General features: G+C 40.4%; 12 protein-coding genes across 12 annotated transcripts; 3 read left to right on the top strand and 9 right to left on the bottom strand.

Annotated features, from left to right (window-relative positions):
• Positions 1-9,770: 9,770 nt before the first annotated feature.
• Positions 9,771-56,051, top strand: tnfrsf21 (tumor necrosis factor receptor superfamily, member 21). Its single transcript, XM_054618656.1, has 6 exons — positions 9,771-10,012; positions 22,483-23,200; positions 25,932-26,513; positions 42,222-42,487; positions 51,179-51,479; positions 53,702-56,051. Exons 1-6 carry the CDS (start codon positions 9,920-9,922, stop codon positions 53,929-53,931), a joined length of 2,190 nt encoding a protein of 729 aa, XP_054474631.1. The 5' UTR covers positions 9,771-9,919; the 3' UTR covers positions 53,932-56,051.
• Positions 56,052-65,765: 9,714 nt separating this feature from the next.
• On the top strand, positions 65,766-91,272 carry LOC129106887 (adhesion G protein-coupled receptor F5-like). Its single transcript, XM_054618157.1, has 35 exons — positions 65,766-65,858; positions 65,950-66,001; positions 66,565-66,714; positions 66,819-66,983; positions 68,408-68,560; positions 69,649-69,807; positions 70,267-70,407; positions 70,493-70,663; positions 70,928-70,972; positions 71,059-71,199; positions 72,001-72,171; positions 72,449-72,493; positions 72,580-72,720; positions 73,522-73,692; positions 74,101-74,241; positions 75,040-75,210; positions 75,619-75,759; positions 76,580-76,747; positions 78,669-78,792; positions 79,681-79,725; positions 79,846-79,905; positions 80,092-80,153; positions 82,189-82,295; positions 82,386-82,444; positions 82,527-82,666; positions 82,750-82,962; positions 84,930-85,142; positions 85,236-85,373; positions 85,467-85,645; positions 87,936-88,103; positions 88,211-89,611; positions 89,742-89,783; positions 90,352-90,414; positions 90,606-90,672; positions 90,750-91,272. The coding sequence occupies exons 1-35, from the start codon at positions 65,766-65,768 to the stop codon at positions 90,818-90,820; spliced, it is 5,571 nt and encodes a 1,856-aa protein (XP_054474132.1). The 3' UTR covers positions 90,821-91,272.
• A 7,377-nt stretch (positions 91,273-98,649) lies between these two features.
• Positions 98,650-99,498, bottom strand: LOC129106886 (trace amine-associated receptor 1-like). The gene is made up of 2 exons (XM_054618156.1): positions 99,324-99,498; positions 98,650-99,251 (listed from the first exon to the last, which is right to left on the bottom strand). Exons 1-2 carry the CDS (start codon positions 99,496-99,498, stop codon positions 98,650-98,652), a joined length of 777 nt encoding a protein of 258 aa, XP_054474131.1.
• A 2,924-nt stretch (positions 99,499-102,422) lies between these two features.
• LOC129106885 (trace amine-associated receptor 1-like) lies at positions 102,423-107,705 on the bottom strand. Its single transcript, XM_054618154.1, has 3 exons — positions 107,378-107,705; positions 106,727-107,305; positions 102,423-102,487 (listed from the first exon to the last, which is right to left on the bottom strand). The coding sequence occupies exons 1-3, from the start codon at positions 107,703-107,705 to the stop codon at positions 102,423-102,425; spliced, it is 972 nt and encodes a 323-aa protein (XP_054474129.1).
• A 7,759-nt stretch (positions 107,706-115,464) lies between these two features.
• Positions 115,465-116,469, bottom strand: LOC129106884 (trace amine-associated receptor 1-like). Its single transcript, XM_054618153.1, has one exon. The coding sequence runs from the start codon at positions 116,467-116,469 to the stop codon at positions 115,465-115,467; it is 1,005 nt and encodes a 334-aa protein (XP_054474128.1).
• A 9,871-nt stretch (positions 116,470-126,340) lies between these two features.
• Positions 126,341-127,345, bottom strand: LOC129106883 (trace amine-associated receptor 1-like). The gene has a single exon (XM_054618152.1). The coding sequence runs from the start codon at positions 127,343-127,345 to the stop codon at positions 126,341-126,343; it is 1,005 nt and encodes a 334-aa protein (XP_054474127.1).
• A 10,961-nt stretch (positions 127,346-138,306) lies between these two features.
• LOC129107620 (trace amine-associated receptor 1-like) lies at positions 138,307-139,299 on the bottom strand. The gene has a single exon (XM_054619122.1). It carries the CDS (start codon positions 139,297-139,299, stop codon positions 138,307-138,309), a length of 993 nt encoding a protein of 330 aa, XP_054475097.1.
• Positions 139,300-141,675: 2,376 nt separating this feature from the next.
• Positions 141,676-142,545, bottom strand: LOC129107618 (trace amine-associated receptor 1-like). The gene is made up of 2 exons (XM_054619121.1): positions 142,350-142,545; positions 141,676-142,277 (listed from the first exon to the last, which is right to left on the bottom strand). The coding sequence occupies exons 1-2, from the start codon at positions 142,543-142,545 to the stop codon at positions 141,676-141,678; spliced, it is 798 nt and encodes a 265-aa protein (XP_054475096.1).
• Positions 142,546-145,804: 3,259 nt separating this feature from the next.
• On the bottom strand, positions 145,805-152,604 carry LOC129107617 (trace amine-associated receptor 1-like). The gene is made up of 5 exons (XM_054619120.1): positions 152,601-152,604; positions 152,309-152,487; positions 151,534-151,631; positions 146,479-146,681; positions 145,805-146,406 (listed from the first exon to the last, which is right to left on the bottom strand). Exons 1-5 carry the CDS (start codon positions 152,602-152,604, stop codon positions 145,805-145,807), a joined length of 1,086 nt encoding a protein of 361 aa, XP_054475095.1.
• A 9,191-nt stretch (positions 152,605-161,795) lies between these two features.
• Positions 161,796-167,585, top strand: LOC129107616 (adhesion G protein-coupled receptor F5-like). Its single transcript, XM_054619119.1, has 6 exons — positions 161,796-161,897; positions 165,075-165,230; positions 165,324-166,673; positions 166,798-166,849; positions 167,365-167,415; positions 167,515-167,585. Exons 1-6 carry the CDS (start codon positions 161,796-161,798, stop codon positions 167,583-167,585), a joined length of 1,782 nt encoding a protein of 593 aa, XP_054475094.1.
• Positions 167,586-191,645: 24,060 nt separating this feature from the next.
• On the bottom strand, positions 191,646-199,769 carry mep1a.2 (meprin A, alpha (PABA peptide hydrolase), tandem duplicate 2). Its single transcript, XM_054618662.1, has 14 exons — positions 199,687-199,769; positions 199,572-199,596; positions 199,423-199,476; positions 199,293-199,330; positions 199,142-199,217; positions 198,932-199,049; positions 198,637-198,812; positions 197,259-197,480; positions 196,782-196,928; positions 196,062-196,277; positions 195,542-195,988; positions 194,334-194,507; positions 193,906-194,110; positions 191,646-192,196 (listed from the first exon to the last, which is right to left on the bottom strand). The coding sequence occupies exons 1-14, from the start codon at positions 199,747-199,749 to the stop codon at positions 192,046-192,048; spliced, it is 2,112 nt and encodes a 703-aa protein (XP_054474637.1). The 5' UTR covers positions 199,750-199,769; the 3' UTR covers positions 191,646-192,045.
• A 2,899-nt stretch (positions 199,770-202,668) lies between these two features.
• Positions 202,669-204,747, bottom strand: LOC129107442 (meprin A subunit alpha-like). Its single transcript, XM_054618930.1, has 4 exons — positions 204,296-204,747; positions 203,171-203,344; positions 203,006-203,090; positions 202,669-202,929 (listed from the first exon to the last, which is right to left on the bottom strand). Exons 1-3 carry the CDS (start codon positions 204,720-204,722, stop codon positions 203,041-203,043), a joined length of 651 nt encoding a protein of 216 aa, XP_054474905.1. The 5' UTR covers positions 204,723-204,747; the 3' UTR covers positions 202,669-202,929; positions 203,006-203,040.
• Positions 204,748-205,000: the final 253 nt, after the last annotated feature.

Here is a 205,000-nt window from a genome sequence, read left to right as displayed (position 1 = left end):
CAAGATCTCCTTCCTCCAGGGCCTTTTTATTTTATTATATTACATTTTTTTATTTAGATTTTGACCATAAATGCTTAAATCCCTGGATTGCCACATGTGATGAGGCTCTTTCCACTGTGGCAGTGCATAAAAAAGCAAGTCATTGCTGTTCTGTATATAGGCACGGTGCCGCCGTTGCCAATTACCCAGCAGCTTATCTCTCTCCAACGCCAGAGAATGAAGTGTGAAAAAAGGAAGTAGTTGAGGGCAAATTCATCCTGTCAGGATCCATTTTAGCAAAGTGTCAACAGGCTTTCAAAAAGGCAGCGCAAAACATAAATTTAAAGCAAATGTGTTTGACCGCGCAAGTACCACATACACACACACACACACACACACACACACACACACACACACACACACACACACACACACACACACAGAGCATGGTTCATTGTTGGCCGGTGTGAATGCAATGCAGTGGAAGCCTCGCTCTCCAAGTGGATTATGGGAACCACAACAATCCTCATTTAAATCTGGGATTTCTGTTATGGCTGCCCAGGTTTTGTCCACATCTCACGTCCATATTTGTTCACTAGAAGCATGCCTTTAGAACGTCTACATTGACAGTTATTAATACACTTAGATAATTAGAGATAGCATGAAAAGTGTATATCCACCACCTCAAACGGATAAGAGTGGATGTGATTGGTTTCGTTGTCAAGTGGGCATCAAGTACTCCATTTTCTAGTTCGCAGTAAAGAACTGAATTGTTCAGTCGGCACGCTTTTATTTAATTCATTCCAGTTACTGTAATTGCTAAGCTGACCAAGAAAACAAATGTGAAATTTGTATTGCGACAAATGTTAAATTCAACATTTATGAGGAGAACGTGACACGACATTTTACAAATCCATAAAATGTCTAATAACAGCTTTGTAGTTTAGTGCTAGTTGTAAAGAAAACAGGAATGCTATCTTATAATAAGCTCAACTGCAGCAAAGCTCATTTTCTTGAGTAAACGACATAATTAACTTTAAAAGTTTGTACATCTGTTTCTGTGTTAAATGTATTATCAAGGATAGATAGATAGATAGATAGATAGATAGATAGATAGATAGATAGATAGATAGATAGATAGATAGATAGATAGATAGATAGATAGATAGATAGATAGATAGATAGATAGATAGATAGATAGATAGATAGATATTGTGATTTTCATATTTTAACTCTGAGGCCTGTTGTTGTTCAGAAAGTAGCCAACAGGCCTGCAGCCAGTGTGAATTAGGATCAGGGTCTTCCTACTCTGAAATACATATTTAATCTATCTGTCTCACCCTCCACGTTGCCCCTTCCTTCTCTCGGTCTGAGATGACTCTCTGCCACAAGACTTTGGGTAGAAATGGTGATTTTTATTTTTCTCCACTCCCTCAGATTCTTTCAAAGCAAATAATAAGACCTAAATAAAGACAAATCACATCAAATTGTAATAAATGCCTTAGTGATCCAAAATCGAAAGTGATTGAGAAGAATCATGTTGCTCCACTAGGAGAAAAAGGGTTAAAATGAAGTAGGTCAATAACAGTAGAAGCCGAATATCAAGGTTTTATATCGATTTATATATAGTATCTTTTTGTTTGTTTGTTTAAATTTTTTTTGCAAACATCAGGCCCGTATAAAACAGCATTAAAATATGTTTGTCAGAGTAGTAAAATAATGACATCTAAAATGAAACTCTATAAAGTTCTTCAAACTGGTTATGAAACAGTCTCAATTTAATATTCAAGCCTCTAAATGACCATCAAAGAGACTGTAAACATGAGTTTATGGTCTCAATCTCTAGTTTCAAGTCTTCTTCAATACAGCATGATGTTCATTGAGTAAATTATGCTCCATTTAGAGTCAAATAGACCATAAAGCAGAGGATGCTTTAGGGCGGGGCTACACACTGATTGACAGGTTGCCACCTCGGCTTTGCCTGGTCTGGGAGTTGTCCGTGTTTTGGTCATTGTAACATTGGGGTTGCCTGAAAATGTCTTACTCATTGTCTGGTTGCAACCCCATCCTCTCGTGTAACTTTCAATTGCAAAAAAACAAGATGGGGACGGACAAACCCAAGTTGGCAAGGCCAAAAACCACGATGGCGAGTAAATCTGTAGAGCTGCCTCTTGTTTAACAGCTGCAATTGAGGTGATTCAATTAGTTGGACAAATATGTGGGGACCTCATCCCAGTCCCAAATGGATTTGTGTGATGCCTTTTTTTTTGAAAGCCGTTTAAGTTGTTGAAAGTTGTTAGGCAGTAGCAACAGTTTGTTTTTGACGCGATGTGATGTGGCCTACTATTTATCCAGGAGGTGGCAGCAAAGTCAAAGTAACCTGATCCATTCTACAACCCTGAATATTTTTGCCAAGAATTTAGTCTTTTAGCAGATGTTAGTGACGACCCTCAGAGCCAGTGCCTCTCCTGATAGATGTCCATCTCATGTACATCCTAAATAGTTAACTGTGTCCTTTACTAGTAGTTGTTTTAGTTTGAATATGCAAGTTAGGCATTTTATTATTAAAAAATGCTAATTTTCATTTATTTGCAGAACAGAAATCCGAACATTGAATGAAACCAGGTTAAAAATGATTGCTTCATTTTGTCAACATATTACAGTTTTTCACTGTGGGAACTTTGGGTATCTGTTTGTATCACTCCATAAATCTGAAAATATTGTTAACAGCCATAAAAAGATCAATATTTACTGATACAAATCTGGCTATTAATGCTGTAAGCCCATCAGTAATAACCTTAAGAATATAGATAGGAATGAAAGTGGAAAGTTTGATGTATGTAAGTGCTACTGAAGTGGAGATTTATGGCCTTCAAAGATCTGTTTTGTAGAAATACATACATTTTGAATACACTACAGGTGAAAAGGGTAAAAAAATAATTCACTAATATATCACCATGAAACTTCCCCAGTTGATTTCTTACATTAAGACAATCATTTTTTCTAAGTTTCCTGAAATGTTACATATTAATATGCAAATGCTGAATTTAGGAGAAATCTACACACGCAAATAGACAAAAGAAGTAGAATAAATGTGTTTTTTCCACTAGCCTAAAGAAGACATGTTATGGAAGTAAAATATTGTAAAATTATTTATCTGGGTAATTGTAAAACCAAACAAAGACAGCCTCTGTTTCCCCACATGAAGAGAGCAAACAGTTGGTTTGTTGCTGTGTTGAAGTTGTCATCACCCAGCAGAGGTCAGGCTAACCTTGTTGTTGTATTTGAACAACATTTCTCCCTCAGCTGTATTCACACATGTAAACGGTCCAGGCTAAATCCCTGAAGTGACCGATTCATGAGAATATATTTTAATTGGTTCCAATCAAATAAAAAATAAAAAATAACTCTTGTATTGTAAATATATTTTCCTCCTTTTGTTTAGTTGAGGATTCAAGGATAGATTATTCTTGTGGTGGCAAAACAAAATGCAGTTGTAGCTTTTTTTCTACGCAACAAAAACATGGTAATACAAAAACAAAGAGTTCGTCCTGCAGGGCTTTCTTTTTTTTTTTACATGAAGAAGAATTTAAACAGCAGCAAAAAAACTATTTCCGGGACGGATAAAATGGGTAAAATCATTCAACAGGGTAAAATAATAAAGTAAAAAAAAAATAGCATATTACATTACTGAAATGGGTAATTAGCTCAGCCCTTTACATTCCATGCATTTGGACTTTCACTCTTTAGATGTCTTTTTAATTTCATGTACTGATCAACAACTCACACATGTATTCTAACAACATTAGGTGTCTGATACTTTGACCCCGTCAGTCGGGACTAAAGTGACACAACTGTATGAACATGAATTGCTTATATTATTATTTATTTTTTATTAAACATGTCTGACAGTGACGTTGTTAACATGTGATTGCAAACACCTGTCCTTTATAAAAGAATGTTCAATTTCATTTCCAATTTCATTAAATGTTTTATAACAAAAGTATAAATAGTATGACTGTTAAAATAACCTTGAACAGCACAACAGTGATTCAGATTCAGGCTGCTTTATTGATTGTTATACATTCCTGTTACTGTAAAGGAACTAAAGAAGCATTTGTTACTTTTGTCCCGACAATGTTTTGATTCTACAAAGAATGTGTTAAACGACTAAATAATCTGTCAAATAATGACGACTGTGACAAATTAAAACAATAAACACAATTTATCATTAACAATTAAATAAAAAAGACAACTTGAGTGAATTTACTTTCTGCGATCGACAACAGTATTTTTTTGCGATTCCGGTAAAAGTTGCCCGCTGTACTTGCATGAGCTCAGAGAAAAGTAAAGTCATTACGTGGATTTAGTTTCAATTATCAAACTTCCAACTACAAATGTGTTTTTCACAAACTTGACGGAGCAGTCGTTTCCTCTCTGAAATCTGCCACTTGCGGATGCTAGCATGAGTGTTTCCCCCTTAAGGCCCTTCTGTGACGGACACTTGGGTTGGAGTTTGGTCCGTTACCAGGAGACTCCTCTCTACAGCTGCTGCTGAAGCCTTCCAACTGTAGAAATTAGGGAGTCAAGCATTTTATACAAGTTCGCACCCAAAGCTTTGAATCCAGCATTCATTCTTTTTGCCATATCATAGAGAATTGGTCCAATAGAGATACACAAATGACAACTGGGCGATAGGTAGCTTAAATAATAATGACATTTGGATTATTAAACAAAGCCTTTATGGAGTATTAACTTGTAGAGAGTTATGGACTGTGGGAGACAAGTTGTAAACTGTCAGTGACATATGTAAGGCTACTTTTTTTTGAATTGCCAAAAGACTTACGGCATCAACCACATGCATATGTGTGAGAGCGTCCATCTTTTTCAGGGCAAAACAAATCATCAGGTTTCCGGCACAACCCCCAACAGAGACTCACTATGGATTTGAATACATCACAACAGAAAGATACTCGCTTACATATGTCTCTGAACACCTATTGGTGGGGAGATGAAATTTGTGACTAGGAATGTGTCAAAAAAAAAAGGGTTAAAAGTTAATTAGGCTGCCATGTAATCAGTGGAGAGGAAGCTCAGGTAAAAAACATTTGGGCTATTAAGCTTCCATGACATGTCTTCTTTCAGACTAGTGGAAAGGCAACTTTTATTCTAATACTTTTGTCTATTTGCATCTGTAGATTTCTCCTAAATTCACCAAAAGTATCCCTTGATCAGTGCATCATTCCCATATTGAGACGTTAAGTTTCAGAAAACTTGTTATACAAAAAAGAATTGAAAGTAATCAACTATTAGTTCATTTCTTAATACTTTTCACATGTAGTGTCTTTCAAAATGTATGTAATTGTTCAAAACATATCTTTGAAGGCCGTAAACCTCCACTTCAGTAGCTCTTATATACTGCCTGATTGATACAACATTATATTACTAAAAACATGGCGATTTTTTTTTTTATTATTGCTGTTGAAAGTTTTTTCTGATTTTATGGAGTGATATAAAGACATATTCCCTCTATAAAAACCTTTGCCTCTTATACAGTCAGGTCCATAAATATTTGGACATTGACACAATTTCCATAATTTTGGCTCTGTACACAATCACAATGGATTTGAAATGACACAGTCAATATGTGCTGTGGGTGCAGACTTTCAGCTTTAATTTGAGGGTATAATCATATCTTGATTGTTTCATTTCAAATCCATTGTGGTGTGTACAGAGCCAAAATGATGAAAATTGTGTCAATGTCCAAATATTTATGGACCTGACTGTATGTCAACAAAATGAAACAATAACTTTGAAACAGGCTTCATCCAATGTTCATTTCTGTTCTGCAAATGTATGCAAATCAGCACCTATTGAATAACGATAACACTTTTATTGAATATTGAAAGATAACATTTAAGAAACAACTGGGGAAGTTTCATGGGAATATCTATCTAGTTTAATGTTGTTACCTGTCCAGTGATTAAATAGCATCTACTCCTTTCTCCCTTGTTGGAAAAATACAGAATCTATGAACATGCAAATATTCTTTATCTTCTCCAAACCTTACAAAATAAAAAACGTCCACTGGTCTGTATGTATGTGCACTGGAGGTTTAAAATCCTAGTGTGATTGTGCACAGTAAGTACAGTTCAATAGGTTCAATTCTGGGTTTTAATTTCACCATTCGCCTTTGTTTTTCTCTTCTAAATAAGTTCAAGTAACCGGGAGAAGACCCAAGTGGTAATAAACCAGAATTATCCTTTTTGAGGTCTTATGTCAGGGACTGTTCTATTTTGTTAAAAAATTCGGGAAAAAGTAAAGAAAAAGCAGCTATTAAAATGTTCACCAGGTTGCACTTTTGATTGTTGGGTGAGCTGCTGTTTGTGAGTGCTGGTAGTAGAGAAATGGTTGCGTGCATGCTTAGAGGATTTCATTTTCTGTGTTTTTGTGTGTGTTGGTGTGTGAGTGTGTGTGTGTGTGTGTGTGTGTGAAGCTCTTTGAGCGTGTCGGATTAAAGACAAAAGTCCACACTATCTTTCTCGCCCAGTGTGCTTTTTCCTCAAAGCATAGACCAAACCCTCTTTTCCCCATGTACTATTTTTTATTCCTCCTCTATTTAAGGCAATTTCTCCCAGTACCTGCATTCTGTTCTCTTTGGCCCACTGAACGTCAGCTCAGCTCTGCAGCATGAGCGAGTTGTCGGTCAGGAGGACACATGCACTAATATCCAAAAGGATTGTCCTAACTCTTATTTTTTCACTTTTTTCCTACTTATTCTGCGTTCATCCCACTGAGTCACTGACCCACTTCTACTCAGTTCTTCCCCCCAACCAGCAAAAGCAAAGTGGCACGTTTCATCCCTTTATCTCTTCCCCCTCTCTCCCCCCCTCCTGTCCCCTCCACGTGCCGGGCAGATGGTGATCGGGTCATTTTATCGGCTGCAGCTTTTTGTGCCAAAGTCTGATGTCTATGAGCTCACCAGCTAGAGAGTAAAGTGGCCTGTCACTGAACCAATCACAGGTGGCTGTTATTGTGAAGGAGTGTTGTTTAAAAGTGACTCTGAGGGAACTTTTAATTGGTTATGAAACAATCTAAATGTTACACTGATGCTTCTATTTGACCTACATCAGTGAACGAGACCATCAGCGAGAAGATTGGCTCTTTCTATCTAGTTCCTCTTTATGCACCGGGTCAAACTCTGCGTGAGATCAAATGAAATCATGCAGGTTCATAAGAAACTCCTTCAGCTCAGACTACAGCGGGGCCTCCAGCAGAGACCAGTCCACGTGGAGAGACCCAGATCCAGCAGAGACCAGTCCACCATGGAGAGACCCAGATCCAGCAGAGACCAGTCCACCATGGAGAGACCCAGATCCAGTAGAAACCAGTCCAACGTGGACAGACTAGATCCGGCTTCCCTGCAGCCTTCGACCTGCAGTCTTAAGCTCCAGAGGGAGGAGGAGAGCTCAGCTCCCGGCAGCAACAGTGCCTCCTCCTCCAGTCAGGAGCAGAGCTTATCCTCTCTGCTCCTCCGGTCCCCACTGGGAGCCGACACCACGCTGCTGGAGACCCAGGAGGTATTGCTGGGCTGGCTGGAGCAAATGAAAGGCACGGGAGAACCAGAACTCTTTTTTCACAGCTTTTGTCTGCCAAAATCAACTAGAAATGAAAGTTTCACAAAGTAGCTTTTAAAAATTGCCAAAACTCCCTTGATTTGATCTTTCCAACAAGTCTTCATATTTACATGGCAAAATATGGCCACATAACTGAAATCTAAATGATTTATTTTATGCAAACTGTATAGTTGAGGTTTGAGCAACTAAATCTACTTTACAAGATGATCATATGTTAATATGCTATTAAAATGGAATCTTTCTTTTTCCCCCCCCCAACATTATCTTTATTGGTTTGGTATCATAACAGACCAGGCTAAAAGTAGCATTATAAAACAAGATAGTTGATGAAAGTAAATCCAATTTCAGCTCTAATTTATTTGTCCATCTAGCAGATGCAGGTGGTTGTTCATCCTTCCATTTCATGGCTATACGTTTGTTGGCTGTGATGAGGGTTATCCATCTCCTACTTTCAACATGACTACAGTAACCTGAGGTCAAGGTACAGTATGTCAATACCCTCTCTTCTATGGTAGTGCCAGAAAAAGACCGTTTATAAACCTGAAATTCAGGGCACATCAAAAAGGCTACTAAATCATTCATATGTGAGCATGACTCTGCACTTTCTATGAAACAGCAACAACAGTGACGTGACTTGTTTCCCCCTCGCTCAACTTTTGTCCAGGAGACCACTGTACCCGTGCGATTCGTTTGCACTAGCTAGTCACGCGAGTCGTCAGTCACGTTAACATAAACCAAGCTTTTCTCCTAAACCTAACTTCCTGTGTATATGGAAGCTTATTTTGAAAAGAGACTCTGCTTGTCACGAACGTACATTGATACGTCACAAAGGTGTAAAACTGACACTAGAGGGGTACGTAGAGCGTCAGAGTTTTGAAGTTTGAATGCCACTGACCAAACTGCGTTGTTTGACACATTGTTGCAAGAATGTGTTCAATAGCCTTCATTCTGACGGAAACTATCTAAAAGTAGAGAGTATAAATTGTGTTTTTGTTTACAACTTTATTTAAATAAATATATATAAGAAGTGCTGCACGGTGGTGTAGTGGTTAGCACTGTCGCCTCACAGCAAGAGGGGCCGGTGTGGGGTTCATGTTCCCGGGCTGATGGACAACCTGTTCAGTGTGTGAATGTGGAGTTTGCATGTTCTCCCCGTGTCAGCGTGGGTTCTCTGGACAAAAAGTTTGCATGTTCTCCCTCCGGGTTCTCCGGCTTCCTCCCACAGTCCAAAGACATGCAGCTTAGGTTCATTGATGACTCTAAATTGCCCGTAGGTGTGAATGTGAGTGTGACTGGTTGTCTGTCTCTATATGTCAGCCCTGTGATAGGCTGGCGACCTGTCCAGGTGAACCCTGCCTTCAGGCTCCAGCACCCCCGCGACCCTTAACTGGATAAGCGGTTACGGAAGATGGATGGATATTACATTACATTACAGTCATGTAGCAGACGCTTTTATCCAAAGCGACTTACAGTCAGTAGTATGTTACATATCATTCACCCATTCACACACTGATGACAGGCTACCATCAAGCGCCACCATCAGACTCTAACTAACATTCATCATCCAGTCCACACCGATGGCCTTCAGGAGCAGTGTCTTGCCCAGGGTCACATCGACTGCCGAAGCTGGGTATCGAACCACCGACCTTCTGATTGGAGAACTACCTTACTCTCCACTACGCCACAGCCGATATAAGAAGTTTACAACATCTAGTGTATACAACTACGATAAAAAAAACAAAAAAAACAGGTGGGCTAACAAATGTAAGAAAAATAAAAAGTGAAATAAATATCTTGTTATGTCTCAAAGCAAACCAAGCACATGACGTCCAGGGGCCTGAACCCGGCTCCACCTGCAAGAACTCCTCCTCCTCTCCTCCTCCTCCTCCTCCAGGCCGGTTTGGACCACACACATGCGAAGCTGTGATTGGCCGAGGCGTCGCTTACACCCGCCCCTCCGTGCTTACGTCACCGCGGCAGTGCTGTGAGGGAGAGAGGTAGAGAGACACAGAGAGACACAGAGAGAGAGAGAGAGCCGCACTGCACACAGACCGACCTGGACGCGGGCGAGGCGACGATCCCTCCCCGGCGTGGCCCTCATCCATCACCGCTATGGGTGTTACCAACACGGATCTCCCTCTGAACCCAGCCCTGATCCCGTACTACCTGAAACCGGTCCACCTGGAGACCCGGACTATAAAACACTGCAGTTGAGAGAGTCGCTGCATCAGAGCTCCTCTCCTCCTGCAAGAACCGCGGAGGAGGATGATGATGATGATGGTGATGAGGAGGAACATCTAGGGATGAGAAGTGCTGCTCCAGCAGGCAACGTTATCTCGACCCTCATCCGGATCCAGCCCACCAGGACCATGTCTGCCCTGTGTGCGTCCGCAGTGGTGAGTACATCATCCTGCGTGTTTAATACATCTATGTCCTCAGGACTCCACAGCAGGTTCTCCATTTAAAGGCACAGTGCCTGTTTTTTTTTTGTTTTTTGTCCCAGACTGAACTTCAAATCAAGCATCCAGATATAATGTCCCAAACTTTGACTGTTAAATAAACTCTAAGGGAGACATCTTTTAGGTTTACCATCCCAGCAGTGTGTCTGTCATTCATTGATTCCCTCTGTGGGTGAGCAACACAAAAGGGTCTCCAGTGGAAGGATGGAGAAAGTCAGCGGTCTATTGTTCACCCTGTAAATGCTGTGTGTGGGACAAACAACTGGAAATGTCAGTCCATTGACTCCCGTCTTAACAAAGAATGGTTTGATTTGGAGCAGGCAGAGAGAAGGGGAGCTCATTTAATACAATTTAGCATTTTTTTTTGAAAATTTAATGAAATTGTCTTCAAAAAAGTGAGTTTTTTACCACTTTGGTGGAAAATGACATTTTATTATCAGCTTAACTCAAGAGTGGATGATGGGTGGATGATGGGTGGATGCCTTTGTGCCAGTAATTACACAGGGTTTCCCCCTTTGTGCCAGATGTGTTGAATGTAGTTTGATGTGTAGGCTGTTTGAGCTCTCCTCATCCTCAGTGAGTCAGACTGTTCCTTTGTCTCCTCACTATCATGCACACGTCAAATTATTATTTTATTATTTTTACAGTCATGGGATTTTTTTGAGGTTTGAGAGTGTTTTGGTATTAAGGCGGGATAATAGTAAAAAGATGGGACGTTAGCAAAAGTTAGCAACAAAGGCTTGGCTATGTGGAGATTATTTCAACTTTTAATTCAACAATAATGTTTGTTTTACCAGCTTCTAATGATTTGATTTATTTAAAAAACTTAAAAAAAACACAGAAGACAAATTTTGAATGTATATTAGGTGAACATCTCTGCCTAAGCAAGAACACCCAATGTAGTAGAACTGTTACTACAATTTTAATCATATCTGTGACTTAAGTAGCGTTCTGCTGCTCCACACAAACCTGAAGGGTCCAAACTAAGTCCGGACTTTTAGTTCAGGTGTGGTCCTGTGTTTTTGCATTCAGCCACATGTCCATTTGTGTCATGTGTTGTATAAAGTATATATGCAATGCACAGTGAGGGCAGTAAACGAGACAGAGTAGCCAATGCATTTTGTTTAGACTGCAAAGATAACGGTGAGTTACAGATGAAATAATGGAAAACATATCCTCGGTCTCATCCTGGTCTCAGTCCCAGCTCGTCAAAGTCAGATTTTTTCTAAGCCTAACCAAGTACTTTTGTGGCCTAAACCTAACCAATTAAACTTTAAAACTACGTAGACCTACGTTGGAAGTTTTAATTAAAAAAAAGACAATATTAATGTAACGAACGAAAACTGACACACCTTCATAACCTAACTAGCCAGAGGGTTTGTTACACAGAACCATTTGAGGAGCCGCCATTTGAAACTGTTAGGAAAATGGTCAGGCACTTTCAAGGAAAAATACGTGGCAGGTGATTGGATGAACCATCTGTCAAACAAACTGTTGCCTAAGCCAGTTCAAAGAAGAGTGGAAAAACATATTTTCCACTGAGAAAAGCTTTTAGTGCCGTTCTTTGCTCTTCATTTATTAAAGAAAGACTCTCCAGTTCTGATATAACTGATTTTATTGCAGCAGCTACGCTAACCTCTTTGACGTGTCACAAACAACTAAGCCACGACCATCGCTGCCAGTAGCTCCTCATGGGATGCCGATTTGGGTCGCCGAACACAAAGGCATCACTTGAAGCCTGACAAGATGGATCTGGAGTCATATTTGATCCAGCTGCTTTTCAAAGGCAAACACCGTTCTTGTCAAATCAGCACATTTTCACAATGGACACTCGACGGACGGCTTAATTACCATACAAAACAGAGTCGGTAATGTCGGCAGTAACAACCCAAGTCACTAGTGTATTTGTGGAGATACTTTAAAATGTAAAGGTCCAAGTAACTAGTTTTCAGTAATAAGACATTTTGGCAATTTTAGTGATCGCCACAAAACACTCAAGCCAAATTAGTTTTGTGAATTTAGTTTCTAATCATATTTTTTATATTAACCCTTTACACAAGCTAGCGTCTCGCCGCCACTCCTGTTGCTTTAAGAGATGCACGACTCAGAGAATCCTTCCGAACTGCGAAACCAAGACGGCAGGGACCGGCGTTTTCGAGTTCTACTTTCACAGCTCTGTTCCTCCTGGTGCAATCCCCCCCCCACTGCACTCCCAAGCAGCAGACTCAAAATATATCTATTCCAAATAAGTAAATAACCACCGCCGGCTATTGCCAGCGATGAATTCTGCTGGGCTCAATGCAAACAGAGTCTCTCTCATTGTGAGCTGAAATGGGCCGAGGACAACACAGCAACAGGTGCTGCTGCCTAGCCTGCTGTGTGTGTGTGTGTGTGTGTGTGTGTGTGTGTGTGTGTGTGTGTGTGTGTGTGTGTGTGTGTGTGTGTGTGTTTCTTTAAATGGATAGTAATTACAGTTAATGTCTTCTGCCACACACAGAAACACAAACATCACACCCACATTCAAATGTTTGTATGCACACACCTCATTATGCAACGTACGTGGTCCACACACACACACACACACACACACACACACACACACACACACACACACACACACACACACACAGATACACACACACACACACGCCAGACTAAACAGTAGCCTGATTGTTTTCTGTACAGTTAGTTGTCCCTGAAAACCTGCAACGTTTCTGAAAGAACCACATTACTGAGCCATGTGAAACTCCTGATCGGGCCCAGTCTACTTCCTGCTCTGTGGTAAAACGTGTTGCCCGCTAAGCACAAGTCACTAAGCCGTGTCACGGGGAATGTGTCTAGCGGACGGCACCGCGTACCTCGCGGCCGTGTTTGCACAGAGATGGCGTGGGGCCCGTTCTGTCCATGTGCAGATTAACCGCTCATGCCGTTACGAAATGTAAAGACAGGTGCTTCTGTCTGTTGCTCATATCAAGTTTCAAGGGGGCAGTGGGGGGTTGAGATGTTCTTTTGTGCTGTGGTCACGAGGCTCAGTTACTGTAAATGTTAGGCAGTGGTTAAAAATGCTGCGTAAAGTATTTCTAAAATCATTCCAGTACAACATTGTTATTAATTACAAAAGGTAGGCTCACCGTCTTTACCGACACAAACGGAGCTGCAGGTGTTAGAACGTCTGACTGTAGAAGATAGACGGGAAAAAAAAAGAGTAGACAAAAAACAGTCAGGATTCAGCAGTTTTGAGACAAAAATACATTCACACATAAAACACTTGAGGGACAAAGTGGTTAAAGTGTACACTTTAAACAAAAAAAAGCTTCATCGGCTGTGATAGAAGAGGGGTTTTGTGGGAAATGTGGTTTTATTTGACAAAGAGTCAGATAGCCCTGGCTGGTTGCTAAAGCAACATAACTACATTAAAGGGCGGTTCCAGTGATTGAGTATCGCACTTCCCCAAAGTGGGGAGACTTGCAAGAGACGGAGTAAATAAGATAATTGTCAAGATAAAAGCAGCAGAGGCTGAGATATGCTGATTTTAAGTCACTAAGACGAATCAAGCTCCAAAACCATTCGATCCTCTGTCTTCCAGAATGAAACTTGGTAGTGTCTTTGTCACCTTGATAAGGACCCACATCTTTAAAGTCCCCGCTCCCAACCTTCTGTTTGAAAATATATATAATACATTTGTTGCTGAGATAACCCTGATGACATCACTGTCACACTCAGTTGTTGTGGTTGCCATTCCAGCTCAGCTCTGACCAGACTCCACTCAGCATTTGCTGAAATTTGAATATTGGCGTTCATGTAGTAAAAAAACAATGGTGGAAAGCTTTAAAAATAAATAAATGATTTGTAATGTCCCCCCAGAAACATCTGGATGACGTCGCAGATGTTTTTGCACTATCCACACCAATTCCGCTGTCCAGAGACATTGGCTATTTACCGTAACTCTACTATGATATGTCATCATAAATGCCTTGAAGTCCAGAAATCCACTCCTCCATCACTCTAACGGCAGTCAAAACAAACACTGTCTGATGAAATTTGGCGAGCAGCCATGGCCCATCACGCGACGAACGTGCAGACCACCGTCGGTCGCTCCCACACAAAAACAGGGAAGTGAAAAAAAGGGGTTCAGGTTTAGGCCGTCTGTCATCTAAAAAAAGATTTGACCTATCAGTCGTGCTCCTGCTCCAACGCCGACGGGCATACTGGGTCCTGGGCGTGTCTCCGGATGGCCTGTGGCTGCTGCTGTGGGTAGAATTACAGGATGTTCTGCACAAAGTTGGGTGGGGGGTTGAGGTGTTTGTTTCAGATAGCCTGTGTGTGTGTGTGTGTGTGTGTGTGTGTGTGTGTGTGTGTGTGTGTGTGTGTGTGTGTGTGTGTGTGTGTGTGTGTGTGTGTGTGTGTTGTGGGTGTGGGGGGTTAACAGGACCCTGCTCTGCAGTGGTGCAGCGGTGCCACAATGTTGGCTGTATCATGTAAACAAGAGCTGGCTGGCTGACGGCTCCACCCTGGTGTTTCTTCCTTCGCTCTGTCCTTTACTCCGTCAGTGAGTCACAGTGACATCAAATGAAAAATGTCCCCTAGCCCCTAGCATGCAGCAAAAGTCCTTGGGATTGAGTTACACCAGTTATTCAGAAATAGATCCTCACTAACGTTCCAAACTAGAGATTATCTCATTGGTTTGTTCCAGGCGGCAACCTCCGGTTCTGCTAAGTAAAGCCAATGTGGAAGTGTCTTAAACTTGCATTCTCTCTACTGACCATCAGGGGGCGACTCCTCTGATCGCAAAAAGAAGTCAGATTGTATAGATTGTAAAGTCTATGAGAAAATGACTCTACTTCTCTCTTGATTTATTACCTCAGTAAACATTGTAAACTTGAGTTTATGGTCTCAATCTATAGTTTCAAGTATGTTGTTCATTTAGTAAACTATGGTCCATTTAGAGTTAAATAGATCATAAAGCAGAGTATACTTTAGGGCGGGTCTACCTTGTGATTGACAGGTTGCTACCAAGGCGTTGTTCAGTCTGGGAGTTGTCACTTTTTTTGAATTAAACCCTTTCACAGAGTGTTTTGGTTCATGAAAGTTAATTGTTACATAGAAATGTCGTATTCAGCATTCAGGTGAACTGCTGGGCTCCATCCTCTTGAGTAATTTCTGGTTGCAAGAAACCAAAATGGCGATTGCCAAAAACCAAGATGGCATTGGCCGATCGTGAGGTTTCAAAACAGCAGTCCGCCAACCAGGGGGTGAACGCACAGTGACTATGTCCACTTCTTGTCTGTGGTGTATATCCATCACAATATGGAGACTGTTTAGTGACGCTACTATTATGTGTAAGTCAGTTACTGAACATCATCTCCAGCTCGATGTAGCTCCATTCACAAGGCTGCAATCCAAGTGTCAATAGCAAATAATGCACATTTGGCCTAGTGGGAGACTGTGAAAAATAAGTCTTTTTTATCACCTGATTGCTTTAATCTCTTCAAACCCACCGGCCCACAGGCAGGTTAGGTTTTAGGATTTAGGGGTGAATGATAATCAACAATATTTTAAACAATGGTAAAACGTTTTAAAGTCATCAGAATGCCACGTAATGACACAGAAGTAAGTAAAAGCAATTGTCACATTTTGGTGATTATAAAACCTTTAACCGTCATTCAAAATGCTGTTTATCACAATTTAACCCCGCTGGAGGTCAGGTGGGTTTGAAGAGGTTAAAGGGTACTGCAGCAAATTTGTAATGCACTTCAATAACGTCGACAAGAGACAGATAAAAAAATGGCCAGAAATCAATGCAGAAGAGGTAGAGACATCCTCACTTTTCTGCCGTGTTCACATCAAATGGAATAGATAAACACATCGGTAGGGTTGGCAGTGACAGAGATCGCAGTGAATAAGGAGCTGAACACACCAGTGTGGGAGCAAAGAGGGATAACCACGTAGCCCAGTTCTCGTCTGGTCGCCTTGCTTCTGGCTGTCTGATTGGCTGGTCGGCCTGCTGCACCGGGCAGATGATGTAGTTTATAGGCAGTGCGGCAAGACACAGAGACAAAGTTGGCATAATAAGAGGAGAGGCTGGCAGCACTGAGACTGAAATTGATTCATGCTTTGCTGAGCTGCAGAGGTGGCTGTGTAGAGAGCCTGCCTGTCGTGTGTGTGTGTGTGTGTGTGTGTGTGTGTGTGTGTGTGTGTGTGTGTGTGTGTGTGTGTGTGTGTGTGTGTGTGTAAGCAGTTGTGTACTGACAAACTGCCAGCGCTGCACTTTGTTTCCATCTTCTGCTTTTTTTTGTCTTTCTTGGCATTTTATTTCCCTAATGGCAGCAATGACAAAAGACTGGTTGCATACTTGTGTCTGATTGGGAGGGAGTGGTCACTGTCTCAAGATCCCTGTCTCAAAATGTGAGCCTCTCTTTGCTGCACATTAGCTTACTGCACTCGTTTCCTGACATGTTGAATAGCAGCCGTCGCAGTAATTACCCTCATTGGCTTAGAGACGTAGCTGCAGACGGAGCTGTATCGTCTTAGGTCAGTCTGCTCCCCAAAGAGATTTATCTCAAGACACAGAGGACATTAGCTCGCTGAAATATTATGTGTTCCATTGTCTGGCCTGTCTTCCATCGGCTTCAAATATTATAATGATATATTTTAGTGTAGTTTAAATACATGTAGACTAAACAGCTCTTTATTTACTGTACAAAATAAGAGTGACATAAATCTTCATGGCATATAAAAACACTGCAAAGTTACAGTAAATGGGTGGGATAGGAGATCTCTGTACTCATATATCAAATTGATAATTCACATCTATGTGTTGGGTTACAGAGAGTGAGTTTCTTGGTTACCTTGCAAAAGAAAGTCCTGCTGGTCAATATGTAACATGAAAACTAACTTAATTTTATTGCAGACTATGCTGAGTAGAAACAAAAAACCCTAACCAAACTAGAAAGGTGCACTCAGCAAAGCGCAGATCTTCGGCAGCTGTGTCTGCAGCTGTGTCTGCAGCGACCACTGCTGTATTGTTTGAATGAATGAAAACAACCCATAATTGGCTAAACCTTTCCCCATCAAGACACCAGTGAGCTTTTTTAGGCGTGGTAAAAAGCACTTCATTCAAAATATAAAAAAAGTAGCGATGTATGCAGGCAGTCGGCTAGAAGTACAAGTAGAATACATTTTATATTATCTTGCTTAAAAACATTATTAAACTCATCAAGCTGTTGGCCCACTTTTGCAGCAGCTGAGTGAAAGCGATGTACTCAGTAGTTTCAGTTCTGTTTTTCTGTTAGATGTTAGCCAAACACACCATCCAAAACACTGATAGTGAGCTGTTTTCCCCAAATTTGTCTCTTTGCGCAGGCTGGGAACTTGGGGTCAGCAACGCACTCATTCAGTTGAAATCAACTTGACAGCATTTATACTTTTCATGTAACAATATGTTTGTTTGTAGATATACACTTTTTATACACTATTTTTATTCCACTTTTTAATGGAACAGCACCATTTTATAATTTAAAGCAAATTATTTTGCAGGGACCCTGACAGAGAGTGCCATGGACCCCCAGACCCTACTAGAATATCACTGGTCTATGAAATATGTTTTATAAAGTCAGATTCACTGTGGCTGCACGGTGGTGTAGTGGTTAGCACTGTCGCCTCACAGCAAGAGGGGCCCGGGTTCATTTCCCGGGCTAGACGGCCTTCTGTGTGGAGTTTGCATGTTCTCCCCGTGTCAGCGTGGGTTCTCTCCGGGTTCTCCGGCTTCCTCCAACAGTCCAAAGACATGCAGCCAAGGTTCATTGAAGACTCTAAATTGCCCGTAGGTGTGGATGTGAGCGTGAATGGTTGTCTGTCTATATATGTCAGCCCTGCGACAGACTGGCGACCTGTCCAGGGTGAACCCTGCCTTCACCCATTGACAGCTGAGATCAGCTCCAGCACCCCTGCGACCCTTAACTGGATAAGCAGGTTACGGAAAAATTTATGAATGAATGAGATTCATTGCAACCATGAGAGGTCCTTGACCGAGAAATCATGAAAATGATATTAGGCTGATTGGTCCAGCAATATGCCAGATAAGCTGTGGACAGACGGGTATACGTGAGCATACAGGAGTTTACACAGGACCACATACTTAATCTCCTGGCAGAGATAATAATTAGTGAATTTAAGAGATGTTTATGGGCAGATTTATTTTTGTACCATTGAACATTGCCAGGCTAGCTGTTCCCCTGCTTACAGTCTTAAATCTACGCTAAGCTAACCACCTGCTTTATTTTTAGCATACAGACATGTAAGTGGTATCAATCTCATCGAACTCTTGGCAAGATAGTAAATAAACACATTTCACAACATGTTTTCCCAATCTTTTCCTTTAAACTAACTTGAACTTGTCCTCCACATTCCCTTCTGATATGTCTAAATTCCATTTTTCCGCTTCAGTTTCAGTGTGCATGATGTCTAGCCTGACGTACAGGACCTTTTGTTCATGAACTTGCAGATGTAGAAGTATGTTTCAGGCTTTAGAATGAGCATTAGAAGGATCACGCAAGTCTCTATGACAGTGTTTACCTATAAAATGGCTTATTCAGCTCCTTTTCTTGACTCTTAGGAAATGCCTGGTATTTTGTAGTGAGTCCGCTTCCCCAGACAAAAACTAAATCTGCACCATAGGCTCTGGCTTGAAAAGCACAAGGGTCCTATACTAAGCGATTACAAAGTCCTCACGTTAAAAAGTGAGTGATGCACCTCAATTACGGCAACGTCGATGAAGGCCTGCTATTTCAAGAATACAACTCTACAAAAAAGCAGAAAGAAGAGGGGACCGCCCATTGTCTTGTAAGCAAGCAGAGTGTTCCCATTCACTGCTGGATGCGTTCTCTACCAGCGGCACGCTGATGTTGCGTCAGTAAGATCAATGCATTCATTCACATCGACGTGCAGAGTTATGAGCACCATGTCGAGAACATGCTCCTCTGATGTTTATGGATGAGGGTTCTGGGAACGGACACAAAGAGGCTGAATGGGTGGTGTGCGGTGAAAGGGCAACGGAGCAGCGAGAGAATGGACTGCTTTGTTCTTATTAGCACTAATTATAAAATGAGTTTGTCTTCCTTTGATCGTTTAATTGAAGTGAAGTTTGTCTCTTTGTGTCCCGATATCCACCTTGATGTCTCAAAAACACTCACTGATCTCAATCTTCTTTCCAGTGGATTGCAATCAGATGAGGGTGTCCAAATAATTAAAAACAGAATTCATGATTTATACGTGGGGCCAGTTTGTGTGCCCCCTAACCTCTCCACTTCTGAAGGCACTGGTATGACCCTAAACAAATGCTTTTGTTCAGTGCTCATGGATGACCAACATTCATGTGCGTCATCAGCTAAATTCTCCCCTCGTGCATCACTTCAAACCCACGAGAATTGTTGCTTCTGCACACAAGGGCTCCTAATCTTCATTCACAGTTGTCTGAGTACACACACTCGGGAAGAGAAGAATACGCTTAGCCACACATTGTTGCACACAGATCCACCCATCTCAATCCTCTTTGTGCTTCTCTCATACCATCTGTCAGATCAGGCAATTCTTCGAGTCGTAAATTCTCTCTGTGGCTTGGCTGCGAGACATGGCAGAGTACATGTTAGGCCTCGAACTACGCAGGTAGGGATGGAAATCGAGAATCCATTCTCGCTGAGACCCGGTTCCTAGTTGTCTGATTCCTTGGAATTGATTCCTCTGATCAATTCTTTCCAGCAGTTGGGCATGAACAATAATTCGCATGGTGCATCGTATTTGAGTTGAAACCGGCAGCTAGTTAGCGTTAGCTGTTTGTACCCCATGGGAGGTACAGTCATGCTTGGCTAAATAACAGAGCTAACAGCTTAAGTTAACAATGGTTGCATTGAGTTACATTATGATACGTTCAACTTCTATTCAGTAAAAAAGCTGAAGACAAATTAGTAATTAAGATGTGTTCAAATGTAGCCTTTAGAAAAAATTTATTTTAGCGAGAAGCTTGAATACTGTTGTTCGAGGGAGATGTTTTCACAGCAATATAAAATATATATCAGAGAGGTAATTATGACCTGTTTAACTTCCTAATACTAGCTCTGAGCAGCTTATAATACATCGTTAAAACTACTAATTTATAATCAAGGCAAATATTTTAATTAATATAATATATATATAATAATCATCTGAATTGTGTTTTAATGCAAATTAATAATATAAACAAAAATAACCAAGTAAAAGGTCAACAGTTCCAATTTTTGTTGGTTTACCCTGACTTCAGGAGGATTAAAATATTTTTTCGAGACATAACAGGAGGGTGGTGAAAAAGTTAGTTTTTACATAACAATTTATCAGCTATCAATCAGGAAATTGATAAGGAAATGGATCGATAATAGCAATCGATAATGGAATCAGTATGGATAAAATCGTATCAATTCCCATTCCTATGATTGGGAGGGAGGTGCTAGATTCCGAATTTTCACTTCAGTCGCTACAACGGCATTGTCCGGTCAGGGGGTTGACCGTGTTTTTGTCTTTGAACTTTAAGTTAATTATAACATTTTAATCGCCTTAGCTCCACCCTCTGGTGTTGCTTCTGGTTGCAAAAAAACAAGATGGTGGCGACCAAAAACCAAGATGGTGATAGCTAAATAAAAAGATGTTGACAGTCAAAATTCCAAACTGGAGGCTTCAAAACTGTGGTCCTCAAACCAATGGATGAAGTCACGCCGACTCGGTCCACTTCTTATATACAGTCTATGGGTGGGGCTATCATTGGACTGAAAGAGTGTAGTCAGATCTAGGCATTAGCTACGGACTCAGATCAGCAAAGCACTGTCAGCCCTCAAGCATTACTGGAGAGGAGGCTGGCTGAAGTTATGCTCTGACATGACTCAGTCAATTTGTGTGCGTGTATGTGTGTATGTGTGTGTATGAGTGTGGTGTGTAAACTTGAGACATGTGTGGATTATTCCCCTAAACCCAGTGAGCTGTTAGTTTCCCAGCAGAGGTGAGAGGGGAGCCTGAAACAAACAACACACACACACACACACACACACACACACACACACACACACACACACACACACACACACACACACACACACACACACACACACACACACACACACACACACACACACACACACACACACACAAGAGGAAAGCCACAGTTATACTGTAGGTCTGTTAAAATTCTCAGTTGTGGTTGTAAAGTGAAGGCGCACTGTTAGCAACTAAAATGAGGAGGGGGACAGGATGAGTCATGAAATGAGGCTATTGAATGGGTTTTTGAAAGAGACATTTTCCTGCTAATCTCATCAAAGCAGATTTATACATTGGGAACCTAAATGGCAGCACCGGATGTTGGACTTTCCAGAATCCATGTAACCCAAAACACACTCATCTCTGGCGGCCTAGCTGGCCCGTGGTGTTTCATACCAAATTCCACAATGAGAAATCTGTGCACATGTCTTGCTCATTGCTGGTCTGGAAACAGTTTTTGGATTGGACGTGTTCTTGCTTCGGTTTTGTAGGTCTTAATTTGTGATCTGATGAGTGTACGAATCCAACATCACAAATTGATTTAGGCTTTAGGTTGGGATAGGGCGCTTTTGGTCTTTCTACCTGTTACTCCATCCAGGAAGCTGTCCGTCTGTCTTTCCATCCATCCAGCCCCTGTTGATCAAGAACTAGAGGGAGCATCTTAACAACTTGTGCTCAGCTCTTTATTCAATCTGTGGATATTCAAAAATGAGGATTACTACTAATGTCGCTCTGCTCTTGATTGTTCTTCAAGCCCTACCCTTTGGCAATAAAATGTGATTTCTGCTTTTGATGTATTATGGATTACGGGTTGAAGGATTATGACCATAATGGGAGTTGCTTGCACTATGCTTTAGTGCCCCCAATTTTGCTCGAATCTTTACATTTTAGACAAGATAACTGAGGGACACTTTTCCTTGAGGATTCTCATGTTCCCTAGAGGGAAGAACCATTTTGAGGAATCATAACAGTATTTTGGATTGCTTTCATCAGGTGGCTAAAAACAGGACTTCAAATGAATGCTTATGTTGATCTGTGACTACTGGATGTGTAAATAGGCTGCTTGCAGACATGTTCGACTTATATATAAACGCAATCAGGAAAGGCCACACAACTAATTGCTTCCATTAACATGATTGGAATCAAATGAAGTAGAAAAAGAAGGTATTACACGAACTACTCTATTGGTATCGGTATCATTTTAAGGGTGTTGGTATCATAAAATGATACCCAGTCCCATTGGGGCTTCAATCTCGTTGCGTAGAGATATTCTTCTATCTACTATATCTAAATACTATTGCCATTTCTTATATATATCTTTAACTTCCACACTTTCTTTCTCCTCTCAGCTCTTATGTACAGTGATGGTTGACATCTCAGCTCGGGTTTTGCCCACAACCGGCCCAGCTGACCAATCCATCCTCTCACCACGCCACTATCAGCACACCGACCCCGACTCGGGCACCCAGCTGGTCTGTGACAAGTGCCCGGCAGGCACCCACGTGTCTGTCCACTGCACCCCAACGGCCGTGAGGGAGTGCAGCCGCTGCCCTGAAGGCACCTTCACGCGGGGCGAGAACGGGATGCAGAAATGCCATCCCTGTCGGGCCCCATGTCCCTCAGGCTTCATCGAGAAAGCCACCTGCACGCCCATCCAGGACAGAGTCTGCACCTGTCCCCCCAACAGCTTTTTGTTGGGGGATGGTGGCGCAGAGTGTAAGCCCCACTCGCTGTGCCCGCCAGGGACCAGGGTGAAAAGGCGGGGCAGTGAAACCGAGGACGTGCTCTGTAAGCCGTGCACCAAGGGGACTTTCTCAGATGTTGAGTCTAGTGTGGTGAAGTGCCGGACCTATACGGACTGCCAAGCTCAGGGGCTGGTGCTGCTCACACCAGGGACTAAAGAGACAGATAATGTGTGTGGATCCCCTTCGGCAGCCCCCTCCTCCTCTTCATTTTCGCCTGTCTCCACAACCACCCTACTAGGGCCTGCACAGGCTGTGCTTGTACAGGAACCCATGACTTCTTCATCTACTCCATCATCATCCCTGACTGGACTTGCACACAAAGGTGAGAGACAATGGTTATACTTTGCTATTTTCCAACAAAGGCAGTTTTTGCATTCAATCAGTCTGTCAATGACTGTTTCATATGGCTTTTCAAGATAGCCCATTTAAAAGTGCGGTGATGTCTATTTAGGCTATGCCTTGTTGAGATGTGCGGATTAAGGTTAGTAAGAGCCGAAGTATGGATGTACTTTCCTTATTAATTTCATTGGGATTGTTTAAACATTTTGAGAAACAGGCTAACTCCTTTTCTAGAAGTGTGTAGATGAGAAGGTACCACTTTCATGTCTATGCATTTAGTACAGGTCTGTAAGTCAGAATTAGCGTAGCTTATCTTAACAGAGTGGAAGCATTATTTCGCATTATTGCTCAATTGACCTGTTGCAGCAAAATACATCAAGGCCACTCTGGGAATTCCTAAACCAAAAGACAATCATAGGCATGGAAACAAACTGGTGGCAGCTCCCTACCTCTGGAATGTTACTATTTCTTCCTCATTCACCCTCCTTTTTTCCTACTGCCTCCCTTGTTACTTTTAGATTGGAGAATGATAAAAAAAAAACATTCCCCATTCACTTTTCTTGTTCTTGTTCTCTGTCCCTCTCCCTCCCACGTCATCCCTCTTACTGTTTTTACATCAGTCTAGTCTCCGTCGGTCATTTCTCAGAATCAACCATCCATAGCCAGTAAACCCCTGGTCACAATATAGACCCCCGCACCTATAACACTGTCACTACTTTTTGTGCTGGCATGGGATGGATGGCTTCTCAGCCAGTAATTTGACCCTTTCTGTGCTGTCAGAGGGACAGTAAGGGTGGGCTGGGGGGTTAAGCACTCATGACTGTTATTTTTCACCTGTCTCCTACTGTCTGTGGAGAAGGTGGAAAAGAAGCAGAGTTGTAGCCTAGAAAAAAAATCTTTCATCGCTTTGCACAACAAAAACAGCAGTGATAAATGCGGATCTGCAATCATTATATTTCACTTTATATAATTTACTTGATGTAAAGGGGCTTTGAAGTTACATCACAAATCTCCTAGCAACCACAGATGTCAAGCAGAGTTTAAATATATTTCCAACTGGGCCTATGAATAGAAGGTATTTGTACCTGGAAAACACTGACTGCAAACTGGAGTGGACACAGCAGAAATTTCACATTTGGGCACATCATATAAGCTGATAAAAGCTAATGTTACTAGCTGTCATCCTTCAGATTTTAACACTGATTTAATTGTTCACTATGTAGAATCTTCAGGGAATTTCTCTGTCTTCCCAAGGACGACGGTACACTAGTAGTCCAGAGTCCTGATCCCTGGCACAGGGTACCTGCTGTGCTGTTTAAAAACAAGCACCGTCACGTTTTCAGGATTTGGGCATCAACTTGGTAATGAAGTATTGGTTCTCATGACATCCCTGTAAGTGCACGTGAGCGTGTCCCACTGGAAAGCTCAAGGCCTACACTCTCCCCTGCGCCCCTACAGCAGTTACAGCTAATAATGCCATCCAGACCGACCATTTCGTGTATTTCTAAAAAAAAAGTGGACTTTGTATGCTAAAGACCAAAACATCAGTCCCTAATTTGAGGATTAGACCTGCCTCTGTGTACCTGTCTGCTGATAAAAGGATGAGAGGGATTACCCGCCATCCAAGTGCCAATCCTAAAAACATTCAGCAGCCCATTCATGATGTAATGCCATTATACAACACCAATCCCATTAGCAGCAGTACATGGGCACAGAGCAAGCAGCAGGGAGGCGATGGCGGCCACAACAATAATCAAAAGCGGTTAATGACACACTACTATCGACTGACCTTTGCAGTTTGTTTCCATGTCTGAAAAACACTGACTCTGCTGTTGGGACAATCCTTATTGTTCTCTTCCCATTTCAACAGATGCAGAGGTTTGTTCGGCTGTGAATAGTTAGCCCATCCCGATCCTTTCTGCTTTTCAAATTATTTCTGGAAGCCTAAATCTGATTACAATTGCCCTCGCTTAAGCCTAATCAAGGGGAAACTGTGGGGTGAGTAATTCTGAGCTCATCTACTGTGAGATCTAGAGGTGGAACACAGTTTGGCCTCAGAGTGGTGGAGTAGCTGTTTTTTTTAAGAAAAAAAAAAATCTTTAGCGGATGTAAAAACTCATATGAATTTTTCTGAAATTCTGTTAAAAAAACACCTACATTTGGATGTAAACCTGCCTATTGATGGCCTGCTTACTTTTAATAAGCATGTTGCATCTGTCATATGTTCTGTATGCCACTTGTAAGGCCATTGGTCATCTCTTGCCTGAATTACTGTAACATCATTCTGGCAGCAGGGCTTCCTGCATACATCATATGCCTCATGCCCATCTATAAATGAAACCCACCTATTTGTACTTCATTTGCCAACATCACGCAATGAACATCAGAACGATTTCCACCTCAGAGATTAAGTATGGGTTGGGCTTCAGTGAGGTATGCACTGGGTGGACACACAAGGATGGAGGATGTCAGCATAGGAAGCAGATGACTGATATCACAGGGGGGAGGTCATTCTTCCTTTTGTTTCGGTGCCAGATCACCTGCATGGATTAAAGTGTTAGGATTCCCTCCCATGATGCCTTCTGTTTTCATTGTCTGTGTTAAGCAAATCTCTGAAGTCAGTGAATTTAATTTCCTAACCCTCTCTCTCTTGTCTTTCATCTCTTACCTCTCTCTATCTTCGTTTTCATCGATCCCTTGGTCTCTCATCACAGGCACCTACAGCCAGTCAGCAGCCATTCGACTGAGGGGAAACCTGGGTGGGGAAGCACACCTTGCAGAGGGGCTACTCTTTAGCCGGTCTGGCACTCCAACCCCACCAAATCGCGATCCCCCACGGATTCCACAGCTCCCAGCTCACAAGCAACACATGGACCTCAAGCCCCAACCCGGGCAACCAGATTCTAACCCTGTGCCAGGCCCAACCAAGAGGGCAGTGGAGGGTCTGGAGGGTGCAGAGGTTGTCAGGGTTGGTATTAGCAAGGTAGCCGGCCAGGGGAGCGGAGGTGGTGGAAGTGGGATCTCCAGCTACTACAGGCCCACTCGCAGGGGGTCGCCAAGGCCGAGCACCCATGATCACTTTGACATCAACGAACACCTCCCCTGGATGATAGTGCTGCTGCTGCTGCTGGTGCTGGTGGTGATCGTGATCTGCAGCGTGAAGCGGAGCTCTCGCGTGCTGAAGAAGGGCCCCGTGCAGGACCCTTGCAGCATCATGGAGAAGGCAATTCAGAAGAAAGCATCTGCGCCTCCAACGCAGGTCAAAGAGAAGTGGATCTACTACTCCAACGGACAGGGTAAGCCTGCTGTATCTTTGATTTCAACAAGAGTGATTCCATTGAAAGCGTTTAAGAGGACACTTTGGCATAAAAATGGGTGACAAGATAAAACAAAAAAACAACAATAAGTGTCTGGACCACCCCACAAGCCTCCAGAACAGAACAGGTTTAAAGTCTCTGGACCTAATCAGTCATATGAAGGTTGCTTTCAATGGGCAATGGCCAATATTTTGGGGGTTCTGGTTTGGCTGGACCAAAACTTTGCGGCAGTCATATTAACATTCCGATAAGCAACTTGAGATGCGGGAATGGAGTTGGAGTTGAGAGACAACATGTATGACCAGATTGTTGAACTTGTGGCCAGTTTACAAGGTAGTTCTAAGCTATTGAAAAGAAAAAGTGACTATGCCGATCGGTTCCAAAATTGCATTTCGGCTAATGCGTTCCACTTCTTTTGTGCTCTACACAGACCGTTTACCTGCATTCAACCAAAACCTGCTTGAACGTGATTGGTATTAATACTACTTGGACAACAAACAGAAACCAGAATGCTTCCTGAACCAAAATCTTGTCCCATTGCCTACAGTTTCTGTATTTATAAGCAGATATCTGTTTATTGAGACTAGATTTGGTTGGAAATTTACCTGGACAAACAGGTACTCAAAAGCACATTGACAGTAGCTAGTGAAGGAGTTTCTCATTTACAACTTGATGAAAATTCTTGACTCTGGTGTTCCCGTTGGTAGTATCAAATAAGATGCTGTGATGGATCCGACAGGAATACACTGGGATGAATGAGCTGAAAGCAACACGTTCATCCCAGTGTCCACATCAATTTTCACAGAGTTTGTCAGATTTTTATATAAGCAAGAACTTTATTGTACAGATGTTTGTGATTTTGTAATAAAACAAAACTAAATCTCACATGTTTAAATGTGAGACCAACCTGGTCTCACATTCGACGACGTTTGGTCAGTGCCCCTTGGAGTCTGATACCGATTTACTGGGCTGTCAACTAACTCCAACGTAAACCCATCTGCATCATTATTAGACGGTCAGATAAACTGTGTCGTAAAAAAGGTGAGATATGCCTCACAGGGCAAGGATGTGTCAAACAAAACAGGACTTTGGTCCAGGAGACCGCTGTCCGTGTCCCTTAAATGTTGACATTTTGTCAAGTCAGTTGTTAGTCACATAACTTTGCTTTTAGTGACAAGAGTCGTTACTCAGTCAAGTTAACGTCAACCATGATGTTTTCATAAACCTAACTAAGTGGTTTTCTTGCCATAACCCTACCTTTTTTAATTTTATTTTGAAATGGCAACTGCCACATATAAAATGAATGCTAGAATGGTACCTAGCGTCATAGTTTGAAGCTTAAATAATCGAACCTCCTAGAAAGCTCAGCTGGAGATTACCTTTAGTGGAGGACATCATGTTTATGACAATGTAAATAGCATTATGACGTCCCTGTAATTGTGCAAGACCGATGCCCTCAAAGAAAGTGTCTTAGCATAACTCTGCTATGATCTTATGTAATCTCAGGACTAGTGGTTCTACATGGCCTGCATCCGCAACTAACATGGTCCCAATATGGTGTATTGACACAAGTTTTGTTCTGCTCCCGAGCCGTGTAGAACCATCGGGTGATTTGATCGAGCCACAGTGGGTTTCTGGTCCAATCAATTCTGCCCCGCAGCACATGGCGTGGAGTGGTTACATAAGCAAGGACGTGACCGTGTTGTAGTACCACCCTGCTGTCACAACCATCCAGCCCCCAGCACACACTCAGGTTGCCTCACTGCTCTCTGTTCTCCAATTTCATCTTGGTTTCTATTTCTTTCCCTCATCTCTTTTGTTATACCTCCTTGTTCTTAGGCGATGTCCACATTTTCAAATGAAAACGGGGTTTTAAGATCTCCGTCCACACATGCGTTTCAGCATCGTTTTCAAAATGATGTGCGTCCAGACTTGCTCCCATGAAAACGAATATCACGTGACTATTCACGTACACTGGGCATTGCCGGTGTAGACAGGAAGTACATTGGTTGCTTGGTTACAGATAATACATTAAACTACTCTTCATACTCGTCGTGCTTGATACTTTAGAACTTCCTCTAAAATCTTCCTCCATGAACTCAAACAGACACATTTCGTGGAAGTTTTTAGAAGTTTTATTTTTCAGGCTTAGTTACAACACTGCAGGTCTAACTCTATCTCTCCCACACAGACAGCACATTTACTTTAAATGAACAGTTATTAAACGAAGTTTACTAGATTATGGGTCCATACATTTGGTCAACACAAGTTTCTCACTCGTTTCCTCTCAGTTTCGTTCGTTGGTTATTTGTGAAGTTCACAATAGTTGTGGAGAAGAAAATAGAAGTCCGTTCTGTAGGGCTGATGACGCCGCTCGCTAATCGCTCCAATAACAGCTGAAGCCAAAGAACCATGAATCCCCTCCGGGTTGCCATTGATCACCTATGTTCACCTGGGTCCTAAGTCCCTAAGTCCCTACATGCTTGAACATCTATGTACAAACATTTGTAACAAATACCACATTATCCATGTTGAATTAACCTGCTAGTCGATCGGTATCAAGGCTGTTGTTGTTGTTCACCGTCACGTGTTACGTGGTTAGGGGGTGACGAATCAGGGAATGACACGTCATAACTGCTAAGAACCAATCAAATAGCGAACGCCGGTGCCTACGTCATCGTTTTCGGACTTCTTCGTTTTCCGTCATCCACACTATCAGGAAAACGCGGCGTTTTCAAACTTATCCGTCCTCGGGAGCGTTTTCAAATTTATTCGTTTTCAAATTTATTCGTTTTCAAATTGCTTCTCTCTTCCTTTGTCATTTCTTTGTACCTTCATTTCGGCACATTTTTCTCTTCCCGTTTTGTTCTTTCGCTCGAGTCTTGTTGTTTCTTCCTCTAATGTTTCACTCACTAACCGTCACCTCTTCCTGTCTCCAGCTGTCTTACCTCCTTCTACTGGCCTCTTCTATTTGTCTCATTTAACTTCCTCAGTCTGATGCTTTTTCTGTAAATTTGGGATTTCCCTTCTCTCTATATTACTACTATACCCAAACCCCCCCACACACACACACACACACACACACACACACACACACACACACACACACACACACACACACACACACACACACGCACACACCCACACCAACCCACACTACTCTTTACCGCCCGTCTGTTAACACTGTAAATATCAACAGGTAGATTACATTTTGCCCCACAGCTGAGCTCTGGATTTCTATCCGATAGAAAGACCCAAACCCAGGGGAAACCTCCTGCCTGAGACACTCGACTCCACTTTGAAACTCTGTATGTGAGTGTGAGTGTGTGTGTGTGTGTGAGGTGTGTGTGTGTGTGTGTGTATGTGTGTGTGTGTTAAAGCCGAGCCACCCGCCAGCCTCTCTCTACTCCCTCAGTGCCTGGCCACAGAGAACTGGAATAATCTGGTTTCAGCTGCATCAGGGTTGTTGTTTGGTTGGCAAGGCACATTAGTGGGTCAATCGAGTCTCTTACAGGACAACAAAGAGAGATATATAGACAGAAGGAAATGAACACAGAGTGGGAGAGATGGTGGTGTGCGTATTTGTAGGAGGTGGGAGCTGTGTGTTTGACAGTAGGAAATGTTGTATTGTACCATTGCTGGCGAACCACACTGGGGTTTCCTCGCCGTTACCTAGCAGCCCTTGTTAGCCAGGATAGATTAGCCGGAAGATTCCTGACAAAGAGATATATGGATATAAAAAGAGACAAGTAACTATGAAGAAACCTGCTTGACGCCATTAGAGATGAAGTGCAGGTTTTCACTTACCCATGAATTGTACTCTACATTACTATAGTTACTGTATGTTTAATGCAAATGCCAGAAGAACTACTTTCCCTTAAAGCTGCATTGATTAATATTCTTATCTTAGCAGTGGACAAAAGAACCATATGCGAAAGGGATCAACCCACAGACATTTATAACTCAACTCTGCAGTTCCTCTCAGCTCTACAAAGCATTTTAGCATCTCTCAGATAAAACGCTGAAACGTAACGGACCCCTCTTTACTGTTTCGGTTCACTCTCACTTCCTGTCATTAACCTATTTTCTAGTGAAACAAATAATAGAATCAAAGGGCTGATAGTTAAATTTAATAAACTAGCAGGTGAACATAGTGGAGCATTCAGCAGCTAAAGAGCCAGAGGTTGGTGGAGACCAAAACAGAGCCGGAAGGACATTGAATAATGGACTAAGAGTCATCAAGTTGCAAGAAACACTACTAAGTCATTGATTGCTTCATTTGCTATTATAACTTTACAATGTGATGATCATAGACTGTTTATAAGAAGTGGTATTCATCCTGACAACACCTATTAGTTTGTGGACAGCCGTTTTAAAGCCACGAGTTTGACATTTGGGCCGTTGCCATCGTGTGACAAAAGAGGGTGGCTAAGTACAAAGAAACACTGAATGAGACATTTAATAGGACACAAAATGTAACAATTACCTTTCATGAACTGCAAACACACTGTGATTGGGTTGAAGTTTAAAGACGTTGTTTTGCTGTAATTAAAATGGTTCTTCAATCAACCTTGTTCGACCCAAAATAGATACTACTTAAAGCAACGCAATTTTCTGAAAAAAAGATGCAGATAATCAAATTTATCAAACTATCACAGTTGGATAATAGATATCCCTGTAGATCAGATTTCATAGCAAATCATCTGAAAACACTGCCAATTTAGAGCCCTAATGGCTTCTACTATGAACAGATTAGGTCCATTGTCATTGCCTTCCAACGCTCCTCATGCCCGGCACAAAAATAACTTCTAAGAGAGTTTTTTAATATCCTACATTTACGGTTACAGTTTGGTTAAACTTAGGCTACTGAAACTGCATGGTTAAGGTTAGGGAAAGATCTTGGTCGCTGTTATAAAAAAACAAGGATGACTGTTGGTAGGATATTGAAAGAGTGATATTCGGAAACAGACGTAACAGATTCTCTTGAAATTAGATCGATGCAATCCTTTTCTTCTGTCTTTTCTAAAATGAATAATGAGCTTTAACCGACAGCTCAAATTAACATACAGAGATAATGATGCTAATGCTCATCACCTAATGCTTTGTACTGTTGTTGGTGAGAGAAACATAGACAGATTTAGACATGACAGATTTCTAAACTGACCTTTGCACATTTCAGTGTGTGCGTGTGTGTGTATCAAGCTAATCTGTGTTCTCCTGATTAGATGAGTAATTCTGTGCCCATGTGAATGCATTTACGTGGAGATGTATGTATGCACATGCAACTCCAATAGCCATTTTACACTGCTGTTTACTCTCTGGAACATAAAAGAACACAGCTTCTTAATCCTTCCAAGGTGCGTGGCTGGCTCCCCTTGAAAGTTGTAATGCCCCTTAACTAGAGCAGTTAAAACTCTCGGGCAATAAAGGAAAAAAAGAAAAGGGAAACGTCAAAGCACAGATCACACACATACAGTACTTGGCGTACGCTCTGAGCCGCGGGTCAGGAAGTAGTGAAAACTGCTACTCCTGCACAGCACGGCTGAATGGGGCTCTCCAGGGCCACGGGCCAGATTTTTATTGCGCTGGATCTGAACAACCTATTTGTTTCTCTGGAACAAGGGCGCAGCATTCAGATTAAACAAAAAGGAATCACAAAAATGTTGTATAAAGGTTAGCTTTAGGCTACAGTAAGCTGACCTTGCTTTTATACCCTGTTGTCCTAATTTTTTTGAGCTCAAACTGTGTCAATTTGTCACTTATGGTGTTATTATGTAGCTATTTTGAGATAAAACAGACAACAATGGCCGCTTTATGAAGTGTTTGCCAGGTGTGCAGAGGGGACAGGAAAGTAGGCAGGATTTGATCCGTCTCCAGCTTCTTCTATTTTTACTGGTTTTTGATTGTACAACCGAAGTATGATACCACTAATGCCTTTAGGGAGAGGCTGTCCATAAGTGTGCTCCCTTGTCCCCTATTTGTCTATCTCTTTAAGAATGCGGAGAGACACGCAAAACACATATTTGGAGTGAGATCGAGGCAAAACAACGCAGCCAAGAGGATGCTATGAACGCAAGCTTTTTCGCACCGCCTTCGAGCGTGGTTCTACACTTCAGATATAAACTAAAATTGAATAGATCATACTGGTGGTATTACATATTTCAGTTTGAGATTAGAATCCAATACAATTAACATTTTACGGCCAAATTTTTTGTCAGAGTTTCTTTTGGTGACTTGGTTATGCAATTGCAAGCAGGACCTGTTTCGATAGCCCTTGTTGGCGGTGTGTTTAAACGTACTTTGTAATGAGAACCTTGAGAACCTCATTGAAATAAACGTACTTAAACGTAGCCAGTCAATCCAAGATCTTATAGTCTTCTTTGGAAAATGTGAATCAGTAATGTGATGTAAATGCACTTTGTAGTCAATGGTCATAAACATGGAACAACCATAATGGTCCTGTGAAAGAACATCAGATAGAGGCAGGTTGTGCTTGATGTGGTCACCAGGCGTACTTTTCACAACATATATTGCAAAAAGTCGGATTCAGACTGTGGAGGAAAACATGAAGGAAAAACAACATTCTACCTGCCCACCGTCCTCCCTCGTTAAACATCCACACCGTTAATAATGCCAAGTTCCACATCCAAGCCCAGCGGGGAGCCACGTGTTAGAATATACTGCGCTGTGCAGTACCAGGGTGGGCCGAGGTAGCCTGCTCTCGGTTCCGCCTGGGTTTTATTGTGAAGAGCACAGTTTGGGGCGGGTTTGTTGCCTGGTTGGAGGTCTACCGTTCGTGTTGTGCTCCCACAAAGCCACACACACGTTTCGCCAATTTTAACGTTGTGTGTTCCGAAAGTGGAAGGATCGTGAAAGAGGACTATGCGATGTGATAAACAGAACGGTATTTGTGAAGATGCTGACGCACACAGCACCCTGCTTAACATCACATTACACACAATAACAGGGTGCTGGAGTGAGACCACCATTTTTCATTTGTGTGTTTAATTTGGAAACTCACAATCTTATTGTTAGATTAGATGCCTTTCATGTTCAGAATGCTGTGTCATTGTCATTGTAGACAGGGGCCTCTTTACAGAAAAGTTAAGTTTCAAAGATAGGAAATATCCTATCTTCCTATTACGGAAACAATTCTGAAACTCATCGATGTGTGCTATCCGATCTCAGACCTCCTATCTTATCTTAACTAATGAAATCCTACCTATGACTGTAAATTAAATTCTTCACTCGATACGCGTCCTGTCATGCCCGTATCTACGTTTAGAATGTAGGCCTACACCAGACCGCCTGTATCTTCAACCTCAGTCTGGAGGTCAGCCAAAAACAAGTGCATTTTATTGATCCTTAAGACCACTGGCAAAGCCCCATGCCATTCTTTCAAACTGCCCAATTTGCCCAAAACCTTTCTGACTGAAAGGTTACATTATTATTTTTCAAGTTTGGAGGCAAATCATGAATAACTAGGCTATAATAAGTCAAAGTGGTAAATCAACTTCTATATCTTACAGTAGGGCCGTAGCGAATAGTTTGAAACTTAATTTCCTGTGGCACTCCCAGAGTGCCTACCTAGTTTCCCAAAAACAGTGAAGTCAGCCACTACAGTAAAGGAGTTCTAAGGGTCTTGGAACATGGAACAAGAGATTGACAGACAGACAGACAATAATGCTGAAACGGTCGCCCAACTGTCGTGGTGAAGGTGAAGCTCTTGACCAGTTAATCGACAGTAGATTCCCAAACCTCACCTGTTGTCATGAGCTTATGATAATGGTATTGAAAGAATACCATTGTGGATACAATCGGCTGAAAGGGTGTTTCTTTGGCTGGTTGATGATGAGGATTCGGAGACCCTTAGAGATTGGATGAAGAGCTAGGACATTTGGAAAGAGCTTGGAGTAGAATCGGTGCTCCTTTTGCATCAAATGAAGCCATTTATGAAGCAAGCCACTGACTTTCCTTCTTTTTTTGGATGTAAAGAAAGATTTCAACAAATGTGACAAAAATGTTTTTGAAGCAGATTACCAACCCTTCGGTTAAGATTAGAAATAACTGCTGTTCTGCGCCACTTATACAAAGATACATACAGCGACCTCCCCTTCTTATTGTCTGCTTTCTGGATGACTTATACCCTGCGCTCAGAAACTTTTGATAGTTACTTTGCAACAGAAGTCAAGACAACCACTGCTGACACCTCTGATTGGTGCAGCAAACTTTACAAAAAATATGCTTTACTTGTAAGTTTTATTGGACCGATGGAAGCACAGCAGAAGTCATTATCACCTGCACTGCCAAACAAGATGAGTCATTTTCAACTCATGAGGATAGGACATGACACTATTTTCCAACACAACAAATGTTAACGAAAACCTGTGTCTCATTATGTGCTGTATGCAAAAATGACAGTCGCGTCGAGTAACGTACCTTCAGGAGAGCTCGCAGTTTGTCCCTTCCAGGCAGCAGAACATGCTTCATATGACAGTGTGATAAAACACATCAGTTTGGATAAATACCAACAACAAACAGCAAGTAGCTGCTGTTTGACATTTTTTTCTGCTGAGCAGTGCACACACTAATACACAAAGATACTTCCCCATGCAAACCTTAAACACATCCGCAGGCCAACGCACTGAATCATCACGAGACTTATCTGGGTCATTTAAATGTGGTCAGCTAGTAGTGGCACTGAGGCATGCAGAGAGGGGGGATTTCTCCTCTGTCGCCGTGTGTTATGGCGAGCGAAGTGGATGAGGGTCGACAGGCTCCCGGCCAAGAAGGCTGGCACGCGAGGTCCTCTGGGTCCATCCAGGATTCATGGGAGTTTATGAATCTTGAGCTGGAGGAGGGGATTTTGCGTGTGTGTGTGTGTGTGTGTGTGTGTGTGTGTGTGTGTGTGTGTGTGTGTGTGTGTGTGTGTGTGTGTGTGTGTGTGTGTGTGTGTGTGTGTGTGTGTGTGCTCTTCTTTAACTTTGAGTTTTTAAGTAATTTTGAGCGAGGGCTCTTTGAAAAATGAGGGCAAATTAAATCAGTTTCCGCTTCTACAAAGAGACGGTTAAAGATTGGGGCTTTGGGTTTGGGTAATTTAGTTTCAGGGTAAGGGTTAATGGTAAGGTTAGTTCAGTTTTATGGCTTGGGTTGAGGGTTAAAAAAAGGATTAGGTTTAGGTTAAATGTTGAGGTTAACCATATAGGGATGAGGGTTCAAGTAGGGATCAAGGGTCAAGAAAAGAGGAGGATGAGTGGAAAGGGTCGAGTTGTGGTGTGTGTGGCATGTCGGGGTTTTGTCGAAATAGGTGCCCCCCCACCCACAGGAAATATTATTACCCCCCTAAACGCCATTGGGTCAGAGTAACAGGGGTGATTCCACGTATTTTGCAGTGCCACTTTTTATGTAATACCACCTGTATTATGGCCAGGAAGCAACCTCCAGTTCGGAAAAGTGAAACCAGCGCCTTAAACCTGCTATCTCTAATGGCCATAAGGGAGCGACTCCACTGGTTGCAAAAATAATTCTAATTGTATAGAAGTTTATGGGAAATTGACCCTACTTCTCACTTGATTTGTTACCTCAGTAAACATTGTAAACGTGAGATTATGATCTCAATCTCTAGTTTCAAGGCTTCTTTAATACAGCATGATTTTCATTTAGTAAATTATGCTCCATTTAGAGTCAAATAGACCATTTAGTACGGTATGCTTTAGGGCCGGGCTACCTCGTGATTTACAGGTCGCTACCACGCATTGTCCGGTCTGGAAGTTGTCCATGTTTTCGTAGTACAACTTTTACTCTTTGACAGAGTGTTTTCACATCATGAAAGTTAATTTTGTCAACTAAAAATGTCTTATTCAGTGTTCGACAGATCCGCTCTCTCATGTCACTTCTGGTTGCAAAAAAACAAGATGACAACGACCAAAAAAACAAGATAGTGACGGACAAAAACCAAGATGACAACAGCGAAAATGTCGAATTGGAGGCTTCAAAACGGTAGTCCACAAACCAAAGGGTGATATCCCTGTGACTAAGCACACATATTATAAACAGTATGATTAGGGCGCTGCACAAGAGCCTGAAAATTGTGCCCAATGTTTTCTAAGCCCCCGACTGATTCTTGGACACACAAAAGTCCTTAACTCGCCCCTGGTCTGTGTAAGCACGTGTGCAGGCTTTACATGTATTCTTGAATCTCGACCTATGTGTGCTTCTCTGTGTGTATATCTCTGTCTGTCAAGCCATGAATTACCACCACTGGCTTACTTCCATTTAATCTCTCTGAATCATCCTGGATTTGTGCACTTTGCATGCTTGCCCCAAGTAGACATTAATCAGGGATCGACCTGATACTTATCAAAAGTGAGGGCATTAATTCTGTGCCTACAAATAAAGGCATCAACAAATCACGTTGTGCGGAATTATTCAAAAATGATTGGCACAGTACTTAATGGGGATAATAAAACAGTAACAGAGAGGCTCTGTGGTCTGAATCAAGATGGCAAACCATGGCTAATGCATACATGCGTATCAGCATGGCCTTTTCTGTTGTTGCAACATAATGGCCAAGGCACTATATTTTTGCTTGAAAAACACGCGAGTCAGCATTTATATTTCCAGCCAAATTATTGTCCAGTCACGTAACAGTCAGCGAGGAAGTGGAGCAGAGAGTGTCTGGATGGGAAGCAGAGCGTCTGAGGGAGGAGAGCTGCTCGAGAAAAAAAAACAGTGTTCACGGATACAAGAGAAACGTGTTGTGAGTGTGTCACGAGGGAGAGATCGTGAATGGCAAGTGTGAAGATATGTGAGATGCACACATTTACTGTGACACACTTACAGTAGGAATAACAGAAAAGTATTTTCCAACACATTTTGTAAACAATAACTTGCTAAAGAATGCACAGTATTTCCATGGTTAACCCGGTAATCAAATACAACTCTGACAACTGTGACACTGTATGCATGTTTCTTTACAATATATATTTCACTTGACGTATGCTGTTGCGAGTAACATAGCACAAAGAAATGCACAGAAATGCATGAATATAAATCAGGGTTAGGGATTATGCTGCAAAAACTTTGATGTTGAGTAAAACAAAGAGATAACTCAACCCAAGTGCAAAGTCCTCCTAATAGCGTCTTACTGCAGAGCTCCAGGCTCCATCAAAAGCACCCATGGTAAAAAAATATGGGTTATCATGTGTGTTAAATTGGACAATCATGTGTGTTAAATTGGACAATCACATGTTTATCACTCTTCCTTATCAATAAATAGTGTTTACATGCCACTGTATTGTATTGCACAGTGTTGTGTTTGATCATGCTTATTGATAATTAATAAAAAATAGAGCATGTATTTAATACAATGTATCGCGTCCATTACATAACCTCCATCAATAACACTAAAGTACAATAAAACCATAATATTTCGATGTGACTGTAACTTGTAAAGTTGGGTAACATTAAGCAGAAAATAACTTAACTACTAACCTGATGACTTTGCTTACTTTAGCTAACTAAACTGGTTTTACTAATATTGGTAGCAAACCAAAGTTAGCACAACAACAACAGGAGAGAAATGCAATAAGCTCATTGTAATCATTTAACCCAATGTTTTCTGTTACATTTTTTTATTTATGATATTTATTATTCATATATTCAGTCCGACAACAGCCAGTGGGTTCTAAGATTTTACTTTGACAGTTTATCTATCGCAATATATCCCAATTGAGTTAATCATAGCCCCCGCATCATGATACGTATCGGATCGCCATATTCTTTCTAGTGCAGAATGCAGTCTCCTCTAGTGCCCATGTTCTAATATTTCTTCACGTATCCTTAACTGGTATGAGCTCCAGATAAATAACAAGTGTTAACAGTTCCAGTATTTGTTTGTGACTGCTCCTGCACTGAACTTCCTGGACTGGTTACACAACAAAAGCACTTGTGAGTCCATGTGAGCTCTGTTTACAAGCCCTGGTTTTCCTTGGAAGACTGTGGTTTGAGCTTGAATGAACCATATTTGAAATGTAGCAACAACAACAAAAAGAAACACTCCAATGATACAATGCTAATGAGTTTTAGATTGGATTGATTCCCAACTGTGATCTATTCCAACCTGACGTGTTTGGTTTTATCACAGAAGCTTTTGAGAATCAGAGCTGCAGCTGTCAGCTGTCTGTCTTCAAGATTAATGACTCTGTGTATTCCCCCACCTCCAACCACACAGCAGGTGTGTGTCTACATACTAAAGTAAGAGACTGCCTCAGTTGATCAAGTGGGATCAAATACTAATGCCATGCGGCCTGTTGCATAACCCTGTGTGTGGAAAGCTGAGTTGTTGGTTAAGAGGGGTATCTGTTACACTAAGTGGATTCTTTGAGCTCCTCGTGAGCTACTGGCCTCTTGACTTAGTTGGACACCCTGGAGAGGATCGACTTGCTCTTCTGCACAGAATTCTCCTGTGGAGGACTTATTCTCTTTGAAAAGGCTTTTTCCTTCATTGTATCTCGTTAAACAAGCCCACCGTCATCCCGAATTTCCAATACGTGGTTTGTTTCGGGACAACTCGACTTGTTTTGAAACCAGGTACTTTCTTGATTTTGTTTTTCCACTGCATATAGTACGCCCCTTAAAGGGAGGTGGGATACTTAGCTGATGTCAGAGCGACGCCTCCTGTGACTGAACTGACATCTTCTTTAGCGTGGCGAATAATGCTGGATCCTGTTATGGGCAACCAAACAGCGGAGCGCCTGAAGCCTACTTTGTTATTTGAAGCTTTCGTGGTTTTGCGGGCTGCCATTTTATTAAAGTTTGGGTCGAGTGAATAAAAAAAAGAAATTGTCGCCACTATTGACTGTAGCTTGGCTATTCAAAAATGGCGAGTTTGTGTAGGATGACCTCACCACTCGGTGGTCTGCAGTGTTTTAACTCCACCTTCTAGTATCGGCTCTGTTGGCTTGTACCTCTACCGAGGTGATACCAAAAAAAGTACCAGGTACCAGGTAGCCTACTGACCACAATTTTTCCTAATGTCGGGTCGAGCTGTTCTGTGTGATGCAGTGGAAATGTGGCATGAGAGTCAACAGACATGCTAGCAGCTCTCTGAGGCTGTACTTCAGCACAGCCATGCTTTGAACTAAACATGCACATGCTGACAATGCTATCATACTTATAATTGGTAGAAAAGCACAGCTGAGGCTGATGGGATGTCAATAGTTGTGCAGGCATTTGGTCGTAAATCAAAGTTTATTATGAGCTTATTATGGCCGTAAATAAAAAAGATGAGTACAAATGTGACAAGATATACTTTATTGTCACTATAAGGAAATTTGTCTTGGACAAATGAGCTACACATGACATTTTGTCTGATCATTAAGCAGCCTCTATTGTAAAAATAAAATAAAAGGGCACTCAGATCTTTGCTAGGTGTGTCTGCAACGATCACTGCTGTATTGTGTGATTGAATGAATCGGGAGGTTTGACACAATTGTCAGTCTAGATATTAAGGGGCTGTAAGGCGGCCTACAAAACAATTCATAAAAACTCATAAATAAGTGGTGATGATTGCATTCCGATCAAAGTCGTCAAATAAGACATTTCTAACCTCTTGCCAAAAACAAAATTGAACTCACCAAGCTGTCTGCCTGCATAGAAGCGAGTATCGGCAATGTACTCAACAGTGTGCAACAAACAATATATGGACAAAACATCTCAGCCCCCAACTACACATATTGCATATATTACACAACCATGGATGAGAAAAAGCAACATTTCAAACAACCCCTCGTATCCTAGCATGAAGATATAAGTTCAATTCATCCAGAGGGGAACATACATTTTTAGATCCAATCCATCCAAAACAGTAAAGGTCAATTTCATGCTGGCACGAGAGAAAACGTAAGGGCATCACCAAAGACAGATGGATTCCTCTGGGCAACAAGAATTGACATACCAAATTTCATAGTATCTATATATGGATTGAATATCTTAACTTTTAGAATTGGTCAATTTCCTCTATTTCCAAGATGTAGATCTGTCTTCATACTCTTTGCCCCCTGTTATGCCATTAATAATTTCACTGTCTAAAGCCGAAGCCCTCAGTTGACTGGTATGTAAATTATGCTTTCCAAGAGTCAAAGGAAAGTCTACAGACTGCAGGACTATTCATGTTCTGTAGAAGAATTTCTAATTACACATTTAAGGTTGCTTCAGGGCCCCAGTCATTTTGAGATAGAGGTCATAATTGGGTTCACAATAAAAACAGAGCAACTTACACATTAGATGACATAGTTGATACTAGTTGCACAAGCTGAGATAATGTGATTCCAGACACACTCTCATTCACACACACACATACCATATAGAAGTTCAGTGTAATTGACAGAGAGAGAACAATGGTGTATTGTGTGGCGCATAGCACGAGGGCTCCATTAGTTAGACATGAGGCAATTGTTTGCTGCTGCATCCTGTTAGTTAGCACAGCTTACAGCTACATTCTTCAATTAAGAGGAAATCATCGGAGTCTCATTTTCTCTTTTTTTTTATACTTGGTAGTGGTTGTACAAATGATCACAAGCCCTTCTTTTTCAACTTGAAAGGCTGGGTTTATTATTATTTTTTTCTTCTTCTGATGTTTCTAATCATTCTGTGGTGTCCCAGTGGTGTTCCTTATGCATTCAAATTGCAACATTTTGGTTGAAGTACATTTGATTTAACCGCAAAATGCCAATTTCCCAAGCCCTTCTGAAAACTTTTTGTACGTAGGTTTCTGCATGGAGACACTGCTACATGCACAGTACATATTCATCCATATAGTCAATGTATGGACAAGGAAACTAAGCAATGTACTGCTGTGGATTCCACATTAGCTTGGATCCGAAAGTAACACAATATCACAAGTTTACTAACTCATCAAGGCAGTGGTAGACCAGAAACTCTTTTGGTAAATTACGTTTTTTGTCAATGGAATCTTGAGGCTTTGATGAGAGCACCATAACGGCTTTAGTTCCCTGTTGGACAGGGCTGTCTGACAGCAAGATAAGGTGGTGAAACTAAACGTCACATAAACTTAAACTGAATTTTTTTAGGTGAGCCTTTTTTCAGGCGGCTGAAGTATATTCTTCTGCTGCTCCTGACCACTGCTGCTTCACGCTTTGTCACGCCCCTCTGTGTCTGATACCAACACTCATGGCACCCTTTATTGTCTGTATGAGTCACTCCGGGCCTCAAGTTACAACTATATAAACTAATTTAAGTAATTATTAGACGCTCAGAGAAAACTCTCCTGGAGTATGATCTGATAAAAACTCTTAAGTATCTACACGTGATGAAGGGGAGGATCAAACAAACACAGGACTTTCAATCCGGAAACTGGTGGTCGAGATCAGAGTCAAATTGACAATAACAGTTATTTTACCTCACAGAACCAAGAGTATAAATACAGCCCCACAAAATCAGAGCCAACACTTCCAGTAATTTCCAAACTTAGCACATCTAGCATTGATTCAGCAAGTGCTAGCGTTCACATTATTCATAAATGCACAGATGAGCTTACTTGATAAACTGTGTCACTGCTTCTTTTGCTTAAGGCTGAGTGGGAATTCTATTTGAAAACCCTTAAAAAGAACGGAAATGAAGTCAACCTTTAAGCTTGCGTTCTCTAACTTTTCTCTCTCTGCTCAGGGGTGGATATCCTGAAGCTGGTGGCGGCCAACGTGGGCACCCAATGGATAGACATTTATCAGTCGCTGGCCAACGCCACGGAGAGGGAGGTGGCCGCCTTCTCAAACGGCTACTCGTCGGACCACGAGCGGGCTTACGCCGCACTGCAGCACTGGACCATCCGGGACAGCGACGCCAACCTGGCCAAGCTGATCAACGCCCTGCACCGACAGCGCCGCATCGACGTGGTGGAGAAGATCCGCTGTGTCATGGAGGACAACCCACAGGTAGGCCGGGTGGATGTGTGAGCACAACCATTTTGAACCAGGTTTTCTTACAGAAGTGTAGCAGGGAAATATCCTTGACCTTTTCCTCTGCTCACATCTTTTCCATCTTCAGCTCTGTCAACATCGCTGGCATAAGATGTAGTACACTCTGTTCTTTGCATCTCTCTCCCAATGAAATCTAATCTGTGAGGAAAGCTGCATGTCTCCACTGAAGCCAGTCCCTGTGGTTAAGCTGCATTCCTCACTTTAAAGCAACGGTTCACTTTGGGAGAATGATTCTATGTTGAAGCAGTCATTACACTAAGTGTTGCAGCCGCTCTCTGCAAAACTACAGAGTTATGGAAAATGCGTGTTGGGATGAGTGAGATAGTGAGGGAGGAGGTGGCGTGACTTTATATCTGTTTGAGGACAGACTAGATGAAGGCCCAATAGGACATTTTACCGTGTTTCTCGGTTATTTGTCTGTTTATTAAGCTATATTTTTATTCATTATATTTTCCGATTGTCTGTCTCTCCAGTCTACATGTGTACTGTTTTAATAGTTCTGTTAGCTGTTAGCCAAACACACCATCCAAAACACTCTGGGCAGTGAGAGGCAGATGGGGGTCAGCGACTGCGCTCATCTTTGTTATCACTAGCGGCCCCTACCTTTAAGAGTAGTGAGTGAGGAGTGAGCGAGCAGTCAATGGCAGTTTAAAACATCCAATGAAAGGTGTTTTGAGAAACGATGAGTTGCCGCAACCACAAGAGGTCCTTGAGCATGGAGCTATAACTGGCCACCCAAAGTATTATGCAGTTTACTGAAGCAGAATGCAAGACTAGCCGTGGACAGACACACAGTTGCACACATTCACTCACGGACGCACACAGGCAACCAATCACATGATCCTCCTGGAGGAGATAGTTACGTAGTTCTACATGTAAACAGTTTGGTTTCACTTTGAATGCTTGGCTTAATGTTATGTTAATAAAAGGCTAAACCTTTTTAACACATTATTTAGAACTGTTTTCTTATTTGCTAATCAGAATATTTTACATTTTATAAAGAGCGTGACACAGAGGGCAGTATGAAATACTAGATGTCGCTTGACCTGTCTATTTTTAGTGTCCAAACCATAGAAATAAAATGAGAATAGAAAAGACATGTTTTGCCGTGGTCATTAGATTAGTTCAAGGGGAAAACAGCAATTGTTGTAGTTGTTGTTGTGGTGACAACACTCGTCATTGTTGCTGGAAAGTGCTTTGAGAACTCCATTTTGGCCTACCGTTTACAGTAGAAATATAAAGCAATTAAATCCGGCAATCTTCAATTATTTCTAGAAGCAAGGCAATCAAGAATGGGAGTGCACAAAAAGAGTTCTCCATGCTTCATACTAGTCCACTACTCATTTGTTTTTTAGTGAAAATCTTGCCTCAGTGAGTCTGTGACTTTCGCAGTTCTTTGCACTTGCAAACTCAAAATTGGCCGCCGCTCTTATCAAAACAAATCTGACACTTTTCTTCCTCTGAAACCTGCACACATGTGTTGACATGATGCAGCCTGGTGCATGCATGTAACAGGATGACTGCTATTGAGTAAAAAACTCACATGTCTAACTTCAGGGTAGGCCGTCTGGTATCAGCCTCATACTGTAATCTCCTCAGAAAACACACACACAAACACAACGCCATAAACAAAGGATACACACGAATCCTTCATCACCCATTACTTACTTCTTCATACTATTAACTTTCTAGTGATTTAAATCTTGGTGCCCTTGACTGCACTGTCCAAGGTCAGCGCTGCACAGTCACAGCCTTGTTATAGAGACACACCAGCCGTCTCAGTGTCTCAGCTCTTTAGTCATCTGTTGTAATTTGTCCTTTCATCGCAGCTTCATAATGAGCAGATCATCTCCGGCGATAGTTTTCTGTCTTTCTCGCTGGATTGATTGTGGATAAGATAGCGGATAATGAAAGTGTTTGGTGAGGGGGAGGCATGGTGATCATGGAGAGTTCAGTGTGTTAAAAGTGCCCACAGAAAGTTGGAGAAGCTCTGCTGGAACAATATTATTAATTAATAAACCTGATTTAAGACGGACAGAAACACAGTATGGCCAATAGCATGTGGACACCCCATGTGCACACCGTCTTCATAATGAACGAATACCTCTTAGATTATAATAAAAGGCCCTTTGACCCATAAACAAATGCATCTTTCCTAATAAGGAAATGTATATAAAGAGGGTATCCAGTGAAAAATAAACTAATAATCAAAATAAAAGTAGTAGGCTACATTAATGCTATTAATGAACAAGCACAAACTCTTGCATGATTTTGGTGGGGAGCCCCCCACATCTCTCTTAAACCCTGAAGAAAGGGCATCGTCACACCCTGATAGGCCAAGAGGGTAAATGCACCAAGATGCAATAAGTATTCAGTCCCCCACACACTGTAAAACAGCTGATCTGAATAACACTCCAATCAACTCTTTATGATTACACGAGTAGACAGGTGTAGTCCCGCCCCTTTCCGGTTTGATCCCGTTTAGATTGTGCCATGAATTATACATATGATGTTTGTCAATTTTAAAAGATCATTGTCCAAGTAAGGAAAGTTGCATCTTTTCATGGTGTCGTTTAGTTTGGTGTGAAACCACTCTGTGAACTAAATCTCTCGTCTCGGGAAAAAGGACATCACCAACAGCTTACGTGGCCGTTAGCTTGGTTTGCTAGCAAGCTAGCTTACTTAGCTACATCCCACGCAAAAATGTAACGTTATCTCACCTGATGTTTTTTTTTCCTATCGACTCTTTACGTCAGCTCGGAAGGGAATGTATGCACAAGACCCCGCTTTTGGTGTTTGCACATCCAAGTATGAAACACACAGTAGCTTTTTAATAAAGTCTTTTCACAGTCTTGTGCTTCGACATTTTTCTTAACGTATCTTTGAAATTGACAAACCAAATATGCGTACATAATTGTGCAATTCATAGGGGATTGAAAAATGATTTATCTTGCACCTTTAACTAGCGTACACATTTTTTTCTGAGATAAGGTCCCATTTGGTCTGACAGAAAAGGGGCGGGACTTTCCCTATTGGGAAAAAGGGAAATGACAGCAAGTACCCAGGGACTTGTACAAATGTTGTGACCAATCTGGAGCCAGTAGCAATTAAGTCCTTGGTACCCTCATTTCAAGTGTACACAATAAAAATAAAAAAAACATTCACTGTATCGATGGTATTCCCGTTGGAACAACTGAGTGTCAGCTGGCTGATGGATGTTTCTATTTTTATCTCTGCTGCTGCAGACTGCAGAGCTATATATGTGTTTCCCTTTCTATTCACTCTCATGTCTGACCCCCCCACTGGGAACTATGAGGCATCTGCTGAGGAAGTGAGTTTGTAAAGCAGACATATCAAAAATATAACCTTGAGTATGTGCAGGTGCCATAATTATACTGACCTGTATCCAAAAAAGTTTACCCAGTACCAAAAGCACTGCTATCTTGTTTAGTGTATGTGTAAAGAAGTATCATTTTACACTGACAAAGCCAAGAAATATATCCTGAATATTTGACAGGAAGTTGACCAATCTAATTCCCTGTCAACAAATAATTTGAGATCAAAATACATGCTTTATTTATCCTACAGGTCTGAAAAGTGAAGCCAATGCTGAAGTGCCTTAAAAGTCTGATTGTTTAGAAGTCTATGAGAAAATAACTTCTGACTTGATTTATCGCCTCAGTAAACATTGTAAACATGAGTTTATGGTCTCAATCACTAGCTTTAACCATAAAGCAGGGTATGCTTTAGGGCGGGGCTACCCTGTGATTGACAGGTCGCTCCCAAGGCGTTAACTGATTTGGGAGTTAAAATAAGATAAAATAAAATAATCCTTTATTAGTCCCGCAGCAGGGAAATTTGCAGGATTACAGCAGCAGAGAGGATAGTGAAAACAAGAGACATAGTAAAAAACAAACAAGATCAAAACAAGTATTATAAATAAGTAAATAAGTAATAACACAGTAAAGAATATTAAATATGTTAAAAAAGTAAAAAATCCACAATAACTAAACTATTATATATACAGACAGAATAATTGTTGTATTGCACAGTGGATTGCACAGATTTTTGAGTTGTCCGTGTTTTTATCTTAGAAAACTCTACCCTTTCACGGAAGGTTTTCATTTCATGAATGTTGATTGTAACATTTTGGTAGCCTAAAAATGTCTTATCAGCGTTTGGTTGTACTTTACTCCACCCTCTTGTGTCACTTTTGCTTGCCTAAAACCAAGAAAGCAACGACCAAAAACCAAGATGTTGACAGCAATAAACCAAGGGGGCGATTATCAAAAACCAAGATGCCAGCGACTTACACGAAGATGTCAACGGGCAAAAACCAGGAATAGCAACAACCAAAAATGATGTTGGCAGGCCGAAAGCAAGAAAATCTGGCTGGTAACGGCAAAATTGCCAAACCTCAGTCACCATGGACCATGAAGTGACACAAGAGGGTGGAGCTAGGAATGGAGTTTGGTTTTCAATGAGTACATCATCCACAGAACACAGATACACACAGGCATGAAGTCACAAACCTCCTTCTCCTCTTTCTACTTCTTTCTCTGAGAGGGGAGTTCACCACAAACTACAATAGACAGGAGTCATTATCCCTTCCTGCCACAATGATGCACAATCAAGTGTAATTTCTTCCATAATTGGGTGTTTATGACTCAGGTCCTATTAGACGCCTTTCAGTCTCTTCCATAAGAGGATAAAATGAAACCACATCCATTACTTTCTGGAGGAAAGGACAAACAAAAATTCCCAGAAACGGCATTAAATGATTGCATGTAATTCAGAGAGATTATGTGCATGTGTTTGACATTTTAATATGCTTTAATACAGTCTGAGAGCGGGTTTATCCGTTTGAAGATGTACTTAACATGTCATAGATTAATAAATGGTAAAGAATGAATGTACCATGACATCATAGATTAATCTAACAGTGGGGTTGATGTTGTGTCGTGACAAGTTCCTGTCTTAGCTACAGTACATCTTAGTTAATAGCTCATCTGTTTAAAGTAATTACAGCTGAGTGAGATACTTTTTTTGGGATCTAATTAATCAACACATTTCCAGTGTGTGTGTCTGTCCCCTGTGCCCTTCACTCTGCAGCACTCTGCCAACTCTAACAGTGAGACTGGCTGGCTCAGTCTGTATGTATGTGTGCACATATGAGTGTTGGGCTGTGATCGTAGTGTGTGTGTGTGTGTGTGTGTGTGTGTGTGTGTGTGTGTGTGTGTGTGTGTGTGTGTGTGTGTGTGTGTGTGTGTGTGTGTGTGTGTGGCTCAGTCCCTGTCCCCAGCAGGGCATTGTGTTGTGCTGACAGGAGCAGTCAGCAACTCAGCCTGATCCTTTTTAGTCTCTCACACACATACTTACACACACACACACACACACACACACACACACACACACACACACACACACACATGGCAGCCTGGGAGCTTTCTGGAACAGCGGTGCCGTTCTTCCTCGCAGTGACCCCTGTGCGCTCCAGCTCCGTCCTCGGTAGCTCGGCACGGAGCCGCTCGAGGCTGCCAGCGTGAGGAAACCAGATTCCGTGCGGGGTTAGAGGCCCGCAGACAGAATGGCAGACGTACGCAGAGTGCTCTACCTGGGTGGGCAGAAGGGGGGAGCGGGTCAGAGCTTTCATAACGTTTGTCACTGGTGGTGTGATGTATTGTTTGGCAATGACTGCATCGCATATGTATATAGGAAGGCGTATAAATAGCAGGACATTTTGAGGACATCCCAAGGGTCATGATAAGGTTTTTTAGGCTTTTTTTTGTCATTTTTACTGTGAAACAATGAAATGCTAAAAAAAACACTTTTAGTCTTTCTCACTTTAGCTCTGAGCGTAGCATTTTCATGTGTATGAGTTTACATTGGAGTCAGTGCAGACTACATGGCGTAAATTACAGTAAAAAATAAAGTAAAATAAATAAGTAAGTATGCCGCTGTTATTGCACGCTAAATGACATACAAATTGTTGTGTCATTCGCAAACCAATTGGCGAATGACAGAAACCTTATTATGTGGACGGCTAGCAGCCAACAGTGCTGACAGAGTTTACAGTTTTAACCTGGGGGGATCGGGGGGTGGGCGGGTGGGCGGGCTTACTGCTACCAGAGTCTCTACATCACTGCTCAGCATTCATACGATGGTAACTTCCGTTCATTGGTAGCAAAAAAACAACATGGGGACCAAGATGGCGATGGTTAAATTGCTAAACTCGAGGCTTCAAAACATCAGTCCACAAACCAATGGTTGACGTCACTATGACTACGTTTACTTCTTATACCTGCTTCAACGTACTCTTATTTGTTTACTCGTTTACTTTTTACCATAGTTTATTGTATATTTTCATATTTATATTTTTAAATTATGTCTTTAGTATTGCACTGTGTTTGTTACTTACTGTATGCACCAATTAACCACCTAGCCAAATTCCTTGTATGTGTAACGTACTTGGCAATAAGCAGCTTCTGATTCTGATTCTGATATCTACAGTCTATGGTTTAAACTGCTTTTTTTGGTTGATTGGATGCACCACGGCACCTGATCCAGCTTTAGTAGCAATAGTAGGGTCAGCTGGACTATAGTTTTTTGTAGTCAAGAGAAACTGGAGTTATACTGGGCAGATAACTATTCTGAACTGGATGAATGTGAAATGTGTCGCTAGAAAGTTGCAAGCGAACTCACTCAACGTTTTCTAGGATTATTATTACTCTTTTCCAGATTTTTGTTTCTCTAATCATCAGTGGCGAGAAACGAGAAGGCAGATAGTTCCCCCTTAAAAAAATATCATTATTTGCACCAACCAGTATTTTTCACATCAACATTATGGACTAAACAGAGAAGTTGGGTAACACATTTATATGAGTGTACCTGTGCAGGTGCCTCACACTGAAAATTCAGATTTTTTTATCCCCACAATCAACTAAATAAGGTAACTAAATTGGTACATAAAAAAAAAAATGAAATGGAATTTCGCTACTTTTTGAGCCAAATACGCAGAGAACCAGCAACCGCAATAAGTTTAGATCTCTGCAACAACGTTGAATATCAGGATGTGTAATTTGACATAGGATTTGTGTTGCGTATCCACTGATTCCCTGTCCCCTGAGGCTGCTAAATGTGTCATCCCTCATGGGTCTTGGTTTGTTTATACCCCACATCTGCTCTTTTAAAAAAACACTTTGTTCCTGTTACATGTGCTGCTGTGTCAAAGTCTGCAGGCCTTTGTCACGGTGTGGGTAAGTGTCTGCGCATGTATGTATGCAGGCCTTTGTGAGCTGGACAGAGCGTGTTTGTTTTGTCACAATCACGTAAGTGTCACACTGCAGCCCAGTGACCCAGACATTATGGAATAGAGAAAGAGAACTGGTGTTTCTATTTCACGTCCTTTTGGAGCTCATTCATCAGGCTCGATGGTGTATTGAGCAGAATTCCATCATAACAGATTGAATCCACCACGGCACGACAAAATGGATTTTCCATCATGACAAAAGAACATTTATTTATTAAGTCGGTCCGGTTTTCCATTTTCAGTGTTGCAGCGAACGAAATGACCTCTCTGCTGCTGCTGCGACCTTTAGGCCTCACTGGGCTCATGCTGAGGAAAACAAGATGTGCTCTCATGATCTCATCCTCAAACCAGTCGCTACTGGTTCAGACCACAGGTTCATTACCACACCAAAGAGAGAGAGAGAGAGAGAGTGAGTGGGGGAGAGGTGGGGATGGAGGAGGGGTTGCAACAATAGAGGAAGGATAGAGAGAGAGATAAAGAGAGGCAGATGAAGCAATAGGGAGGGAAACTGAAACAAAATGGGACAAAGGAAGGGGATAAAGTAAAAGAGGGAACAGAATGGGATTAAAAAGATGATGAAGAATAATGATGGAGGAGGCATAGATGAGCAGAAGGGATAAAGAAATGTTTAACTACAAAGAAAGAGGGCGAAGAATAGATGAGTACACAACTATGAAAGGATGCGGGGCTAAACGGATGAAAATTGAGAGGTGATAAGAAATATTTCGTTTTTTGAATTAGATAAAGAAGGATGTGAGCTAGGGTGTTTGCTGCTCTTCCTAGGGCAAGTTGTTTTTGTCTGATGATTAAGCTCAGTTGCACTTGTTTTAACAAATGATTACACTATTTCAAAAATAATTCATTGTGTTTGTAAACTGAATATATTATTATTCTGTCACTAAAATGGCATTACATTTAGTGAAGAGCACATTATGACTTGTTTTGAACTCTGATCTCAACTTGAGACTTGACTGTCTTGACTTGACTTGGGACTTTCCTGCTTTGACCTGTGACTTGCCTGTCTAGAATTGAGACTGGCTTGTCTTGACGTGGGACTTCACTCAATATAAGCTTGTCTTGACTTGGGACTTCCCTTTCTTTACTTGGGACTTGCCTGTCGGCACCCAAGGACATCTTTATTTAAAGAATGAGGACATCCTCATTAAAAGAATGAGGATGTGAGGATGGAGAGAACGGATGAGGGAAAGAGAGTTGAGAATGAGAGAGCTGAAGAGATACAGCCTTTGTATCTGTTTGTTTGAGCACTTGTTCGTCACACGCTCATGTTTTTTTTCTCCTCACTCCTCACTCCTCCTATCTTTCTGTTTCTATCTCAGTTTGACATCAACCAGCTGATGACCTCAGTGAATGTAAGCCAAAGCCTCAGTCCCATCCACAGGCCGCTCGAGTCTCCCAGCAGCGTCAGTAGCGGCAGCAACAGTGGCGGTAGCGTTGGCGGTAGTGTTGGCGGTAGCGTTGGTGGTAGCGTTGGCGGGGCCAGCGGCATGGGCGTGGAGCAGTCACCGGTGGACCGCACCAAGGGCTTCTTCCCCGACGAATCCGAGCCCCTTCTCCGCTGTGACTCCACCTCCAGCAAAGACTCCGCCCTCAGCAGAAACGGCTCCTTCATTACCAAAGGTGAGCGAGTCAGCCGTGAAACTTAGCAGGGTCAGTGCCCAGAAACCATGGTGACTCTTTTGGTATGACTGTTATTTTAGCATAGTTTAAAAAGTACACCTCTATCAACCATGAATGCAATTATGACTGAGATTATTAAATTCATGAAGGGCCTTCCACCTTACATCAAAATCGACATCAATGAAGAGGAATGGAACGTCTTGTATGAGACACATCAGGCTTTAAACTAACTACGTAAACCCATCTGCCTCATTATTAGACGGTCAGATCAACTAACATAGTACAGAGAACGTGAATCAGGGAGGTTGGCTGCGTCAAACAAACATTTCATATATTTCATATCATTGGAAACAAAAATGTTTTAATTTAACGTACTTTTGTTACGGAAGTTCAATACTTAACTAACAGCACGCAACAAACTCACTTATTTTAACCCAAACCACAACCTTTTCCTTAACTTAACCAAGAAGTTCTGTTGCATAAGTAAACCCTTAAAAATGAAGTACCTTACTTGGAAGTTTATTTTGAAAAGACACTGTATTCAAACAATGAGTGGAAACTGCATGTTTTTTGTGAACACTGAAGTTTAATCTGAAAAGGCACTATGACGCTCGAAAACTGATGCTAAAGGGGTATCTCGAACGTCTTCATTTGAAGCATGGGGCCAAGCATCGGTATTCCATGAGTTGTCAGTGGGAATGTGTTGCTAGTAGCCACAGGTTGTTCCCACTTTGAGAAGGTGTTTCAGTGATAGAATACTATCTATCTGACTCCAGTTTTGCTGTGTGGTATAAACATACTAATTTAAGAATATGCAATATAGAAGCACACAACTTGAAATAGTGAAGATTGTGACTCCAGGGGCCCTTCTTCATGATAGGGCCACTGGAGTCCAGGAGCAGCTGGGTTTGTTTGTTATGCTAAAGACTTTAGCCTTACAATAGTAATAGTACAGTACAATAGAAACAAAATAACCCGAAGTTCATTCATTTCAGGATTACACGGATTTCACCGTTTCTCTATGACATCTTCACCGTGTGACGTCTGATAGGGTCGCTTGTATTTTCACAATTACTTCTTGCATAATGCTGCTGTAGCATTTCCATTTCTCAACTGTAGCAGGCAACACGTGTTTAAAATGCTTCAGGTGTCAGACACTGCTAGCATATCAAGTGACCTGTACTGTTTTTGGAGTCCCACATTGTTTACCTGACAAGACATTTCTGGTAGGCAAGACGTATGATTGTTATCAGTGGCCTGTGTGTGTATCAGCAGTTTCTTCACATCCTCACACTCCTAACAAGTGACTCAGACATCAATATTCAGGTGGTTTCCACACATCCATGTTTGAACAGCAGTTCAAACATGGATGTGTGGATGCTGACTGCCCTCATGTGGTCACTCTGGGTGTTGGTGCTAAATGAAAACCATTTTCTGCATTTCCTCATGTCTAATATTGTTTTAGCCATAGTGCTGTATTTTAATTATGCTTTAAAAGATAACCACATTCCTTAGCCACAATTCATGGGATGATTCTAAAAAATTTAATGAGCTTTTTAATTTCAAGACCCCTATAGATTTGATAGATCTGCTACATTTGACTTGGGTTTCCTGGTACCAATGATTGTCTTACTAAGATTAGAATTATTTGTTATTGACTACTATTAATTCTTGCCAACTACTAACATTCATGATAAACTTTGTACACATTTCCCAACTGTTTGCTAGCTGTCAGTTATCTAGCTTGTCAGCACGGTCACCAACGTATAACAATAAGGTAACACAGATTATTCAAAAGATGTTTTTGTACCATCCATTCCTGTCTCATTACTGTCAGCAAACTAGAGCAGTTTATATTCTGATTAAGGAGGCTTAAACATAAGTGGCCCAGGTTATGGGCTATTAAGCGAGGCTAGCCGTGGACAGACCAACAGACACACCCATGCACGAACGCACACACAGACGAATACATCATTTCCTGGCAGAGATAATGAGAGATGTGAGAATGAACCAAAACAGTAAAACAAAAACAATGAGCTGTAAGATGCTAAAATGCTTCGTAGAGCTGAAGCAGACTACAAAATTGACTGTGGGTTTATCTTCACAAGTAAACCCCTTTCACGTAGTCATTTGATCCATAGTTAATATGCATATATATATATATATTGATTAGAATGGCTTCAAACCTAATAACTGTTCACCCCTCTCCGTTTCCCCTCCAGAGAAGAAAGACACCGTGCTCCGGCAGGTTCGCCTGGACCCGTGCGACCTGCAGCCCATCTTTGACGACATGCTGCACATCCTGAACCCGGAGGAGCTGCACGTCATCGAGGAGATCCCGGCCGCCGAGGACCGACTGGACCAGCTGTTTGAAATCGCGGGGGTCAAGAGCCAGGAGGCCAGCCAGACACTGCTGGACTCGGTCTACAGCCACCTCCCTGACCTGCTGTAGAGCAAGGAAGAAGGAAGAAACCGCGCCGATGAGAATCGACACAGGAGTAAAACAAGGAGTGTCTCAGTGGGAGGGATGACTCAGATCTGATGGAGTCTGACATGATTTGAGCTAGGTGTTGTAGATGAGGTGGTGATCTATTCCCCTCAATGACTCTTTCAAATCTTTACTTTACTCTTCTTTACCATCCTCTTCAGTTGTCTTGTGTGTATACACTATTCCTTCAAAACACCTCCATCCTCTACAAAGATACAGGGTCAACGCTCAATGTGATTAGAGCATACTGAGCGTCACACCACGATGTACTTATGTACTATGTGTACAGCCTTGTTTGAGGTGGTAATTATGAGAGTATTTTGACCAGAACAATGAACAAAAAGCTTCCAAACTTAGAAAAAAGTTTATTTGTCTCAGCTGGCCAATGCCTTCACCTTTAAAGGGTTATACCGATGTTTTTTTGTCGGCCATGCCAATCGTCCTGGCTTCCCCTGCCTTTATCTATATAATTTAACATGATGGTGATTGCTAAATGGTTGCAAGAGAGGAAACTAGACACAGACAATAGTAAATAAGCTATAACTCTAAATGACACTGGTATTATTCTTATGGTTTTAAGGGGTTTAAGATTCCTTTAAAAACGATTCACAGTTATTTTGACCAGGTATGATTAGTAGGAGCTGGTCCCTTGTCTCAGCCCCTCATATTTCTTTCTTCTTTCCAAGTAGAAAGTCTAGTTGCCTGTACCTGGAGCAGTTTCATCTGTGGGTTATTTTAGCTGGTAACCTACCAGACCAGCAGGGGGCAGTGTCAGATAAGAGGGTTGACCTGCTGCTCTAGAACCAAAGCCATATTTCAAAAAATACTGGATTAAACGTCAAAGTAATCCAATATGACATTAGTGAATTGATATTCACTTAATCTAATGTTTATGATTTATGGCTTTGCCTTTGAACTTTATGCTTTTGGAAAGAAGGGTCCAAAACTGTCAATGATCTGAAGAGGAGGGGAGCAGTGTTTACCGACCCTGCCATATATCTAAAAATGCTTTAGATACGTCGCTTTGGAAGCTCTGTCACTGTTGGACTCGAGGACAGTATAGAATAAATATATATTCTACCAGTACGCACATCCAGATCTCTGCTAGCTAGCCCCATTTGCCTCAACAAATGTAGCTTTGATAAAGTGTTCTTGATACATTTTGGAGCTTCATGTATGGCTGTCTGAGTGTTTCAGTGCTATAGTTAAAACAATACAACACAAGTGATTTTTATTTTCATGCAGCGGTATGTTGCTACATGCTCTATGTAGTGGATATTAAAATCTAATAATGATGCACTAATTCTATTTTGTAGGGGAGAGGCTGACTGTATTTTTCCATGTCCTTCATTTTCACCATCTTTTATTCTGAAATGCCGTTAACTAACATTTGATTTTCTTGTCATGTTTTCTACTTTTAGTTTGATGACGTTATTGTAGCACCTCTTTATCATTTTGACTTCCTTGTAGTCTGGTGTTTTTGCTGGCATTCATGTGTATTTCCCCGCCCGCCCGCTTGGCTTGATGATGACCTGGCCGGGATGTAATGTTATGCATTACTCCATACTTGAAGTCTACTTGCGTTACTTGATTGAAATGAAGTAGAAATAATGTGCTCTTTCAGTTCCTTCCAAGTTCCAAGTTGTTAAAATATAAATAAAACTGAAAAAAGCACCACCAAAAAGACTCATTGACGCTCGGGGAGGACTTTAGGGGCCCCATGAGAGCAGCAAATGATGGACTCTGTTTTCACCAAGCCAGTTACTATCGAAGCTCCCGTGGTGCTAGATGTGAACTCTCACCGGATGGCCTGACACAGGGGGTCTTGACCCTGGACTAATGACTATTTCAAGTATTCCAGACCGAGCGAAGGAGATTGAAGGTTGTATTGCTGTGGATTGTTGGATGTTGACAATGATGATGGGATGATGGGGATGAGAATGTGTGGGCTTCTTTCTTTTTCTTTTTTTTTTTTTTATTATCTTCTTGGGAAGTCTGACAGGATGAAGGTGAGGTGTGAAACGCACATGTGGCTCGAGTGGATGATTTCATTAACGTGTGTAACCAGTATGTTTACTACTATGTAACCTCTTAAATTTAACCAATTAAAGCTCAAAGCCTTTGTCATAACTTTGTGTCTGGTTGTCGCTCATTCAGATTGTTGTATGTGATACAAGCTACTTGGGGAAGTGTTGCAAGCTAAGCTACCAGCTACTCTGATTAAAATAAGATTCACTACCCCCCAGAGAAAAGTAGCAAGCCAAGTTACAGCAACATGGCAAAAGAAGTTTAACTACATCCAAGCTATAACTTCACTACCATAGCAATATACACTTGGTTTGTACTAAAGTAGTACACTGTAACATCCTAATATAGTTAAACAGTATATGTACTGTATGTGTAGGCCTCAGTCCTCACTCTCTGCCACCTTTCCTTGCTAAATCTATACAACATATTAAGCATGGAAATACCTAAGGTGAAATACATACTTACAAAACAATATAATACAAAGTGGATGTGGTGCACAGTAAAAGTAAAAAAAATACAACTCAACAAGAAAAAAGTAGAAAAGCACAGTGAGTCTGCATGAACAGCGGTTAAATGGAATGCACTCATACTGTCACGGATGTGGCGTGGACCCAAAAGCAGCACGACCAGGAGACAGATAAAGTTCTGGAGCTTTATTTAAAGCTGAGCACACAGCAGACAGGCAGGGTCAGACTCGCATTGGGAAACAGGCAGGGGATCAGGCAGACGGAAACCAGAGGAAGCGGAGGCTAAACTCGTGGTCGGGGACAGAAGGCTAAGGTGGCTAACCGAGGCAAAGGCAAGGTAGGGGAATCCGGTGGTCGGGGACAGAAGGCTGAGTCGTTGAACGGGGCACAGGCAAGGCAGGGAAGTCCAGACAGGCAGGCAGGCCGGGTCGGCAACGGGAAATCAGTCCACGGGAAATTGCTGGAAGGTCTGACATAAATGCAACGAACGATCTGGCAGCGAGTGTGTGAATGAGTGGGGCATTTATACTGCAGGGTGTAGGTGCAACAGAGTGAGCAAGAACTCCTCCGAGGCCGCAGAGTCAGAATCCTTGAAGGCTGAGGCAAGGCGGAGAGGCAGAACCCCTCTGGAGGGGGCGAACAGGAGGACAACCAAGGCGGAGAGGCAGAACCCCTCTGGAGGGGGCGAACTGGAGGACGACCAAGGCGGAGAGGCAGAACCCCTCTGGAGGGGGCGAACTGGAGGACGACCAGGCCGACAGGGCCTCTCTTGGGGTCGGCCACAAGGCCCACAAGGCCGACCAGGCCGAGGGGCCTCCCTGTTACATGAACAAACCTGCAACAGGTTTTACTTAATGATAGTATGTATTTTTTTATTACATACAGGCAAATCTACTTCACATTGCATTTGTGAAAGAGAACGTTCTAGATGACCTGGTTGGTTTTTAGTCAGTGAGAAATGTACTAAGAAACGAAGCAACTAAGTGCTTTGAAGACTATTAGCTTGCTTTTGAAGGTGATTCTTTATTGTATTGGGGGCCAATGTAGTAATTGAATCATCGGGGTTACATGTTCGTGTACATTTATGTACATGTAAGGACAAAAGCTGCTGCATTTCGAATAAGCTGCAAACTGTTTGTGTAATCCTTCGAACAGAGCGTTACAGTAGTGTGTCCTCACTGTTGTAAGTCCCTCCCTTTCTCATATAAATACGATGGGCGATATAGACGGGAAGTGTGGCTTCAGTTACAACAACTGAGTTTTTTGTAATTCCAAAACCGGATTCAGTTTTGGAATGAGGAACTCTGATTCCCACCAATCTGTAAATGACATGTTGTTAGACAGAGTAGAATAGAGGGCGTGCAGGTGATGTAATTTATCCTCTAGCAGCCATATTGCAGGTTTAAAAGCATAAAAGGACCTTTTTTACTATATGTGCTTCTCTTTGATTGTACATTTGATACTTTAATATGTGTATCATCTAACTGAATTTTTCAGATCCCTGATTGATACTAAATTACAGGCATTGGACACTTTCCTGTTGTTATTTGCATGTAGATAAAATAAGGGCTAAATAAAAGATAGTTAAGCATGTGAGCAATGGTCCTATAGCTGACTAGTAGTGAGTTGAAAAGCTAAAGAAAAAAGACCACAATAAAAAATAAAATACAAAATTACTTAATTTTCACTTTTTCGCTGCATAATAGTACTCAGGACAAAAACCAGCATTCTCTGGACACACACACAGGATTCAAACATTTGACAAACTGTCTCTCTGGGTACATCCCAAGTCTATTAAATTGCCTCCTTGATTCCCTCACTTGCATCGTTTCCTTGCGTCTTAGTCCCTCCCACCAGGGATGCATGGAGAGATGCAAGGAAACCATGCAAGGAGAGAGGAAACGAGGAAATGTGTTTTAAGAGACATGAGACGTCCTTTCCTCTGAAGCGTCACGTGAAGCGATGTCTGTTTCTGATGACAGCGGCCGCTAATCACAGCTGCTCTGGCTGGACCGGGTCATTCCGGCCCCGCTGGAGTCTTTCTGGACCACGAACTCATGGCACCAATGACAAGCATTAAAATAACTTTATAGAAATAGGCAATCATCTAAATGATGGTCACGTTTGCCAATTTACGTCATTCCCAAAGAATGGGTCAGGACCAACAGGTAGGTCGCAAAAGATTATATTAGGGTGTCTAAATAAATTATTAGTCTGCAGCTGTGGCGTAGTGGAGAGCAAGGTAGTTCTCCAATCTAGAGGATCGGTGGTTCGATACCCGGCTTCGGCAGTCGATGTGTCCTTGGGCAAGACACTTAACCCCAAGTTGCTCCCAAGTTGCCATCGGTGTGGACTGGATGATGAATGTTAGTTAGAGTCTGATGGTGGCACCTTGCATGGTAGCCTGTCATCAGTGTGTGAATGGGTGAATGATATGTAATATACTACTGACTGTAAGTCGCTTTGGATAAAAGCGTCTGCTAAATGACTGTAATGTAATGTAGTCTTTTATTTAACATTTATGTCTGCAGTTCACTTTTGTGCCACATGGGGGAAGCACATGAAAAATGTAGCCTACTTATAACACTCATCTAATATGAAAAGCTAGCGTACATTCTGTTTGTGTTACTGATGAGAGGAAACAACATATATCTCTTCTAAAGGGCTGGTTAACCTTTTATACTATAACATAAGTGTCAGTTAAAATGGTCAGGAAAGTTCATTTACACACTTTTTTTTTTCTTCTCATGATTTATAGTAAAAGCCTGTTGTGATTCGGGTTGCAATGGTTTGTCATTTATAAACAGCGGGTTCCATGAAATAAAATTTGGAAAACTGGTATAAAGTATCTCAGTATTAAACTGAGATGGTTTCATAACAAGTTAAAAGTTACCTCATAGTACCTTGAGCCAAAGTGTCAAATTGACGAAATGTGTGCACTGCAAATAGAAACCAATGAACTGCCAACAAATACTAAATGAGCAGAAACTGTAGAACTAAGGTGTGGGCGTGATGGTGGTGTACTGACATTCAAGTCAGCTCTGTGGCACAAGGTACTGCCACTGGCAGAGCACATTGATTAAAACGCCTTTCTCTTACACATTTGATAACTATTTTAGAATTTCCAAAGGAATGGTACCTTTGTGGTTTTACCACTTTTACAGAACATTTCACCACTGCTCAAACCAGGGCCCAAATCTTCAGTAGGAGGACCAGTCGTGGAGATGACCTTTTGAGTTCTGGCTTTAAATCACACTTACTGTCAGGAGGAAAAAATGTGTTTTGAGTGTTGTCAAGTCTCAGATTTTTACCAGCAGAGCTGTGAAACCTGCAGAGCAAGTTCTCCAGCCTTGACACTTGCTGGTGGCTGTTTGCTCTTTCTGTGTGTACAGCGCCAATGCAGCTATGGAGTCCGTTGCTGAGATTGACCAAATAATAATAAACGATCAGGTAGGGGTTGGGTGACCCGCCTAAGTGTAATTTAACAGACTCCATTCCAAACAAATTCCATTGACTATCAAAAATGTCGCCAAACGTGAACATAGTTTGGAAGATGAGAAGTGTCAGATTTCACATTTTCCAGTTCAGTGATCATATTTCACTTTTGATTAATTGTTTCATTACAAACTTCTGCATTATCAATACTCTATTGAATGTATTGGCTTACATTAAAATTACAGTCATAATTTATCACCTCTGCTAAGGTTGGTCAATCTGCAACTTGATTTATCCCTCTTGAGTTAGTGATGGACAAAGAAGGTATACAAGAAAAGGATGTAGTCACCGTGACGTCACCTATTGGCTTGGACACTGCTTGGACGCTGCCCTTTTGAAGCCTTGAGTTCGGCTGTCAGCATCTGTTTTTTGTGTTATCGTCATCTTTGTTGTTGCCTGTCGCCATCTTGGTTTTTGGTAAACAGAGGCCAAGTTGGAGTTAGTACAACCAAAGGCTGAAGAAGACACTTTTAGGCAACCAAAAAAGTTACAACTAACTTTTATGAACAGAAAACAAAGTTTTCGATCTTTAGACAAAACAACTCCCAGACTGCAAAAAGTCCTGGCAGAGACCTGTCAATCACAAGGTAGCCACTCCCTAAAGCATACCCTGCTTTATGGTCTATTTGACTCTAAATGGACCAAAACTCACTAAATGAACATCATGCTGTGTTTAAGAAGGCCTGAAACTAGAGATTGAGACCATAAACTCATGTTTACAATGTTAACTGAGGTAATTCATCAAGTGAGAAGTAGAGTCACATCATCAGCAAATATCAGTGTTAGTAAAAATAAACTTTTGGTTCAATTCAACTTTTGGTTCAATTAAAGCAGTTTCAAGTAAGTTATACATTCAAACTTCCGGATAGACAGCAAAACAAAACGAAAGTAGCTGTGATGAAGTTACTGGAAAAATATAAACAATCAAAGCACATTCTACAAGGTTCTCTGTGAATATTGATTGTACCTCATTTTACTTTTGGTTCACACGGAAAACACAAAGTAAAATTCATGACCGTATTGTATGTTGAACCTCAAACATTCCCACAGTGGAATGAAAAAAAGTAGTGTCCCTGGCACGTACTCCATCATGCAATGCTATGTGTCACAATAAATAGGTTGCTTATATGTAGGCACCTACACCTGACAGATATGACAATGGGGAAATTAAAAATGCAGACTCACAAGAGGAAACACAAGGAAAATTAGTGAGCTGAATGAATGAACAAGTGTCAGCCAGAGTCTATTGCTTCAGTATCCAGATGCGCTTTCCCTGGGCTACACATACTTTTGAGCAGCTTGTTTTGCATGCATTGTTGAGATTTGGGAGGTGTGCCAAATGCTGTCGGCTTGTCTAATGGAGATGAGTTAAGTGTTAGAAGTCTTGCTGAAGAGCACTGAGAGTTTGGGCTTGGCTTTGTGTGTTTCCCGGCAGCCTTAATAGTTTTAGGCGTAATTGCTTGGCTATAAACCTGCTTAACAATGTGCTTTCTGTTGATACATATAAATAGAATAAATGTGAGTCACCTGTGCATCAACTGGCAGTCTTTCTTTGAAACAAAGGATGTATATAGGATTAAATCTAGATGCCACTGTGTTGACCTTTGAGTCAATGACTGACTATTGGTGCATGGTGTTATCAACTTATTTTTTAACTGTGTTTTCAACTTCCTGCTAATGCTACGAATATTCTCTTATGAATTTCTGAGGAAAACGTTTTTTTCTTTGACAACCTGTTCTTAAATTATCTATCTTTCATTCTTCACACATACGCATGGGTAAAAAGAAAGACATAATAGCTGATAAAAATCAGACAAGGAAGCTGAGGGAATAATTAAACCTGTTGAGCTACTAAGTGTCCCTTACTATATTTCAGGAAGTGAGCTGCGCAGCAGCTTTCACATAGTTCCACTTGCATGTTGACAGCCTGCTCACTACACTGCTGGCTTCTGGAACGACGGGTGTTCCCTGAACACAGGAGTGGATACATACAAAAAAGTGCAAGAGAGAAGATGGTAAGGAGCTACATTTACATATCTGTGGAAAATTTGTTGAGACTTTTTAAAGAGGTATTCTTAAGTGTTTGTGTTTTTCAGGAATGGGCTCACTGAGGGTTGTTTTCAGCTAGTTTGACCTCTTTTCTGATTGTGTAGAAATATTTTTGCCACAGTGCCTTTTCAACAAACCCAAGCTTTGGAAATTTTGGTGTGTCAAGTGACTGGTTATAGTGAAATAGTTTTCCCTATTGCACAGTATTTACGGTGTGTTTCCTGGGAAGTAATTGTGTATTGTTGGCTAAGTTTTGGTGCCAATGATTTTGTAGACTGACAAAGTCAAATACTAATCATACGCAATTATTCCTTGACATTAATGAGGGTCAAAATAAATGAATTGTATGCGTCTTCGTGGATCATGTGTTTCTAAAAAGTTGGACTTTAGCCAGTGAGTGTTGGATTTGTGATATTTCAGCTGTGCAGCTCTTTTCATAGTTTTGACCAATTATTAATTCAGCAGAGATAGAGGTGTCATTTTCATGGCATTGACATTAGTATTTTCAATACTTGGCTGACTTTTATTCTCTGTGAAAGTGTAATCATTACAAAAACAGTGTAGTAAAATGACATGACTATGTCTACAGTTAATTTTGTGGAGCCTGTGAAAACATTTCCCCTTTTTGTATGCAATGTGTCATATCAACAGGAATAGGGAAACTGTTTGATAAGACCTGACGGTTAATTCTGTGGATTGATTATTCTTAACAGAATAACTGAAGTTAGTTCTTACTAGTTCTTTATTACGGTTAAAAAGGAGGTAAACCTGCTTGTTTGGATATAGTCCATCAGAAGAAGTCAACAAAAGGAATTCCAATTTTGCGGAGATTCTTCCCTACAAACTTCTTGCCTTAGTTCCTTGTGTCCTTTGTTCCAAGTCTCTATGTATGTGACTATGCTGTCCTCACTAAAGGTTGTTGCAAGAAACGTATTTTTCAGCTATACAGCCAGCTTGACATCATATTCTCCAACACAGCATTCTCCAAGGAACAGACAGGTTGTTGTGTTTGGCAGGATTTAATGAAGGAAAATATATAATTTGTTAAACTGAAAAAACCCACAAAAATACAAAAGGTAAGTGTCTTTGTACCTACTAAACAATATCTATATTACATCAGTAGATAAAAGATTATTAACATAAACCAAAGTGGACAGGTGCTTAAAAGTATCAAAATGTATGTATTAAAAGATGAAATACAACAGTAAATACAATTTACACAAGCACCAATGCTTTTACCACTGAACACTGATACATCCATATGCAGTTGACAGTAAACTAACCATCAGTAACAATACTGTACTCAAATCAAAGAAATATTAACCTAAACATGTTAATATAACAGTAAATAGTAAATGACTTACGAATGAAGCCGATTTTGTGGACTTTAAGGCAAAGGATTACGAGGATTGTACACTTAGATGCTCACTCTCTGGGTACATCCCAAGTCTCTTAAATTGCCTCCTCGATTCCCTCACTTGCCTCTTTTCCTTGCGTCTTAGTCCCTCCCACCAGGGATGCATGGAGAGACACAAGGAAACCATGCGAGGAGAGAGGAAACGAGGAAATGTGTTTTAAGAGAAATGAGACGTCCTTTCCTCTGAAGCGCCGCTTGAAGCGACGTCTGTTTCTGATGACAGCGGCTGCTGATCACAGCTGATCAGCTGGCAGCCAGACGCACCAAGCACCGGCCTTTTCAGCCAACAGAAGCCAACTTTCATCATAAAACGACAGCATCTTTTAATGCATTTTGTTTTGTTCTGCTCGGATTCATGGTTGTAGGACTCAGGATGTCTTGACAGGTTTTTTTGAGTTTCAAAGCATGTGACAACGACTCCTTTGTTAAGTGCAGCACTTAACAAAGGAATTGTTGTTACCTGAGAGCCAACCAGTGTTCCCTCACTCCAATTACTTCATGTCACTGTCACTGCTGTCAACACATCGTGTCTTTGTGCTTTGTTGATTGCAGGACTATGGGTCATCTTTCAGCACCTACTTTGGCCAAACAAGCACATTAAAGTGGCTAAAGACAATTTTTCAACTTTCCCCTCCAAATTTCTATAGGAAAGAGTTGCACAGGTTACACTGCATTTTGTTTTCCAGAGTTACTCCGATTGTTCCACCATTAACCATTCCCACCATAGGAGATGGTAACTAAGAACTAACATCAATACTCTTTGGTGACTGGGGAAGGTTACGATAGATACCAGGCAAAACAAAAAAACTATCCCCTTAATATTTTGGTTGCGCATAAGAGAAATGCAAAGTGAAAGCGACACCAAATGTCATTGGTGTCGCTATTCAACAGCCATTACATTGTGAAAGCAATATTTACTTCATAATGATAAGTCAAAGCCAAAGATGGTCTATTGCCACTTTAAATTTGCGTGTGCATTGGAAATATACACATTCGATACATTTTTTGAAGTATCTTCTTCTTAATATCTTCATGTCTCAATCACTTTCAATTGTGAACAGGTCACCATTCTGGCATCTTTAAAATGACAAATCTTCCGCTGTTGTGACATTCAGCCACACTGGATTTTGTTGAGCCAACATGTGGGAGCTTCTAGGTCCAATGCAATTAAAGTCAACTTGAAGAGGACAAGTCATTAAAGGTGTGTTTGGTGGTAAGAAATTTGTCTCTAGATAATATTTCACATCACACTTGGCAGCACAAACAGGTTCAGGCGTCACTGCTTCCCGGTTTTTACCCAAATACCCAGAAACATGAAGTTACTTAAAAGCTCACTGACATTTTAGATTACATTTCTTTGTTTTGTTTTATTGAAAGCAAACATTATAGTTTTATTATTATAGTGAATTATAGTGACTTATAATCACAATATGATACATTATGAGAGATTTTAATGAATCATAAAAAAAAGATTAGTCTGTATTACAACTATGAGAATTATAATATACTATGATCCTTGTGGAATAAAAGAAGAAAAGAAAACGTGACCATCAGTTATGAAGTATTTTTATACTTCATCTTGTAAGTCATTGTAAAATGTATTATTATGAGTTATGATTATTGTTAGAAAGCACACAACACTACAACACTGTATTACTAGAATAATACACCGCTTTAAGCAGATTATAAAGCATAATAAGTATGATTTTAATACATTATAGACATGGGCATCACAGGAAGTGTTACTGACTGTTGTTTTTTTGCTCATGTGTTTCCAACACTCGCTGAGTCACCGACAGCTCCATCACAGTTATACAAAGGATAGGAGTCTTTACTTAATGTCTTTCCTGGTTCCATTTGTGGTGAACGCAAACAATAAGGCCGTCAGCACTCACAGGAAGTGCTGTAACTCCAGCACTACCAATGCAAACCTGTGATTTCACAGCACAGCATAGCTAGTGTGCACGTACTGTCATGCGCTTTGCCTGACAGTGCTCAAATCACAGATGCGCCATAGCAACCGCTGACAACGCCCATCCAGTTAAATGCCAGTGATAGTGATTCCCGTAAGTGATGCTGCAACCTGTTTTGAGTACCCGCCCACACAGGTATGGCAGCAATAAAAAAACAACACCTATATTGTCAGACGAAACCAGAAATTCATGCCCACCTTAAGAACGCCAATACAGATAAACAGAATGAATGACAGACAGCGCAGACAATAGACATGCTGCCAAGATCACCTTTAAACCCTCAAGGCATTAACACTTCCCTTGAATTGCATTCATAGGGTGCTTTGTCGATCCATATCTCTTTGACAGTTTATTCCTTTCTTGAAAGGAATGGCATTACCTAAGAAGGGCTGGATCATCATTGCCCTTCTACTGACAGCTATTATTTTGGAAACAGGGAACTTCTCAGGTCAGGTATTACCGGTAGGTCCACTGCTGAACGGAAAATATGGGATCAGAGGTTTTGATGAATAACACAAAAGCATCTCTTTAAACGTGTGTTCTGTTTTCTCAGGTGCACTACGAAGAAGAACAGTTTCTATCCCACACCAGGGAGAAAAGGACTGGTTAGTCCCATTAATGAATATGATATGAATATTAGGAAATGTACTTATTTGCTTTATAACTCATAGTTAGATGAGAGGATTCATGAATACAATTCCAGTGTTTGTCATCACATATGAAGCAACAGCCTAGAAATTGGATTGCTTTTAACATGACTTATCTAATCGGGAACTACATCTGACCTGGAGTCTTTTTGTGTCCCTGTTGTGTCCCCCGACCAAGAAATAGTCCACCACCAAAAACAATTCTCATTAGAGCAGTTTGTTTTTTATTCATCTCCTTGGTTTTATTGTCCAAACAAACGGCAATACAACATGTTAATCAATCAGCTATAGAGGTAGATTTTGTGTCCGGTCTTTATGCTAAGCTAGCCTAATTGTCTCTTGGATTTAACTCTTTAATGTACTGACATGAGAGTGGTGTCAATCTTCTCATCTAGCACAAGAAAATGAATAAGCGTATTCCCAAAAATATCCACCAATCATTTTAATACCTTGAATATTATGCACGCATGGCTGTCAACATTTCACATTGGTTTTCTTTCTAATCTCATAAATCTTTGCAGTGCCTACAGACCAATGGAATTACATTATTGAGGTTGCAGTGAATGCCTCTAATGTAGAAACATTTCAGGAGATGCTTTACCTCTTGAAAGCCAGTTTTCCCATAGAACTTGATAACAGCACAGAGATCTCTGACATTAACGTCACAACAGGTGAGTAGCTTGAGCGTCAAGCCTCGGCCTTATTTAAACAGGTCGAAGACCAACATGTTACCAAGCTTAATAGTCTATGAACACAAAATCTTCTCTGCCAACAGTGTGCTCCCCAACTTCAACTGGCTTCCAGTGTAGTTGTGAGGACCATTTTGCTTGGCCATACAGCACTTGTGTCACGTACGGACCGTGTGAGGAACTATCCAGTGGCATCTGTAAATGCATTAACGCCATTCCGGCCGATGGCCAGTACTGCCAGCCAATATCAGGTAATGAAGTTGTATCTTATAATAAGGGGTGTCCCTTATGAAGAATTTGCACAGTGGAATGTGATCGGTCCAGTAGTTGCCAATCACTCATTGACTGCCCCTCTGTTTAAACTTTATGTATGGATACAACAATATTATAAAGGACAAAACTATTGGCTAAGTTACAGCTGTAGCTTTTGTACTGAAACGGAGCAGAGATCGAGAGACGGACGGACATGGTTTCTTTGTGCGTTTGCTTTTCGTGGTTGTATATTGAATTTTGAGCTTTAACTCCATATTACCCCCCAACAAGCTGTTTCTGCATGCCTCCCCTGGCTGATTTTAAAGAATCATTCATAACTTCAAAAAGAATATTGCTATCATGATAGTGCTACGTTTTTATCCTTATTTCATATTCTTTTATTTCGAAACAGCAGCCCAATGTTGTTGTTAATAGGGCTGTCATCGTCAAGATGCTACTTCGAAGGTCCAGCACATTTAGATAGCACATTTTATTCTACATGGTGATTTATTCGCGCAAACTAGGAAGATTTCTATCAACAATGTTATTCATAGAATTAAATTTAGACAAAAATAGGCTATATATTATGATTTACTGGGAAAAACCAAGCCGTTCTTGTAAAATATAATCAGAATGGAATGTTCCTTAGATTCATAACCACATTGTAGTCCATCATTTTTATATAAAACTATGGATCACATATAGACATCCTGTCTTTCAACTCTATGTTTTGGTTTCCAGCCCCGCTACTTTATTGTTCAGTCTCACCGCTCTCACCTACGTCATTCTAGATAAAGCAGGCAGCTGTTTATAGCTGAAACATACATACACCACATAGCTAATAAACTTACTGTATACTGCCTGTCCAGCACCAAACATAAGACGGACAAAGAAAGCGATTAGCTGGTGAGCAAGTGGAAAATAGATCTAAAATGAGAGTGAATATTGGACTTGTATTAGCGGGACACAAACACTCTCCAGATTGCTGTGTCATGACAAGTGACAAATGATGGTTCGTATGAACTTTGATAAAGTTGGTATATATATGATAATGTTTTAGTAATCTATCTATGGCTTGTTTCTGATGCCCCTTTATGGTAAATAAAAAGTTATTGCAGGCTTAAAAAGAATATGCAGAACACAGACCCTCACATCATGTAAAAACAAAATATGAAAGTGAAAGTGACCCTCACCGGCTTCCCACCCCATTGAACTAGGAATTGCCCATGACATTTGTGTTCCATTTTAAAAGAATGTCGCCCCTATCACCTGCTTAAACTGCATGTTTGCTTTTGAAGGTTGCACTGATAGATAAAACTCTGATTGTACAGGAACCCTCATGTCTTATAGTGTTGTCTCTACATTGGTAAGTCCTGAACCCGAAAGAAACCCTAAATCCTGTTGTGTGTTTTATTTCCTACAGCGTTGCTAACTCAGTTTGAGTACTCAGTGGACGTGGAGCTGAATGTCACCGACATTGAGACGGTGAACTACCTTAGGAGCCTCCTGGACAGCGGCAACTTCACCCTCGCCTTGGGTCCCACTGTCAACGTCGCACACATTGACATCAGCACAGGTGAGAATGGAGCCTTCTCCGGTCGGACACAACGATGGGGTCTAATATTTCTGGATCAAAGCGCATGTGTAGTAAAGTGTTCAGTGTACCTTTTCCACACATTTGGCAGAGTGATTATTTCCATTCAATCCATTCCGGAATGATTTCTGAGTATATTGCTATTTTCTGTCATGAAGACATTTCTCATATTAGATATAATATATAATATTTCTTACGGAAATGCCTCAGGCTCTCTTCTCCATTAAAGCACAATGTAATGTCTCACCTATTAACTCCAGATGAAAAGCAGCTGAAGTCGTGCACCTGCTCTCTTGACCCCCCCCCCACCATTAAAGTGTTTTTAAAAGTTATATTTAATACGCTCCTTCCTTGTTACAAACAGGGACTTTCCCCTTATAACAAGCATCAATAAGCATGGAGTTTACTTAAGCACTGGTCAAATATTTGTGAACTGGAAAAAAACACCAACACTGTGCTATGTCAAAAGTCAACCTTAATTACATAAAAACATTATTTATTTTAAGCTTAACCATTATTTTTTACGAAACCTAACTAAGTACTTTGGTTGCCTAAATGTAACCAAGTCATTTTTTTGTGTTGTTGTTTGGTTTTTGTTTCTTTTACTTAGTTTGAAACTGCGTCCGTAATCCGGTAGAAAGCACGACTGCATTTTCCTCGTAAAACTTAATTGAGAATGCAGTTTAGCCGCAAGGCTCTCATATTGTATCAATGCTGCGTTCTACAGTTTACTTAACCTGTTTACTGATGTTTTCTTGACGTGGACATTTTTTGGTTTTCCCGCACTTAAAAAACCCTGCAATGCTAATTTTTGCTGGAAACAGGGTATAGGTCAACAACAACAACAACAAAAAAAACATTATAAAGGCCTGTGCACACACACACAAGGTAAAGTTTAACTGTATCAAATGGCCTATCAATGATTGATCAAAAAGGTGTGTCTCATGTTCCTCATAGTTCTCAACCAAGAGTGAAATGTATGAAACTGCTGCACATCTTTTAACACCTTTACTCCCCTCTCTATTTTGTTCTTACCTGTGTGCGTGTTTTTTGGTTTTTGTTTTGTTTAGTGTGTTATCCAAACGGTACCAACATCCAGTGCAGGTGTGAGGACCAGTATGTGTGGTCAAACGACAACTGTATCGCATACGGAGCCTGTGACGAGATCATTGGGGACATGTGCGGATGCATCAACAGTATTCCCACCAACGGGCAGTACTGCCAGCCAGGTGAATTAAAGGTTACTTTATGCTTAATTTAAGGCTTATTATTAAAGGTGTTCTTTAACATTTCAGCTGAATCTTGATGTTTCCGTTCTATATGGAAAACACTGCATCTTTAAGCATTGTAATAAAAGGTATTTTTGTTTTTTTTGCCTGCTGGTAATAATCCTAGGCCTCATGTCTTTGAACATTTTCTCTTTGCTGAAGTTGACCTCATCTTATACATAGTCTTAATGTATGACTGCGTACATGGAGAAATCCTAACAAAAGATATTAGCGAGGATGTTCACTCTTGAGCATTGAAAACAGCCTATGCAAAAAAAATAAAAATGAAAGAATTAAGATAATTCAGAACTTTCAGCTGCATCTCACAGTCTAAACTCGGGTGTCATCACATGACCTCAATTTGAAAAAAAAAAGAAAGACCAAAAAAATTGCTTCTAATCACACTCTCTTTTCCAACAGTTCTGGTTCTTTATGAATACCAGATCTTCATTGAGGTGATCACCACGGACGCAGATCAACTGAGGAACTTCCTGGACAATACATCTTTCCCCGTCGAAATCAACCCCCAATTAACCATCTCTGAGGCTAACATCACTACAGGTAAGAACACAGAGATGCTAGAATTTGTCTATATAAAACAGTTTTCACCTTTTCATAAGAGAAAATATTGTTTTATTGCTTTTAGTTTGCAGCCAAGACCACACTGGAATCCAGTGCCAATGTGAGGATGACTACCTTTGGCCTTGTGACAAGTGTGCCACCTATGGGACATGTGATGGTAATACAACCAGCACATGTGGGTGCATTAAAGGTTTTCCTGTTGATGGACAGTACTGTCAGTCAGAACACCTTCAAAGTGAGTACTTCGGTCACACTCTAATCCCGGATTTAGTGCTCCAAAATCATAATTTCTAATGTTTTTAACGTTTTCACTTTGCTTAGCCAGAGGGTACTACAGATTTCTTTCCAATTTGTAAATAGCTACATTTTTATCTTAGCCTTTTATTTTGAGACGAAGGATGAGAAGAAAACGTATGTCTATGGCTCACAGTTTAAGTGGTGCCAGCATGCAGATTTCTTCTTATTCAGCGACATATTTTCTCCTTCTTTTCCCTGATAGACTTCACCTCTTGTCCTGTTTCAACAATGTCTCCATCAACAACAAGTAAGACTGAAAAGACCACAGTAATCCTTATAATCACAGCACAGATCAGAAATAATGAAACTGAATGACTTTTTCTGTCTCTGCAGCTCCTCCAGTCGTCTATGAATACTTGATTTCTTTTGAGCTGAACACCACAGATGTTACTGTCATCGATCTACTGAGAAACATCGATTACCCAATCAGAATCACCGATGACATTCAAGTCTCTGACTTAAATATATCTACAGGTAAGAATAATTCATTTTAAAAGGTCCAGTAAGTAGCCTTTAGGGGGAACTATTGGCTAAAATGGAACAAAATATTAAAAAGTATGTTTTCTGTAGTGTATAACCATCTGTAAATAAGAATTGTTGTGGGATTTTGTTATCTAAGAAGGAGCCCAAAACAGACAAACCAAAATCTGACCATTTGCGTTTTCATGTCAGACGCCTTAGTTTTCCTGGACACTTAGCACAAGGTAGAAGTTTCAGTTGGTTGTAATCTGCAACCTCAGCACTAGATGTCAAAAACTCTTGCGCACTGCACTTAGAAGTGAATCACAATACATATCAAAGATGTTGTTTTTATTTTATTAATTACACGTTGAATTTACAGTTGGATTTCAAATATTTTGTCTTGGGTCAAACTAATGAATAAGAACTGTATTTGAGCTAATTTTACTGAATTTAGCATGCATCATTTTGAAGTTCTATGATAAGGTTATGGGCAAATTTCTTATGAATTCACAGTGAATTAATCAGATTTTGTGTGTCAAACATATTTAGTGAAATGAGTCCTTACTTCAAAATGCACCAGCTGCTAATCATGAAACTCAATGACAACATCAGATGATGACTGACTGGCAAAAAAAATCAAGAAATCTTTAAAGTGGCGGTTCAGAAAAAAACATTGAGTCCTCAGAGTTGACCAACCCAACGCAACTAAGACAGTGTCTTTATCACTTTTTTCACTCTATTTACATCAAATCTTTATCTTTTAAATGTGTTACACATGCACATGTTTTACACAATGTATATGATTGTCTCCAGTTTGCTCTCCGAGCAGCATTGGTTACCAGTGCAGATGTGAGGACCAGTATCGTTGGCCATGTGACCAGTGTCTCATGTACGGATCCTGTGACAACATCACTGAGGACACATGTGGATGCATCAATGCCATTCCTCCTGATGGACAACACTGCCAGCCTGCTGATCAGCACAGTAAGCTGTTTACCATCAAACATCTGGTTTTGCAAAATAAACAAATCCAGTTGAACAATGAAACTATTGATGATAGTTCTTATCTTATTTATGTCCTGATGAGAAGGTAGAGGGAATTATAGATTTCTTCCAATTTGTTTTCAGAAAAATGTATACATTTTCTTTTGAGATGAAGGATTGGAAGAAAACTTATGTGTATGGCTCACAGTTTAAGTGGTGTGAGCATCTGCATTTCTTGTTATTCAGCAACCTCTTTTCTCCTTCTTTTCCCTGATAGACTTCACCTCTTGTCCTGTTTCAACAATGTCTCCATCAACAACAAGTAAGACTGAAAAGACCACAGTAATCCTTATAATCACAGCACAGATCAGAAATAATGAAACTGAATGACTTTTTCTGTCTCTGCAGCTCCTCCAGTCGTCTATGAATACTTGATTTCTTTTGAGCTGAACACCACAGATGTTACTGTCATCGATCTACTGAGAAACATCGATTACCCAATCAGCATCACCGATGACATTCACGTCTCTGACTTAAACATATCTACAGGTAAGAATTATTCATTTTAAAAGGTCCAGTAAGTAGCCTTTAGGGGGAACTATTGGCTAAAATGGAACAAAATATTAAAAAGTATGTTTTCTGTAGTGTATAACCATCTGTAAATAAGAATTGTTGTGGGATTTTGTTATCTAAGAAGGAGCCCAAAACAGACAAACCAAAATCTGACCATTTGCGTTTTCATGTCAGACGCCTTAGTTTTCCTGGACACTTAGCACAAGGTAGAAGTTTCAGTTGGTTGTAATCTGCAACCTCAGCACTAGATGTCAAAAACTCTTGCGCACTGCACTTAGAAGTGAATCACAATACATATCAAAGTTGTTGTTTTTATTTTATTAATTACACGTTGAATTTACAGTTGGATTTCAAATATTTTGTCTTGGGTCAAACTAATGAATAAGAACTGTATTTGAGCTAATTTTACTGAATTTAGCATGCATCATTTTGAAGTTCTATGATAAGGTTATGGGCAAATTTCTTATGAATTCACAGTGAATTAATCAGATTTTGTGTGTCAAACATATTTAGTGAAATGAGTCCTTACTTCAAAATGCACCAGCTGCTAATCATGAAACTCAATGACAACATCAGATGATGACTGACTGGCAAAAAAAATCAAGAAATCTTTAAAGTGGCGGTTCAGAAAAAAACATTGAGTCCTCAGAGTTGACCAACCCAACGCAACTAAGACAGTGTCTTTATCACTTTTTTCACTCTATTTACATCAAATCTTTATCTTTTAAATGTGTTACACATGCACATGTTTCACACAATGTATATGATTGTCTCCAGTTTGCTCTCCGAGCAGCATTGGTTACCAGTGCAGATGTGAGGACCAGTATCGTTGGCCATGTGACCAGTGTCTCATGTACGGATCCTGTGACAACATCACTGAGGACACATGTGGATGCATCAATGCCATTCCTCCTGATGGACAACACTGCCAGCCTGCTGATCAGCACAGTAAGCTGTTTACCATCAAACATCTGGTTTTGCAAAATAAACAAATCCAGTTGAACAATGAAACTATTGATGATAGTTCTTATCTTATTTATGTCCTGATAAGAAGGTAGAGGGAATTATAGATTTCTTCCAATTTGTTTTCAGAAAAATGTATACATTTTATTTTGAGATGAAGGATTGGAAGAAAACTTATGTGTATGGCTCACAGTTTAAGTGGTGTGAGCATCTGCATTTCTTGTTATTCAGCAACCTCTTTTCTCCTTCTTTTCCCTGATAGACTTCACCTCTTGTCCTGTTTCAACAATGCCTCCATCAACAACAAGTAAGACTGAAAAGACCACAGTAATCCTTATAATCACAGCACAGATCAGAAATAATGAAACTGAATGACTTTTTCTGTCTCTGCAGCTCCTCCAGTCGTCTATGAATACTTGATTTCTTTTGAGCTGAACACCACAGATGTTACTGTCATCGATCTACTGAGAAACATCGATTACCCAATCGGCATCACCGATGACATTCTAGTCTCTGACTTAAACATATCTACAGGTAAGAATAATTCATTTTAAAAGGTCCAGTAAGTAGCCTTTAGGGGGAACTATTGGCTAAAATGGAACAAAATATTAAAAAGTATGTTTCTGTAGTGTATAACCATCTGTAAATAAGAATTGTTGTGGGATTTTGTTATCTAAGAAGGAGCCCAAAACAGACAAACCAAAATCTGACCATTTGCGTTTTCATGTCAGACGCCTTAGTTTTCCTGGACACTTAGCACAAGGTAGAAGTTTCAGTTGGTTGTAATCTGCAACCTCAGCACTAGATGTCAAAAACTCTTGCGCACTGCACTTAGAAGTGAATCACAATACATATCAAAGTTGTTGTTTTTATTTTATTAATTACACGTTGAATTTACAGTTGGATTTCAAATATTTTGTCTTGGGTCAAACTAATGAATAAGAACTGTATTTGAGCTAATTTTACTGAATTTAGCATGCATCATTTTGAAGTTCTATGATAAGGTTATGGGCAAATTTCTTATGAATTCACAGTGAATTAATCAGATTTTGTGTGTCAAACATATTTAGTGAAATGAGTCCTTACTTCAAAATGCACCAGCTGCTAATCATGAAACTCAATGACAACATCAGATGATGACTGACTGGCAAAAAAATCAAGAAATCTTTAAAGTGGCGGTTCAGAAAAAAACATTGAGTCCTCAGAGTTGACCAACCAACGCAACTAAGACAGTGTCTTTATCACTTTTTTCACTCTATTTACATCAAATCTTTATCTTTTAAATGTGTTACACATGCACATGTTTCACACAATGTATATGATTGTCTCCAGTTTGCTCTCCGAGCAGCATTGGTTACCAGTGCAGATGTGAGGACCAGTATCGTTGGCCATGTGACCAGTGTCTCATGTACGGATCCTGTGACAACATCACTGAGGACACATGTGGATGCATCAATGCCATTCCTCCTGATGGACAACACTGCCAGCCTGCTGATCAGCACAGTAAGCTGTTTACCATCAAACATCTGGTTTTGCAAAATAAACAAATCCAGTTGAACAATGAAACTATTGATGATAGTTCTTATCTTATTTATGTCCTGATAAGAAGGTAGAGGGAATTATAGATTTCTTCCAATTTGTTTTCAGAAAAATGTATACATTTTATTTTGAGATGAAGGATTGGAAGAAAACTTATGTGTATGGCTCACAGTTTAAGTGGTGTGAGCATCTGCATTTCTTCTTATTCAGCAACCTCTTTTCTCCTTCTTTTCCCTGATAGACTTCACCTCTTGTCCTGTTTCAACAATGTCTCCATCAACAACAAGTAAGACTGAAAAGACCACAGTAATCCTTATAATCACAGCACAGATCAGAAATAATGAAACTGAATGACTTTTTCTGTCTCTGCAGCTCCTCCAGTCGTCTATGAATACTTGATTTCTTTTGAGCTGAACACCACAGATGTTACTGTCATCGATCTACTGAGAAACATCCATTACCCAATCAGAATCACCGCTGACATTCAAGTCTCTGACTTAAATATATCTACAGGTAAGAATCATTTTTAAAGGGCCAGTGTGTAACATTTAGGATGAGCTATGGGCAAACATAGAATAATAAATGAATCCTACATCCTACACACTGCACCCTTAAGTTATTCAGTATATACACCTATTTTCTAGCTTGTGATGTATTTTAACTATTTTACACATTGAATGTATTGGTTGGTGGATTTCAACTTTTTGTCCAGGTTTCAATCACATAGCAAAGAACTGTATTTAAAAAAAATATATATGTATATATATTTTTTCTTTCCATCTCCAAATTTGGCATGCATCATTTCTCAAGTTGAATTAATTCACAGTGGATTGATGAGTTTAATTGTGTGGAACTTATTTGACCAAATGAGCCCTAACTTCAAAATGCACCAGCTGCTGATCATGAAACTTAATGACAACATCAAATTATGATTCTGACTGGCAAAATGTCAAGAAATCTTTAAAGTGGCAGTTTTGTAAAAAAAACATGGTGTCTTCAGATTTTACCCACCCCACTAAAACTGATGATGTGTCTTTACCACTTTACCACCTGACTTTGCAGTCATATCGTACAAGTCCTTGAAGTCAGGTGACACAATGAACAAACATAGCTGTTAGGAGAGTTCAGCAGCATCAGACTCTCTTGTGAAAGTTATATTGAAAATCTTTAGGATACCAAAAAACACTTTGCTTTGCTTTCTTTAAATGTAAATATTCTAAAGGTTTCCAAGGCTGGACATCATTTCATTTTGAACTCTATTTACATCAAATCTTTATCTTTTAAATGTGTTACACATGCACATGTTTCACACAATGTATATGATTGTCTCCAGTTTGCTCTCCGAGCAGCATTGGTTACCAGTGCAGATGTGAGGACCAGTATCGTTGGCCATGTGACCAGTGTCTCATGTACGGATCCTGTGACATCACTGAGGACACATGTGGATGCATCAATGCCATTCCTCCTGATGGACAACACTGCCAGCCTGCTGATCAGCACAGTAAGCTGTTCATCATTAAACATCTGGCCAGTTAAACAATAAAATGTTTGCTTTGATAGTTCTTATCTTATCCATGGCCTGATATAAAGATAGAGGAGATATTACAAATTGTTTTAATTATTCAGCACAGTAAGTTGGTCTGTAGACACTATTGCATCCAAGCCAGAATATGATGTGCCTCATTGTAGAAACCCCTTTTCAACTCATGGTTTTGGATAAAATAACAAAAATGAATATAATACACTTTGAATAACACACTTAGTGGGACTGGCTATAGTTTAAAAATTGGCATTCCAATATCAGTGCTCTTAAAGTGAAACCGGTAACAGTAGGGTGCACTGCACAGCGCCCTAACTGCGGATCACGTTGTCCCACAACCCACGGTGGCGGGAATGAGTTTTCGCAAAAGCATAGCCCCTACCCTCTAATTTATCTCGAGGTAAAATTTTAGCGCTGTCAGGACCATTCCAGTTCATCGTAGCTGCTGCGGTATTTGGCCGATCACAAATCTTTTTTCTCGAGTGTCTCATGGACAAGCATGAGTACGTTGGGCTCGGCCAGGCACAGCCCGAAAAAAATCTCCATGGAGCCACAGCACTGTGGGCCTGACTCACTCAGGGATAGGCATTGAGGTCAGGTCCAATGTGAGCCAGGTGGCAGGAAATGGAGTGGACCTAGGCATGCTGACCCATGGCATCGCAGACTAGCTATAGGGAAAAGAAATGTCACCTGTCTGGCAGGGAAAAATTAGAGTGCAGGAGGTAGAGAGGTTCCAACTAGATAGAGTTTGGCTCATCTAAATGCATTGCAATGGTTCTGTAACCAAACTCTAGGCCTATTTCGGGCCTGGCTTGCCCAGGGGTCTCAGGAAACAGCAAAAAGGTACTGGTTGGAAGGAAGGGCTGCAGCTGTGTTGGCTTCGAAAGCAAAAACCTGGGTCTGGGAAGATTTTGGGGAGACGATGAAGAATGACTTTCAATTGGACTCAAGGAAGTTCTTACAAATTGTTAGACAACTCAGAAATGGAAAGCAGTACTTGGCTCAGGCTGTGTTCAACAGGGGAGGATAACTGGGGACCTGGAGAAGGGATAAGTTAACTGTTGCTGGGGAGAAGAGCTGTAAAGTGTTGCTGGGGAGAGGGATGTCTCAAATACCCTCTTAGGCTTGCTGCCTTTGCAACCTGGCCCCGGATAAGCGGAAGATGATGGATAGATGGATACATGGATGGATGGATATATAAATGCATGAAACAAGTTATTTATCAAACATATATTTCTTCTAAATGGCAGGTTTACAGATTCAATAAAATAGGGGGATCGAGCGGTGACGTCCTCCTTGGATGAGGCCGAGTTTGAAGACTGGGGAGGCCATCGATATATCTGGCAGCGGTTGATGTGATAGTCAAAAAGCTACTCAGCAGCAATGTGCCAGTAGTGGATAAGATTGACCCTAAAATACAGAAGGCCTAAGCTGTCTTGGCTGGCATGCATATTTAGTTTCAAGTGAAGGCCAGGTAAAATGGAGCGTGAGATGAAAAAGTGGTTTGGTGCAGCGTCAGCAGTGCTACATGAGTGGTACCAGACCATTGTGGTGAAGAGGGAACTGAGCCAGAGGGCAAAACTCTCGATTTAACAGTCCATCTATGTTCTGATCCTCACCTATGGTCATGAGCTTTTGGTAGGGTCCGAATAAAACAAGCTTGCGATTACAAGCGGCAGAAATTAGCTTCTTTCGTAAGATGGCTGAGCTCAACCTTTGAGATAGGGTGAGGAGATCAGACAGCCAGCTGAGGTGGTTCGGGCATCTTATCAGGAAGCCCTGGATGCCACCCTTTAGAGGTTTTCCCAGCACAGCTAAATGTTTAGTGGCTCCCGCGTAGACCCAGAATACACTGGAGAGACTATGTATTTTGTCTGGTCAGGGAATGTCTCGGGGTTCCCCAGGAAGAGCTGTAAAGTGTTGCTGGGGAGAGTGTTGTCTCGAATACCCGCCTTAGCTTGCTGCCCTCGCAACCTGGCCCCGGATAACTGGAAGAAGATGGATGGGTGGATGGATAGATAAATGCATAAAACAAAGTTGGGATTTATCAAACATATATCTATTCTAAATGGCTGGTTTACCAGTTCAATAAAATAAATGGTGATGTGGAAATGGCAGTAAAAATGGTCAGGAACGTTAATGCACGCTTGTTTCATGATTGGGAATTGGGTCTCAATATTTGTCAATAACTGTAATTGTCTTTTCCTCATATAAAAGCGGTCCACTTTTTCAAATGTTATATCCGGAAAATGTCGCGAGTTATAGTCAAGCAAATAAAATATGCAACTTATAACTCCATTGGTAATTACGTTCGATGTGTCAGTCTCTATGTTTCTCTTTATTTGTATCTATTCAGCAGCAACTTCTCTCTCTTCCTGCTTACAGACTTTACAACTTGTCCTATTACAACAACATCTCCACCTCAAACAAGTAAGACTGGAAAGACAGTATTTAGTTATAACAAGCACACTACTGATTAACAAGTGATGCAGCAACTGCGGTTCATTTATGCATTTCTCTCTCTTTAAATCTCTCCCTTTTTGTTTATTGCATTTTTCACAGATACCACAACTGCTACGCAGAGCACTACAACCATTTTGACATCAACTGTTATAACTGGTATGTATTGACTTTGGCTATACTTGTTCGGTTCATCGTGGTTGATCATGTCACTATACGTACAACTACCACAATGACTACTGTGATGAATTCAATAACAAAAGAATAAACAAAAATATAACACTGTTGTATTTATGTCTACATTGCTATAATCAGTGGAATCAATTAAATGTTATACCATTCATTGCTAAAAAAGTGTAAATCAATAATGTAAAAGCATTACAATGAGTGTTGATGGTTTTTACATAACACATGATTATAAATGTCATTTTCAGATACAACATATCCGAACACAACAACACCCACAACTGTGGTGACCAGTGAGTATTAACAAATAAGATTTAGGGAACACTCCTCTGACAAATTAATGTTAACATTGTCTTCTTTTTCATTTTGATACAAATGACAGTTTTATAGTTTGTAAAATGTTCTTTTTTCAGATTCAACACCGACTGCTACACCTCAGGTGAACACAACAACAGCCACAGTGTCACCAACAAGTGAGTGCTACTAAACAATCTTTACACCACCCTTCCTAAAACAAGGCAGCTACTGTCTTCAATGATATTATTCTACAGCTTAACGTACATGCTAATGAAATGGTAGTGAAATATGTGTAGGGTCAAATAAAGTAAAACCTTACACTAAATGATTTATCCTTGACGGTCTTAAAATGGTCTCTGCAGACTCAACACGTCATGCTACAACACATCAGAGCACCACATCACACACAACTACACCAACTCAAGTGACCAGTAGGTTGTTAGATACAAGGCATTGACAACACTCTTCTGGTCAAAATTTGCTAGAAACCATTAAGGTTTTTCCCAACTTGAAAGATGTTTTCTACAAAAATGTATTTATTTTTCAGATTCAACAACAATTGCTACAACAGATGTTAACACTACAACGGTTTCCACAACACCAACAACAAGTAATTGCTTAAAAAATTGTTGTCACATCATAAAAATGCAATATAAATGTAATAAAGGCAACTGATCTGGGCTAGAACATATTGAGCTTTACAGTCAGCAGTAATACACTGTTATGAAATGTCTCTGAAACACCGACATCACAACCAACAGCTATCTTTACCAGTGAGTATTTATATGAAAAAATGTTTTTTTATGCAGATTCAACACCCATTGCTACAACACCCACAATTCCACCAAATACTGTCACCAGTAGGTATTTAGAAATAAGTGATGAGGTAACCCTACCCCGGTAGAGATATTTAATTTATTTTAACTTGAAGGATCCACGCTTAAACTTTAATTTCAATGTTTTCTTTTCACATCTGTTGCTAAAACATCTGCAACAACTCATTTTAAGAATATGTACACAAGTATGATAGTGTATCTCCAGGCCATGGTCAAGCCCTACACCCCCGCCCGACCACTCCTCTCTGCTGCCTCGGGGCGATTGGTTGCCCCGTCGCTCAGAGGTCCCTGCGGCCGATCCACCCGGTCACAGCTTTTTTCTGTCCTGGCCCCTCAGTGGTGGAATGAACTCCCCACCGACGTCAGGACAGCAGAGTCACTGCCCATCTTTAACCTCACCTCTTCAAGAAGTACTACCCTGAGCCTTCCTCGTAGCACTTATTGCATTCATATTAGTTTGTTGCACTTATTGTATTCGTATTAGTTTGTTGCACTTATTGTATTCATATTAGTTTGTTGCACTTATTGTATTCGTATCAGTTTGTTTCTGCACTGTACTTTTGCTCTGGTTATGCTCTTAGATGCTTGTTTAAGAAAGGAGATGCACTTATGACTTCTGGTGACAAGTAGTTCTCTTGAATACCTATGTTGAATACACTTATTGTAAGTCGCTTTGGATAAAAGCGTCTGCTAAATGACTGTAATGTAATGTAATGTTGAGAACTTGTTGAGCACTTTATATTTGATTTTATCTTATTATACTTTAAACTGTTGCATTTTCAGGTTCCACATCAGTGGCTACCTCTATTCCAGCTCCAAACACAAACACCACAACGGCTCCAAGTACCAGGCCTACAACCATTACCATCACTAAACCCACCACAGCCACCACCAGAGCTCCTACCACTGTCTTGACCACTACTAACAACCCAACTATTGAAGGTATTTTTTTATTGAAAAATAACTGGTACTTCACAGTCAGGGGCTTAAATATAACAGAGCAGACAGTGCAGTTACACTGGGGAACAGGCCATCCAACCAAACATTGGACAGGAAAACAGGCCCTAGCATGTATTTCAGATTAACATCTCAGTCGATTCAAGTGGCTTTTTTGTGCGTCTCCACATTTTATATCTGCCTACTAAATTTCATATATGTAGGTGAAACCTCAATGAACGGCTTATTTAAAAAAATATATATTTAAGCAACTTTGTAGGGGCTTTAAAGGGAGCCATTTTGCCACTCCAAAGCCAAAGACCCCTAGAATATAAAATGATTCCCCACGTGTGATGCATATGCAGTTTCCCAACTTTCCGAGGGTCCTCAATATTAACAATTAAGAGTAATGAAATTCTACATAATGCTTCAATTACTGTCAAATATTGCATATATTGTACCATCCAAAGTAATGGGCTGTACTTTCCCATACAGTGTGTGTGTGTGTGTGTGTGTGTGTGTGTGTGTGTGTGTGTGTGTGTGTGTGTGTGTGTGTGTGTGTGTGTGTGTGTGTGTGTCTGTGTGTGTGTGTTTTAAATGATCTACCAAATTGCACTGAATACTGCTTAAAATCGGTCTGCCTATTTAAATTTTCATCTTTTCATTTCATCTCTTTTTTTAAAACAGGATTCAAATTGGAAATGTCAGTTGAATTAAACAAGTCCTTCAATAAAGACTTATCTAATGTATCATCTTCTACATACAAGGATTTTGAATTGATGATTATTCCAGTGGTAAGAGCACTGAACACCATATCCAATTGGTCCTTTTACTTTCAATTCTTCATGTTCAGATGTTGATATTATTAACCACATCTCTTCCAGTTAGAGAACGAGTATAAAGGAATCACAGGGTTTCTCGGTGTTTCTGTGACCGGATTCAGGTATTGGGAATTCTGCCCTTAAGAAATTTTGGAGGCCATATGCATTTTACACCACAATGTTGACTTGTGTTTGTTCTTACAGAGAAGGAAGCACCATTACTGACTTTGTTGTTCAGACAACAAAAATTATTCCGGATGAAGTGGCCGATGCAAATAAAAAAATTCCAGAAGCAATGGAGCCTATTGCTCCTGTTATTGGCTCAGTTACTGCATTGTACAACAGTACGTTAAAAACAAAACTAGTAGGAAATTACTTTTTTTAACTTGATTGAATTCCAAATTAATATCTTTTACCTTTTCCAAAGGTCCAATTGACATCAAATTTACAAGCCCCATTTACACTGGCCAAACCATGAAGCTGATGTGTGAGATTTCTGACAACCTTAATGTGGGAATCATTTCCGGTTCTGTGTGGAAATTTAATGGAATGGAAATTGGAAACAATACAAGGATTACAATATCTACTTCTGCTACTACTTCTATCCTTACAATTGAAAAAGTCATCAGTCTTGATACTGGTAAGTCAAAGCTATCGTAAATTGTTAACTAATAACAAATCACTAACCATGAAATCACTATGCAGTTTGTATAAAGCAGTAGTTACCTTATTATACACCACTAGAAGCTGTGGTCTACTTTTTGTAATTATTTGAAATGAGATATATCAAAGTTTGGGGATTTTATTCATGTTGTGTTTCATCAGAATATCATGAAAAATGTATAAAGTTGTGTTTTCCTGTGTTAGAGTAAAATATTTTTTTTCTGACTTGAACCTAATTGAGAAATTAATTAATCTGCTTCCATAAGGACACATTTGGCACCTATGTGTAAGCAATACATCCTTCAATATGTTATATTGACCCAGAAAGCAAAGTTCTCCTGCTTGTGGAGCCATGCTTGCAGTGCCTACATGTATTAGGTTGCATTGCACGCGATGCTTCTGTCCAAAAGCTTCTCTATACGCCACTGTGTAACTCCACTCAGCAACCGTGAAGCAAGACACAGGAAACCTCTGGTGGTCCTGTGCTGCCGAAGCGTGATCCCGAACCTTCCAGAATGAGATCTACAGATCTTTGTCACTATCAAAATCTTAACATGCATTACAAAATAATATGAAACTCTGTGCGTAATGGCACGTAAAGAGGCTTACACTTGGGCCGAAAGCCGCATGGGTTGTATCCCAGACTGCTCCGACACAGGCAACAGGGAGGGCTCCCATTGGTTAGTTGACTATGGTTTTGAGGCCTTGAGTTTGTTGTTATGGCCATCGCCATCCTGTTTTTGATCGTCGCCTTCTTGTTTTTTTGCAGCCAGAAATGACACGAGAGTCTGGGGCTACCCACCACTAAACATTAAACAAGATCTTTTTAGGGCGACCAAAATGTTACAAACTTTCATTTACTGAAAACACACTATGACTCTGTGTTTGGGTTTAAAGTTCTAAGACCAAAACATGGAACAACTCCCAGACCAAACAACGCTGTCGTAGCGACCTGTCAATCACAAGGTAGCCCCGCCCTAAATCATACCCTTCTATTCCCATGGTCTATTTTTACTCTAAATGGGAATTTACTAAATGAACATCATGCTATATTGAAAAAGACATAAAACTATAGATTGAAACCATAAACTCATGTTTACAATGTTTACTGAGGTAATAAATCAGGCGAGTAGTAGGGTCATTTTAAGACTTCTTTTTGTCGCCCCATGATGGCCATTACAAAGAATGCAGGTTTAAGGCTTCACTTTTTAGAACCGGAAGACGCTGCCTGTGTATATAGCCTACTATAAAACTGGAAGCTCAACAGCTAGTAGGAGTTTGTGCTGGGTGATGAAATTAGTATAATAATATATATTGTATATAATTCCCATCGTTGTGTGCATATTGTTTACTTGGCTCCATTGTCATGTCAGAGTGTTGTTGATTTGGGTTCAAATGTTTGGGGTTACAATAAACTCTGAATGCCTCAGAAGACATTCTCCCTAGGTTTTTTCCCATTAAGGAATGCTACTTCAAGCAGTTACTGTTTGGTCACAGGAGCTCAGGTTCTGGAGGGTCCTGGCTGTCAATATAATCCCAGTTGCAACCCCTTTCCATCGCATTTTTTGAGGCCGTAAACACTGGCTAGAATAAATATGGATCCGAGTAAGCCAAGCCACAAATGTATCCTTATCCAAAACATCCTCTACACTCATACTTAGGGAATAGCCTGTAGTTCTGGGTAGTTTCTGGGTCAATAAAGCATGCACTAAGGAAATGCTCCAATGGATTTCATTTACCATCAACACTGATAGGACATCCACATAAGAAGTTGCCAAATGTTCCCTTTTCAGCTAGCGTACTACCCACAACAGTCATTTACAAAAACAATGTCAACAAAAATGTGTAGTCACAGGTATAGTGAAATGTTGACAATTTGACATTTTTTTCATTATTTTACAGCATACAATTGTAATCATTGTAACAAGCTTCTCTTCATCACAGGACGGTACGACTGTACTCTGACAGGCGGAGTAATATCTTTCAGCCAAAACGGAGTTGTCACAAAAGAACATATCAGGCAAGCTCCCATTATACGACTTCAGAATGAAGAAGTGAATGTTAAATGTGGTGGTACAGACGCAAAGGATCCATCTCTGAAGTGTTGTGCGAACTACCCGGTCAAGTGGTTCAAAGGCCCAATGGAGTTAAAATCAGGTGACCTTGAAAACTCCTCAATCTGACCATACTGAATAGCCTACTCAGCTGTTTACAGTTTTTCTTGTTAACAACACTGTTAAACATTCACAGATAACGATGAAGAAACCAACTGCTCCACATATGTTTACTCGCTAGTGAGCTGCAGTGAATCACAGACAATTGTTTTCGACTGTAAAGTCGATAATCCACCTTATCAAAAGTCAACAACAATGACGTTTTTTGAAGACGGTAGGAGCAACACATAATATATGATTTTGCTTTTCCTTAGATGTTTTTTTGCAATCTCTTTGTGTGACACTAATTGATTATTTTACTCTGAAGATCCTGTATGTGAGGATTCTCTGTATGGGGATGGACTAGCAGGCAGCATATCAAGAATAGGATGTGATGAAGGTCAAGAAGGGTTCAAGGAGGCGATGTGTCAGACATCAAAAGAATGGGAATTATTGGAGGACAACTGCATTGTCACAGCAATCAAGGAATTGTTAGTTGTTTCGAAGGTAGGTGATCAATTATGCCATTTCACCAATATGTAGCTTCAACTTCACACAACTTCTGTTCTTTGTCATTTTATCTTCATAATGCAGTCTGTTAATCGGTACCTTGACATGCTCACTAGTGCGTGTTATGTTGTGTCCTGGTTTTAATCAGGTTGTGGATTTGATATGAAACATACAGGAAGACAACTCTATACATCCCCCTGAATGTTTCTTCTATTTTACAAGTTTCTGACTGGTTCTGTGATGTGCAGTCTCTGTTATGTACTAAGGTGCAGGCATTATCAGTATCAGACTTGCAGTTGTGGATGTCCTGACCAAATTGTATGAGACAATATCTATTTAATGCTATTTAGAGGAAATTGATTTCCTGTAGATCGTGGCAGTCCCTTGTTGACCAAAGCGGTGGTGTTCCTGAGCACCAGAGTCCCTTTAGAAAACAAGGCCTTACAGTCTGCCCCTCGTACTCCTGGTTCTAGTTCCTGTGTATCCCTTCCTCCCACTTAAACTTTTATTTAAATCATGAATTTGAGCTTATCAATTCTAAACCAGAACCAAGCTATTGAATATTAAAGTGTGAAAAATGAAGTAGGTTACAGCTGTTAATCAAATGAATCAGCATGATGACAGACTGTGGTCTCCGCTGTTGTTGTACAGTCTGATGGCAGTGGGCACAAATGAGCGTCTGAAGCTCCGTCCTGCTCTTTGGTAGAATCAGCCGATGGCTGAAAGAGCTGCCCAGCTGCCACAGTTCCTCATGGAGCGGGTGAGAGGGATTGTCCAGGATGGCTCCGAGTTTGGCCTTCATCCTCCTCTCACCCACTGACTCCAGACTGTCCAGCTCCAGACCCACCACAGAGCTGGCTTTCCTCACCAGCTTATTGAGTTTGTTGGCATCTCCAGTCCTGATGCCACCACCCCAGCACACCACAGCAAAGAAGAGGGCGCTGGCTACCACAGACTGGTAGAATGCCTTGAGCAGTTTATTGCACACATTGAAGGACCTCAGCCTCCTCAGGAAGAACAGCCTGCTCTGTCCTTTCCTGTAGAGGGCGTCAGTGTTGTGTGTCCAGTCCAGTTTATTGTTGATCTGCACCCCAAGGTACTTGTAGGACTCAACCCTCTCCACTTCCCCTCCCTGAATGAAAACAGGGACAGGGGGGCTTCTGTTCCTCTGGTAGTCCACCACAAGCTCCTTGGTCTTGCTGATGTTGATCTTCAGGTGGTTGTTGCTGCACCATGTGATGAAGCTCTCAATCAGTCCTCTGTACTCCTCCTCGTTGTCCCTGGTGATACATCCAACAATGGAGGAGTCATCAGAAAACTTGAAGTTGAAGCGGAAGTTGAAGCGGAAGTCCGAGGTGTAGAGAGTGAAGAGGAACGGTGCCAGTACAGGTCCTTGGGGTCCGTCGGTGTAGCTGATGACAGAGTAAATGACGTCACTCGCGCTCCTCGCTGCAGCTGATGTTGGGATGTAAACAATAACAGCAATGGCGTGTGAGTACTCCCGCGGTAGATAGTAGGGTCTCAAACCCACCGCCAGGAATTCAATGTCGGGAGTGCAGATACACTGCTTCACAGTGACATGGCCGGGATTACACCATTTAGAGTTAACAAAGACAGCAAGACCTCCTCCTCTCTTCTTACCGCTCTGTTTCCCTCTGTCTGCCCGAACCAGCGAGAAGCCGGCTAGTTCAAGCAGACTGTCCGGTATCTTCCCGTGCAGCCATGTCTCCGTGAAGCAGAGCAGACTACACTCCCTGTAGGCCTGCTGGTTGCTCACCAATGCTGACAGTTCATCCACTTTGTTAGCGAGGGACCTCACATTCCCCATAATGACCGTGGGGAGAAAGGGTTTCACTCTCCTGACACCCTCCATCCTCTCCCGGACCTTCACTCCGGCTCTTTTTCCACGCCGGGATGTCTCCATATTGCCTCAGGTATGCGGGCGGAGGGAACGCCGGCTCCGCTCCGGTAGCGCAGAAGCTCGTCGTGGGTGTAGGTCAACATGATAAACACTTCCAAATGTATGCAGAGAAAGGGGGAAAAACGCGAGAACAATGAATAAAAATAGTAGAAAAAGTGTAAAAGGAGCAAAGTTGGTAGAGAGCTGCTGCGACAGGCTGCCGACCTCTGGCGCCATCATGATACAATGATAATTTAGCACGCCCTTCACTCTTTCGGCTTGAAAGGCACACAGCTGTTGTCTGTAGCAGTTTCTAGTGGCCAGAAAGAAACATCTCTGCAATTGTCATGAATACGTTTTTGTGTTTATAATGTTTCATTCTTTTAGGATTTGGCCCAGGAGGATGTGCAAGAATTTGTCGAGTTGCTAAGTATGACTGTCCAAACTGAACAAAGTGATATTGTTAATTCATCTGCAACTATATCCGCTATCGTTGACATCATAGTGACCATTGCAGACCTTATCAATAATGAAGTCACTGAATCTGTCATAAAGGTAGGTTAAATCTTCCCCTCTGTAGCCTTTTAATAAAGGTTATGTGTGTACTTTTTGACTTTTTGATGAGGTTGCACCCTTACAATGAAATGTCTCTTCATCTGCAGAATGTACTTCAAACAGTTGATGACATCATTGGTGATGATTCAAGACAGTCCTGGGCATTTCTGAATGCAAATAAAACCAGCAGTTCGAGCTCAGGCTTACTGGGTTCACTGGAGTCCCTCACTAGTGGATTGGTAGGGACGTTTGGCGTTGAGACTCGACGGATCCTACTAAACAGAACCACATTTAACGGCTCCTTCACAGCAGATCTGAATTCCAGCGTCGTCATAGAACTTCCAGACACCAATCTTATCAATGTCTTTATCACCACCATCACCTTTCGTACTCTTAACAATGTTTTGCCAGCGCGGAACTCCAGCTTTAACACCAGCTTATTCGACGCCAACAGCAATGAGACTGTCAACGATAATGCCATCAACGCTGCTGTCGTGCTAGTCCAAATAAATGACACAATTCGGAATGTTACTCTGAGCTACAACAAGCTGAACGAGTCCCTGACACAAGTCCCACAGTGCGTCTTCTGGAACTTCACACTCTTTGATAATCTGGGCGCCTGGGATGATGAGGGCTGTACATTTGTTTCCGACATAAACAACACCGTTACCTGCAGCTGCAATCATCTCACCTCATTCTCAATTCTGATGGCGACCAACATCCCACAAGGGCTGAGAGACGCCTTGGATATAATCACTTATGTTGGGGTTGGGATATCCCTGGCAAGCTTAGTTATATGTCTAATAATTGAAGGATATGTTTGGAAAGCCATTACCAGAAATAGCACTGCCTTTATGCGTCATGTTTCCATCATCAACACTGCCCTGTCTCTGTTGATCGCTGACATCTGTTTCATCATTGGTGCCTCTATTGCTAAGAACCCCCTCGAAAACCCAGGGGAGGACTATGAGGTTCCAATCGGGCCATGCAGCACAGCAACATTTTTCATGCACTTTTTCTACCTCGCTCTATTCTTTTGGATGCTGGTGTCTGGCCTACTGCTCTTCTACCGGACGGTCATGGTCTTCTCCCACATGTCCAGGTCAACCATGCTGGCCATTGGTTTCACATTAGGCTACGGGTGTCCCCTGATTATAGCTGTTATTACTGTTGCTGTCACAGCACCAGGAAATGGATACATCAGGAAAGACAATGCTTGTTGGCTCAACTGGTTCGAGACACATGCCCTGCTGGCCTTGGTGATACCTGCCTTGACTATAGTTTCAATCAACCTTGTAATCGTAGTCGTAGTCTTGTACAAAATGCTGAGAAGAGGTGTGGGAGACGCTGCCCAAACAGATGAAAGGCACACGCTGGTGGTCATTCTAAGGTGTCTGGTCATTTTGACTCCTTTATTCGGACTGACCTGGTCTTTAGGAATCGGAACCATGATATCGTCAACAAATAAGGGAGTCCACATTGCCTTTGCCTTCTTCAATTCACTACAGGTATTTGCCACCATTAAAATAAAAGGTTGTAGTTTATTAATTAAGTTGCAGTATTTTTGTGTGAAAAAAACACTTTGTGTTGTATCCTTCTGAATATAATGAATGTGAACGTCCTCTGATCTTTCCTCAGGGCTTCTTCATTTTAGTGTTTGGGACACTATTTGATTCAAGGGTAAGTTGGCTTCAAAGAAAAAGTTTGACATGTCGGGACATGCACTTAAATGCTTCTGGGAGAGATAGATGAGCAGCAGTGGAGGGAGTATTCAAATCCTGCATTTCAAAATTATTCTCAAATGAAAATACAGCATTATTGTTATTAAGATTTTACTGTTGTAGTTGGCAGCTAATTACTACTACTTAGCAATTAATTGTATTTTCATAGTTTCATGTGTGTAATCTACAATGTAACTGGTAATAGAGTAGTACAATATTTCCCCACGATTATAGTGGGGTAGAAGTATTGTGTTTTGGCTTGAGTGTGGAGCTAAGAGACAGGAGGCAATTTGCTAAACTTAGCCTAAAGACTGGCAGCAGCTAGCGGGCTCTGTCCAAAGTTTTAAAATCTGCCTACAATTCCCTTTAAGATCACTTAAAAACACATTATTGGAAAGGGAGTAAGCTTATTCCCCAAAATGTCAAACTGTTACTTTAAAGTTTAAATCTGGCTAAATATATCACAAATGACACAGTTGTTGAACATACTGATTTTGACATTGACATGAATTTATTTGTGCCTGTAGATCCGTTCTATCCTGTCAAGAAAAGTACCTACATCAAGCACAGGCTCAAATAATGCAACAAGAGTAAGTATTTTTTTTCTATTCCCAAACTGTTGCATTATTACTTTTAAGTTCATGTAGGTTTTCTTTCTTCCAAATGAATCGTGCTGGTAGTTGAATCTACAGGCCTTTTAATCAATCAATCTCAATGACAATTATGCAAGTCTTTTGTTCAATCATTTGATTTTACATGCACTTATTTTTTTCTACCATAGAGTACAAGTGGTGGCATTTCCTCTCACAGTGGACTAAACTGGATAAATCGACTGCGTGGAAGAAGATGCAAGTAGTTGTTTTAAATGTATCAATGTTTCTTTCATTTGAATGGGCTGTTAACAATTTGTATTTTTGTCTTTCAGATGTCTACCGTGTGTCAGAAGCGGCAAATTCAAGCAGCGCTGGTGCATCAGAATCATTCGTCAATATCTGAGTATTCACACTGTTCACATGAAATTAATTGAATTACTGATTAAAGAGTTATTGTTTATAATAACAAACTCAAAGGCATAAAGTTCACTAGGATGTCCCAGTGAACTGTGAAATGGTACTTTTGAGACATATGCCTTGTGCTGCTAATTTTTAAATGTAAAGTCTACTGTTTCTTGGTTTGGTTAGATGCACCAAAGCAAGAGCAAGTAACAAGTAAAGAAGCAACTTCTAATTAATGAATGTCTCACAATAATAACTCAGAAAATGACTGTGTAAGTAATAGTAAGTCATTATTTTTAGGTAAACTCAAGTATTGAATCATATGAAGAGTGTCTAGATTTCTCATGATTACCTTACCATTACCTTTTCTGTGCCTATCTATCTAAAGAGTAACTAGTAACGATTTGACAAAGTAAATGGTGAAGTGGTAAATGGACTTGTACTTGTATATTAAAACACCCATGCATACACTGATGCTACCATTGCAAGGTGACACCTGCCCATCAGAAATTACTAACATTCATACAAGGGAGCAATTTTGAGTTACATGTCTTGCTCAAGGATCTTCATGGACTTGCAGAGCTGGGGATCGAATCCTCTGATTCAAAGATGACCCGCGATACATTAGGTTTATCTTCATTCATTCATTTTCCGTAATTATCCAGTTAAGGTTCGCAGGGGTGCTCAATGGGCGAAGGCAGTCCAACACAGGGCAGACATATATAGACAGACAACCATTCACGCTCACATCCACACCTACAGGCAATTTAGAGTCTTCAATGAACCTTAGCTGCAAGTCTTTGGACTGTGGGAGGAAGCCAGACAACCCAGAGAGAACCCACGCTGACACGGGGAGAACATGCAAACTCCACGCAGAAGGTTGTCTTGCCCGGGAATTGAACCCTCTTGCTGTGAGGCGACAGTGCTAACCACTACACCACCGTGCAGCCATTAGCCACTTGGACTTTCACTCAATATGAAATCCTGTAATGAAATTGCAGTAGGATTTGTGCCAGCAAATATATTTTGCACTATTTTGATGTGAAAATGTATAATGACATTTGGTAGTAGTGCATTTAAATAATGCATGTGAGCTAAATGGCAGCCAAAGTGCAATGGCGTACCTTGGGTGTAGCTCCAACATAATTGCAATGATCTTCCTCCCCAACAAAGGGCTGTAGTGTACTTACAATGTCTGTTGTTTCTTGATTATTCAACATTTGGCCAAGGGTTAAAGGACCAGTAGTGCAGTGAAATAACTGTTCATAAGCCCCCCCCCAAAAAAAAAAAAAAAAAAAACCTTGACAAGGTGAACTTTGAGTAGTGAAGGAACAGTAGATTTTTTTTTATAATTTATTTGGGAGAAATATAAATAACACTTAACAGTATTAACGGAGTATTGCTTTCACATCATTTTGTCTACTGTAAATAATTAATCCGTCACAATTAAACCAATGACCACACTGTACATCATAAGGATTTTAAAGATAGATTGGTTCCTTGATAGTCAATGTCAAATCATTTTGTCAGCCAATGATGAAGCATAAATAAGGGTAATATTCACATTGTTCCCTGCCATTGTTTTAGTGCTATTTTAGGTGTAGTGGCAGTTTATGTTCCTTCTTTCATGGTCTACAACTAACAGACCAAAAAGTGATCAGTCTATTATTTCTCTCTTTATGCATGAATTATTGGCAGAAACCCATGTTGAATTTCATGAAAACTGGCTTCCCTGAATAACAGGATAGTAGACCTTAGTTCGGATGTTGAAAATAGGATTTTGAAAACTCTGGACATCTGATGAAACATTGACTTGCTGTCTCAACTGCTTGCCACTGCATGCTGGCGACACCAAATACACCAATCATGAATGGGCCTAGGGTCGGTCCAAGTAGGAGTTTCCTTTAAGTGACTGGCCATTGTAGAAGACGGAACAGTTAAAAACGATCTTGTCCTTTCCATTATGGTGCACCATATGATGTGGTGTGTACCACAACTCTGCAGTCAGTGCACACTTGTAACACAAGGAAGGTAACAGGCAGGTAGGTAACAGCAATAAATAGGTAACAAAACTCCATAAAGCACTCAAGGAATGGAAGGAGAGACGAACTGACCATGTAACTGAGGAGTTATGAATAGGGACTGACTAATGTGGACGTGGGAACAGGTGAGGGGCTGGTTACAGTCAGCCCGGGAAATCCGAACCAATGAATACATTTCTTCCTCTCCTCTCCCTCTTTTTTCTATCTGATAACCGAACATCTGGTCTTCCCAGGTCACATCATATACTACTTGGGTCAAGTGAGCAGGAACCACACTACGTATCTTGAAATTATTCCCTGTATCTCTGTACAACACTGTATAAATCTTTAAAATATTCAATAACCCCACTCAAAGTATGTCAAAATTGATCTCAAGAAAATATGTCTTTGTCCTGTGTTTCTAGAGTGTTTTTAACCCGAACTAATCATGAGACCATCCTTTGATATCATGTGACCATACTGCCACCCAGTGGTCAATTGGTGATAACACATGTCTGATCTGCCTAACCACATAATGTTAAATTCTGCATATTAAATGTATGTAACTGAAATTCCATTTCTGTATCCATTCAAGTGTGTAATGTTTATTATGCTCATAGTGAAGAAAAGTATGTGGGTTATTTGTTTAAAATGTTAGATTAGTTAAGTTACCAAACAAGAACACACCGAAACCAGGAAACAAAGGAATCCGAAATCTTGGTAAAAACAAAGCTATAACATCAAGCCACACCTTGCAACTTGACACCTATCCTGAACAGATAAAACAGGGAGATTTCCGTTGTTCGTCCTCTTGTCTTTTCCGTTTGTGTTAGGTGTGTCTTGTTAAGTGTTAGGGAGCTTCATACAAGCTCCCGTTATTTTTATTTTAGAACAGCAGTTTTTGTCTATACTTTTTCTCCTCAAAACTCCTTTGAGCATCTTATAATTATTCTTTTTAAGCAAGCCTTATTTTGTTTTGGTGTAAATCTGTTGACCTCATGAGATATCATCTTAAATTATTATCGCTTAGGACAAACGAGTTTAGTTTGATTATATCAACGAGTAGCCTCATTTATAAAATCATTCAGAGCAATAACCCACTCCAAACACCACCGGATCCAACTCCCGCCTTGAAGCAAGACACGAAGGACCCGGAGACTGAGATCTGCTTGCCATTCCATCTCGCCACTACAGAGGGTGAAACTCAGAGACACTTTGCCAACTCACTGGGTGAGCTTTCAGAAGAACCGCTGAGAATCAACGCTCCCGCGACTCAGAGGGCTGCAGAAACAGCTGTTTGAACCCCTGCAAAGTCATCTGGACCATTCACAGTAGGAACAATCAACTTCAATATGATCCAGGGTTGGTGTCGGGTATATAAAAGCTCTGAGAAATAATAATTTAGATTGACCGGGTAGAGTAGGGATAGGAGAAAGAGGAGACCTCAACTTTTCTTCACTATCTGATATGATATTGCCTGTTTATTTGAAATCAATTCATTCCTATTTGTATTCTTGTTTAATTATTAATCTTGTCATCCATTCATTTAATTCCCTTTTAAATAAATTAACCATTGATTGCCAAGTCGTTGTCTGTCATATTATTTCAAATGGTGAACTATAAGGTCACTGAAATCAGGACTTACGACTTATTGAGACTGGATAATTTGTTACCAAATTATTGATCGTATTTTTATTATTTTCTCCTATTTAGGAGTGGTGCCTTGCAATTTTTAACGTGAGCAATATTTTAATTTTAACGTAGTTATTAACAACGCTACACGTCCTTTAGTGTAGCAGTAGTACAGTGTGTTTTAGTCCCTGGTGGAACACTTAATATGTTGTCAGTATTTTGGCAGTTCTTTGCTGAAATTTGCTCTGTTGAAGTCCCCGAGAACAATGAGCAGCGAATCCGGGTGTTTGTCCTCCACATTAGTGATCTACTCAGCCAGGTGTTGTAGAGCCTCACTAACACGGTCCTGAGGTGGAATGTAAAGACATCTGTAGACCAACCTTCGTTAATGTAAAAGCAGATTCCGCCTCCCCTCGCTTTTCCCTATAGCGCCATCACGCTCGGAGGAGATGGAAGCCCGGCAGATTTAATGTGCTGTCTGGGATGTGCTCACCAAGCCAGGTTTAAGGCCCTGTCTACATTACCTCGTTTTCATTTTAAAACGGGGTTTTAAAACAAAAATGATCTCACATGCGTTTCAGCATCGTTTTCGAAATGATTTGCGTCCAGATTACTACCCCTGAAAACGAATATCACATGACTATTCACGTACACTGAGAATGTGGGTGCCGGTGTAAACAGGAAATACCTACAAAAAAAGGTTGTGCTTGATACTTAAGAACTTCCTCTAAAATCTTCCTCCATAAACTCAAACAGACACATTTCGTGGAAGGTTTTAAAAGTTTTATTTTTCAAGCTTAGTTACAACGCTGCAGGTCTAACTCTATCTCTCCCACACAGACAGCACATTTACTTTTGAGTTATTAAACAAAGTTTACTATATTATGGGTCCATACATTTGGTCAACACAAGTCTCTCACTCTTTTCCTCGGTTTCGTTCATGGTTAATTGTGAAGTTCCCAATAGTTGTGGAGAACAAAAAGATTTCACTGGGCCGCGGATCTGCTAAAGTCCGTTTATGCTCTCCTGAAGAGCAGCAGTTCATCCATCTTGTTGGCCGGAAAGCAGACATTCGCTAGATGGATTGACGGGAGGGCAGTTCGCTAACTCAGTTTAACGACCGCTCCTGCGCTCCCTTCCCCCATCGACGTCTCTCTGGCAAATCTCGTAGAGATCCGCTGCTCCACCAACTAAAAGCTCTGTAAAACTGTCTGGATCAATGAAAACCAGTTTGACCAGTGTATTGTCGGATGTTTAAAAGTTCCTCTCTGCTAAATGTGGTCAGAGAGGGAGAGCTGGAGACAAAAAACATTACTAAAACAGAAAAAAGACAGCACAGTACCGAGGCTGCCATTCACGGGGCCGTCTTGATGTTATATATCAAGACGTTCAAAATGAATACACTACAATGAAATAGAAAATACACGATTGTTGAACAAAATCACCCTTTCCTTTAAATGTTGTCAAAGCCAACCAGGAGCCGGTTTTAGATGGTCTGCCACATTCTCAAGTATTAGAAAAAAATATTCAATTTTGAACCAGTTTTGGATGTCATTTCACCAATGAATATAGTGTTTTAAAAAAAGCCTTTCCAACAGAAATATGCTCACTGGGATATTACTACATTATATAATAATGTATACTGTTTGTATGTTGCTGTATGCCAAATAACAAAGTTTGACCGTCTTCTTCTTTGTACATCACTTTGTTTTACTCACTTCCCCAATCAAACTGTATGTAGCCTTTCTGTAGTGTATTTTAGATGTGAAATGTCCTAAAAACTATATATTAAAATGTTGGGCTTCAGCCCATAAAAACAGTTTCCAACATTAACTTACACAGGTTTGTGTTTACTGTTGGTCCATGCTGCAGTAAGCTACAATCTAACATGCTAACGCTACAAGCTAGCAGCCTAGCCCACATCAGCAGCATAAATTATACTTATGGTTCTCATTTCGGTTTGCATTATTGGAATCCAGTTGTTCAAGTAAATACAAAGTATGTAGTTAGTGTGAAGCCTCACATATATTTGGTCAGTATCTTTACTACGCTCTGCAAGTCCAAAAAACGAGTCTCTGGACCGATGCTACTTTCAAAGTTGCAGAAGCAGTACCTGCGCATGCGTTTTCCAGCAGTAATCACACCCTAATTTTTACATGAATGTACAAACAGGATGTACACTGCTCCCATTACCATGTCCTGGGAACTTCTTGGGAATGATTTAGTTAAGGCAACATTTCACCAACCAGTGTATTATGACTTTGGTGAAATCTTTCTACTTACACCCAATCAAGTCACCAAAATTGGTTCTTTGTGATAGGTTGATGTTGTAACTGGGTATTAACTGGATAAAGAGACGGCGAAAATAGGTCTTAGACGTTCAGACCGAATATCACCTAATTTTCAAATGGAAATTAACGTCGAAATCCTGGTTGGTGCTCATTGTGAAGGCTTTATTTCGACCAAACTAGAGTTCATGATATTAACAGTGGTTAGGCTAACCAAGATGGTTTAAATTAGTTGTTTTTTGTTTCCACTCAGTTGTGTTTCTCATTGGAGTCTGGTTTGAGGAGAGTATAACAGCCGTTTACATCGAATTCTGTGACGGGTTAATTGCAACCAAACCAAAGTTGTTGATTGTTGGAAAACTGGAAAGAGCTTACCAACATAGTTTTTAAGAGTTTTATTTTGTTTGTTGAGTTTGAATGAAGGATTTTTTACAATCGACAAAGTAAAATTATAGTTTTTTTAATGGAAAATAAATAATTGTAAATATCCCTGTTGATTGTGTTTATTTTTTAATTGACCTACAAGTATATTGTTTTGAGGAATCCAAAATCAATATTCCTACTAGAAATTGTAATGTACTGACTTAATCTAAAGAAAGTAAAAAACAAACAAACACCACCAAGGCTTCCACACATAGGCACACTCTAGGCTGTTCCGACGTGTGCTCTCTGACTGCTAAGAAGTAGTCTTGCCTAGCATCTGTAGGAGAAAGGACTTGAGTTTTTGTTATGTGGGCCGTCACCATTCCCTTCCGAATGCCCCTGAATCTGAGTTTATCTCCATGTCTGGTTTCTGCAATAGGAAAAACGTTTTGTATACATACTATGGCTTTAACCCTAATGCGAAATCCAAGTAACATACCAATGCTTGGTATGAATGGAAGAAATGTAAAAGGATTAAATGGAGACGAATACTCCCATTATCCATGCCAAAAAACAATCCAAAACTACAAATACAAAAAACTGTCTTACTTGTTTTTCTTCGGGATGGCAATGGATGCTCGGGGTCTACTCCTACAGATCTGACATTTATAGGACTATTAGGAGGCTTTTCGGCAGATACTCAGAAAGTTCTTGTCAGAGATTCACGGTCAGTGAGTTACAGAGCCATTCTCTAAGAAGAGCTGTAAAAGGTTAGAAAGGTGTTCAAGCCTTTCACCCCAACAGAACCACTTTTTTAGGATGATAAAAAGCTTTTTTGTAATCATAAGCGGAATTTCGATTTGGAAGACCTGAAACACAAGGTCCCTCAAGTCAAGAAGTTCTTGGGAAGAAAAGAAAAAGATGGAGTCATAAAGCCATCTACACCATCTTGACTTTGTGGTTTTTCCGGAGCCTTTCAAAGATGTTTTCATGAGCTATTCAGATTGCAGTCGTCATACCAGTAAGCAGTGCCTGATGTGAAAGATGTTTTTAGCCTATAGAACTGATAATGTCTCACCTGCGAACAACAATGGGTAATCGACATTTGAGCAACCTCGGAATTTTAATAGAAGCAATTGAAGCAAAAAGGGCACGAGCGCTTGATATGGACTAATTTGTCAAAGGTTTTTGTCAAAATGCAAACCTGTTGTAAGATACCAAACAATGTTGCTCCACAAAAGAAAAAACAATAAGAGTGCCAGTGTTTGACGCTTGTTAAGCTACTGCAGAGAGAACATACTTTAAACAGCAACAGTATTTAAAAACATAACAAAACAAAGTCTAAAGAAGGACATGTGTTTATAGTGTTAGGTAAAGTGGAAAACAATTTCTAAATTATATCACAGCATTTGAACAACAACAGTTAAAAAAATGAGTTGTTAAAAGATGAAATGCAGTGGAAAAGAGTTGCTGACCTTGGGGGTCAAATTACATCCGTAGTGACATCCCAGCACTTCAATAACGAGTCAAAAGAGCTTAGAATGAGTAAAATCCCCTTGAAATATTTTCCCTGAAATGATCATTCTAAAAGATGATCGAAACCAGGTGTAAAAGAAGGCATACACGAATGGGTTGAGCATTGAATTTGACCAACCAAGCCACTTAAACATTTCCACCACAGGAACTGGTATAGTATAATTACTCAAAAGGTAAAAGGTAATACAAATAAAGAAAGGAGTCCAACAGATCAGAAAAATTCCCATCACAATGGCCAGAGTTTTGGTGGCCTTTCTCTCCATCTTACTGACAGTGTCTGCAGACTTTGTGCTCTGACAGATTGTGCTCTGGATCCTGCGTGCCTGTCTCTGTGCCACCATCAAAATCTTTAGGTAGATGGTGAACATTACAATAGCCGGGAGGTAAAACGCAAAAATTGATCCTATAAGTGAAGTGCTTGTTTGTGGAAAGCACAAACACCTACTAGGTTGCCCTTGGTTTAGCCCCCGAATCGTGTTTCCAATTCCAATCAGTGCGGAAACAGTCCAGGTCACCAGGATCATGATCACAATAACATGGACATTTATTTTAGTTTTGTACCTCAGAGGCTGACACACCGCATAATATCTGTCAACGGAAATACAACACAAGTTCAAAATAGAAGACACACACAGAAACATATCAAAGGTGCCCCGTACCTTGCAGAGTAAATCTTCGGGATACCAACATGAACAGACAGTCAGGATCATGCTAAAAGGTAAAACTAAAACCCCAACGAGCAGGTCAGCCACAGCCAGAGAGAGGATCAGGTAGTTTGTTGGAGTGTGGAGCTGTTCGAAGTAAATTATGGAGATTATGACAAGAAGGTTTCCACACATTATAAGAAAAGATAAACAGCCAACAAAAATGCATAATACGGATGAAGTTGTGACTGCTGTTATGCCAGATGCATTTGCAGATTCATCACAGAGATCCTCGGACCTGTTGATAAAGAATTTAGGTTCCATGCATAAATTATCGTTAATACTGTGGTAACACTTGCAATAACATGCCTTAATTCAAGAAAGTATAACTATCAGTATTCAGAGCAATTTACTATCAGTATTCAGAGCAAGTGCTCGATATGATTTACAACATGCCCATTTATCCTGGTTTGTGCATCAGTTCTGATAGGGGTACTTGATCTCTGTGCTGCTGAGCAGTTTTTTGAGATAAGATTTATTTCTTCAGGGCTCATTAGCATATCAGGGAGTGGCTATTGGTCAAAATGATGATGATGTTCAAACTCCTTTACACGATTTTAAATTATTTAATAAACAAATCACTACAACTTTTACAAACTATTTTTAAAATAAAATACTCACAAAGCAATGCAATACAATCACATAGTTATCGATTTCATCCAGGGACATGAAGCAGCGTGAAGATCTTTTAAAGATTATTTTAATCCTGGTTTTTCCCCCTGCTATTACTCTTTCACAAAATCACAAATTACAGGGGTTCCAAGTTATATCTTCACTTTTTTGATCAAAACTACACTTTAAATTGAATAAACTTTTTGCAATTGACAGCACACAAAAAAAACAGGAATGTCAAAGAACCCTCTCGGTTACATAGTTCATGTGTACAAGTATTCAGTCATTTTCAGGACTATTTCTACAAGCACTTTGGCTGCAATTAATGCAACAGTTTACTCAGAAATGCTTGTCGGACGGTCTACCTGATTTGGAAACCCTCCCCTCCCCACACCCATACTTTTCAAACGTTGTTTTCGATGGACTGTGATCTACCATATCTGTCACTTTCTGAAACCAACAATGTATTTGGACTCAAGTGGACTGCCACAAGAAATGAGTGAGTTGGCAAACTAATCTGATCATACTGAACAACAACTTCTTGTTAACAAGATTACTGACCACTAAAAAATAGGGCTATCTGTGGGCTCTGAAAATGCCATACAAATGAAGCAGAACAAGTCAAACTACATCTGTCCACTGCAGGTGCACAATCCTCAACCTAGAAGTATAATATTATAACATTAAATAAAAGCATAATGTTAATGTAATATTAAAGTCATGGTCTTGGGTTTTGTTTATTCAGTTTCCTGTTATTTTTTTAATTCCCTGCACATGTGTCATGTTTGGTTTTACTTCCTGGCCTTTGTGTGTTGTCCTGCCTTTTTGAAAGCCCGCCTTGCTCTGATTTGTTTCAGTCTCTCCTTACTTACACTGTTACTTACACTGTTTTTGTTTTCCAGTGTTTCTCGTTAGCCCTGCAGTCACCAGCATTCCTGCTCACCTGTCCCAACTTCTGCCTTGTCTGCATAATGGTCCTTCCTGCTACCTTGAAATCTACGTGGCTTGGCTTTGTGATTCTGCAGCCAGCCTTTCCTGAGCGTACTAACCACTGATTTAACTTTTTTTACTTACACTGTTTTTGTTTTCCAGTGTTTCTCGTTAGCCCTGCTGTCCCCAGTCCTTCTGCTCACCTGTTCCAACTTCCCTATTAGTAAGGCCCTATTTGTACCTTCGCAGTTCCTTTCTTCTTTGTTGGTTCTTCGTTCGTTCTTTATTGTTCGTAAAATGAGTATTTTAACATTATACTGGGTTTGAGAGGCTCATGGAATATGTTCATTGACAGTAGTTTTTAAACTGTCATAGAGAACGAGTGTAATTATACAATATGGTTGTATTAGCTAGGCATGTTGTCCCTAAGAAATAAAAGAGTGATGATAATACAGTACGTGCTTTGAATTTCTATGTGCAGTGTTCTTAACAAACCTGATGGTATGCAGCAGATGATAGGATGCTCATTACAGCAGTAACTTGACTTGAGCTTTCTCTATATTCCCTCATAAACTGAGATGATAAACTGGAAAAGGCACCAAATTAATTTGATATTTTAACTTATTGTGAAACATTTTGCTGCATCAGCCTTAAGGGCAATTCATATTTTTTGCCTCCAAGTGTCCTGGGGATCTGCGTTATGTAAATGTCAGACAAAGAGTAGCAGTGGTGGAATGAGAAATAGAGTGAATTAAGAGAGAGAGCAGCATTTGTTAGAACAAGTAAAAGAATGAGCAAAATGCTCAAAAACTTTATTTTCTGATTATTTCACTGCAGTTACATTCCAAAGCTTAAATAAACACATCCACAACTCAGCACAATGCTGCGGGAAGGTGTCAACAGGCTGGAATTTGAATAAATAAGTCTGAAGTCTTATTTCAAATAAGTTTATGAGAAATTGACCCTAATTCTCACTTGATTGATTACCTATGTAAACATTGTTAACATGAGTTTATGGTCTCAATCTCTAGTTTTAAATCTTCAATACAGCATGATGTTCATTTCGGAAATTTTGGTCCATTTAGAGTCAAATAGATCTCAAAGCGGAGTATGCTTTAGGGCGGGCTTACTGTGATTGTGAGGTTGCTGCTGCTACCAGAGTCATATACGGCGTCTTTCCATCATTCCTCCACATTCCAAATATGGTGGTTTCCATTCACTGGTTGCAAAAAGCCAAGATGCCAACAGCCGTAATCCAAGATTGTGATGCCCAAATCGCAGAACTCGAAGCTTCAAATCGGCAGTCCACAATCCAATAGATGACGTCACAATGAATTTCTTCCGCTTTTTATATAGTGTCTATGGATGTAACACACCGTTCTCATCATTCTTATCTGTCAAACACGGTCAATTTGTATCTGACAGAGCTAAATGGGGCCCTCTGTATCACAGGCCAGGGGGGCGTGTCAAAGAACCAGTATTTGACAACCTGAACAGGCGGCACAACCTGCGTGCTGTTATTGGCTGAGGATTACACCCTCACGCTGGGCCACGAAGGCTCTTTGATCACCCTCGGAATGTCCTGAACACAGCAGATAAAAAATACAGGCGAAGGCAGGGTCTCTGCAGATACCAACACCACCACACACTTCTAGAGGGTCAAAAGTGAACATTTAAAGAGGTGATTTTTGTATCAATCTATTCATTTTTTCCCTGCATATTATACCTTTTAGAACTTCAACCTCTTCTCTCTCTGCTTTTCAACACCAGTTTCTCTTTTTGTTTTTCCATCTCGCTCCACTCCACTATTTCTCAGAATGCTGCTTAAAAGCTTGCTTTCTATAGTAAATTAACTCAGCGTTTCTTTAAAAGATTAAGGAGCATTTCATTTGTAAACAGATTTTTTGTCTTTCAGGTTACAGGATGCGTTTGGGGATAGAAAACATACAGACCAGCACATCATATTTTCCTAAAGCACAGAAGCCAGTCCTGGATATTACTCATGTTATCAAAGTTTAAGGTAGTGATAGCGGCCTGTTCTGCACTCTATTGGATTTGAAATGTATACTTCAGCAACTCCATCTGAGGTTGTTATGCTAGATGGCCTTACATTCACAAACTGATTTGATCTCGAAACATTTACGACTGCATAATATTTTGGTTCCATACTTAAATTTTTACATTTCCTTTCAAAACATATTACCTGTTGCAAACTAATAATCTATCAAGATGTTTCAATGACAGCATTGAGTCTTATGTTATCAGTTGTCCTCAAAATTTCAGTTTGGTAAGTCCAGTAATGATGGGCACAACTTTACATTAAGCCTCATATATTAAAGTTGTTTTTTCCATTAAGATTTTAGTTTTTATGGTGGAACAGCACCTAATAGTGAGGAAGATTGGTCTCAAACATTTTGACCCATGAATACTTTCCTCAACAGTTCTCTGTTTCATAAACGCATTAAACTGTGCAAAAGGGTTTACTTGTACTACTGAAAGTAAATATTTTATCAGAAAATCCAACGTACAGTATATTCAGTTAGTTTTATGCCATGATATTATGCAAACTAAAATCTCTCATTAGAGGTGTGAATGACTGTGTGAACTTCTGGTCCCTGAGCTGCTCTGGTGGGGCACAGAGCATTGCTTTTCCCCAAGGTACACTGTATAAACAAACTATCTAATTGTCACTAGGCAACTATGTAATGATTATATGTGATATGTTTCCAACAAAGTTACAAGCTGGGAAAAAAACAAGAGCAGCTGAGTAACAACAGCAATGATATGACATGGTGACAGCAGAAATAACATTTTTGGCCTGCTAGCCATTTTGTAATAGGTTTCACTGCAAACAGGAAGTCAAAAGCGTCTACCTTCATATTTCAAAGCTGAGTATCAACTGAGCACTCATGCACTCACGCACGACTGTGCTGCTATGCATAGTTGTTGATGGGTGGATCTAAAAGGTTTTTTAGCTTTCTCTTTTGAACTGGACAGAAGTTGTAAACAGCATAGATTCATACACTGACCAAAGATGTCACTGCCTGCCCTGTTTCACCACAAAATATAAGCATCAGATGTCTAAACAACAATATGAGGTCTTGGTTTATCAATTTTTTCCAGGACTACAACAAATCAGTGTGAAGTCCTGCGCCAGTCTTCAGTGCATTTTAGCAGTTCAGTTACAACGAAACTTAAAAGGAAATTTTGACAATTTTCGACCGGCTTTGTATCGTTGCAACTTGGGTGGTTTGTGTGAATTAAAGACATTCGGCATCCCTTTGTGTTGCCGTCATACACAATCCACCGGTTAGACCCCCGGCCCTCGGTTACAACTGGGAACTCCTGGTGCAAACATCATTAATTTGCCTACACCACCCACATTTCAATATGTTGATGATCTGTAATGTTTGCTTTTAAGCGTTAAAGCTAAAAAACTATCCATCAGCACAAAGACGTTGAAAAATTAGACTACAAGTGTGACAAAGGTTTAATTGTCTTCCCATACATTGCTCATGCCGCTGCCTCACCCACACAGATCAATGCTACCTTGCCTTGACAGCCGTTGCACTGATAAGGGATCAAATAAAACACTACAGCTCTGTACACCTGTGTACGGAACACCTTCTTTCTAAGCGCAACTTCAAATTAGGTTTCAACCCAAATATTGTACAGACACCTTGACTCACACTATCATGCCTCTTCTGCCACCTTTGCTCCATGAGCTTTGTGCTGTGCATGGAAGTACTAAAGGGAGGGGGAAAGACCACCTTAAGGTCAGAAAATACTAGCAGGTTGCTTGCACTAGTCTTTGTGCTATCATGAAAAACATGTATATTTGCCTTTAAAGCGCTTGTATGTATGATTTGAACATTTCTAACATCAGTGATCATTTTCATGTCAAAATGTTAAGACTTTTGGCTTTAAAGCTGCACCAATCACCATTTCCACTGATTTCCACTGATTTATAACTTTTATTTACTTTAATGTTTACCTTGTTCAACCTCCAGGTGACCCTAACAATTAGTTGATAATATGTGAAATACTAATCTGGAAAATGAATGCCTGTATGTGAAAATGATATTTCAATCATGAAACCTAATAGGAAGCATTGCACATTATGCTTGTATGGTAATAGAAATACATGCTATTTGGTTGTACACTTGCCCATTGGAGCTATTCTTATTCAAAGTCAATATCATAGTCTCTAGTGTTTTTGTACTAATGCTCCACCAAAAGGAAAATTCAATGTGAATATAACAAATGCCATGAGTTTGTATCATCTCTATTTTTCAAGTGATATGAATATACATTGTCTAATACAAAGAATATGATGTTAAGAATAAACATTTTTGCTTTTGCAACTAGGTCTATAAAATAGAAACAAATGTATGAAATATATCAAAAACATGATATGAAAATGTATCAATACGATTATGAACTGTAAAACAGTACTGTCCTGCATACACATAGTTGTTTATCCTAACGTGCAGATAATTGCTGCTTGTTTTCAATGAGTTTGTTTTTTATATCATCTTTCATGTTAATATAACCTTCATATTTACAGTAAAAACCTCTCAATTTGACATAACCGAGTGTACTGTTTAGGTGACCTTATATATTACCAAACAGTGGCAGTTCAGTTACACCATGTATACTTTAATAAAAAAGACAGAGTAGACCCAAGACGTTGATCTTTATTGTTTACCTTAATGACATGAGCATTCAGTGCAAATCATTAGAGGATGTTACACTGCATTATATCTGTCAATGAAAATACAGCACAAGTTCAGAATGGAAGAAGTGCTTATCACTATATCAAAATGCCACAAGCAGGTCAGCCTCATAGAGAATAAGGTACTTTGTAGGAGAGTGGAGCTGTTTGAAGTAAATAATAATGATTATCACAGGAAGGTTTCTGCATATCGTGACAACAGGTAATGAGCCAAGGAAAATGTATAACACAAATAAAATGTAAGAGGGGACTGCACGTTGTTCTGACGGCCCATTAGTATGAAACCACATTAGTCCAGTCTGTTGCATTGGACCAAAATCCCATTTGTCCCAGGGCTCGTTATCTCGAAAATAATCGTCCATTACTCGGAAATTAAAACTCTCCGTAAAACAAAAAGAAGGAGATGGCTAATTATTAGGCAGGATAACAACTGGCAAAGGCATACCATTTGGCCTCTTATTACTCGTTGCATTCGTTGGTTTTAATGGTTAGATTTAGGGTAAAAAGGCTTGCGGACGAGTTCTGAACAGTTATGGGCCGTCGGAACAATGGACTGGCACCTGTATGGAAGCGTTTTTCTGTTGGCCTGTACAAAGTCAAGCATGTTGGTTTTAGCAAAACTATTCTACAGATATAATGACATTTTTTACATGATTCCCTGTCAGACCATATGTTAGTGGTTACTTTGAGGCAGGGACTTCCTATCATAACATATGTTTAGTTAAAATATGATATATGAAAAGACATAGAGCCATGGAATTAAATGATCTGCCTAAGTCATTTAGGCTGGTGAAATACATTGCTTTTGTTAACTGCTTTCTTTTACAGGAAATAACTTTTTTAGATTCCAATACGATATGTTATCTGCATATGCTATGGAGTTATTATTTAATTATTTTACTCCTCTAGAATTGAATTATTATTTTTAAGTATAAAATACCTTTGTATATATCGAACTGTTTTCTTCAATGAAGGTTGTATTATAGTGGTAAAATATATATTTTTCAACCTTTACCATTAGGAAAAAGGTATTTAAACATTCAAAATGACAGGTCAAAACTCAAAGTTTTGAGTTTGCAAAATCACCTTGAAATATTTTTCCAGAAATGATCATTCTGAAAGCTGATCTGAACCAGCTGTAAAAGAAAGCATAAATAAATGGATTGAGCATTGAATTTGACAGCGTAAGCCAGTTCAGGGTTTCAATCACAGCAATAGGTGTAACATCGAACGTTAAAGGCTGAAAGACGATACAAAGAAAGTACGGAGTCCAACATAAGAGAAAAACTCCCAAAACAATAGCCAGAGTTTTGGTGGCTTTTCTCTCCATCTTACTCACAGTTGCTCCAGACTTTGTGCTCTGACAGGTAGTGTTCTGAATGCTGATCGCATGTCTCTGTCTCTTTGCAACAAGGAAAATTTTCAGGTAGAAACTAAGCATTATAATGACTGGGATATAAAAGGAAAAAATACACGCAAGGGTGGTTGATATGAGACCATCAATTAAGCAACTTTCTTCACATTTTCCTTGATTAAAACCTGCAATTATGATGCCGATGCCAATCAGAGCAGCAACTCCCCAGCTCACTAGGATCATGATCCCAATGACATGATCATTTACTTTACTTTTATAAGTGAGAGGCTGACATACTGCGTAGTATCTGTCGATAGAAATACAGCATAAGTGCAAAATAGAAGCTGTGCTCAGTGTAACATCAAAGCTTCCTCGTACTTTACAAAACAAACCCTCATGATACCAACATGAAGTTACAGTGAATGCCATGCTGAAAGGGAAGACTAAAACTCCTACAAGCAGGTCGGCCACAGCCAGAGAGAGAATGAGGTAGTTAGTAGGGATGTGGAGCTGTTTGAAATAAGAGACGGATATTATTACAAGAAGGTTTCCACATATTGTGACAACAGACAATGCGCCGAGGAAAACATATAATAAAACACATATTATGGAAGGGTTGCTTGTGAATAAGTTAGTTGTTGTATCTGATTCATAGCAGAGATGTATGTCATCAACAGTGTAAGTCCTGTTGTCAGTCACTTCTTGTTCCATGCTTCTGCACAGATTCCTGAAATATTGAAATATTAACCAATTACCCTTAGGACAATTGTTAAGTACTTGAATATTTACTTTATCTATGTGTAACCAGAACATCAATTTTCTTAAGAAACAAAGTCATGAAGTCAAAATAAAAAAATATTTGATGTTTATTAAGTTTCATACCATACCACTCAAGTTAGATGACGCATCAGTGTGAGGTGTGTGTCCTAATTCTCTCTGCTTCTGTGCAGAACCTTTGGACTTAATCAATCCCCATCTAATTACCATAATTATACAAAAGTCTCCAGTCCAATCAGATAGGACACACTAGATTCATCATGTGATATGAGGTATAATACACTGTGTGTGACCTTGAGTCTGTTCTGTAACATTTTAAAGAACATTTTTGAATGAACAATTTATTGTTTACTGAAAGGCTAATGTAAGATATACTGCACTTATAGAAATGAAATGAACCTAAATACTGCAAACATGCACAATAAAATGAAGACTCTAAGACTCTAATCAATGTATCCAATTCATCATGAAAATAATTAGACACAATTATATGAGCAAAATGAAACAAACGGTTCCTCCAACAGTCCAAAGACGTGCAGTTTAGGTTAATTGAAGACTCTAGAGTCATGTGGATGTGAGTGTGAATGGTTGTCTGTCTCTATATGTCTGCCCTGTGATAGTCTGGCAACCTGTCCAGGGCGAACCCTGCCTTCACCCAATGACAGCTAAGATCGGCTCCAGCCCCCCCGCGACCCTTAACAGGATAAGCGGTTACGGAAAATGAATGAATGAATGAATATCAAACTTAATTCATTGTGAGGGACTGTGCAGCAGTTGCAGCACAAAGTAGGAAAACTATTCCATTCCATTCCATTTCCTTCCGCTTATCCGGGGCCGGGTCGCGGGGGCAGCAAGCTAAGGAGGGTCCTCCAGACGTCCTTCTCCCCAGCAACACTTTCCAGCTACTCCTGGGGAACCCCGAGGCGTTCCCAGGCCAGACGAGATATATAATCTCTCCAGCGTGTTCTGGGTCTACCCCGGGGCCTCTTACCAGTTGGACGTGCCTGGAAAACCTCTAAAGGGAGGCGTCCAGGAGGCATCCTGATCAGATGCCCGAGCCACCTCAGCTGGCCCCTTTCGACGCGAAGGAGCAGCGGCTCTACTCCGAGCTCCCTCCGGATGTCTGAGCTCCTCACCCTATCTTTAAGGCTGAGCCCAGCCACCCTACGAAGGAAGCTCATTTCGGCCGCTTGTATTCGCGATCTCATTCTTTCGGTCACTACCCAAAGCTCATGACCATAGGTGAGGGTTGGAACGTAGATGGACTGGTAAATCGAGAGCTTTGCCTTTCGGCTCAGCTCCTTCTTCACCAAAACGGTCCGGTACAACGCCCGCATCACTGCTGACGCTGCACCGAACCGCCTGTCCATCTCCCGCTCCATTTTACCCTCACTCGTGAATAAGATCCCGAGATACTTGAACTCCCTCGCTTGGGGCAGTGACTCACTCCCAACCCAGAGGGTGCAATCCACCGTTTTCCGGAAGAGAACCATGGCCTCAGACTTGGAGGTACTGACTCTCATCCCGACCGCTTCACACTCGGCTGTGAACCGCCCCAGTGCGTGCTGAAGGTCACGTTCTGAAGAAGCCAACAGAACCACATCATCTGCAAAAAGCAGGGATGCGATTCTGAGGTCCCCAAACCGGAAACTCTCCTCCCCTGGCTGCGCCTTGAAATCCTGTCCATGAAAATCACAAACAGGATTGGTGACAATGGGCAGCCCTGGCGGAGGCCAACACGCACTGGGAACAAGCTCGACTTTGTGCCGAGTATCCGGACACAGCTCTCACTTTGGTCATACAAGGACCGAATGGCTCGTAGTAACGAACCAGGTACCCCATATTCCTGCAGTACCCCCCACAGGACTCCCCGAGGGACACGGTCGAAGGCCTTCTCCAAGTCCACAAAACACATGTAGACTGGATGAGCAAACTCCCATGCACCCTCCAACAGACCTGCAAGGGTAAAGAGTTGGTCCGCTGTTCCACGTCCAGGACGGAATCCGCATTGCTCCTCCTGAATCTGAGGTTCGACAATCGGACGGAGCCTCCTTTCCAGCACCCTGGAGTAAACTTTCCCGGGGAGGCTGAGCAGTGTGATACCCCTATAATTGGAGCACACTCTCCGGTCCCCCTTTTGAAAATGGGAACCACCACCCCGGTCTGCCACTCCACAGGCACTGTACCCGACTTCCACGCGACAGTGAAGAGACGTGTCAACCAAGACAGCCCAACAATGTCCAGAGCCTTTAGCATCTCCGGTCGAATCTCATCCACTCCTGGCGCTTTGCCGCTGAAGAGCTTTTTAACTACCTCAACGACCTCCGCCAGGCATATGGACGAGACTTCCCCTGAGTCTTCAGACTCTGCCTCTTCCACAGAGGATGTGTTGGTCGGGTTCAGGAGTTCCTCAAAGTGTTCTTTCCACCGCTCGACAATATCCCCAGTCCGGGTCTGCAGTTCTCCCCCTGCTGAGCACAGCCTGAGAAAAGCCCTGTTTCCCCTTTCTGAGTCGTCTCACGGTTTGCCAGAACTTCCTTGAGGCCATTCGAAAGTCCTTCTCCATGGCCTCGGCAAACTCCTCCCACACCCGGGTTTTGCCTCAGCAACCGCCGCAGCTGCAGCCCTTCTGGCCAACCGGTACCTGCCTGCTGATTCAGGAGACCCCTCGGCCAACCAAGCCCGAAAGGCCTCCTTCTTCAGCTTGACGGCCTCCTTCACCGCTGGTGTCCACCAGCGGGTTCTTGGATTGCCGCCACGACAGGCACCGATCGCCTTCCGACCACAACTCCTAGCAGCAGCTTCCACAATGGAGGATTTGAACATGGCCCACTCGGATTCCATGTCCCCAGCCTCCCCGGGATGCACGAGAAATTGTTCCGGAGGTGGGAGTTGAAGACCTTGCGGACAGGATCCTCAGCCAGACGTTCCCAGTTCACCCTCACTACACGTTTGGGTTTACCGGGTCTGTCCGGCAGCCTCCCCCGCCACCTGATCCAACTCACCACCAGGTGGTGATCAGTTGACAGCTCTGCTCCTCTCTTCACCCGAGTGTCCAAGACATACGGCCGCAGGTCTGATGACACAACTACAAAGTCGATCATAGACCTTTGGCCTAGGGTGTTCTGGTACCAAGTACACTTATGAACCTCCCTATGCTCAAACATGGTGTTTGTTATGGACAGTCCATGACTAGCACAGAAGTCCAACAACAAAGCACCACTCGGGTTCAGATCGGGCAGGCCGTTCCTCCCAATCACACCCCTCCAGGTTTCTCCGTCGTTACCCACGTGAGCGTTGAAGTCTCCCAGAAGAACTATGGAGTCCCCAGTCGGCGCCCTTTCCAGAACACCACCCAAGGACTCCAAGAAGGCCGCGTACTCCGAACTGCCGTTTGGTGCATAGGCACAAACAACAGTCAGAGACTTTCCTCCTGCGATTCCCAGTCGCAGAGAGGCGACCCTCTCGTTCTCCGGGGAGAACTCCAGAACAGCGGCGCTCAGCCGGGGGCTTGTGAGTATCCCCACACCCGCCCGGCGCCTCTCACCCTGGGCAACTCCGGAAAAGGAAAAAGTCCAGCCCCTCTCCAGGAGTTTGGTTCCAGAACCGGTGCTATGCGTGGAGGTGAGCCCAACTATATCTAGCTGGTAGCGTTCCACCTCCCGCACCAGCTCCGGTTCCTTCCCCGCCAGAGAGGTGACATTCCACGTACCTAGAGCTAGTCTGTGATGCCGGGGTCAGCACGCCCAGGTTTCCGCCCCAGCCTGCCGCCCAGCTCACATAGCACCCGACCCCAATGCCTATCCCTGCGGGTGGTGGGCCCACAGGGTGGCGGCACGATGTAGCTTTTTCGGGCTGGGCCCGGCCGGGCCCCATGTGCCAAGGCCCGGCCACCAGACGCTCGCCGGCGAGCTCCCCTACCAGGTCTGGCTCCAGGAGGGTGCCCCGGTTTCCCTATTCCGGGCGAGGTGCCACAACCTTGCATCGTCCGATTCATTGAGGTTTGGTGAATCGCTCTTAGTCTGACCCCTCCCCCGAGACCACTTTGCCTTGGGAGACCCTACCAGGGGCTATTGCCCCCGACAACACAGCTCTCAGGATCACTGGGGCACACAAACCCCTCCACCACGATAAGGTGGCGATTCATTGGAGGAGTAGGAAAACTATGTAGAGTGTAAATCTACATAATACCAGATATGCAAATGATTAACGGCATCATAAATATAAGCTGGTTAACGTATGAATCCAAATATACACATTGCAAAAAAATAAAACAGTTAACAGTAAGGACCATAGATTGTACATATAACTGTGTATGTACAATACCAGATATCCAGTCAGGTAAGTATATGTGATTAATTCAACAGAGGACCAGCTCTTTACCTTTTTGGAGGGGTTATGGGAGTTTGCCTATCCAGTCTACATGAGTTTAATGGACTTGGAGAAGGCTTAAACCATGTCCCCCCGGAGTCCTGTAGGGGGCACTGTGAGAATACGGGATAGCGGTGTTGTTGCTACAAGCAATCCGTACCTTGTATAACCAAAGTGAGAGCTGTGTCCGTATAATCTGTACAAAGTCAAACATGTTTCTAGTGGGTGTCCCCAATTTGGGGACCTCAGAATTTGGTTTCTGCTCTTTGCAGATGATGTGGTTCTGTTGGCTCCACCATACCGTGACCTTCAGCATGTGCTAGGAGGGTTTGCAGTCGAGTGTGAAGTGTTTGGATGAGAGTCAGTACCTCCAAGTCTGAGGCTATGGTTCTCTGTGTCCCCTGGGATCTCTGTGAGAAACAAAATGTTTCTCAGGGCATTGTATGTTAAGACATTGTTTTTGCTTGCCTGACTCCAGTTAAGTATGTGAGGTATGTGTTAAGCATCAGATGTCTAAACAACAATATGAGGTCTTGGTTTATCAATTTTTTGCAGGGCTACAACAAATCAGTGTGAAGTCCTGTGCCAGTCTTCAGTGCATTTTAGCAATTCAGTTACAACGAAACTTAAAAGGAAACTTTGACAATTTTCGACCGGCTTTGTATCGTTGCAACTTGGGTGGTTTGTGTGAATTAAAGACATTCGGCATCCCTTTGTGTTGCCGTCATACACAATCCACCGGTTAGACCCCCGGCCCTCGGTTACAACTGGGAACTCCTGGTGCAAACATCATTAATTTGCCTACACCACCCACATTTCAATATGTTGATGATCTGTAATGTTTGCTTTTAAGCGTTAAAGCAAAACACCTATCCATCAGCTAACGCAAAGACGTTGAACCTACAAGTGAGACAAAGGTTTAATTGTCTTCCCATACATTGCTCATGCCGCTGCCTCACCCACACAGATCAATGCTACCTTGCCTTGACAGCCGTTGCACTGATAAGGGATCAAATAAAACACTACAGCTCTGTACACCTGTGTACGGAACAGCTTCTTTCTAAGCGCAACTTCAAATAAGGTTTCAACCCAAATATTGTACAGACACCTTGACTCACACTATCATGCCTCTTCTGCCACCTTTGCTCCATGAGCTTTGTGCTGTGCATGGAAGTACTAAAGGGAGGGGGAAAGACCACCTTAAGGTCAGAAAATACTAGCAGGTTGCTTGCACTAGTCTTTGTGCTATCATGAAAAACATGTATATTTGCCTTTAAAGCGCTTGTATGTATGATTTGAAAATTTCTAACATCAGTGATCATTTTCATGTCAAAATGTCGACATGAGTAAGTCAACTCTCAACCCCAACCGGGAGCCAGGAGGAAGGAAGGGAGGTTAACATTTACCCAGTATGGGCAGCGTTCTTCAACTAGGACATTTCAATTGAAACAATAACAGCATACTGACTGATTTATAACTTTTATTTACTTTAATGTTTACCTTGTTCAACCTCCAGGTGACCCTAACAATTAGTTGATAATATGTGAAATACTAATCTGGAAAATTAATGCCTGTATGTGAAAATTATATTTCAATCATGAAACCTAATAGGAAGCATTGCACATTATGCTTGTATGGTAATAGAAATACATGCTATTTGGTTGTACACTTGCCCATTGGAGCTATTCTTATTCAAAGTCAATATCATAGTCTCTTGTCTTTTTGTACTAATGCTCCACCAAAAGGAAAATTCAATGTGAATATAACAAATGCCATGAGTTTGTATAATCTCTATTTTTCAAGTGATATGAATATACATTGTCTAATACAAAGAATATGATGTTAAGAATAAAAAAAATTTGCTTTTGCAACTAGGTCTATAAAATAGAAACAAATGTATGAAATATATCAAAAACATGATATGAAAATGTATCAATACGATTATGAACTGTAAAACAGTACTGTCCTGCATACACATAGTTGTTTATCCTAACGTGCAGATAATTGCTGCTTGTTTTCAATGAGTTTGTTTTTTATATCATCTTTCATGTTAATATAACCTTCATATTTACAGTAAAAACCTCTCAATTTGACATAACCGAGTGTACTGTTTAGGTGACCTTATATATTACCAAACAGTGGCAGTTCAGTTACACCATGTATACTTTAATAAAAAAGACAGAGTAGACCCAAGACGTTGATCTTTATTGTTTACCTTAATGACATGAGCATTCAGTGCAAATCATTAGAGGATGTTACACTGCATTATATCTGTCAATGAAAATACAGCACAAGTTCAGAATGGAAGAAGTGCTTATCACTATATCAAAATACCACAAGCAGGTCAGCCTCATAGAGAATAAGGTACTTTGTAGGAGAGTGGAGCTGTTTGAAGTAAATGATAATGATTATCACAGGAAGGTTTCTGCATATCGTGACAACAGGTAATGAGCCAAGGAAAATGTATAACACAAATAAAATGTAAGAGGGGACTGCACGTTGTTCTGACGGCCCATTAGTATGAAACCACATTAGTCCAGTCTGTTGCATTGGACCAAAATCCCATTTGTCCCAGGGCTCGTTATCTCGAAAATAATCGTCCATTACTCGGAAATTAAAACTCTCCGTAAAACAAAAAGAAGGAGATGGCTAATTATTAGGCAGGATAACAACTGGCAAAGGCATACCATTTGGCCTCTTATTACTCGTTGCATTCGTTGGTTTTAATGGTTAGATTTAGGGTAAAAAGGCTTGCGGACGAGTTCTGAACAGTTATGGGCCGTCGGAACAATGGACTGGCACCTGTATGGAAGCGTTTTTCTGTTGGCCTGTACAAAGTCAAGCATGTTGGTTTTAGCAAAACTATTCTACAGATATAATGACATTTTTTACATGATTCCCTGTCAGACCATATGTTAGTGGTTACTTTGAGGCAGGGACTTCCTATTATAACATATGTTTAGTTAAAATATGATATATGAAAAGACATAGAGCCATGGAATTAAATGATCTGCCTAAGTCATTTAGGCTGGTGAAATACATTGCTTTTGTTAACTGCTTTATAAAACTTTCTTTTACAGAAAATAACTTTTTTAGATTCCAATACGATATGTTATCTGCATATGCTATGGAGTTATTATTTAATTATTTTACTCCTCTTAGAGTATTTAGAATTGAATTATTATTTTTAAGTATAAAATACCTTTGTATATATCGAACTGTTTTCTTCAATGAAGGTTGTATTATAGTGGTAAAATATATATTTTTCAACCTTTACCATTAGGAAAAAGGTATTTAAACATTCAAAATGACAGGTCAAAACTCAAAGTTTTGAGTTTGCAAAATCACCTTGAAATATTTTTCCAGAAACTATCATTCTGAAAGCTGATCTGAACCAGCTGTAAAAGAAAGCATAAATAAATGGATTGAGCATTGAATTTGACAGCGTAAGCCAGTTCAGGGTTTCAATCACAGCAATAGGTGTAACATCGAACGTTAAAGGCTGAAAGACGATACAAAGAAAGTACGGAGCCCAACATAAGATAAAAACTCCCAAAACAATAGCCAGAGTTTTGGTGGCTTTTCTCTCCATCTTACTCACAGTTGCTCCAGACTTTGTGCTCTGACAGGTAGTGTTCTGAATGCTGATCGCATGTCTCTGTCTCTTTGCAACAAGGAAAATTTTCCGGTAGAAACAAAGCATTATAATGACTGGGATATAAAAGGAAAAAATACACGCAAGGGTGGTTGATATGAGACCATCAATTAAGCAACTTTCTTCACATTTTCCTTGATTAAAACCTGAAATCATGATACCGATGCCCATCAGAGCAGCAACTCCCCAGCTCACTAGGATCATGATCCCAATGACACGCTCATTTACTTTACTTTTATAAGTGAGAGGCTGACATATTGCATAGTATCTGTCAATAGAAATACAGCATAAGTGCAAAATAGAAGCTATGCTCAGTGTAACATCAAAGCTTCCTCGTACTTTACAAAACAAACCCTCATGATACCAACATGAAGTTACAGTGAATGCCATGCTGAAAGGGAAGACTAAAACTCCTACAAGCAGGTCGGCCACAGCCAGAGAGAGAATGAGGTAGTTAGTAGGGATGTGGAGCTGTTTGAAATAACAGACGGATATTATTACGAGAAGGTTTCCACATATTGTGACAACAGACAATGCGCAGAGGAAAACATATAATAAAACACATATTATGGAAGGGTTGCTTGTGAATAAGTTAGTTGTTGTATCTGATTCGTAGCAGAGATGTATGTCATTAACAGTGTAATTCCTGTTGTCAGTCGCTTCTTGTTCCATGCTTCTGCACAGATTCCTGAAATATTGAAATATTAACCAATTACCCTTAGGACAATTTCTAAGTACTTGAATATTTACTTTATCTATGTGTAACCAGAACATCAATTTTCTTAAGAAACAAAGTCATGAAGTCAAAATAAAAAAAATATTTGATGTTTATTAAGTTTCATACCATACCACTCAAGTTAGATGACGCATCAGTGTGAGGTGTGTGTCCTAATTCTCTCTGCTTCTGTGCAGAACCTTTGGACTTAATCAATCCCCATCTAATTACCATAATTATACAAAAGTCTCCAGTCCAATCAGATAGGACACACTAGATTCATCATGTGATATGAGGTATAATACACTGTGTGTGTCCATGAGTCTGTTCTGTACCATTTTAAAGAACATTTTTGAATGAACAATTTATTGTTTACTGAAAGGCTAATGTAAGATATACTGCACTTATAGAAATGAAATGAACCTAAATACTGCAAACTTGCACAATAAAATGAAGACGCTAAAATATCATCCATCCATCCATCCATCCATCTTCCGTAACCGCTTATCCAGTTAAGGGTCGCGGGGGTGCTGGAGCCGATCCCAGCTGTCAATGGGCGAAGGCAGGGTTCACCCTGGACAGGTCGCCAGCCTATCACAGGGCAGACATATAGAGACAGACAACCACTCACGCTCACATTCACACCTACGGGCAATTTCAGAGTCATCAATTAACCTAAGCTGCATGTCTTTGGACTGTGGGAGGAAGCCGGAGAACCCGGAGAGAACCCACGCTGACACAGGGAGAACATGCAAACTCCACACAGAAGGTTGTCTGGCCCGGGAATTGAACCCGGGCCCCTCTTGCTGTGAGGCGACAGTGCTAACCACCGTGCAGCCCTCTAAAATATCATGAATCAATGTATCCAATTCATCATGAAAATAATTAGACACAATTATATGAGCAAAATGAAACAAACGGTTAACTCCTCAATATGCCAAAAGAGATAAAAAAAACACTCAAGAATCCAAGGCACAATGGGACATTTTAAATACTCAAAAGACATAAACCCATTTTTTGACGTCTTCATTCAGATAATGTATCAATTATTAGGAAAGATAATATCGAACTTGGGTTCAATTCCCAGGCCAGACGGCCTTCTGTGTGGAGTTTGCATGTTCTCCCCGTGTCAGCGTTGGTTCTCTCCGGGTTCTCCGGCTTCCTCCAACAGTCCAAAGACGTGCAGTTTAGGTTAATTGATGACTCTAGAGTCATGTGGATGTGAGTGTGAATGGTTGTCTGTCTCTATGTGTCAATTCAATTCAATTCAGTTTATTTTGTATAGCCCAGAATCACAAATTACAAATTTGCCTCAGAGGGCTTTACAATCTGTGCACATGAGACATCCTGTGTCCTTCCCTCACATCGGCACAGGAAAAACTCCCCTAAAAAAACCCTTTAACAGGGAGAAAAAAGGAAGAAACCTATGGGAGAACGACAGAGGAGGGATCCTTCTCCCAGGATGGACAGAATGCAATAGATGTCATGTGTACAGAATGAACAGCATAACAGAGATACAACACATTCAATGTATATGACATAAATGATTCATATAATAAGACTACTTATAATAACAGCAGCAATTATTACAGTAGAATTATAGCCATGAAAATAGGGATAGTAATGTGACTAATAATAATAATGGAAGTAGCAGTGGGTGTCAGTCGGCTCACAGCAGGAGGCACGACTACGGTCCAGGTACCACAACGATTCATGGAAACCTGCAGAACGAGAAAGCAAAAGGGCTTCAGGATGGAAGTAAAGCTAAAATGCTTAATGGTACAGGTAATAGTAATAGTAATGTGACTAGTAATAATAATGGTGGTAGCAGTCGGTGTCAGCAGGGCCGTAGCAGGATGCACGACCACGGTCCAGGTACAGCCACGATTTATAGAAGCCTGCGAAGCGAGAAAGCACAAAGACTCCAGGGTACAAGCAAGTCAATAAGCGTAATAGTACAGGCAATAATAATAGTAATGTGACTAATAATGATAGTGGTAGTAGTAGTGGGTGTCAGCAGGGCCTCAGTAGGTGGCACGATGACAGTCCAAATATAACCCCGATTCCTGGGAACCTGCGAGGCGAGAAAGCACAAGAACTCCGGGGAAGAAGCAAAATCAGTAATGTGCATAAATAGGAGATTAATACATAAAGAAGGAGGGAGAGAAGAGGAGAGAGGAGCTCAGCGTATCCTAGGTAGTCCCCGGCTGTCTAGGCATATAGCAGCATATCTAGGGGCTGGACCAAGGCGAACCTGAACCAGTCCTAACTATAAGCGCTATCAAAAAGGAAGGTCTTAAGCCTGCTCTTGAAAGTGGTGAGTGTGTCTGCCCCCGGACTGAAACTGGAACCTGGTTCCACAGAAGAGGAGCCTGATAACTGAAGGCTCTGGCTCCCATCCTACTTTTATATACTCTAGGAACCACAAGTAACCCTGCATTGATTGAGCGCAGCTCTCTAGTTGGGTAATATGGAACTATAAGTTCCTTAAGATAAGACGGTGCCTGACCAGTTAGAGCTTTGTAGGTAAGTAAAAGAATTTTAAATTCTATTCTTGATTTAACAGGGAGCCAGTGCAGAGAAGCTAATACTGGAGTAATATGATCTCTTTTCTTAGCTTTTGTTAGAACACGTGCTGCAGCATTCTGGATCAACTGTAAAGATCTAAGAGACCTATTAGAGCAGCCTGATAATAAGGAGTTACAGTAATCTAGTCTAGAGGTAACAAATGCATGAACTAGTTTTTCTGCATCACTTTGAGACAGGATTTGCCTGATTTTCGCAATGTTACGTCAATGAAAAAAGGCTGTCCTTGAGATCTGTTTTATATAAGAGTTAAAAGACAGATCCTGGTCAAAGATAACTCCAAGGTTCTTAACGGTAGTGCTGGATGCTAGAGCAATGCCATCTAGAGAAACTATATCGTTAGATAATTGAATTCGAAGGTGATCTGGGCCTAGTAGGATAACTTCTGTTTTTTCAGAGTTTAACATTAAAAAGTTACAGGTCATCCAGGTTTTTATGTCCGTAAGACATGCTTGAAGTCTAGAGAACTGGTTAGTTTCGTCTGGCTTAATTGATAGATACAACTGGGTATCATCTGCATAACAATGAAAGTTTACTGAGTGTTTTCTGATAATATTCCCCAAGGGAAGCATATATAAGGTAAATAAAATAGGTCCAAGAACAGACCCCTGTGGAACTCCGTGACTAACCCTGGTTTTCATCGAGCTTTCATTGTTTACATATACAAACTGAGATCGGTCTGATAAATACGACTTAAACCAGCTAAGTGCGGTTCCTTTAATGCCTATAAGATGCTCCAATCTCTGTAATAGGATTTGGTGATCAATGGTATCAAATGCAGCACTAAGGTCTAGCAATACAAGTACAGAGACAAGTCCTTTGTCTGAAGCTATTAGAAGGTCATTGGTAATTTTCACCAGTGCCGTCTCTGTGCTATGATTCACTCTAAATCCTGACTGAAAATCCTCAAATAAACTATTGTTATGCATAAAGTCACAGAGCTGATTTGCTACTGCTTTCTCAAGGATCTTAGAGAGGAACGGAAGGTTAGATATAGGTCTATAGTTAGCCAACACCTCTGGATCTAGAGTAGGTTTCTTAAGAAGAGGTTTAATTACAGCTAGTTTGAAGGCCTGTGGTACATGGCCCGTCAGTAAAGACAGATTGATAATTTCTAATAAGGAGTTGCTAATTAAAGGTAAAACTTCCTTAAGCAGCCTAGTCGGAATTGGGTCTAAGAGACAGGTGGAAGGTTTAGACTTAGAAATAGTTAAAGTCAATTGTTGAAGGTCGATGGGAGAAAAGCCATCTAAATATATTTCAGGTTCTACAGCTGTGGATCGATCGGTACTGGTTGAGGGCAGTAGATTATACATTTTTTCTCTAATAGTTAGAATCTTATCATTAAAGAAGTTCATGAAGTCACTACTACTGAGGTTTATAGGAATACACGGCTCAACAGAGCTGTGACTCTCTGTCAGCCTGGCTACAGTGCTGAAGAGAACCCTGGGGTTGTTCTTATTTTTCTCTATTAATGCCGAGTAATAGGCTGCTCTAGCATTACGGAGTGCCTTCTTATATATTTTAAGACTGTCTCGCCAGACTAACCGCGCTTCATCCACATTGGTGGAACGCCATATCCTTTCAAGTTTTCGCGATATTTGCTTTAAATCGCGGGTTTGAGGATTATACCATGGAGCAAACCTCCTTTCTTTTATTAGCTTCTTTTTTAGAGGAGCTATAGAGTCCAGTGTCATTCGCAGTGAGCATGCAGCACTATCAACAAGATGGTCAATCTGAGACGGACTAAAGCTAGCGTAGGAGTCCTCTGTTATATTGAGCAATGGTACTGAATAAAACCCTGAAGAAATCGCTTCTTTAAATTTAGCTACAGCATTATCAGATAGACATCTAGTGTAGAAACTTTTGCCTAATGGCGTACACTCTGGTAGAACAAATTCAAAGGTTATTAGAAAATGGTCCGATAAAAGAGAGTTCTGTTGAGAGACAATTACATTTTCTACTTCAATACCATAAACCAGAACAAGGTCGAGGGTATGGTTAAAAGAGTGAGTCGGTTTATGTACACACTGACAGAAGCCAATAGAATCTAGTAATGAACCAAACGCAGTACTAAGGCTATCATTATACACATCCACATGAATATTAAAATCCCCTACAATAATAACTTTATCTGTCTTAAGGACTAAACTAGATAAAAACTCTGAGAATTCAGATAGGAATTCAGAATACGCACCTGGTGCACGATACACTATAACAAATAAAATTGACTTTAATGCTTTCCCGCTCGGGTTTGAAAGACTAAGAACAAGGCTTTCAAATGAGTTTAATTTAATTTAGGTTTAGGGTTTATTAATAGGCTTGAGTCAAAGATAGCTGCTACTCCACCTCCTCGGCCTGTGCCTCGAGGAATATGAGTATTAATATAACTTGGAGGAGTTGATTCATTAAGGCTAACGTACTCTTCATGACACAGCCAGCTTTCAGTAAGACAAAATAAATCAATATGATTATCTGATATTAAATCATTTACAAGTACACCCTTAGATGACAGAGATCTAATATTTAAGAGTCCACATTTAACTGTCCTGTTTTGATGCACTGTTGCATCGGTTGCCTTAACTTTTATTAAGTTATTTTGTATAACTCCTCTTCTGTTGACTTTAAATAATTGAAGTGGCCGTGGGGCAGACACAGTCTCTATAGGGTTTTGGGTGGGTAAGTGGGTGGGTAACTGCTCCAAAGGAAGCGCAGAGAGGTGTGAAAGACTGCGACTCTGCTTCTGCTTCCTGGTCTGAACTCTGGGTCATGGATTAGGTCCACTAATGAACTGGGTCAGATTTCTAGAGATGAGATCCGCTCCATCCAAAGTAGGATGAATGCCGTCTCTCCTAATCAGACCAGGTTTCCCCCAGAAAGTATGCCAATTGTCTCCGAAGCCCACATTGTTTGCAGGACACCACCTCGACAGCCAGCGGCGGAATGATGACATGCGGCTATACATCTCATCATTGACCAGATTAGGGAGAGGGCCAGAGAATACTACGGAGTCCGACATCGTCTTTGCGTACGAACACACCGATTCCACGTTCAATTTAGTGACCTCCGAGCGACGTAATCGGGTGTCATTACCGCCGACGTGAATAATAATCGTACGGTATTTACGTTTAGCCTTAGCCAGCAGTTTCAAATGGGATTCTATGTCGCCCGCTCTGGCCCCGGGGATGCAGTTAACTATGGCCCCTGTCTTCGCTAACTTCACGTTTCTCAGAATGGAGCTGCCGATCACTAGAGTTGGTTTCTCAGCGGGTGTGTCGCTGGCAGGGAGAAGGGTACCGCCAATAACCCAGGTCAGGTTTCAGCGTGCTGATATACCAGGGCCCACTTGATGGAGAGGAAAAACCGGTTAGAAACGTGAAGCGGTTGGTGGTGCCCCGTGTGCTTCGACATAGAACTATGCTTCCTTCGGACAGTCACCCAGCCTCCCTGCTCGGGGGTTGCCGGGGGACAGCTAGCAGGAGCTAAGTCTGGTTGGCCCGCACCGACTACGGGGGTGGGCTGGCTAACTGCAGTAGCTAACGACTGAGCTTCAATGGTGCGGAACCGGGCCTCTAACTCACTGAACCTCTAACTCACTGAGCCTCGCCTCCAACCTAACAAACAAACTACATTTGTTACATGTACCCTTATCAGTAAAGGAGGCAGAGGCATGGCTAAACAGAGGCATGGTCAGTCCTGTGATAGTCTGGCAACCTGTCCAGGGTGAACCCTGCCTTCACCCAATGACAGCTGAGATCGGCTCCAGCCCCCCCGCGACCCTTAACAGGATAAGCGGTTACGGAAAATGAATGAATGAATGAATGAATATCGAACTTTATTCATTGTGAGGACTGTGCAGCAGTTGCAGCACAAAGTAGGAAAACTATGTAGAGTGTAAATCTACATAATACCAGATATGCAAATGATTAACGGCGTCATAAATAAAAGCTGGTTAACGTAAGATTAATCCAAATATACACATTGCAAAAAAACAGTTAATAGTAAAGACAATAGATATGTATGAGATATGACATATAACTGTGTATGTACAATATCAGATATCCGGTCAGGTAAGTATATGTGATTAATTCAACAGAGGACCAGCTCTTTACCTTTTTGGAGGGGTTATGGGAATTTGCCTATCCAGTCTACATGAGTTTAATGGACTTGGAGAACCTGGCTCCCTCACTGGTATCAACTTAAACCATGTCCCCCGGAGTCCTGTAGGGGGCACTGTGAGAATATGGGATAGTGGTGTTGTTGCTACAAGTCCAATCCGGCCCACCTTGTATAACCAAAGTGAGAGCTGTGTCCGTATAATCTGTACAAAGTCAAACATGTTTCTAGTGGGTGTCCCCAATTTGGGGACCTCAGAATTTGGTTTCTGCTCTTTGCAGATGATGTGGTTCTGTTGGCTCCACCATACCGTGACCTTCAGCATGTGCTAGGAGGGTTTGCAGTCGAGGGTGAAGCGTTTGGATGAGAGTCAGTACCTCCAAGTCTGAGACTGGTTATCTGTGTCCCCTGGGATCTCTGTGAGAAACAAAATGTTTCTCAAGGCATTGTATGTTAAGACATTGTTGTTGCTTGCCTGACTCCAGTTAAGTATGTGAGGCACGTGTGAAGCATCAGATGTCTAAACAACAATATGAGGTCTTGGTTTATCAATTTCTTTGCAGGGCTACAACAAATCAGTGTGAAGTCCTGTGCCAGTCTTCAGTGTATTTTAGCAGTTCAGTTACAACGAAACTGAAAAGGAAACTTTACACTGTACACCTGTGTACGGAACTGATTTTTTCTAAGCGCAATTTCAAATTAGGTTTCAACCCAAATATTGTACAGACACCTTGACTCACACTATCATGCCTCTTCTGCCACCTTTGCTCCATGAGCTTTGTGCTGTGCATGGAAGTACTAAAGGGAGGGGGAAAGACCACCTTAAGGTCAGAAAATACTAGCAGGTTGCTTGCACTAGTCTTTGTGCTATCATGAAAAACATGTATATTTGCCTTTAAAGCGCTTGTATGTATGATTTGAAAATTTCTAACATCAGTGATCATTTTCATGTCAAAATGTTAAGACCTATGGCTTTAAATCTGCACCAATCACCATTTCTATATTATTAATGGTTTAAAAGAGATTCCCATGTGACAGTCACTGCTCAATGCATCTCAGACTCATGCATTACGCTGTATGGATTGCTATCAAATGAATTTGAACAAGCTTCATGTTAGTTTGAATTTGTTTAAACTTGTATCCAACAGTCGACATGAGTAAGTCAACTCTCAACCCCAACCGGGAGCCAGGAGGAAGGAAGGGAGGTTAACATTTACCCAGTATGGGCAGCGTTCTTCAACTAGGACATTTCAATTGAAACAATAACGGTATACTGAATGATTTATAATTTTTATTTACTTTAATGTTTACCTTGTTCAATCTCCAGGTGACCCTAACAATTTGTTGATAATATGTGAAATACTAATCTGGAAAATTAATGCCTGTATGTGAAAATTATATTTCAATCATGAAACCTAATAGGAAGCATTGCACATTATGCTTGTATGGTAATAGAAATACATGCTATTTGGTTGTACACTTGCCCATTGGAGCTATTCTTATTCAAAGTCAATATCATAGTCTCTAGTGTTTTTGTACTAATGCTCCACCAAAAGGAAAATTCAATGTGAATATAACAAATGCCATGAGTTTGTATAATCTCTATTTTTCAAGTGATATGAATATACATTGTCTAATACAAAGAATATGATGTTAAGAATAAAAAATGTGGTTTCTCAACTAGGTCTATAAAATAGAAACAAATGTATGAAATGTGTGAAAAAAATAATATGAAATTGTATCAATACGATTATGAACTGTAAAACAGTACTGTCCTGCATACACATAGTTGTTTATCCTAACATGCAGATAATTGCTGCTTGTTTTCAATACATTTCTTTGAGTTATGGTTTTATATCATCTTTCATGTTAATATAACCTTCATATTTACAGTAAAAACCTCTCAATTTGACATAACCGAGTGTACTGTTTAGGTGACCTTATATATTACCAAACAGTGGCAGTTCAGTTACACCATGTATACTTTAATAAAAAAGACAGAGTAGACCCAAGACGTTGATCTTTATTGTTTAATGACATGAGCATTCAGTGCAAATCATTAGAGGATGTTACACTGCATTATATCTGTCAATGAAAATACAGCACAAGTTCAGAATGGAAGAAGTGCTTATCACTATATCAAAATGCCACAAGCAGGTCAGCCTCATAGAGAATAAGGTACTTTGTAGGAGAGTGGAGCTGTTTGAAGTAAATAATAATGATTATCACAGGAAGGTTTCTGCATATCGTGACAACAGGTAATGAGCCAAGGAAAATGTATAACACAAATAAAATGTAAGAGGGGACTGCACATTGTTCTGACGGCCCATTAGTATGAAACCACATTAGTCCAGTCTGTTGCATTGGACCAAAATCCCATTTGTCCCAGGGCTCGTTATCTCGAAAATAATCGTCCATTACTCGGAAATTAAAACTCTCCGTAAAACAAAAAGAAGGAGATGGCTAATTATTAGGTAGGATAACAACTGGCAAAGGCATACCATTTGGCCTCTTATTACTCGTTGCATTCGTTGGTTTTAATGGTTAGATTTAGGGTAAAAAGGCTTGCGGACGAGTTCTGAACAGTTATGGGCCGTCGGAACAATGGACTGGCACCTGTATGGAAGCGTTTTTCTGTTGGCCTGTACAAAGTCAAGCATGTTGGTTTTAGCAAAACTATTCTACAGATATAATGACATTTTTTACATGATTCCCTGTCAGACCATATGTTAGTGGTTACTTTGAGGCAGGGACTTCCTATCATAACATATGTTTAGTTAAAATATGATATATGAAAAGACATAGAGCCATGGAATTAAATGATCTGCCTAAGTCATTTAGGCTGGTGAAATACATTGCTTTTATTAACTGCTTTACAAAACTTTCTTTTACAGGAAATAACTTTTTTAGATTCCAATACGATATGTTATCTGCATATGCTATGGAGTTATTATTTAATTATTTTACTCCTCTAGAATTGAATTATTATTTTTAAGTATAAAATACCTTTGTATATATCGAACTGTTTTCTTCAATGAAGGTTATATTATAGTGGTAAGATATATATTTGTCAACCTTTACCATTAGGAAAAAGGTATTTAAACATTCAAAATGACAGGTCAAAACTCAAAGTTTCGAGTTTGCAAAATCCCCTCGAAATATTTTTCCAGAAATGATCATTCTGAAAGCTGATCTGAACCAGCTGTAAAAGAAAGCATAAATAAATGGATTGAGCATTGAATTTGACAGTGCAAGCCAGTTCAGGGTTTCAATCACAGCAATAGGTGTAACATCGAACGTTAAAGGCTGAAAGACGATACAAAGAAAGTACGGAGCCCAACATAAGAGAAAAACTCCCAAAACAATAGCCAGAGTTTTGGTGGCTTTTCTCTCCATCTTACTCACAGTTGCTCCAGACTTTGTGCTCTGACAGGTAGTGTTCTGAATGCTGATTGCATGTCTCTGTCTCTTTGCAACAAGGAAAATTTTCCGGTAGAAACTAAGCATTATAATGACTGGGATATAAAAGGAAAAAATACACGCAAGGGTGGTTGATATGAGACCATCAATTAAGCAACTTTCTTCACATTTTCCTTGATTAAAACCTGCAATTATGATGCCGATGCCAATCAGAGCAGCAACTCCCCAGCTCACTAGGATCATGATCCCAATGACATGATCATTTACTTTACTTTTATAAGTGAGAGGCTGACATACTGCGTAGTATCTGTCGATAGAAATACAGCATAAGTGCAAAATAGAAGCTATGCTCAGTGTAACATCAAAGCTTCCTCGTACTTTACAAAACAAACCCTCATGATACCAACATGAAGTTACAGTGAATGCCATGCTGAAAGGGAAGACTAAAACTCCTACAAGCAGGTCGGCCACAGCCAGAGAGAGAATGAGGTAGTTAGTAGGGATGTGGAGCTGTTTGAAATAACAGACGGATATTATTACGAGAAGGTTTCCACATATTGTGACAACAGACAATGCGCCGAGGAAAACATATAATAAAACACATATTATGGAAGGGTTGCTTGTGAATAAGTTAGTTGTTGTATCTGATTCGTAGCAGAGATGTATGTCATTAACAGTGTAATTCCTGTTGTCAGTCGCTTCTTGTTCCATGCTTCTGCACAGATTCCTGAAATATTGAAATATTAACCAATTACCCTTAGGACAATTTCTAAGTACTTGAATATTTACTTTATCTATGTGTAACCACAACATCAATTTTCTTAAGAAACAAAGTCATGAAGTCAAAATAAGAAAAATATTTGATGTTTATTAAGTTTCATACCATACCACTCAAGTTAGATGACGCATCAGTGTGAGGTGTGTGTCCTAATTCTCTCTGCTTCTGTGCAGAACCTTTGGACTTAATCAATCCCCATCTAATTACCATAATTATACAAAAGTCTCCAGTCCAATCAGATAGGACACACTAGATTCATCATGTGATATGAGGTATAATACACTGTGTGTGTCCATGAGTCTGTTCTGTAACATTTTAAAGAACATTTTTGAATGAACAATTTATTGTTTACTGAAAGGCTAATGTAAGATATACTGCACTTATAGAAATGAAATGAACCTAAATACTGCAAACTTGCACAATAAAATGAAGACGCTAAAATATCATCCATCCATCCATCCATCTTCCGTAACCGCTTATCCAGTTAAGGGTCGCGGGGGTGCTGGAGCCGATCCCAGCTGTCAATGGGCGAAGGCAGGGTTCACCCTGGACAGGTCGCCAGCCTATCACAGGGCTGACATATAGAGACAGACAACCACTCACGCTCACATTCACACCTACGGGCAATTTCAGAGTCATCAATTAACCTAAGCTGCATGTCTTTGGACTGTGGGAGGAAGCCGGAGAACCCGGAGAGAACCCACGCTGACACAGGGAGAACATGCAAACTCCACACAGAAGGTTGTCTGGCCCGGGAATTGAACCCGGGCCCCTCTTGCTGTGAGGCGACAGTGCTAACCACCGTGCAGCCCTCTAAAATATCATGAATCAATGTATCCAATTCATCATGAAAATAATTAGACACAATTATATGAGCAAAATTAAACAAACGGTTAACTCCTCAATATGCCAAAAGAGATAAAAAACACTCAAGAATCCAAGGCACAAAGGGACATTTTAAATACTCAAAAGACATAAACACATTTTTTGACGTCTTCATTCAGATAATGTATCAATTATTAGGAAAGATAATATCGAACTTGGGTTCAATTCCCAGGCCAGACGGCCTTCTGTGTGGAGTTTGCATGTTCTCCCCGTGTCAGTGTGGGTTCTCTCCGGGTTCTCCGGCTTCCTCCAACAGTCCAAAGATGTGCAGTTTAGGTTAATTGATGACTCTAGAGTCATGTGGATGTGAGTGTGAATGGTTGTCTGTCTCTATGTGTCAGCCCTGTGATAGTCTGGCAACCTGTCCAGGGTGAACCCTGCCTTCACCCAATGACAGCTGAGATCGGCTCCAGCCCCCCCGCGACCCTTAACAGGATAAGCGGTTACGGAAAATGAATGAATGAATGTATGAATATCGAACTTTATTCATTGTGAGGGACTGTGCAGCAGTTGCAGCACAAAGTATGAAAACTATGTAGAGTGTAAATCTACATAATACCAGATATGCAAATGATTAACGGTGTCATAAATATAAGCTGTTTAACGTAAGAGGAATCCAAATATACACAATGCAAAAAAATAAAACAGTTAACAGTAAGGACAATAGATATGTATGAGATATGGCATATAACTGTGTATGTACAATATCAGATATCCGGTCAGGTAAGTATATGTGATTAATTCAACAGAGGACTTTTTTGGAGGGGTTATGGGCGTTTGCCTATCCAGTCTACATGAGTTTAATGGACTTGGAGAAGGCTTAAACCATGTCCTGTAGGGGGCACTGTGAGAATACGGGATAGCGGTGTTGTTGCTACAAGCAATCCGTACCTTGTATAACCAAAGTGAGAGCTGTGTCCGTATAATCTGTACAAAGTCAAACATGTTTCTAGTGGGTGTCCTCAATTTGGGGACCTCAGAATTTGGTTTCTGCTCTTTGCAGATGATGTGGTTCTGTTGGCTCCACCATACCGTGACCTTCAGCATGTGCTAGGAGGGTTTGCAGTCGAGTGTGAAGCGTTTGGATGAGAGTCAGTACCTCCAAGTCTGAGACTGGTTATCTGTGTCCCCTGGGATCTCTGTGAGAAACAAAATGTTTCTCAAGGCATTGTATGTAAAGACATTGTTGTTGCTTGCCTGACTCCAGTTAAGTATGTGAGGCACGTGTCTGTCAAAAAAAATGAAAGGGATTGAATGTCGTTAAAGTTTGTGATTGGGGAGGGTGAATTCATTTACAATAAAGCTGTGCACCCCTTTTGGCAGCACTTAAGAAATGGATGCCAAAATTGCACTGGCCCAGGTGATTTCCATATCCTCACTAGCCATTTTTCCATTCACATATATATATATATATCCACATTTTGAGGCAACGCATTAGATAAGCTGTATGGAAAATAATAAAATGTGATAGAACTTCCTCAATTGCGGTTCAAAAAATGTGTTTAGGCTTGCTTTAAGTGGATTATGCCTTTTGTGGCAAGTGAGTTGAGGTGCTAAATGGATTATGGAAAAGCCTTTGCTAAATAAATTTTGATGTGGCGAACGTTTAACCCACAAGATTGATCAGTTGTTTATGCTGTCGCAGTCTTCTCCATGAAACATGGCTTATCCTAACTGACATGAAAGAACAATGAAAATTTGGCCAATTTAAACACATTTCTAATGATCTCTCCACATTTTCACTCATAAATGGTTAGATGGCCAAGGAGTCTACTTCTTCTACTCTGTTTACTGATGGATTACAGTCATGAATAAACTATTGCCAAAATTTCAGACAAATTTTCACCTTATTGTTGTTTATTTACTCGACACCAGTTGATTGAAATGTGCATAATTCACACATCCATTTTTGCAACACTTCAATACTTTACTGAGAATTTGCTTGACAATTTAATAGGAATATGGCTTGTGGCAGTGGGCGTGGTCTGCGCTCAGCTGCAGGCGAGAGAGGTGGGGGAGTGGTTCATGGGAACAGTGCCGGGGTGAGTTCAATCAACACGGCTATAACATGGTGCTAATCAGGCTGAATGTATTTAAGCAGTAGCAGGCGGGAGTTCGAGAGCGACAGTCACAGACGAGGAACGGACTGAGACAGAGCGAAGCCATCAGAGAGGTGGCATTACGGAACGAGACCGGAAGCCATCAGAGAGGTGACGTTACGGGAACGCTGGACCGAGTGCGCCCGAGAAGCCGGGCAGCGAAGCGGAGCGCACGACGGTCCGCATTGTGTGGTGTATATTGGATGAAATAAATATACCTTTGTTAAAAACCTACCCACTGAAGCCGTGTCTGTGTTGGGGAAAACCTACGGTAGTCGAGAGTCGGCTACACTGGCGCTTAAACGGGGACCTCAACACGGTGATGACAGAGCAGCAGATACAGCCGGTGGCCCAGATGCTGGGGGAGATCGCGGCCATGGCCCAGACGGATGCTGGAGCACTCCACAGCCCGGAGATGCGGGTCCCCGCTGTCCCGGGGGCGGCGGCTCCACCCCCTCCGTCACCGCTCACAGGCATCACGCTCCACAAAATGTCCACGGAAGACGACCCACAGACCTTCCTGGAGATGTTCGAGGGGACGGCGGTGGCGTGCGGGTGGCCGGCGGCGGCGTGGTCCGTGCGCCTGCTCCCCTTGCTGTCAGGGGAGGCCCAAACTGCGGCGCTCGGCCTGCCAGCGTCCTCGCGGGGAAATTTCCAGGACATAAAAAAAGCCGTCCTTGATAGGACGGGTTTCTCCCCCGAGGACCACCGTCGCCGGTTCCGGGGCACGAAATGGACACCCACCGACCGTCCTTTCGTGTATGCCCAGCTGAGGGACGCAGCTAACAGGTGGCTACAGCCAGGGGAGTCTGATGGGGAGCAGAAGATGCTGGAGAGGATCTCTATTGAACAGTTTGTGGAGGGCCTCCCGACTGGGACGTCGGAATGGGTGCGGTGCCACCGACCTGGGGACTTGGGGCGGCCATTATCCTCGCAGAGGATCACCTCGCCGTCCACCCCGGGGACAGGGAGCGGGGGGTGGACATCAGCGCCTGTCCGACCGACTCCTGCTCCTCGCAGGAAGTTCCTCACCTCAGCCTCCCTCCATCGGCCCCCACAAGCTCATGCATTTCAACCGCGCAATAACCCTCCCTCTGTTTCCTCCCATCGCCAGGCTCCAGGCGCTGTTCCCAACCCACAGGGGGCCCCTCAGGCATCAGAGCAGGAGTGTTGGAGGTGTGGGCAGCCCGGTCACTTCCGCAGAGAATGTCCACTGATGGAGGTCGGCCAGGTGATCCGGGTTGCCGGCCCGCCAGCACCCTCCTCCGGTCGGGGGGGACATACAGCGTTCCGGTAAGGATTCAAGGGGGTGTACACCAGGCTATGGTGGACTCGGGCTGTACACAGTCCATGGTCCACCAGAACTTGGTTCGGCCCGGGGCGTTGGTAGAGGCAAAGTGGGTGGAGATAAGGTGTGTGCATGGGGATGTTCACAGATATCCTGTTGTGTCAGTCGAAATTAAACACAGGGGCAAAACGCATAGAATTAGGGCTGCGGTTAGCTCCCGCCTTGCACACCCACTGATTTTAGGCACAGATTGGTTTGGGTTCCATACGTTAGTGGGGCAATGTGTGGGTGTGCGATCGCGACCGGCAGGGACATGTGGGATGTGTGCTGTGCTCAGTGGTGATGCGAGGTTGTCCGACGCTGCTGAAGGGGAGGGGGAACCGGTGGTGCCCTCACAAGGGGCCCCGCAGGTTCCCGAAATACACTCCATGGAAGATTTTCCACTGGAGCAGTCTCGTGACAATACTCTACGCTTTGCCTTCGACCAAGTGATACAAATTGATGGTCACATGGTACACCCTGACACACCACCGACATACCCACACTTTTCATTGATTAGGGATAGACTGTATAGAGTGAGTCATGACACTCAGACTGGGGAAGATATTACCCAATTGTTGGTGCCGGAAAGCCGTCGGGAAATGGTTTTCCGGGCGGCTCATTATAACCCAATGGCTGGGCACATGGGGTATGACAAAACACTAGACCGGATAATGGCCCGATTCTATTGGCCTGGGATTCGGGGAGTGGTGCGCCGTTGGTGTGCCTCTTGCCCTGAATGCCAACTGGTAAACCTACCGGCCATCCCAAGAGCTCCATTGCGCCCATTGCCACTAATGGAGGTCCCGTTTGAGCGCATTGGCATGGACCTCATCGGGCCATTTCACCGGAGCACTCGAGGATATCGCTTTGTGTTAGTTCTGGTGGACTACGCAACGCGATATCCTGAAGCAGTGCCGCTGCGCACTATCTCTGCAAAGAGTGTTGCGCAGGCACTGTTTCAGGTCATCTCCCGAGTTGGAATCCCGAAAGAGATTCTGACCGACCAGGGCACCTCGTTTATGTCACGCACATTAAGGGAACTATACGGTTTATTGGGCGTCAAGGCAATTCGGACTAGTGTTTACCACCCACAGACCGATGGCCTCGTGGAGCGCCTGAATAAAACCTTGAAGTCCATGATCCGTAAGTTCATACACGATGATGTCGGAAATTGGGATAAGTGGCTTGACCCTCTGTTGTTTGCAGTGCGGGAGGTGCCCCAGGCCTCCACAGGATTTTCTCCCTTTGAGCTGCTGTTTGGCAGAAAACCACGTGGGGTTCTGGACCTAGTTAAGGAAAACTGGGAGGAGGGTCCGAGCCCAAGCAAAAACGAGATTCAATACGTCCTGGACCTGAGAGCAAAACTCCACACACTGGGGCAATGTTCACGGGAGAATTTGCTCAGGGCCCAGGAGCGTCAACAACGCCTGTACAACAGAGGGGCTAGGCTGAGACAATTTGAACCGGGAGATAAAGTACTTGTATTACTTCCCTCTTCCAGCTCCAAACTGCTCGCTAAGTGGCAAGGGCCCTTTGTGGTCACACAGCGAGTGGGCGATGTAGACTATGAGGTTGTGCGTTCTGACAGGGGAGGGGCAACACAAATTTACCACCTCAACCTCCTCAAAGCATGGAGAGAGGCAGAGCCTGTGTCTCTGGTGACTAACGTGAAAGAGAGGGATGAGTTGGGGCCTGAGGTGCCAAATTCCACCAATCCAGCCTCGCTCCGTTGTGAAGACCATCTCACTCAGTCCCAGAGAGCAGATGTGGCTGCGTTGCAGCAGCGCTTTGCTGATGTGTTCTCCCCTCTGCCAGGACTCACCAACCTTATACAACATCATGTTGAAACTCGCCCAGGCGTGACAGTACGATCACGGCCTTATCGGTTGCCTGAACACAAAAGAAAGGTAGTTCAGAAAGAATTGGAAGCTATGCTGGAGATGGGGGTAATAGAAGAGTCCAATAGTGCCTGGTGTAGCCCCATCGTTCTGGTTGTCAAGAAGGATGGGTCTATACGGTTCTGTGTGGACTACCGCAAGGTGAATGACGAGTCACGGTTTGATGCCTATCCAATGCCCCGGGTCGACGAGCTCCTGGACCGGCTCGGCACGGCTCGTTTTTTCACGACACTGGATCTGACCAAGGGCTACTGGCAGATTCCCTTATCTCCAGAGTCCAGGGAAAAGACGGCTTTCTCCACTCCGTACGGATTGTACCATTCGTCACACTTCCTTTCGGGCTGTTCGGTGCCCCAGCCACATTCCAACGTCTCATGGACCGGGTACTGCGTCCACACGCTGCTTATGCTGCCGCCTACATGGATGATGTGATCATCCACAGCAACAGCTGGGCGGAGCACATGCAGCGGGTGTCCGCGGTGCTTGAGTCTATGAGACAGGCTGGGCTCACCGCCAACCCGAAGAAGTGTGCGGTTGGACGGAGGGAGGTACGGTATCTGGGGTACCACTTGGGTGGAGGGCAGGTTCGTCCCCAGGTCGACAAGACAGCAGCGATTGCAGCCTGCCCGAGACCCAAGACCAAAAAAGAGGTGAGGCAGTTCTTGGGGCTGGCAGGGTATTACCGGCGGTTCATCCCCAACTACGCCGACCTAACCAGCCCCCTGACTGACCTGACTCGAAAGGGTGCCTCAGATCCGGTCCAGTGGACGGAGCAGTGCCAGCTGGCGCTTGAGAGGGTAAAACAGGCCCTCTGTGGGGAACCTCTTCTCCACACACCTAACTTCTCTCTCCCTTTTATCCTGCAGACTGATGCCTCGAATAGGGGGCTGGGGGCCGTTTTGTCCCAGGAGGTGCAGGGGATCGACCGCCCAGTGCTTTACATCAGCCGGAAGCTGTCTGAGAGGGAGTCTCGCTACAGCACAGTGGAGAAGGAAGGCCTGGCGATCCGGTGGGCGGTCGATGCCCTGCGTTACTACCTCCTGGGACGCCCATTCACCCTCTATTCGGACCATGCCCCGCTACAGTGGCTCCACCGCATGAAGGATGCCAACGCCCGGATCACTCGGTGGTATCTGGCGTTACAGCCTTTTAAATTCAAAGTGGTCCATAGGCCGGGGTGCAGATGGCTGTGGCAGACTTCCTTTCCCGCTCACAGGTGGGGGGAGTAGGCTAGGCCGGACGGCTCCCCGGCCTAAGTCGGGCGGTGGAGATGTGTGGCAGTGGGCGTGGTCTGCGCTCAGCTGCAGGCGAGAGAGGTGGGGGAGTGGTTCATGGGAACAGTGCCGGGGTGAGTTCAATCAACACGGCTGTAACATGGTGCTAATCAGGCTGAATGTATTTAAGCAGTAGCAGGCGGGAGTTCCAATCCACAGTCACAGACAGTTTAACGGACTGAGACAAGCGAAGCCATCAGAAGGTGGCTGCACGAGACCGGAAGCCATCAGAGAGGTAAGTATAAAATACGCTGGACACATGCGCCCAGCCAACACTTCTACATCACATCGGTCCGCATTGTGTGGTGTATATTGGAAAAATAAATATACCTTTGTTAAAAACCTACCCACTGAAGCCGTGTCTGTGTTGGGGAAAATATGGAGTGGCAAAGTGTTCCACATGGCTTTGTCAGAGCCAGGCTATGGAAACACCTGCCTGTGTTTTAGCCTGGTGGGTTTGCAAAGAAACAGCTGGTCAAAATCTGACCTTGAGCGTGTCATGTTGTACCTATTTGATCGGATAGGAATTCTGTTGGGCAATTTTTTTTTATTATTGTTTAAAAGTTCATAAAATACTAATTGACATCAAACGTCAGTTTCAATGGATTTTTTCAACATGTTTTTTTATACTTTTGTCACTGGTACAGTCCACTCTATAGTAGAGTGCTTGTGTATACAATATATACATATTTGTATGCGGTTTTGGATGTGAATGTTCCATAAGTGGACAGTCAGTCCAGAGGGTGGTCACAAAGGTCATGGATTAATGTTTCAAAACTGTCTGGCAATGATTGTGACTGGAATTTATATACTGGGTAGAGCTGATGAGGTTGGAGTGGCTGGCAGGTGAGCTGAGTGAGCTAATGAGGTCAGTGTGGCCCACATTCTCTGTGAGGTTATTTAAGATATGGAGCAGAACTGTTCCAGGTATTTCAGCACACCAAACAGTAAATGAATCAAGTAGATACACAGGATTACAATGTCTGGGAGGTAGAATTAAAGAATAAGTCCAAAAAAGTATTCCATTAAAGCAAAGATTAAACATGCTGACACACAGCATAATATCGGTCAAGCAGGAGCAGACGGGAGTTCGGGAGAGGAACAGTCACACACGCAGAACGAGGACTAAGGGAGGTGAAGCCATCAGAGGGGTGGGGACCGGTGCGCCCGAGAAGCCGGGCAGCGAAGCGGAGCGCACGACGGTCCGCATTGTGTGTTGTATTTTGGATAAAATAAATATACCTTTGTTAAACCTACCCACTGAAGCCGTATCTGTGTTGGGGAGAACCTACGCGCTCCACAAGATGTCCGCGGAAGACGATCCACAGACCTTCCTAGAGATGTTCGAGGGGACGGCGGCGGCGTGCGGGTGGCCGGCAGCGGCGTGGTCCGTGCGCCTGCTCCCCTTGCTGTCAGGGGAGGCCCAAACTGCGGCGCTCGGCCTGCCAGCGTCCTCGCGGGGAAATTTCCAGGACATAAAAAAAGCCGTCCTTGATAGGACGGGTTTCTCCCCGAGGACCACCGTCGCCGGTTCCGGGGCACGAAATGGACACCCACCGACCGTCCTTTCGTGTATGCCCAGAAGCTGAGGGACGCAGCTAACAGGTGGCTACAGCCAGGGGAGTCTGATGGTGAGCAGAAGATGCTGGAGAGGATCGTTATGGAACAGTTTGCGGAGGGCCTCCCGACTGGGACGTCGGAATGGGTGCGGTGTCCAATAAAAACTGTTCACGGACTCAAAGCACATCACCACTCTAGCTCTCCGAGCCTCCAGAGCACTTCCGAGTTCCCCACGGCAAGTCAACCGAACGCCGATGACGTTATTACGCATCCCACGGACGGAAAAGCCCAGCCATCAACATCAGCCATTTCATGGGGCTAGATCGTATCCCGCCCTCTTCAAGCTCCCTCTGTCCCAAAGACATCTCACCTCGCAATTTCTTTTCCCCATACTTCACTATCAACCCATGCAATTCCTTTTTTATCGCAGCTCTGCCAGCATCCAGTTCCAGTGTTGTTCTGACTTATTTTACTTTACCTACTAGTTCCACCTTAGCCACAGCATTACCTCAAGCACACCCAGTTGCATCACTCTGACCATCCCAAGTGTCACACGCTCAGGAAACAGAATCTTGCCGACAACTACCTCAAACTTGCTTAATTAATGAATTTATCCGTTTCGGCCGCAGCTGTTTTTATACATACCATGTTATACTTGCATCTGAAGTCGCTTGTAACAGTTCAATCAGGGAAAATACTTGGGAACACTAAATCCCAAGCTACATTGTTTGTTTTTTGCAGCTTGGGTACAAGAGGAGCCCAAACAATTCCAATTGCTTATACAAAGCACTCTGCAGGATCCTGTCAAAAGTCATAAACTCCCGCACGTCATCCATCTGTTAGACGACATCCTCACAGTCATGCTCATCCTCAGCCCCAGCACACAGTCTGCACACTCTGACTTCTGCATTACAGTAACTCGCCGTTCCTCCATCAGAAAAAATAAACAAATAATAAAATAAATAAATATAATAAAATACATAAATTGTAATAAATAAATATAATAAAATACATAAATTGTAATAAATAAATATAATAAAATACATAAATTGTAATAAATAAATAAAAACCCAGGCCCTAGCACTTCCTTGGAAACAACCCTCATCCCTTCATCCCCTACCCTACATCCCTCCATCCCACAACCCTCAACCCTCAGCCACCTTTCGCCCCTGAAGTCCTTCCCTCTCACTCTAACATGCAATAAACTATTTGAATCCCATGTCATTATTAGGGGGTCTTTGTTAGTGAATTAGCTGTTGGAAGTAAATGATGGATATCATTACCAAAACAGACATCTAGCCAAAGACAATATATAATAAAAAGCACATGGTGTAGAAGGGGTGCTTGTTATTTTGAAAGAAATTTGTATTTCTCAGCAGGGGTTCATGTAAGCAGTATTCTGTTTCTTGGCTCCAAACCAGTTGATGGAAACGTTTCCCATTACTTTTTTGTGACAAAGTTAGCTAAAAGGTTGCTAGACAATTGAATGGCAACATGGCTGCTGTCAGAGGCAGGCTTTGGAAACAACTGCCTGAGGAGGTCTTTGGAACTTCTTTGGAAAGGACTTTGCAAACCAAACTTTACATAAGTCTTCAAAATCACAACCTTGTGTGTGTCATGTTGTACCAGTAATACATCAATGGAATGCTGCTATTCACATTTTATTTTATTATTGTTCAGTAGTATAAAACATTCATGTAGAATTGTATTTTTTATACTTTTATCTCAGGTACAGTGTAGTCTATAGTATAGTGGGTGTGTATTCTGTGTATACATATGAGTGTATGTTTTTGCTTGTGAAACATTTTCATCATAGACACTTCTACACAATGCATACATAACAATTAATTAGAGCAGTTTTGAGTTTGTAAAATCCCCTTGAATAATTTTTCCAGAAATGATCATTCTGAAAGCTGATCTGAACCAGCTGTAAAAGAAAGCATAAATAAACGGATTGAGCATAGAATTTGACAGTGCAAGCCAATTAAGGAGTTCAATCAAAGGAAGCGGCACATAGACATGACTGAAGGAAAGAATGGTAGTACAAAGAAAGAAAGGAAGCCAAGACATCAGAAAAATTCCCATCACAATGGCCAGAGTTTTGGTGGCCTTTCTCTCCATCTTACTCACAGTTGCTCCACACTTTGTTCTCTGACAGGTTGTGTTCCGGATGCTGCGTGCCTGTCTCTGTGCCACAAGGAAAATCTTCAAGTAGATACCCAGCATTACAATCGCTGGGAGGTAAAATGAAAAAATAAGTCCAAAAATGTATGCCATTAAAGCAAAGATTAAACATGCTCCGGCACATAATTCTTGGTTTATTCCGACAATTATGAAGCAAGTTGCAATTAGAGCAGAAACCCCCCAGCTCATCAAGATCATGAGCACAACAACATGACTATTTAGTTTAGCTCTGTATGTCAGAGGCTGACACACAGCATAATATCGGTCAATAGAAATACAAAACAAGTTTAGAATAGAAGATGTGCACAGTAATACATCAAACGTGCTCCGTACTTTACAACCTAACTCTTTATAGTACCGACATAAGGTTGTAGAAAATGCCATGGTGAGAGGAAAGACTAAAACCCCAACAAGTAGGTCAGCCACAGCAAGAGAGAGAATTAGGTAATTTGTAGGAGTGTGGAGCTGTTTGAAGTAAGTGATGGAGATTATGACAAGAAGGTTTCCACATACAGTTACAGCTGATAATGACCCAAGGAAAATATGAAACAATACACATATTGTAGAAGGGTTGCTTGTCAGTAAGTAAGAAACATCTAATTTATAGCAGGGATGTATCTCAGTAAGAACATTAGTCCTGTTGATGCTGATTTCCATTTCCAAGCTATTGCATGCCTGTCATTCAGTTATGTTTACAAACAGTATGAAAAATATTATTGAGAAAAGTTCAGTTCTAAGAATTTGATTGACAAAATATAATGTTCAGTATTAATGCACAATTCAAACATTAGTTTTCTTTTATCTTAGCGCTTCATACATTTTCATACCATACCTATTCAACCCTCCAGATACACATCAGTATGGAAGACCCCGATTGCTTGGGCACACTGCAGGAGTTAGACTAAATATTTAACCATTCCTATCTCATTATTATAATTAATGCAAACCTCACTTGTCCAATCAGATGGAAGATACAGTGTCCTGTGAGATGGCAAACAAACAAAAAAAATTAACAACTTGTTCGTATTGACGCAGTACAAAATGCATTATTATGAACTTTCCCCCTTGTCCATAGTCCAGAGCTCCATTTTCAGTCTAAAATCCTTAGGTCAGATCACACAATCCAAAGGTTGGGGCCAAGTTGTACGCTACCACTGTCTTGATCAGGTTTCATCTTACTTAAGTTGTTAGTGTTATGTCTCTGTACATGGGAATTCATCATTCATCAAAGTTTTGTCTGAAGATCTTACGTCTTTGCAAAAAGTTGATTCCCTGTCAGCCATGACAATGTGTTGACCCAGCTGCATCATTAGGCCACTTTCAACCTGGGCATTCCTTGCTAAATGTAATTTTTGCATTTGAATAAACGTTTGCTAGTAGCATTTCCAAGTCTGAATGAAATTCCTACAGCAGCCTCTTCAGTAGGGGACTGACCAATTGGATACATGTCATGGTCACTGTTATCCCCAGCTTGACATAAAACACCTTAAATAAAATTCCATCATGATCAATCTTTGTTGTTAGATGACCACCACAAGGATCAAGTGGTGTCTTAGGGTCAGAACAATCTGAAGCGAAGGGAAGTGAGCAGTCTGGTACGGGGAGGTTTTATGATGTCAATAAACTCATGAAATGGACCTTATCAACTGTGTAGGGTTTTGGGAACCCTTTGCTGTATCACACATGCTGACATTGCAACAAAAATATGGGCTAGTTGTTGCAACGATTATCTGCTGATGTACCAAGTCAAACATCAGCCCATTGCTATGATTTCAATGCTGATAGCCTAGCACTACAACCTCTGTTGGATGAACAAGGTACCCAATCAGGGGACCTCCAGCAGGATGGGGAGATAAAGAACATGTGCAACATCCCTCTGGGCTCCTCCAGTAAAACAAAGCATTTCCATGTCCTCTTGAAAAGTCAACCAACAAGGTGCTGCCCCCTTGTGAAGGGTAGCATTTTGTTACAGGACACTGACTCAGTACGCGGCCCTTACCCTGCGAGCAAACAAATAAGCAATCATCTTGAACCTGGTTGAGGCTCGGGTGAAAATCCTGAATTACAGTTAGTTACTCACGCTAACAAAAGGGACTCAAAATTCAGCATTTATGGTACAGAGTAGATTTTAAAATGGAGGATATAAAAGCAGTGTAGTATCAAAATAGACAAGAAATAAGCCAGATAAAAATACAGTTAAAAGAAGTCACAGCCCATTAAAACGTCTAATGAAATGAGCATTGAACAGCTGTATCGGCGGACGAGACTCCAAGTTTAAGCCTATTTGCAGACTATTCCATGTGTAAGCTGCACTATAAGAGAGTGTACTGTGGAGCAACATCCTAGAGTGAGTGTGTAAGATTGTGTGAGTTCAGAGTAAAAATGGTTGAAATATAGGGTTGAAGCATCTGTATAGAAGCTTTATAGATGAAGAGATACCGCTTTTTAGAGTCTTTGGGCCCCATTTGGGTGTATAACCCCCAACCAATAAGCAGTGTGCTGTTCTCAATAATATTCAATCATGTTCTAAAGTAATATTTTATTTCTCTGATACGCTGCTTTGTTAGCACTAACGTCAGTCCCTCTTTTTATTCACACTCTAGTTTGGTCAACCACCATGCACTCTCTCTCTCTCTGGCTTGTAAAGCCATCAAACTGACAATGCTACATGGTTTACCTTCAAGCTAAAACTTTTAACTGAATAGCATTTACAGTGCGCCTCATCAAGTGCTATACCAGTGCCAGGCTGTCATAGTCAGGTACTTCAACGCGGGTTAGTTTTTATAAAGGCTTTTGAATTTATTTATATTTTTACATTGGTGTTTCACTTATATGTGTTATTTTTGCTTTAATTAACTCAGTTTATTCTGTTGTTTTGTGTTAGCTAGAATTGTTTCACATTATTTCTTGGAACATTTATTTGAAGCAACCCACTTCGAAAAGGATGGTTATTACATGACATTGTATGAGAAAGTGTAAAGATAATCATCTTTATTGTGCCAACCAAATCATAAGCCATTTCAGGAATTCAAGTCAAGACAGTTTTGCGTGAGTAAAATCACCTTGAAATATTTTTCCAGAAATGATCATTCTGAAAGCTGATCTGAACCAGCTGTAAAAGAAAGCATAAATAAACGGATTGAGCATTGAATTTGACAGCGCAAGCCAGTTGAGGGTTTCAATCACAGGAACTGGAACTGAATTATTACTGAAAGGCAGAAAGGTGATACAAAGAAAGAAAGGAGTCCAAAATAACAGAAAAACTCCTAAAACAGTAGCCAGAGTTTTGGTGGCCTTTCTCTCCATTTTACTCACAGTGGCCCTACACTTTGTTCTCTGACAGGTTATGTTCCGGATGCTGCGTGCCTGTCTCTGTGCCACAAGGAAAATCTTTAGATAGATACAGAGCAATATGATCACTGGAAGATAAAATGATAAAATAGGTCCAATAGTGTTTTCTATGAGAACATCAATTAAACACCTTTCTTCGCATTTTTTATCATTTAATCCAGCAATTATGATGCTGACTCCAATTAGAACAGAGACCCCCCAGCTCACCAGGATCATGATCACAATAACACGATAGCTTACTCTAGTTCTATAGGTCAGAGGCTTACATATTGCATAATATCTGTCAATAGAAATACAACATAGGTTCAGAATAGAAGCTGTGCTCAGTGATATATCAAAACTGCCACGTACTTTGCAAAATAAACCCTCATGATACAAACATGAGCTAAGTGAGAATGCCATGCTGAAAGGAAAGACTATGATCCCAACAAGTAGGTCAGCCAAAGCCAGAGAGACAATAAGGTAATTGGTAGGAGTGTGGAGCTGTTTGAAATAAGAGACAGAGATTATAACGAGAAGGTTTCCACATATTGTTACAACAGACAATAACATTAGGAAGCTATATAACAATACACAAATAATGGAAGGGGTCTTTGCCAGTATGAAGTAGAAATCATCGACTTCGTAGCAGGGATGTATGGCAGTTACAACGTTGGTCAAGTTGAAAGTGACTTCTGGTTCCATGTTTTAAGGTTCCTACAAATAAAGAAGAAGATTAGCAATAAGCATTGATTTGATATATATATCGCTGCTCAATGGGCAATAGCAGATCTGGTATCTGATATTATTATTTTAATATATAACAATGAAGTACATTTCAATCTATGTATTTATTTGTTATATTATAGTTGCAAAAATACGAAAGCAATGTTTAAGTCAAGACTGAAATGTTTCAGGACACATTAAAGAATGTTTAAAAAATTAAAGTCTGTACACGATTTTCATTCACCTGTTAAACCCTCACAATGGTCCATGCATCACTGCTGATGATGATGTGCACTAACTACTGAACCTTCATACTTATCAACATATATCTCCTCACTATAAATGTTGTTGTCCAATCAGGAATGGGACGGCATCCTGTTTGCATGAGACAAAGAAGATACAATGAAAGGACATAGTTGACCAATGATGTGTGTGCGTCTACTCTCCATTTTTTTTGGTTTGCTTCAACACAATTTCATTTGTTTAGTTTTTTACTTTGATTCTCAACCAAAACTTGATGCCCCCACTTGGCAGATTTTGGTAAATTGCAGTGTTGCCAGGTACGGTGGTAAACTGGCTGATTTGACTTGTTTTCATCAGTTTAAGCTGGAACGAAGCATAGTGGGTGGGCTTGAAAAATTGGGCAATGTTTGTGCAGATTAGTTAACTGAACAGCTATACAAAGTAGAACAACTGTATCATAGCAACCTACATACAAACTACCCCGACAATCTCAGTTATCCGGTGTGCTCCTGAGAGAGGGGGGAGCTTGAAATTTTAAATTTGAATTTTTGGGTAGCACTGAATTAAAAAAAAGCGACAGACTGGTATGTGATAAATAACAATGACCGCATTCAAAGGCGTAAAAAAAGTGGATGGATAAATTACGTTGGTAAGGCCAATTGTCTTAGCAACGTAAATATTAAACAGTGTCTGAAAATGTAGCTGAGCTGAAGCAAACAAGGGTGGAGGGAACTCATACAAAATTTTTGGCCTTTCAAATTTGATGGAAATCTTGCGGGGTGATTGTCATTAAAGATAAAGTTTGCCACAACTGCAGAAAAACAGAAGGAGGCACTTGGATAGGAAATAGAACCAGCCAATCAGGACAGAACAAAGGAAACCCTACATAGGTGCAATACAAGCTGGAGGATGATGAGGAACAATAACTGAAATATAATGCTGTACAGATCAGGGTGAAAAAGAGTATGGAACCATACACAGAAGATACTTATGTCAGTTAAAAAGGGCAGACCGCAACACCGCTCCACCAGAGCCAGTTTAAGTCTTTTCTAAAAATGCTCAATTATTTCCACACGCTCATGCCCAATTTCTCCACAGTGCTAGGGCCACTACATAAGCTCTTGAGAAAGGGAGCCGCATTAAGATAGGGAAAATGGCATATCCAGACATTTGAGGCTGCCAAAATGGGCCTTCAGTGAGAGCAGTTTTAGATGCACTTTGATGACTTGTCCTGTGATTCAGTTTCCAGACGCCTCTATCAGACCAATTGGATACATGTCATGGTCACTGTTATCCCCAGCTTGACATAAAACACCTTAAATAAAATTCCATCATGATCAATCTTTGTTGTTAGATGACCACCACAAGGATCAAGTGGTGTCTTAGGGTCAGAACAATCTGAAGCGAAGGGAAGTGAGCAGTCTGGTACGGGGAGGTTTTATGATGTCAATAAACTCATGAAATGGACCTTATCAACTGTGTAGGGTTTTGGGAACCCTTTGCTGTATCACACATGCTGACATTGCAACAAAAATATGGGCTAGTTGTTGCAACGATTATCTGCTGATGTACCAAGTCAAACATCAGCCCATTGCTATGATTTCAATGCTGATAGCCTAGCACTACAACCTCTGTTGGATGAACAAGGTACCCAATCAGGGGACCTCCAGCAGGATGGGGAGATAAAGAACATGTGCAACATCCCTCTGGGCTCCTCCAGTAAAACAAAGCATTTCCATGTCCTCTTGAAAAGTCAACCAACAAGGTGCTGCCCCCTTGTGAAGGGTAGCATTTTGTTACAGGACACTGACTCAGTACGCGGCCCTTACCCTGCGAGCAAACAAATAAGCAATCATCTTGAACCTGGTTGAGGCTCGGGTGAAAATCCTGAATTACAGTTAGTTACTCACGCTAACAAAAGGGACTCAAAATTCAGCATTTATGGTACAGAGTAGATTTTAAAATGGAGGATATAAAAGCAGTGTAGTATCAAAATAGACAAGAAATAAGCCAGATAAAAATACAGTTAAAAGAAGTCACAGCCCATTAAAACGTCTAATGAAATGAGCATTGAACAGCTGTATCGGCGGACGAGACTCCAAGTTTAAGCCTATTTGCAGACTATTCCATGTGTAAGCTGCACTATAAGAGAGTGTACTGTGGAGCAACATCCTAGAGTGAGTGTGTAAGATTGTGTGAGTTCAGAGTCAAAATGGTTGAAATATAGGGTTGAAGCATCTGTATAGAAGCTTTATAGATGAAGAGATACCGCTTTTTAGAGTCTTTGGGCCCCATTTGGGTGTATAACCCCCAACCAATAAGCAGTGTGCTGTTCTCAATAATATTCAATCATGTTCTAAAGTAATATTTTATTTCTCTGATACGCTGCTTTGTTAGCACTAACGTCAGTCCCTCTTTTTATTCACACTCTAGTTTGGTCAACCACCATGCACTCTCTCTCTCTCTGGCTTGTAAAGCCATCAAACTGACAATGCTACATGGTTTACCTTCAAGCTAAAACTTTTAACTGAATAGCATTTACAGTGCGCCTCATCAAGTGCTATACCAGTGCCAGGCTGTCATAGTCAGGTACTTCAACGCGGGTTAGTTTTTATAAAGGCTTTTGAATTTATTTATATTTTTACATTGGTGTTTCACTTCTATGTGTTATTTTTGCTTTAATTAACTCAGTTTATTCTGTTGTTTTGTGTTAGCTAGAATTGTTTCACATTATTTCTTGGAACATTTATTTGAAGCAACCCACTTCGAAAAGGATGGTTATTACATGACATTGTATGAGAAAGTGTAAAGATAATCTTCTTTATTGTGCCAACCAAATCATAAGCCATTTCAGGAATTCAAGTCAAGACAGTTTTGCGTTAGTAAAATCACCTTGAAATATTTTTCCAGAAATGATCATTCTGAAAGCTGATCTGAACCAGCTGTAAAAGAAAGCATAAATAAACGGATTGAGCATTGAATTTGACAGCGTAAGCCAGTTGAGGGTTTCAATCACAGGAACTGGAACTGAATTATTACTGAAAGGCAGAAAGGTGATACAAAGAAAGAAAGGAGTCCAAAATAACAGAAAAACTCCTAAAACAGTAGCCAGAGTTTTGGTGGCCTTTCTCTCCATCTTACTCACAGTGGCCCTACACTTTGTTCTCTGACAGGTTATGTTCCGGATGCTGCGTGCCTGTCTCTGTGCCACAAGGAAAATCTTTAGATAGATACAGAGCAATATGATCACTGGAAGATAAAATGATAAAATAGGTCCAATAGTGTTTTCTATGAGAACATCAATTAAACACCTTTCTTCGCATTTTTTATCATTTAATCCAGCAATTATGATGCTGACTCCAATTAGAGCAGAGACCCCCCAGCTCACCAGGATCATGATCACAATAACACGATAGCTTACTCTAGTTCTATAGGTCAGAGGCTTACATATTGCATAATATCTGTCAATAGAAATACAACATAGGTTCAGAATAGAAGCTGTGCTCAGTGATATATCAAAACTGCCACGTACTTTGCAAAATAAACCCTCATGATACAAACATGAGCTAAGTGAGAATGCCATGCTGAAAGGAAAGACTATGATCCCAACAAGTAGGTCAGCCAAAGCCAGAGAGACAATAAGGTAATTGGTAGGAGTGTGGAGCTGTTTGAAATAAGAGACAGAGATTATAACGAGAAGGTTTCCACATATTGTTACAACAGACAATAACATTAGGAAGCTATATAACAATACACAAATAATGGAAGGGGTCTTTGCCAGTATGAAGTAGAAATCATCGACTTCGTAGCAGGGATGTATGGCAGTTACAACGTTGGTCAAGTTGAAAGTGACTTCTGGTTCCATGTTTTAAGGTTCCTACAAATAAAGAAGAAGATTAGCAATAAGCATTGATTTGATATATATATCGCTGCTCAATGGGCAATAGCAGATCTGGTATCTGATATTATTATTTTAATATATAACAATGAAGTACATTTCAATCTATGTATTTATTTGTTATATTATAGTTGCAAAAATACGAAAGCAATGTTTAAGTCAAGACTGAAATGTTTCAGGACACATTAAAGAATGTTTAAAAAATTAAAGTCTGTACACGATTTTCATTCACCTGTTAAACCCTCACAATGGTCCATGCATCACTGCTGATGATGATGTGCACTAACTACTTAACCTTCATACTTATCAACATATATCTCCTCACTATAAATGTTGTTGTCCAATCAGGAATGGGACGGCATCCTGTTTGCATGAGACAAAGAAGATACAATGAAAGGACATAGTTGACCAATGATGTGTGTGCGTCTACTCTCCATTTTTTTGGTTTGCTTCAACACAATTTCATTTGTTTAGTTTTTTACTTTGATTCTCAACCAAAACTTGATGCCCCCACTTGGCAGATTTTGGTAAATTGCAGTGTTGCCAGGTACGGTGGTAAACTGGCTGATTTGACTTGTTTTCATCAGTTTAAGCTGGAACGAAGCATAGTGGGTGGGCTTGAAAAATTGGGCAATGTTTGTGCAGATTAGTTAACTGAACAGCTATACAAAGTAGAACAACTGTATCATAGCAACCACTATATCGCACTTGAGAGCGTGCTGTCTGCAGACATTCAGCTGTGTGCTACAGTATGTGGTACCACTGGTGGCCAGTATTCGAAACAACATTAGGACCTGATAATCCACCTGGACCGGAATGGTCAGGAGAACACTTCTCTGTCATTCAGTGAGCTACAAAATACTCAAAGATGGCAAAAAGAAACAAAAAGAGCCTAAATCGGCCTTTTATCTGAAGCATACAAACTACCCCGACAATCTCAGTTAAGATAACAATGTATCTTTAGCTAGCTTGCATGTTTTTATTTGTAGCCTATAATGCTCACGTTTCTTTAGGTGTGTTGTTAATTGCTAGAGAAATAATGATTACAATGTAATTCATGCAATAAAATAAAATAAACTACAATACTGTGTAAGAGTAAAAGACAAGACATTGGCTGTATCATTAGATGCAGGAAAAGCTTTTGATCGGATAGAATAGCCATACTTAGCCCATGTCCTTATTTTAGACTTGGTGAAAAGGTACTGGTCCTGATGTTAGGGCTATTCAAACAGGGCAGTGTACTGATGCTTCTACTTTCTGATGATCACCATCAGTATCTTCGTTTTTATCCATCATCACCATCTCTCTACCTGATTTTTTTGGGCCACTTTCAAATATTCATATATTACGTTCAAAATGGAATTTGACTTGGTGTAGAATCTGAAGATATACAGTGGGATGATATATGGCTGAACCCGTCTGGCTGTTTGACCACTGATGGAACAAAGGAAATTTAAGATAAATCATAGACTACATATTGCTCTGCAATAGTCTGGCAACCTGTCCGGGGTGAACCCTGCCTTCGCCCACTGACAGCTGGATCAGCTCCAGCGACCCTGATTAGGATAAGCGGTTTTGTGTGATATGCAATGAAATGAACCCAGATATATCAAAGTTTTGTATTAAGTGCAAGGTTACAGAAGGCACATATGCTCACTGTTTTACGATAATGTGTATGTATAAAATTACTTAGGACCTTATTGTTTAAGGAGTTCAACAGCAAGGCTCTGCGGTCTGGTGTGGGGAATGTAGATGTTTTATTTTCAATGTAATGTTTGTACACTGCTGTTCTTTAATGTCACTGACTTTTTTATTTGTCAAATGTAATGTAAACATCATGTAACCATGTTTAATACAAACTTATTTTTATTATTTCATTTGTATTAAACTGTCTACATTTTTCTATCAAAAGTTTATTGTATGTGGATCCAAATTCTCACTTGTGTGTCTTGATAATTATGTCTCCAGTTAGATGATGCAACAGCCTTCAATTAGAGGTGTGAATGTATGTTGTGGTTGCTGGTCCCTGGGCCACACACGAACTCTCTCTCTCTCTCTTTCTTCCTGCCAGCATCATCTCACCTCTTCAACCTGGGGAACAACTTCTGGGGGACTACTGGGGAACTTTTCAAGCAACAACAAAGTTAATTGAACAAAACAAATTTCTGGCCAACTAATGATCTTCATAATGACATAATACACCCACAGAGTCTAATTTAATGAGGGACAAGAAACAAACTAGAAATCTGAGTTAGCCTTCACTATAGTCTAAGGAATACATTCTGTGTACTCACTGAATGCTGAATGTCAAGCCAGATTTTGTTTTACGTGTAAAATGTATGATTCAAAATACATGGAATGCTTCCATTTGCATCATGGTGCTATGTGACTACATACACAGATGATAGAACTATAATAGGCATATTAACATTTCCAAGATTATTTATTATGGGGAACCTTTACTAAAGTAGAGGGTCCTCTGGCAAAAAAGTTACTTGAACTTTGGTCTATATAGAAGCTATGATACTTCATTAAAAATAGATAAATTGTGTTCCAAACTGTTTCAGAGGCTCAGTGAATGAAAGTGAAAACATTTTCTATGTTTAAAAAAAGATCTCATAGAATAGCCTAAATTCGTGATTTGGTGAAAGAGACACAGTAACTTTCGGGAATTTTACTTGTTTCCCACAGCCGAGAGTCCGAAACTAATAAATCCCTCTAGGAAGGACCTTTGTCATGTATTTAGTGTAGTCTGAAGTTATGTCAAACACGATATTGGGCTATCTTGGCTTAATTGTTTGGTGTCTATGGTATCGAATAATATAATCATAATTGCATAGACATTCAAGAATTGAGCAAAAACTAAAAGTAATCTAAGTTGGGGGGACGGACTTTAGACTTTAAAAAAAAAGCTTTTTCGGGATAATAGGCTGTCCAACAAATGGGCTTCTGATCAAGTGGGACATTTTTTGACTATTGGGATTCTCGTGAGAATGTGCCTTCAGAAAAATGGGAAGACCCCAGCAGTAAAACCTTGGACAATAAAACAATTTGTATAATATGTGATGGAATTATGACCCTTCTCTCGTCAGCCCCAATGTTTGTCTTCAGTAGCTGGTGCATGCTTCCTTTTAAGCCAGTTTCTATTGCACTGTGTCACATTTTACTTTGACTGTCCTAGGGGTCCCACAAGGCTCTTTTCTTGGACCAATTTTATTTGCACTATATATTAATGACCTACCTAAGGCATGCCCATACATCAATATTCAAATGTATACGGATGATGCAGTAATTTTAATGCATGCAAAAGATATCCAAAAAGCCTCCTCAATCCTTCTATCTGCAATGACGAATTATCAGGACTAGCTCACTAAATCATGTCTTTTATTGAATACCAAAAAGAGGCTTTGAATGAGGTTTACAAAACAACCAGTAAGTGGGACATATCCGGTGTGCTCCTGAGAGAGGGGGAGCTTGAAATTTTAAATTTAAATTTTTAAATCTTTAAATTTAATTGACAAAATTGTAAGCAAATTAGGCCATTTCTATCAGTTAATGCCCCCAAGAGATTTACACTCAATGAATTTTTTTCACCAATTGAGTATTGTTTCACTAACTGGTCAATTACAAATTTAACACCCCCTTAATCAATATTATCACTTTTCAAGAAAGCTATAAAAGTTTGTAATAAAAAAAACACTTTCATTTGATCATTGTTACGGAATTTAAAGTAAAATTTGCTAAGCTTATTAATATGCTTCCTTTATGTTTAAGGTTATGCATGGGCTTTCTCCACTGCCTTTAAATGTATTTATTAAACAGATGGCTAACCATGGCACTGGCACCAGGGCCACCACTAGGAGACTGTCAGGTGCCACATAGATGCAACACATTTGGGCAAACTCTGCTGTCAGTAAAAGGAAGTAAATACTGAAATGGCTTACCATGTGCTATAAGGGAATGTCCAACATATTCCATTTTTAAGAACCATCTCAAACAATGGCGTGAGGCAAACCAGAACTAACTTGAATTCAGTGGTGAATCGTGACTATCAGAACGGGCCCTTCTGTACCTCCCTACAAAACAGACAAAATACTTATTAGAAATATGGTCATCCCTGGCCGCTTTTATGTTATATGCAAAACGTAAGGTTACTGCTCAATTTTCAAAAATTATGTTGTTCTTGTTATGCACACGCGCGCTGTCGGACTTCACGACGGCAGTCACGTTATGAACAACAATCATTCAACACGTGTGTGGAAAGTAAATGCAACCAGTTCAACAAGATGCAACACTGAAGCAAAACCAGCAATACAAATGTCAAAGTTTCACTCACCAATGAGGTTCACTTGAATACAAAATCCATCCTCCTGTCCTTCTGGATGAATTTTTCAATAACCCTGTCATAAAGCTGATCCTTGGTTTTTAGATCCAAGAGAACTTGCTTTGCAATAGCTATGGAAGCTAATGCACAGAGTCGGGATTGTCCTGTTGTGTTCCTCGAATATATTTTTATCCGTTTGAGGGCGGAAAATGTCCTTTCCACGGATGCAGTGGTGACAGGGATTGTTACAACTAAACATGTTAGTTCCTATAACTGATGCATGCTGTCACAGAGTCCTTTTTGTTGGAGAAAGAGGAGGAGGTCAGAAGGGTTCTTTCCCTGAAAATCTGCCATAGAATACATCACAGACATCTCATTTTTCAGCCGTGGCAGGTCAAAGTGCGGCCCGTAGCTTGCTGTCAGGCTTGAGAAGGCAGCTTCAGGGAATGCAGTCTTAAAGCTGGTGAACTGTTGGGGGTCCAAAAGGGAAAGGAATGAAAGTTTTTCGTGATCTTTGAACCGATTTTGCACTTGATTTACAATATTGTCCAGAATTTTATCGTGCAACTTTTTGTAGTGTGAGCGAGTTTCTCCATGGGCTCTCCGTCCAGTTGGCCCGCCGGTGTTCTGCACAGTCTCGTCATGTATTTGATCAAAACGTTCCCTCTGTCCCTCAATGCAAATACAAAATTCGTCCACACAAAACTGCATGTCAAATGACTTATTCTGTAAAATGTCAAAGAGCACATCTGCATGTGGAAACATTTCATTGAAAGTCGAAAGCAAAAAGCAAAATTCAAAGTTTCCCAGGTTTGATATGTAGCCATCAGCACTGTGTATGGCAGCATCTTCAAATTCATCATGGTGATCAACTATATATGAAACAGAAACTTTTCAAATACAGTGCACACTAATCTTGATGAAAAATTCCACCTGGTTGGTGCCACTCTTGGCAGTCTCTTCTGACATATTTCATCAAGCAGCTGCGTTCGTTTTAGCGATTTAGAAAAGAACGCAGCCAGGCCAGAAAGGTGTGAGAAGAAAATTTTGCATTCTCTAATTTTTGCAACACCTTGAGATAAAACCAAATTGAGGGCATGTGCATAACAGTGTATGAAGAGGGCCTGTGGGATCTTTTCCTTTACCTTGGCTTGGATTCCTTTTAACCCCGAGGCCATAACGGCAGCGCCGTCATAGCACTGAGCTACAAGTTTTTCCACGCATCCATATTCCTCCAAGAACCCGAGAGCCAGGGCTGCTATGTCCTCTGTCCGTTTGTTTCCTGTCAAATCCTCAAATTTGATGAATCTCTCTTTTACGCCACCTGTTACAAAACGAAGAACAAGCGATAGCTGTGCAGTATTGCTGACATCTGATGTTTCATCCAGCATTACAGCTACAAAGGTGCTTTCCTTATTTCTTCTTTGATCGTCTCACCCATCACATCGGCTACAGCACTAATCAAGTCATTCTGGATTTGACTTGAGGTTCCAATAAACACTTTGGAAGTGGACAGATGGTAGTGCAAGTCTGCATCATATTCCGCTAAAAACGATAGTAGCTCCAGGTAATTACCACGATTAGCCGATTCTCTGCTCTCGTCATGGCCCCTGAAAGGTAATTCCTGTTTCCCAAGGAAAATCACACAATGGATCAGACTTCTGTGTTTTGGTGTTTTTGTGCAGCCTTGGTTAAACAGCTAAGGTTCTCGTAACCTTTCCAGTTCCACCCTTGTCGGTTCCGAACAACAAGCACTCCCAGCAGTACAGCCTCTTGTGTCGAACCGAGCTCGTAAGCCAGGGGTATCGTTCCCAGTTGCTAGCCTGAAAATGGCGCACATAACCGGCTTTTGCAGGTTGCTTGAGCTCAAGGTGTTCGGGCGTTGGGCGCCTTTTTTAACAATGTCCATCTTTTCAATAAAGGTCGTCTGGAAAAGGGCACTGATAATAATTTGGCGATTATATCGTCTCCACCGGCGACGATATCCTCCTTTTGCTTATAGAACTTTTGTGTTCATTAATACGCAGCTTGAGCTTTCTGGTAGTTTTGCCTACATACACAAGTCCACATGGACAATATAGCATGTACACAACATGTGTGGATGTTGTGTACATGCTATATTGTGAAATGACAGAGACTATCCTGTAGCGGTACACTTTAATGATGAAAGACACGACATATCCACTTTAAGGTTTTGTGGCATTGAAAAAGTCAGACTACCACCTAGAGGTGGCGACTTTGACTTGTTTTTAAAACAACGTGAGGCGTTCTGGATATTCACCCTACAAACCTTGTCTCCCAAAGGTTTGAATGATGAATTATTATTAAACATAATGTTGTGAATTAATTTTTCCGATTCTCTATTCGATTTCATTTCATTTTATTTGTACTTATTTCAAACGTATAACACTCGTTCTTTATAATGTGACATATTTTGTCCTTTCTTTTCTTTTATAGGGACAGACTTTAGAAGATAATCTATGCAAACTCCTAAAAATCCTGTCCTACAAAAGAAATAGGAAAGTACTGATCTTGGCATTATAGCCTTTCTACAATTTCTATATTTATCTTTATGTGTTTTTTGATTGAAGACATACCTCATATATATTAAGTATTATGTGTATGTTTTCATGTTTGTAGGCTTTTAGTGCCACATATGATGTAAATTGATTGTTTATTTGTCGATGGTTTTGATTTGTGGATGTCATTTGATTGGGGCAATCGGATTGGTCTTCCAACCCATTTACGAACCCCAAATGCTATTTAAATGCATGCATCCTTACTTCCATGTAAAATAACCTGATGAAGGTCTACGCACCGAAACGTCGTGACTAAAATACATTTATACGCAAGTGAAGAAGCCAGTGTGCGGGAGTTTTTGTTCTATAAAGTAAGTATATGTTAAAATGATCATATTTCTTTGTAGAATAAACAGATGACTGTAGTTTAAACACAAAAAAATTGTAATACAAATAGTAAAATTACAGCATGAAAATGTTAAAACAATGTTTTTTGACATAAAATAGCGATAATACTGTACTATAGAAACTATTGTGGATAGATTAATTACTTATTGACAAAAAGGGTTTTAGCCTACTATATTGGAACCATATACAGTCTATGATTGGAACTGAAAAAAAAATCACATGATTTACTAATGTTACTAACGTTTACTGACTCGTTTTAATTTGGTCATGTACTTTATTTTTGTATGGTTGTGAGTATTTATTTGAGTGCTTGTATCATTGCCTGTATGACTGGGTAAGGGATGGAGCCAGATTTGTGCTGTCTCCATCCATAATGATTCATATCTTATTGAAGAGGCAGTGTGTCACTCTGTGTCACTCTTTGTTTATGTTTTTGTTTTTTCCAGTGACTTTATTACCACGTCTGGCCTGGCAATAACAGCCAAACAGGCAAAAAAGAAGTGGAACAACCTTAAGGATAAATACAAGGTAAGCTGCCTGTTGCTCTGCTCTGTATTACTGAGAGAGCCTTCAGTTTCACAGTGTAGTGATTAATACCCTATTTTCAGGACCTTAGGGATCCCCCCACAGGCAAAGGGGTAGAGGCCGGTGGTGTGACTGCTGCCCCCTGGCAGTGGTACAGTGATATGGATGCTGCACTCCGGGGGCAGTTGCAGCAAATCTGACTGCCACTACAGGTGGCGTGGTCACACCAACGGCCTCTACCTCTTCTGCAGAGGAAGCCAGGGCAGCCTCCAACAAAGAGGCCCAGGAACAACCTCCTGGAGTTCTTGAGAGAGCAGGCAGAGAAGGAAGAGGAGAGGGAGAGAAAGGCCGTAGAGAGAGGGGAGAAGAGTGAAAGGGAGGCAGCAGCTAGAGCAGAGCGTTATCTTAATCTGTTCGAGAGTCTTGTGAATAAGTTTTGATTTAAATGTGTTATTTTAATTGTAAATAAATATTGTTCAGTTTCAACCCAGGCAATTCATTCTTGAAGGCAATAGTGTATTGTATATATTTACAACAAAAGGAAAATAATCACAAGGTCCTATATTTTAAAGTTATATACAATTATGTTCTTAGCCAGAACAAGAAAAAGCAGGGTTCACACTTGTCCTGGTAAGTGATTTCCTAACGAGTGGGAACCCTGAAAAAGAACATTGCAACAAATGAACATATACAACATATAAACTACCCACAAACAAGTCGTTTTCCCCAGAAGAAACTAAATCGATTTGATCATGAACGAATAATGGATTATTCTGACCCACCTCTATCTATCTATCTATCTATCTATCTATCTATCTATCTATCTATCTATCTATCTATCTATCTATCTATCTATCTATCTATCTATCTATCTATCTATCTATCTATCTAACCTCTAGTGAGCATGACTACATCTGGAGAGGTTTACAGTCTAGATGTAGTCATGTTCACCCAGACATGCAGGCAGTTCTCCAGGAGCAGAAAGCTGGGCAGCAAGCCTTCCTCGGACACCGTTCCCCGACAGCTCCCTCTGCATGACTTCTGCAACATCCTCCCTGTCATCTGGTCCCTCCTCCTCCTCCTCCTCCTCCTCCAGGATATCACCTGCTACCACACACATGTTGTGGAGGATGCAGCAGGCACCAATCACTTTCGGGGCGAACAGAGGCCGGATCTCCAGGGCCCTCAGGAAGATGGAGCGCCAGCGAGTTTTCAGGATGCCAAAGGTGTGCTCAATAATGTTCCTTGCCTTTGCATGGTGCCTGTTGTACCGGGCTTCAACTTGGTATCCTCCATCTCCTAATAGTATGTACCCAGCTGGTGGATACAGGGCCTGCTTGTACATCGGAGATCTTCTAAGTACGAGTGCGTCATGTACAGATCCTGTATTTCCAATGTACACATCCAGAAATGCGCCCTTGGCATCACAGATGCCCTGCAGTAGCACTGAGGGGAAAAGTTTTCTGTTAATATAGCATTTCTTCTGTGGCTCTGCAGGAGGAAGAATCCTGATGTGGCACCCGTCGATGGCACCGGCAGCACAGCGGAATGCCTCATGGCCAGCAAGGCGAACAAAGCCAGCCCCCACCTCCTCCATCTCCTCTGGTTTGGGGAAATGAATTACTCTGTGGAAGATGGTCATCATTTCCTCCACGACGTTGTGGACGGTCCTGCAAACGGTGGCTAGTCGCATTGGCAAAGATGTCTGCAGTTACCCTGGCGGACGCTCCACAGGCAAGCCAGTACACCGTGACCAGGACCTCCATTTCATGGCTCCATCCATGGGCTTTTTGCCGGGGCAGCATCTGGACCAGCATGTTGATGCTGCTCCTGGATAGACCGAAGGCTGGTTTCAAGTCAGCTCCAGAAAAGAACATGGCGAGGAGAGGCACATGGTCATGCACTTGTGCATACCTTTGTAATGGACTTTGGTCCTGTAAAAAAAAAATATATATATTTTTGGAATTTCTTTACATTGTTTATTAATTGCTATCTTTATTATGTATTATATTTATTGCTTATTTATGTTTTTACTATTTGATATTTATTAAACTGTTTATCTAAATATGAATTGTCTATCAATTGCTGAAGTCTACCAGAATTAAATTTCCCTCTAACTTCTGACATGTTTGATCTGGTGCTTACTGTTATTAATGTAATCTATTTATTTCATTGCTTGATAGGCAGTGTAAGAGCACACCTATCTTCCCAGTCAATACTTTTGCATTGATGTATTGTGATGTTTGTGCACCTAACTGTAGAAGGCCTGTCAGACTGAGTATCAGCCTCTTTATGTTGAGTACCAAGAAGACAAATGGCAGGTATGTATGTGGAATGTATGCTAATCCATTCCAATATTAAACTAAAGTATCAAACCTCCCCTGAACTTGCCAGTTTATCAGGTAGGCCTAGATAAAGCTAATGTAGTCTAATATAACAGCCCTGTATATACATGTTAACTTCAGCAAGGTTATAATGTTGCTTTTTTTTAATGCAAATTGTTTTTCAGAGGTGTTGGTCCATCCCATGTATATGAAGGGTAGACTAAATATTAGAAACACCTCTCAGTATAACGTTACAGTTCAACAGCACCACAAACCAAGCTGACGCTGCTTTTCTTCAAGACGGTCCATGGTGAGTGTTGATCGAAACATTGTCAACGACAACTTCCTCTCATTCATTTCTTGTGAAAAGCAAACCTCTACAAAAGAGGGCACTGCAGTTTAAATGAAATTGTCTGAAATAGAAGTGTTCAATCTGCCAGTAATGTATAGAAAACAATTGTTTTCTGCTGAGCAATAATCCTAGCAAGTGGTGAAAAACACATTTTAGGCAGTTTTACAGTGAGATTGATATTAGATAGGAGTCATAAACCAAGATTTTACACCTTTTTGTATTGAATACATTTGCAGTATTTAGGTGTTGCTTTTACTGTAAAACTCTGCCATTAATACAGCAAAAGACACTACATTATAAAAAAAATTTGAGTAAAAATTACAAAAGAAAATTGGTTAAATAACAGATTTGTAATGAGACTTTTACAGTTAAACAAGGTTGTTTGGTATTTTTCAGTGAAATTGAATGGGATTAAATGTACAATATGCAAAAATTGCATGTAAATATTACAGAAATAATTTGTTTATTAGCAGCTTGGTCATGTTAATTCAGCAGAAAAGAGCTGTTGTATGGGTTTAAAATGTATATTACAACAGTTTTAAACTGTAAAATGTACAGGTTGTTCTGTTAAGTTGTTTACATTTTTACTGTAGTTTTTACAAAATATCCCTGGCAACCACAGCTGCCAAGTTGTTTTGTAAAAACAACAGGAATTTTTTTACAGTGTATCTATATATCGTCACCTGTAATATGGAATATACGTTTTTGTTACCTGCCTAGGGACTGCGGATGAAACATTTGCATTTTTGTTAACTCTGGCATGTTTAAATCTTGTATGCCATACTGATGCTCATTAACATGATCTGTCCTATCAAATAAATACATAAACAATTACAGTTTACTTTAGTTGATATACCAACTTTTCCAATTCAGCCAAGCACTTTTGTAATATTTTAACTTTTCTCTTGATTATTGGAGCCCCTATAAGAATAAATAAACTTAAGAGTCCTCTGGTAAAAGTAATATCAGTCTTCAGTTGTCTTGGATGGACCAACACACACTCAGTATCATATGTAATACTCTATTTACACAAGCATAGCCCATTGTCAGCACAATTGCTGAAAGTGGTTTGGTGCTCATAAAACCTGCAATCTCACTATAGTTTTTGTTTTTTTTGTGATATAACATCACCCTACTTCCGACTTTTCTACTTGAACATGAACATACGTATGTCCTTTTTGACTGCCGGGAGGATCATTTTTGCAAGACCACAAAAGCGTTCTGCCAATAGCTCCTTGAAACAAATTACTCAAGCTATCGATTTCTTACAAAAACACTTTCCTGTTGGCATATAGAGACATTAGGTAATGTCTTAGTAAATAGAACTGTCAGGTGCAAGGTTGTAAGAAAAACCACAACATCAGTATTCATGATACATATGAGTAAAGATGTAGGCATGTAGTCCTAATTTGTATTTAAAGCTAATTTAGATGCAGCTGTAGTTCTACCACTGTACATTAATACAGATAACTTACAGGCCACAAGAGGAATACTGGTGCTCAATGTTCAAGGTGTAAAAGGAAATCGTAAGCTCCTCTTTGAAGCTGTTGCATGATAGGAGTCTTTTTGTGGTCTAAAGTAACATCTGTGTTTTTTTGTTTTATGATTTAGCTGAGTACAAATATTTAGGCCCTTTATCCACTTATTTACTAAATGTGAAACTAATGTGTGTGGTCGGCCTCTATGTAGAATTCAAAGAAACAATTAAATTTAGGGTTGTTAATATTGCGCTAGATTTTTATAAATATCCAATTGAAAAAAAAACATCCCAGTAATGCCATCTCTTTTCCAATGAAAGTAACCATCAGCACTAGCTCCAACAGTCCCTAAATCTAGTGACAAAGTTGCCAAGTCTGCAACACTGGCATAGGTGAGCAGGTAGGCCGTCCAATCATTTCATTTGGGCCAAATGATTACAACTGTAATTTTCCCCCTTTTAATTTAGCGGCCGTCTAAAGGTCTTTCAAAAATGCAATTCCTCAATAATAACCTCTGATAATAACACTCATTCAAATGAAGTCATTTTAAAAGACTGTTCCTTTTTTAAAATACTTTTGGACTTAGTGTTAGAGGAAGGAACAAGACAAGCAAGAAAAAGAACATGGAAGAAATTAGAGCAGACATGAAAAAAATGACAGCCATTCGACCCTCTGAAACAGCTTGCGTCATGGCGTAGGAGGATCCGACATGCCGAAGTGCATCTGACATATGTGGTCTTTATTTGAATGCAGATTCTTTTTACCCAAACCTCAAACGCCACCTCCACCTGTCAGACACTTTTGGATGTTCCGACACGGAAATTTGTATATGCAAAAGAAAAAATGATCAAATCGCTCCACGATACAATCAAGCAGTGTTTCTAGGCCAAAAACGAGCTGACTTAACTTGCCAGACAGGTATGTGACTCACAGAGAGAGAGTATATCAGGAAGTTGACTGATGGCCTCTCCAGCATATATCTGAAGAGGTACAGTAAAATGAGCATCCCCTCCTGACGAGCCCTTTTTTTGGAAGCTAGAAGACAATGAGAGGTAAACAAATACAATTACCATTCTAAAACTTCACCTTCTCTTGCATAGGTGGTTATTATGTTTTCATGGAAACTTTAGGTGTATATTACAGAAAAATGCATAGATTTTCCGTTTTGTTTTTGTTTGTTTTTTGTTTTTTAAATGAAACTTAACTCCATTCTTCAACTAAACTCAAAATATTCCTAATATCAAGTAACTTCAGTAACTGGAAGCAAGAAATGTCTGCTGTGTTAACCCAATTAGATTTACCAAAGTCAGATGTTTGGTGAGAAATTAAACTTATTCCTGGGCACATTGCCAGACAGGGTTTGAATCACGAGAACTTGTAGGTCTCAGTCTTTAAAAGGCAATCATGTCATAAAAAAGTGTTCTCAAACACATTGGAATTAACTTAGATTATACACAACAAATCTGAAATGGCAATATTCATTTTCAAAACTTGGTTATTAACTTAAAATAATAATATAAAAATAAAATGGAGTTTCATAAACCAGAACGCTGATAGGAATACACAATAACTAATCAAATAGTTAAACAAATAGTGTTTAGGACAAAGAATGCAAAGATTTAAAGGTGCAAAAAGGCAGCAAACAACTATTATCTATGTAAAGATCACTTTACATCATTAGCATCGTCGAGAGGCAACAGAAATGCTCCCCATCCTTTAGCCTGTATTTACCATTTTTAAAATATAACCATGACATGCTAAGCTGTTACAACATCTAGGAATCGCGCACACTAAAACATTTTGCACCCTTTTAATTTGAGTAGTGTGGGAGGGATTGTTACAGGCACTGGTCCGATCACCACGGAAATTGTGAACTATAATCTGGTTTTAACACTTCAGGTCCACATCACTCCCAAAGACGTAAAGGATATGATGATCATTTAATCTATTTCACTGCTACCCACTCATAGGCTAAGAGCATTTCAAGAAGCTCCAGAATCTGAAGGAGGAAACAAAAACTGCATGTTTCTTGAAAGTTTTTGGTTTCCTTCATTTTTAAGTTTTATCATGTTCACTGATGCTCTACGTCGCTGTAAATGTATGAGGGTGATTACATTTGAATATAAGAAAATACAACCAAATAAACACACACACCCACACAATATTAGAACATTGGATTTGGGTATATGATCTCATTCTCCTCTGGCTGAAATGCCACTCTACATAACCAGTTTCCCTACTTTATTTATCCCTATATTTATCATATTAAGTATGATGTTTGTGACATGCTCGCACAGAAGTCTGGCGTCATGATAAAATGTGACTCGTGATTCAACGGAAATAGGTGAAATGACAATTTGGTGGTAGCCACCACGTAAAAAAAAAGTTACTTTAAAGTGTCAGCTTTGGAACAGGCTGTGAATTCCCTCATCATTTATTAAATGTACTGGCGGTCAGTGTGATAAAGCTAAAATCTAGTAAGTTATACGTATAAAGTGAACAGCAAAATTTTAAACAAGGTGGATTGTCTGACTGGGAAGTTAATCTCTCAAAGGAAGTATGTCTAAACAAGCACTGACTAAAGGACTTTTGGAAAAGTATTAAAAGTAAGTGTGTAGAAGTCTTTTTTCATGGTGACACCTTCTCATTCATGGTTGTTTACGCCAAAAAATTGAGCATTTTTTTAACTAATTTGTTCCAGTGACTGAAATTTAACTAGACCTCAACCACACTTTTGTTGCCTTGAGCACATTTTGTAGAAAACGAAACAAAAAGAAAAACAGTCTGTATTATCAGCTTGCATATTCAGTAGATGTGAAAACTTTTTTGAGTACGTCTATTTTTTTTAAATTGTTAGCCTCCGTGTAGCATTTTGAAAAAAAGCTTGTGCACCAGATCAGTCTCACATTACGTCTTGCAGTTCCAAGCATCTGTGCTATCAGCTACACTATCTGGAATACATGTATACCTGTCCTATGATTGTAATGAGAAATAATTGCGTTGCTCGTATTCTCTGTCTAGTTGGGATGGCATTATCAAAGGCAGCGGGATTCTTGGTTGTTCTTCTGGTTATTTACCACAGTCTGCAGAATCAGGGATACGGAGAGTCTCTGAGATTATTCTTTGAGGTAAGATTAATAATTAATAAGGAATAACACTCAACATATGAAATATATGAATTTGGTGTGTCATATTGCCAGTAGTTAGTAACAGTTATTGTTTTATGTCGACAAACAAGTACAATTTAACTTATCAGTAGGACATTGATTTTTTTTTCCAGGAATTGGTGGGTACAAAAGCATCACACACTCATGCCAGAGCAAAAAGAGTGGGTGAGTCACATTTTGATATTATCAACAGAAACATAGCACTCCTTATCTCGCAACTGAAGTGTGGAATATTGATTCAATATCTACCTATGTCCGTCTCTTGTCTTCACAGCTTCGTCTGAATATGTAATCCAAGTTGATGTCAGCACCTCTGATCCGGAGGGTCTCCAAACGCGTTTGAATAAACTCGTAGAAAACTTACCTTTACTGATCGGAACCTCTGAAATTACCAGCATTAAAACAGGTATAACCTCCTTTCATTGTGTTGCCCCATTATTTGTCAAATTAAAATATGTTAATGTTACCAGTGAACTGTGCAAAGAAGGAAGAGATCATCATCTGTAAAGTGAAAAACTATACAAACTTGAATAAAAATATAACACTGGTGTATACCAACAAGAGTAAGTATTGTTCCAGACATTACAGAGCATTGAAATAACATCCAGGCCAAGATGTGTTTGCCTGTAATAAGAAGTACTAAGGTCAAATTCTATTCCATTCTCTCTGGCTTCAGATCGATGTAAGCAAGGCCAAGAGATTGAAGTTCTCTGCAAAAAGGACGAGGTGGGAGAGAAGACAGTAGTTTGTGGGAGAGATGGTTCGTGGACAGAACAGAGAAACAACTGCATTCTACGATTGCTTCAGCAGCTGCGAGAGGAGTCTAAGGTTAGCTACTTCTCTAACTGTGTCTGACACCAAATCACATTGACCAGCAGATTCAGTGAAATGGGGGCCTTAGGCTAACTCAGACATGGGGCCTCCACCGCTCCTCTTGGTCTTGGCAGTAGTAAAATTAATCCGACAAAGAGTGTAGGGGGATCCATCTAAATATAAGTATGCTTTCTTAAGTGAACAATTACCTGAAAATAGGAATTGTTGTGTTTTCGTTACCTTAAACGAAGAGGGTCCTCTTCTCAGAGGCTGCCACCATGTTTCTACCATAGACTGTAAATAACAAATGGACGTAGTTGTCGTGACGTCACCCATTGGTTTGTGGACTACGGTTTTAGAAGTCCCGAGTCTGGCATTTTGCAGTTGCCATCTTGGATTTTGCCTCTTGCCATCAGATTTCTTTTTGCAAACATTGAACGGAAGTTATTTGGAGAACCTCTGGTAGCGACCTCTCAATCCCAAGGTAGCCCCACCCATAAGTATAACCTGCTTAAACTTCTATTTGACTCTAAATGGACCATAATTTACTAAATGAACATCATGCTGTATTGAAGAAGACCTGAAACTAGAGATTGAGACCATAAACTCATGTTCACAATGTTCATTGAGGGAATAAATCAAGTTAGAGGTAGAGTCATTTTCTCAAAAACTTATTTTCCATCTTACTTCTTTTTACAACCGGAGGAGTCGCTCCCTGATGGATATTAGAGAGAATGCAAGTTTAAGGCACTTCAGCATTCGCTTCACTTCTCAGAACATGAGGTTACCACCATGTTTCCTACGGTATCCCAGAACAGACAAATTAAACACTGGCTCTCGATAGGGCCATTTGTGTTTGCTAGTTGTCCACCGTTGTTCCCTTCCATGCTTGGCACACTGGAGAAGTATCAGTTGGTTTGCCATCTGCTACCTCACTGCTAGATGGCGCCAACTTCTACACATTGAACTTTTATGTAAAACTATTACAGTAATACCATAGTCAAAGTTAACCACATCTAAAACATTATCATGGTAAATGTAGAAGAATGACATTGTTTCATCTAAAAATAGAGGGGGCTGAATCCCTCTAGAGTGCAATAGAATTATAAACATAAACTGGAGGGCACATTTGACAATGATAAAACACTTTTTTAAGTTATAGCAGTAAATGTGTTAGATTTAGTATAGTAAAATAATTATTTTTTTTATCTAAATATTATCATAGATCTAGACACAAAGAAGTTACATGACTTTGTAAGACAACTAGCTAGTACAGTAACCCCAAAATGACTTAGCCCAATGTCCACCCACAGTATAGAGGTGCACCTTTTCAAGTTTTGATTATTTTGTAAAACTACTGTTCACAGAGTAATGGATTCAATTCAATTCAATTCAGTTTATGTTGTATAGTCCAAAATCACATTAATTACAAATTTGCCTCAGAGGGCTTTACAATCTGTACACATGCGACATCCTCTGTCCCGGAACCCTCACATCGGCACAGGAAAAACTCCCCTAAAATATGAATGAGTGAATGAACTTTCACACTGAAAAAGACACAAATCAAACCTTAAATTTACTGTTCATGTGTTTATATGGATATTTGTGATTCGTTGGTTACAGTGATCATGTTCAAAGACTGTTGGTTACAGTGCCAATCATGTTCAAAGCCAAACTACAGTACCATCCAAAACAATCTAGGCCCAGTGTAGCAGATGTGGAGTCTGAAATCACTCAGCTGTGAGCTAGTGACCGGTCCGGGTGTAGTTTCTTGTCAGCCAATAAAAGTGCCAGAAAGTGTGCTGAGGTTGGCCATTTGTGTTTTAGACATGGGAGTTCTGTTAGCTGATAGCCAAACATGAACAGTACCATCCAAAACAATCTAGGCCCAGTGTAGCAGATGTGGAGTCTGAAATGCACTCAGCTGTGCTATAGCTAGTGGCCCCTAGCCGGTCAGAAAGCTCACCTGTTCAACGGCATCCACAGAAGGTTTGCTGATCCGGTGATGAGTTGAGCAGTTCCCCCAGGATCAGTCCCCCTGCTAACAGCTAACTGGAAGTCTGTTTTCCCTGAGGAGCTTAAAAGATTGGTCTCTATTTAAGCTTTAATCACTGCACTACTGACAATTGTCAACATAATTGCATAAAGTCGGTCGATCCCACAAGAAAGAAAGACTGTTTCAACAGGATTGTGGGATTTTTTTAATTAATCAGGATACTTTCAAATATGCTATAAGTGAATGAAAATCCTACACATTCTAACTTTGATTTGATGCTTGAGATTCCATTAAAAGCTAACACTTTTTTTCTCTTTTAAATCTCACAGTCCTTGGATGACGATTTACTGCCAATGTTCTTGGAAAATCTCAGCAACAACTCCGGCAAGGAAGCGGTTGGATCTCCTGCAAACATCAATACCATTGTTGACATCCTCAAAAATGTAGCCGACTCGAATATCACAATAACTAACACTTCGATGATGGTATGTGAATTAAGTGTGCTGGTGTGTACCCATGTCCTAAACAATATGTACTGCATTTCACATGATCTAATAGCTGCTTTCTTTTCAATCTAGTACATCCTGTTAACCACAGGGGTCCTCACCACAAGTGGATCAAAGAAATCATGGGATAAAACCAAGAACATCGCAAGAAATCTTAGCTCAATATTATTGTCGTCTCTTGAGAAGTTAACAAGTAGACTTACCAATGACACTTTTGACATCGACACGCCTCATATTCACCTGATCAAAACTAAATTCACTGACAATTTCACTGCTGAGTTTAATTCTTCGGTGAAGATAAATGTACCAGAGTCTGACGGAAGCGTTAAGTCCATCACCATGATAACATTTGACTCAATAGACAACATACTCCCCGTAAGAGATGAAGACAATTCAACCTCTCACCTCTCCATTAACGGAAGAGTCGTACTTGTTAGGTCCAGTGGCGCAATCAATAATGTTTCCTTCACTTTTGATATTTTTAATGAAGCTCTCGGGAACCCTGAGTGTGTTTTTTGGAACTTCAGCCTCTTTGATGGCATCGGGGGATGGGACGAAGAGGGCTGTGAGTTGGTACACCACGCCGGTAAAAACGAAATCTGCAACTGCAACCACCTGACCACCTTCTGTATCCTCATGTCTCCCCACGGTCCAGATGACCATGCTTTGTTGCGTTTGTTGAAATATATAACCTACATTGGAGTTGGCATATCTATGGCTTCCTTGGTCATATGCCTGATAATTGAAGCTGTCATATGGAGGAAAATAAGGAAGAACAACATATCTTACTTGCGTCATGTTTCCATCGTTAACATCGCCCTGTCTCTCCTGATTGCAAACGCTTGGTTTATTATCGGGGGGTTTATTTCAGATGCAGAGGAGAAAAACTCACCAGCATGCACTGTGGCTACTTTCTTTATCCATTTTTTCTACCTGGCCCTTTTCTTCTGGATGTTAGCCTCAGGTCTGCTGTTGCTCTACCGCACGGTCAATGTCTTCGACGGGGGATTGTCAAAAAAAGCTATGTTGGCTATTGGATTCTCTCTAGGCTACGGGGCGCCTCTCGTCATCGCGATCATATCTATAGCTTTAACTGAACCCACAGACGTGTACATCCGACATAATGGCTGCTGGCTCAATTGGGACCAGTCCAAAGCTCTCCTGGCCTTTGTGGTCCCTGCGCTGTTCATAGTGGTGATAAACATTGTGATCCTGTTGGTGGTGATATACAAAATGTTGGGGAGAAGGGCAGCAGGAGACGCTGCACAAACAGCTGAGAGGCACGTTCTGGTGGTTATTATCAGGTGTTTGGTTGTCCTCGCACCATTTTTCGGATTAACTTGGGGTCTGGGAGTCGGCACAATGGCCCAACCAAAGAATAAAGGAATCAATCTTGCATTTGCATTCTTCAATTCACTACAGGTACAAACAGAGTAGTAATACTGATCAATATATAACTGTATACTGTGATACTTAAATTGCCTCTATGGATTCTGAAAAGTGCTTTTGCCTTTGGTCATTGAAACTTTCTGTGTCTTTTTTGAAGGGTTTCTTTGTATTGGTGTTTGGAATGCTGTCGGACAAAAAGGTTTGTATGTGTAAATATTAAAGAGTTGAATCAGGTGCTCGTGGAAAATTAACTCACAGCCAGAATACACATACATTATTTCTAATATTGCATTGCTAATGTTTAACATATGAATTTGCTTCCAAGCAGTAGACAAAGTGATGAATCGCAAGAGAGTAAATAATGAGACGGAATCTAGGACATTGTTATAGCAACCATTGTGATTTTACTATGTATAATTTCTTCATTTAATATGTCAAGCAACAACTCACAGAGTTAGCAGGAATTCAGAATTAACATAGCACTGCATTTAAAAAACACTGGTGTGGATGTGCTGTCACAGGAGAAAGTGGTGATTGGTTATTCAGAAAGTCCAGTTCGAATAATTCATCCATGAGTTTGAAGGCTTATGAGACGCAAAACACTGCACACACTCAGAGAACTATATTAAATCATACTTGTTGACCCTTGTAAAACTGTTTTCATTGGAACAAACTTGTTTGAGTTTTCTAGCAATGTGCACATTTTTGTGAATTAACTTTTCAGGTGTGGTCAGAAATTACAAAGATGTCACAACATTCCAGAACTGGGACAAAGGTAAGAACAGTTTGCATAATCGTGTCACTTCTTTGTAAACTTTTGCAAACTCAGATTTTGGGATGATTTATCTTTTTTTTTCTTTTATTCTTGTTTTAGAGCACCAGCGCTGGAAGCTCACCATCAGGTGGATTTGGCTTTTTTCCCAACTGGAAAAGAGGAAGAGGTAAAGCAACAATAATTAAAATTAAAAAAAGAGCACAGACTGTATTTCTTAATTCTAGTGTAGCGGTTTTGTAGCTCTAGCTTTGTAATGACGGGATGGATTGCCATGGAATTTAAAGTTTGCACTTTTACAGTAAAATAGCTCAACATCTTTAATGTTTACTATAGTTTCTTAATGTGTAATGTTAAGTGGTGTTCCTCTGGTTTTTGATGTTGCACCACCATCCGGTCAAAATGTCACTTTGTCTAATTCTTGCTAATGTGCTAAATTACAAATGATAAAAATGCATACTAAACCAAAAAAATTTGCTTTGCTTAACGTTAACTTCGAATGCCACTGTTGATATTGTTCAGAATCCTATCACTCAATTATTAACCTAACACAAAAATTTCAACTAATTTCTTGTTTGTATCTGGGTTCACTCCTAAACAAACAGCTTGGAACAGGAAACAGACCAAAATAACCTAATTGGGGCTATTTATCTGGTTTGGTAACACAGTAGCTGTGGGGGGAACTATCTTGGAATAATAACAACAGCGTGTTAACGTAATCATTGTGAGCATGTTAGCATGCTGTCCTTAGTATTTAGCTCAAATCCTGCACTTTGTCCATTAGGGCGCGTACTGTATCTAGCACTCTTTCTTCCACAAGAACTCCGTTCTTGGTGCAAACGCAACATTTACACTTTGCCACATGGATAATTGCAATCAGATGCAAAGTAAGGGCAAATTTCACTCGTCTTTATCCTTTGTAAATCAGACCTTGACCAGGGCAGATAGCAGTTGACGATGATGCGCAAATGCCCCTTCGCTAAATCCTGCCCCTCAAACGCCAACTGGACAATCATAGCGTGGCGTCAACCAGCTAATGACCAGGGACTATATAACTGTACAGCTCTTTGTCACTTTCAGGCTGGTTTAGTGGATTAGGAGCTAGTCATGGTTAAACATTGTGTAATAATGATACTTGTTACCCCGATAGGTTGGAAGGAGATATATGTTTCTTAAACGTTACGTTTCTACGTAAAAACCTGTGAATCTAACATTAGCATAGTTCGTTATCACATCATGAATAAGCGTTAGCACGTCTATGCTACGCTAGCTACTGAAGGTATACTGAATGTATACACATGCTGCTTTTACTTTTTAATGATGGTAACTGTGACTCTGACCTTCCCAGCTTTAAAGGAACAGTGTTTTTACATAGTTTCATTGTCTTCTGTTTCAAACTGCTGAATCAACAGGTCAATTGAAGACCCTTCTGATAAATTTGATTGCAATCCGGTCCTCGTGAATTTGCCCGTTAGTCTTGTGTTGGTAGCAGTTTTCATATTATGTGCCACAGACTTAATCATTTTGTTTTGTTTCTGTTTTTGTAGATGTTTACCATGTGTCACCTAGTGACTCCCTCAACACTTCGGTCAGAATGACAACGAACCCATCAAACCAGGAAGGGTGAAGGAGGTCAAATACAGTTTATGAAGAGGTTCCACTTAGGCACTCAATTAGACAAAATTACGACATTCAAAAGTATTGAGCACATCGTGATGTAAGTTGATGCAAAATGGCTCTTGGTTTTGGTTTACTTTGCCAATCAAATCAGTTAGACAAGGCAAGGCTGTCTTACACAGATCATTTAACTTGTTTGCTCAAGGTGTGGCATCACAATGACAAATTGACTTGGACAGGACTATCAGTCAAATATAATTCCAAACAGGTAGAGGTAGTGCCAAGAATTACTCAGAGAAAATATAAAAAAGCTCTTTTTTTTAATATATGGAACATTTGAGGCTATTTTAGCATGCTCAGTAACAGGAAGACACTTTTCACTCTTTCCCCCCAGAACTGGACAAAGTTCTGTCCCACTGCATGCAAAGTATACACACAACCCAGTTTAACATCACTGTCTGCTTTTGACTGTATTCTTTTGGCATATCCATAATGCCAATATAACTGCATATCCATTCATGTTTATGTGTTGACAAATGCTACTTTATATCCAGTGTGTATTTTGCATGTGTGATCTTTATAATTTTGTGTATGATATGGATGTTACCAAATGGTCTCACTAGACACATTCCTTACAACAACAAGCTTTTATTAGTGTTTCAGAAAGAGCTGATTTCTTAATGCTGATGTCTCAGGAGTTTACGACCAGTTTGAAGAAGTGTTGAAAATTGACAAAAGATTAGTGCAAGTATCTCCAGAACTGCAGAGGTCAACAAATAAGTCTTGAATTCTTGAAAAAAGAGATCAGGGGAATTCTAATTTGGAAAAACGGAGAAAGGAAGGGAGGGAACTCATCTTTGTATGTGCGAGATGCATGTGGGTTGTAAGGTTGCCAGACATTGTTTGCAAGCAAAAGCTACATTATCAGAAAATGTACTGGCAGTGGGGAAGACAAAAACACTTTCTGCCAATTTTGGACCAATAAGCGAACTATCAAGACGTACAACGCCATACAGCCCCCGGTTAGTGTCACGATAAACACACAAAGAATTAACATGAACTATAGGCTGACGCCACACGTGAAGATTATAAAGATAGCAGTGATATTTTGACCGTCTCTCTGAGTTTAAGCAGTTGAATGTTGTGAATACATGCCCTGCTGTTAGTTAGCAGTTGGCTTTCTCTTTTTATATAACTGATGACTGTAAAAGTTGTATGAGCCCAGCAGAAGGGTTGATATGCAGGCCCCAATTTCTTTGGAGCAGAATGCTTGGCATTGAACATTGTACCTTTAAATGATTTTTAAGGTTATACCATAGTTAACTGTAAATTAACATGATAAAAAAAGGCCTGTGTGCTGTGCTTAGTCCGGACAAACGTGGTTTTGACAGCCCTGTCATTATTTATGTGCACAAGGACTGGGCAATTATATTGTATTGCTATGTTGCTAATTGTATTTAAACCTTTCAAATGAGCTCCATGTAAGGTTTTGTTTAAGACGTGAGGGGATTTAATTCATGTAATGGATAAATGAGGCATGGTTATTGTATTTTGATAGTTTTAGTGGTTTCCAATATTAGAAAATATCCAAACTGACAACATGATTGATGTAAAACATAGATGCCATTTAGCCACCATGTAAAGTTATATATTTTTTTATAGCTTTGGAGTAAAAAGCACTGCATGCAGTGAAAGTCTCAAATAAGCCTATTGGCATTCAGTACGCATATGCAAATAATGTAATCCACAATCCACTGGCACACTCACATCATAGTCACCCAGGAAAGGCCACCAAAGGCTACAGTTAATATCAAAGAGACTGAAGTTATTTATTGCACATTGTTTTTAAAAGAATTGTTTTTAGAGTTTTCCTGCACTCTGCATGTTTGAGTGCAGGTATCTTTGTGTTGTTTTTGACCTGTCTTCATTCCAGTCTACTGTAAACTTTGTAACAATGATGCATGTTGCAGGTGAAATGTGTGTGTTATTCTTAAAAGATGTATTTGTGATTAAAATTAAAAACTTTCAAAAAAGCCATCTGACCTTAAATGTCAGTTCCCGCTTTATTGTTAGTCTGGCACATTCTTTTGCACCAACCTTGAAAAAAAACTAAAAAAAAAAAAAAAAAAAAAAAAAAAAAAAAAAAAAAAAAAAAAAAGCTCTGTCTAGACTCTGTCTTAGTTCTTACATTCAGAGTTACAGCTCTGTGGTTTCAGGATATGATCAGTACGTAGGTGTCGTTGAAACTTGACACAATAACATTACATACACATTGAAATTACACGTTTTCTAGTTGTAGAAATAGACATGTGCATCGGAGGAAACACTGCTGTGCATAAATACACGTCACTAATTTATTTTCTACTCTCTCAAACAAAGCACTGTTGAGCAGACTGGTTTTGGGACACCACACTGACTGTAGCTGTCCTATTCAGCCTGTGGTTATTTTTGTGTTGTTTGTTCTCATACCGCTGTTGAGTGATTTGCATAGCCTGGTATTTTACTCGGTCACGGCAGACCTACTAGGTTTAGCTTAATGTTTAAGATGCAGATATGAGAGTGGTATCAATCTTAAAGGTTCTCTGTATGAAACATAACCACACAACACTAAACCACTTGTTTCACTGTTATATACATTTTAAACCACTATCACATAAATGAAACCAACATACTTTTCGAAATCCAAATTTTCTAAAACAACAATGAAAGAATAACTGTGATAAGTCGTCCCTGCGTTTTATTTGACCAAAACCACTGACCGATATATAAACCTGTTAATTTGGATTTGATATTTTAAAGAAAAGGTCACACAGATCAAGATGTCACAGTGCAAGTATAACGCATTTTAGACCTTTAGTAGGTTTATGCATCCTTATTACATTTCCGCCTTCCTTAAAATATATGCCACTACTGTTACCGGACACTTCACAAAAAAATGCACAGGCCTACCTAGAGACACAGCTGCTTGTAGCAGATCGCAAGTCTACAAGGATCATGAGATACTTTTTGTCTCTCTGCCAAACATGTGTTAGTTTTCCCAATGTAAAGAATGGACGATATAAAAAGTTTATGATTGCTCTGTTTGGTCCTTGTCATAGAAGATACAGTAAAGAGTTATACAGTACAGTCCATTTTACTGCCCTCAAACACTGTGTGGGGTGACTCAACTAGAGACATTTAAATAAACAAGGAAGCCAAGAGAAAATGCAATGAGCAGACATTGTTTGTTTTCACTCTATTTTTGTCTAAATTTTCTCTAACCCTTTTTTAAAGTCTTTTCTCTCTCTCTTGGGCCCTAGTGTTACATTACTATATATTATTGGATTATCATCAGTGACGCATCAACATTTAAGCAGCATTTTAATATAATATTTGGCTGCAGTAGAGCTTATTTTACTATGACGTGTATTAGGGCCATGGAAGGTAAAAAAATAACTTTAAAAATGACCTGAGGTAAGGGTATAATAATCAGAGAAAATGTTGAAATTTACAAAATTGAAGTCATATATTTAGGAGACAAATAACTTGGATATTTTCTAAGATTAAAGTTGTTAATCAGTTTATTGGTTTCTTCTCATGGCAATGTCTCAAAGTCTGGATTCTTAAAACAATTATGTGATTCTGGGTTTAATTCCATATTGCTACATTTGATTGCAAAATATAGTTTGAGTAGGTCATCCACTGCAGGCACATGGCAAGCAGCTGCGTGCGGCGTGATCCAACCTTACCAAGTGAAGGAACAATGTGGTTCCTATACATTTAGACAATGTTTGTTCACATTTTCTCGCAAAATGTTCCACTTTAATCTCAGAGAATTATTTTTGTGTGTAAATGTTATACTTTAATCTCTTTATTTAATACGCTCAAGTATTTTACTCATTTTTTACATTGTCTTGTACTGCCTTTTCTGACTGATCGGTCCCTAAATATCTAGTTACTTTCCAGCTTTGATCAGAAGTCTAAAAATCCTATGTGGAATGTGATTGCCTATATGTTGGTGACCCAAGTTCTTCCCTGAATTTGAAAAAAGCTTTAGTTAAGGAGCCATGAAACAACAAGCGTTATGACAATCAAGGATCTTCAGGTTTCACGAGGCCAACAGACTCAAAGAAGGAACATGCTCTCCTGGTTTCACTAGACAGACGGATGCCCTGTGACCTCCTGAAGGATATTACTTAATTTGATAGACAAATGTGCATGGAAAGCTGAAAGGCTGTTTGTTTATTCTGACTGGTCCAGTTGACATGGAGACATGCCATAAATGCAAATGGGCTACCAGCACAAAGTCACGACTTAAGTTTGTCGAATATCAGCCCAACCTCCCCCAATACATACACCTAACCCGGTCTGTCTGACAGATGTGCTCACTTACTTTGACTCTAATTCTGATGCGTACCCGATAGATATGGAGTACAGTCGGATTTCTCTGTGACGCTGGGTTTAAAGCCAAGGTAAGAGCTTTTTATTAGTGTATTCATGTGTTTTTATTAATGTATTCAAGTCTAAACTAGACGTCCTTTTTTAAACTGACAGCTCTGCTTGTTGTTGCATTTGAAACCGCCAGCTTTTCATAATCAAAATGAAAAGCTTTCATTTTAAAAATGCACATCCTATATTTGCAACAAATAAGGAACGGTCCAACCAGTATAACAGAAAATCTACTCTTTCACAGGCCAAAGAACATAGAGCCAATATACATTAATAATAACACCTGTATTTTGGTATCATCAAGGTAGACTGCATGGATTTGTCTCTACCTACATGAATAAGTGACTGCCGCGAGAATCCCAAGTGAGAGAATGGGTGATATGCTCTCACTTTATTTGTGGGAAATAGAAAATAGTTTTCTCTCTTAAGTAAAGCCCATACTGAATGAAGGCAGATTTACTGTGTCGTTGTTAATGTGCTGACTGATGAATGCCATGAAGATTTCTTCAGAAAACAAAAATTCTGAGATTGGAATAGTAAAGTTTGTGACACATGTTTAAACTTAGTTTAAAACCGTGTTTGTGATTAATGTGCAAATAAAATAATGTAAAAATTAAATAAAAAAACACCATGGCAACACAACAATCTCAACAAAGATGGACATGTAAGCTTAGAAACTAATAATAACAGTGAAAACCACTCAACCTCAAATTATCACTATGAGCGGATGATTATTATAACCAATTTATTTTTCCGTTTCAAACGCAGCAACAATCACAGTTGCTTTTCCATGAGCATCTGTTTTCAAGTCTCCATCACTAGCAGTCATGACTGTTTCTCGTTGTTTATTAGAAGACACAAGTCACATGCTGCCTGACGAACACTTAGTTTCGCCGCTGCATCTCACTGACTCATTTTTCACGTTTTTAATTGCAAGAAAATGACTTATCTTCACCCGTCATGATTTCATTGTGCACGCAGCACCAGCCCCAGGTATCCAGCCGGAGGCAGAGGGGTTACTGCAAGACATGGTATCATGGGTGCAAAGTAGAATTAAATGAAGTTATCAGCATTTTTTATTTATTTTTTAATCCATACGTTGTCAAGTATTAGAAGACCCTAAATGAACACTGGAAGCGGACTGCTTGATTCCCACAAATTATTTATATAAAAGCATTTGTATTGGGATGATTTCGTCCCGAGGTTCTTGATCCATATAAGTGGTTTGTTTCCTGTAACAGCAATCACTTTGAAATGTATTATTATTATTATTATTATTATTATTATTATTATTATTATTATTATTATTATTATTATAGTATGTATTTATAATTACAATGGTAAAGACATTGAGGTGTTCCTGTTATTGTGTCTAACTCTTAAAGTACAATACAATAAATAAATAAAATTCCACCAGGGTGGGAATTTGTCTTTGGCTCACCAAATACCGGAAACAAAATACAGACATTAGTAAAAAACATTGTTACACATTAGAACAGTTTGTATAGGCTTGGATCTATTCAGTCACTTTGGTGGGTTGAGAATAATGATGGCACTTGGCACGACGGACTTCTTAAACATATTTTGAGTTGCTGGAGGGACTCTGTAGCACCTCTCTGGGCTCAGTGGCTCAAACTGGCTGAAAAGAGGATGGGAGCTATCGTCCTGGATACTCCTCATCTTCTTCTTCGTCCTTTCAGGAAAAAATGTTGAATCAGGGGCTGTAAGAGTTTGCCAACTATATTTCTTGCCATTGACACAATCCTATAGAGTTTATTTTCTTACATCTCTACTAAAGGTGCCCGTACCAGGCAGGGGTGGATGAAAAAGTAAAACACTATCAACAATAGTTGTGTACACTAGTCAATGTATGTTATGTAGGTAGGTTAATGTATTCATTTGTGAGTATGTGTGTTTTTTTATTGATAGACATGTCAGCATGCTATTGTATATCAGTGGCCACTTTAATAAGTCTAACACAACCCAACAGCTCTGTCATAAAGTCAACTTTTATCTTGCCTTATAATAATATTTGGGTTTTTTTGTATTGTTTCAGATCTGAGGTTTTGGTTTGTGCTGTTTTTTGACTACATTATATTGAGTGACATTTATATTATTCTGTCCCTGGTGAATATAGGGACAAAAAATAAAATGTATTCCAGTACAACACCAACATTCAAATATAAACTTATGATTGAATTTAGACCTTTGCAATAATTTCAACAAAAACTGAACATCATGAACTAGAGTCAGTATGTGGACCAGTGTTATATTACCACAGTGTGATGATGGCTACAAAGAAGCCATGTCCTAACCCAATAAGAAAATGAGGTGGGCATGACCTGTACCACAGCGACAGGCTTCAAACCACACTGTGCACTGTTACAAGAAGCAGTGAAAACCATCAACTCCTCATTTGTATTCTTTGTGCAAATTCAAAGCGATGAAAACAAGTTTGGCAAGCTGAAATATGTCCTTCCTATACTTTGGAGGGAAAAACAGACAGCTGCATAAAACGTGCACTTAAACCTGCTGTAATCATACTTTTATACAAACAATGACAAAAAAGACCAAATGTGCAGGTAAAGGCAGGGTTGGTAATTTTTTCAAAAACATGTTGCCGTCAGGCTGTAATGAGAATTTCCACAAAAATATCCATCATGGAATCAAATGTTTTGACAAAAGAAAGATACCAAATCCAGCACATATCGCAGGACTGCAATAAATCCGTCCAATCATTTCATTCTGTCGACCAAATGAACGCTTGTCTACCTACCGACCTGCACATATTCTGGCCGCCTCCCTGTGGTCACCGGAGTCTTCCACAAGCTGCCAGCTTGACAGCTGTGGGTACTAACAATAGTGATGCTCGTTGTTTAAGCTCATTGTGATAGTTTCAACTTTGCTACTTTCTCCTAGATTTTGGGACTTTTGGAGCTGGTGCTGCTAGCTACTTTTGCTAAAAAAAGAGTTGGGCACACTGGCCTCAGTTTTTAGGTTGGATCTTTTTATAAATCTAGTGTACTCTCGCTAGTTTCACAAGATTGACTAACTGCACTCCCTGAAGTAATATCTAGTTTGTGGGAAAACGAAAAATGCGATTTCAGAGAGAAGACAACAGAGGGGCATGCAAAATGTGTTTGAAGGACATAACCAGAATGTCAAACTGATCTAGCGGTGAAAACAGGTCAAAAAGATAAAGAAACACTACTCTAAATGAATGCTAACTTTGCTCTGTGTCTGCTGGATGTGTGATGGAATGCAGCACTACAGGAAAGCCTCCAAAGGGAAGGGTCCAAATTGAAAACATCATTAGAGCAAGTACAAAATTAAGCCTGAAGAAGGCATAAGAGGAAGAGATCAGGAGGTCACCTATAGGGGTCAAGCTATATTCAAATGTTGTTAATGGTTTCAGCGCAGAGGAGGGTTCATTTGTTTTTACATTTGCTTAGCACAAGTGAGCGCCGGCTTAATGGCCATTATCAGCTTATGGTAGGAGAGAGTGCATGAACAATTTCTAAGTTTAAGAGGCCAATACAACCATGCTTGTGATGCATCTCGAGAGAAAAATTCAACTCACCCTCATTTAACGGTTCGTATGAAATCGTACAAAAAAGTCACTCCTTATTTTTCGTGTGTTTCCCTATGAAAGTCCAGCAACATGTGTCATTTTCGTGAAATACTTAGTCAGGTTTAGGTAAAACTACTTGGTTAGGTTAAGGGGAAAAAATGGTTCTGGTTAAAATAATTAAGTTTGAAAGTTGTCTTTATACTTCCTTGTTCATGATTACATGGGCTACATGCAAATGGATTTCTCAGGATATTTACAATTAATCATTTGCGTAGGTATAGCTACGAACTGTGTTTGAGAACCATCTTCTGAGGACCACGAGTATCCTGATCAAATGAATATGATATGTGGCAAGTAATGTAGGGATATAACCCTCTAGGTCTAAAGTGCGACCAATATACAGATCAATCATGAAATTGTCGTTATAGTCAGTCCAAAAATGATACACATGTACCTATTTAAGACTTGCAAGGCTGATGTAGTTATGTGCCAGTTGTTTAAACTTACAAATCATTAATTATTCGTGAACTCTGATAATTTGACTGCAGACTGAGAACATTTTTTAATGAGTTTAGAAGAATGTTTGTTTAGAAAAGTATTTGTTTATATACTTGCCTTTATAAACAGTATATGCATTTGTGAGGGTGTGCATTTTCAGTCAATTTGTTCCTTAATTGCTCCTAACATTAGTTTTTGTTTTGTTTTTTACAACAGAATAACTATGAGTTCCAGGGTGTTTCTGTGTCTGATTGGAGCTGTGCACATCTACTTTCAGGTAAAGGTTCATGTGTTGTATATTTTTTACAGGGTTATTTGTATCTTGTTAAAATGTCTATTTTCATTTTTTTGTTTCATGTCTATAAACTTTTAATTCACTGACAAAAAATGTAAATATTAATATTAATCTGTGTTTATTCGGCACTAGAAAAGTTATATTTAAGTTCTAAGTTAATTTGACATAATACTGAATTTCACCCATGACAGCAAGACTAATTCTGTTGTTTGCCTGTTCTTGTCATTGCAGGTCGTTGCAGCAGGTGAGTCGCTGAGCTACATTGTAATGTAGGTTGCTTCAGTAAAATACCACAGAAAGCTGGGCTAGGATTAAAAGCTGGGTCTCACCATCTTTCTAGTGCCGACCTTTGAGGGGATGGGAAAACAGAAAGTTCAAAAAGGAGTTAGCTATTGTAGCTTAGCTTTGTTGCTGCATTTATTTGACCTCCTCTTTCAGAGTGAAAACTCTCCCACAACAGAGCAATGGTTTGTGTACAATTTGTGAACTTACCTACTGTTAGTGATCTAGCTAAGCTAAGGAGCTCCAAGATCTTTATTTTTCCTCTTCAGTTACTCTTTTATTGAATGAAATGTTGTGCGATGGTGGACAAAATGCCAGGGGGAGTACAACAGAACAATAGAGAGAAAAGAAGGAGAACCTCCTGAACCTATTGTGCCCCAAGCGGGCCTGAAAGCCGGTTGGCGGTTAGCCAACTAGCCCTGTGAGTCCTTCAACAAGCTTCTAAAACCAAATATTTTGCAAAGACAAGCCGATTCATATTGATGTGATGAAGCTTTTTCCCTGTATGCTCTGAAATTAAATTTAAATAGTCAGGTTAAACCGCATCATAATAACAATTTATTATTTAAGATGAGAACAATATCTGTACACACTTTTACAAGTATGCAACATATAACAGTGAAACGTTTAAGAATACATGTGCATTACAAAATAGTGGTTTTAGTGATAAAAAGAGGCCCATTAGGTTGACCAACTTTTTGATTGTTTTCTTAATTTTGTTGTGACTTATTTTCCAGTCTTAGTTGGTTTTGTTTTTGTTGTTAAGCATCAATATCAATAAAGCTTTCAAAATATATTTTTAAAGCATGCCATTAGGAAATTCAAAAATTAAACAATGTAATGTATCATGTTGTTGAAGGATACCTTTGGTATTTTTTTAACTTGGACCCTGTCTCCCAATGCTTTTGCGTCTAACTGACAAATAAGAACAACAGTTTTGTTAATTGGTCCATTATTGAGCAAGGCTGCTGCAGATGGCAGATGCAATGTAATCATATGGGTGCAATTTTGCACCGTCAATTTACATTCAATAAAAAAGCTTTTTCAGGCTTTCAGGCTCTGATTGTTATTAAAAGCTTCCATAATTACAATATTACGGAAAGTTTCTCGTTCTGACATATGAAATTATGTTGTCAGACATTTCTTATGACAATCTGAACATTTCGTTCCATTCACAAAAAGAAACGATTTTAGTGAATGGAACGTTACATTAATGCTGCCAAATTTCAGTTGCAGCCAGTTTAGCGGCTGCAGGTTACAGCATTCTCCCTCAATACTGAAAGAAAAACTTGGTAAAATAGGGTCCAGTTTGAAAAATACCGAAGTTACCTTTTAAATATATTGTATGCTTAGTTTATAGGGGTTCTTTCTACTGTCGACCACTTCAGTCAACGTGCTCTTGTATGGATGAAATCTCTTTTTTAACTCAACCCAGTTGCTCAAAGTACAAAAAGATAACACATACAATATTTTATGTTGCAGTTGAAGATGTGTACATCGCGGAGCTGATGGTGGAAAGTAATGTAACTCTGGAGGCCAATGCTATTATGTCAGTTTTTAATTCGACAACTGACCTCAAAGTGACTGACTCCACCCCAGCTATCCACACAGTGACCCTCAAACACAGTGAACTGGTAGCAGGTATCGCACTTAAGCTCTTTCATCTTACTTTGGTTATACACAATCAGTTCTTCTGTAATACAGTGAATAAGATATGAATTGAGGTCGGCGGCGGCAGCACAGTTCAGCATGCAAATCTGCATTTAAGCAGTATAAAGTGACAATGAGTATTACATATCTTAAGAGTTTAAAAAAACAGGAAACTCAGCACGTAGCATCAACAGTTATGTCTGGCCAACAGTCACTTCCAACTCATCAAATACCGACACTTAGTCAGTGGCCCTAAATTTCAAGCTATGACGCTCTACGTTCCCCTCTAGTGTCAGTTTGGGATGTGTCATGGACAAGGTGTCAGTTTTTACTGGTTGGATGCATAGTGTCTTTAAAAATAAAGGCCTGTCTTCACAGCAGGCCTGGCATGAGTAGAGCTGCTTTGGAGCTCCTGTGCCTCCCAATAGACTCAGGAGCAGGCGGCCACCTCCGGTTCTGCTGAGTAAAGCAAATGCTGGAGTGTTAACTTACATTCTCTCTACTGACCAACCTCCGGTTGCAGGAAGAAGTCAGATTACATGGAAGTCTATGAGGAAATGACCTTAATTCTCTCTTGATTTATTACCTCAATACTGTCCTGATAAAGCAGATTGGATCCTTTGAGTATTTTCACGTTCATTCTCTTATATTTAGTCTTGTAGAGAAATATTTGAAAACCAAGCTTTCAGGGACTTTAATGACGACTGTGCTTCTCACTCTAGAGTGCCTGATTGTTGGAGATGAATACACTTGCAGCTGCAGTACCGGCTACATTTGGAGCAATCTACTGTGCAACACTTACAACTGTTGCCGGGAAACTGCCTGTGCACACAACGTGTCTCACGAAACTCCACTCTGCATTGCCAAAGTCAAAGGTAACAACAATGTTGAGGATTTATTGTATATTGTAAATTTGTGTTATCCATTGTAAATGGAACAAGGGTCACTGTAATCTGAAAGTGTTCCTGCATACTACTCTTAACTGTTTTTCCATATGGACAAATATGCTTGTTGATATCCAAACTGAATCTAATGATAATGTTTGTAATCAACACAGTTCACATCAATGGATCGGTTATAATGAATACAGGCACCTGGGATTCCAGCAAAACTACCGAAGTACATCTCTCTCTCTGATCACAAATATTTACATATACATTCTTGAAGATGTTTACTGTAACACCTAAGTAAAATATAAATGCTTCAATGCTATTTCTTTTCAAAGCTTCAAAATAAATTTGAGGAACTGAATGGCTTTGAATCCCTGAATGTAACCGGTCAGAGGTAATGTTGTGTCCTTTTTAATTTTTTCTATCAAAAAAATACTGAAGTGAATGATGCAAGTGCATAAACTAGTCTTGACCTAGAGACTTAGATTGGTAGAGCTTTTTTGGGTAGTAAAACTCGTAGAGGGATGCGCTGGTTTAGAGGCTCAGTTCAGGCAAAGAAGATGTGTTCGGCATGTCCTCACTCCCAAGTCATCAAATATGGCAGCTTGGTCAGTAGCCCTGAACTTTAGGACTTTTATCCAAGAGACCAGGGTTCATGTCCTGGGTGAAACCAAGTCAACGTTGACCTAATTTATTATTAAGAAACGTTGTGCTACGTTATGCTACTTAGGTTACGAAAAGTTACATCACATAGGTTACAAGAGTTATGTAGCGTACATAACTAGCATACTTAGTGTACGTAACAAGTGTAATTACGTGCATAACAAGCTTCCTCAGTGTATGTTGCAAGCATAATAGGCGTGGGTGTACTAAGCGTATGTAACGAGCAAACTTAGCGTGTGCAACAAGCGTACCTAGCGTATGTGACAATCATACTTAGCGTGCGTAAATTAGCCCCCAAACTAATACGCAACAAACTAATACCGATCATTTCCTGAACTTAACCTAAGTTGTTTCCTGTAAAATTTATTTGAAACGTGGTTAGGTATAACAAAGTGCACCTTTTAACTAAAGCCAACTCTTCTTCAACTACACTGGCTGATGAACCAATGCCCTTGTTGTATTACCCTCAGACTACACCCTGACTTTGGAGCATCCTTTAGTTAAGCTGTCCTGTTGCCTCACATAACACTTTACTCTATTTACTTACTTTTCTGTCACATGAAAAACTGACGCTAGAGGGGTACATTGAGCGTCCTAGTTTAAAGTGTTTGAAGGATTGCTGACCAATCAGCCATATTCAACGAGTAGAAAGGTTAATTTGTCTCTGCTTGATGGGTGTATTTACTTTTTCTTCTATTATTTTAAACAAAACATAACTAAAAGTTAAGTGAACTCAATTTCCCAGTCTTCTTGTCCAAGCCTGTAAAAACAAAACCTGGTCAAGAGGTATTAGTTAAGCAAATCTGCAGCAGTAACATGTGATCCTGCTAATCTCTTTAAAACTACACCCAAGGTGTGTTTAGACAGAATGCAGTGAATTTGAGAGATCATATGATTGGATGCATTTCATTATTTTGCAAAGTGGATGCAATGGAATTGCCTCGGTGCAGTTTCGACATCATAAACATTCTCCACGCACACACACTGGTCAGTGTGTACGTTGCTAACAAGCTGCTATCGCTTGCATCTGCATACTAAGTACAATAGGTCTTTTGAAAAAAAAATCAGCCCACAGATTTGCGTGAATAAAGCAAGGGGAAAACTGGCCTTGCATTCTCTCTGAACACACCTTAAAAATGGGCTACTGCATGTAATTTCAACATAAACTTTGTCAGGAATCACACCTTGGTTGGCATTGGCAGCATTTCTGTCATTTTTCTCACTAACCACTGATCTTTCATTGATGAAAATATTAAAGGCTGGGCGACACAGTTGCTGACTTTGAGGCAGCTGTCAGCGTGAAATTTCCCACTTATATACTTCAAGACATCGTGACTTATCTGGAAACCAATCTTGGAGCTGTGCTTAAGGTCGACACTGCAGGTCAGTATAAAACAGTTGCTGTTTATTGTCATGCATTCTGTTTGTAGTTCATGCTCTCAATAGACTGCTGTCTGCTGTATTTACACAAGTAATGCCCAGGCTTCAAAGCTCGGCTTTGTGTCCGCTTGTGTCAGCTTTTGAGGTGTAGCTTTTTTTACCAGCCACTATATTCACAGTGAAACTGACCTTTTGACAGTTTATTGACATCATACCAGCAACATTAATACAATTCTGTAGTCTATATTTGTAGATATTTTGTACATGAAAATAAATTAGTTTAAAAGAAAAGCCCTCTAGCAAGTTTAAATGTACAGAATCCCTTCATTAGTTACCACAAGGCTTTCCTTCCAAAATGTTTGCAGGACAGTGTTGTGAAAAACGCAGTGACTTGCTCGCCTCCATGAATTACTTGAGCAATTGAGGAAAAGTTTAGCGCTACTGTCAATCCACTCATTTTATATGGTTCATTTGTAAGAGTATTTGTATCGCGCTTTTCTAGTCTCCCGACCACTCAAAGCGCTTTAACACTACATGTCATTCACCCAGTCACAACCATTCATACACTGATGGGTGCTACCATGCAAGGAGCTACCTGCACATCGGAACTATCTAAACATTCATACACACATATACACAGAAGGCATTCCGGAGCCATTATGGGTTGAGTGTCTTGCTGTGTATCAGCAGCAACTGAAAGTTTGCTGAACCTGTGGGGAGTCTGGGAAACCCACGCAGTTGGGGTTTTCATCATTGGCTGTATTCAACCTAACTGCTAACAGAATGCTTAAGGGCGGGGCTACCTTGCGAATGACAGCTCTCTAACACATTGTTGTGATCTTCCAACTTAAACCCTATCGCAGTGTTTCGGTTGTATTAAGCTCCACCATATCATGTCAGTTTTGCTTTAAAAAACAAGATGGCGACGGCCGAAATGCCGATGTGGAGGCTTCAAAATGGCAATCCACAAACCAATGGTTGAGGTCATGGCTACAACGTCCACTTCTTATATACTGGAAGTTACAGTGACTATCACCTCTCAAAGGTTCTTTCATTCCATTTTCACTTTCCAATTATTTTGTATATTTCTTCACGCATTTTGATCACTTATAGGGTGTCTTTTCTTCCCTGGGTTAACTTGTTTGCTTTGCTAGTTCAATCCTTCCTTTTCATAGTTTTTAAGATAAATTGTCACCTAACATTAAAATCATTACCAAGAGTGAGTATGCACCATGGACACTGAACCAGAAGAAGTCTTGGAGGTATTGCCGTACTGAAGTTTCGGATAGACAGATGACTGTGGGAACTCACATACAAATGGGTTGTCATTGAAAGGCTATACCTCCTACTTATATTCTTATTATAAATATTGTATTGCTGTGTACTTATTTGGCCTTCTTAACACAGGAATGGTCACCATAGAGGCCCCAGAGACCCAAGTGTGCTACCTGTCGGAGCCAGTACTGAAATGCACATTTGAGGAGAAATCAGACAACGCAGGCTGGAACTTAAGCAGGACGTTTGAGCGCTTTGAGCTCAACAATGGCAGTGTGGTGGAACTGAACTACGGCTGTGCCACAGACAAATACAAGTCTTGTGTTCAAGTTAAACTCAAGAAGGTGACAGGCATCTGGTCAGGTGAGAACAAAGCTAAGATATACAAATTTGTTTTGACTTTTCATTTGGTACAAATCTTAAACACAATAAAGAAGATTTTGTATTTAATCATAGAGCACCCTTCATTCATTCCAAGGGGTTTGCTGCCAGTTAACGCACTGGTAATGGGATTGGTGCAATTTTTCTATCTTATCCTTTGCTTATGTGTGAATTGAGAGCTCGATGACTCCGCCAATAGCTAGACCGATTCACGCTTCACATCGCAGAGTAGGGTGCATAATTGTTGTATATTCCCATGGTCCTATGTTGTATGTATGTCCATCAGTGCTAACAATCAAATATTGTTAAACATAATAATATGTCAGTTAGAGGGGATTATTTTATGCAGAACAACTACTTTTGCTTTCATTGAATTGTTTAATTCCAAGACAAATCTGCTGATGACACTTTCTGCTCTGAGTTTTCTGTGAGAGAAAAAGTGCCATACAACCCATTGCAACTGTAGCGTGAATTTTTCCTACACGTGCCCCGCAGGCTTATACGAATGTGGATTCACCAGCGGGTCTGTCAGGCACACAGCCAGGAAACATCTGACTGTGACACTCCTGCCTGATAAGATCACCATGAAGATACAGCCTCTTACTGTGGACTGTTTGGAAAAGAAGAGCACCAACCATGTTCCTGTGAAGATCACTGCCACCATCCTAAACACCAACGAAAGCTTTGAAGTTCAGTGGCGCTACAGGGATGTGAGCGAAAGTAATCTATACACATGTAAGTCCATCCTGCAGTGTCTCTTAAATCCATCTGTCCTCTTTTCTTCCTTTTATTAGATGCAGCATTTCTTTACTTGGCAACATCCACATAAATTTAATTTCACAATATTAATGCAAAATGCAAACATTTCCATGATTGCAAACCTAAACCTGATAACTCTTTATTTACAGCTGATGGAGTTTACCTGCTCTATTCTTTCACCGCTAATGTCCAGTGTGATGAAACCATGGACTCACAAACTGTTTCAATCACTTTTAAGAACAAAAAGGAACAAACAAAAAGTGAAATAGCCGTTATCCCAGTAATTTATGGTAATTTATTATTTTCAATTAAATTGTAGATTATTCTAATTGTATATAATCTGTTTATTTTCAACCTAGTCTTCAGTATAATATGACATATTCTCACACTGTCAGAGTACTGTATTACTTTGTTAATAGTTATATTTATTAGCAATGTCTCTTGCATCAACTAATAATTTCCTATATTTTTGTCCAAGAGGGTAAAAAATTTTGCAAGGAAGATTATGACATAAATGGAGACCGCTGGCCAAATACCCCAGCTGGAGACACAGTGATAAATATGACATGTTCAGAGGGCAGGGTTGGCTATAAGTCACGCACTTGTGAAGGCACTATCTGGCAGGATGTGTTCCCCAAATGCGTCAACGAAGAGTTGAACAAAGTTTCAAATGCTGCAGATGTAAGTGTGGATACATTAAAAAAGTTATATCCAACTTTTTTTGTATCAGATCTATCATATTTATTCACATATAAATATTTTATAACATTTTGAGTGAGTTTATTTTGACTTTTATGCATTGATGGTTCTGAAATTTGACAAGAGAAAAGTTATTTCTCTAAAGTTGTCCCATCAGTGCTCAGAAAGTACACAAGATGACCAAACAAGTTTAGTCTCTTAACCCTGTCACCTCACTAGTCAGAGGATGGATTTAAATAAGCTAACAGGATCATTAAAATGTTTGAAAATGTATGGCTTTATCAAAAGCATTCTGATTGATACTGATACAAATGACAACCTTGTTTGGAGTAATCTTGTTTGAACACATTTTTACCTTTAGGTATCATGCTAGTCGGCTAGCATGCTTATGTGTACAAATCTCATAATGTAAATCAAGATTGAATGCTACTATAAGTACTTCAAGTTATTGTGACTACTTCAGAAATTAAGCTACCGCGAAGTAGGTCAACATTTTTGAATGTAAGAATCTGAGATAAATGAATGTTTTTAGCTAGCTAATTTCTGAATATTGTGTATTGATTTTGTGTATTGAAACAAATTATTAAAATGTCTACTTTTGCTTTGAATAAAGCCTTAGCAGATAGAAAAATTAGTTCTCAGAACTTTACAGTAAATCAGTTTTGTGTGAGGGATGTCAAAACTTTGCACTTCAGTATCTAAAAACCACTCAGATCACAGACGGAACCATATTATTCCAAGGTCACAACTGTTTAGGCCTCTTTCACATTTTGTGTGGGAATGTGATTTGTGTGTTTTTGTACATTTTTACATGAAGCTGTTTTGTGTTTTTGTTTCTAGAACTTCCTGAAGGGACTAGGGGCTACCCAGGAGGTAGCCATGGATATATTTTCAGGACTTAGGAAGAGTTCTACAACAGTGTCTGATTCCAGTGGCTCTATTGCCGACATTGATGCCTCCATCAATGTTCTTAATGTGATGGCCACTGCGTCAGAGAATATTGCCTTGAAAGATGACCTCTTACCTGTAAGCCCTGGTTTATTACTTTTACTGTAATACACGTGGAGTTTTAAGCTTGAATGTTCTTGCTTAACCTTGGAAACAGCAGTTCGAACTTTTGTAGCCCTCATAAGCATATGGAGTTGCTCGGTTGTCATGGAGACGGTTCGGTTGTTATCATGTGACCTCAATATTGATATTCATCATGTGTTGATAAATGTATTGAAGGAGCGGATAATCACTTCAATGAAATAATGCAGTCCCATCGGCCATTAAAAACCAATTGACCGGACGACCCCTAGTTCCTAGACACTCTTGTTTTAGATGGCATACCGGTGTTGGACACCTAGCTTTCATGAAAAGCCATAATCCAAGTAGCTTTCACTCAAGGGTGTGATTTAAGTTATGTTGATTGGCCCAGTATCATTCTTGGCTTTCTTGGTCTTTGTTTATAGGAACAGTGTGTAACATTTAGGAAAATGTTTTGGCAGATAGTGAATATAATATTAAAAAAACTATGTTTAATCAGTGTATAATAACCCGAAAATAAGAATCTTTATGTTTTCTTAAGCATATAAAGAGCCATTTATAGCTACGAATGGAGCAGGTTGTCTTGCACGGCCTTGTTTCTACAGCAGCCCAGTCGAGAGCCACTTTGTCCACTTTCCATTTTTACGTTATCTAAAGGTAGGGATGTGTTCCAACGCCCGGTGTTAAACGGGCCCCAGTACTAAATAACGAAAGATTATAGAATTGATAAGCCCTGACCTTACAGTTTTTATTAGTACTTTATAATATTTTGGTGTCATTTATTTTCAAGCTGCAGCACGCATTTGCTCTACTGTCTCTGTTGGGCTGAGCGCCTCCAACTTCACATACATATAGATACATCCCTCCTCTGTCGTTCTCCCAGAGGTTTCTTCCTTTTTTCTCCCTGTTAAAGGGGTTTTTTAGGGGAGTTTTTCCTGTGCCGATGTGAGGGAAGGGACAGGGAAGGACAGAGGATGTCGCATGTGCACAGATTGTAAAGTCCTCTGAGGCAAATTTGTAATTTGTGATTCTGGGCTATACAAAATAAACTGAATTGAATTGAATTCAGCACTCAGAAGAACCCATTCAACACCATCTCTGCTGGTATACCCAGACACACAAACACCATATAACACAGAACCAAATTTTAATAATTGCGTGATGTCATAAAAACTAGACCATCTCCATGCTAAGGCCACAAGATGTTGCAGAAAACATTGAATCGGCACAATACCAATCCTTGGGATTGACTCAGGACATACCTAGATAGCATCTGCCTGAGCACTGATTTTCTTTTTATTCTTCTGTTTCAGGATTTTGTTAACGCAGCAAGCAATATGTTGAACAAGTCCTGGGGTGGGGTCAACGAATCTATCATTCACAATATGTCATCAGACTACCTTCAGGCTGTGGAGGGTCTGGTGAAGAATATCAAGGTCAACGGGAGCAATGGAATTGACACTCAAAATTTACAGCTCAAATTCTGCTCAAGTAATGACTGTAATGTGACTGTGTTTGGCATCGCCGTGAATCTGAACAAGAGCTACGGAATAATGAAATGTATTGCAGTGAAAAATTTAATGGATAAATTAGAAAACAACTTTGACCAAATGTTACCTACCAGCCTCTTAATATCGACCACACTGGAGGAAAACAACGATTCGTCTTTGCAAATTACAATGGAGTTCCCCCCGGAGCAGCTGAATGATACTAAACCTTTCTGTGTCTTCTGGAACACCGGAGAGAGGAAATGGTCAGATAAGGGATGCATGGTCAAATCTAGTAATGGTAACAGCACAGTCTGCGAATGTGACCACCTGACTTCATTCTCAGTCCTCATGGCCAAGGGTGATATATCTTCTAATGTCCTGGATATCATTTCCAATGTGGGCCTGTCTGTGTCCATCTGCTCCTTGTTGATCTTCCTCACCGTTGAGTCTCTAGTGTGGTCAGCCGTGGTCAAATCCAACCTTTCACATTTCCGTCACACAGCCATAGTGAACATTGCCACGTTCCTCTTGCTCGCTGACTGCAGTTTCCTGACCTCCAGTAATATTAGTCTCAGCGATACCTGGTGCCTAGTTCTGACAGTATGCACACACCTGTTTTACTTGGCCATGTTCAGCTGGATGCTGTGCATGAGTGTCATGCTCGTCCACCAGCTCATCTTTGTCTTCAGCCCGCTGAGGAAAAGAGTCTTCATGTTCCTCTCTAGCATCGTAGGCTATGTTTGCCCAATCTTAATAGTGGGATCCAGCTATGTGTATTGCAAGTACACCAACAAGCCATACTATAACAAGAAAACATGCTGGCTGGTTTTTGAAGGACTCTTGGATGGTTCATTGCATGCTTTCCTCCTCCCTGTTGGAACTGTGATTTTGACAAATATCTTCTCCATGGTAGTCGTCATTATTACTCTAGTGAAGTCCTCGACCCCTGAAGGGAGCAAGGCAGATGACAGGGAGACAGCCAAAAGCATCATTAAAGTGGTGGTCTTTCTAACGCCTATCTTTGGAGTAACATGGATTATTGGCTTCGCCCAACTCATGTTGAACGAGAAGGATCCGATGTTTATGGTTGTTGCCTACAGTTTTACCATCCTCAATTCTTTCCAGGTAATTTGAAAGCAATCCACACACCAAACAGAATGTTGATACTAGGGATGCATCAATCCTACTTTTTCTTTCCCAGTACCAATACCTCGGCTCAGCAACATATACCAATTGCCAACCTGATACCAGTGCTCTCTTTTTCCTTAAATGTAACCTGGATTTAATCTGTATACCTCAATCATTTGGGATGATTTATATGTGAAGTAAACATGGATTGCCATGGCGCTAAAGCTAACTGGCCAGCCCTCCAGTTACTCCACTTACACCAATGTCGCCAATGTTGATGAGTGTATTCTGTCATATGACATAAATGCTCCAGTAACAAAGACAAAAAGAAAACAAATTTAGACAAAAATGTAGCGAAATTCCTGGGCACTATCGGCCACAAGCAAGATGCATAGTGTAGAATTAAAATCTTATTTTTCCAAAATATCTTCTTGAAAATAAAACCTGTTTCACTTTATGTCTTCTCTTGTAGGGCCTTTTTCTTTTGATAACAGGGTGTTTTGCAGAGAAGAAGGTAGGTTTTTCATTCAATCAATGCCCTATCAGTGTCAACATATTCATTGATTTATTGAAAATCTCCCAAATGTCCAGTGGTCATAAGCAGGGGATTCTTACCTTTACCATGGGAGGCCGGGTTTTGATGCCTTGGGCCCACAAATGTTGCCAATTATTAATTTGCTTAGTTTCACCATCTGCCCAATTTATTAAGTTTTCTGTGTTACTATTAACAGGTTCGAGATGAAATGTTAAAGCTCATATTGGTAAGTTTATCAATTAAATCTATCCAGAATTAAACAATAAATGATGGGAAAATGCATTATAACTCAGTTATATTCCACCCTCAGGCAAAATCAAAAGGAAAGAGCGAGAGTATGAAGAATTCCACGACATACACAAAAGACAAATGAAGACTGAGGTCAGTCTTCTCTTACTTCATTGGTAGTCTCTTTTTCTACTTGTGTCTATGTATTTGCTGCATCTTCAATGACCCACACATCCTTCTTCCTTCGCATATTGTAGACTCTTCTGTCTGCTTCGCTACTGGAATCTATTTTAGATCATTTTTAGAAAAATTCGATAATATTTATACAGTGAGTGCAGTTAGTGACAGTGTGCGCTCCATTGTAGCTCTTGTAACATTATTTCATGATGGATGAATCAGAACACATAAGTGGCAGCAAAATTGTATCATGATTCTAATGTTTCTTTATGCAGCAGTGTGTTGTTTGGAACAGTTTGGTGAATTGACCACTTGGAAAAGGAAAGTAACCATATAGTACAGTTTTATGCGACCACTTTTATCTGTCTTCGACTTTTGTGATAATAATTCATGCTGAGCAGCTTGACACACAGCATGTCCATTGACAAATGCCGACGCAGTACGCATTGTAACCAGCGTCTTAACCCACAATCTAAGTTACATGAAATGGGTCTGTCACTTTAAAAAGCAGCAAATCGCGTTTGCGCCACATGTTAGCAGAATATATATTGTGTGTTTGTGAAACTACTCAAAAAAGAATCTTAACTTGGGCATCTCTACATTTCAGATCTTGGAGATGGAAACAGCAGCTCACATGTATGCCGCTCCACTTGAAGCCCACAACTCTAAGAGTCTGCTTTGCGTGGAATTATTGTTCCTAGACAGTTACATTAGATGGTGTAGATCATATAGATGAATCTCCTAAAATAAGGTTAAATAATTGTTTTATGTTGTGTTATCATATCTATATTTTACTACTGCATCTCAAGCTTCATTAAACAAAATTAAGATAAAAATGGAATTCAAAAATGAAACATAACAGTGATGTTTTGCTAATAATTATGTATTTTATAAAATTGACCATTTTTGTTATTAGTTGCACCAGCACTGACGGTCATCATCCTCAACTGAGGCTGACAAAGATCTCACATGAAACCAAATCCACTCCAGGGTTTAATGTGTAAATCCAGCTAATGCATACATTTTTTAAAGGTAAAGTGGTACAGATTATTCTCCATTATAAGTGCCAAAGAAGTGAAACACTATACTAAACCCTCACTGAATGGCTTTAAGGAGTGGCTTTAGATTAATACTGACTCAAACAACATAATTGCATGTTGTGCAAGTTTGGCATGGTTTGAATATTTTGTTTTAAAGGAAAGTCTGTAAATTAACACGATTCTACTTGAACTATAGCCTGTATACTATGTGTGTCTAATCACTGTATGTATAAAAAAATATGTATCGAAATAAAGACAAGGAATACAATGTATTTGTATGTTCATTACACTAGGCATGATTGAGAAGTTTCAATCCAAACTACACATTTTTCATAGAAGAATCAATTTAGCTGACCACATATGATTCTTTTTTAAACAAACTCATGCTCTCCTGCAAGATGTTGTTAGTTTGAGAGAACGAGGAATTTGACAGTTGAAGTTAACCCCTATGGTTGTTAGGGCTTGTACAGATTTTTTTCATGTAGGGATACATCAGATTCACATCAATTAGTGTCCCAAAAAATTAACATATCAACTGATACAAACCCTTTTCTTTCATGTATAGGCAGATTTTTTTTCTGTGATTCCACTGCTGAATTAACGCAGAGGACACGTGTTTCACTGCGATCTCCTGATGACGGTGAAGATGGCCAGTGTCAGAATCACGGTCCCTGCTGCGCCACCAATCAGAGCTCCCACGATGCCTCTGTCCATGTTCAGTTCCTCACACCTCTTACCAGCGTAGTAGGTGGTCTGGGTTGACGCACACCTGAAAAACACAGATTTTGTATTACGAAAATATATTTCCTGAGTACCACGAGTAATTGCCTTGAATTATATTGTCTACACGAATGCACATGCTGAGCTATTGATTATTTTTGGCCACTTACTAATTTGCTCAGTCATTTCCTGAGTGTGATTTGGCTAGCAAGAACAGTGGTTGGTTAGCCGTTTGTTGGGAATAGAACATGTTTGTTCACTAAAAGCTTGCCCTGTGAGACTTTAAAGGAAGAGTTCGCGTTTTTGGGAGATGTATTTGCTTTCTTTTCGAATGTTTGATGAGAAGATCAATACCATTCCATGTCTGTGCTTTAAGTATAAAACTAAAGCCAGTATGGGTGCTAGCATGGCATTAAGACTAAAAGTAGGGGAAAGCAGCTTGCTAGCTTCAAAGATTAAAAATCTGCAAATAAAACCCATTCACATGTCTGTTTGTGTGTATTTTAAACCAACAGAGGTGCTGGTAGGTACATTTTCAAACTTTGTAGAGAGGCCAGCTAGTTATTTCCCGTTAATTCCAGTCCTCATGCTAAGCTAGGCTAATTGCCTCCTGGCTCCAGCTGTGTAATTATCACACAGACATTAGGTCGGTATAGAGTTTCTTTTTATACTGTCCGCAAGAAAGCAAAGTATTTTTCTCAAAAATGTGAAACAATTCCTTTAAGGATTCTAAAGAAACTACAATTTAATTTCTCATTTTTTCAATCATGCCTGGAGACCGTCACGGTTTCAAGCTGCATGTCCCAAGTCCCAACAATACTCGTGTCACTATTCTAAACATTTACTTCCGAAATGTCCCGGTTTTAACCACAATTAAAATGATGATAATACTATTTTACTTGTTTTCAGTGTTACATAGACATTTATCATTCTCTTCCACATTTATCATCATAAACGCTGGTGACAGCCATCTCAAAAGGGAGCTCAAGCGGGAATTTATAATATTTACTATAAAGATATATCATAATAAGGATTTTGTTTTTGTTACAATCTATAAAGTTGTTTAAAGACCACATGGAGATTTTTTGTTAAAAAAATAAAATTGCTGGCAGAGAATGTGTAACTGTCGGTCGTTTAGGCAGCAGCCTGCGTATTGTGCACCTTGACAAATACCTTGTGCTTTGCTTTAACAGGAATCTGACATTCAATAATTATGTCGCAACAATGGAATACTTTGGGCACACTCGTGATATAATACGGTGTTTAAATAAATTATTTTTTTGTGGATAATGGAGGAAAACACATAATTTACAATTTGCTGAGACGCTGTCCATGGTGAAATGTGTACTATTTAAGTTAGGTGTGCTAAGGCAACATGAGAACAGTCAGGCTAAGTGCTAAAATAGCTGTCTCCCATCCTGATGGAAACGCCTAAGCTCGTCATGTGCATGTACATGCACAAACGCGCGGTAAACTTACGGGTCCCCGTTTGGGTGTTAAAATATTTTGTCATCCTAGCCTAGAGTAGCTTAATTATGTTATAAATGGGCCAAAGTAATGCTGAGGGATTGTGTTTATTATTTAGCTTTAAAGATGATGGTAGGCATTTTTTATCTTTGACAAGAATAGGGCTAGCTATGTCCCTTGGCCTCCAATCTTCATGCTAAGCTAAGATAAGGGAGACCTTGTTCTAGTTCCGTACTAAACTCACAATTTGAACTATTTAAAAACTCTTTTAACCCCTGCAAACACACATACCTGCATGAGGCTTTCCCTTCACTCTCCACACACACGCCTCCGTTGAAACAAGGGTTGGGACGACAGGGGTTGGCAGCACGGGCTTCTCTGTGTTTTGAAACCTCCGGTCTCAAGTCCGCCTCGCTGATTGGCTCCTCGTCTGTGATGTCATTGTTCCGTGCGGCCGGTTTGACAGGCACCTCAGTCTTGATCAGGTGGGTCAAATCTATCGAAATGACAAGTTAATTCGAGATGGCAATGTTTAGATATGTAAGAGTAAAGTGAGTCAAGTTTTAAAGTAGTTGCAGAAATGAATTCTATGGAGCTTGAACACGCTGGAAATGTTCTCAAAAATGAAGAAAATTTGCTTTTGTTTGGCAGACTATTTGTTTGATGAAGAAAGGCCTTGTATAGCTGGGGTAGAGGAGCTGATATTTATTGTTTATCACCATTGAAGTCGGCAGTGATGATGAGGTCATTGTCCTTGAGGAAGCTCCTCCTGTGCAGGTGCTTGTGAGAAATGAAAGTGCTCCAGCCAAAGTCTTGACCGCGGAAGCACTGGCAGTCAACATCCCACACTGCACCTGAAGTATCTGTTGGTCTGTTCCAACGGGGATCAGCGTCTGAGGCTGGGATTAGTCAAGAAAAAAACATGATGACTTTCTCAATTTCACATATTTGTGGTTTCAATATGATGTCAGGGTGGGAGATGATGCAACTTCTATAGAGACAGGCTATTGGATACCCGTTCTCTTTGTAAACACAGGTTGGTTTTTTTAAGGCTTTTTGTCTGTCATGTGACTCTTCTACTGATCTAAATGGACCGTTAGTGAGCTGTCTATAAAGAATATGAAATAATTATTACTGCAAAAAGCAACACTGTTGTTGCAAATAAGGCAAGAGAGGAATGCTGGCAGAAAATTCCCAATTGTGTAGAAGCTTTTCATGGCCAATTTCAATCTAAAACTCTAAACATGACCTAATCCGGACCAGATCAGGCTTGCAGCATAAATTACCATGGCGATCTAGACAGGTTGAAAGAAAAACATTGGTCCCCCCTACTTTAAGGGACCTTGTCTGATTTGCCGTTGCGGCATCCCAAGATGATCTGAAGTTTTGACAATCAAAACAGCCATTGCCATGTTTTTTTTTTCTGCAGCTAATGAACTGTTGTTTCCATATTTGGAATGCGGAGGAGTGACGCAGACACGCCATATAAGTCTGTGGTAGTGGCAGCGACCTATCAATCACAGTAGGCCCGCCCTATAGCATTTAGTCTCCGCTTTAGTCCAATTTCCTAAATGAACATCATGCTGTATTGAAGAAACGTAAAACTGGCAATAGAGACAAAAAACTCATGTTCACAACATTTACTCAGGGAATAAATCATTGAGAAAGTAGAATAGCTTTTTTCATAGACTTCCATACAATCGGACTTCTATTTGCAACCGGAGGAGTCTCCCACTGCTGGTCAGTTGAGAGAATGCTGAGTTTTGGCTTCACTCTGCAGAACCGAAGGTTGTCGCCTAGTTTTGACACTGTATCTGGGTTGAAGCAGAGCTCTCAAAACCTGAGCAAGTAAAAGCCAGACTACATGCTTGGCCTTTCATCTGGCTGGATACTCTCCTTCTCATGACTGGCAGTGCGCTGGGCTTACCTGTGGTGAAGCTTCTTGTAGAAGACATTCTCAGTTTCACATCAGGGTCCTGGTCCATAGCAACGATGGTTGCCTGCCTGTTTTCGGCTGGCCACTGCATCACTGCATCATTTTCCCCACTGCAGAGGTGCAAGGTCATGCCAACATAGTCTGGGTAGGCACTCTCTTTTCCATTTGGGTAAACACTGATACCAAATGAGTGGCCATCTGAGTTGTAGAAGCACTTGCTTTTTAACGCAATGCCAAGAGGAGTGGTGGCGAGAATGCCTGTGAAGTTGCTGATTTGCCAGACAGCGCTGGGGCAAATGGTCTCAGTAAGGGTGATGTCGTCGATTAAGATGGCACCCGAAGAGCCGGACAACCCTCTGACGCCTTGGAAGAAATAGCGGAACTTCTCTGTCACCTTGAGAGTCACATGGGCTATTTTCCAGGCAGCATCTCCACTTCCTGAAAGACAAAAAAGAAGCTGACTAATTGTATTGTTATTCTTTGCTGGCGTAGCACTGATGAAACAGAATACCTGTTATGGTGTGGATCTTCCTGACACTGCGCACAGTCCCGGTCCCATCGTCAGTCCTGATCCAAATCACCAGTTTGTCCCCAGCTGCTCCGGTCATCTTGTAGAAGAACTCCAAGCACTGCTCGTCTCTCTTCGGGTAGAGGATGCGTGACTCTAGCAAGGCACTGCTTCCCACTGGACCGGAAGATGTTTCAAACTTCATGAAGTAGCCAGAATCTGGAAAGGGAACAACCATCGGTACATAATGAGACCAACTGAATTGTAGGGATGACAGGGATTGTTTGGAGTTTGGAAAAGGTGTGTTATATATTTTTTCAAACAATGTCTATTTCTGGCCAATCATCCATAAGAGCCCGCTGTATTAATGCTGTGTAACGCTAATAGTGATCCAATGGACGGATACCGTGGAGCTTCCAGCTTTTTCAGGGTTATGTTTGGTCTCTTTGTTGCCCCTCTGTGAGTATGCGGTCCTCTCTTGGCAGCTTTGTTGTGGGCCTTTCCATTTTGTAATAATGGATTTAATGACTTTGTTTAACTAACTATGTGACCTCTGAAGGTAATTGGTTGCATCAAATCTTATCTAGGGGCTTCATAGAGAAGGGGTTGAATACATATGCACAAACCCATTTTTACTTTTTTACTTTTTGAATTTTTTATAACAATCTTTCGTTTTGCAAGGCACTGTTCCTTTGTGTATGATCTAGAAAATAAGTTCGGTACCTCTGCAGCGCCCTGCCTCCGTGTGGTCTGTATCAGTCGGACTGCTCAGCGTCTGGACCCAATCTGCGTTGTCCTCCTCGTTCTGGATCATTCCACAAATGTTGATCAGCTCAAAGGAGCACTGGTCCAAGAGAGTGTGTGTGTTGGCTGGATCAGAAAATGATGGAAGATCTTCAAACTACCACTAGTGGGATTTTTACAGAAAAATCACTATGTCTCTTATTTTATTGCAGCGAGCCACATGTATTGAATTTATTGGCCACTAGGGGGCAGCTGAACAAGCTAAAAATGGGGTCTCGGAAAGCTGAGAGGACTATCAGAGTTAGGTGATTATTCTTTTAGTGCAGCTTTAAGATGAGAATGTAAATGTCTTTCAGATCTAGTATGACAATAAATCAGTAGGTTACATCACTTTACCACTTCATCTGCAAGGATATCTTCTCTAACCTTTAGGCGGACAGGAAAGGAGACACTCACCACAGTCGTACATGCGGTTGAGCCTGGTGATGTCTACAGCGCTAAAGTCCAGACGCTGGCCAATGACCTCATTGAAATACGGTATGGTGGTGGTGATTGTGGGGATGCTGTCGTTCTTGTTAAAGGACAGCGGCCTGTAGTGCATGATGGACTCGTAATCATATGGCGTGTTCAGATCAGTGATGAAGTCATCCTCATACTTGTTGAAATTGTGCTCCATCCCTGTGAGGAGAAAGTAATATTGCCATGTAGACAGTCAAGTGATGGTTTATCAAGGCCTTCAAATGGTGCTACCACATAACATATGTAAATGTGGATGCTGTAAAACCTTCTATCCTTTTAAAAGTATGGTTATTTGTTTAAATGTACTTGTATTTTTTTGTAACAAACTTCAATGCATGACTTAGAAAACACAGCCTGCAACCTGCTTTGATAACAATACCACTGACAACATCAGGGCCATGGCCTCTGTAATATTTCTGTAAATTTTTGTTTGTGTTTTCTGATTTAACATATAGAGTTTAGTTATCTTAAAGCATAGCATTGATCAAAATTGAAAAAATATGATCACAGATTTTTTGTCAGTTAAGGCAAAATATCGGCAAAACCAATGTCATTCCTATCAGTTTCAACTCTGTGTTTAGTGCTCATTAGCAAGTGTCAAGACCACAGATGCCCCAGCTGGCTTGAAAAATTAAGTCAGATTGTATAGAAGTCTATGACAAAAAGGCCCTACTTCTCACTTGATTTATTTCCTCAGTAAACATTGTAAACATGGGTTTATGGTCTCAATCTCTAGTTTCAAGTCTTCTTCAATACAGCATGATGTTCATCTAGTAAATTACGGTCCATTTAGAGTCAAATAGACCATAAAGTAGGGTTTACTTTATGGCGGGGCTACACAGTGATTGACAGGTTGCTATCACAGTGTTGTCCGGTCTGGCAGTTGTTTGTGTTTTCATCTAAGAACTTTAACCCTTTCAATGTGTGTTTTCAGTTCATCAAAGTTAATTTTAACAATTTGGTTGCCTAAAAGGTTGTATTCAGTGTTTGGTTGTACTTGGCTCCACCCTCTCCTGTCACTTCTGTTTGAAAAAAAGCCAAAATGGTTCAAAATGGCAGTCCACAAACTAATACGTGAATCCATTGGAGTGCTTATGGTTTTCACCTTTCACATTTTATCATAAGTGTGTCAGCAGTGTGGGACTTGGTCTTGTTTCTGTCTTGATGCACTTTGGTAATGGCTTGGTCTAATTTCAGTTCAGTGTATATGAAATGTTCTTAATGAATATCTCCAGTGTTAAATAAACGTGGTACTATTAAATCCTGAAGACAGGCCTGAAGAAAAACCAAAGAAAAATATATTGTTGTGACCCACCTTCTTCAATCTGGTCCCACCAGATTTTGACATAGTCTTCTCTATCTGAGCGAGACTGTTCATGATAAAAGCCCAGAGCATGGAGGAGCTCGTGCTGCACAATGGCCTTGGTGTCACACCTGGCTCCAATGGAAACATTCTGGCCTGTTCTATCATCTCCAACATATGACCAGCATCTGTATCGATAAAGGAGAAAATTCAAATTACAAAGCAATCAGGACTTTTGAGGACTTGACTGCATGATCCCATAAAGTTGTGCAACAGCGGCAATCACTCCCGAGTCAGTGCAGCTCACCCGGACAGCTTGGTGAAGGAGACGTAGCTGCTCTCTCCCTCATAGGGCTTGAAGTCCACACAGGATCTCAAACGGTATTCCTCAAAAGCCTGGAGGATCACACCTTTAGCATTCAGTTCTAGGATAAAGGGAGTTCCATATCAGCGCCTGTATATACCTTCTATTTTAATTATTTGTTGGTGGACATGTACTCGGTTGTGCGCAGTTCACCTAAAGAATCAGTTAAGATATAGGGAATGGGGAACTTCCATCTCCGTGTTTGATCGAGGATTGCATTCCTGCTTGGCTGCAAGACAAATTGAAAGCGTTCAGAGTCTGTTTTTGAGTCCTGGACAAACATCGTCTCATCTCAGATACTTACATCAATAGCGATGTCTCCCTCAAACAGGTGGTTTAACCCTTAAGAAACACAGGTTTAGTACACATGAATATCAGCCAACAAAGCACATAAACACGGCTATCTAAAGGAGACAGGGCTTGAATAAGTATACCTCTATTGATCTCTAGTATGTCGTCCCTCAGTTCACCAGCATCTGCATAATCACCTAGAAGATAAATGTATTATTATTGCCAATAAAGTATTAAAGAAAACATGCTTGTTTTACATGTGTGTGATCAAATTAATTTAATGGTAACAAACCGGTACGTGTTGGAACAGCTTGCACCTGGTGCACAAAAAGAGATACATTAAAATGAAAACCTCTCAAAGGAGATTTTTGTTTTTTTCAATGTGATTGACTTTCAAATGCCCCTACCTTCAAAACGACAAAGATTCCAATCAGAGCAGCAATTCTGCTCAAACTGTCCCCGGAGCCCATGTCGCTATCCTGATGCAAAGGTGTTTCTCCGAAGCTAGTGTGAGCATGCCCATAAAGACAGCCGCTGGAGGAACTTTGATCAGGATTATGGTGTTCAATGAGTAACAGGCACTTCACAGGTGTCCTCGCCCGTCTCTTATATGACTGACGTGTTGTTGGGTTTTCTGGCATGCGCGGGTAATGGCAGAACAATAATCTGCTGACCCTGTACAGAGGCATCAGAATCAACAGTAGAATAATATGAAATCTGATCTTAAGTCTAATAGAACAGGCAGGTATGTTGTTAGTGGGTTGTAACACTGACCCCTCTGTGGCTTGGGAATAGACTTTTACGAAGACATGTAGGCCATAGAGAGCAATCTTGTGAGGAAAAACAACAGAAGGGGCTAACTGTTTGTCAAAACCATGCCCTTTTTTTAGTTAGAGACAAAAAATGAACATATAACATATAACTATAACTAGATACCAACATAAAACTTCCCCAGTTGATTATTTACAATAAGGCAATTATTTTTTGTATTACAAGTTTCCTGAAATGTTATGTTTAAATTTGCAAATAAGGCATTAATAAATATGTGCTGATTTACATATATTTCCAGAACAGAAATGTGAACATTGGATAAAGCCAGGTTCAAAATTATTGTTTCATTTTGTTGACATATTAGAGTCAAAGGTTTTTATAGAGGGAAGTTTGGAGGTCTCTTTTTATCCCTCCATAAATGAAAGGAATACGGTCAAAAGATATATGTAAACAAACCCCTCTTCAGAAAAACCTTCAGAATATAGATAGGAATGAAACTGTAAAGTTTGGTGTATGTAAGAGCTACTGAAGTTGAGATTTCTGACCTTTGAAGATATGTTTTGAAAAATGACATCAATTTTGAAGACACTGCAGGTGAAGAGGGTAAAAAAGTAACCAATAATCATCACCATGAAACTTTCCCAGTTGATGAATTACACTAAAACACTTATTTTTTGTAATGTAATGTAATGTAATGTTTAAATATGCAAATAAAGCATTATCTGGAAGTAGCTTTTGGTGAATTTAGGAGAAATCTACAGATACAAATAGACAAAGGATTATGAATAACCACCTAAATGTTTTCTCTCCACTAGTATGAAAGAAGACCTGTTATGGAATCAAAATAGCCCAAAATCTCTAAATTGACCATTTCATAAAAAACTATGTTTTTGCCTGGGCTGTCATGCCTTTACTGATTTATTAGAGTGATGATGCCTTCAGGGTGGTTGTTTAAGAGATTGGCTAGAGTGTGAGCACTTGTGATACCTGGAACCTGATAGCGGACTTTATTAAATTTTTCGCTATCTCATGATAACTGTGCTGTTATCTATCAAATGTCAATGCAGCAGATTTCGTTGATATTAAAGGAGGACTTGATTGATTTATTATTGCACAAAGTTCAGGGCCTTACAAGAGACAGACGTCATAAAGAATGGTTAAAAACTAAAGTGGGTGATATTTCTATGTGAGGCTTTACAACAACTTGTAAAACTGGGTTGATCTAGTCCACCCTTGTTGCCACTTTTCTGTCACTATTTTTACTTGAATGTAGCTAAATAGCTAGTTATGTAGGAAGATGGTGTCCCACTTGTTAGAGTAACGCTGTTTTCTAAGCTCTGATCGGTCAATTGTTTTCAGTCGAGGGTCGCTGAATGAGTCAAAGATGCAGGCTGCGATTCACGGTTCCGGCCCCGGGCTAAGGTCAAGCTCCCTAAACAGCTGGAGACACATTTCGTCATCAGCGTAATTTTCTCAGAGTTGACAAAGGATCTCCAGAGCCACAGAACAATTGTTTCAACAGGCTGCATGAAGGGTAAACCTTGAGCTCAAACTTGACTTTTGATCCTTATACAGAAGTAAAGGTACTCTGACTTTGCTTTGTCTGCAAAATAATAAGAAGTTATGCCAAGGCAAAAGGCATTAACTTTTATTAGATCTCTTACTTTGTTGTTGATAACAATAAGCAACATGATAATAACCAGTAATAATGAGAGTGACAGGCATAAAGTTTATGTTGAGAAATATAAAATATATTTCGATATACTACACAAGAATCTTTCCTTCCTAGCAACTTTAAAATCTACACTGCTTTCATTAAATCGCACATATCGAAACTGACATTATACACTCTTGTGCAATATCAATTGAGCTGTTTAATATTATTATTTCCTATGAGCAATAATATGGATTCCACCATTCAGATATCGTTTTTTACTGTTTAATTATTTATTATAACCTTTTGTTGACATACTTTATTATGACTCTTTTGACATACTATACAATGACTTTTATATGATGTTTTATGACATTCTATACTGTGACATTTTTGTGAATTTTTATTACCAAATATCATATGCTTTTTTGTGACATACTTTTCTATCACTCTTTATTTTATACTATAATATGAATGTTATAACATACAATACTATAAATGTTTTTGTTCATACTTTACAGTGACTCTTTTATGACTTTCTTTTCTCTGGACATACTATAAAAAAATGTTTTTACGTTTGACTTTGACTTTTTTTATTACTTTTTATTACCAAATAAAATATGCCTTTGTATGACATACCATACGTTTACCTTTTACATATTATACTGTGACTTTATGAGTTTTAATGACATCCTTTTCTATGAATTATTTGACACAAAATACTGACTTCTTTATTCCTTTTGAAGACATTCTCTGATAATACTTTTTTGCCATACTATACTTTGACTCTTTATGACATTATTTACCTTATCTTTACTATGACTTTTTAATGACACCTTATATTATTAACTTGCAATTTCATCCTTTTTAGTGTACATAACAAAACAATTATGAATACTAGATTATCAATTTGAAACTTCAAAGATACATTTATCTAAAAACAAAACAAACATACCCCAGTCTTGTTCTTTAACAGCTTAATTTAATAGTTTTCATTAAGACAGTTCAATGCAAAATAACTTTGTTGTTCAAAATGACGATGCTCTTTAAAAGCTTATAAAGCATAAACTCTGTTGCAACTCTTATTTATTGATTATTCACCAAATATAACTTTTTTTTATTATGTGTATAACTCTTATGTTGTGTCATAGCAGTAATCTTCCATTCTTTCTTCATCATTACAGGTCGTTCTTCTCATCCCGGCTGCATATGTTGCATCTGATAACTTGAAATAAAATTGAAAAAAGTCAACATACAATTGCGATGTAGTATTTGAAATAGACAAACGTCTGAAGCCTTACCTCCAGTTAATCATGATGTAAACTCCTGTGTGACCTTACACGGACGGTTTAATGGGAACTTCTGTATTGATCAGTGATGTTATGTCTATGGAAGAAGAAAAAAAGAAATCACGCCATGCCTGCATCAATACTGACAAAACAATACTGAACAAGGGGATCACTTACCCTCAAAGTTGACAAAGATGATGAGGTCGTCGTTCTTGAGGTAATTGCGCCGCATGAGGTCAAAGTGCTTTACAAAGTTTCTCCAGCCCCATGATCCGCTTCTGTAGCAACTGCAGGAAGAATCGTACGTCCCCACCTTGGAGGGATTGTCCCAAAACAGCTGTCCGTCTGGTGCTAGTGGACACAAAGAGACAGAGCTGCCATGTGAGGAGGGATCCCATCGAAGAAATACCTGTGACTTCATATTGTCAGTCGGTCATATCCCAGTCAAAGTCTAAATGAAATTTTGTCCAATGCTTTACTCATGACCAAACACCTGAAAAATGACTTAACCATCAGCCTCAGCTTTACTTTGTCTTAGCAGTAGTAAATGCAAATGATCTGCAAAACGTCATTATGTCAGCATTGCCACAGGGACCATGCCAGCATGCTAACCTTAGCATTCACAGCCTGACAGAGCTGCTAGCATGGCTCTAGACCTTTAATTTGAATTAAGAGCAAACACAAAGTGAATTTTAGAGAGAGAATGTATAGAAACCCAATGGAAAGACACAGATGTATGTTGTGCCACTAGACACAATTCATGATTTGAGGCGAAGACGTGCAGGTGCGTAATTATTACATTTTTTTAACTTGGGTGACAATTTGCGCTTGTTGCTGTGGTTTCATGAGTCTGCTAGAAAAATATAAAATGATTGAGACTGGAGGAAAATAATGGGAGGATCCAGAGTTCCCGGGGAGTGTTGTGATTGGTTGGAGGCTGAGCCGCATACAGCCACATACAGGCACACTCTAACATCTCTACAGTCACAATGAATGAACAGTCTTTAAAACCCTCCAATGGCCAAATTTGCATTGAGACAAGCATTTTATTCGCTTTCTGTCTGAACACACCAAGTACACTGCACTAACATGTAATATAAGATCTGGACTAAAAGATTTCTAGATGTTGTCTACAGAAGTTGTTAGCTCCACAATTTTAGGTTCACCTTTTTGTTGTTTGCTCATGCATTGGAAAGCACTATTTTTTTTTAAATAACAATTGGGTGCTTAAAGGGATATATGAATAATGTTCTACAGTCCAATTGAACATTCTTGCAACTCTGAGGATAAAGGAACACTTACTCTTCCTCATATCAGTGGTAAGGCTGCGAGCCGTTGACATCCTCAGCTTAATGTCTGGGTCTTGGTCCATCACTACCAAGGTGGCTTGTCTGTTTACCGCCGGCCACTGCATCACTGCGTCGGTCTCCCCGCTGACCAGGTGGAAGTAAAGCCCCATGTAGTTCCCGGTGTAGTCAGCGTAACTCGACAATGGCATGACACGGACACCATAGCCGTAGCCTTCGGGGCTGTAGAAACGAGGGCTGTCCATAACTGTGTTGATGTCGGCCGTTTCCATGATCTTGGAGAAGTTCTTGATCGTCCACACGGCGTTGGGGCAGCGTGTCTCTGTCAGGCTGATGTCGTCGATGTAGATGCCACCGGCGGATGCCGAGGGGTCGCCGCGCACCGCTTGGAAAGAATAGCGGAATTTCACCCCTACCTCCATTGGGACGTGGGCGATTTTCCATGTGTGGTCGGAATCCGCTGGGTCACAGGGAAAGAAACAAGATGTAAAATATTACTATGAGTGGGAACATTGTTTGTATGTTAAGTAGTGTGAAAGTGAACTAGTTTGGTTTTGCCAAATATAAACTAGCTGTTAGCCTTCACCTTACAAGTGTTTACTGTTAAGTCTGAGTGGGAAATATTCTATACATTTTCTTGCCAAGAGTTGGATGGAATATTTCATCCCACTCTCATATCAGTCTATTAATCTAGAGAACA

Source organism: Anoplopoma fimbria, chromosome 18, assembly GCF_027596085.1.
Source record: "Anoplopoma fimbria isolate UVic2021 breed Golden Eagle Sablefish chromosome 18, Afim_UVic_2022, whole genome shotgun sequence".
Lineage (NCBI taxonomy): Eukaryota > Metazoa > Chordata > Actinopteri > Perciformes > Anoplopomatidae > Anoplopoma > Anoplopoma fimbria.
The sequence above is the reverse complement of the archived record's forward strand: the minus strand, read 5'-3'. Positions and strand labels throughout refer to the sequence as shown.

What these genes read in the sequence shown, in the direction of transcription:
- LOC129107620 (XM_054619122.1), bottom strand. Translation starts at nt 139,299, where the DNA reads ATGGAAATCAGCATCAACAGGACTAATGTTCTTACTGAGATACATCCC.
- mep1a.2 (XM_054618662.1), bottom strand. Translation starts at nt 199,749, where the DNA reads ATGGGCTCCGGGGACAGTTTGAGCAGAATTGCTGCTCTGATTGGAATC. An exon ending in TACAAGAAGCTTCACCACAG is followed by an intron (nt 194,508 to 195,541) that starts GTAAGCCCAGCG and finishes TCCCAGCCTCAG; the next exon opens with ACGCTGATCCCCGTTGGAAC. An exon ending in CATCACTGCCGACTTCAATG is followed by an intron (nt 194,111 to 194,333) that starts GTGATAAACAAT and finishes TCATTTCGATAG; the next exon opens with ATTTGACCCACCTGATCAAG.
- tnfrsf21 (XM_054618656.1), top strand. Translation starts at nt 9,920, where the DNA reads ATGAGAAGTGCTGCTCCAGCAGGCAACGTTATCTCGACCCTCATCCGG. An exon ending in CTACTACTCCAACGGACAGG is followed by an intron (nt 26,514 to 42,221) that starts GTAAGCCTGCTG and finishes CTCTCTGCTCAG; the next exon opens with GGGTGGATATCCTGAAGCTG. An exon ending in CGGCTCCTTCATTACCAAAG is followed by an intron (nt 51,480 to 53,701) that starts GTGAGCGAGTCA and finishes TTTCCCCTCCAG; the next exon opens with AGAAGAAAGACACCGTGCTC.
- LOC129106883 (XM_054618152.1), bottom strand. Translation starts at nt 127,345, where the DNA reads ATGGAACAAGAAGCGACTGACAACAGGAATTACACTGTTAATGACATA.
- LOC129106887 (XM_054618157.1), top strand. Translation starts at nt 65,766, where the DNA reads ATGGCATTACCTAAGAAGGGCTGGATCATCATTGCCCTTCTACTGACA. An exon ending in CGGGCAGTACTGCCAGCCAG is followed by an intron (nt 69,808 to 70,266) that starts GTGAATTAAAGG and finishes CTTTTCCAACAG; the next exon opens with TTCTGGTTCTTTATGAATAC. An exon ending in TCAGTCAGAACACCTTCAAA is followed by an intron (nt 70,664 to 70,927) that starts GTGAGTACTTCG and finishes TTTCCCTGATAG; the next exon opens with ACTTCACCTCTTGTCCTGTT.
- LOC129107616 (XM_054619119.1), top strand. Translation starts at nt 161,796, where the DNA reads ATGGCATTATCAAAGGCAGCGGGATTCTTGGTTGTTCTTCTGGTTATT. An exon ending in CTCTGAGATTATTCTTTGAG is followed by an intron (nt 161,898 to 165,074) that starts GTAAGATTAATA and finishes TAAATCTCACAG; the next exon opens with TCCTTGGATGACGATTTACT. An exon ending in ATTCCAGAACTGGGACAAAG is followed by an intron (nt 167,416 to 167,514) that starts GTAAGAACAGTT and finishes TTCTTGTTTTAG; the next exon opens with AGCACCAGCGCTGGAAGCTC.
- LOC129107617 (XM_054619120.1), bottom strand. An exon ending in TAAAAGGAATCCAAGCCAAG is followed by an intron (nt 151,632 to 152,308) that starts GTAAAGGAAAAG and finishes GACCCCCAACAG; the next exon opens with TTCACCAGCTTTAAGACTGC. An exon ending in CCACGGCTGAAAAATGAGAT is followed by an intron (nt 146,682 to 151,533) that starts GTCTGTGATGTA and finishes ATTGTTATATAG; the next exon opens with CTTCCTAATGTTATTGTCTG.
- LOC129106884 (XM_054618153.1), bottom strand. Translation starts at nt 116,469, where the DNA reads ATGGAACAAGAAGCGACTGACAACAGGAATTACACTGTTAATGACATA.
- LOC129106886 (XM_054618156.1), bottom strand. Translation starts at nt 99,498, where the DNA reads ATGTGTGGAAACCTTCTTGTCATAATCTCCATAATTTACTTCGAACAG. An exon ending in GTATCCCGAAGATTTACTCT is followed by an intron (nt 99,252 to 99,323) that starts GCAAGGTACGGG and finishes GTATTTCCGTTG; the next exon opens with ACAGATATTATGCGGTGTGT.
- LOC129106885 (XM_054618154.1), bottom strand. Translation starts at nt 107,705, where the DNA reads ATGGAACAAGAAGTGACTGACAACAGGACTTACACTGTTGATGACATA. An exon ending in GTATCATGAGGGTTTGTTTT is followed by an intron (nt 107,306 to 107,377) that starts GTAAAGTACGAG and finishes GTATTTCTATCG; the next exon opens with ACAGATACTACGCAGTATGT. An exon ending in TTCTGGAAAAATATTTCAAG is followed by an intron (nt 102,488 to 106,726) that starts GTGATTTTGCAA and finishes TGCTGTGTTCAG; the next exon opens with GACATTCCGAGGGTGATCAA.
- LOC129107618 (XM_054619121.1), bottom strand. Translation starts at nt 142,545, where the DNA reads ATGTTATTGTCTGTTGTAACAATATGTGGAAACCTTCTCGTTATAATC. An exon ending in GTATCATGAGGGTTTATTTT is followed by an intron (nt 142,278 to 142,349) that starts GCAAAGTACGTG and finishes GTATTTCTATTG; the next exon opens with ACAGATATTATGCAATATGT.
- LOC129107442 (XM_054618930.1), bottom strand. Translation starts at nt 204,722, where the DNA reads ATGGAGGTAGGGGTGAAATTCCGCTATTCTTTCCAAGCGGTGCGCGGC. An exon ending in TACCACTGATATGAGGAAGA is followed by an intron (nt 203,345 to 204,295) that starts GTAAGTGTTCCT and finishes TGTGTCCACTAG; the next exon opens with CACCAGACGGACAGCTGTTT. An exon ending in CATCTTTGTCAACTTTGAGG is followed by an intron (nt 203,091 to 203,170) that starts GTAAGTGATCCC and finishes CTTCTTCCATAG; the next exon opens with ACATAACATCACTGATCAAT.